We start from the raw sequence: 288,358 nt of genomic DNA on the forward strand, positions 1-288,358 counted from the left end.
AAAAAACATTAGGAGCATTTTTTACATAGATCAGAAAATAATCCAAGCCTGACAGAGAGGTGCAAACATGAATAAAGTGTTACTAAATGCATTCTGTTTATCGGTTGGTGTATGACACAGTTGCAATCTCTACAAGAACATGGTGGGCAAGGTCAGATTCTTGGTCATTCATATTCTACATTCATGACCATTTCTGTGACCTATGACCTGCCATACAAAATAGCCTCCAACACTCTACTCAGCAAATTGGAAGTAGTATATCACAGTGCCATCCGTTTTGTCACCAAAGCCCCATGTACTACCCACCATTGTGACCTGTACGCTCTCATTGGCTGACCCTCACTACATATTCGTCGCCAAACCCACTGGCTCCAGGTCATCTATAAATCACTGCTAGGCAAATCCCCGCCTTATCTTAGCTTATTGGTCACCATAGCAACACCCACCCGTAGTATGCGCTCCAGCAGGTATATCTCACTGGTCATCCCCAAAGCCAACACCTCCTTTGGTCGCCATTCCTTCCAGCTCTCTGCTGCAAATGACTGGAACGAACTGCAAAAATCTCTGAAGCTGGAGACGCTTATCTCCCTCACTAACTTTAAGCATCAGTTGTCAGAGCACCTTACCGATCACTGCACCTGTAGACAGTCCATCTGTAATTAGCCCACCCAACTACCTCATCCCCATATTGTTATTTATTTTGCTAATTTGCACCCCAGTATCTCTATTTGCACATCTTCTTCTGCACATCTATCACTCCAGTGTTAATACTAAATTGTTATTATTTTGCACTATGGCCTATTTATTGCTTTACCTCCATAACTTACTACATTTGCACACACTGTATATATATTTTCTATTGTGTTATTGACTGTATGTTTTGTTTTATCCCATGTGTAACTCTGTGTTGTTGTTGTTGTTTTTATCGCACTGCTTTGCTTTATCTTGGCCAGGTCGTAGTTGTAAATGAGAACTTTTTCTCAACTGGCTTACCTGGTTAAATAAAGGTGAAATAAATAAAACAAATAAATAAATACAGTACCTCTACTGATATAATGCATCTAAAAAACAAGTTGCATCTAAAATGAAAATATATGTGTCCAGGCACATAATACAAAGCCCTTTAAGAATACTAACATTTTTTGTAGTAATTGCCATATGATGACTAATGACTCACTCTTTGTACATAAATCATGAAAACCAATATATTGGTTGTGAAAATCACAAGTTGTCATTCAGACACCCTTAACCCCACCCCTCCTAGTCCCTTTTACTCAGCCCTGGCTTTCCTGAGGTAGAATACAACTACATGCAAATGGTTATATCACCCCTAGTGAATAATTTAATCAAGGGCTTATCTTTCCTTAAGCAACTTCATCTAACTTGACATGGCTTCATCTAAGTAGATGCAAATGTCTACATGTATAATATCAACCAATCGGATACTTTTATCTTAGCAGTTTCGTCTTTAGTATTTGGCCTATAATTGAAAACCATCCCTCTCACATTTCCATCACATATTTCTATTCAGATAGTAAATGTATAATTCTTCTTCTAAAGAGAGCTGGTTTTCCCATGAGACGGTACCTGGGTCTCTGTGGGGCAATTAACTATCTTCATTAGCAATGGGACATTTTGCAGACCCTATTCAAAGCGTTAATTGCAATGAAAGAGACTGCTGGAAGTCATTTGACAGCTATAGTGTGCTGTTAGTCATCCAGTTATAATTCTTCCACCCAATTAAGTTGAAGGAGTATAATGAATGAACAAACAAAACGATAACAAGATAAATCTGGAATGATTAATATCATGGCAATTTCACTAATAGGACTGTGTGACAAAAAAGGCTCAAACTCTGCTTGATGCTTCTTTTTTATTTTCTAGACATGTTCATTTCTAGCAATATATTGGTTTCATGACCGTCCAGTTCTGTAAATCCAAGCTTGCCACCAACTTTGCCACATAATTATCAAAACAGCTCAAACAATAATGTTATATGCTGAAGAATATTAAATGGGAAAAAAATACATGAGTTCAAGATACCTTTGCCATGCATTTCACATTGTACAATGTTAGCTCTGTATGTTTTATAATCCATATTCTAATAGCAACATAATTCATTAATAATCAACATTCCTCATCTTTGTAACCATATCTGACCACAATAATGTCCCTAACTCACACAGTAGATAGTGTAGTGGCACTGTCCTGAACGGGCCTCTCCTGCACCACACACCTCAGCCTGCTGTTCATCTTCCTGTTGGTGGCTATGATCAGCAAGGGGCTGAGTGCTTCATACAGCGATGAGAATAATATGTGCACAGTCCATTATCCACCCAATAGAGGAGCATGTACAGGATCACTACAGCCATAGCCACCCACCGCTCTGCCCCACCACTGGCCCCAGAGCTGCTGCGGAGTCCCTTCACCTGCTGGCTGTGGCGGTACAGAAACACAAGGATAACCAGACTTGCCATCAGGGCCATAGGCACCACGTCCCTCCCCACCTGGACAGCCCCGTTCACCTGCATGGACTGCGTAGAAGGGAAGCAAACAAATGAATGCTGTGCTGCATGAGGCCCGAGTTGTTCCGGGAGCCCAGGGACAAGGCTATGGCTGCGGGAAGGTATCCAGGGTCTCTAGCAGGCAGCGCACGCCCACCACAAGCAGGTTGGCACAGGCTAGGTGCAGCACGATGGCATCAGCAGGAAGGAGCTGGTGCTCCTGGTACAGTGCCAGGAGGAATGCCATGATGACAGAAGTGTTTCCTGGGACATCAACCACAGTGAGGGACAGGTACAGCATTCCCCAGACCACCTCCTCTGATTCCATGGTTGAGGAGATAAAGGATATGAAAATACATGTCAAATCAGTATTTGTGTTATGATTTACCAGTATTAGAACCCAAATGCAGACAAGTACACCAAGCCAGAGAAGGTTTAACAGGTTTATTTAAAATGTTCAATAGTCCAGGTTTCCAATAATAGGGGAAGAGCAAGTCCAGGTTACAGGGAGGGTAACAGATCCAGGTCAGGGCAGGTGTGGTACCGTAATGTCCTAGTGTCCGTGGTGAGTCCAAAAGAGAGGTCCGGTAGTGGAGAGCAGGATGGTGGTGGCAGGAGTGAAGCGGAGGCAGGAGTCAGGTTCCAAATATATGGTCGTCTTGACTATGATCTGACGATGAGTGGTAAGTTTGACCGGGTCTTAAAGGCTGAGGTGATTATGGTGAATGAGCTGCAGCTGGAACCCTGACTCCCGCACACCAGACTTCACTCCTGCAATCAAGGACAGACAGAGGGGAGGGAGAGAGCAGAGAGAGAGCTACCTAGCAGCAGTAGGCCTAACAGTACCCCCCTCTACGGACGCCACCTGGCGGCCGACGGGGTTTATCGGGATGTAACCTATGAAACTCTCGGACCAGAGCAGGATCCACAATGAAGCTCCTGGGCACCCAGGAACGTTCCTCAGGACCATAACCCTCCCAATCCACCAGGTACTGGAAACCACGACCCCGGCGGCGAACATCCAGAAGTCGCCGGACAGTGTAGACCGGACCCCCACCCACGATCCTGGGCGGAGGAGGGGGACGAGAGGGCGGGCACAGAGGGCTAACCGACACAGGCTTAATCTGGGAAACATGAAAGGTGGAATGAACCCGTAGGGAGGCAGGAAGCTGTAGCTTAACCGCGCAGGGGTTAACAATAGACAGTATCTTGAACGGTCCTATAAAACGAGGCGCCATCTTCTTAGACTCCACCTTCAATGGAAGGTCCCGTGACTTCAGCCATACCTCTTGACCAGGAGAGTAACCGGGGAGCCTGGGACCGGTGACGGTTGGCTTGCCTCTGCATGTACGCCGAAGCCCGGGACAGAGCTACCCTGGCCTTCCTCCAGACCTTGAAGCAGCGGCGCATGTGGGACTGCACCGAGGGTACCGCCAGTTCCCTCTCTTGAGAAGGGAACAGGGGAGGTTGATAACCCAGAGCACACAGAAAAGGAGACAAACCAGAGGAAGCGTTAGTCAAGGTGTTATGAGCATATTCCACCCAGGGGAGCATGGAGCTCCATGACCCAGGGTTAGACCCTGTGACACAGCGAAGAGCGGTCTCCATCTCCTGGTTCGCTCTCTCGGCTTGCCCGTTGGTCTGGGGGTGATATCCAGAGGACAGGCTGGATGTAATGCCCAAAGCTTTACAGAAAGCTTTCCACACCTGGGAGACAAACTGGGGACCCCTGTCAGAGACAATATCCGTGGGTAGACCATGAGAGCAGGACACATGTTCAACCAAAATATCAGCCGTCTCTCTGGCAGTGGGCAGTTTAGGTAGGGCCAAAAAATGAGCGAACTTAGAAAAACGATCAATCACCGTAAGAATTACAGTCTTTCCAGACGAGGGGGGAAGTCCAGTGACAAAATCCAGAGCGATATGCGACCAGGGCCGGCTGGGTATAGGTAGAGGTCGTAGATGACCAGCGCTGGCCTGGGTGGAGTTCTTACTTCGTGCACATACCGTACAAGCAGCAATGAAGGCTCGAGTGTCCGCCTCCATCGTGGCCCACCAGAACTTCCGTCGCACAAAGTCAAGGGTCCGCGAAACTCCAGGGTGACAGGTAAGGGGAGACGAGTGAGCCCACTGAAGTACCTGGGAGCGAGCAGACTCAGGGACAAACATCCGGTTAGGAGGACCCCTCCCAGGGTCAGCTTGATGATGTTGAGCCTGTCTAACAATCCCCTCGATGTCACATGTGACGACCGCAATACTGCAGGTAGGAGGCAAAATGGGTTCAGGGTTACTACCAGTATCAACAGCCGAATGAACACGAGACAGGGCGTCAGGCTTGACGTTGCGTGACCCAGGACGGTAAGACAGAGAAAAAATTGAATCTCCCAAAAAATAGTGCCCACCTGGCTTGACGGGGGTTGAGCTGCTTCGCTGACTGGAGGTAAGCCAGATTCTTATGATCCGTCCAAACGATGAAGGGTTGTTCCGCCCCCCTCCAACCAATGTCGCCACTCCTCGAGAGCCAGCTTAACGGCGAGCAGTTCACGATTGCCAACATCATAATTCCTCTCTGCCTGAGAAAGTTTCCTTGAGAGAAAAGCACAGGGATGCAGTTTGTTATCTTCAGGAGAACGCTGTGACAACACCGCACCTACCCCAGTGTCGGATGCATCCACCTCCACGACAAACTGGCGGTCGGGGTCCGGCTGCATCAGAATCAATCAGCGCACTAACAGAGAGATTCTGGAACTGCCACTGGAGGGATGCCTGGAGCAGAATGCGGGGAGAAGAGGAAGAATCCGCTGCTCGGCTCACCAAAACTTCTCCCATTAATGATGAGCCGGCCCTTTTCCCGGACGAACTGGGCAGGAAGGAACGAAATGACCAGCTTCTCCACAATACAGGCAGACCCGAGCCTGAATGCGACGTGCACGCTCCTCTGAGGACAACCGTGCACCGACCCACCTCCATGGCTTCGGGTTCAGTGCTCCTCGTATCGACTCGGGAAGACACGGCTTTCTCCGTAGGGAAGATGCGGGGAGGAGTTTGTTGATGACAGACAGGTTGCTTGGAACTAACACTCCTCTCCCGGCGGCGCTCCCGAATCCGATTATCCAACCTGATGGTGAGTGAAATAAGATTATCCAGCGTAGGCGATTCATCATATGACACCAATTCATCTTTTAAAGTCTCAGACAAAGCATTGATGAACACTCCTTGTAATGCCTCGTCATTCCAACCACTCACTGCTGCTAAAGTCCGAAACTCCACTGCCATCTCCGCCACACTGCGAGCCCCCTGCCGAAGAGAAAACAACCGTTTCGCAGCCTCCTTGCCTCGTACGGGGTGGTCAAAAACCTTCCTCATCTCAGTGGTGAAGGCAACGTAAGCGTTGCAAATGTCTGACTGACTCTCCCAGACCGCGGATCCCCAGGCACGAGCGGAACCGCTAGTAGAGTTGATAAGGTAGGCAATACGGGCTCTTTCTGAGGCGTAGGTGAGGGGCTGTTGTTCAAACACTAACGAGCATTGAGTCAAAAAATCGCCACAGGTTCCCATGTTCTCGTCATAGCGCTCTGGAGCAGGAACAAAAGGCTCTCTGATCTGGGCTGAAGGGGTAGTAAGGGGCAGACACTTGATTGGTGAGTAATTGAACCTGATTAAGCAGCACCTGACTGTCCTCAGCAATCGTCTTAAACAGGGTATCATGTTGGCCAAGTAAAATGCCCTGATTGGCTATGGCAGTCCAAATTTGAGTGCACTCTGGGGTGGTATCCAGCTACTGTCTGCTGGGTTCATGATGGTCAGATCATACTGTTATGATTTACCAGTATTAGAACCCAAATGCAGACAAGTACACCAAGCCAGAGAAGGTTTAACAGGTTTATTTAAAATGTTCAATAGTCCAGGTTTCCAATAATAGGGGAAGAGCAAGTCCAGGTTACAGGGAGGGTAACAGATCCAGGTCAGGGCAGGTGTGGTACCGTAATGTCCTAGTGTCCGTGGTGAGTCCAAAAGAGAGGTCCGGTAGTGGAGAGCAGGATGGTGGTGGCAGGAGTGAAGCGGAGGCAGGAGTCAGGTTCCAAATATATGGTCGTCTTGACTATGATCTGACGATGAGTGGTAAGTTTGACCGGGTCTTAAAGGCTGAGGTGATTATGGTGAATGAGCTGCAGCTGGAACCCTGACTCCCGCACACCAGACTTCACTCCTGCAATCAAGGACAGACAGAGGGGAGGGAGAGAGCAGAGAGAGAGCTACCTAGCAGCAGTAGGCCTAACAGTACCCCCCCTCTACGGACGCCACCTGGCGGCCGACGGGTTTATCGGGATGTAACCTATGAAACTCTCGGACCAGAGCAGGATCCACAATGAAGCTCCTGGGCACCCAGGAACGTTCCTCAGGACCATAACCCTCCCAATCCACCAGGTACTGGAAACCACGACCCCGGCGGCGAACATCCAGAAGTCGCCGGACAGTGTAGACCGGACCCCCACCCACGATCCTGGGCGGAGGAGGGGGACGAGAGGGCGGGCACAGAGGGCTAACCGACACAGGCTTAATCTGGGAAACATGAAAGGTGGAATGAACCCGTAGGGGAGGCAGGAAGCTGTAGCTTAACCGCGCAGGGGGTTAACAATAGACAGTATCTTGAACGGTCCTATAAAACGAGGCGCCATCTTCTTAGACTCCACCTTCAATGGAAGGTCCCGTGACTTCAGCCATACCTCTTGACCAGGAGAGTAACCGGGAGCCTGGGACCGGTGACGGTTGGCTTGCCTCTGCATGTACGCCGAAGCCCGGGACAGAGCTACCCTGGCCTTCCTCCAGACCTTGAAGCAGCGGCGCATGTGGGACTGCACCGAGGGTACCGCCAGTTCCCTCTCTTGAGAAGGGAACAGGGGAGGTTGATAACCCAGAGCACACAGAAAAGGAGACAAACCAGAGGAAGCGTTAGTCAAGGTGTTATGAGCATATTCCACCCAGGGGAGCATGGAGCTCCATGACCCAGGGTTAGACCCTGTGACACAGCGAAGAGCGGTCTCCATCTCCTGGTTCGCTCTCTCGGCTTGCCCGTTGGTCTGGGGGTGATATCCAGAGGACAGGCTGGATGTAATGCCCAAAGCTTTACAGAAAGCTTTCCACACCTGGGAGACAAACTGGGGACCCCTGTCAGAGACAATATCCGTGGGTAGACCATGAGAGCAGGACACATGTTCAACCAAAATATCAGCCGTCTCTCTGGCAGTGGGCAGTTTAGGTAGGGCCAAAAATGAGCGAACTTAGAAAAACGATCAATCACCGTAAGAATTACAGTCTTTCCAGACGAGGGGGAAGTCCAGTGACAAAATCCAGAGCGATATGCGACCAGGGCCGGCTGGGTATAGGTAGAGGTCGTAGATGACCAGCGCTGGCCTGGGTGGAGTTCTTACTTCGTGCACATACCGTACAAGCAGCAATGAAGGCTCGAGTGTCCGCCTCCATCGTGGCCCACCAGAACTTCCGTCGCACAAAGTCAAGGGTCCGCGAAACTCCAGGGTGACAGGTAAGGGGAGACGAGTGAGCCCACTGAAGTACCTGGGAGCGAGCAGACTCAGGGACAAACATCCGGTTAGGAGGACCCCTCCCAGGGTCAGCTTGATGATGTTGAGCCTGTCTAACAATCCCCTCGATGTCACATGTGACGACCGCAATACTGCAGGTAGGAGGCAAAATGGGTTCAGGGTTACTACCAGTATCAACAGCCGAATGAACACGAGACAGGGCGTCAGGCTTGACGTTACGTGACCCAGGACGGTAAGACAGAGAAAAATTGAATCTCCCAAAAAATAGTGCCCACCTGGCTTGACGGGGGTTGAGCTGCTTCGCTGACTGGAGGTAAGCCAGATTCTTATGATCCGTCCAAACGATGAAGGGTTGTTCCGCCCCCTCCAACCAATGTCGCCACTCCTCGAGAGCCAGCTTAACGGCGAGCAGTTCACGATTGCCAACATCATAATTCCTCTCTGCCTGAGAAAGTTTCCTTGAGAGAAAAGCACAGGGATGCAGTTTGTTATCTTCAGGAGAACGCTGTGACAACACCGCACCTACCCCAGTGTCGGATGCATCCACCTCCACGACAAACTGGCGGTCGGGGTCCGGCTGCATCAGAATCAATCAGCGCACTAACAGAGAGATTCTGGAACTGCCACTGGAGGGATGCCTGGAGCAGAATGCGGGGAGAAGAGGAAGAATCCGCTGCTCGGCTCACCAAAACTTCTCCCATTAATGATGAGCCGGCCCTTTTCCCCGGACGAACTGGGCAGGAAGGAACGAAATGACCAGCTTCTCCACAATACAGGCAGACCCGAGCCTGAATGCGACGTGCACGCTCCTCTGAGGACAACCGTGCACGACCCACCTCCATGGCTTCGGGTTCAGTGCTCCTCGTATCGACTCGGGAAGACACGGCTTTCTCCGTAGGGAAGATGCGGGGAGGAGTTTGTTGATGACAGACAGGTTGCTTGGAACTAACACTCCTCTCCCGGCGGCGCTCCCGAATCCGATTATCCAACCTGATGGTGAGTGAAATAAGATTATCCAGCGTAGGCGATTCATCATATGACACCAATTCATCTTTTAAAGTCTCAGACAAAGCATTGATGAACACTCCTTGTAATGCCTCGTCATTCCAACCACTCACTGCTGCTAAAGTCCGAAACTCCACTGCCATCTCCGCCACACTGCGAGCCCCCTGCCGAAGAGAAAACAACCGTTTCGCAGCCTCCTTGCCTCGTGACGGGGTGGTCAAAAACCTTCCTCATCTCAGTGGTGAAGGCAACGTAAGCGTTGCAAATGTCTGACTGACTCTCCCAGACCGCGGATCCCCAGGCACGAGCGGAACCGCTAGTAGAGTTGATAAGGTAGGCAATACGGGCTCTTTCTGAGGCGTAGGTGAGGGGCTGTTGTTCAAACACTAACGAGCATTGAGTCAAAAAATCGCCACAGGTTCCCATGTTCTCGTCATAGCGCTCTGGAGCAGGAACAAAAGGCTCTCTGATCTGGGCTGAAGGGGTAGTAAGGGCAGACACTTGATTGGTGAGTAATTGAACCTGATTAAGCAGCACCTGACTGTCCTCAGCAATCGTCTTAAACAGGGTATCATGTTGGCCAAGTAAAATGCCCTGATTGGCTATGGCAGTCCAAATTTGAGTGCACTCTGGGGTGGTATCCAAGCTACTGTCTGCTGGGTTCATGATGGTCAGATCATACTGTTATGATTTACCAGTATTAGAACCCAAATGCAGACAAGTACACCAAGCCAGAGAAGGTTTAACAGGTTTATTTAAAATGTTCAATAGTCCAGGTTTCCAATAATAGGGGAAGAGCAAGTCCAGGTTACAGGGAGGGTAACAGATCCAGGTCAGGGCAGGTGTGGTACCGTAATGTCCTAGTGTCCGTGGTGAGTCCAAAAGAGAGGTCCGGTAGTGGAGAGCAGGATGGTGGTGGCAGGAGTGAAGCGGAGGCAGGAGTCAGGTTCCAAATATATGGTCGTCTTGACTATGATCTGACGATGAGTGGTAAGTTTGACCGGGTCTTAAAGGCTGAGGTGATTATGGTGAATGAGCTGCAGCTGGAACCCTGACTCCCGCACACCAGACTTCACTCCTGCAATCAAGGACAGACAGAGGGGAGGGAGAGAGCAGAGAGAGAGCTACCTAGCAGCAGTAGGCCTAACAATTTGTTAATATATTCAATCATCTCAGAAGGCCATTGCATGCATCAGTTCTCTTACCTGAGAGGTATGCTTTATGATGTTGGAGTCTGATCACTAGTCTGTTTGTAAAGCAGACCAAAGTCCCCATGGCTAGTGAGTTTCCTCGTGTTCTTATACTCTCAGAGAGATTCAGTAACTGTAGGTGGTGATTAGCATGGTCCACTGACTTTATGCTCCTCTTCCATCTCCCTCCAATTACCTGAGATCAATACAGATTACTGCATCTGTTCCAGCTGTGGCTATATGGCACCAAAACATTTCATCAGGACTGAGGACAGAATGACAACAAATAAAAGGAAATTGAGGTCTCAATAAGTATCTATATGTCCAGTTATTATGCAAAGAAAGCATTCGAATGGGTACAAAACCCTATGTCTAATGCTCAATGTATTCCCAGCCAAACCTGTCACTTTCAATACTCATAGACTAGGCCTACTGCTCTATTTCTATGGTTCCTTTGAATTGCTTTCTGCTATGGTCCAGGTAAGGACTAACAATAAGGCTACAGTGCCCCCCTATGGAGAATGATGTGACAAGATAAATGTGTAATTTTTGCCATTCAAAAAGGTCTGACCTGGAGTAAAATAGTTACCCCAAACTGAAAAATATGAGCAATGTGTTTCTGTTTTACTTTGTGATTGATGTTTGCAATGAGATGCATAACAAGTCAGATAGACTTGAGCTTGTTTGATGTCATTGATGTGAAACACACTTCACTGTCCTCTGTCAGAGATAGAAGTGCTGAAGCAAAGACCTTCGTCCATAAAAACACACTGGAATTCCACTAAAATATCTATTTATGCCTGTAAGTCTCACTCCTGGGAGAGTATACTTATTTAGATATTCAACAGTCGTCTGTAGTTTTTGACAACCTGTTTGAGGCATTGCAATGAAAAATAAATCAATAAAGTAATTCGAAGGGGTAGAAAACGGGTCTGGTCTTTGGAGGAAACATATTAAAAACCCTCTGCTTACTATGTAGAATACATGATAGAATCCCTAGAAAAGAACATGCATGAGCTTGCATTCTAATTAGTACTCTACTCATGTCAACATATTGATACTCACATGGGGAAATAACACCACCTCAGATTATTGATCTCAAAGTGGTTTGAAAATGAGTAGCAAGTGAAATTCAAATGTCACCTTAGCCTTTATCGAGGATCCTTCAGCATGGGTTGACTTTACTCCAAGTTTGACTTATAGTTAAGGGTGCTGTCTAAAATACACTGTTATGCCTTAAGCACAGCTAAACCACAACATTACCATCTTTCATTCATATTTTGAGAATGGAGCAACACTGGATTAGAAATGTACACTGTCTGGATTGTTAATCCCCACTGTGCAGCAGAGGTTTGGTGAAACAGGGTGATTGTTCTTGTAGGTGAATAAAGCAGTGTTAAGAGTGGGAATCAAAATAGAAGGCTACTTTCCCATTGCTCTGAATTAGACTAAACATCCGTTATTGCTAGATAATTACCTGTGCTGCTGTGTCCCTGGGCGACATACTCCCAGGACAGGAGATAACAGAAGTGAGCAGTGAAAGGGGCCAGCTGTGCATGAACCTCTTAAGGATCTGACCCTTTTTTTCAATTTTTGACTAAAATGACATACCCAAATCTAACTGCCTGTAACTCAGGACCTGAAGCAAGGATTTGCATATTCTTGATACCATTTGAAAGGAAACACTTTGAAGTTTGTGGAAATATAAAATTAATGTAGGAGAATATAACACATTAGATCTGGTAAAAGATAATACAAACAAAAAAACATATATTTTCTATTTTTTTGTTCCATCATCTTTGAAATGTAAGAGAAAGGCCACAATATCATATAGGAGTTTAGGCGCAATTTAGATTTTGGCCACTAAATGGTAGCAGTGCATGCAAAGTTTCAGATTGATCCAGTGAAGCATTGCAATACTGGACTATTTTGTATCAAGTCTGCCCAAATGTGCCGAATTGGTCAATTGAATGTACATAACTATAGAGAACATACAAAAATTATATGGTAATACAAAATGTAAGTTTACACACTTCCAGGAATGTCATACATGATGGATCATTAGCTTGTACACTAACTTTCACAGATCTAGGTGGGTGTGGAGCCAGAGACAGCAACGGTTCAAACTGTAGAACCCAATTCCTACATTTGAATATAAAAATGGATTTTATCAAACAAAACTATGCTACATTTTATCTCTGGGACCCTCAGGATGACAAATCAGAGCAAGATTACTGAATGTAAGTACATTATTTACCTTCAGAGGTGAATGTATCAAACCAGTTGCCGTGATAAGTTTTTTGTTGTTGTGCACTCTCCTCAAACAATAGCATGGTATTTTTTCACTGCAATAGCTACTGTAAATTGGACAGTGCAGTTAGATTAACAAGAATTTAAGCTTTCTGCCCATATAAGACATGTCTATGTCCTGGAAAGTTAGCTGTTACTTACAACAGTCATGCTAATCACATTAGCGCACGTTAGCTCAACCGTCCCGTATACGGGACACCAATCCCGTAGAGGTTAAATTACTTCCAAATAGCTTAATCAAGCTGCTTTTACATCAACAATAACAAAAACCTCTGCTGGGGTATGGGTGCTCTAATAACAGATATTACCCCATTGACAGGGCCATCCTAAAACATGACTGTTTCTTGAGTTATACCATTATTTTTTTATTTTTTTATTGAGGTTTCTATAGAATATGGCCATTATTGACATTAATGCTGTCATCTGAAAAGAAAAAGCTCTAGTAGTTACTATTAGTTACATATTGAGTTTTAGGAGGGGTGGGGTGAGTGTTCTAATGTTGTCCCCTAATAATCCCCACAGAGTATTGAAATTGCAGGGGTAATTACTGCAACTCGCTGTTGGCTGGGCTCCCTGCCTGTGCCATTAAACCCCTTCAACTTATCCAGAACGCTGCAGCCCGTCTGGTGTTCAACCTTCCCAAGTTCTCTCATGTCACCCCGCTCCTCCGCACACTCCACTGGCTTCCAGTTGAGGCTCGCATCTACTACAAGACCATGGTGCTTGCCTACGGAGCTGTGAGGGGAACAGCACCTCCTTACCTTCAGGCTCTGATCAGACCCTACACCCAAACGAGGGCACTACGTTCATCCACCTCTGGCCTGCTAGCTCCCCTACCTCTACAGAAGCACAGTTCCCGCTCAGCCCAGTCAAAGCTATTCGCTGCTCTGGCACCCCAATGGTGGAACAAGCTCCCCCACGACGCCAGGACAGCGGAGTCACTGATCATCTTCCAGAGACACTTGAAACCCTACCTCTTTAAGGAATACCTGGAATAGTTTAAAGTAATCCTTCTTCCCCCACCCCCCATAAAAATAAAAAAAAAGTGGTTGTCCCACTGGCTATCATAAGTTGAATGCACCAATTTGTAAGTCGCTCTGGATAAGAGCGTCTGCTAAATGATGTAAATGTAAATGTAAATGTAATTAACCACACTGAATGACCAATACTGTGTTCATGTTTCTTTATCAATAGTTGTAGGTAAGGATATGCTTTCTGCAATCATTGTCCAATAATTTAGAGAGTGTAATAGGGACCATTTGTTCACAGTTGGTGTATGCATAGCTCTGTTTAAGAAACTTCATTTTCTGTCTCTATTCTTCAGCAAGGTACCCAAGTTAGGTATCATGTTGGATCTGTGTGTCACCATCAAAGGGGTGTCCTTCCTGCTGCAGACAGGGTTAGGGATCTTGGGGAACACTCTGGTGCTGCTGGCTTACATCCAGATTGTCTGCTCTGAGCACTGACTCCAGCCTTTGGACATGATTCTCTGCCACCTAGCCTTCGTTGACCTGATGCTGCTCCCCAGACCATGACTGTGTTTGGCCTGTGTGACCTGCTGAATGACCCGGGCTGCAAGGTGGTCATCTACCCCTACTGCATCACCCGGGCACTGTCAGCATGCATCACTTGTATGCTCAGTGTGTTCCATGCAGTGACCATCGCCCCTGCAGGTGGACCCCATTTGTCCAGGCTTAAGGCAAGTCTTCCCAGCCTCATCGTGCCCACCTTCGCACGGCTGTGGCTCCTCAACATGGATGTATGCATCACAGCTACATTTTTCTCTATTGCCCGCACAATGGCACCATGCCTGCCTTCCCCCTGTATGTTGTATTCTTTGGCATAGACAATGTCATCTGGATTTACATGCCGACGGTAGCTAAGATGTCTCCAATGGTGGCTGACAAAAGAGTCTTCTTCTCCTCCTGTTATGCCTCTCTCAGTCCCTTCTTCATCATCAGCTCCAATAAGAAGGTCAAGAGCAAGTTGGTGTGTGCTGCAGCCGACCAAGAACAGCCATCAGTCGACACCCAGGACTTCAGTGACAAGATCTAACGTAACCCAAGCTCTGGATAAACAGTATTTTATTCTGGGGCTATTATACCTCATGGATGGTCTTCTTGTGATTATTTTGTGTAATTATGCCCATGTAGCCTCCTTGTTATAGGCCTTCTATTTATTTGTGTAAATCATTGCAGTTTTCAGGATTGTAGATTTAACTAATGCGTGACATGAGGTTTGAAACAAGTAAGAAATGTATCATTCTATTGGACAAGCAGGAACTGTGAGGATAGAAGGCAAATACAGTACAATACAATAATGTAGACAAAAAACAACACAAATAAAAAATTAAAATAGCTATAAGTAATGCTATGGAAATCAACATAATGTAAATATATATATACATATATATATTATATTATGTAAATATTTATTTTACTCTATTGTATGCATTGATGTTTATTCTAGAAGTCTAGAGTGGTAAGGCCTACACTCTAGTCTAGCTGTCACAGGTTGTTTATTATATAATGTGGATTTTCCACAGACCACACGCGCAGCCGCTGGCTGCACAGATTTGACAGTTCTGAAAATTGTCAACAAACAAGCAGGCTAAAATGAATCGAATTAACCCGGAAAAAGGTCACTAGCGCAAGAGTCGTGTCGGTGTGCATTCCTGGGAAATCGCCTTGAAATACATCTGATAACGAAGTTAGCATTTGGAAAATCGTTTAAATAACTGTAATAAAATATAGATTGCTCATAAGTCATTGCAATTCCCGCAGTCGAGATGCTGCTAGTTGGCTAGTTTACCTCTTCGAGCCGCGCGACACTCCTGGGCTGAAGAAGAGCTGGCGAGCTAACTTTGCTAATGGTAGCTAGCTAGCTAGCTTCTATTGCTAATATTGAACTACTTTACTGGTTTCTAGATTAGCTAAATGTGCCGCGAATCTGTTTACCTATTTTGAATGGTGGCAAATTTAGAAGTTGAAATGTTTTGTACGAGTTGAAAGGTATAGCCTAGCTGAGGTTGACTGACTGATGATGGCGAGATAGAGTTAGCTTGCAATCCGACTGCGCCATCACACTTGATGCTACTGCTCCTGGATGATGGTACTACTGACTGATCTTTTAATGTTTTTGGAATGATCTATAGTAGAGAGTTTCACCCAAATACAGTTGGGCAATTGTGCCACCTATCTTCAACCACATTATGCTTTGGGGTAAGTTTTAGTCAGTTGACTTTCTGTAGCCTATACAGCTAACGTTAGTTTTGTATTGAGCATAACAAATGTAGTACATGCAGCACAATTAAAAATAGTAACGTTAAGCTACAGTTAGCAGTGATGATTTCTGGTATTGAGTGAACATGTTATATGTGAATGCCCTTTGTACTCCACAATGGCTTTGTTTTTGCTTTATCTCTAATGTTCTTTCCTTTGTTTTGTTGTGACAAGCCTGAGTTGCAGTCAGATCTTATCTGCCCCTGTGTCCCCTGTGAAATGACCTGACACAATCTTCACCACAGTCATAAGACAATGGCAAGAATAGCATGGTATCAAGAGAAGGTAAGGGCCTCTTTACACTACACTACTTTGACAACACAAACTAGGTCCAGGAGAGATACTTGTGTAGTGTAAAGAGAGGGATCTAGAGTAAAATATATTTTTAAGAGATGTCTCCCACACTACATCCGGAGGTAGGTAAAACCAGGAGATGATATGCCAGTTCAAAACAACTGGGAACTGGTAACATGGAAATCTCCGACTTCTGACTTCAGTCCGTTCAAGACAACTGGAAAGTCAGAAAAAAACTAGCTCAGACTGAGGAAAAATCGTTTTGAACAGTCATCCAACTCGGAATTCCAACTCGGGAACTTGGGCTCCGATTTTCCGACCTGAAGCTCACTGACGTCATGATTTGACCTCGTATTTTCCAGAGTTACCAGTTGTCTCGAATGCACCAATATTGATAGCGCTGACGTCATCCACGTATTCCTATGGAAAACTCCAGATGGCGCATGAAGCCTGAAATATTTCAATTTGAAGCGTGCCATATTGACAAAGACATTTATAACTAACCCAAGATAGTTAATCTGTGTCGTTTACAGTGGGCGCAAATGAAGCATAGTGGGCAGAAAACGCAAGGAGGTGGGCAAAAACCAGATGTTTCATCGATGAGAAAATGTGAAGAATGTCAGCCCAGTTTCACCTAGTTCCATCCTCTTCCACTACCCACGACTGGACTTCCTCTCACTACCATATTTGGTGGTGAGAAAACGTTCTAAACGGATGCTTCAGCTTTATAGCCCCTGTGACGTGTCTGGTTTACCCCTTCTGTCTTCTTGCTGAATGGCACCAAAAAATCGCTAAGGATCATGGTGAAAGTGGCCGTAACTAGCAAAGGATCATGGTCGATGTAGTCGTTTTCATCCTGCCAGAGAGTCAACCTTAATTAATGTGTATGGCATGAGGACGCGAGCCTCCTCGTAGCCTGCTGGCCCATTATTGATCTGTGTCAGCACGTGGTCCTGTGTGATAAATAATAATAATAATAATAATATGCCATTTAGCAGACGCTTTTATCCAAAGCGACTTACAGTCATGCGTGCATACATTTTTGTGTATGGGTGGTCCCGGGGATCGAACCCACTACCTTTGCGTTACAAGCGCCGTGCTCTACCAGCTGAGCTACAGAGGACCAATGTAGTAGTCAGAATGGATCATTATTTAATTAAATATCTTGATTTGTAGTGAACTTTAAAATAATTCACTGTGGGGATTTTAGAGCCCAAAACGGCAGTTGTAAAAATAAAAATGTTTGGCTATTCTGGCGATCGTAATTTACTTTCTAGGACAGGCCAGGGCTTTTGGCACCGCTAGGTTGCTACGAAGTAGCCGACAAGCAGAGCTAGTGAGTTCACGCTCCAGACCGGACGCTGGGGGCCTGCACATACCCCCTTCTGAGTGGTAGTGCTATAGTAACATTCATGAAAAAAATTTACAACCATCGAAAACCAGATGTTTTAAGCTTAGTTATAGTGAAACACGCCAATTCTGGTATTCATTTTGACAGTTCATTGCAAAAGTGATATATTTTGGTCTTTTAGTAGTAAATTAGTAGTAAATCTAGCTCTTTTTGCCCCTAAAGTGGTTCAGCTCTACCATTGAAATTGTTAAGAAGGTGCCTCTACGTCATCTCAAGGGAGGGGTTCGGTATTAAATACACTCCCTTCTAGATGTGCTGGGTGGTACCACCTCAAGGCTTACTGTAAAAGCAGGTGACAGTGTGCCTTATTTGGCAATAATATATTTTGCATGATACTTCCTTGACTAGACTATTGACGTTACACAAAATTCAAAAGGCAGTAAGGCACATTTACGCATATGACCAAATTCAAAATGTTTGCTGACCATTTCACACACATCTATGTGCTTTTACGAAGAAAAAATACGTCAGCTATGAGGATTATACGTTTATATTTGTTGCTACATCCATCGTAACAAGAAATAGATGACAATGGTGGTCATGTCAACTCATTGTATTTTTTCCCAACCGCTATGAATAAATGGGAGTGCAGTCCACTAAGACAGTGGGCTCATAGTTCAATGGTTGAGTTTTTTAAATACTTTTACCTCTTTTTCTCCCCAATTTCATGATATCCAATTGGTAGTTACAGTCTTGTTCCATCGCTTCAACTCCCCTACGGACTCGGGAGAGGTGAAGGTCGAGAGCCATGCGTCCTCTGAAACACGACCTTGCCAAGCTGCACTGCTTCTTGACACACTGCTCGCTTAATCTGGAAGCCAGCCATACCAATGTGTCAGAGGAAACACCGTCCAGCTGACGACCGAAGAAGGCTTGCAGGCACCTAGCCCGCCACAAGGAGTCGCTAGAGTGCGATGGGACAAGAAAATCTCGGCCGGCCAAACCCTCCCCTAAACCGGACGACGCTGGGCCAATTGTGCGCTGCCTCATGGGTCTCCCAGTCACAGCCGGCTGTGACACAGCCTGGGATCGAACCCGGGTCTGTAGTAACGCCACTCGGGAGGCCCTCAATGGTTGAGTTCTAATCTCACATGGGGCAGATATCTTATGCAGTTGGATTGATTTGAGCCCCTAATTTTCATTTTTAAGATTGCACTTTTCTTCCCAACAAGATACCGCAATAAATGTCATTTCAACAATTGTTTTTGGTGCTCAATGGGGAATTCGAACTTACACCGCAAGTGGCAGTAGATGTCAGGAACACGGCGCCTTACCACTGTGAGCTAACTGTGCAGAGCCGTATTTGCTCGCGATGCACATCATTTTATTATCAGAGCGTGCCAGTGGACTTCTGGTAAGTATGCTTTAATGAGAATGTGTTGGGATCAGGTACAACTAGGTTTACCCACCCTCAAAATGAATATTTATGAGATATTCCCCCCACCCACAACATCTCACCTGAATTAACTTTTTTGAAAATTTGAAGGGGTCGGGCAAAGGCAGAAATTGGGGTTGAGAGTTCCCCTTTAAAAAAAAGGCCCTCCCACACCACATGTCCCTGCAAGAATTACCGTAATGACCTTAATGGAAGTAGACAGCATTCTTGCTCTGTTAGACAAATTGAAAATTAAAGGTTTTTGTGAATCATTGCATTATTCAAGCGTAAAACACTATGTGCAATATGGTTTAGATGAGAAGCTCCTGTATAGTTTCAATTGCTAGCCTAATTTTGTGTGTCTAAATACACTGGTATTTACGGTATGCTAATCGCTGCACTCACATGAAGCAGGAATGTGGCTTTGGCCACACCACATCCAAGGCTAGTGTAAATAGAAAAGTTGCAAATCTGATGTTGAAGAGAGATAGATCTCACTAGACATATTTTACTAATGTAAATGGCCCCTAAGACATGCTAGACTTACTGACAATGTGTAATGAGGGCGGCAGGTAGCTTAGTGGTTAAGAGCGTTGTGCTAGTAACCGAAAGGTCGCTGGTTCTAATCCCCGAGCCGACTAGGTGAAAAATCTGTTGATGTGCCCTTGAGCAAGGCACTTAACCCTAATTGCTCCTGTAAGTCGCTCTGGATAAGAGCGTATGCTAAATGATAAAAAATTTAAAAATTTAAAATCCTCTACATGAAATGATACAAACTGAAGTGTGTCCATGTGTCAACAGATTGGTGCATATGATCAGCAGGTCTGGGAGAAATCTCTGGAGCAAGCAGAATTTAATGTAAGTTCATGACATTTGGCCTAATATGTACACATTTCTTATATGATCAGCATTGTCACTAAGATAGTTGTTACCCCCATAGGGTATTGACAGTAAACCAAAGAGGTCTGGCCACATCAAGCCAGACCTCATTGATGTTGACTTAGTAAGAGGTGAGTATCCATTTATTACGTGTTATATCTTATGCTCATTCACACAATGTTGCTTGTTGGATGGATATGGTGCATGCAACGCTATTGATTGGCTCGCTCCTATTCCAGGATCCACATTCAGCAAGGCCAAGCCAGATCGTCCATGGACAGCGTTGACCCGTAAGGGCCTGGTCAGGGTGATCCTCTTCCCCTTCTTCTTCCAGTGGTGGATGCAGGTGACCTCTAGGTCCATCTCCACCTGTATCCTGGTGCTCTACTTGATGCAAGGTAAACTCACATCTCACCTTAACATTGCTTTAGGCATGGGTCAGATCATGCTTGTTGTCTACTGTTAAGAAGTAATACGATATACAGTTGAAGTCGGACGTTTACATACACCTTAGCCAAATACATAATAAACTCAGTTTTTCACAATTCCTGACATTTAATCCTAGGAACAATTCCCTGTCTTAGGTCAGTTAGGATCACCACTTTATTTTAAGAATGTGAAATGTCAGAATAATAGTAGAAAGAATGATTTATTTCAGCTTTTATTTCTTTCATCACATTCCCAGTGGGTCAGAAGTTGACATACACTCAATTAGTATTTGGTAGCATTGCCTTTAAATTGTTTAACTTGGGTCAAACGTTTCGGGTAGCCTTCCACAAGCTTCCCACAATAAGTTGGGTGAATTTTGGCCCATTCCTCCTGACAGAGCTGTTGTAACTGAGTCAGGTTTGTAGGCCTCCTTGCTCGCACACGCTTTTTCAGTTCTGCCCCAAATGTTCTATAGGATTGAGGTTAGGGCTTTGTGATGGCCACTCCAATACCTTGACTTTGTTGTCCTTAAGCCATTTTGACACAACTTTGGAAGTATGCTTGGGGTCATTGTCCATTTGGAAGACCCATTTGCGACCAAGCTTTAACTTCCTGACTGATGTCTTGAGATGTTGCTTCAATATAGCCACATAATTTTCCTTCCTCATGATGCCATCTATTTTGTGAAGTGCACCAGTCCCTCCTACAGCAAAGTACCCCCACAGCATGATGCTGCCACCCCCGTGCTTCACGGTTGGGATGGTGTTCTTCGGCTTGCAAGGTCCCCCTTTTTCCTGCAAACATAACAATGGTCATTATGGCCAAACAGTTCTATCTTTGTTTCATTAGACCAGAGGACATTTCTCCAAAAAGTACGATCTTTGTCCCCATGTGCAGTTGCAAACCGTAGTCTGGCTTTTTTATGGCGGTTTTGGAGCAGTGGCTTCTTCCTTGCTGAGCGGCCTTTCAGGTTATGTCGATATAGGAGTTGTTCTACTGTGGATATAGATACTTTTGTACCTGTTTCCTCCAGCATCTTCACAAGGTCTTTTGCTGTTGTTCTGGGATTTATTTGTACTTTTCGCACCAAAGTACGTTAATCTCTAGGAGACAGAACGCGTCTCCTTCCTGAGCGGTATGACGGCTGCATGGTCCCATGGTGTTTATACTTGCGTAATATTGTTTGTACAGATGAACGTGGTACCTTCAGGCATTTGGAAATTGCTCCCAAGGATGAACCAGACTTGTGGAGGTCTACATATTTTTTTCTGAGGTCTTGGCTAATTTCTTTTGATTTTCCCATGATGTCAAGCAAAGAGGCACTGAGTTTGAAGGTAGGCCTTGAAATACATCCACAGGTACACCTCCAATTGACTCAAATGATGTCAATTAGCCTATCAGAAGCTTCTAAAGCCATGACATCATTTTCTGGAATTTTCCAAGCTGTTTAAAGGCACAGTCAACTTAATGTATGTAAACTTCTGACCCACTGGAATTGTGATACAGTGAATTATAAGTGAAATAATCTGTATGTAAACAATTGTTGGAAAAATTACTTGTGTCATGCACAAAGTAGATGTCCTAACTGACTTGCCAAAACTATAGTTTGTTAACAAGAAATGTGTGGAGTGGTTGAAAAACAAGTTTTAATGACTCCAACCTAAGTGTATGTAAACTTCCGACTTCAACTGTACTATTTATAGACCTAAAGTAAATAGGTCTGTCATTCACTAACTCTCTAAAGAGCAGGTTTCTACCATTTCTGGGCAGTCTGTTAACTTAATGGCTTTCTCTGCAGTGACAGCAGCAATGTTGTACATGGAGGTCCCTGCAGCCAGTGTTAGTGAGCTGTTTGGGCCCATGTGTCTGATGTTGTTGCTGGGAACGGTGCACTGCCAGATAGTGTCCACAGAGTCCAACCGGAGCCCCTCAGTCAGCCCTGTGAGCAGCACCAGCCCTGCACGAAGGAGGAGGTAGGGCTCTTACCGCCAGGAACACACGCTGTGCACTCACCCTTTTATAAACTCTTGCAAACTGCTCTCACACTGTATAACATGTTCCCTCATTTCTCAACTGTCATTCAGGCCAAGGAAGGGTAGAGAATTGAAGAGAACAGAGGGACAAGGGAACGACAGGGACACTGAGCTGCAGCCTTGGCAGCTGAAGGAAAACCAGAGGTTGTACAGATCAGAGGAGAGAAGGGTAAGGCCATACAAATAATGACCAGATCGTCTACCTGAACATAAAGCAATCATTTATGTTTGTGAGTGAAGCAGTAGTTAACCCTTTACACTCTAGGAATTGGCCTATATGGATAGGGCTAAATTGAATTGTTTCTTACAGAATAAATATGAAATGCATAACCATGGTAGCAATTGAAAGGTAACTGTTTGGAGATAATGGGAAAATTATTAGACCAAAGTTGAGGACACAACAGTTCACCTGACACAAGACTGAATCCAAACATTACACTGTTGATTTTATGTGCATTTTACATTTACTGTACTTTTCGTCACATTTCTTGATAACAAAATCTGAAAATACTCTGGATACATTCAGTAACATGATAAGAATATTCCTGGAAAATGTGGGGTAGGTGCAACATAACACAAAAGTGTGCACAGTTCCTAAGTCATTTCAATGCACTTTTATGACTCAAAGAAGAGCCTTCAACTATAAGGTACTTCTTCGAACTCTCCTAGCTGTGCAGTTGAGGAACTAGAGCAAGCACACTTGTAGTTGTTTTGTTTGGAACACAACCCTGCATCCCTGCCATCACATAATTACTGTTGTTGTTTTACGCAATCCAAAAACAGCCCATAATAAATCGCAGTCTGGGTCAGGTGGGTATGATTTGGAAGCATGTTTTATTGCCAACATGACTAGCTAAGTTTATAAAATTCGATCTACAGTGTTAGACTTTCACAAGGCAATTCAGAGAAACAGATTGTAATTTTGGTGCACATAGAATGGAGTCATGAGTGCATTAATGTGCGTGTTCCGCTGGGCATTTTCTACACTATAGACAAACATACGCTCATTCTGTTCAGAACAACGCAGGGTATGATGCCATGTCATCTTGTAACTTTACATCAAACATAGTGATCATAAACGTTGACCCTGTATATGGCATGAATTTAAATTATATGGAAATGTGAAGTGCACGTTTGTATTCACGGGTGTTTGGCTTGCTTGTATGACATCGAAGCTGTATTTATTATAATCCTCAACATCTCATCTTTCAAAATACATCGAGTCCTCTTAATTTACAGCATTTCCCTCACTCAGACAACAAAACATTAGCAAAAGTTGCCCAATTAGCGGGAGGGATGAGGGGCAACTTCTTGTCGCGCGAGGTGCTCAAGTTCAGAACGGCTGTCAGTCAAAACCCATAAAGCACTGTGAAGCACAGAGCCAGAACTCTGAGAATTTATAGGAAGTTACTGCATTCCAATTTAGGCGCTTATCAGTGCACAAATCTGCCATTTTTAACCCGTATGCGGGTACGAGTGTAAAGGGCTACCAGGGTTCCAGAAGTTCCCATTTTCATGTGTGTGTGAATCTCAAAATGTATTTGTTTCCTTTGTATTGCCTGAGTGAATTTGTCTAGCGGGTTGTAAGGCTGGGCGGGACTTTTAAGATGGGGCTTTATCTGTGATTGACATTTTGGCTGTTGCTGTTTATCCTGTGGATTCTATTGCTGATTGTGATGCTGTTCCAGACCATTCAGAGAAAGTCAGGCTTTGGGGCCTCTGACGAGCTTTCCAGTGAGGTGGAGGAGGATGAGGAAGCAAAACCTCCCACTGGTGTAGCTGGAACTACACCTGCCTCTGTCCTCACGAAGAGACGCCTTCACTCCTCAAACCCCTCACCACCTCAGGTAACCCTTAAGAGACAGTGAGTCCTGCTCTGTGTATTGTAGCCAGAGTGAAAGGGGGACATTTAGTTTGACCTATTATTTGCACAGGAGGAAAGTAGTGGAGGTGCCAAGGACACTAAGGTGAAACCTCATGAAGTGGTGCTCCTTAGGCCCGAAGGCTCGCGCCCGGCTTCTGACACAGATGACACAATGTGGGAGGAGCTTATTCAGGGGCCTGACTCCGCCTCCACTGGCAGCAGTGACAGTGAGGGGGAGGGGCGGTACGGCCTGACCCTCCCCCCGTCCACCACTCTCATCAGTGATGATGAGAACCTGCAGCAGGTGGGTCCGTCCACAAGGACTCACTTTAATCACATTTACTTTGTGCTACACCACACGTATACTCTGTCACCTAATATGTAACCCCAAAAAGGGTTAGTATATACCAGCTCATCAGCTTTCTCTCCCGACAGGGCCATCTATCGTGGCTGCAGGCGTGCCACCCATCCAGAGACCGGGTCAGTGTCATCATCTGGGAGCAGGGGGAGTGCAAGAAAGCAGACATGTCAGTACTGGAGATCAGTGGGATCATCCTCACACGGGTAAACCTCCTATGACCACTTCATTACACACTGATACCTTTTTGGTACAATTAACACACATTGAATACATAGTGAATGCTGGTCTGTAATGCTTTAGGGCTGGAAAGGGGTTCTGTCTGATTCTGTTTATACAAACACTATTAAGGCTTTGTACTCTGTGCCCCATGCCGCTGTCCTAACAGAGGTCATTTCTCCTGTGTAGGTGAAGGTGGTGGAGCAGGGCATGGGTTACCTAGCCCTGGGGGGGTTGGTCACTGCAACACTGGCACTGCTTCCCTTTGGCTTCCGCCTGGCACAGCGGCTGGACATGAAGCACCTGAGCTCCCTGTCCCTGGCAGAGTTGGCTGTCATGGCGATGGGGCCGCCCAACACCCAGACCTACGCCTTCTTCTTCATCACCACCGTGGAGAGGCTCTGCCTCACAGGACTCTTCTTCTTCATGATGTGTGTGGCAGAGAGGACCTACAAACAGGTCAGCATGTTGGTCCCACTGTACTGTAGTAGACATACCACTACAAAACAAACATGCTGGAAATGGTGTGGCTGACATGTTTTTCATTGGTTCTCTTTCAACAGCGGCTTGTTTTCGCCAAACTCTTCAACCACATCACATCAGCACGAAAGGCTAAGAAGTGGGAAATCCCCCATTTCAGGCTGAAGAAAGTGCAGAACATAAAGATGTGGCTGTCGCTCCGCTCCTTCCTCAAGGTCAGACTTACTCTCACTACTCTTGTGCCTTTTTTAGATATACATCAGTGTATGGCTTTGACCACTAGGGGGTGATTAATGTCTTACCCTCATTGAAATGTCCCCTAATATTATTTCCTGTTCATCACAGAGACGTGGGCCCCAGCGTTCCGTTGATGTCATCGTCTCCTCCATCTTCCTCCTGGCCCTCTCCATCGCCTTCATCTTGTGTACCCAGGTCAGACATACAGTACCAGTCAAAAGTTTGGACACACCTATTCATTCAAGGGATTTTCTTTATTTTTACTATTTCCTACCTTGTAGAATAATAGTGAAGACATCAAAACTATGAAATAACACATATGGAATCATGTAGTAACCAAAAAAGTGTTAAACAAATCAAAATATATTTAATATTTGAGATTCTTCAAATAGCCACCCTTTGCCTTGATGACAGCTTTGCACACTCTTGGCATTCTCTCAACCAGCTTCACCTGGAATGCTTTTCCAACAGTCTTGAAGGAGTTCCCACATGTGCTGAGAACTTGTTGGCTGCTTTTCCTTCACTTTGAGGTCCAACTCATCCCAAACCATTCTCAATTGGGTTGAGGTCAGGGGATTGTGGAGGCCAGGTCATCTGATGCAGCGCTCCATCCCTCTCCTTCTTGGTAAAATAGCCCTTACACAGCCTGAAGGTGTGTTGGGTCATTGTCCTGTTGAAAACAAATGATAGTCCCACTAAGCCTAAACCAGATGGGATGGCGTATCGCTGCAGAATGCTGTGGTAGCCATGCTGGTTAAGTGTGCCTTGAATTCTAAATAAATCACAGACAGTGTCACCAGCAAAGCACCATCACACCACCTCCTCCATGCTTCACGGTAGGAAATACACATGCGGAGATCAGCCGTTCACCTACACTGCGTCTCACAAAGACACGCGGTTGGAACCAAAAATCTCAAATTTGGACTCCAGACCAAAGGACAGATTTCCACCGGTCTAATGTCCATTGCTCGTGTTTCTTGGCCCAAGCAAGTCTCTTCTTCTTATTGGTGTCCTTTAGTAGTGGTTTCTTTGCAGCAATTCGACTATGAAGGCCTGATTCACGCAGTCTCCTCTGAACAGTTGATGTTGAGATGTGTCTACTTGAACTCTGTGAAGCATTTTGGCTCCCGAGTGGCGCAGCGTTCTAAGGCACTGCATCTCTGTGCTTGAGGCGTCACTACAGACCCCCTGGTTCGATTCCAGGCTGTATCGCAATCGGCCGTGATTGGGAGTCCCATAGGGCGGAGCACAATTGGCCCAGCGTCGTCCGGGTTTGGCCGGTGTAGGCCGTCATTGTAAATAAGAATTTGTTCTTAACTGACTTGCCTAGTTAAATAAAGGTACAAAAAAGGGGGGTGGGCTGGTAACTCTAATGAACTTATCCTCTGCAGTAGAGGTAACTATGGGTCTTCCTTTCCTGTGCCGGTCCTCATGAGAGCCAGTTTCATCATAGCGCTTGATGGTTTTTGCGACTGCACTTGAATAAACTTTAAAAGTTCTTGAAATGTTCCAGATTGACCTTCATGTCTTAAAGTAATGATGGACTGTGATTTCTCTTTGCTTATTTGAACTGTTCTTGCCATAATATGGACTTGGTCTTTTACCAAATTGGGCTATCTTCTGTATACCACCCCTACCTTGTCACAACACAACTGATTGGCTCAAACGCATTAAGAAGGAAAGAAATTCCACAAATTAACTTTTAAGAAGGCACACCTGTTAATTGAAATGCATTCCAGGTGACTACCTCATGAAGCTGGTTGAGAGAATGCCAAGAGTGTGCAAAGCTGTCAAGGCAAAGGGTGGCTACTTTGAAGAAACTCAAATATAAAATATATTTTGATTTGTTTAACACTTTTTTGGTTACTACATGATTCCATGTGTGTTATTTCATAGTTTTGATGTCTTCACTACTATTCTACAATGTAAAACATTGTATAAACATTTAGAAAAACCCTTGAATGAATAGGTGTGTCCAAACCTTTGACTGGTACTGAATCTATAAAAAGAGTATCTCTGATAAATACACATGATTCCAGGAAACACCATGATTTACCTTCCACTTGTTATGAATGCCTGTTGTAAAACAGAATGTGCATTGGTTAAGCTCCAACCTGTAGAAACTCAATAGATTAAAGATTATGAGTACTCATTTTCTATCTCAAACTCCCAGCTCCTGAACAGTCACCACACCTTCCTGGACTCGGAGACCAACTGGGAGCTCATGGTGTGGGGTTCCTCTCTGATCCTCTTCCTGCTCCGCCTGGCCACCCTGGGATCTGAGACCAACTGTAAATACAGCAACGTGTCAGTGCTGCTGACGGAACAGGTGAGGCCCCCTACAACACATACACGCACGTGCACACGCAGACAGACCACTTTAATACTTTCATTAATGCATCTCCTCCATTCTTTCAGATCAACTTGTATCTTAAGATGGAAAAGAAGCCCAACAAGAAAGAAATGTTGAACATAGTGAACAATGTTCTGAAGCTTGCAACAAAATTAATGAAAGTAAGCATGTCTTTAAACTTTAGCAGCATTATGAATATTTTGACTTAGTCACATCTTCTGGGCTGGTAGTTGTTTATTCAGCATAACGTGCAGTGAAAGCATCTTTAAATTCTCATACCAACCCTTTCACAGGAGCTTGACACCCCCTTCCGACTGCTGGGTCTGACTGTGAACCCTCTCATCTACAACATCACACGTGTGGTCATCCTGTCTGCAGTCTCCGCTGTGGTCAGCGACCTGCTCGGCTTCAACATCAGAGTGAGTGGAGACACTTCTAATACCACAGTGCTGTAGCTGAACACTGAGATGTTTTCCAAACAGTGATTCTTCACCTCTGTCTGTTGTTTTCCTCCAAGTACATTTGTATTAAAGTGAGGATATGTGCTGTGTTTTTAAATGTGCCCTCCTTGTTGTCTCTTCTACAGCTGTGGAAAATCAAGCCTTAATGCTAAACCACTAACTGTTGGACAATGGAGACTGTCAACTCCTACCATCCACAGCTGGCTGTCTGTGCAAAGTGTGCAAATCTACTGAGTGGTCGCCTATGCATCTCAGTGCCTTCCCTCCCAGGAACATTGAACTTTCAATCACACAATACCATTGTGGTCATACACAAGCATTAACTCTTGACAATCAATGATATACACATCCTTGACTACATAATGATGTGTCCTAAACCCATCTGCTGCAGCAGTTCCAGTAACCCAGTGCCTGAATCTGGAATGTCCCTGGACCTGACCACTTCCTGGCTCACATGGAGAAACAGTAGCCAATGGGTGCCTTCTGAACACTGAGAACTTTGCTGGCTATTTGAATGTAAAGCATTTCAAGACATGGAGAAAGGATGGAATAGGAAACAAGGATGAACAAATTGTTATAAAAGAATTGGACATTCCAGTGTGGTTTGACATGTACACTGAACAGAAATATAAACGCAACATGCAACAATTTCAAAGATGTTACAATTGAAATAAATGAATTAGGCCCTAATCTATGGATTTCACATGACTGGGAATACAGATATGCATCTGTTGGTCACAGATACAGTACCTTAAAAAAAAGGTAGGGACGTGGATCAGAAAACCAGTCAGTATCTGGTGTGACCCATTTACCTCATGCAGCGCGACACATCTCCTTTGCATAGAGTTGATCAGGCTGTTGTGGCCTGTGGAATGTTGTCCCACTCTTCAATGGCTGTGCGAAGTTGCTGAATTTTGGCGGGAACTGGAACACGCTGCCGTACACGTCGGTCCAGAGCATCCCAAACATGCTCGATGGGTGACGTCTTGTGAGTATGCAGGCCATGGAAGAACTGGGACATTTTAAGCTTCCAGGAATTGTGTACAGATCCTTGCGACATGCATTATCATGCTGAAACATGAGGTGATGGCGGCGGATGAATGGCACGACAATGGGCCTCAGGATCTCGTCATGGTATCTCTGTGCATTCAAATTGCCATTGATAAAGTGCAATTGTGTTCGTTGTCTGTAGCTTATGTCTGCCCATACCGTAACCCCACCGCCACCATGGATTTCACTCTGTTCACAACGTTGACATCAGCAAACGATGCCATACACGCTGCCATCTGCTCGGTACAGTTGAAACCGGGATTCATCCGTGAAGAGCACACTTTCCCAGTGGCCATCGAAAGTTAACATTTGCCCACTGAAGTCGGTTACGACACCAAACTGCAATCAGGTCAAGACCTTGGTGAGGACGACGAGCACGCTGATGAAGGGAAAGGGGGATACCTAGTCAGTTGTACAACTGAATGCATTGAACTGAAATGTGTCTTCCGCATTTAACCCAACCCCTCTGAATCAGAGCTTCCCTGAGACGGTTTCTGACAGACATTCTTTGGTTGTGGAAACCCACAGTTTCATGAGCTGTCCGGATGGCTAGTGTCAGACGATCCCGCAGGTGAAGAAGCCGGATGTGGAGGTCCTGGGCTGGCGTGGTTACACATGGTCTACGGTTGGTAGGGCGGTTGGACGTACTGCCAAATTCTCTAAAACAGAGTTGGAGGTGTCTTATGGTAGAGAAATTAACATTCAATTCTCTGGCAACAGCTCTGGTGGACTTTCCTGCAGTCAGCATGCCAATTCCACACTCCCTCAAAACTTGAGGCATCTGTGGTATTGTGTTGTGTGACAAAACTGCGCATTTTAGAGTGGCCTTTTATTGTCCCCAGCACAAGGTGCATCTGTGTAATGATCATGCTGATAATCAGCTTCTTGATATGCCACACGTGTCAGGTGGATAGATTATCAAGGTTAAGGAGAAATGCTCACTAACAGGGATGTAAACAAATTTGTGCACACAATTTGAAAGAAATAAGCTTTTTGTGTGCATGAAAAATGTCTGGGATCTTTTATTTCAGCTCATGAAACATGGGACCAACACTTTACATGTTGCGTTTATATTTTTGTTTAGTCTACATGTAGACTCTCAAACACAGATGTTAGATAATGTAGAATACTTTTTCAATGAAAAATCTAAAGATCTTCAAAATGGGTTACTGAACTAACTTAATTACGTTCTTATTTTTTTTTCAATAGGATATATTAAACTCTACTCTAAACGTATTTTGTGATATTTAAGGGAATGTAATATAGCTTTTATGGGGGCTTTATTTATTTAGAGTTTTTCAGTATTTCATTACTGACATACAGTTCCATACAGTATTCACACTCCTTGACTTTTCCACATTTTGTTGTGTAACAGCCTGAATGTATAATTGATTAAAAATTGAGATATTGTCACACTGGCCTACACACAATACCCCATAATGTCAAAGTGGAATTATGTTTGTAAGAAATGAAAAGCTGAAATGTCATGAATCAATAAGTATTCAATCCCTTTGTTATGGCAAGCATATATACCACAGAGGTTTTCCAATGCCTCGCAAAGAATGGCACCTATTGGTAGATGGGTAAAAACAAAATGAAAAGCAGACATTGAATATTCCTTTGAGCATGGTGAAGTTATTAATTACACTTTGGATGGTGTATTGATACACCCAGTCACTACAAAGTTACAGGTGTCCATCCTAACTCAGTTTGCCGCAGAGGAAGGAAACTGCTCAGGGATTTCACAATGAGGCCAATGGTGACTTAAAACCGTTACAGAGTTTAATGGCTGCAATAGGACAAAACTGAGGATGGATCAACAACATTGTAGTTACTCTACAATACTAACCTCTACAATACAATACTAACCCGTTCTGTGGCCAACAAGGCAGAGTTAATCTCAGCATATGCTACCCTCCAGTCCCTCGACTTCTTTGCGCTGACGGAAACATGGATTACCACAAAAAACATTGCTACTCCTACTGATCTTTCCTCGTCTAACCACTAGCCCATTCAAGCTTAACAGCCTTGTCATTTATCGCCCTCCAGGTTCCCTTGGAGAGTTCATCAATGAGCTTGACGCCTTGATAAGTTCCTTTCCTGAGGATGGCTCACCCCTCACAGTTCTGGGTGACTTTAACCTCCCTACGTCTGCCTTTGACTCATTTCTCTCTGCCTCCTTTATTCCACTCCTCTCCTCTTTTGACCTCACCCTCTCACCGTCCCCCCCACTCACAAGGCAGGCAATACGCTTGACCTCATCTTTACTAGATGCTGTTCTTCTACTAATCTCACTGCAACTCCCCTCCAAGTCTCCCGACCACTACTTTGTATCCTTTTCTCTCTCGCTCTCCTCCAACACTACTCACTCTGCCCCTACTCAGATGGTAATGTGCCGTCGCAACCTTCGCTCTCTCTCTCCCGCTACTCTCTCCTCTTCCATCCTATCATCTCTTCCCTCTGCTAAATCCTTCTCCCTCCGATCTCCTGATTCTGCCTTCTCAACCCTCCTCCCTTTCTGCATCTTTTGACTCTCTATGTCCCCTATCCTCACGGCCGGCTCGGTCCTCCCCTCCTGCTCCGTGGCTTGATGACTCATTGCGAGCTCACAGAACAGGGCTCCGGGCAGCCGAGCGGAAATGGAGGAAAACTAGACTCCCTGCGGACCTGTCATCTTTTCACTCCCTCCTCTCTACATTCTCTTCCTCTGTTTCCACTGCTAAAGCCACTTTCTACCACTCTAAATTTCAAGCCTCTGCCTTTAACCCTAGGAAGCTCTTTGCCACCTTCTCCTCCCTGCTGAATCCTCCTCCTCCTCCTCCCCCTTCCTCCTCCCTCTCTGTGGATGACTTCATCAACCATTTTGAAAAGAAGGTTGACGACATCTGATCCTCATTTATCAAGTCAAATGACACAGCTGGTCCTGCTCACACTGGCCTACCCTATGCGTTGACTTCTTTCTCCCCTCTCTCTCCAGATGAAATCTTGTGATGGCCGGCCACCCAACAACCTGCCCGCTTGACCCTATCCCCTCCTCTCTTCTCCAGACCATTTCCGGAGACCCTCCCTCACCTCACCACGCTCATCAACTCATCCTTGACCGCTGGCTATGTCCCTTCCGTCTTCAAGAGAGCGAGAGTTGCACCCCTCCTCAAAAAACCTACACTCGATCCCTCCGATGTCAACAACTACAGACCAGTATCCCTTCTTTCTTTTCTCTCCAAAACTCTTGCGTGTGCCGTCTCTAGCCAACTCTCCTGCTATCTCTCTCAGAATGACCTTCTTGATCCAAACCAGTCAGGTTTCAAGACTGGTCATTCAACTGAGACTGCTCTTCTCTGTGTCACGGAGGCTCTCCGCACTGCTAAAGCTAACTCTCTCTCCTCTGCCTTTGATACTGTGAACCATCAGATCCTCCTCTCCACCCTCTCCGAGTTGGACATCTCTGGCGCTGCTCACTCTTGGATTGTGTCCTACCTGACAGGTCACTCCTACCAGGTGGCGTGGCGAGAATCTGTCTCCGCACCACGTGCTCTCACCACTGGTGTCCCCCAGGGCTCAGTTCTAGGCCCTCTCCTATTCTCTCTATACACCAAGTCACTTGGCTCTGTCATATCCTCACATGGTCTCTCCTATCATTGCTACGCAGACAACACACAATTCATTTTCTCCTTTCCCCCTTCTGATAACCAGGTGGCGAATCGCATCTCTGCATGTCTGGCAGACATATCAGTGTGGATGTCGGATCACCCCCTCAAGCTGAACCTTGGCAAGACGGAGCTGCTCTTCCTCCCGGGGAAGGACTGCCCGCTCCATGATCCCGCCATCACGGTTGACAACTCCATTGTGTCCTCCTCCCAGAGTGCAAAGAACCTTGGCGTGACCCTGGACAACACCCTGTCGTTCTCCGCTAACATCAAAGCGGTGACCCGATCCTGCAGGTTCATGCTCTACAACATTCGCAGAGTACGACCCTACCTTACACAGAAAGCGGCACAGGTCCTAATCCAGGCTGGATTACTGCAACTCGCTGTTGGCTGGGCTCCCTGCCTGTGCCATTAAACCCCTACAACTTATCCAGAATGCCGCAGCCCATCTGGTGTTCGACCTTCCCAAGTTCTCTCATGTCACCCCGCTCCTCCGCACACTCCACTGGCTTCCAGTTGAGGCTTGCATCTACTACAAGACCATGGTGCTTACCTACGGAGCTGTGAGGGGAACGGCACCTCCTTACCTTCGGGCTCTGATCAGACCCTACACCCAAACGAGGGCACTACGTTCATCCACCTCTGGCCTGCTAGCTCCCCTACCTCTACGGAAGCACAGTTCCCGCTCAGCCCAGTCAAAGCTATTTGCTGCTCTGGCACCCCAATGGTGGAACAAGCTCCCCCACGACGCCAGGACAGCGGAGACACTTGAAACCCTACCTCTTTAAGGAATACCTGGAATAGTATAAAGTAATCATTCTACCTCTACCCCCCCATAAAAAAAAATAGAAGAAAAAAAGTGGTTGTCCCACTGGCTATCATAAGTTGATTGAACCAATTTGTAAGTCGCTCTGGATAAGAGCGTCTGCTAAATAATGTAAATGTAACCTAAATTACAGAGGGAAAAGAAGGAAGCCTGTACAGAATAAAAATATTCCAATAAGGCACTAAAGTAAAACATGTGGCAAAGAAATGAACTTATGTCCTGAAGACAAAGCGTTATATTTAGGGCAAACACAACACATCTCTGAGTACAAGGCAAGGACTAGGATAAAAATAAACGGAATAGAGCCTGGTTCAGTCTGCTGGATCAGTCTGCTTTCCAACAGACACTGGGAGACAAATTCACATTTTACATTTACATTTTTAGTCATTTAGCAGACGCTCTTATCCAGAGCGACTTACAGGAGCAATTAGGGTTAAGGGCCTTGCTCAAGGGCACATCGACAGATTTTTCACCTAGTCGGCTCGGGGATTAGAACCAGCAACCTTTTGGTTACTGGCACAACGCTCTTAACCACTAAGCTACCTGCCGCCCTACCCACCTTTCAGTAGGACAATAACCTAAAACACGAGGCCAAATCTACACTGGAGTTGCTTACCAATACAACATTGAATGTTCCTGAGTGGCCTAGTTACAGTTTTGACTTAAATCGGCTTGAAAATCTATGGCAAGGCTTGAAAATGGTTGTCTTGCAATGATCAACAACCAGCTTGACAGACCTTGAAGAAATTTAAAAAGAATAATGTGCAAATATTGTACGATCAAGGTGTGCAAAGCTCTTAGAGCCTTACCCGGAGAAAGACAGCTGTAATTGCTGCCAAAGATGATTCTAACATGTATTGACTCAGGCAGTTGAATGCTTATGATGTAATCAAGATACACTATATATATAAAAGTATGTGGACACACCTTCAAATTAGTGGATTCGGCTATTTCAGCCACACCCGTTGCTGACAGGTGTATCAAATCGAGCACACAACCATGCAATCTCTATAGACACACATTGGCAGTAGAATGGCCGTACTGAAGAGCTCAGTGACTTTCAACATGGCACCGTCATGGAATGCCACCTTTCTAACAAGTCAGTTCGTCATTTCTGCCCTGCTAGAGCTGCCCCGGTCAATTGTAAGTGCTGTTATTGTGGAAAGGTCTACGAGCAGCAACGGCTCAGCCGCGAAGTGGTAGGCCACGCAAGCTCACAGAACGGGACCGCGTAGTGAGTAAAAATCGTCTGTCCTCGGTTGCAAAACTCATTACCGAGTTCCAAACTGCCTCTGGAAGCAACATCACCACAAGAACTGTTAGTCGGGAGCTTCATGAAATGGGTTTCCATGGACGAGCAGCCGCACACAAGCCTAAGATCACCATGCGCAATGCCAAGCGTTGGCTGGAGTGGTGTAAAGCTCGCCGCCATTGGACTCTGGAGCAGTGGAAACGCGTTCTCTGGAGTGATGAATAACGCTTCACCATCTGGCAGTCCAACGGACAAATCTGGGATTGGCGGATGCCAGGAGAACGTTACTTGCCCCAATGCATAGTGCAAACTGTAAAGTTTGGTGGAGGAGGAATAATGGTCTGGGGCTGTTTGTCATGTTTCGGGCTAGGCCCCTTAGTTCCAGTGAAGGGAAATCTTAACGCTACAGCATACAATGACATTCTAGACAATTCTGTGCTTCCAACTTTGTGGCAACAGTTTGGGGAAGGCTCTTTCCTGTTTCAGCATGACAATGCCCCCATGCACAAAGCGAGGTCCACAGAGAAATTGTTTGTCGAGATCGGTGTGGAAGAACTTGACTGGCCTGCACAGAGCCCTGACCTCAACCCCTTCGGACACCTTTGGGATGAATTGTAACGCCGACTGTGAGCCAGGCCTAATCGCCAGACATCCGTGCCCGATCACACTAATGATCTTGTGGCTGAATGGAAGCAAGTCCCTGCAGCAATGTTCCAACATCTAGTGGAAAGCCTTCCCAGAAGAGTGGAGGCTGTTATACCAGCAAAGGGGGGAACAACTCCATATTTATGCCCATGATTTTGGAATGAGATGTTCAACAAGCAGGTGTCCACATACTTTTGGTCGTGTAGTGTATCTTTCCTCATGCATCTTCATCTAACTTGATATGGCTTCATCTATGTAGATGCAAACGTCTACATGTATAATATCAACCAATCAGACTTTTATCTTAGCAGTCTCATCTTTAGTATTTGGCCTATAATTAAAAACCATCCCTCTCACATTTCCATCAGATATTTCTATTCAGAGATTTAATGTATCATTCTTGTCCTAAAGAGAGCTGGTTTTCCCATGAGACTGTACCTGGGTACTTTTGGTCATGTAGTGTATATTAGTGTTTTAGTTTTCATTCATGTTTTACAAATGTTAGAATTTTTCTTCCACTTTGAGTACAGAGTATTTTGTGTAGATCAGTGACACAAAAATGACAATTAAATCCATTTTAATCCCACCTTGTAACAACAAAATGTGTAAAAAGTCAAGGGGTGTGAATACTTTCTGAAGGCACTGTAACTGGTTTTAATGTATAGGAATGGTAACCATAGATGGTAACCTTTCGACCGCCATCATCAGTAGTGTGCAACTGCAGCTCGCAATTTGGGGCGTTCCTGCATGTGGGCATTCCTGCACAGTGGCGGTCAGTGCCATTTATGATGAGGGAGGACCAATTTTGTTTTTCATGAGCATGACCTTATTTCTATTACAGCATGTTGGATGACTGTCATTCATATTCCTTTCACCCAGTTCATTGTAACATCGATATGTTTAGGCTACTACATGATACACACATTTTCCCTATACCCATCATGAGGTTGCTACAACCTAGCCTATGAATGAAAGTTTACAATGTAGATGCACACAGGTCGAGAGAAAAATGTGAGATGACAGACAGTGACACATTCAATACCGCCTTGCACACTCTTGCCTGCATCTAGCTTATTTAGGGTGTAATCATTAGTCCAACAGTTGCAAACAAGAGTTTCTATTGGACAAATTCAGGCATTTCTATCCCCGTTTCGTTTGCTTCCGTTTAAGAAACGTTTTTCAACAGAATCGGCAGAATGAATCTACTCCTGATCACGCATAAACACAGTTCACTTTCATAGCAGCCACGTTGTATTCCGTATCGCCTCTATGCACTCTCCTCCTCTCACCTTTTCCCTTTGTTTGTGGACTTCAATGAACAACACATCAGCTGTATGTGACCAGGTGAAAAAATCTTTCCAAGCAAAACCATGTCATAACCGCTACACACAGCCTACAACGTTGTCCCCATATTAGCTATAGTAACGTCCTAGTCAACATAGCTAATAGAACTAATGCATTAGTAAACCCGCTACAATCATGCAGTAACGTTACAGTGTATAGTCAGTAAGCAGTTAACTAAACTAGCCAGCTTTATTTGCTAGCTAAGTAAATGAAACTTCTCCTTCATTTTTGAAGAAATTAATTTGTTGAAAACTGTTCAACTATTGTCTTTCTCTCTCTTTGAGTCAACTACTCACCAAATGTTATGCACTGCAGTGCTAGCTAGCTGTAGCTTGTGCTTTCAGTACTAGATTAATTATCTGATCCTTTGATTGGGTGCTGCAAAAGCTCTGATAAGTTGGAGGACATCCTCCGGAAGTTGTCATAATTACTTTGTAAGTCTATGGAAGGGGGTGAGAACCAAGAGCCTTGTAGGTTTTGTATTGAAGTCAATGTACCAAGAGGAGGACGGAAGCTAGCTGTCCTCCGGCTACACCATGGTGCTACCCTACAGAGTGCTGTTGAGGCTACTGTAGACCTTCATTGCAAAACAGTGTTTTAATCAATTATTTGGTGACGTGAATATATTCAGTATAGTTTTATCTAAAAAGGATAACTTTTTCTATGATTTACAATTTAAATTTTTATGAAATTCACTGAGGAAGATGGTCCTCCCCTTCCTCCTCTGAGGAGCCTCCACTGTTTCTGAGTCTGCAGGAACCCCACCCTCGAGCATCGCATGTTCTGCTAAACTAATGCACAGATAGTATAGTTTGATAAAGACCTTCGATAGGCTGATGATTGTATTATTACTGCTGTCTGGTCAGTGCATATAATCTAACTTTTACTGCCTATGCGCTTCAGAGGTCTGTATATTATGAAGATTACAGTAAGGAAATTGTGACGCAAAGGCACATCTTCTCATGCTTTTCTGGTTTGGAAGGTGTAGTCAATAGTCACCACGGCCACAAAGTCATAAACCCTGCCTATTTCTACAATTTATCTTCTTAAAATGTGAATGTAAACCTAACCTTAACCACACTGATAGTCCTATGCCTAACCCTAGCTTTAAATTAAGACCATAAAGATAATTTTTGTTTTCATGAATTACGATATATTTGTACTTTGTGGCTGTGGAAACCCTTGGAAGGGCATCAACCGAGTCCGCGCCGACCCCGACCAGACAGTCGGGAGGCCGGATGCAGTGGGACACAAACTTCGAGCAGAGAACGCCTATCGGTCGTCAGATTAGCCATTTCAGTTCTAATTGCCTCATCGTCTCGCATATTGCAGGTCAATTGCAATAGCTTTGGTGAGTGTATGTGTGCGAAACAACCAATAAGCCTATTATCAATGTTCCAGACAGACATTATAAGACCCCGGCCCGAGACTACCATTGCATTGCAGTAGTGTCATCGCTTAATAATATTGAATAGCCTACTGCGGTAAATGGCTCCCTTCAGCATCATTTAGTGATGCCCGTTTTTAGTGCGTGCGCTATTTTTGATGATAGCATCAGATATGACCATGCAGTAGGCTACATATTGAATAGCTGCACCATCAAGAGCATCCTGACTGGTTGCATCACGACTGCAAGGCACTACAGAGGGTAATGCATATGGCCCAGTACATCACTGGGGCCAAGCTTCCTGCCATCCAGGACCTCTATACCAGGCGGTGTCAGAGGAAGGCCCTAAAAATTATCAAAGACTCCAGCCACCCTAGTCATAGACTGTTCTCTCTGCTAACGCACGGCAAGCGGTACCGGAGCGCCAAGTCTAGGTCCAAAAGGCTTCTTAACAGCTTCTACCCCCAAGCCATAAGACTCCTGAACAGCTAATCATGGCTACCCAGACTATTTGCATTGCCCACCCCAACCCCCTCTTTTACGCTGCTGCTACTCTGTTTATTATTTATGCATAGTCACATTAACTCTACCCACATGTACATACAGTGGGGAGATCAAGTATTTGATACACTGCCGATTTTGCAGGTTTTCCTACTTACAAAGCATGTAGAGGTCTGTAATTTTTATCATAGGTACACTTCAACTGTGAGAGACGGAATCTAAAACAAACATCCAGAAAATCACATTGTATGATTTTTAAGTAATTAATTTGCATTTTATTGCATGACATAAGTATTTGATACATCAGAAAAGCAGAACTTAATATTTGGTACAGAAACCTTTGTTTGCAATTACAGAGATCATACGTTTCCTGTAGGTCTTGACCAGGTTTGCACACACTGCAGCAGGGATTTTGGCCCACTCCTCCATACAGACCTTCTCCAAATCCTTCAGGTTTCGGGGCTGTCGCTGGGCAATACGGACTTTCAGCCCCCCCAAAGATTTTCTATTGGGTTCAGGCCCATCCATCCTCCCCTCAATACGGTGCAGTCGTCCTGTCCCCTTTGCAGAAAAGCATCCCCAAAGAATGATGTTTCCACCTCCATGCTTCACGGTTGGGATGGTGTTCTTGGGGTTGTACTCATCCTTCTTCTTCCTCCAAACACGGCGAGTGGAGTTTAGACCAAAAAGCTCTATTTTTGTCTCATCAGACCACATTACCTTCTCCCATTCCTCCTCTGGATCACCCAGATGGTCATTGGCAAACTTCAGACGGGCCTGGACATGCGCTGGCTTGAGCAGGGGGACCTTGCATGCGCTGCAGGATTTTAATCCATGACGGCGTAGTGTGTTACTAATGGTTTTCTTTGAGACTGTGGTCCCAGCTCTCTTCAGGTCATTGACCAGGTCCTGCCATGTAGTTCTGGGCTGATCCCTCACCTTCCTCATGATCATTGATGCCCCACGAGGTGAGATCTTGCATGGAGCCCCAGACCGAGGGTGTTTGACCGTCATCTTGAACTTCTTCCATTTTCGAATAATTGCGCCAACAGTTGTTGCCTTCACACCAAGCTGCTTGCCTATTGTCCTGTAGCCCATCCCAGCCTTGTGCAGGTCTACAATTTTATCCCTGATGTCCTTACACAGCTCTCTGGTCTTGGCCATTGTGGAGAGGTTGGAGTCTGTTTGATTGAGTGTGTGGACAGGTGTCTTTTATACAGGTAACGAGTTCAAACAGGTGCAGTTAATACAGGTAATGAGCGGAGAACAGGAGAGCTTCTTAAAGAAAAACTAACAGGTCTGTGAGAGCCGGAATTCTTACTGGTTGGTAGGTGATCAAATACTTATGTCATGCAATAAAATGCTAATTAATTACTTAAAAATCATACAATGTGATTTTCTGGATGTTTGTTTTAGATTCCGTCTCTCACAGTTGAAGTGTACCTATGATAAAAATTACAGACCTCTACATGCTTTGTAAGTAGGAAAACCTGCCAAATCGGCAGTGTATCAAATACTTGTTCTCCCCACTGTATTACCTCAATTACCTCGACTAACCGGTGCCCCCAAACATTGACTCTGTACCAGTACCCCCTGTATATAACCTCCCTACTGGGCTTGTAAGTAAGCATTTCACTGTAATGTCTACACCTGTTGTATTTGGCGCATGTGGCAAATAACATTTGATTTGATTCAGCATAGTGGCTGTGAAGATCAGATGGCAGTCTCCCTCACTTTGCTGTGTTACAATGTGCTTGAAGGCTGTGGACAGAATATAAAAGTAGCCTAATTACATAACAACAATATGTAAAGTCATATACCATTACTTTGTAATTTATTTTTAAGTTAATATCAGACTCCTATTACTTAATGTATTTCAATTTTTTAAATGCTTTAAAATGTTATACCGGTACATCAACTTTAATTTAATTGAATATTGTTCAAATAGTGAATAAATTAGTAATTCTTATTAAGGAAATAGACATGAAAATGTTATGACTTACTAAGAAATGAAATACTAAAATACTAGGCCTAAACCTACTGCTAGAATAAATCAACCTTGTGTTTCAGATTGTCTGGGGCCATACCCTTCTAGAGCCTTTGGAAACCTGGCACAACAAGGACACAACTTCACCATGTCAGCAACCATTCAGAGAAAGACTGGCTTGGCCAACTCTGCCGAAGCCAAGAAAACAGAGCTCAGGAATGAATGAGAAGAAATGTTGTAAGTACTGATAAGCCTCCCAGAGAAAATCTTCAATGCAGGAGAGCTGTACACAGGCAGGGTCATGGGCAGGACGGCAACAATTCCTCTGCAGTCTGCATGATTGCCTCAGGTTGTTTTGACTGGCACAGAATGAGTCTGCAGGTGTTGTTTTGTTTTGGCTTTATCTCCGAAAGTTTTGCCAGTTATGAATTAAAGCTGTCCCTATGCCTGAGATGCAACACATGTAGCTGATGCACACATTCTCAAGCAAATTATTTTAAAAGGAATACATGTGCATCAATAATATTGTGAGAGATTAGTCTTCTCTGAAAATTATTCCATTGGGCATAATTTTGACAAATTATTCATTCTCTTTCCACATATTTTTATCATGCATATTATATTGAAATATGATTATAATTAGCCCATATTCTGTACAGTATTCAGCCTATCTGCAGTCCTGTTGCATCCGTAATTGATATGAGAATAGCAAACTATGGCTTGCCAGTGCACTTTGATCTATCCCTTTTCATCTGAGTATACAGTACATGGGAAATCAAGGACAATAAATTAATCCAGTTATGTTTGATCCCACCAACCAACCACTTTGATAGTTAAATTGTTTTGCCTTATCTAGTGTATCTCATTTCATTGTCAGGGCTGTGTATAATTTGTAGGTACAGTGAGGGGAAAAAATATTTGATCCCCTGCTGATTTTGTACGTTTGCCCACTGACAAAGAAACGATCAGTCTATAATTTTAATGGTAGGTTTATTTGAACAGTGAGAGACCGAATAACAACAAAAATATCCAGAAAAACGCATGTCAAAAATGTTATAAATTGATTTGCATTTTAATGAGGGAAATAAGTATTTGAGCCCCTCTCAATCAGAAAGATTTCTGGCTCCCAGGTGTCTTTTATACAGGTAACGAGCTGAGATTAGGAGCACACTCTTAAAGGGAGTGCTCCTAATCTCAGCTTGTTACCTGTATAAAAGACACCGGTCCACAGAAGCAATCAATCAATCAGATTCCAAACTCTCCACCATGGCCAAGACCAAAGAGCTCTCCAAGGATGTCAGGGACAGAATTGTAGATCTACACAAGGCTGGAATGGGCTACAAGACAATCGCCAAGCAGCTTGGTGAGAAGGTGACAACAGTTGGTGCGATTATTTGCAAATGGAAAAAACACAAAAGACCTGTCAATTTCCCTCGGCCTGGGGCTCCATGCAAGATCTCACCTCGTGGAGTTGCAATGATCATGAGAACGGTGAGGAATCAGCCCAGAACTACACGGGAGGATCTTGTCAATGATTTCAAGGCAGCTGGGACCATAGTCACCAAGAAAACAATTGGTAACACACTACGCCGTGAAGGACTGAAATCCTGCAGCGCCCGCAAGGTCCCCCTGCTCAAGAAAGCACATATACAGGGCCGTCTGAAGTTTGCCAATGAACATCTGAATGATTCAGAGGAGAACTGGGTGAAAGTGTTGTGGTCAGATGAGACCAAAATCGAGCTCTTTGGCATCAACTCAACTCGCCGTGTTTGGAGGAGGAGGATGCTGCCTATGACCCCAAGAACACCATCCCCACCGTCAAACATGGAGGTGGCAACATTATGCTTTGGGGGTGTTTTTCTGCTAAGGGGACAGGACAACTTCACCGCATCAAAGGGACGATAGACGGGGCCATGTACCGTCAAATATTGGGTGAGAACCTCCTTCCCTCAGCCAGGGCATTGAAAATGGGTCGTGGATGGGTATTCCAGCATGACAATGACCCAAAACACACGGCCAAGGCAACAAAGGAGTGGCTCAAGAAGAAGCACATTAAGGTCCTGGAGTGGCCTAGCCAGTCTCCAGACCTTAATCCCATAGAAAATCTGTGGAGGGAGCTGAAGGTTCGAGTTGCCAAACGTCAGCCTCGAAACCTTAATGACTTGGAGAAGATCTGCAAAGAGGAGTGGGACAAAATCCCTCCTGAGATGTGGGCAAACCTGGTGGCCAACTACAAGAAACGTTTGACCTCTGTGATTGCCAACAAGGGTTTTGCCACCAAGTACTAAGTCAGTTTGCAGAGGGGTCAAATACTTATTTCCCTCATTAAAATGCAAATCAATTTATAACATTTTTGACATGCGTTTTTCTGGATTTTTATGTTGTTATTCTGTCTCTCACTGTTCAAATAAACCTACCATTAAAATTATACACTGATCATTTCTTTGTCAGTGGGCAAACGTACAAAATCAGCAGGGGATCAAATACTTTTTTCCCTCACTGTATACTGCATAGACAGCATACAGTAGTATCTGATCTAGTCCAATGCTAATGCACTATAGTATGTCTGTCTGTCTTTCTGTTCAGCATGGGCATCCTACATGACAAACTCTCCCACAGATATGTCTAAGAAACTGACACGATACCTCAACTGGATAGAGGTGCCAACCAAAGGTGAGTGGGGAAAGACAGCCTCTCTACAACTTCACTTTTGAAGACATTAGACATGTCCCTTTAAGTCTTCCATTATGACAGACTATTGACTATTAACCCTCTAGTTTTTTTGATATCTTTAAATAAGCACTTCACTCAACTTTAAATCACAAGTGTATTGTGGCCTACAAAGGTACCTTCATTAATTAGGTAACTGTCAAGTTTTAAATCAAAGTTTTAAAGCTCCTGAGAACTGAGACGCCCCATGTTGAATAGGATCCTACTTTAAACCAGTCCCATTTCTATGATAGGAGACAATAGACCATGTAGACACTGATACGCTAGTCATAACTCTATTGTTGATGCCATTTTGTTCATTTTGTAGTGTTTAACTTGGGTGTCTACCGCCGAGAGGCCGTCAAAGCTTACAAGTCCTAGGACTTCTTCAGGCACAACAACAAAGAAGCCATGGAAATAAGGAAGTAAGTTACATTTGTTTTATTCATGCAGTGATATGCATGAATCATACTGAAAAAGCAGTCACAACTGCGTTGCACACTTGAGTTCACATATGAGAGCCAAAGTTTTGTATGAATGGTAACATGCAAGAAAAAAACGTTCATTAATCAAGTATTGTGTCTCCTTCAGCATGGTCAGATCTGAGTCAATTTCATTACTCCAGCAGTACACCAGGTTCTCTCCTGCTTGATTTCACAGGTTTACTTTGCATCCTTGGCTGCTGTGTCAATGGCTAATGAGTTTCTGAATCAACACACTGTCTGCTGTGCAAGCAGTTATTCATTGTACAAAAGACCCATATTCTATTAACAGAATACAGTGCATTCAGAAAGTATTCAGACCCCTTCCCATTTTAGAAATGGTGTTACGTTACAGCCTTATTCTAAAATTGATTGAATTAAAAATGTTCCTCATCAATCTACAACCAATACCCCATAATGACAAAGCGAAAACAGGTTTTTAGATTTTTTTGCAAATGTATAAAAAAAGAAAAACCTTATTTTATTCAGACCCTTTGCTAAGAGACTCGAAATTGAGCTCAGGTGCATCCTGTTTCCATTGATCATCCTTGAGATGTTTCTACAACTTGATTGGAGTCCACCTGTGGTAAATTCAATTGATTGGACATGATTTGGAAAGGCACACACCTGTCTAAGGTCCCACAGTTGACAGTGCATGTCAGAGCAAAAACCAACCAATGAGGTCAAAGGAATTGTCCGTAGCGCTCCGAGACAGGATTGTGTCGAGGCACAGATCTGGGGAAGGGTACCAAAAAATTTCTCCAGCATTGAAGGTCCCCAAGAACACAGTGGCCTCCATCATTCTTAAATGGAAGAAGTTTGGAACCACCAAGACTCTTCCTAGAGCTGGCCTGCCCGGCCAAACTGAGCAATTGGGGGAGAAGGGCCTTGGTCAGGGAGGTGACCAAGAACCCGATGGTCACTCTGACAGAGCTCCAGAGTTCCTCTGTGGAGATGGATGCACCTTCCTGAAGGACAACCATCTCTGCAGCACTCCACCAATCAGGCCTTTATGGTAGAGTGGCTAAACGGAAGCCACTCCTCAGTAAAAGGCACATGACAGCCCGCTTGGAGTTTGCCAAAGGGCACCTAAAGGACTCTCAGACCATGAGAAACAAGATTATGTGGTCTGATAAAACCAATATTGAACTCTTTGGCCTGAATGCCAAGTGTCACGTCTGGAGGAAACCAGGTCATCCCTACAGTGAAGCATGGTGGTGGCAGCATCATGCTGTGGGGATGTTTTTCAGCGGCAGGGACTGGGAGACTAGTCAGGATTGAGGGAAAGATGGACGGAGCAAAGTACAGAGAGATCCTTGATGAAAACCTTCTCCAGAGCGCTCAGGACCTCAGACTGGGGTGAATGTTCACCTTCTAACAGGACAACGACGCTAAGCACACAGCCAAGATGACGAAGGAGTGGCTTCGGGACAAGTCTCTGAATGTCCTTGAGTAGCCCAGCCAGAGCCCGGACTTGAACCCGAACATCTCTGGAGAGACCTGAAAATAGCTGTGCAGCGATGCTCCCCAACCAACCTGACAGAGCTTGAGAGCACACACACACATACACACATACACACACACACCAGTTGCGGGATTCAAACTGAAATGTGCTTAGCTTTTCATAGTAATTTGTGGTGGATTACTATTTTCCAACTAGCTGAACGTTTTCTAAGCAAGCACAAAAATGTATCCAGTATAATTACTGAATGAGACGTACATCTGAATAGGCTCAGAAAGTGAATGTAGTAGTCTGTGTAGAGAATTGCCCTTTATGGACCTGTAAACAGCTGTAAGGCTCTTGACATCACAGAATGCTGATCTAAATACACTGCTGCTGCTGTCCCTCTTCTGCTCATATGAGCCTTGCAAAATGTTGAATCGGTATGTTCCGTCACTGTTCTGTCAGTCTGTCAGTGTTACTATTCAGGTGTCGGTACAGAAGAAAGATTGGCATACAGTATATAATTCTGGTCTACTGGCCCGCTTACCTTACAATCAAACATGAAATGAGCAAACAAATGATACAGGCGCCTTTAAGATAAAGTATATAATAAAAAAAGTATAGTTGTCTGAGTTTGGATTGCATACCTGCTCCCTTTGCTGCAGACCCACTGTTGAGCCCTTTGATGCAGACAACTGTAATTGTATTTCCCTCTCCTCTCCCACAGACAGTGTGCCCTGGTAGCCCTGGAGGATGTGAAGGGATATCTAACTGAAGAAGGTGGACAAATTGCTCTATGGCATTTACTCTCTCATTTTGGTTCCTTTTTGTCTGCTCGATATATTTGATGTTTATCCACCAGTTTTGTGATGTTTGCTTTGCTTTGATTAGGTATTTGATGCAACAAACACGACAAGGCAGAGGAGAGACCTCATTCTTGATTTTGGGAAAGAGAATGCGTTCAAGGTAACATGCAATGTGCTACATTGCCAAATATATTTTTGTGTTAGAATTGTATCTCCATACAACATTACTCTGTATTATGGACAGCCATTTAATATTGAGATTCATCTGATAGTGTGTGGTCATGTGACTCTGCATCCAGCCCTGTGGTGAGGCAGTATATTGTTGTAGTTTAGTCTGAGCTATTGTCTTTCCAACAGGTGTTCTTTGTGGAGTCAGTGTGTGACAACCCAGAAGTCATTGCTGCTAATATTCTGGTATGTTCCGATGTCGCCATGTGGGATTGTAGTGCTTTACTATGACCCCAGGCCAGGGTCAAAACTATAACATATCTATACACTGACTATATCCCTGCTATGTGACAACTCTCATTCTTTCTTTGCCCACATTCTAATGTGTTATATCTCTATACAGGAGGTGAAGGTATCCAGTCCAGACTACACAGAGAGACACAGAGAGAGAGTGATGGATGACTTTCTCAAATGCATAGAGTGCTATAAGGTTACATACCAACCTTTGGATCCCGATGATTATGACAAGTAAGAATGACCAAAGCATATTGTCTATCTCAGTGTGTTGCATTTGAATAGGAGATTGCCAGGGGGGCTCCCTAGCCTTTTGGGGGCCCTAAGCTAGATTTGGTTGGGGGTCCCCCACCTCGTGGCAAAATATTTTAGTGGCCCCCCTCTTGATTTTTTAAAAAGTTAATTTCCTACAATTCTACTCTTTTTGTCATTACTTATGCCATGTTAATATGATATCTGAGTGAGAGCGACTAACTAAATCAATCAGGGCCCCCTGGAGGTCAGGGCACGTGCCCTGCGTGCCCGGTCGGTATTCGGCCATGATTACTACAAGTTTAGATAGCTGGCTAGACTAACTACCAATCTAAAAATTGTTAGCTGACATGGCGGAGTGACTGATCATGTGTTGTTATACCTAGTAGGTGATAACAGTAGTTCTCCAGAATTCCTGTAAATTTGCTGCGACAGTTCAGATGTAAGCCACCAGGTGGAGACAGAATACAGACAGACAATTGTGTTACTGTGTGTCCCGTAGGGACCTATCCTTCATCAAGGTGGAGAATGTGGGCCGGCGCCTCCTGGTGAACCGGGTGCAGGACTACATCCAGGGTAAGATAGTGTTCCACCTCATGATTTCACCTCGTATCCAAGTCCACTCTCACTCCCTCTACCTGTGCAGGCATGGAGAGAGCAATCGCAACACGGAGGGCCGTATCGGCGGCGACTCAGAACTCTCCCCAGGAGGAAAACAGGTACTGTATGTGTCTTGTGTGCCATAAGGGTTAGGCCCAGTCTAGAGAAAGCAGTCAGCATGACACTGACCCCTGTATTTGAGTCAGTGGACCCTACCAGTTTCTATTTCGATTTAGTTACAGCTAATGGAAAATACTAATTAAAGCTCCTGTACTTTGAATTTGAGCAAACACTGGTAATCTGATCATGTAATTATTATGTACTCTTAAATAGTTAATAAAAAGTACCCTGATGGATGGGCCTGTTATTGACACTAATCTCGCTTCACTAGTTTTACTTTCTCCTTTGCCCATTCTGGTCCAGTTTGCTCATGCCTTGCACGGCTTCATTGAGGAGCACAAACTGTCTGACTTGAAAGTATGGACTAGCCAGCTGAGACGCACCACCCAGACTGCTGAGGAGCTGATTGTGCCCTACGAACAGTGGAAGATCCTCAATGAGATCAATGCTGTCAGTACTGACTTTACCTCTGATCTCTCACCTATCACAGGTCTAACATAATGAATACCATGATGGTTTAATTTAAGTAGACACCTTTTGTGATGAAAATGAACTTGTTCTGTTATAAAGGACTTGTAATATTCATTGTTTGTATAATAATTTAGATTTATCATTACCTGGCAACTCAACTGACAAGTGACATTTTCCAGAGTTCTCTCTTTCCTGTCTGTTAGGGTGTGTGAGGATATGACCTATGATACAATCCATAAATCATTCCCAGAGGAGTTTGCCCTGAGGGACCAGCACAAGTACCGCTACCCAGGGAGAGAGGTAAAGTCCTACCTTCTTACCACTTTTATGGGAGTTACCACTTTTATGGGGCCCTACTCTTGGTAGGATGAGGGATCACTAAGGCTCAGTATGTCCCCTCTCCCTCCCTGTAGTCCTACCAGGACCTGGTGCAGCGGTTAGAGCCTGTCATCATGGAGCTAGAGAGACAGGGCAACGTGCTGGTCATCTGTCACCAGGCTGTCATGCGCTGCCTGCTAGCCTACTTCCTGGACAAGAGTGCAGGTGGGTGAGCACACACTGCACAGTACACTTTTACTGACAGTTTCACAAACACCAGAGGTAATTGACACTTTGTTTGGACTATTTTTGTCTTTCATAGATGACCTGCCCTACCTGAAATGTCCACTGCACACAGTGCTCAAGCTCACCCCTGTTGCATATGGTAAGTCTTTTGCAGAACAAATTGTTCTGACAATTATTTTATGCATGTTCACATCTGAGTTCCTGTTCCTCTGTCACCACTTGTCGTTTGTATGGCAATTAGGAACGGGTCACATCAATTTCTCTGCAACTTTCCCCAGGCTGTAAAGTGGAAATGTTGTACCTTAACGTGAAGGCAGTGAACACACATCGCGACCGACCACTTGTAAGTAACATTGCATGTTATCCTCAGTGGCAAGGTTCTGCTCTGTCTGCTCACATATCACATGCTTCATGGAACATATTCTTGGTTATTTTTCCTCTTTAACCAAAGTAGCTCAAGCTAGAGTATGTCTGGTTAATTGAGTAGTTAGTGTGACTTTATATTTAACTTGGAGGAAGCTATGACTGATCACGTTTCCCTGCTTGCAAACACCGCCACCAATGCTCCGGCCCCCTTTAATAACTTGTTTTGTTGTTGTGGTGGTTGGTCAAGGAAAACAATTGTTTGATTGCTGTGTTTTGGGGAATTGTCCCAGTAACGCTGGGTGTGCCCGGGTCTCTTTCTTTAATGCACCTGGTGTTTCCCCATCTCCAACCAGGATAAGGTCCCGAGGGACCCAGCTCCCATCCTGCTCCGGTGGAATAGTTATACCCCCCTGTCCAGTCACGATCAGTTCAACCGGCCCTGGCTCACCGAGATGCCAGAGGGGATGCTGCAGCAAAGCCAAGTTAGTGTCAGAAATTGGCGCCCACTTAATTAATCACTCTGTCACCTCCCTCTTCCCACCTGCCACCCCCACCCCAAGCCAATCACTCTTTATCCTTAGCATCCCCTCACTCTTAAATCCCCTTGATAATCCAGACATGTTGTGGTCTTGTTGGTGGCTTCTCCTCTTTGTGTTATGTCTGTCTCTCCCACAACATCAGCTGTTTGTCTTGCATGGCCTCCCCTTTTCTTCATAGGCTGAAGAATATGTATAGCACTATTCCTTTCCCAAACAAACTGCACCACTTACCTCTTTTACTCATTTACGTCTTCTGAATACCATTCCAGAAGATACACAGTTAAAACGTCTTCCAGTAACCAGGTGTTATACTTTAGTCACTTAAATCCATATGGTGATCTTAGGAGAAGCATGCTCTGTACAACAATTAGCTTCAGAGCTCAATACCACACAAGGGCGTTAAATATAGACATGTTGATGTTTTGAGATGCATATTCAAAGGTGCTTGTTGTGGTGTTGGTTCACTTTGGTTTGTTGTGAGTTCAGTGCTATAGCTAGTCTCCCAATTTCTGTCTCTTCCTTTTCTCCCTCCCTGTCTGTCTGTGTCGTTACAGCCTTGGATAGGAAGCTGTTGTCTGAGTATTTTAAAATAAATTCCTGCAGAACTCCTCCAGTTTCTGTTTAAGCAATAAGGCCCAAGGGGGTGTGGTATATGGCCAATATACCACAGCTAAGGGCTGTTCTTAAGTACGACGCAACGCGGAGTGCCTGGAGATAGCCCTTAGCCATATATTGGCCATATACCACAAACCCCAGAGGTGCCTTATTGATATTATAAACTGGTTAGCAACATAATTATAACAGTAAACAAGTACTTTTGCTTCAAACCCATGGTATATTGTCTGATATACCACGTCTTTCAGCCAATCAGCATTCAGGGTGCTAATTACCCAGTTTATAATTTCACTTATTCACGAGACGTAATCTCAAACAATGGGTTATGTATCACCTTTAACCAATATCACCATTCAGTATGCTGTATCATCATTTTCAGTTACTGATAGCACTAATCATTTTGTTCCCTCTTTGTATTATAATGATGATGGTGTATCATGAGAAACATTTTCCCTAGCAGAGATGTCTGTTCATTGGTTTTTCTGAAGCAAAACACTAGTAGTAATGCTTTTAAGACTATGATTAATCAGACTGCTCCAACACGTGTTAAGACAGAGATAGGAAAAGAGACCCAGGAATATTATATTAATCATGTCTGTTCTATTTGAAGGACTCCTTGTGTGAAGGAATCGACTATGACAGCCAAGAAGAAACAAGTGGCTGTTTCCGCTTCTGAGTGACTAAGAAGTCACCTTCATGTTCAGCTGGTGCCTCAGTCTCTCCCTATGGCCCTGAACATTGAAGCTCTCATCATTCTCTCCTCCATGTCCCTCTGACCGTCCACATCATCATTCCTCTGCATGCCAAACCTCTGGAACAACTAGTGGAATACTGTAAAAAAAAAAAAAAAACACCTCTTGCATGTATGCCAATAGAAATCGAACATGATCCTAAAAACAACGCCTGTTACTAGTCTTAGGATGTAATGCCTTGTGTGTATCAGAGACCCTCTATGTCTTGTTGAATATAGATGGCAGCATGTTATGGTATCATGTAATCATTTCCCACTACTGTAGCTTAGAACATTCTTGCCAATTATTAGATACATCCTCATTAGCCATCACATATTTTTGATATTGTGCTCATATATGGTCGGTGTGTAACCAGTTACAATAATAAATAAATATATATAATTTTAGATTAGAAGTTAGTCCAGTGCTCTTAAAAATGAAGTTATTGTATGCTGAAGTTGTGTAAATGAATTTATTTTTCTGTCAATTATTTACTCTGTCTTTGGGAACATAAGGGAGAAACAAATAGAAATGTTAACATGGTATAAGAAAAGTACTACGGTCATAGTTATCATAGTGTAGCTTCAAGACCTTTCTTGTGAAATTCTAGCTGAATTGTCCCTTTGATTCTATTAATGGTTGAGCAAATGTTTTAAATGTTTTACACAATAGTTGTTTTTTAAGCAACTCAAAGCTTATTTGAGACCCTTGCCTTTTAAACAATTATCACAGACATGCCACTATTAATAAATGTGTCTTGTTAGCCATTAACACTGAAAACAAAATTGTGCAAATATCCCATATTTTAACAAATGCTCTGAGATACTTGAAGGAAATGTTTGACATGGTCAAGGTGTGACAAAGTAATGTTTTTATGATCACACAATATTTATAGGATGTTGATATTTAGAATACCAAAAGAAGAACGTTTATTAGATGTTGAGATGTCGCGTGTTTGTATAAATGTGTAGCATTTTGCTGTGTTTGGAGTTTGTATTGTGGTGAATGTTTTTCATTAATCACCTGCATAAAGTGAAATGAGGAGCTTTATGGAAATTTGCACTGGAAGCAACTAGGGGTACACAATATCCTTTTAATGAAGATAAAAGTTGAGCTATTACGCACACCCAATTTTTCTAATGACTGTGAACTAGAGGGTCACATTTATTAATGATGTGAGTTATTTCCTGTGCCTTTTGGGGCATGTTGAAAGCCTTACTGAAAACTCATCTGTTCTGTGCATACTAAATATGTGTATAATCATACACATGAAGGTTCCAAAGAAATGTCAAGAGGTGTGACTATATATTTGATAGTTTTCCAAGGATAGCTTGCTCTGCTCAAGAATGTACTGTATTCAATACCCGGCTGCAGCATTATCCACGTGAATTTTAACATGCAAAATGTTGCCTGTTGATATGGACTTCATTGCATCAATCAGCTAGTTTAGCATTGTTGAATTGTATTTAAGACGTTTCTCCAGTAATTGTATTAAAGAGTCAATAAAGATATAAAACAGGTGTAATTGATCTCTCCTTTTTGTGTGTGAGTTTTGGGGAAGGAGGAGGTGGCAGGTTTCAAGTTCATTCCCTACTCTTTGTACAGCTCAAGATAACTATTAAGCACTACACACACAACTCATGTAATGTCACTTCAATTGCATTATCAGAATTGAAACTATATGAGGCTTTAATATGTCACTGTAATTTGTATTTCACAGAAGTATACTTGACAAAATAAACACAATGGCCAGTTTATTAGGTGCACCACCCCATTCACAAAAATGGTTTGCTCCTACAGACAGTGAGTCACGTGGCCATGGCTTGCTATATAAAGCAGGCAGACGGGCATCGAGGCATACAGTTACTGTTCGATTGAACATTAGAATGGTCAAAATGAGGGACCTAATTTACTTTGAGTGTGGTATGAGTGTCGGTGCCAGGCGTCCCGGTTCCAGTATCTCAGAAATGTCCGGCCTCCTGGGATTTTCACGCACGACAGTGTCTAGGGTTTACCAAGAATGGTGCGACAAACAAAAAACATCCAGTCAGCGGCAGTCCTGTGGGCGAAAAAAAGCTTGTTGATGAGGGAGGTCGATGGAGAATTGCAAGAATCGTGCAAGCTAACAGCGGGCCACAAACAGGCAAATAACGGCTCAGTACAACAGTGGTGTGCAGAATGGCATCTCAGAATGCACAACTCGTCGGTCCTTGTCACGGATGGGCTATTGCAGCAGACGACCACACCAGGTTCCACTCCTATTAGCTAAAAACAAGAAGTGGCTCCAGTGGGCACGCAATCGAGGAGTAGAAAAACATCGCCTGGTCCGACAAATCCTGGTTCGTGGTGCGTAATGCTGATGGCAGAGTCAGGATTTGGCGTAAACAGCACGCGTCCATGGCCCCATCCTGTCTGGTGTCAATGGTACAGGCTGGTGGCAGTGGTGTAATGGTGTGGGGAAGGTTTTCCTGGAACACATTAGGTCCCTTGATACCAATTGAGCAACGTTTCCATTCCCTGAAGAATTCAGGCTGTTCTGGAGGCAAAGCGGGGTCCGACCTGGTACTAGATGGGTGTACTTAATAAACGGGCCTCTGCGTCTATGTCATAGAGTTAACATTTATTTTTAAAAGAGATTGGGTATCATAGCTGGATCCATCCACAATTTCCACAATGGAAATAAGTCTCTGACTTTTTAGTGATATTCCTGTCACGTTTTAGAAATGTTAAACTGTGTGAATGTGGCTGCGTTTTTTTCACTAATTCACTAATCTGATATGTTTTCACTAATTGGTATTTTGATGAATCAGATCAGCTCTGAAAAAGATCTGGTGTGAAAAGATCTGATGTGATTGGTCAAAAGACCAATTAGTGGAACAAATATCAGAATTGGGCTGCCTGTGTAATCGTAGCCTATGTGTTCTCAACGTCAACAAAACGAAAGAGCTGATCGTGGACTTCAGGAGACAGCAGTGGAGAAGGTAAAAAGCTTAAAGTTCCTCGGCGTACACATCACTAACAATCTGAAATGGTCCACCCACACAGACAGTGTGGTGAAGAAGGTGCAACAGCGTCTTTTCAACCTCAGGAGGCTGAAGAAATGTGTCTTGGCCCCTAGACCCTCACAAGCTTCTACAGAACCACCATTGAGAGCATCCTGTCTGGCCGTATCACCGCCTGGTATGGCAACTGCACTGTCCGCAACGGCAGGGCTCTCCAGAGGGTGATGCGGTCTGCCCAACGCATCCCCGGGGGTACACTGCCTGCCCTCCAGGACACCTACAGCACCCGGTGTCACAGGAAGGCCAAGAAGATCATCAAGGACCTCATCCACCCAAGCCACAGCCTGTTCACCCCGCTAACATCTAGAAGGTGAGGTCAGTATGGGTGCATCAAAGCTGGGACCGAGAGACTGAAAAACAGCTTCTATCTCAAGGCCATGAGACTGTTAAATAGTCACAACTAGCCGGCCTTCGCCCAGTACCCTGCCCTGAACTTTAGTCACTGTCACTAGCCAGCTACCACTCGGTTACTCAACCCTGCACCTTAGAGGCTGCTACCCTATGTACATAGCCATGGAACACTTTAATAATGGAACACTGGTCACTTTAATGTTTACATACTGTTTTACCCACTTCATATGTACTGTATATAATGTATTCTAGTCAAGGCCTATCCTATTTAACTATTGCTGTACACTATTCTACCCTAAGTATTCTTCAAAAAGTTTTAGAACACCTACTCATTCAAGGGTTTTTCTTTATTCTTACTATTTTCTACATTGTAGAATAATAATGAAGACATCAAAACTATGAAATGACACATATGGAATCGTGTATCAACCAAAAAAGTGTTTAACAAATCAAAATGTATTTTATGTTTGAGATTCTTCAAATAGCCAACCCTTTGCCTTGATGACAGCTTTGCACACTCTTGGCATTCTCTCAACCAGCTTCACCTGGAATGCTTTTCCAACAGTCATGAAGGAGTTGCCACATTTGTTGAGCACTTGTTGGCTGCTTTTCCTCCACTCTGCGGTCCGACTCATCCCAAACCATCTCAATTTGGTTGAGGTCTGGGGATTGTGGAGACCAGGTCATCTGATGCAGCACTCCATCACTCTCCTTCTTGGTAAAATAGCCCTTACACAGCCTGGACGTGTGTTGGGTCATTGTCCTGTTGAAAAACAAATGATAGTCCCACTAATCCCAAACCAGATGGGATGGCGTATCGCTGCAGAATGCTGTGGTAGCCATGCTGGTTACGTGTGCCTTGAATTCTAAATAAATCACAGACAGTGTCACCAGCAAAGCACCCCCACACCATAACACCACCTCCTCCATGCTTTACGGTGGGAAATACACATGCGGAGATTATCCGTTCACCCACACCGCGTCTCACAAAGCCACAGGGGTTGGAACCAAAAATCCAGACCAAAGGACACATTTCCACTAGTCTAATGTCCATTGCTCGTGTTTCTTGGCCCAAGCAAGTCGCTTTTTCTTATTGGTGTCCTTTAGTAGTGTTTTTTTTGCAGCAATTCGACCATGAAGGCCTGATTCACATAGTCTCCTCTGGACAGTTGATGTTGAAGTCTGTGAAGCATTTATTTGGGCTGCAATTTCTGAAGCTGGTAACTCTAATGAACTTATCCTCTGCAGCAGAGGTAACTCTGGGTCTTCCATTCCTGTGGCGGTCCTCATGAGAGCCAGTTTTATCATAGCGCTTGATGGTTTTTACGACTGCACTTTTTCTGTATTGACTGACCTTCATGTCTTAAAGTAATGATGGACTGTCGTTTCTCTTTGCTTATTTGAGCTGTTCTTGCCATAATATGGACTTGGTCTTTTACCAAATAGGGCTATCTTCTGTATACCCCCCTTGTCACAACACAACTGATTGGCTCAAATGCATTAAGAAGGAAAGAAATTCCACAAATTAACTTTTAAGAAGGCACAACTGTTAATTGAAATGCATTCCAGGTGACTACCTCATGAAGCTGGTTGAGAGAATGCCAAGAGTGTGCAAAGCTGTCATCAAGGCAAAGGGTGGCTATTTGAAGAATCTCAAATAGAAAATAGATTTTGATTTGTTTAACCCTTTTTTGGTTACTACATGATTCCATGTGAATTATTTCATAGTTTTGATGTTTTCACTACTATTCTACAATGTAAAGATAAAGAAAAACCCTTGAATTAGTAGGTGTGTCCAAACTTTTGACTGGTAGTGTATATACATATATACTCGCACTATGACATTGCTCATCCTAATATTTATATATTTCTTAATTCCATTCTTTTACTTTTTAGATTGTGTGTATTGTTAGATATTACTGCACTGTTGGAGCTAGGAACACAAGCATTTCCCTACACCCGCGATAACATCTACTAAAGAGTGTATGTGTATGCAACCAATACAATTTTATTTTATTTTATTTTTAACTGGCAAATAAAATGAATCAATTCCCTCTTCTGGCCAGAAGGAAACAAAGCTTGTGTACACGTCATATTTGTGTGTTGTAAAAACGTTACGAACGACACAGTTTTGACGTTGTACACATTAGAGACTGTCATTTGATATTTATTGTCCGCGGCAGGGGAACAATTTTCATCAGGTAAGCAAATGAATAATGGTCCAATTATTAATTAAACAGGTTCATTACCTAGCATTGATATCTATGAAGCTAGTTATATAAAGTGAGTCTGCAATCTCGTTAGTCAGTTAGTGTAAAGTACCATAACAGTTTAGCCAGCTAACGTTAGCCAGCTAGCTAGCTCAGTAGCTGTTTGCTAGCTAACGGAAGCTAGTTGTCAAGGTAGCTAGCTAACTACCACTCAACATCAATTCATCAATTATATTGCTCATTCATAAATATTTGTGTTTGTGTGTAGCAAGACAGTTTGAGTTTACCATTTTCATTGAAGCCAGATAGCCAGCTCGTCTCGTATTGTAGCTAGCAGAAGAATAAACTGTCCATAACATGCTAGCTAGCTTGCTATCTGGTGATTGTGCTGCTAAAACAGAAATACTCTTGGGAGTGGCAGAACAAAGAAATAGTTGCAGTCAGTTGTTTTGCTCGCACTGCTGTGATCAGCAGTTTAGCCACATGTTTAGCTCCACCAAAGTGTCATCAGCATGGTGTGACATGAAACAAATAATATTTTCATTAGAAATGTAAGTAATGTCTAGCTACAAGGTTCCTTGGCCTGAATAAACAAGCATACACTTCACAGGCATGTAGGCGACTTACAACAGAAGATGTTCCCTTGTTGAATGGTGTTTTTTCCACCCACAGTTTAAGGACACCCAGGATGTTGCGTCTGCGTTGTAAGACCAAAAATGGGAGCCACATAATGCAGGGCCTGACCCACCAGTCCAGTGTGCAGGAGCTGAAGAACAAGGTAGAGGAGCTGACTGGTATCCCCTGTGATGTACAGAAGATCATGGTTGGCTACCCTCCCTCCAGCTTGGACCTCCGAAACGGAGACGCTCACATCAGGGGCTACCCTATCAAATCAGGTAGGCTATGATGTCTCACTCTTCTCACTTGAATCAATCAAATGTTACATTCACACAGCTGGATAGACTTCACCCTGCTATGTCATGGCTGCATTTTATTCAGAAAATGACATTTGTTACAGGAGACACTCTCATTGTTGAGGAGAAGAACAAGGTAAAGACCCAGACAACAAATTCAGCTGTAACCAAGGGACCCCGCCTGGAGTCTCCCCCGGTGCTGGCCAGACGGGTTGTTCCAGCAGACAACTCCTGCCTGTTCACCAGTGTCTCCTATGTGGTAGAGGGGGGGGTATACGACCCAGCTTGTGCCCCTGAGATGCGAGGTCTCATCACCCAGATTGTGTCCAGCAACCCCATGGCTTACTCTGAGGCGGTGTTGGGAAAGACCAACGAGGAGTACTGCACCTGGATCCGACGTGACGACACTTGGGGCGGAGCCATCGAGGTGTCCATTCTGTCTAAGTTCCACCAGTGTGAGATCTGTGTAGTGGACACGCAGACGGTGCGTGTGGATAGATTTGGTGAGGACGCTGGCTACCACAAACGCGTGCTGCTCATCTACGACGGCATCCACTACGACCCACTGCAAAAGGAGACGCCCGGCTCCGATACTCCGCCCCAGACCATCTTCTCCACCACAGACGACATCATCCTGGCCCAGGCCCTGGAGCTGGCGGACGAGGCGCGAAGGAAGCGGCAGTTCACGGATGTCAACCGCTTTGCCCTGCGCTGCCTGGTGTGTCAGACAGGCCTAGTAGGACAGAAGGAGGCCCGGGAACATGCCAAGGAGACAGGCCATGCCAACTTTGGAGAGGTGTGAGTCAGAGCACTTCCTCACAACCACCACGAACCCGCATGGCCCCATATCTTACAACTCTGTGTGTCTGTACGATCCTCTACCTCACTTGATCCAGCATCAGACACCGTGTTCAGTCTTACCCGTTCAGTGTTACAACTACAGCTGTCAGCTCAGAGACTACTTTATTGCAAGGTTATGAGCTCATAAAAAATATTCTGTACAATTGTTTTGGGGACATTTTTAGTCTCACCCAACACACAGTGGGTAATTGTTCATTGAAGTGTTGTTCAGTTTGTCAACACTAATGGAGCAGAAAACTTTTTTAACAAAACTGGAGATGCCTGGAAATGCCTTACTTTGACAGTTTTAACTTGTGGCACAATAGAATAGACTCTCCAGTACTACCACAGAAATCAGAAATATTTTTCCAGGGCCATTGTGGCATGATACACGTTTGGTTTTACACATCAATGACAATATTAATTAAAGGTTTTTGTTTGTGGATGCCTCACCAGTACTTGAAAAAACAGTGAAAACTGTTGCAAAATATCAAATATAAACCCAGTAACTTGGTAGAAAAGCTGTTCTTTCATTGTTTTGCAGTGGCAATGTCTTTAATATTAGATAATAGCAGAGTTTAGCTAGATTCCTTATAGGTCAATACAATACCCTAAATTCTTCAATGGTGCTGTGACAAGCCTATTTTCCTGATGTAGGCTATTACTGAATTATTTATTTTATTTTATGCAGTGTGAGGTGTCTGCATCTTGGTGTGGAACATTAACATTTCATGCAATTATTATTATACCATGGCACTTTGCCATTAAAAGGCCATGATGCCATTACCCATAGTGGGATTGGTTTTTGTTTATTATTTTTTGTGTAGTTTATATGCCATTATTATTTTCCTGAACAAGACATTTTAATTGTTGTATTTTGGACCTTTTAATCTTGGAATTGATGGATGAATAGACTTTATGATATGTAAATCTAAGGGATGAATCCTTATACATTTGCAGTTCAGGTACTGTCTAAACAATGTGCTTTGCATCTCAACATTCACTTCATGATCGTGTTTTTCGTTTTCATCTCCCATTACCCTCACTCATATTGTTGGACTATTGTGAGGACCACCAAGTGATGCCATAGTTGTAATGTTGATCTATGTATGTTAAATCTAAATGCATGTCAGAGGAAGACTGTGACTCTTTATTATACTTTCACCAATGAAAGCCACCACGGGCTTGCTCTTGCCTGGAAACCCGACGTTGCATTGAATTCTACGTCGGGCAGAAATGAGCGTTTGAATCAGGAACGTTTCTTCTCATGACCTCTACAAGCCAGAATGTTGAATAAAATAATATTTTAATGTACTTTACTGGTTGTCCGTGTGGTTGGTCCTTTTGGCAGTAGGAATGTGAGACTATATTCCACAGGAAATTATAATTACATTAACTTTTCAAAGCGCTGGTAGTGCGTTCAGATTTCTATCACCTGAAGCATGCGCAACAAGATAAAAATGCATGTACAAGACGCATGCATACTTGCCGAGCTTGTGCATGCTTCAGGTGATAGAAATCTGAAAGCACTACAAGTGCTTTGAAAAGTTTGTAATTATACTTTCTTGTGGATATATTGTCTCACATTCATACCGCCAAAAGGGCAAATCGCACCGACAACCGGTGCGAACATTTTGGCTTGTAGAGGTCGTGATAGGAAACTTTCCTGATTCAAACGGTTTCTAGGCAACCCTTGCTCTTGAAATGGAGTGGAGAAGACGTTGAGATAGTTGATCCCTTTAAACATGAATTCTGACTTTTCTTCAAGTGGTTGGTGTTGTTACTGCCAAAAATAATCCTGGCATTATTTTTGTTGGCAGAGACTAATGTGATGGTGAAAGGCTGGTGATTTGTTATTTTTCCCATCAGACTACTAATGCAGTCTAAAAGCGCTCACACATCTATTCCCATTTTTCTAAACAAAATATTTAATTTAGCTTTTGTCAGCTTGTCATAAACAGATACCAAAGTGTCCCTTTCAGAAAACTCTTGTGACTTGTTATTTATAGAAAATCTTGTCTTACAATTAAATACTCTGGGTCAGGGCCGAGTTTGTGTGGTAGCCTATACTGCCCTACAAAGGCAAAACGCAGTAACTACGAAGTTGGTCAAAAATCTTTGATCTGTTGTAATGGCCAGGTATGTTTTCTGATTAATGTGGTATTTAGTTTCCTGACACAAGAACAAGCCAATTCATCAGAATATATCATGGCGTATCAGAAATTGCTATCTGTCTAGACAGAAAAAGACTGAAGTCAGTTTTTGCAGTAAGAAAAATACGTAGTTACTGCATTTTGCCTTTGTAGGGCAGTATATGTTGCCCTGTTCTTGCTTGGACTTTCCAAAGCCTTTGGCGTGTAAGAGGTATGGGTCTGGGGCATGGTTTTAGTGCAGGGCTCTCCAACCCTGTTCCTGGAGAGCTACCCTCCTGTGTGTTTTCACTCCAAGCCCAGTTATAACTAACCTGATTTCAGTTTATCAACTAGCTAATTATTGAAATCAGATTAGAGTTGGAGTGAAAACCTACAGGACAATAGCTCTCCAGGAACAGGGTTGGAGAGCCCTGTTCTATTGGGTGTTGATGTGACTCAAATATGACTTCTCCCACGTTCCATTACATGGATGTTTAAGGACACGTTCAATGAATGTTGCACACAAGGCACTACAGAGAAACTAGGTTTACTTGATTTTTCACAATAAAAGTCACCATTTAGGAGATTATTTGAGTGAATGTGTTTTTGTATTTGGTTTCAGATTCTAATGTGCTTTAAGCCTGCAAATTGATACCGTATTGTCAACCAATGAAAGATCTCTCTTCGCAATAGTACCGCTGCCATTCACTGTTAACCTTCTGAAATGTAGGCTACTCTGTTCTAACAGTGTATGAGGATCTCTGTTGGGATTAGGCTTTAGTTTAATGTTTTAAAGCATATCTCTCTGATGGGAGAATGTAATGTGGAGCTCTATGACAGTAACCCTAGACACCATCATCAGTAACTGAATACAGTAATGCATAAATCTGTTTTCCTTATGATAAACTACACAATGCAGATGGGATTAATTAGCAGGATGTCAGCAAAAAGTCCTAGCCTAGGCAGCCGCTAGTGGGTGTTAGATAGTGGAGATCTAACGTCCACTAGCGGCTGCCTAGGGTACAAAAATGGCAATGCTATTGCAGTATACTTTTATTTAAATATTGCACAATTTAGGGCTCTATTCAATCTGTAAAATTGAAGCGTTACAGATTCTGCGATAGAAATGTAAAGGTCATTTTAGATTGAGCCGACATGCAGTGTTTACCGTGAATACAGTCTCCGCTAAAGCTGGAACATTGCCTTTAAATTTCATTTACGCTGTAAAGCTGAATTTCTGCAATGCGGATTGAATAGAGCCCTACATCTTGCTCAATTTAGTTAGTAGACTAACTTTATAATTATACTGAACAAAAATATAAATGCAACATGCAACAATTTCAATGATTTTACTGAGTTATAGTTCATATAAGGAAATCAGTCAATTGAAATAAATTCATTAGGCCCTAATCTATGGATTTCACATGACTGGGCAGAGGCGCAGCCATGGGTGTGCCTGGGAGGGCAGAGGCGCAGCCATGGGTGGGCCTGGGAGGGCATAGCCCCACCCACTTGGGAGCTAGGCCCAGCCAATTAGAATGAGTTTTTCCCCACAAAAGGGCTTTATTACAGACAGAAATACTCCTCAGTTGTACGGGTGGCTGGTCTCAGACGATCCCGCAGGTGAAGAAGCCGGATGTGGAGGTCCTGGGCTGGTTGTGAGGCCGGTTGGACGTACTGCCAAATTCTCTAAAACGATGTTGGAGGCGCTTTATGGTAGGGAAATGAACATTAAATTATCTTGCAACAGCTCTGGTGGACATTCCTGCAGTCAGCATTCCAATTGCACGCTCCCTCAAAACTTGAGACATCTGTCGCATTGTGTTGTGTGACAAAACTGCACATTTTAGAGTGGCTTTTTATTGTCCCCAGCACAAGGTACACCTGTGTAATGATCATGCTGTTTAATCAGCTTCTTGATATGCCACACCTGTCTATGTGAATAAAAGACACTAGTTGTAGGCATTATTGTAAATACTGTAACAAAATTGCTTACTGCTTCCAGGATCAAGGTTAGCAGCCCTAAAACATGTAATAGACCCAGTGACAGAATAGGAAGTAAGGCACACCACTCGCTGTCCAATGAAATACAACTGGCTTGTTCGACATTGCAGGCGACTGCCTACTGACTGATCTACAAATCAGCTTCCATCATCAATAATTGCTCGTTATTATTTGTAGATCAGTCAGTCATTTACAATTTACCCATAATACATTACGGTTTTGATCCTCTTGAATACGGCCATTGAACTAAGTAGACCAGACTCAGCTGCGTCTATGGGAGACACACCCAGTTAAGTAGACCAGAACTGACCATTGTTTTCAATGGTAAACGGTCTGAGTGAACTATCTTCATTTATCCACCATCTTTGGTAGACCTACAGCTACACTGGCTGCATTTAGACAGGCAGCACAATTCTGATATTTTTTTACACTAATTGGTCTTTTGACCAATCACATCAGATCTTTCTCAGAGTTGATCTGATTGGTCAAAATACCAATTAGTGAAACAAATATCAGAATTGGCCTGCCTGTCTAAACGCAGCCATTGATGTGCAGCTTGAACGAAGCCTCAACGTCTAGGTGTACCCTGCTCGGATTGGTTAATAATGTGTGGCACATGGTCTATTATCACCTGTAGTAGCAAGGTTCTGAACAGAAACGCCGACGGTACAGGCAACAGGTCAGACAGACAATACCTGCGCGATTAACGGAATGCGGTGTTACTAGCACAAATTCTGTGAAATTACAGGTAAGCGAAATTATAATATAATAGAGAATACATTACTTGTATATTTGATTTGATATTAAACTGAATGATTCTTGAAATTAAAACAAATGTATAGCCTTCATATTTTGCTGTAAACTATTTGCATGGCTACTGTATTTTTCCTAGATTGAATGGCTACTGTTAATAAGACACAATACCAGCATTTACTCATATGAGCCATATCTTCAATACAATTGCCTTTGTTAAAACGTAGCTGAAATAGTCCTATGGGAGTGGCAAGATCAGAAAAATACTTTGACCCTGGTGTTGAATATCAGCTAGCAAATCTTAACCTGCCTTATTTACATTTACATTTTAGTCATTTAGCAGACGCTCTTATCCAGAGCGACTTACAGTTAGTGAATACATATTTTTATTTTTTTATACTGGCCCCCCGTATGACAATGAAGTGTTATTGCCCATGTTATTTTATTTCCCCAGCACATGTGTGTGTCTGAAAATTCCTGCAACCATTTTTACAGTACAGTTTGTCCTAAATGGATGGGGAATGACACATTTGTTTTTCATTTTGTGTCAGGTGACTCACCATCAAAGTCACATATTGGTTGGATTCAATATGGCCAAACGGCTTCAGAGAGCTGAGCCAATTGAGTAAGCCCTTTGAGCAGTGGAGTTGAATATTGTTCTGGCTAATAAGTATATGTAGTTCTGTCAGAAGTGGCGAGCTGAAGTAATGATTAACTAGATGGTCTGTGGTCTGTCATTCTGAGGAAATGTCAGCAGGTTTTTACTCCACCTGCATAATAGCTATTAAAGCTCTGTACACACTGTACAACAACTGATTATACTGTGTGGTGATAACCTGCACGTATTTATTTTCTCTTCTTGTGAAACCTCAAGCAATATTTTCCAAGACTTTGCTTTCAGCCATAGAGCAGGCTGATCACACACATTGGCATGATAAGGGCATGAGGGTTAAAGTATTTTGTGTCTCTTGGTTAAACATCTGTGAAATACATAGTACAAAACAAAATGGAGGTTATTCATTTAATATAGCGAGAGCTTGGGACTATAAGGTTCTACCTGCAAAAAGTTTATTCTGAGATAATTGACTTTAAAGTGGTGGCAGATAGCCTAGAGGTTAGAGCGTTGGGGTTCAAATACCCGAGTTGACAAGGTAAAAAATCTATCGATGTGCCCTTGAGCAAGACACTTAACCCTAATTTGCTCCAGGGGTGCCGTACTACTATGGCTGACCCTGTAAAACAACACATTTCAGTGGACCTATTCGGTGTATGTGACAATAATATTTTTTCTGGCAAAGTAGCCTAGCAGTTAAGAGCATTGGGCCAGTAACCAAAAGGTTGCTGGTTCGAATCCACTAGCTGAGTAGGTGAAAAAAGTATGTCTGTGCCCTTGAGCAAGGCACTTAACCCTAATTGCTCCTGTATGTCACTCTGGATAAGAGCGTCTACTAAATGGTTCTACAGCTACACCATCGAGAGCATCCTGACTGGTTGCATCACCGCCTGGTATGGCAACTGCTCGGCCTCCGACCGCAAGGCACTACAGAAGGTAGTGCGAACGGCCCAGTACATCACTGGGACCAAGCTTCCTGCCATCCAGGACCTCTATACCAGGCGGTGTCAGAGGAAGGCCCTAGAAATTATCAAAGACTCCAGCCACCCTAGTCATAGGCTGTTCTCTCTGCTACCGCACGGCAAGCGGTACCGGAGCGCCAAGTCTAGGTCCAAAATGCTTCTTAACAGCTTCTACCCCCAAGCCATAAGACTCCTGAACAGCTAATCATGGCTACCTGGACTATTTGCATTGCCTCCCCCACCCCACCCCATCCCCCTCTTTTACGCTGCTGCTACTCTGTTTATTATTTATGCATAGTCACTTTAACTCTACCCACATGTACATATTACCTTGACTAACCGGTGCCCCCGCACATTGACTCTGTACCGGTACCCCCTGTATATAGCCTCCCTACTGTTATCTTAATTTACTGCTGCTCTTGAATTATTTGCTATTTTTTACTTGTCTATCTTTTTTTAAATTGTTTTAACTGGGTTGTTGGTTAAAGACTTGTAAGTAAGCATTTCACTGTAATGTCTACACCTGTTGTATTTGGCACATGTGGCAAATAAAATTTGATTTGAAATGACTAAAATGTAAAAAGTTCTGTATCCTCATTGGTTTGAAATTGTTATATTGTATTATTTAGAATTTAACATGAATTGGGGGTATTTAGAGTATTATATACATTACCAGTCAACAGTTTGGACACCTACTCATTCCAGTTTTATTTTTTTATTTTTTATGATTTCATATGTGTTATTTCATGTCTTTTGTGTTTTGATGTCTTCACTATTATTCTACAATGTAGAAAATAGTAAAAATAGAGAAAAACCCTGGAATGAGTAGGTGTGTCCAAACTTTTGACTGGTACTGTAGGTAGAAAACGTTTTAAATTAGGGACAAAAATGCAGATAGAACATTAAGTCCCAAGCTCTCGATATTGTGCATATCTCACATCTAGTGAAACGTACATTGGAATATGCTATACAGTAGAAGACTGATAACCACAGATAAGGTATTTTATTACTTTTCTATCTGATATCGACTGTATTGTTAATCCCCTTTGGCACACTTTTTTCTTTTGAACCAGAATAGATTAGGTCGTGTACTATCCATTGTCTGAATGAGCTGCTACTGCCCTGCTATTTGCATGAGATCAGTCCAGATTGTGCCAGGTTGAAAGACAACAAACATTATCACAAACTTCACATTCAAATTCAGAGCTCAAGAGCTGAAGATTGCAGGTTGGATGTAGACTTTACATAAATGCCTGTGGATAGGGGATTTAATTTCCACAGGGAAATGGCCTGGTCAGGATGGAGCACTGTAACATGACAAAGCTTCAGCAGTGAACAGAACAGGACTGCTATTGTGTCTCTACTGACCTACTTAGTAGCCCCACTCAGGTGTTGAAACCAGAGTAGAGAAGCATTTCTTCTAAATCAGGTAGTACTTTATTATGGTCTCAGTCACAACACCACAAGAGCTACTTCAATATAATTTGAGGTTTTTTATCTCACGTTTGTTAGTTGTGCATTCACACATAATATGGAAAAAGGTGTGAAGGGGGATGTTCAACAATAGATCCTTCATTACCTACATTCTACATTTTTCAAAGGCACCATTTAACATACAGGCGAGGCTTCTCTATCTATACCAACAGGTATATGGTTAAGTAGGATGCAGCGTTAAGGAGGGATATCATTTGTATTGTCTTTCATTCTCGCTGAACTTGATCCTGCTGAAGAAGATTAGAGTAGCGTGCTGTAATCTGAGTCACGTGTGGCCAGGAGAGTAGTTAGCTAAGATATCTCACAGAAAAAGACTTAGCCATTATATTTAAGTCATTTAGTAGATGCTCTTATCCAGAGCGACTTAGAAATTGGTGCATTCAACTTAGGATAGCCAGTGGGACAACCACATCTTGATCACAGTAAGTACACTTCTTCAAACAAGCAGCTGTGAGCAAAGTCAGTGCAATCAGGGACAACTACATCTCGATCACAATAAGTACATTTCTTTAAACAAGTCAGTGCTAGCAGGTGAAATAAGTCAGGTGTTAGTTTAGACAAAAGACAGTGGTAGTAAAGGGGGGGGGGGGTACCCTGTTATTCTCCACTAGCTCTGCTACCCATTCATCAGGTCAGTGTGTATCACTCAGAGGTTATAAAAGGAGATCTGACTGTGATCTAAAAAGGTTTAGAAAAGTGTGTGTATGAGCGAGAGAGTTTGATAGGAAGAAAATAGATTTTGTGAAATGGATTATATTTGATTAGTTTAATTTGTGGACAATTGGATAAAAAGTAGTAATGAGTGGTATATTCAAAATTCCCAAGATTAGTTAATGATTTTATTCATGCATCAAGTTGTTTTGTATTTATTTTTGACAGGGAAAGAAAGGTTCTCTAACTTCTATTACTACCTTGGACTCTCTGGACTTTCAAACCTTCATCTTTACAATGCCAAAGAGTGACACATGGCCCGGTGGCATCGCCATAGAGACGATCACTGGCATGGACAGTGCAGGCAGCTGTGACAGTGTTGCCAGTATAAACTCTGGATTTGTAAGTACATTTGGTCATCCTCACATTTCTCAAGTTGTATTCCTGAACCCGCATAGCTATCCTAACAAGAAATACATTTTGTGACAAATGACTGCATCTCACATATAATGAACAGCTCAGAATTAACTGGAATTGACAATAGCTTTAGGGAGTTGTGGGGGATAGTTTGACATTTTGGCATGAAGCCCCTTTTTCTACTCACTGTGTCAGATGAACTCATGGATACCATTTGTATGTCTTTTAAATTGGTGTGACTTGCAGAGTGACGATAGCCTCGAGCACCTGTCTGCTGAGGAGAGGGCATGTCTCATGTTCTTGGAGGAGACCATAGAGTCCCTAGAGACTGAGGAGGACAGTGGACTGTCCAATGATGATCCTGACTGCCTGCCCACCCCCAGCAACGTGGCCACCAAGATGGCCCACCTCTCTGCCTCCATTGGCCAAAACAAGCTCAACAGTGAGTGACCTGCCCAGTAGGGAATTAGACCCTCTTGAATATCAACATACCGTACTTCAGTGGTGTGTATTCATGGATGCCAAGGGAAGCCAGGCTTCCCCAAAACATTGACCAAGAAAAAAAGAAAAAAACATACATTATTTGTATTTTATCTCTCTGTGTTTGATAATTTTCCTTCAATTCGCAAGAGGCTGAATGTATACTATATATACAAAAGTATGTGGACACCCCTTCAAATGAGTGGATTAGGCTATTTCAGCCACACCTGTTGCTGACAGGTGTATAAAGTTGAGCGCACCCCATGCAATATCCATAGACAAACATTGGCAGTAGAATGGCTTTGCTGAAGAGCTCAGTGATTTTCAACGTGGCACCGTCATAGGATACCACCTTTCCAACAAGTCAGTTCGTCAAATATCTGCCCTGCTAGAGCTGCCCCGGTCAACTGTAAGTGCTGTTATTGTGAAGTGGAAATTGTCTGTCCTCAGTTGCAACATTCACTACCGAGTTCCAAACTGCCTCTGGAAGCAATGTCAGCACAAGAACTGTTCGTCGGGAGCTTCATGAAATGGGTTTCCATGGCAGAGCAGCCGCACACAAGCCTAAGATCACCATGTGCAATGCCAAGCGTCGGCTAGTGGCGTAAAGCTCGCCGCCATTGGACTCTGGAGCAGTGGAAACGCGTTTTCTGGAGTGATGAATCACGCTTAACCATCTGGCAGTCCGACGGACGTATCTGGCTTTGGCGGATGCCAGGAGAACGCTACCTGCCCCAATGCATAGGGCCAACTGAAAAGTTTGGAGGAGGAATACTGGTCTGGGGCTGTTTTTCATGATTTGGGCTAGGCCCCTTAGTTCAAGTGAAGGGAAATATTAACGCTACAGCATACAATGACATTCTAGATGATTCTGTGCTTCCAACTTTGTGGCAACAGTTTGGGGAAGGTCCTTTCCTGTTTCAGCATGACAATGCCCCTGTGCACAAAGCGAGGTCCATACAGAAATGGTTTGTCGAGATCGGTGTGGAAGACCTTGACTGGCCTGCACAGAGCCCTGACCTCAACCCCATTGAACACCTTTGGGATGAATTGGACCGCAGACTGCGAGCAAGGCCTAATCGCCGAACATCAGTGCCCGTCCTCACTAATGCTCTTGTAGCTGAATGGAAGCAAGTCCCAGCAGCAATGTTTCAACATCTAGTGGAAAGCCTTCCCAGAATAGTGGAGGCTGTTATAGCAGCAAAGGGGGGACCAACTCTATATTAATGCCCATGATTTTGTGATGAGTAGTTCGACGAACAGGTGTCCACGTACTTTTGGTCATGTAGTGTATCACGGTCGCAAGGCATATGAACTAACAGGTTATAGAGCAAACAACGCAATTATCACAATATGCCTTTTTTTTCCTGGCTTCCCTAGTGATTTTACCCACACACCGCTACTGCAGTACATTCATCCATTTCAGCAGGGGGAAAAAAACATCTAATGAGAATTTTGTTTTGTCTTTTAGATGTATCAAAATATCCCAGTGATGAGCACGGTTACCTGGTTCCTACTCCGTTCATCCTGTCCAAGGCCAGGCCAGGCATACCCCCAAATAAGGAGAACTCTCACCCAAAGCCCCAGGTCACTGCCTTGGACAACAGGCCATCTCAGGGCCACCACCCTTGTGTACCCCCTGAGGTCAATGTTGTGGTGATTCCCCCTCCATCAAAGCCCAAAGACTACCCTGGTCAGAGACCACCCCATTCACCCAGGGGCCCTCTGTCCTATGAGGCCCTAGTGCAGCTGAGGAAGAGTGCCGCCATGAAGAGAACCCCTCAATGTGCCACAGCTGAGACCAGAGACTGGAACAAGCAGCCCTCTTCATCAGCCGTTCCCATTCACCTGCACCATGGGAGCACACCCAGAGACCCCTCAGTCAGCCCAGCCCAGGGCACACTCCCCCAGGAGCCCAGCAAGCACAAGGACAGTCCTCCAGTCGTGTTCCCAAAACCCCCCAAAATACCCTCCCACATTGCCCTGAATACCCGAAAGGGTACAGCCAACCCCACCACAGACTGCAGTGCCCCTTCCTTGAGCTCATCACCCACAGACAGGCATTTGTCAGACCCCCAGAAGGTGAGAAAGGAGGCCTTGCAGAAGCTGGGGCTCCTGAGAGACATTAATGAGTCCCAACCTAAGTCTGTTACGCCACTGTGCTCCTCCAAATCGCACTCCACCTGGGACCTAACTTCAGCCAGTGTGGGAGTTAAAGCTTCACCCCACAGTAACTCAACAAGAAGCCAGCCCTCAACCTCCTCCCAAGGACCCAGAGAACCTAACAGCAGGCCAGTACAAAGCAGCAGCTTCCTCCATCGCTCTAGGAGTGAGGAGCAGCCCCCCATACCGCTCTCACACCTGGCCCAACCTAGTGGGGTCAAAGCTGCCACCCTAGAGCGCTCTGGGGTGGGGCTTGGGAGCTACGTGGACGACCACAGGAAACCTCCCCAGGATGGACGTTGCACTCCACCTGCTCCCATCAAAGCCCCAGAGCAGGTGAAAACAACCCTTGCTGCCCAGCCAGTGTCCCCCCACAAGACTCCGCACTGCCCGGGCTTCAGTGTGGTGATGGTACCAAGCATGGGAGAAGACAGACGAGAGGCTCTTAGGAAGCTGGGGCTGCTGAAAGACTAGGCCCGGAGAGAAGGTAGCCGTATCGCAGCATAAAGAGGGGATTGAATTTGATTTCGGTAAATATTTTTAGCACTGGTTTATCAGGAAAATACTTTCTTCCTTTTCTGCCTGTAAAACCTGTTAATGCAGTTTTTAATTTTCATGTCAGTTGTTTAATAACATGATATTTGTAAATTGTTTTAAGAGTTTTGCTGTCACAGAAACAGTCACTGCACACTTATACAGCTGATCAGAGGAATGAATGCAACAGGCTTATTCATCATATTTTTGGTATAATTGCTGTGTAACAGACTGTGTTCATGGTATGCTTGAGATGAGAACAGGTATTTGACCATACACTAAAAAGTATTTTTGTGTCAGATTGTGACCATTTCCTTATTTTCCCCCGCGCTTCCTGTTGTTAAATTACAGCCATGTTTCCCTCCAACCCCATCAGAGAATAGTTTTTGTACAAAAAGACAAAGAATTCTTTATATTCCTGAGACCCAACTATTCATTTTTGTCTTCTCTAATGGACATTTGTTTTTGGTCCGTATCTCTAAAGGCCATAGATGCCACGGTGTTAGGTCCTGTTGTACCTTTGAGAGGACATTCTGGGCTCTTCAATGATATCACGTGTGGGGGGTGTGACTAGATTTTTTATTTCCTGGTTCTTCAAATGGCTACCATCACAATTAGCACATTTTATAGTAAGTGTGTGTAATTAGCATTTTTGTGAGTTTGCTATTCAAATTGTTTCTAATGGGTACATATAATTTGTTCACATTAAATAAGAGCTTGTTAATAAATGTCCTCTGTTGTGGACATCAGGATGTGCTGTTTTTCACGTAATGTCCCCATTTACTGTAATGTACAATTTTTCATATTTGCTATAAACAGAGTCCTCGAAAAAAAACATATTTTCCCCCAACAAATACATGAACCTTTCTCCCCCTCAGTGCACCCACCTCGCTTACAGACTATCAGTCATACTACTCATCTTACACATGCCACTCTCGCAATGAGAAAGCCTACTAAGCTGTCTGTGTGTTATCGGATTATCTTGGGCTGCACCTCTATGAACCTGTCCTACTGAACAGACCGACCAGTACGTTCTTTTCTGTGCTGGTCATTCTTGATGTCCAAAGAGCTCTTTCCTTTCATTTAACAGTATAAGAGAAAGGTCAGTCTCTTATATAATAGTGTTGAAACCCTCCATCTAGTAATTGTCACATCATCAGTGTCTCTATCATACGACTGTAGTGTTATCTCTCAGTGAGGTATTATTGTAGGGGAGCCGTATCCACGGCTGAGTGGAGTACTTTGCATACAATGGTGTCACATCTCGCAACTGAAATAACTGCGGTCGGTCAAGTCATATTGAACAATGGATTTGAAAAAATCTGTCCATTGCCTAAGTGGGAAACACGATACAGAGAAAGAAGAGATGGTTTGATTAATCGATATTCAGATGAAAGGGACACCGGAGTGATTTTCCATTGTGATGGCAATTTATGTGGTTAGGGACATTAACTTAAATGTCACATTCATAATTGTCAGAGCTATTGGAATTTGTAATTTTCTGGAATGCTAAACACATTTTTCTGCCGAGCAAGCCTGGCTCAGATTGCTTGTAAAAACCAATTCAGGTCGGCTGTGTCACTCAGCTCCCTGGAGGTCACAAGGTCGCTCCACACTTGTCTTGTTTGCAGACAACAGGGAGGTTTGTCTTTGACACATCTTTTCAGAGGGCAGGAAACCTGAGGCTAACCTTCACGGTCACATGTGGCCTGTTAACACTCTGCTGCTATGACAACACCACCCTGGCCCCAGTGCACTCGTGGAGTCATCCATCTGATGTGACACTGAAACTGGTCTAACATGTTTGACTCTCAGATCTAATTTATTCCCTGATGCTGATAGACTGAAGATGACCTTCCTGTTACTGATGTTCACAGCTAAATATTTTGCACAACCAGACTCATTCTGGGAAGTGAATGAGTACTAGACATGAAATTAACAAGATGTACAGAAAAAATATTGTATTAACAGTTAGTACATGTACATGAGCAGCAAAAACCACAACAGTGATAAATAGTACATTCAGGTTTGGATAAACCATCATATCACAGCATTAAGAGTCAGTGCAAGCACTATGGTGTGTGGCATTAGGTAGTAGCATAATGTTTGCTACATTTTAAAAAGGTGCTAAAAAACAAACACACCAGGAACATCACATTGCCAGACCAAGTGTCCATGTAAAAGTGCCATTATATTGCTGGTTAGCAAAAGTTCAATAGTGCACCACCACCACGGGGTCAATCACAGTGGATGAATGAAATACTCTACCTAAACAAGTCAACAAATAGCGAGGTCTCTAGGAGTCAAAAAGGGTGGCAGGTAAACATTGAGCGGTCACAGAAGAGTGCCCCTCTAGCCCAGCTCTCTCAGTTCCCCTCATAGGGGATGTGTGTTTTGCTTTTCTTCCTCTTCACCTTGCCATTGGATGGGGTGATCCCCAGTGACTCGAGGCGGAAGGGGCGAGGGAGGAGGGATTCAGTGCTGAGTGAGGGGCCGATGTTGGAACCGCTGGAGGTCAGGTGAGGCGTCCCGTTCCCCTGGGGTGCTGCGTGAACTGCTGCAGGGGAAGAGGTAATCAGTGGGACAACAGCAAATATAGGGCAAAGGATCTGTTGAAGCTAAGTGGATAGCAGGCTAGATCTTTTTAAATGTTTCCAGTAACTGACTTCGACCCTTAAAACCATTTTGTACTAGCAAGCAGTACGTTGGTATTATATGTGGTGCTATAATTGTCAATTTTTCTTTGAATTGTATTATTTTCTTATCAGTTCAGGCACTTCCCCCTTCGCCCTGCACACTCTATTAAATATCAATTCATAGTTTGACTGTTTTTATGTTAACATTAAGTACACTTCAGTCACAGTTGTGCTTCTACATCTGCATTGCTTGCTGTTTGGGGTTTTAGGCTGGGTTTCTGTATAAGCACTTTATAAAAAGGGCTTTATAAATACATTTGATTTGAGTTGTGACTCCAGTCACAGTTGAATTCAGATAAGAGTGCCCTCTAAAGTTTCCAGTAAGAAAAAAGCCCTATCCATATATAATATTTACAGTAAGAGCAGTGAAAATGCACTGGGCTGTGAGAGGCTAACAGTTTGTAAATACAGTATTTCTTTAGTGAGCAGATCTGATCTCCCTCCTGTAGCCTGGGCTGTTGGGTCAGGGGAAGGGCCTGTAGCTCCAGGTCTTACCCAGTCCCTTCAGGGGCTCACCACCCAGCAGTTGGTTGGCTCTCTTAGGCTTGAAGTAGTTGCTGGCGAAGTTCTCGCTGTCGCTGCGGTTCAACATCTCCTTATATCGATCCTCGTCGTTCTGCACAAAACATAGGCAACGATGGAGGACCATAGACATTTTCTGTTTTACTTCTCATATCCCATCAGGAAAGTTTTTAAAAAGGTGAGTACACACCTGAAAGGATTCTCCTGTGTCAGCCGCTGAGCTTCTGCGTATAGAGAGCCTCTGAGCTGAAGGAGCTACTGCTGAAAGAGAGAAGGGACAGAGGATGAGAAACCTAAACAGGAACAACTATCCACGCAATCTCAACATATAAAATCTACACAAAAAGTCCATCCACTAAAACATTTTAACATTAGTCTTATCTTCAAAACATAATTTCTCCCCGTCCTACACTCACCTAATGGCAGGGCTGTTTTCTGCACCACCACCTCAGGCAGCCTCCAGGTTGCGCCGTCTTCATCCCAGGTGGCCTCCTTCCGCAGGCGGTCCAGGTTGCTGTAGTTGCAGTCACGGCGGACCAGAGGGGCCATGCGCTCCAGCAGGCTCTGCAGCAACTGGCCCTCCCTCTCCAGCCTGCGGATGGTGGCCAGGTAGTCGTTCCTCTCTAGCTCAAACTCTGCCTGCAGGTCCCGGATCTCCAGCTTGGCCGCCTTCAGCTGTGAAATCACATCAGGAGAACACCACTTAAAACTTGACCATACAGACTTAGGTTTACTCTTAAATCGTATATCTATATCACAGTTCATAATGTATTCTTAACAGAATCAGCAATCAGAATCAACAATAAAAATGTGTGTAAGAAATCTAGTACAGGAACAAGCATGCTAGTAGATAAATCATTAATCTAGCATTTATTTTCCATGAAGATGTCCCACCTTGGCCTGGGTGTTCTCTAGGAGCCGACTCTTAGCACGGACCTCCTCCTGGATGGAGTCGTAGACATTGAGCATCACATTGTCACTCTCCTCACGGTTCTCTGCCAGAGCCTCAATCAGCTGCTTCTTCCTCTGGTCTGCCAGGGTCTTCCTCTGTCGGTGTCTCTGCTGCAACTCCTTGTTCCGAGCCTGCTCCCCTCCCACCACTTCCTGCTCCAACTGCTGCAGCCTGGGGACAGGACAGGGCACCAAGCCACACTATCACACCACTGGACATTATGTTACACAAAGGGTATATTGTGGGTGTGTGTGTCACTCACCTCTCGAGGACATGCTTTTGGTCCAGAGGGCCTGGGGTGCCAATGGGAGGGGAGTCTGTATTCTCCTCCCGCTCAGACCCTGTCTGGACACTGGTCACCTGGCGAGATGCCTGTGTCTGGCTCACCTACAAGAAGAGAAGTTACACACATCATTAAAGGGACCGCTCCACTCTGATGTGTTTTACTACAAAATGCATGCATAACCTGTTATCGACAAGTACTGGGAACTTGAGGCATGTGTACCATGGCCAGGGCTGGTTCCAAATCAGTAAGCTCATGTGGGGCAGCAGTGACACAGCAGGATTCCTCCTCAAGAGCTTGTTTCATAAGGATGGAGATCTCTGACTCTAGGCAATGAGAAAACAAGGCATAGTATCATGTAAAGTACTAGAGCACCATCTATACACTTGAGTGCTAAAGGTATTCATCTTAGTAAAATATATTATTAAAATCCTTGGATATGGTTGTCTAACTGTGTGCTAATGAATTGGTTGGTTATTCTAATGTAGACAGGGATGTTGTAATGGTACCAGCAGTGGTAATAGAGTGCCCTCTGCTGGCCCTAGACTTCTCCAGACTGGACAGCTTGGTCTCATATGAAGAGCGCAGAACAGCTATGTCCTCCTGTAGCTTGGCCTTGGACTCCTGCTCAGCGTTATACTCAGCCTGAAGCCTGGCCAGCTTCTCCTCGTACTCCTGAAGGTCACAAATAGGTCAATTCATCTACTCCTCCCGCTCAACAGCCTCTCAGTTAACTAACCTTGTGGAAGAGTATCCTACCCACCTCTTTAATCTTCTCCTTCTCCTCCTCAGTACTGCTGGACTGTGGCCTTGATGGACCAGCAGAGTGCCCTGCAGACAACTGACCAGCCAGAAGCACTGATAAAATGGTACAATTGAGAGGAATCCAATTTTAGACAAGACATAATAACCTAGCAGTTTGATGTTCTATGTGAAAACTCTTACACTCAATGGTAAGACAAAGTGTGGAGAAAAATATGGTTCTCACATGACAGGTTGCCCTTGCCCAGCTGGCCAGAGATGAGGGCGCGTAGTTGCTTGATTTCCTCCTGATACTCTCGGAGCAGGGCATCCTTGGGGTCTTCGTTGATGCAGGGCCTGTTCTGGATGCTCTTGGCCCTGTTGGCATAGCGCAGGGTGCTCAGGCTTTCCTCATAGTTGTTGTCTGCAGGCGAGAGGCAGGCCACCATCAGGGTGCGAGTGTTTCCACCCAGGGAGTCCTGCAGCAGCCGGGTCAGCTTGGAGTCTCGGTAGGGGATGTGTTTGGAGCGGCCATCCACCAGGGCAGAGATGACGTTGCCCAGAGCCGACAGGGACAGGTTGATCTTGGTGGCCTCACGGAGCCGCTCCCCGGTGGCACCAGTCTTCGACTGCCGCTCACTGCCTGCCAGGTCCACCAGGTTCAGTTTTCCCGCACGCAGGTGGTCCTCGCCAGCTGAATCTGAGACCACAGGACACAGACAGTGAAGGTTTTCCTTCAAAGCCAAGGGCTCTCACAGACAAGAACACGCATTATGGTTGAGTTAGCTGTCATAATCTGCCATACTAGTTCCTCTCCCTTCTTTGGGACCCTGATCTAGATATACTGTGTACACACACACACACACACACACACACACACACACACAGTTGAAGTCGGAAGTTTACATACACTTAGGTTGGAGTCATTAAAACTTTTCAAACACTCCACAAATGTCTTGTTAACAAACTATCGTTTTGGCAAGTCGGTTAGGACATCTACTTTTCGCATGACAAGTAATTTTTCCAACAATTGTTTACAGACAGATTATTTCACTTATAATTCACTGTATCACAATTCCAGTGGGTCAGAAGTTTATATACACTAAGTTGACTGTGCCTTTAAACAGCTTGGAAAATTCCAGAAAATTATGTCATGGCTTTAGAAGCTTCTGATAGGCTAATTGACATAATTTGAGTCAATTGGAGGTGTACCTGTGGATGTATTTCAAGGCCTACCTTCAAACTCAGTGCCTCTTTGCTTGACATCATGGGAAAATCAAAAGAAATCAGTCAAGACCACAGAAAAACAATTGTAGACCTCCACAATTCTGGTTCATCCTTGGGAGCAATTTCCAAACGCCTGAAGGTATCACGTTCATCTGTACAAACAATAGTGCGCAAGTATAAACACCATGGGACCACGCAGCCGTCATACCGCTCAGGAAGGAGACGCGTTCTGTCTCCTAGAGATGAACGTACTTTGGTGCGGAAAGTGTGAAGATGCTGGAGGAAACAGGTACAAAAGTATCTATATCCACAGTAAAACGAGTCCTATATCGACATAACCTGAATGGTTGCTCAGCAAGGAAGAAGCAACTGCTCCAAAACCGCAATAAAAAAAGCCAGAATACGGTTTGCAACTGCACATGGGGACGAAGATCGTACTTTTTGGAGAAATGTCCTCTGGTCTGATGAAACAAAAATAGAACTGCTTGGCCATAATTACCATCATTATGTTTGGAGGAAAAAGCGGGTTGCTTGCAAGCCGAAGAACACCATCCCAACCGTGAAGCACGGGGGTGGCAGCATCATGCTGTGGGGGTGCTTTGCTGCAGGAAGGACTAGTGCACTTCACAAAATAGATGGCATCATGAGGAAGGAAAATTATGTGGATATATTGAAGCAACATCTCAAGACATCAGTCAGGAAGTTAAAACTTGGTCGCAAATGGGTCTTCAAAATGGACAATGACCCCAAGCATACTTCCAAAGTTGTGGCAAAATGGCTTAAGGACAACAAAGTCAAGGTATTGGAGTGGCCATCACAAAGCCCTGACCTCAATCCTATAGAAAATGTGTGGGCAGAACTGAAAAAGCGTGTGCGAGCAAGGAGGCCTACAATCCTGACTCAGTTACACCAGCTCTGTCAGGAGGAATGGGCCTAAATTCACCCAACTTATTGTGGGAAGCTTGTGGAAGGCTCCATATATATATATATATATATATATATATATATATATATATATATATATATATATATATATATATATATATATATATATATATATATACACATACATACACACACACACACAGTTGAATTCGGAAGTTTACATACACCTTAGCCAAATACATTTAAACTCAGTTTTTCACAATTCCTGACATTTTAATCCTATTAAGAATTCCCTGTCTTAGGTCAGTTAGGATCACCACTATATTTTAAGAATGTGAAATGTCAGAATAATAGTAGAGAGAATGATTTATTTAAGCTTTTATTTCTTTCATCTCATTCCCAGTGGGTCAGAAGTTTACATACACTCAATTAGTATTTGGTAGCATTGCCTTTAAATTGTTTAACTTGGGTCAAACGTGTCGGGTAGCCTTCCACAAAATTCCCACAATAAGTTGGGTGAATTTTGGCCCATTCCTCCTGACAGAGCTGGTGTAACTGAGTCAAGCTTTAACTTCCTGACTGATGTCTTGAGATGTTGCTTCAATATATCCACATAATTTTCCTTCCTCATGATGCCATCTATTTTGTGAAGTGCACCAGTCCCTCCTGCAGCAAAGCACCCCCACAGCATGATGCTGCCACCCCCGTGCTTCACGGTTGGGATGGTGTTCTTCGGCTTGCAAGCACCCCCTTTTACCTCCAAACATAATGATGGTCATTATGGCCAAACAGTTCCATTTTTGTTTAATCAGACCAGAAGACATTTCTCCAAAAAGTATGATCTTTGTCCCCATGTGCAGTTGCAAACCGACGTCTGGCTTTTTTATGGCGGTTTTGGGTGCAGTGGCTTCTTCCTTGCTGAGCGGCCTTTCAGGTTATGTCGATATAGGACTCGTTTTACTGTGGATATAGATACTTTTGTACCTGTTTCCTCCAGCATCTTCACACTTTCCGCACCAAAGTACGTTCATCTCTAGGAAACAGAACGCGTCTCCTTCCTGAGCGGTATGACGGCTGCGTGGTCCGATGGTGTTTATACTTGCGTACTATTATTTGTACAGATGAACGCGGTACCTTCAGGCGTTTGGAAATTGCTCCCAAGGATGAACCAGACTTGTGGAGGTCTAAAATTGTTTTTCTGAGGTCTTGGCTGATTTCTTTTGATTTTCCCATGATGTCAAGCAAAGAGGCACTGAGTTTCAAGGTAGGCCTTGAAATACATCCACAGGTACACCTCCAATTGACTCAAATTATGTCAATTAGCCTATCAGAATCTTCTAAAGCCATGACATCATTTTCCTGAATTTTCCAAGCTGTTTAAATGCACAGTCAACTTAGTGTATGTAAACTTCTGACCTACTGGAATTGTGATACAGTGAATTATAAGTGAAATAATCTGTCTGTAAACAATTGTTGGAAAAATTACTTGTGTCATGCACAAAGTAGATGTCCTAACCGACTTGCCAAAACTATAGTTTGTTAACAAGAAATGTGTGGAATTGTTGAAAAACTAGTTTTAATCACTCCAACCTAAGTCTATGTAAACTTCCGACTTCAACTGTGTGTGCAATATATATATATATATATATATATATATATATATATATATATATACATACAGTGCCCTCCACTATTATTGGCACCCCTGTTTAAGATGTGGTCGAGGACTTCCAAAAATTCTCTTTTTTTTTTAAACAACATAGAACCAAATGCAAAAAAAGAGAAAAATCCAACCTTTTATTTAAGTACATTACTTTGGTGGTAAAAAAAAAAATCACACATTTAGAAAAAAAAAACTTGAAATCATGTGTCCCACAATTATTGGCACCCCTAACAATTCCGCAGAAAAATTTAATAGATTTTTTTTTAAATATATTTTTCTGTAGTTGCTAAAGTTGGTCAGGGTATCTAGGAACTTTTAATTAGTAATTCATGACTTCCTGTTTCCCTGGGGTATAAATATGACGTGACACAGAGGCCTAATTCTCTTACCCATTTGTCAACATGGCAAAGACAAGAGAACACACCATTCAAGTAAGGCAGATTTGTGTCGACCTTCATAAGTCAGGCAATGGCTACAAGAAAATAGCCACTCGCCTTAACTCCCCCGTATCTACAGTCAGAGGAATCATTAAGAAGTTTAAAACAACTGGAACAGTGACAAACAAGGCTGGAAGAGGTCCCAAGTTTATCTTGCCACAACGCACAGTGAGGAGGATGGTAAGAGAAGTAAAAAAAAGTCATAAGCTCACTGTCACAGAATTGCATCAAAGAGTGGCATCTTGGGGTCACAAAGTCTCCAAAACAACCATCAGACGCTCTCTACATGCCAACAAGCTGTTTGGGAGGCATGCAAGGAAAAAGCCTTTTCTCACTAACACTCACAAACGTAAACGTCTGGAGTTTGCTAAAGCGGCACTGGGACTTCAACTGGGATCGTGTGCTTTGGTCAGATGAGACTAAGATTGAGCTTTTTGGCAACAAACACTCTAAGTGGGTCTGGCATAAAACAAAAGATGAGTATGCCGAAAAGCACCTCATGCCCACCGTGAAGTATGGTGGAGGATCTGTGATGCTGTGGGCCTGTTTCTCTTCCAAAGGCCCTGGGAACCTTGTTAGGGTGCATGGCATTATGAACGCTTTGAACTACCAGGACATTTTAAATAAAAACCTGATGGCCTCTGCCAGAAAGCTGAAGATGGGTCGTCATTGGGTCTTTCAGCAGGATAATGATCCAAAACATGTGGCAAAATCTACACAAAAATGGTTCAGCAGTCACAAACTCAAGGTCCTCCCATGGCCATCTCAGTCCCCAGACCTCAACCCAATCGAAAACCTGTGGGGCGAGCTAAAGAGGAGAGTGCATAAGAGAGGACCCAGGACACTGGATGATCTAGAAAGATTGTGCAAAGAAGAATGGTCAAAGATCCCTCTCTCTGTGTTCTCCAATCTTGTGAAATGTTATAGGAGGAGATTAAGTGCTGTCTTGTTGGCAAAAGGGGGTTGTACAAAGTATTAACATCAGGGGTGCCAATAATTGTGGGACACATGATTTCAAGTTTTTTTTTCTAAATGTGTGATTTTTTTTTTACACCAAAGTAATGTACTTAAATAAAAGGTTGGATTTTTCCATTTTTTTGCATTTGGGTTCTATGTTGTTTAAAAAAAAAAGAGCATTTTTGGAAGTCCTCGACCACATCTTAAACAGGGGTGCCAATAATTGTGGAGGGCACTGTATATATATATATATATATATTTACACACACACACACACACACACACACACACACACACACACACACACACACATACAGTACCAGCCAAAAGTTTGGAAACACCTACTCATTCAATGGTTTTTCTTTATTTTTACATTGTAGAATAGTAGTGAAATTATCAAAACTATGGAATCACGTAGTAACCAATAAAGTGTTAAACAAATCAAAATATATTCTCTATTTGAGATTCTTCAAATAGCCACCCTTTGCCTTGATGACAGCTTTGCACACTCTTGGCATTCTCTCAAGCAGCTTCACCTGGAATGCTTTTCATTTGTATCATTTGATTTACACAACATGCCTACCACTTTGACGATGCAAAATATTTTTTCTTGTGAAACAAACAAGAAATAAGACCAAAAAAAACAGAAAACTTGAGCGTGATTAACTATTCACCCCCCCCCAAAGTCAATACTTTGTAGAGCCACCTTTTGCAGCAATTACAGCTGCAAGTCTCTTGGGGTATGTCTCTATTAGCTTGGCACATCTAGCCGCAGTGATTTTTAACCATTCTTCAAGGCAAAACTGCTCCAGCTTCTTCAAGTTCGATGGGTTCCGCTGGTGTACAGCAATCTTTAAGTCATACCACAGATTCTCAATTGGATTGAGGTCTGGGCTTTGACTAGGCTTTCCAAGACATTTAAATGTTTCCCCTTAAACCACTCGAGTGTTGCTTTAGCAGTATGCTTAGGGTCATTGTCCTGCTGGAAGGGGAACCTCCGTCCCAGTCTCAAATCTCTGGAAGACAAACAGGTTTCCCTCAAGAATTTCCCTGTATTTAGCGCCATCATTCCATCAATTCTGACCAGTTTATCAGTCCCTGCTGATGAAAAACATCCCCACAGCATGATGCTGCCACCACCATGCTTCACTGTTGGGATGGTGTTCTCGGGGTGATGAGACGTGTTGGATTTGCGCCAGACATAGCGTTTTCCTTGATGGCCAAAAAGCTCAATTTTAGTCTCATCTGACCAGAGCACCTTCTTCCATATGTTTGGGGAGTCTCTCACATGCCTTTTGGTGAACACCAAACGTGTTTGCTTATTTTTTTTCTTTAAGCAATGTTTTTTTTCTGGCCACTCTTCTGTAAAGCCCAGCTCTGTGGAGTGTACGGCTTAAAGTGGTCCTATGGACAGATACTCCAATCTCCGCTGTGGAGCTTTGCAGCTCCTTCAGGGTTATCTTTGATCTCTTTGTTGCCTCTCTGATTAATGCTCTCCTTGCCTGGTCTGTGAGTTTTGATGGGCGGCCTTCTCTTGGCAGGTTTGTTGTGGTGCCATATTCTTTCAATTTTTTAATAATGGATTTAAATGGTGCTCCGTGGGATGTTTAAAGTTTCTGATATTTTCTTATAACTCAACCCTGATCTGTACTTCTCCACAACTTTGTCCCTGACCTGTTTGGAGAGCTCCTTGGTCTTCATGGTGCCGCTTGCTTGGTGGTGCCCCTTGATTAGTGGTGTTGCAGACTCTAGGGCCTTTCAGAACAGGTGTATATATACACTGAGATCATGAGACAGATCATGTGACACTTAGATTGCACACAGGTGGACTTTATTTAACTAATTATGTGACTTCTGAAGGTAATTGGTTGCACCAGATCTTATTTAGGGGCTTCATAGCAAAGGGGGTGAATACATATGCATGCACCACTTTTCCGTTATTTATTGTTTTAGAATCTTTTGAAACAAGTTATTTTTTTCATTTCACTTTACCAATTTTGACTATTTTGTGTATGTCCATTACATTAAATCCAAATAAAAATCTATTTAAATTACAGGTTGTAAAGCCCGTGCTTCACGGTTGGGATGGTGTTCTTCGGCTTGCAAGTTCCCCCTTTTTCCTCCAAACATAACGATGGTCATAACGGCCAAACAGTTCTATTTTTGTTTCATCAGACCAGAGGACATTTCTCCAAAAAGTACGATCTTTGTCCCCATGTGCAGTTGCAAACCGTAGTCTGGCTTTTTTATGGCGGTTTTGGAGCAGTGGCTTCTTCCTTGCTGAGCGGCCTTTCAGGTTATGTCAATATAGGACTCGTTTTACTGTGGATATAGATACTTTTGTACCTGTTTCCTCCAGCATCTTCACACGGTCCTTTGCTGTTGTTCTAGGATTGATTTGCACTTTTCGCACCAAAGTACGTTCATCTCTAGGAGACAGAACGCGCCTCCTTCCTGAGCAGTATGACGGCTGCGTGATCCCATGGTGTTTATAAATGCGTACTATTGTTTGTACAGATGAACGTGGTACCTTCAGGCATTTGGAAATTGCTCCCAAGGATGAACCAGACTTTTGGAGGCCTACAATGATTTTTCTGAGGTCTTGGCTGATTTCTTTAGATTTTCCCATGATGTCAAGCAAAGAGGCACTGAGTTTGAAGGTAGGCCTTGAAATACATCGACAGGTACACCTCCAATTTACTCAAATGATGTCCTATCAGAAGCTTCTAAAGCCATGACATAATTTTCCTGAATTTTCCAAGCTGTTTAAAGGCACAGTCAACTTAGTGTATGTAAACTTCTGACCCACTGGAATTGTGATTAAGTGAAATAATCTGTCTGTAAACAATTGTTGGAAAGATTACTTGTGTCATGCACAAAGTAGATGTCCTAACCGACTTGCCAAAACTATAGTTTGTTAACAAGAAATTTGTGGAGTGGTTGAAAAACGAGTTTTAATGACTCCAACCTAAGTGTATGTAAACTTCAGGCACTGTGTGTTTATATATGTATGTACACACACACACAGTGCCTTCGGAAAGTATTCAGACCCCTTGACTTTTTCCACATTTTGTTACGTTACAGCCTTATTCTAAAATTGATTAAATAAATACAAATCCTCAGCAATCTATACACAATACCCCATAATGACAAAGCGAAAACAGGTTATTAGGTACACCGATCTAGTATCTACAAGGTGTCAGAAACATTCCACAGGGATGTTGGTCCATGCTGACGCGATGGCATCACGCAGTTGCTGCAGGACAGCAGTTCATTCACGCAGCAAACAGCCCGTTCCAGATTCTCTATTGGGTTGAGGTCTGGGGGCTGCGAAGGCCACTCAAGTAAACTGAACTCGCTGTCATGTTCCAGGCAATGTTTTTCCACTCAACTGTCCAGTGTTTGTGATCGCGTGCACACTGGAGCCGCTTCTTGTTTTTAGCTGATAGGAGTGGAACCGTGTGGTCGTCTGCTGCAATAGCCCATCCTTGACAAGGATCGACGAGTTGCACGTTCCGAGATGCTGTTCTGCAGACAACTGTTGTACTGCACTGTTATTTGTCCGTTTGTGGCCTGCCTGTTAGCTTGCACGATTTTTGCCATTCTCCTTCGACCCCGCTCATCAACGATCCGTTTTCACCCACAGGACTGCCGCTGACTAAATGTTTTTTTTGCTTGTCGCACCTTTCTTGGTAAACCCTAGACACTGTTGTGCGTGAAAAGCCCAGGAGGGCGGCCGTTTCTGAGATACTGGAACCAGTGCGTCTGGCAACAACGATCATACCACGCTCAAAGTCGCTTAGGTCACTCGTTTTGCCCATTCTAACGTTCAATCGGACAGTAACTGAATGCCTCGATGCCCGTCTGCCTGCTTTATATAACAAGCCACAGCCACGTGACTCACTGTCTGTAGGAGCAATCCATTTTCATGAACTCGGTGGTGTACCTAAAACTGGCTGGTGAGTATGTTTTGTACAGTGCCTTCAGAAAGTATTCATACCCCTCAACTTATTCCACATTTTGTTAATCAATAAAAATTGATTAAATAGATAGTTTTCCCTCACCGATCTACACACAATACCCCATAATGACAAAGTGAAAACATGTCAAATTGGTTGTTGATCATTGCTAGATAACCATTTTCACGTCTTGCCATAGATCTTCAAGTAGATTTAAGTCAAAACTGTAAATCGGCCACTCAGGAACATTCACTGTCTTCTTGGTAAGCAATTCCAGTGTAGATTTGGCCTTGTGTTTTAGGTTATTGTCCTGCTGAAAGGTGAATTAATCTCTGAGAGTCTGGTGGAAAGCAGACTGAACCAGGTTTTCCTCTACGATTTTGCCTGTGCTTAGCTCCATTCCGTTTTTATTCTGAAAAACTCCCCAGTCCTTAACGATTACAAGCATACCCATAACATGATGCAGCCACCACTTTGCTTGAAAATATGGAGAGTGGTACTCAGTAATGTGTTGTATTGGAATTGCCCCAAACATAACACTTTATACCATGGCATTGTTGAATACTCCTTTCTGATTAGCTTGAAGGGCATTCCCATGAGGGGCCAGTATGAAAAATGTATGCACTCACTAATTGTAAGTCACTCTGGATAAGAGCGTCTGCTAAATGACAACAACAAAAAAGTCATTCTAGAGCATGCATTATTTCCCTATAACACATGGTAAAATTCAATAGCTATAGTTCATTTTTACATGTTTTGTTTGAGCTGCTTTTGAAAGCAAAAGTTGAATTGAAAACAATATTGGTATTGTTGAATTCGATTTTCATAATAGCAAGCTAGGACTGATTGTTTGGTTAGCTAAACTAGCAAGTATGTTTGTTATGTTACCATGGCAACTAGTACTGTAGCTATCTAGTAAACCTGCTAGCTACGTCAGTGGATGTTGAACACATTTCTAGTGGCAAATGTGTTAAATTATAGCCATGGTATAAAAGGGATAATCAACTCGAGGCTCTATGCGTTCTCTGGAAAATAATGCAACTCAGTTGAAGGTCAGTTCCACTCCACGTCGTTCATTATTTTCCATAGAACGCATCGATAGCCCCTCGTTGACTATCCCTTATGTATTCAGGAAAAAAAAGTCCTGCAGTATTATTTTAGTGCCTTGTTGCAAACAGGATGCATGTTTTGGAATATTTGCATTCTATACAGGCTTTCATCTTTTCACTCTGTCAATTAGGTTAGTATTGTGGAGTAACTACAATGTTGTTGAGCCATCCTCAGTTCTCCTATCACAGCCATTAAACTCTGTAATAGTTTTAAAGTCACCATTGGCCTCATTGTGAAATCCCTGAGAGGTTTTCTTCCTTTCCGGCAACTGAGTTAGAAAGGACACCTGTATCTTTGTAGTGACTGGGTGTATTGATACACCATCCAAAGTGTAATTAATAGCTTCACCATGCTTAAAGGGATATTCAATGTCAGCTACCAATAGGTACCCTTCTTTGCGAGGCATTGGAAAACCTCCCTGGTCTTTGTGGTTGAATCTGTGTTTGAAATTCACTGCTCGACTGAGGGACCTTACAGATAATTGTATGTGTGGGGCACAGCAAAATCATGTTAAACACTATTATTGCACACTTATTTTGTGACTTGTTAAGAAATGTTTTACTGCTTAACATATTTTGGCTTGCCATAACAAAGAGGTTGAAAACTCAAGACATTTCAGCTTTTCATTTTTAATTCATTTGTAAAAATTTCGGGGGGGAAATAATTCCACAATGACATTATGGGGTATTTTGTGTAGGCCAGTGACCAAAACATCTCAATTTAATCCATTTTAAATTCAGGCTATAACAACAAAATGTGGAAAAAGTCAAGGGGCGTGAATACTTTCTGAAGGCACTGTATATGGGGTTTGAGGTTATTTCTGCAGCTGATAGGGCTGTTTAAGTTCCATGGGAGAGATAGAAATATGACTCAACATTCCAGCCTACTCACTAGTTTCTGTTTTACTCATTGAAAATGGGTGTATTAGTGACTCATCTGTAGAGGCGGGTTGTGAATGACTGAATTTGTGTGTGGTGGTGGTGCACAGACAGAGGGGTGATCTCACCTGTGTTGCAGATCTCCATGTGGATGGTAAAGATGGAGTGGGAGCGGGAGGAGTCCTTGTTCATCAGGGTGTAGCCCACAGATCGATTCCCCCAGCCCTGAACCATAATGTGCTCACACTCCCCCACGCTGTGCACTGTGTGCAAGGAGAGGTCTCGCACATATACACCATGCTCTGGGTGCTCCTTCAGCTGACATCCGCCAACAAGCACACGCACACAAACAACAAACCTGTCATCATATGAGGACACCTTAACAAACTCACAAACAGGCACACACTCCCCTGTCCTATTCTTAAGTCGCCAAGGTAACAACCATTGTGCCGGAAATACAAATGCCCACCGCACAATGAAGTTGTTCCTTTCCTATAATCCCATGGCAAGAAACAATCTCTATGTCAGAAATATAAATGTGCAGTACTTAAAATATTAATCCCCCTCTAATATTCTGGTACTATGGTTTCTTACCTCCATTTTCTGTTTGGTGTCATTTCCCAAAAGGTCTCGGATTTCTTCATTGTAGATCTCTAAGTAGGAAGCCCTCACCAGGAACTTTGTATTTTCTGCACACTATCTTACACAGAAGACAACTAATGAATAAGAACCTATTCTTAAGAGGAAACACTTGATAATGAAGCACATTCATGTGACCTACAGTATTACAACCTGGCCACTCAAATAGGCCCTGCCAGTCATACAAAGGCCTTGTCTGAGGCCAGCTTTTACAACCACAGCACTTCTGAAATAATGATCCCCACCAACTTATCCTTGGTGGCAGCACAATATTGAAGGTGAAGACTGTACCTGAATGCTCTCGAAGATGTGTTCAAAGGCCCTTGGGATGACCCCTCTCTGGGCTGCTGGCTCAGACACACCCTGCATGGTGAAGGACTTGCCACTTCCAGTCTGGCCATATGCAAAAATTGTTCCATTGTACCCTTCAGTCACCCCCTGTTGGTAGAAAGAACAGTCTGTTTGCATCAGCTATTTGCATCAGCTATCACATTATCAATTTACAGTGCAAAGACAAATTGACATGCTTGTAGAACATGTTTTAAGCTATAGGCCTGTATGCTTACAATTAACTTCAGCAGTAGATTGATGGCAGCCTCTTCTCTAAATGTTGCAATTATTGCATTAGCAAGGGGATATAGCTTAGGTGGCAGTGGCACACTTGTTTTCCTAACTGTTACATGTATTTAGTTTCAGATCTCTACTGGAGGTGTCCAATAACCCAAGAGCTGGTGCTGCTGCATGAAATCCACCAAAAGCAAGTTGTGAAAATGTAGTAGGATTTATTGTAGGCCTACCTCAACCAAAGGGTAGGCGATCTCGTTGTACATCTGCTCAGTGGTTTGGTCAATGAAGTAGGTTCCATCAAAGGTGAATTGTTTTGGTGGCTCCTCCTTTGCCCCTGGCTTCTTGATCAAACACTGACACCTACTCATCTCTACTGATACTACCATCTTACAATTCAGGATTTGCTCCCTCTCATTCATCGGCCGACACCTGACCACTACCTTCACTGACTCTGAAACCATTTTTGCCTCGGTCTTCTTGGGATGTCTGATATCAGGCAAACACTGGTGACAAGCTAGCAAGGCAAAGTCTGACAACAATGTTTGTCTATAAGAATGATCTCTTGATATTGGCTACAAAAGTCAATATAATCATTGATATCATTGGCTACTAATGTCAATATCAATCATCAGTTGTTGAATCCATTTCAGGCATTGTGCAAGCTAGTGGCAAGAAAAAATTTATAGCTTAGATTACATTTGTAGCTAAACAATTAATCTTTCTAGCAGCTATGACAGACGTCATCATTCCAGCTGACATACTACTGATCTGATCAGAATAACAAAGTCTAACGTTAACCTGTTGATCTGGTCACAGAAGCAGGATAGCAAATCAGCATGATAGCCAGATAGCTAGTAGCTAACTAAGCTAGCTATTTCACATTGACCAAGTATCAAAGCAAGCACAACCTGTAACATTACTGACGTTAGCTAACATATCAGACCACTTATCGGTTGGAATCCCTTCCGTCACATCAATTGCTTAAACATTTAGGATTGGCAGATGACATGTCCTTCAATGAATACAATCCGTGCACATAAACAAAACAAAAGGCTAAGCAAAGACCATCAGATCTGTCGCTCTGTCTGTATGTCTGTCTTCCCACGGTGTTCCAAGTTGCTAGGCAACCATACACTTCTGTGATAAAACCACGTCATGTTATAAAGTGCCAAGAAGAATCTTCCAATCGTTCCAAAGTCCATTATATTTTTTTACTACACAAACAGACTTAGATCAAGTTCATATAAATATGTGTTCATTTATGCATATGTATACAGTATACAATATGGGAATGCATACAATTATAAAACACAACAATACACTTGTGTTCAGCAAGTACATTTCTCTGTAATCAAAATGAAGAAATACTGCTAGTTCTCACAGAACACCTTAAAAAGATGGCTGTGAAAAACACACATTCAGAAAGACAGCTTAACATGAGGCAGAGTCTTAATGTACAAAAAAAACCTTAGTCTGCAAAATCTATATAAAAAAGTCCCTATATAGTCTATAGCACACACACCATATTCCTACGTTTTAAAATAATATAATTGAAACGTATTAAAATAATATAATTCAAAACGTAGGTGAAGTAGGTGCAGCTAAAACACAGAAGAATATACTCAAACATACATAGCTTTTTGACATTAAAACAAGCCTACATCCCAGAGGCTGTGCCAAAATGTTACTCTACTTATCACAATTCACCTGCTGGAGGTAAATGTGATAGTTAGAGTTGTGTTTCTATCAGAAATCTGAAAACAATAACAAAAGTGAAGCATGCAAGTGAATAAATGATACTATATTTAAGAAGATGTCAGTGTAACATATGGTCAGTGTCTCTTTGAGAATGGGATACATCGATTAATCCAATGATCAGAAATGGCTTTTAAACCCATTGTTTCCTCTGGGTATATTTTGCATTCTTTCTTTTGAGGCCTTGGTGTAGGGCTAAAGGCAGTGCCTTACCAACGTTCTCCTCCCACTCATAGCAGTGGTTCACACGGGCACAACTCAGCGGACAGTCAAGCTCCCCCTTGATATCTGTGTAGTAGTCTATCAAGGCAGCAATGGTGCTAAATTCTATGTGGCAGTTCTAGTATAAAAACATAAAAATACTAATTACTACATTGCTAGTGGAAAAGACATTACACTTAAAAGCAAGACAAATATGAATAATTGACAAGACCGCTCACCTCAAGCAGGTATTTCCCATTGGAGGTGTTGTCTACTAGGTGGGTGACCAGTCCAGAAGAGAAACGAATTATGAGAGAGCCACAGCCAGGTCTCTTAGGATTGGGGCATAACAGGTATGACCCCAGGACATCCTCTGCAAGCAGGGAGGAGCTGCTGTCACTGCAACACATAATAAGGATTTAGAGACCACTGACAGTTCAGATGAGTTCTCATCAAGCGACAGTGGTGGAAAAAGTACTCAATTGTCATACTTGAGTAAAATTGACTCAAGTAAAAGTGAAAGTCACCCAGTAAAATACTACTTACGTAAAAGTCTAAATGTATTTGGTTTTAAATATACTTACGTTTCAAAAGTAAATGGAATTGCGTCATTAAAACTCGTTTTTCAACCACTCCACACATTTCTCGTTAACAAACTATAGTTTTGGCAAGTTGGTTAGGACATCTATTTTGTGCATGACACAAGTAATTTTTCCAACAATTGTTTACAGACAGATTATTTCACTTATATTTCACTGTATCACAATTCCAGTGGGTCAGAAGTTTACATACACTAAGTTGACTGTGCCTTTAAACAGCTTGGAAAATTCAGGAAAATTATGTCATGGCTTTAGAAGCTTCTGATAATTGACATCATTTGAGTCAATTGGAGGTATACCTGTGGATGTATTTCAAGGCCTACCTTCAAACTCAGTGCCTCTTTGCTTGACATCATGGGAAAATCAAAATAAATCAGCCAAGACCTCAGAAAAACAATTGTAGACCTCCACAAGTCTGGTTCATCCTTGGGAGCAATTTTCAAATGCCTGAAGGTACCACGTTCATCTGTACAAACAATAGTGCGCAAGTATAAACACCATGGGACCACGCAGCCGTCATACCGCTCAGGAAGGAGACGCGTTCTGTCTCCTAGAGATGAATGTACTTTGGTGCGAAAAGTGCAAATCAATCCCAGAACAACAGCAAAGGACCTTGTGAAGATGCTGGAGGAAACAGGTACAAAAGTATCTATATCCACAGTAAAACAAGTCATATATCGACATAACCTGAAAGGACGCTCAGCAAGGAAGAAGCCACTGCTTCAAAACCGCCATAAAAAAGCCAGACTACGGCTTGCAACTGCACATGGGGACAAAGATCGTACTTCTTGGAGAAATGTCCTCTGGTCTGATGAAACAAAAATAGAACTGTTTGGCCATAATGACCATCGTTATGTTTGGAGGAAAAAGGGGATGGCTTGCAAGCCGAAGAACACCATCCCAACCGTGAAGCACGGGGGTGGCAGCATCATGCTGTGGGGGTGCTTTGCTGCAGGAGGGACTGGTGCACTTCACAAAATAGATGGCATCATGAGGAAGGATAATTATGTGGATATATTGAAGCAACATCTCAAGACATCAGTCAGGAAGTTAAAGCTTGGTCGCAAATGGGTCTTCCAAATGGACAATGACCCCAAGCATACTTCCAAAGTTGTGGCAAAATGGCTTAAGGACAACAAAGTCAAGGTATTGGAGTGGCCATCACAAAGCCCTGACCTCAATCCTATAGAAAATGTGTGGGCAGAACTGAAAAAGCGTGTGCGAGCAAGGAGGCCTACAAACCTGACTCAGTTACATCAGCTCTTTCAGGAGGAATGGGCCAAAATTCACCCAACTTATTGTGGGAAGCTTGTGGAAGGCTACCCGAAACGTTTGACCCAAGTTAAACAATTTAAAGGCAATGCTACCAAATACTAATTGAGTGTGCGTAAACTCCTGACCCACTGGGAATGTGATGAAAGAAATAAAAGCTTAAATAAATCATTCTCTACTATTATTCTGACATTTCACATTCTTAAAATAAAGTTGTGATCCTAACTGACCTAAAACAGGGAATTTTTACTAGGATTAAATGTCAGGAATTGTGAAAAACTGAGTTTAAATGTATTTGGCTAAGGTGTATGTAAACTTCCGACTTCAACTGTAGGTATCAAAAGTAAAAGTATAAATCATTTCAAATACCTTAAATTAAGCAAACCAGAAGGCCCATTTTTTAAATTTACAGATAGCCAGGGGCACACTCCAACACTCAGACATAATTTACAAACAAAGCATTTCTGTTTAGTGAGTCCGCCAGATCAGAGGCAGTAGGGATGACCATGGATGTTCTCTTGATAAGTGCGGTAATTAGACCATTTTCCTGTCAAAATATAATGCATACTTTTGGGTGTCAGGGAAAATGTATGGAGTAAAAAGTACATTATTTCCTTTAGGAATGTAGTGAAGTAAAAGTTGGCAATAATATAAATAGTAAAGTAAAGCACAGATACCCCAAAAAACTACTTAAGTAGTACTTTACAGTATTTTTACTTAAGTACTTTACACACTGTCAAATGAACACACCATAAAACACACTAGGAACTGGTCTGGCATCAGTATGAGTGAGGTAAATGCAAGAGCGAGAACTCACGTGGTGATGCCAGCCCAACACCACACTGCTTGAGCCAGAGCTTCTTCTGTTTCAGCAAGGCTCGGGGCCCGGGCTCTCCTCACTGGCATTTTGTCCTGCCCCTTTCCTGTTTCACACACATGATGAGAGATTCCTTAGCATCTTGTGATGATCACATTCCAAGAGGTCCCTCTAGGGAAATATTTCAACATTACCTAATGAACTGTTTCACTCTTGAAAGTGCTCTCTGCACACTTGGCCCACCTTGTGGAGAGTTTAGTAGATCCTGGAGGTGGCGTTGTTTGTGAGGGCTGTAAGTGAAGGAGCGATAGGCCCCTGAGCGCAGAACTTTGTTGCGGATGGCTCTCTTGCGCACCAGGGAAGGAGAGGAGGTGAAGACCTCCTCTTGGCTGCTCAGTTGTTCCTCAGTTGTTCTGTTGTTCTTCAATGGGAAGACCTACAATAAAGACCCATAGAAAGTGTTAACTGGTCAACTGCTAGGCCAGCACAATGTACAGGGCTCAGCAAATAAAATAAAAATGGCACAGTGAAATAATGCTTTCATAATTCAGTTAAAACACAAACACAGGTTTGTCCTGACCTTTTCCCCTGGGAGTAAGCCCTGAGTGGGGGCCCTTCGGAACGACACAAGGGCACTGACACTGAGAGGGAAGCCCTGGTTGAGGAGGGAGGGGGCACGGCTGGGCAGTGGGCCGACAGACTCATCCTGTGCCTCCTCTGGGTGCTTCTCCAGGTAGGACAGCTGGAAACAGCGGCACAGCAACAGGTTCAGGAACTGGGCCTGGGAGAAAACAACATACCCACAGAGAGACAAATCAGACACAAGAAACTGCAGCTTAACAGACACACAGAGGGATTTTGTTGTAATCATCTTGAGAGATAAAGATCCAATGGAGGTTCTTACTGCTCTGGTATGCCTAGCCTTGAAAAGGTGGCAGTATAGCTGGGCATCGGGGCTGCCTGGGTTGTGGGAAACAAAGGCGAACTGGCCGTCCGAGGGGCGGGCAGTGGAAAGGGAGACCCTTCGTAGAGCATGGGCCATGAGGAGGGTCTATAGACAAGGAAGAGGAAAGTAATTCACAAAAGGAAAACAATTATGTTGACTTTTAAGACGGGGAAGTTAAACTCTTACCGTCTCATCTTCATCATACACCTTCACCCCTTTGATGGAAAATTTCAGGGACACAGACCTCCTTTTCTTACATGTCTGTGAAAAAGAAATTTCAACAACTCAGGCAACACTTTTCGTTTCTGACTTCTTTGACTTTGGGCTGTCTAGAAATTCCATATCTCCACCATAATAAGTTGTGAACAGTCAAAACTTGCTTTAATGTACTGCTGCTGCTTTCTAACCTTTCATTACCAGCACCTACTTTGAGAGTCTTGAGCTGTGTGTGCAACTGCTGCATCTGATCGTCCAAACAGCAGTCGTCCACGTGAAAAGAGCCAACATACTATATAAACAAGAAAGACTATGTTACACATACTATCAATTGTTGATTATAGATAGACACGTAATATAACCAATTAACAAAGCCTTAAAAGGTGCAGATTATAAGGGAAGTAGAGTCCACTCAGATTTCATCCTTTTAGGACGCACTTTTTTTTCTTCAAACTAATATACTGAACTAAACTTTTTTTTTAAAGGTAGGGGCGTGGATCAGAAAACCAGTCAGTACAGTGGGGGAAAAAAGTATTTAGTCAGCCACCAATTGTGCAAGTTCTCCCACTTAAAAAGATGAGAGAGGCCTGTAATTTTCATCATAGGTACATGTCAACTATGACAGACAAAATGAAAAAAGAAATTCCAGAAAATCACATTGTAGGATTTTTAATGAATTGATTTGCATATTATGGTGGAAAATAAGTATTTGGTCAATAACAAAAGTTTCTCAATACTTTGTTATATACCCTTTGTTGGCAATGACACAGGTCAAACGTTTTCTGTAAGTCTTCACAAGGTTTTCACACACTGTTGCTGGTATTTTGGCCCATTCCTCCATGCAGATCTCCTCTAGAGCAGTGATGTTTTGGGGCTGTCGCTGGGCAACACGGACTTTCAACTCCCTCCAAATATTTTCTATGGGGTTGAGATCTGGAGACTGGCTAGGCCACTCCAGGACCTTGAAATGCTTCTTACGAAGCCACTCCTTCGTTGCCCGGGCGGTGTGTTTGGGATCATTGTCATGCTGAAAGACCCAGCCACGTTTCATCTTCAATGCCCTTGCTGATGGAAGGAGGTTTTCACTCAAAATCTCACGATACATGGCCCCATTCATTCTTTCCTTTACACGGATCAGTCGTCCTGGTCCCGTTGCAGAAAAAACAGCCCCAAAGCATGATGTTTCCACCCCCATGCTTCACAGTAGGTATGGTGTTCTTTGGATGAACTCAGCATTCTTTGTCCTCCAAACACGACGAGTTGAGTTTTTACCAAAAAGTTATATTTTGGTTTCATCTGACCATATGACATTCTCCCAATCCTCTTCTGGATCATCCAAATGCACTCTAGCAAACTTCAGACGGGCCTGGACATGTACTGGCTTAAGCAGGGGGACACGTCTGGCACTGCAGGATTTGAGTCCCTGGCGGCGTAGTGTGTTACTGATGGTAGGCTTTTTTACTTTGGTCCCAGCTCTCTGCAGGTCATTCACTAGGTCCCCCCGTGTGGTTCTGGGATTTTTGCTCACCGTTCTTGTGATCATTTTGATCCCACGGGGTGAGATCTTGCGTGGAGCCCCAGATCGAGGGAGATTATCAGTGGTCTTGTATGTCTTCCATTTCCTAATAATTGCTCCCACAGTTGATTTCTTCAAACCAAGCTGCTTACCTATTGCAGATGCAGTCTTCCCAGCCTGGTGCAGGTCTACAATTTTGTTTCTGGTGTCCTTTGACAGATCTTTGGTCTTGGCCATAGTGGAGTTTGGAGTGTGACTGTTTGAGGTTGTGGACAGGTGTCTTTTATACTGATAACAAGTTCAAACAGGTGCCATTAATACAGGTAACGAGTGGAGGACAGAGGAGCCTCTTAAAGAAGAAGTTACAGGTCTGTGAGAGCCAGAAATCTTGCTTGTTTGTAGGTGACCAAATACTTATTTTCCACCATAATTTGCAAATAAATTCATTAAAAATCCTACAATATGATTTTCTGTATTTTTTTTCCTCAATTTGTCTGTCATAGTTGACATGTACCTATGATGAAAATTACAGGCCTCTCTCATCTTTTTAAGTGGGAGAACTTGCACAATTGGTGGCTGACTAAATACTTTTTTCCCCCACTGTATATGGTGTGACATCTCCTTCGCATATACTTGATCAGGCAGTTAATTGTGTAATGTTGTCCCACTCCTCTTCAATGGCTGTGAGAAGTTGCTGGATATTGCCGGGAACTGGAACAGGCTGTCATACACGTCGATCCAGAGCATCCCAAATATGCTCAATGGGTGACATGTCTGGTGAGTATGCAGGCCATGGAAGAACTGGGACATTTTCAGCTTCCAGGAATTGTGTACAGATCCATGCGACATGTGGCAGTGCATTATCATGCTGAAACATGAGGTGATGGCAGCGGATGAATGGCACGACAATGGGCCTCAGGATCTCATCACGGTATCTCTGTGCATTCAAATTGCCATCGATTAAATGCAATTGTGTTCGTTGTCCGTAGCTTATGCCTGCCCATACCACTCTGTTCACAATGTTGACTTCAGCAAAACGCTCGCCCACACAACACCATACACGTGGGCTGCTGTTGTGAGGCTGGTTGGACGTACTGCCAAATTCTCTAAAACGATGTTGGAGGTGGCTTATGGTACAGAAATGAACATTAAATTATCTGGCAACAGCTCTGGTGGACATTCCTGCAGTCAGTATGCCAATTGCATGCTCCCTCAAAACTTGAGACATCTGTGGCATTGTGTTATGTGACAAAACTGCACATTTTAGAGTGGCCTTTTATTGTCCCCAGCACAAGGTGCACCTGTGTAATGATCATGCTGTATAATCAGCTTCCTGTCAGGTGGATGAATTATTTTTGCAAAGGATAAATGCTCACTAACAGGGATGTATGAAATGTATGAAAAATGTATGCACTCACTAACTGTAAGTCGCTCTGGATAAGAGCGTCTGCTAAATGACTAAAATGTAAAATGTAAATGTAAACTAATGTGCATTTTGTGTGTATGGAACATTTCTGGGATATTATATTTCAGCTCATAAAACATGGGACCAACACTTTATATGTTGTGTTTATAGTTTTGTTCAGTGTAGTAACCAAATTCTATATGGGGAGAAAGATGTGTTTTGCTCTGTCAGTGGATATAGCTTACCTCAGCTGACCTTGTAACTGTGCCATCATCCCTGACCGGTGTCTCACCCATCCTTCTCACTCCTAAATTGGCCTACTTCTTTATCCTGCTGTTTCTGGAGGAGTTCCCCTGAGTTCTGCAGGATCAGAATATAGCAGAGAGCATTACAGCACCCAGCAGCATCAACATTACACATGTGAATGATGCGTCATATGCACTGTTTGGTAGTGTTATTTTCCCCATGGGAATAAAATGCTTTTGTAGCCAGGTAGTAGTGATAAAAGGAGCTGTGAACAACTCAAACCTTTTCATTTTAATTAATAAACATATATGTTTGGTGCAATGGTGTAAAGTACTTAAGTAAAAATACTTTAAAGTACTACTTAAGTACTTTTACTTCACTACATATACAGTACATTTTACTCCATACATTTTGTCCTCACACCCAAAAGTACTCGTTACATTTTGAATGCTTAGCAGGCGGGGAAAATTGGAGGGGTCCAGCTGCAACATCATCTCTCAGAGCAGTCATCCCTCAGGGTCTGTATGCTGCCACCTACTGATATGTCATCTCTCAGGAAAAGTGGGGGTTTCGAAAGGAGTGGACGTTTCGAAAGGAACCATATAAGGAGAAGTGGGGGTTTCGAAAGGTGCCACTCAAGACATCAGTCATGGTCTGTTGAGACAACAGTAAGGAATTTCAGTTATGCAAAAAAAAAAAAGTATATTCACTCATTGTGAGCAGGTCTTTGAACGTTACCTACTGGTAGCCATGTATGTAACATTACGTTTTTCGTAAATGTAAACGCTAGCTAACGTTAGATACCTTAACTTATAAAACATGCATTAATTGTGCAATGTATTATTTAATGTTGAATATTTGAAATAATAATAATTGTAATATCAAGTCATGGCGGTTCTAGTAGTAATGGAATTCCAGCGCTTCTAGTGTTAAAAGACTCCTTTGAAGCCACACTTCTCCTTATATGGTTCCTTTAAAAATCCCCACTTCTCCTTATATGGTTCCTTTCGAAACCCCCACTTCTCCTTATATGGTTCCTTTCGACACCCCCACTTTTCCTAAGCGATGCACTGCACTGAGAGATGACATATCAGTAGGCGGAAGCATAGACACCCTGAGGGATGACATCGCAGCTGGACCCTATTGGAAAATCGTCCAATTCATGCACTTATCAAGAGAACATCCCTGGTCGTCCCTACTGCCTCTGATCTGGCAGTCACTAAAACCAAATGATGTCTGAGTGTTGGAGTGTGCCCTTGGCTACCCATAAATTAAAAAAACAAGACAATTGTGCAGTCTGGTTTGCTTAATATAAGGAATTTGAAATTATTTATATTTTCGATACTTTAGTATATTTAAGCAATTACATTTACTTTGATACTTAAGTATATTTAAATCCAAACCCTTTTAGACTTTAACTCAACGTGTATTACTGAAGTATGACAATTGGGTAATTTTTCCACCACTGGTATGGTGGTAGATAGGAATTCTTGAGCAATTTCCAAAAATCGAGACTGTCAGATCATTATCTGCCCCTTGTCCATTCCGAAAATGCTATGCGCACCTGCAATTTAATAGGTTGTTGCGAATGTTTCGTTTGAATCTTCTAATTCATTACACACACACACACATTGTCAGTAGCATACAAATCACTATTACTGGTGTGGATTTCACCAGATGTAGAAATTAATTCCATCGTCTACAGCAGTCTGAGCATGCGAGTATCACCCATTAGTCTGTTGTATGAGCGGCAAGCTCAAACATTTACGCAAGGATTAAGTTAAACGCAGGTACACCTTCGGCAAAGTAAACATGTCAATAAATCAATGCTAATAAAATCTCTTACTTTAGGGCCACAACAAGGCTCTTTTCACCTCCGCACTCTTGTACTCCGGACCCCGTGCCACAGTTCCAAACTCTGATTTCCCCTCCCAGTCCATGTTACCTCACCATCAAGCTGACGCCCAACGAGACGCGCATTCCTTTAGAGACAGATTTCAGATGAAAAAACGTTTTTACGCACGATGCGGCGATATAAATCAGCCCATACTCATGCATTTCTTTAGCCCATATTGATGGTCCATCCACATTTTCCTTAAAGAAAATACCTGATCTTTCTCTAGCATGTCCGTGACCATGTTGACTATTCTTTCCTCAAGTAGGCCTACACTCATTGCGCAATATAGGTATAGGTCTAGATCTAGGACTTATTCATTACGCCGCTTCTGTTGCAAAACATTTTTTTAAACGGAACGAAACGGAGGGACCTACCTGAATTTGTCAAAAATAAACTCGTTTTAACTGTTTGGACTAATGATTAATACACCCCTGCACTGACTTGCAGCACCCCATCCATCCTTAATATAAATGTATGCTCATTTCATCATTTCCCTCTTGTTCATCAACATGCTCATTATTTGCATATGTAAATATGTTATGTGGTCCTCTGTAGCTCAGCTGGTAGAGCACGGCGCTTGTAACGCCAGGGTAGTGGGTTCGATCCCCGGGACCACCCATACACAAAAATGTATGCACGCATGCCTGTAAGTCGCTTTGGATAAAAGCGTCTGCTAATTGCCATATTATATTATTATGCATCTCTGAATGTGAGGAACCACTTAATTCACCAAATTATTATTTATAAGTTGTATGGCCATAGGCCTAATACATTGAAACGTTATGGTCTATTTTAATAACCCACTACTCAAACTATCCCGCACTTCATTCATCAGTGAACCAAATTGACATCTATGGATTTGTATTGTGGTCTTTAAAATGTATACTTTAGCTCCAACAGCAGACACTATTTGGTGCCTGCCTCCCATTGAGACCATGACAGAATGAAGGAAGTACAAATATAGCCATTTTAATGATGACTTGGGAAAAAGCATAACATAAAGAGTACACGCATGCAGGGTATGTATGAGCTAGGCTCCTTCAAAACAAAGTGTGTTATTCACAATCTTTCACTATTACACAGAATGTAGAAGATTTTGTATATGTTCACTTTGAATTCACTTTGATTAGCTTGTTTGTTTACACACTAAAATAAATCCCCTAATACTATGCAGTAGTACTGAAGATCATGATGACAAACAGTGCTTCCTGATCAGTTAGTCTCCAATCAAATTAAGTATTTTGCCCATCAACTGATTTGTTTCACTCAAACATTCATTTAAATAACAGATTTCGTAATAAACAAGAATTCATTACATGAAAGTTGGCTGTCATTATGCTCTCAAATTCACTTAATAGCATAAATCTCTATATCCTTTAAGATTACTCCAGATTAAATGTTGAAAAATCAAAAATGTTGTAGAGGGAGAAAGTTTCCAAAACGCTTAACAAATGATTTGATAAAAGGAATGTGTCCAGGTAAAACATGGCAGAGTGGACTGGGAGGAAATGCAAAAATACATTATCAAAATGAAGTGCGTGAGGGAAATAAAAGTAGTGATGGAAATTTCACAATTCTTTACCTAGGCAGTTTTACATCTTTTAAGAGGCCATTCTACACAATGGCGATTAAGTTGGGTTCACAGAAATTGAACAGTTCCCAAGTACAGTAAATTGACATGAACTAATAACTGCCACATCCCAATCCTACAGAGAAGAATTCTACAGCCCCAAACTGGAGGAAAACAATGCTGCGAAAGAGAGCATGGATAGAGGCAGAGCACCGCTGTCTTCAGAGCTACAGTTAAACTTCCGCTGCTGGGCAATAGTAAACTCACTTCCTCCCCCTCAGGGACTTGCGGGCTGCAGGCTTGGCCTTCACTGCAGAATTGGCTGCTGCCTTCTTTGCAGGAGGTGACTTTTTGGGCGCTGGCCGCTTCGATGCCCTGCTCGTCAGCTTTTTGACGATGGGCGTTTTGGGCTTGCTCGCAGGTGCAGCTTTCTTGACTGGTGTGGGTGCCTTCTTTGAAGCTGCAGCTTTACTGGCTGCTGCAGGTTTCTTTGCTGACGGAGCTGACTTCTTGGCTGGCGGTGCTGGTTTCTTAGCTGGGGGCGCAGATCTCTTAGCTGGGGCAGCTCTTTTTTTGCCCTTAGCCCTTAACTGACTTGCCGGCCGTGACTTCTTGCTGGGGGGAGGGCGACGCGCTTTAGGTGGTGGCCTCTTCACAGCTTTCCTAAGGATCGTATTAAACAAATAAACTGTTAGCAGTGAACCATTTGAAACTAACTATGTATGACAATATGAATCAAAAACATCCTCATTGGATTTCAACCACTTGACCTTGGACTCACCTCTTAGGAGGGGGTTCATCATCTGAGTCCTCTTCCTCGGACGAGTCCTCTTCATCAGAGTCCTCATCAGACAAGTCAACTCTCTTTCTGCGTTTGTCCTTCTCTGACACTTTCTGGTCTTTCGCTTTCTGTTTTTCAGGGAACAGAATGGCTGGGCTGTGGAATAAGAAGAGACAATCCGATCTCTAACCTTTCTGTTCCAGGTGAGTGAACTTCAGAAAATACTGTTCCTGGTATAGCACATGCAATGCAATGATGTACAGAGGGCAGCAATATACGTCACATAGTAATCTTCCTATAGTAATGTTCTACCTGGGGTAGTAAGGGTAGCAGAGCTGGTAAGTTCCGTTTAGCCCATTTCCAGTGATCTGATCCACCCAGCCCATAATTTTGCACTTCTGCAAGGTTCTCTTCAGGTTGTTCACTGAGGGAAGAGAAGTGCCCAGGGTCAATAAAGCATCTTTACATCTCTGATTTAACCTAGCTAATGAGAGAGCTCCTGCAGTTGCAGGTAGGTATTCACATCTTGCCAAAGCAGTGTTTCTATTAGGAGAGTCAGGGAGCAGGTCTTACCCACGCGGTACTCCATGCTGTCCTGGTTAGTCTCTAACAGGAATTTGCGGAGTGTGGTGGTACTGCAAGTCTTGGGTTCGTTCATGGCCACAATGGCTGTCATGATAGCGTCCTCCAGGGGCCCGCCTTTAAGCAGGAACTTGCCCCCTTCCCGCTTCAGCTGTGAGAGTAAGAGAGGGGCTGAGATAAACGCCTCATACAGAGATCCAAAATCATAGACTCCAAAAGCCTTTATGAAGTACACTGAATTGTGCATTCCTTTAGTATAAGACTAACCTGAAATGTTCCAGAGGCACCTTTTCCAGTGATCTGCTCCAGGTGACCCTTGTCCACAGCTCTCACCAGGCCACTCTTTAGGATATCTGGCCTAGGAATTAAATAGTGATTGCATTGGAAATTCTATTTTAATCCCCACCAAGACACACCACTAATGGACATCCCAGAGTTCAAAGGTAGTGGGTTCCTTCTTTTCAGACTGCATTAAACATGATGTAGATTTGGGTTGTGCAGAGGGTTACATTGCTATGTCAGGTAATACTGTAAGTTAGCATGCGTTTACATACTCCAAACAGAGAATAACAGACCCCGCCACTGCACCCACCCCAATATAATAATAAAAAGGTATTTACCTATGCTCCACGTTGAGTTGAGGGAAGTGCTGCTCCACATATTTCTTGATCAGGATATAAGACGCCTCTTTGGGCTCACATAGTCGTGTGATGATCAAGGGCAGAGCATCCCCAAGGGTCTCTGCCTTCAACCCAGGTGCCACGGCGATCGGCTTCTAGCACCAAACCATCACAATCAGAATCACTGTCAAACACAGTGGTGCTCTGTAGCTCAGTTGGTAGAGCATGGCGCTGGCAACGCCAGGAGAGTGGGTTCAGTTCCTGGGACCACCCATACGAAAAATGTACGCAAGCATGACTTTAGATAAGTGTCTGCTAAATTCTTCAAATTCTGTCTGCTTAAAGCCAATGGAACAATCACATAATGGTCAATTGTAATTGTTAGTGTTTAAGTTTGCAGATAGGTGACTGAAAATTACCTACCCCTTTAGATGTTGGTTTATTAGGGGGCTGCTTCCCAATGGTAAAGCTTCCAGAAAGGCCTTTACCCTTCAGCTGTGAGAGTGAATAAAAAAGGTAAAGCAACAGCAGTATGCAGGTAGATAAAACATCAGACACACAGGATAAAAGGGCACCACAACAAGTCACCCACAGATCGAAAAACACTAAGACTGCCGCCTACCATTTGCAATTAATGTTAATACATGGTCAACTTTGGTCAGGACTCCTCACCTGTTTGATGGTGCCCTTCTCCAGCTGCCTCTTGAGAGCCTTCTTGAGGAGGAATTTCCTCTTCTCCAGGTTAGGGTATTTCTTCACAATGTACTTCATGACAGAATGGGCTGAGGCCCCAGTCTTCTCCTTGCAGGACTGCAGAGAGGAAATATGACAGTTGTGCTGCATTCATGGGGAATAAAGAATAACTACGTAATACAAAGGTTAAGTGTGTTGTTATGTTCAGACCTCAATAGCCTCGATGAGGATGTCGTCCATCTTAGGCGGCTGCATGGTGGAGGTGCTCTTATTTGTGAGCGTTGCACGTTTGCTGGCAGACATGGTGGCCCAAGCGGGAATAGCCTTTTTCACTGGCTTCTTGACTTTGTCTTTCACTCCATCCTTCTCTCTGCAACCAACCAACAAAACAGAGAGCAAGACAATGAGTAATTAAACATTAATCTACACAGATATGAAAGCAACATCCGCACGGTATGAGCATAAGCAACTCACTCTTTCTTCTCAGACGTTTCCCCCTCAGCAGTCTTCTCTCCAATGGATTTATCATCTCTCTCACCATTCTCTTTTGGCTCTCCTTCACCGGTGCCCTCTCCCTCCTTGGCTACTAGGGCAGCAGGTTCTATCTCCTGCTCCTCCTCAACAGAGGCAGACTCCTCAGAACTGGCATCAGGCTCTGGAGAGAGATGTGTGGGGGGCGGGGGGGTGAGAGGGGAACGACAAGGGTGAATACGTTAATTCAGCAAATAGATGTCAAGCTTTATTCACATACCACTCAACAACAACAACTCAGAACAATGTCAAATATTTGGGAAGTCCAATTCCACTCTTAAAATAACCACTAATATGAAAGGATTCTTAGTGGTTAAGAGTGTTGTGCCAGTAACCGAAAGGTCGCTGGTTCTAATCCCTGAGCCGACTAGGTGAAAAATCTGTCGATGTGCCCTTGAGCAAGGCACTTAACCCTAATTGCTCCTGTAAGTCGCTCTGGATAAGAGCGTCTGCTAAATTACTAAAATGAAAAAATTTAAATACAGTGGGGAAAAAAGTATTTAGTCAGCCACCAATTGTGCAAGTTCTCCCACTTAAAAAGATGAGGCCTGTAATTTTCATCATAGGTACACGTCAACTATGACAGACAAATTGAGAAAATAAATTCCAGAAAATCACATTGTAGGATTTTTTATGAATTTATTTGCAAATTATGGTGGAAAATAAGTATTTGGTCACCTACAAACAAGCAAGATTTCTGGCTCTCACAGACCTGTAACTTCTTCTTTAAGAGGCTCCTCTGTCCTCCACTCGTTACCTGTATTAATGGCACCTGTTTGAACTTGTTATCAGTATAAAAGACACCTGTCCACAACCTCAAACAGTCACACTCCAAACTCCACTATGGCCAAGACCAAAGAGCTGTCAAAGGACACCAGAAACAAAATTGTAGACCTGCACCAGGCTGGGAAGACTGAATCTGCAATAGGTAAGCAGCTTGGTTTGACGAAATCAACTGTGGGAGCAATTATTAGGAAATGGAAGTCATACAAGACCACTGATAATCTCCCTCGATCTGGGGCTCCACGCAAGATCTCACCCCGTGGGGTCAAAATGATCACAAGAACAGTGAGCAAAAATCCCAGAACCACACGGGGGGACCTAGTGAATGACCTGCAGAGAGCTGGGACCAAAGTAACAAAGCCTACCATCAGTAACACACTACGCCGCCAGGGACTCAAATCCTGCAGTGCCAGACGTGTCCCACTGCTTAAGCCAGTACATGTCCAGGCCCGTCTGAAGTTTGCTAGAGTGCATTTGGATGATCCAGAAGAGGATTGGGAGAATGTCATATGGTCAGATGAAACCAAAATATAACTTTTTGGTAAAAACTCAACTCGTCATGTTTGGAGGACAAAGAATGCCGAGTTGCATCCAAAGAACACCATACCTACTGTGAAGCATGGGGGTGGAAACATCATGCTTTGGGGCTGTTTTTCTGCAACGGGACCAGGACGACTGATCCGTGTAAAGGAAAGAATGAATGGGGCCATGTATCGTGAGATTTTGAGTGAAAACCTCCTTCCATCAGCAAGGGCATTGAAGATGAAACGTGGCTGGGTCTTTCAGCATGACAATGATCCCAAACACACCGCCCGGGCAACGAAGGAGTGGCTTCGTAAGAAGCATTTCAAGGTCCTGGAGTGGCCTAGCCAGTCTCCAGATCTCAACCCCATAGAAAATATTTGGAGGGGAGTTGAAAGTCCGTGTTGCCCAGCGACAGCCCCAAAACATCACTGCTCTAGAGGAGATCTGCATGGAGGAATGGGCCAAAATACCAGCAACAGTGTGTGAAAACCTTGTGAAGACTTACAGAAAACGTTTGACCTGTGTCATTGCCAACAAAGGGTATATAACAAAGTGTTGAGAAACTTTTGTTATTGACCAAATACTTATTTTCCACCATAATTTGCAAATAAATTCATTAAAAATCCTACAATGTGATTTTCTGGATTTTTTTCTTCTCATTTTGTCTGTCATAGTTGACGTGTACCTATGATGAAAATTACAGGCCTCTCTCATCTTTTTAAGTAGGAGAACTTGCACAATTGGTGGCTGACTAAATACTTTTTTCCCCCCACTGTAAGTGACACTGACAAATGGGACTCCATAGTGGGCACGAATCAAGTCCTACCAAGTGGTTACTGTATTCACTCAGCCTGTCAATGCTGGGTACATATGAACCTGTGTTTGTGAGAGAGTGAGATGTACATCTGCGGAAACAATTAAGAGACCACTGCAAAATCATCAGTTTCTCTGGTTTTACTATTTATAGGTATGTGTTTGGGTAAAAATAGCATATTTGTTTTATTCTATAAACTACTGACAACAGTTCTCCAAAATTCCAAATAAAAATAGTCATTTAGAGCATTTATTTGCAGAAAATGACAACTTGTCAAAATAACAAAAAAGAGCAGTGCAAAGAAAATAAGTTAATGTTCATTTTTAAACAACACAATAGTAATGTTTTAACTTAGGAAGAGTTCAGAAATCAATTTGATGGAATAACCCTGATTTTCAATCACAGCTTTCATGTGTCTTGGCATGCTCTCCACCAGTCTTTCACATTGATGTTGGGTGACTTTATGCCACTCGTGGCGCAAAAATTCAAGCAGCTCGGCTTTGTTTGATGGCTTGTGACCATCCATCTTCCTCTTGATCACATTCCAGAAGTTTTTAATGGGGTTCAGGTCTGGAGATTGGGCTGGCCATGACAGGGTATTGATCTGGTGGTCCTCCAACCACACCTTGATTGACCTGGCTGTGTTGCATGGCGCATTGTCCTGCTGGAAAAACCAATCCTCAGAGTTGGGGAACAATGTCAAAGCAAAAGAAAGCAAGTTTTCTTCCAGGACAACCTTGTATGTGGCTTGATTCATGCGTCCTTCAAAGACAAATCTGCCCGATTCCAGCCTTGCTGAAGCACCCCCAGATCATCACCGATCCTCGTCCAAATTTCACAGTGGGTGCGAGACACTGTGGCTTGTAGGCCTCTCCAGGACTCTGTCTAACCATTAGACGACCAGATGTTGGGCAAAGCTGAAAATTGGACTCATCAGAGAAGATGAGCTTACTCCAGTCCTCTACGGTCCAATCCTTATGGACTTTTGCAAACCTCAGCCTGGCTCTTCTTTGCTTCTCATTGATGAAGGGCTTTTTTTCTAGCTTTGCACAACTTCAGCCCTGCCCCTAGGAGCCTGTTTCGAACCGTCCTCGCCGTGCACTTCACCCCAGCTTCCGTTTGCCATTCTTTTTGTAGGTCACTTGATGTCATCCTACGGTTGTTGAGTGACATTCTAATGAGTTGGCGGTCATCCTGGTCAGCAGAGAGTCGTTTTCGCCCTCTGCCGGTCTGTAGCTTTGTTGTCTCCAATGTCTGCTGCTTGACCTTGTTTTTATGAACCGCTGTCTTTGAAATTTTAAGGATGGAAGCAACCTGACGCTCACTGTATCCCTCTGCCAGTAAAGCCAGAATTGAACCCTTCTTTTCCCTCACTCAAAATGTTCCCTTTCAACTCTTTTGGCATGGTCAATAGTTATTGTTTGATTAATATTACTTTTGAGGTACTATTAGCACTGTTTTTGCCATCCAGCTGGTCCTATTGCAAGAGGATAGTGATGACCACAGCAGCGGTTTTTATATTTTTCCTCGTTAAATAAGATTTGGTTAATGTGATCACCTAATTGTTTTATTTAACCTTTATTTAACCAGGTAAGCTAGTTGAGAACAAGTTCTCATTTACAACTGCGACCTGGCCAAGATAAAGCAAAGCAGTGCGGAAAAAAACAGAGGTACATATGGAATAAACAAAACGTTCAGTCAATAACACAATAGAAAATCTATATAGTGTGTGCAAATGTAGTAAGTTATGGAGGTAAGGCAATAAATAGGCCATAGTGCAAAATAATTACAATTATAATTTAGTATTAACACTGGAGTGATAGATGTGCAGAAGATGATGTGCAAATAGAGATACTGGGGTGCAAATGAGGTAAATAAATAATGTAAATAACAATATGGGGATGAGGTAGTTGGGTGGGCTAATTACAGATGGGCTGTGTACAGGTGCAGTGATCGGTAAGCTGCTCTGATTTTTGCAGTTCGTTCCAGTCATTTGCAGCAGAGAACTGGAAGGAATGGCGACCAAAGGAGGTGTTGGCTTTGGGGATGACCAGTGAGATATACCTGCTGGAGCGCATATTATGGGTGGGTGTTGCTTTGCCTAGCAGTGATTTATTGATGACCTGGAGCCAGTGGGTTTGGTGACGAATATGTAGTGAGGGCCAGTCAACGAGAGCGTACAGTTCACAATGGTGTGTAGTATATGGGGCTTTGGACAGATGGCACTGTGATAGACTACATCCAATTTGCTGAGTAGAGTGTTGGAAGCTATTTTGTAAATGACATTGCCGAAGTCAAGGATCGGTAGGATAGTCAGTTTTACGAGGGCATGTTTAGCAGCATGAATGAAGGAGGCTTTGTGGCGAAATAAGAAGCCGATTCTAGATTTAACTTTGGATTGGAGATGCTTAATGTGAGTCTGGAAGGAGAGTTTACAGTCTAACCAGACACCTAGGTACCTAATTCAGTAGAATGAGGTGTGCCTTTGTTGGAATTCAACAGACACTGGAATGGAATGGCTGTCATACATGTAGAGATGCTGATTTAAGACAAATTTGCAGTGGTCTCTTAGAAATAAATGTATTAATGTCAACATTCGTTTTTGCCACATTTATTATTTTACAGACACATTGCCACTTCCCAGTAGTGGGTACAGTAAAATTAGTCTAAAAATTAATTTCTAGAAAATTATACTTTGTAAATGTAATGTAATATATTTTTTTATGTTTAGCTCACATACACCTTAATGCATACTTTATGTGAGCTAAACATACAAAATATACAGTGGGGAGAACAAGTATTTGATACACTGCCGATTTTGCAGGTTTTCCTACTTACAAAGCATGTAGAGGTCTGTAATTTTTATCATAGGAACACTTCAACTGTGAGAGACGGAATCTAAAACAAAAATCCAGAAAATCACATTGTATGATACCTCTCCACAATGGCCAAGACCAGAGAGCTGTGTAAGGGCATCAGGGATATAATTGTAGACCTGCACAAGGCTGGGATGGGCTACAGGACAATAGGCAAGCAGCTTGGTGAGAAGGCAACAGCTGTTGGCGCAATTATTAGAAAATGGAAGAAGTTCAAGATGACGGTCAATCACCCTCGGTCTGGGGCTCCATGCAAGATCTCACCTCGTGGGGCATCAATGATCATGAGGAAGGTGAGGGATCAGCCCAGAACTACACGGCAGGACCTGGTCAATGACCTGAAGAGAGCTGGGACCACAGTCTCAAAGAAAACCATTAGTGACACACTACTGTGGATTAAAATCCTGCAACGCACGCAAGGTCCCCCTGCTCAAGCCAGCGCATGTCCAGGCCCGTCTGAAGTTTGCCAATGACCATCTGGATGATCCAGAGGAGGAATGGGAGAAGGTCATGTGGTCTGATGAGACAAAAATATAGCTTTTTGGTCTAAACTCCACTCGCCGTGTTTGGAGGAAGAAGAAGGATGAGTACAACCCCAACAACACCATCCCAACCGTGAAGCATGGAGGTGGAAACATCATTCTTTGGGGATGCTTTTCTGCAAAGGGGACAGGACGACTGCACCGTATTGAGGGGAGGATGGATGGGGCCATGTATCGCGAGATCTTGGCCAACAACCTCCTTCCCTCAGTAAGAGCATTGAAGATGGGTCGTGGCTGGTTCTTCCAGCATGACAATGACCCGAAACACACAGCCAGGGCAACTAAGGAGTGGCTCCGTAAGAAGCACCAGACCTGAACCCAATAGAACATCTTTGGAGGGAGCTGAAAGTCCGTATTGCCCAGCGACAGCCCCGAAACCTGAAGGATCTGGAGAAGGTCTGTATGGAGGAGTGGGCCAAAATCCCTGCTGCAGTGTGTGCAAACCTGGTCAAGACCTACAGGAAACGTATGATCTCTGTAATTGCAAACAAAGGTTTCTGTACCAAATATTAAGTTCTGCTTTTCTGATGTATCAAATAGTTATGTCATGCAATAAAATGCAAATTAATTACTTAAAAATCATACAATGTGATTTTCTGGATTTTTGTTTTAGATTCCGTCTCTCACCGTTGAAGTGTTCCTATGATAAAAATTACAGACCTCTACATGCTTTGTAAGTAGGAAAACCTGCAAAATCGGCAGTGTATCAAATACTTGTTCTCCCCACTGTATATGTTTAGCTCACATAATACCATTTTAAAGTATGTATGTGAGCTAAACATAAAAAAATATATAAAGTATAATTTTCTAGAGACTAATTTTACTGTATCCACTACTGGGGAGTCCCAATATGGCCGGTTACTTCAAATCTCTAAAATTCCAATACATAGCACCAGCAATCCAGGGTTTATACAAATCATTGATATGAACACCATAGCGTTCCTGTGGAGGGTCTTCAACTCACCTCCCTCTAATGCGGCCGAGGGGGCCATTTCCTGGGGTGGTGTCCTAGATGCACGACGTATAGGCATGACTACAAACTGGTGACCATAGAGATACAGAGGATGAATTAAAACATTTCCTTAGCACAGCCAGATAAGTTACTAACTGTATTATTAAAATCACAATTAAGTTGTGATACAAAGCAACTTTGCAAAACCCAATGGTAACATCATGCAGTCGTAAAAGTAACCCACTGCTTCTGCTATCCATGTGCGAGGCAAAGTCAATCATGGCCTGTGCACTCATCAAATGCAAGTTACTGCCCTTCGCAAAAGTGCATTGTCGACCAACATCGATAAAACCACAAGGAGTGTGCAATATTCTATGGAAGTTTTGGAATGGTGGGAGGAATGGAAAAAGTTTGCAAAAAATCATATCGAGGAAGATGCACGTCCTCAGTAATAATATGGCCATTTTGTCAATTTACCCTACACAGTAATGGCGCTGCACAGAGCTGATGCTAAATGCATCGAAATTGCATTGGCAAAGGAGAAAACGGTGCATGCATTTTGCCATAGCTCTATTGTCAAACACATTTTGCACGAACTAATCATTAAGAATTGTTAATATTCTTACCTTTCGACTCTCTATAAAGATGTTGAAATACAAATTGCTTCGCTCTCCTTTGTTTAGAATTCTGTTTACGTGCCCCTCCCCCTTGAACGTACACGTAGCAACGTGGTAAGGTTATGGGCGCGTTCCAAAATTAGTGCAGTCGTCCTGCGCAGATTTTGGGCGCGTTCCTCTTCCCAGACGTTGCTGACGCCTGCCAGATCTTACAACGCCTGGATAGGTATTTTACGTATCAGCTAAAGGCTCGGACACACCGGTACGATTATCGAACGTTTGCCGGCCGATAATATTTAGCACTGAACAGACGGCAGGTCACCGTCCGTAAGCCTTGATAAAATACTCCAAACCAGAAGGTGGCAATAGCGTGACTTTCTTAAGAATGTCCCTCGGTGTGACGCTAGTAGTAGCCAGTAGGATGGGCATTCTGAGCACAGATACAACAATGAGCCAGATATGTCACCGGATGTGTAAGTGTGAAGCATCCGGTTGGCGGTTCCACTCATTACCAAATATGGTAATGAGAGGACGCCCAGTGTCCGGCAGTGGGAGAAAATTAAGCTAGTTGGATTTTGGCCAACATTATGCTAACTTTGTCATCGATTAAACATTTGAACTCAATACAGTTCTGTTCCCAAAACTAAAATCTGTTACGAACAGTGGACTAAGTTTTGTAGATTTGACCCTTTGCCAAAGTTTAAAAAAATGGCGTTGTTTAGAAGGCGTGCAAGGGCGAATTGAGATACTACACACATAAAGGAAATATGCAAATATGTGCTACAACGCGCCAATAGGATCTCGTTAGCTCGTGCTTGGCTCTGCCCACCTCCTTGCTTGTTCTGCCCACTATGACTGATTTGTTCCCATTGGAAACGACAGGATGTGGTCTATCTTGGGTTAGTTATAAATATCTTTGTTCTGAGTCTTTTCGCGAGCCAAATCTATGGCCGCATCATTTGGCTTTGTTCACGTAAAAGAGCCGCATCATTTGGCGCCCTCATTCAAAATCGACCTAGAAACATGAAAAAATCCAGATCTCTAATGTAAAGCCCAAAAAGTAGTCTACCATTATGTCAGCTTGTGATATGCACCTTCAAATAAAATGTTTCCTGGCCAAAATATTAGATCGCCTGCAAAAAAAGGATTTAAAAAGAATTACTCACTGCAAAAACTAGCATAGACCAGAGTGAGGTGCTCTCCCCACTATTTATTGTTTCTGCAGTGAGGATTTACCATATTCAGATAATTATTTTGTAACTTATTAGCAAATAATTGTTGTTTGAAGCTCAAAAAGTAGTAGCAGCACAGAGTTCCTAAACCCAGAGTTGCATCTCGAAAATTCCTGGAAGGCTTGCAAAACAGACCAGGCCGGGGTTTGCGGAGTCAATGAGAAGTGAAAAATAGGTCCTTAGTTGTTAATTTTCTAGAAATCTAACCTAGATTCGAGCCAATGTCTTAAGTAGTTGAATATGTTATTACTAAAACCTCGTGAGTGACAAACTGACACGTTTTTATTTTAATCAAAAACAACTTTATATCGGAGTGCCTTTGATTTGACGGAGTGCACAGGAGAAGTTCGGCGCGAGAAGTGTTACTGCTCATGAGTTTAGCTAGCCAACGTCGCAATGACATCGCCTACCAGCGTTATCTGGGAATTCTATTGGAGAAGCAGTTTCTGCCTATCTTCATACTGTATTGTCTTTGGTAGCAGTATGCAAATGAGGGAGGCAAATGAATGGCTCTTTCACCGATTCGATTAGATTACCAACGTTCACCAAAACGAGCCGTTCGTTCGCAAACGACCCATCACTAGTAGCCAGCCAATGTTAACTAACAAGCTAGCTGCGCTAATGCTGCTATTCTTGTACAAAGCCCTTTTTGTAACTAGCCAGATTTTATTTATATTTATTTAACCTTTATTTTATCAGGGAGTCATACTGAGACCAAGGTCTCTTTTACAGATGAGCCCTGAATGACATAAATTACAGAAAATACATACATCAATATATAAATACAAAATGCAAGCAGAAACAATAACATGGACATAAAAAAACTAACCCATTCATCAGTAATAAGGTCCTCAAGCAGCATTCTGAGTTGCCCTAGAGGGACCAGAACATCAAATTTAAGAACATTTTGAAGATTGTTCCACAAATAAGGTGCAAGAACCTGATTTACCCAGCTCAGTAGAGACCAAATTAATTTCAGGTGTTAGCCATCCCTAAGACCGGGTGTGGTAACTTGTATGTCTAAAGTTTAGTAATAATGTTAAGTACAGTGGGACTTTTTGTTAAAGGGCTTTACAAATGAAAACATAGCAATGTATCAACCTATGTGACATCGAAGAGGGCCAACCATCATTCTGGTAGAGAATACAGTGATGACTACTAAAACTGTCGCCCATAACAAAAGGCAGTGCGCTATGATAAACTGCATCTAACATTTTTACATTTACATTTTGCAGACGCTCTTATCCAGAGCGTCTTACAGTTAGTGAGTGCATACATTTTCATACTGGCCCCCCGTGGGAAACAAACCCACAACCCTGGCATTGCAAGCGCCATGCTCTACCAACTGAGCTACAGGGGACTATTCTAACGACTATTCTAACGGCTTTAATGAAGTGGCAGCTGCATTCATATACAGTGCATTCGGAAAGTATTCAGACCCCTTGACCTTTTCCACATTTTGTAACGTTACAGCCTTATTTTAAAATTGATTTAAAAAAATAAAAATAAAAAAACATCCCCTCAAGCTACACACAATACCCCATAATGACAAAGCAAAAACATGTTTTTAGACAAATTTGCACATTTATAAAAAACAACAACCGGAAATCACATTTACATAAGTATTCAGACACCTTACTCAGTACTTTGTTGAAGCACCTTTGGCAGTGTTCACAGCCTAAAGTCTTGGGTATGTCGCTACAAGCTTGGCACACCTGTATTTGGGGAGTTTCTCCAATTATTCTCTGCAGATCCTCTCAAGCTCTGTCAGGTTGGATGGGGAGCGTCGCTGCACAGCTATTTTCAGGTCTCTCCAGAGATGTTTGATCGGGTTCAAGTCCGGGCTCTTGCTGGGCCACTCAAGGACATTCAGAGACTTGTCCCGAAGCCACTCCTGCGTTGTCTTGGCTGTGTGCTTAGGGTCGTTGTCCTGTTGGAAGGTGAACCTTCGCCCCAGTCTGAGGTCCTGAGCGCTCTGAAGCAGGTTTTCATCAAGGATCTCTCTGTACTTTGCTCCGTTCATCTTTCCCTCAATCCTGACTAGGCTCCCAGTCCCTGCCTCTGAAAAACATCCCCACAACATGCTGCCACCACGATGCTTCACCGTAGCAATGGTGCCAGGTTTCCTCCAGACGTGACGCTTGGCATTCAGGCCAAAGAGTTCAATCTTGGTTTCATCAGACCAGAGAATCTTGTTTCTCATGGTCTGAGAGTCCTTTAGGTGCCTTTTGGCAAACTCCAAGCAGGCTGTCATGTGCCTTTTACTGAGGAGTGGCTTCTGTCTGGCCACTATACCATAAAGGCCTGATTGGTGGAGTGCTGCAGAGATGGTTGTCCTTCTGGAAGGTTCTCCCATCTCCACAGAGGAACTCTGGAGCTCTGTCAGAGTGACCATCGGGTTCTTGGTCACCTCCCTGACCAAGGCCCTCCTCCTCCGATTGCTCAGTTTGGCCGGGCGGCCAGCTCTAGGAAGAGTCTTGGTGGTTCCAAATTTCTTCCATTTAAGAATGATGGAGGCCACTTGGGGACCTTCAATGCTGCAGAAATTTTTTGGTACCCTTCTCCAGATCTGTGCCATGACACAATCCTGTCTCAGAGCTCTATGGACAATTCCTTCGAGTTCATGGCTTGGTTTTTACTCTGACATGCACTGTGAACTGTGGGACTTTATATAGAAAGGTGTGTGCCTTTCCAAATCATGTCAAAACAATTGAATTTACCACAGGTGGACTCCAATCAAGTTGTAGAAACATCAAGGATGATCGATGGAAACAGGATGCACCTGAGCTCAATTTCAAGTTTCATAGCAAGGGATCTAAATACTTATGTAAATAAGGTATCTGTTTATTTATTTATTTGGAATACATTTACAAACATTTTTAAAAACATGTTTTCGCTTTGTCATTATGGGGTATTGTGTGTAGATTGATGAGGATTTTGATTTATTTAATCAATTTTAGAATAAGGCTGTGACGTAACAAAATGTGGAAAAAGTAAAAGGGTCTGAATACTTTCCGAATGCACTGTAGATGGTTGCCATAGGACCAATAGGAACGTCGACTGAATAATCTGCTTTCTACTATTTAGCGAGAGGCAGGATTTCTATAGAATAAGCACATTTTTTTTCTCAGCTTCTTAACTAACTCATCAATATGCTTTTAAGACAGCTTTTCATCTATCCAGATGCCCAGATATTTGTAAGCAGGGACACAATCAATATTGACACCATCCAAAGTACATACGCTTAAATCAGACTTATTTGTATGCGCTCTAGAAAACAAAGTATACTTAGTTTTATCTGCATATACAGATGAAGTCGGAAGTTTACATACACCTTAGCCAAATATATTTAAACTCAGTTTTTCACAATTCCTGACATTTAATCCTAGTAAAAATTCCATCTTAGGTCAGTTATGATCACCACTTTATTTTAAGAATGTGAAATGTCAGAATAATAGTAGAGAGAATGATTTATTTCAGCTTTTATTTATTTCATCACATTCCCAGTGGGTCAGAAGTTTACATACACTCAATTAGTATTTGGTAGCATTGCCTTTAAATTGTTTAACTTGGGTCAAACGTGTCGGGTAGCCTTCCACAAGCTTCCCACAATAAGTTGTGTGAATTTTGGCCCATTCCTCCTGACAGAGCTGGTGTAACTGAGTCAGGTTTGAAGGCCTCCTTGCTCGCACACACTTTTTCAGTTCTGGCCACACATTTTCTATAGGATTGAGGTCAGGGCTTTGTGATGGCCACTCCAATACCTTGACTTTGTTGTCCTTAAGCCATTTTGCCACAACTTTGGAAGTATGCTTGGGGTCATTGTCCATTTGGAAGACCCATTTGCGACCAAGCTTTAACTTCCTGACTGATGTCTTGATATGTTGCTTCTATATATCAACATAATTTTCCTTCCTCATGATGCCATCTATTTTGTGAAGTGCACCAGTCCCTCCTGCAGCAAAGCACCCCCCCAGCATAATGCTGCCACCACCGTGCTTCACGGTTGGGATGGTGTTCTTCGGGTTGCAAGCAACCCCCTTTTTCCTCCAAACATAACGATGGTCATTATGGCCAAACAGTTCTATTTTTTGTTTCATCAGACCAGAGGACATTTCTCCAAAAAGTACGATCTTTGTCCCCATGTGCAGTTGCAAACCATAGTCTGGCTTTTTTATTGCGGTTTTGGAACAGTGGCTTCTTCCTTGTTGAGCGGCCTTTCAGGTTATATCGATATATAGGACTTGTTTTACTGTGGATATAGATACTTTTGTACCTGTTTCCTCCAGCATCTTCACAAGGTCCTTTGCTGTTGTTCTGGGATTGATTTGCACTTTTCGCACCAAAGTATGTTCATCTCTAGGAGACAGAACGCGTCTCCTTCCTGAGCGGTATGACGGCTGCGTGGTCCCATGGTGTTTATACAGTGGGGGAAAAAAGTATTTAGTCAGCCACCAATTGTGCAAGTTCTCCCACTTAAAAAGATGAGAGAGGCCTGTAATTTTCATCATAGGTACACGTCAACTATGACAGACAAATTGAGATTTTTTTTCTCCAGAAAATCACATTGTAGGATTTTTAATGAATTTATTTGCAAATTATGGTGGAAAATAAGTATTTGGTCACCTACAAACAAGCAAGATTTCTGGCTCTCACAGACCTGTAACTTCTTCTTTAAGAGGCTCCTCTGTCCTCCATTCGTTACCTGTATTAATGGCACCTGTTTGAACTTGTTATCAGTATAAAAGACACCTGTCCACAACCTCAAACAGTCACACTGCAAACTCCACTATGGCCAAGACCAAAGAGCTGTCAAAGGACACCAGAAACAAAATTGTAGACCTGCACCAGGCTGGGAAGACTGAATCTGCAATAGGTAAGCAGCTTGGTTTGAAGAAATCAACTGTGGGAGCAATTATTAGGAAATGGAAGACATACAAGACCACTGATAATCTCCCTCGATCTGGGGCTCCACGCAAGATCTCACCCCGTGGGGTCAAAATGATCACAAGAACGGTGAGCAAAAATCCCAGAACCACACAGGGGGACCTAGTGAATGACTTGCAGAGAGCTGGGACCAAAGTAACAAAGCCTACCATCAGTTACACACTACGCCGCCAGGGACTCAAATCCTGCAGTGTCAGACGTGTCCCCCTGCTTAAGCCAGTACATGTCCAGGCCCGTCTGAAGTTTGCTAGAGTGCATTTGGATGATCCAGAAGAGGATTGGGAGAATCTCATATGGTCAGATGAAACCAAAATAGAACTTTTTGGTAAAAACTCAACTTGTCATGTTTGGAGGACAAAGAATGCTGAGTTGCATCCAAAGAACACCATACCTACTGTGAAGCATGGGGGTGGAAACATCATGCTTTGGGACTGTTTTTCTGCAAAGGGACCAGGACGACTGATCCGTGTAAAGGAAAGAATGAATGGGGCCATGTATCGTGAGATTTTGAGTGAAAACCTCCTTCCATCAGCAAGGGCATTGAAGATGAAACGTGGCTGGGTCTTTCAGCATGACAATGATCCCAAACACACCGTCCGGGCAACGAAGGAGTGGCTTCGTAAGAAGCATTTCAAGGTCCTGGAGTGGCCTAGCCAGTCTCCAGATCTCAACCCCATAGAAAATCTTTGGAGGGAGTTGAAAGTCCGTGTTGCCCAGTGACAGCCCCAAAACATCACTGCTCTAGAGGAGATCTGCATGGAGGAATGGGCCAAAATACCAGCAACAGTGTGCGAAAACCTTGTGAAGACTTACAGAAAACGTTTGACATGTGTCATTGCCAACAAAGGGTATATAACAAAGTATTGAGAAACTTTTGTTATTGACCAAATACTTATTTCCCACCATAATTTGCAAATAAATTCATTAAAAATCCTACAATGTGATTTTCTGGATTTCTCCTGAGGTCTTGGCTGATTTCTTTTGATTTTCCCATGATGTCAAGCAGAGCCACTGAGTTTGAAGGTAGGCCTTGAAATACATCCACAGGTACACCTCCAATTGACTCAAATGATGTCAATTACAGTTTACAGTTTTCAGTTTAGTATTTAGCAGACGCTCTTATCCAGAGCAACTTACAGTTAGTGAGTGCATACATTTTCATACTGGCCCCCCAAGCTGTTTAAAGGCACAGTCAATTTAGTGTATGTAAACTTCTGACCCACTGGAATTGTGATACAGGGAATTATAAGTGAAATAATCTGTCTGTAAACAATTGTTGGAAAAATTACTTGTGTCATGCACAAAGTAGATGTCCTAACCGACTTGCCAAAACTATAGTTTGTTAACAAGAAATGTGTGGAGTGGTTGAAAAACGAGTTTTAATGACTCCAACCTAAGTTTATGTAAACTCCTGACTTCAACTTTAAGTACTAATTTCAGGTCAATAAAGTTTCTGTAATACAATGAAGGCAGACTGTAGTTCAGATAGAGCCTGGTCAACCATGGGGGCAATAACTAGATAAAATAAGATACAAATATACAGTAACTAGCTAGCAAGATGAAGAAACAATTTAATAATGAAATCCATAATCCCATAGCTACATTTTTAGCTAGCTAACATTAGCTAGCGAATTACATGCTAAACGTTTATCTAACACAGCTAGCTAAAGACACTGCACTGACTGATTTACGGCATCTAACAGAAAGCTGCTTCATGGAAACTAATTTCTAAACCCAGAGGAGCAACCTCGCGAAACTTTCGGGAATGCTTGCCAAGCAGACCAGGCCTGGGTTAGAGAAGTCAATAACATAAGTTATACATTCTTCCTTAGTTGTTAATTTTCTCAATCTAAAGGCACAGCCTAGATTTGAGACAATGTCTTAAGTAGTTAAACATATTACTCCAACTTTGTGAAAGTGACAAACTGACACGTTTACAATTTGATTTCACGGCCTGCACATGCGCAGTTCAGCGCGACACGACCTAGACCCGATGACCTGTTTATACACGAGTTTAGCCACAGATAGAACAATGAGTGGTTTAGTTGTAAAAAGCTTTCGTTTAGCTATCCAGCGTCGCCTACAAGCGTCATCTGGGATTTCTATTGAAGAAGCAGTTCATGCCTATCTTCATATTGTACTGTCTTTGCTAATTCCTTGTTATTTAATAATAATGCTACTAGCTACTGCTAGCGAACTAATGCGCAAGTGCCCATTATCAAACCTAACAAAAGTGCTTCTTCAAGCACGGAACTCCCTTATCTAACAGATGCAAAAGTTGTAAAGATTTGCTCTAGAAAAAAAAAAGATGTAGCTATTATGCAGCTTTATTGTTTTAGTTAGCAATTCTGATGAAAAGGGGGTAGATTACACTGTGAAAAGGGCCCTCTTTTCATTTTTGTTGCTCTCCTTTTGCAGAGGTCCGTGCTCTCCGATTGGCTAATCTCTACTGACAACCGAGAATCTGTGGGAATGGTCGGTAGGTAGACAGTAGTCATGTCACACACTACTGGTGGGGGTTGCGAAAAACACACTGCAACAGACATTGGGCGCATTTGAGTGGTAAGGCTAAAGCAACCAACTGTAGACGAATGTCGGGGGCGCATTTGAGTGGTAAGGCTAAAGCAACCAACTGTAGACGAATGTCGAGGATTGAAGTCAGGTGAGGTAGGTGCAACTTCGACAGCCGAAAGTCAGACACTAACTGTGGTTTTCCAACAGCATGGTTTAGATCAACATGGCAGTGTTGTTTATAAACGTTTTTCCTTATGTCGAAATGAACATGTCTACAACCCCCATATCATTAACTCTCAAACTGAAATCACGTGTGTTCATTGTAAATCGCATCTAAATTATTTGTATTTATCCACTGTAGCATGCTATATATGAATCACAGCAAAGTTGGTTCCTGTTTCAGTCATGTCTTTGGACACGTTCCAGTGGGTCATACAAAAACACCCTATGATTGGGTGACAGAGCCTCCCACAATGCAGGCGATGGCTGCATGATGAAGTTGAAGAGCAATTGCAGAAACTTGCAGTTGACTGCAGTCAAAACTTCATTACCTTGGATCACATGATTTTGTAAAGTTCATGTAGGCGCAAATCAGACAATTTGAAAGGCGAAAATGGGCACCGACTTGACAAGTGATCCACTTGAACGCGCCCATTCTCACCAGCTTGTTTTCACCTTAACCATGTCATAGCAATCTGACAGTCGATGACGTGGCATGCAACCATTGGTTGATGTATGCAACATCAGAGCAGGGGAACGCGACCTATCAGGAATGACATCGAAACGCTATTACAATCAAACAAAGTGAACACAAAACAAGATTACTTGGAACTCAAATGTGAGGTGGCATTTCAGCCATTTAGCAGTTGCACTGTGCAACTCATAAGATTGCTATATCCATAGCGTTGTTGATAAGATGTTACACACTTCTCCAGGCATTCATTCGGATGATCTGTAAAAAAAAATGACAACCTGGAACACCACTTGTGGATCTGGAAAGCATCCACAAATGTTCCAGGTAGTCATCATTGCAGTCACACTGTACAGATGAGCAGATCTCAAAAGGCCTGGAGAAGTGTGTAACATCTCAGAAACCACATCAATATTATACATAGCTAGGAATCCTCTGATGTGCAGCTCGACTGCAATGAAGACAACCTGGAATGAAACCAGAGCATTTGAGGGATCATCCTGAGCAAGGCACAGTGCAAAAGTACCAATTAACAAGTCACCTTACATTCATCCAAAATAACTACTCATAACTGAATGTGATCAAGGTCAGTGAATCCGTGCAGGATTTCGCTCTGGTCGATCCCCTCGTACTGCATTACTTAAGGTCCATCCGGTGTACCTTGTGGATACTCCATGGACTAGGGTATGTAACCGTTTGGTGACTGCGTCATGCACCTAACTAGAGACAGCAACTTAGACATGTCGGTACCTGCTAGAATGTTTACCCAAGCAATACGTGCTTCCTGAGACGTGAAAAACTTCTCCAGGTGTTGCAAGATCAAATTATTTGTTTAGCACGACAAAACCCAACGGCATGAAATGCAAGATGACCTGCTGGAATGCACCCAATGAGTAGTTATTTGGGATGCAAGGTTATTTTTAAACCAGTGATTTTGCACAGCGCTGTGCTTAAGCCGATCCCATAGAATGCCAAATGTTGTCAATTCTTTTGAACTCCTGAAAGTGACAATGTTGCAATTCTAATTGAAATAATGCAGTATAGTATCTGGGATATGGCTCTCCCAGATATGCTTACCAGTCACCAACCTTTGTCCTTCAGAAGCCACTGTAGACTACAGCTCCAATACCATACTGGTTTCCAGTCTGTCAGAAGGTGAAATAGTCTGAAATGTGATCAAAGAATGGTGTGATACAGGCTTACCCTCTTACATTTCTGCAGGCTGTATGCGAATGCCTTCTGCAGATGTTTGCGCTCATCCACTACAGTTGAGTGTCACTTCATTGACTCTACATCTGTATCACAGGTCATAGATACAAGAGCATTACATAGGAATGCTGGCAAACATCCTAAGGCAATTTAAGACATGCAAGATATGACTTGTCCTACAACATTCATGCCCCATCTTGCATCAGGCTCAGCTAGTTCATTACAATATTTCCTCACTCGTCTACGGGGTATACAGTTGAAGTCAGAAGTTTACATACACTTAGGTTGGAGTCATTAAAACTTGTTTTTCAACCACTCCACACATTTCTTGCTAACAAATTATAGTTTTGGCAAGTCAGTTAGGACATCTACTTTGTGCACGACACAAGTAATTTTTCCAACAATTGTTTACAGACAGATTATTTCACTTATAATTCACTATCACAATTCCAGTGGTTCGGAAGTTTACATACACTAAGTTGACTGTGCCTTTAAACAGCTTGGAAAATTCCTGAAAATGATGTCATGGCTTTAGAAGCTTCTGATAGGCTGATTGACATAATTTGAGTTAATTGGAGGTGTACCTGTGGATGTATTTCAAGGACTACCTTCAAACTCAGTGCCTCTTTGCTTGACATCATGGGGATATCAAAATAAATCAGCCAAGACCTCAGAAAAAAATGGTAGACCTCCACAAGTCTGGTTCATCCTTGGGAGCAATTTCCAAACGCCTGAAGGTAGCACATTCATCTGTACAAACAATAAACACCATGGGACCACGCAGCCATCATACCGCTCACGAAGGAGACGCGATCCGTCTCCTAGAGATGAACGTACTTTGGTGCGAAAAGTGCAAATCAATCCCAGAACAACAAGGACCTTGTGAAGATGGTGGAGGAAACAGGTACAAAATTAGCTTTATCCACAGTAAAACGAGTCCTATATCGACATAACCTGAAAGGCCGCTCAGCAAGGAAGAAGCCACTGCTCCAAAACCGCCATAAAAAAGCCAGACTACGGTTTGCAACTGCACATGGGGACAAAGATCATACTTTTTGGAGAAATGTGCTTTGGTCTGATGAAACAAAAATAGAACTGTTTGGCCATAATGACCATCGTTATGTTTGGAGGTAAAAGGGGGTGCTTGCAAGCCGAAGAACACCATCCCAACCGTGAAGCACGGGGGTGGAAGCATCATGCAGTGGGGGTGCTTTGCTGCAGGAGGGACTGGTGCACTTCACAAAATAGATGGCAATATGAGGAAGGAAAATTACGTGGATATATTGAAGCAACATCTCAAGACATCAGTCAGGAAGTTAAAGCTTGGTCGCAAATGGGTCTTCCAAATGGACAATGACACCATGCATACTTTCAAAGTTGTGGCAAAATGGCTTAAAGACAACAAAGTCAAGGTATTGGAGTGGCCATCACAAAACCCTGACCTCAATCCTATAGAAAATGTGTGGGCAGAACTGAAAAAGCGTGTGCGAGCAAGGAGGCCTACAAACCTGACTCAGTTACACCAGCTCTGTCAGGAGGAATGGGCCAAAATTCACCCAACTTATTGTGGGAAGCTTGTGGAAGGCTACCATAAACGTTTGACCCAATTTAAACAATTTAAAGGCAATGCTACCAAATACTAATTGAGTGTATGCAAACTTCTGACCAACTGGGAATGTGATGAAATAAATAAAAGCTGAAATAAATCATTCTCTCTACAATTATTCTGACATTTCACATTCTTAAAATAAAGTGGTGATTTTAAATGACCTAAGACAGGACATTTTTACAAGGATTACATTTCAGGAATTGTGAAAAACTGAGTTTAAATATATTTGGCTAAGGTGTATGTAAACTTCCGACTTCAACTATGCAATAAGATGTAGGGTCAATTCCTGTGGAGGAAAAGGTACTGTTGATACTTAACTTTTCAACCATTCAACCAAGATGCATTAATAAAAGGAGCAAACCGGCAACTCTTAGAAGACAATGGAAGTTGACTAGAAATGTTTGTATTTATTAGAAAAGGTTCAATAATAGAGAATTGTTCTAGTTAACTTCCATTGTCCTTCAAGAGTTGCTCAATATCTTTCACAATCCCTATACTGTAGCCTCATTTTAGAGATGGCACATAACACTGCCACACTTTCAACACATAATTCACTTTCAACTTCAGACTGCATTGCCAGCAATGTTAAAACACAGTAACAAATCTTCACATTGCAGTGCAGACATCTCTCCACAAAATCACCATTGCATTTGCAATATTTTTTTAAGTACCTTTTTTGTCTTTAATGTATTTACAAGCTTTTAATTTGCTCTGTAGGTCTTAAGTATTACAAGCACTTCATGTTCAGCAACCCTGGCATTTTCTTTTTAATCTTGCATTTTATCCATTGTTGTTTATTCATGTTCATTTAATGTTATTTTGTGGACTGATTTGCATTGCTTCTTGAATGCATATCTCTTCCTCTTGGGAGGTCTATGTACATATCACAGAGAGCAAGCCAAAGCAGAGAGAACACTTCCTGTGGTTATTTACTGATAACCCTTGACCTCTGTCTTACAATGTCAATTGTCCCTGTGCATCCACCCTTTCTCTGCCTTCCCCTTCATCCCAAAATAACCTTTTACCCTGTTTTCAACCAAACAACGTGGAATCCAGGGAGGCTATTTATTTCACAATTATTATTATTGTTATAATAATTAATAATATTGTTATTTCTATTAGTCATCAATGTTTTCCTCATTATGAGAATCTGCAAATGTTAAATAAACGTCCATATTTGCAGTCCTTAAAAAAATAATAAATTAAAGAGTCCGGAACCTATGTATCTTTAAGTCTCTTCTTAAAAAGTAACAAAAGAAAAGTTAAAATGTAAAACAAAAATATTTTCTATGTATAATACAGGTATTTAGTGCTTCAGCTGTTGGAATTCAAACTCAAAATGGTGGCATGTCTCAGAACCGTACTGCAGAAAAAGTTCCAGCCGTAAACATGTCGTCCTGCCCGCGCGGTTTGTAGGTTTGTCTGTTTGTTTTGCTATGAAGATGGAGTTATTCTATGTAGCAACAGCTGGCCTCTTGTCCTGGGGGCTTGCAGCAGCCGCCTGCTCCCTTGTCAATTATCCTCCGACTCCTCCTCGGCTTCCCTCAGCCAGGTGAAGAAAGCCGTTACAGACTTGAGAGCCACACCCTTGCCCAGCTCCTCTGCTGGGTCCTTGCTGGTCTCCCACTTGTAAAAAGCGTCCTCCGAGATGACGTCCTCATCATACAGACAGTCAAAGAACATCCGGAGCAGGTCTGGAGAAAGAGAGACAAGAGGGTAAAAGTGCTATAATAACCATAAAATCCCATAACTAATATGAGTCTCAGTTTTCAGTGTGTGTGTGAGGGTATAGCTATGACTGTAGGTTAGTGAATACATTATTTTTATATAATAGCAATGGCTGCATGAGATAAAAAAAAAACATGAAATTACATCTTCTGTCAAAAAAGGAAATGTAAAATGGTTATCTTTGCAGGGCGGGAGACAGAACCGTGCTTATATCTTTATAGTGAATCTTGAGGTTGAAGGGTCTGAGTGGGATGCTACTTACTAGGAGGCTGATCCAAAGTGACTATCAGCGCCTGAAGTGCATAAAGTGCTTGTAGCTGTCGCTCAGTGTCTGAGTTAATGTACTTGAGTAATACGGGCAATCTCCTCTGAATGATGGCTACATCCACTCGACAGGAAGCACTTTCATCTACACAAGAAACAAAGACGGAAAGAATTGTTGTGAGTTCCTCTAGCTATATAATATATAAAAACAACAGTGATCTGTTCCTAGCTAAAAGAATGGAGCGCTTACCTTTCACCGCTGCCTTACACACAGCCGTCATCAGAGTTCTCAGGAACAGAGAGGAGCTCATCTGAGATTCATCTAGATTTGCCTGGGATGTGGAGGACAACAGAGGAGCACAAAGGAGCTCCGCTTAGACACAGGTGAAAGCTTCTCGATATCAGTGCCTGCATCTGTGACACTTCACTTGAAATATGAAACACTATGCATGCATAAACACAACATGTGTATGACATGAAGTCAAACGTGGCTGTGCTGAGCTGTGGTGGGCGTAATACTACAGTCCGTACCTCTACCCAGTCAAAGATCTGCTCATCACTGGCCATGTCCTCCAGCAGCAGTCTCTCTAGCTGCTGGTTGAGCACCACGAGGGACAGTGCCGTCGTGGCGAGGGCTGCCTCAGGGCTAGAGCAGTCTGCCTCAGTGAACTGGAGCTTCTGACAGGAGGAGGACATGGAGAGGATGGGACATGAAGAGGAGAGAAGGGGGTTAGGTTGCTGTGAACCTGTTTCTGTTGGGATGCCTCCATGCCGTAACACAGAGGGTTTATCTCACTAACCTGCTCTGAGATGAAATCCTGGACGTCCTCTCCCTCTGGCAGGAAGTCACTCCAGCTGAGGCCCGACTCTCTCCACAAGGTGCCCACTTTCCTATGGCTCTGTGTAGGAGACAGACAGGACAACATGTCAGAACCCTGGCATCCAATAGTTAATGGGTTTGTTGACTTGTTTACTTGATATGTACTCGAACGCACTCGCACCCCGACTCGTTTACACCTCTCGTCTAAATTACACAAAAGCCATGCAAAAAATATTCGACAGCTATGTTAACACTGTTCTCTGTCAGGGAGATGTTGTTTGAAAGCGGTAAAGGGGCAAGACACTCCAGAAATATTCAACTAGGAGTAAAACCGACAAAATGTCACTTACCATTTGTTTGCATAGTATGTGCAGTATTTCAGAAAATAAGATCCCAGCTCTTCCCACAGGAAGTAAAGGTTTGCTTAATTCACTGTGGACAAACAGAGAAAACGGTTAGATGTCTCCGGCGGTTCCATCCTGGTTTCCTTCATATCTCAGTTTACTGAAAGCCACAGCAGGGAATGGAGGTGTGAGAGCCAACATCAACACTCCATAATGAGTGAACTGAGATAGCCACAGGCAGCAATCTTTGACAGAGGCAACGAAATGGAGTACATTTTGGTCATCCTGCGGACTGTGAGATCTTAATAAATGTGGGTTGCATCTGGACTGAACTGATAAACTCTGTTGATGCAATAGTAAACCCCTCTTGATCTCCATTGCTTTACAGGGAGATAAAAATACAATATTATGGTGCTGTAGAGTAGTGGTGTTACCTAAAGAGCTCTCTCATAGAGAAGCTCCTGTCTCTCAGCACAGGGCTGAGCAGCTCGGCCAGGTACAGCCAGATATGGGGAATGTCAATGGCCATGTCATCTGCCAGCTCAAGGGTGTCAGCAAACCTGAGGGAAACACAGATAATCTGATGAGACAGTCATTTTAGACACAGCAGTTGTTAGATGACACAGGTTGAATGAGAGCAGATGGTAATGTAGGCAGGCTGACCCTTTGAAGAACTGGGGCTTGGGCAGGATGTCCTGCTGCACCAACTGGAAGAGAAGCTTGCCCATGTGGTCCCGTGTGATCTGACTGCGCTCCAGAGTGGACTCCACCCCCACACGGACAAATACATGGAGCTGAGATGACAGGTCCAGCTCATCCACACACTGCACAGCCTCCTACAGAGAACACAACAAAAACATATCTTTGTTTTACAAACATCCTGTAGAGAGTAAAATACAAAAGCATTCACATACAGTATGCAATATAATAGCATTATTAAATGACTGCACCTTATAGTCGTTGATGTGTAAGAACTCGTCAATGATAGCTTTGGACTTCCTCTCCATCTCCTCCTCAGAGAGGGCAGGTCTGTCTGGAGACTGGGCCACCACAGGCTCTGCTTTCACTGTATGGGAAAGAACACCATTACAAGAGTGCTCCCCTTATGGAGTGTGTGAGTGAGTGTGTGTCCACTGACTTCGTATGTTTAGTCAGTCTAGAACGGTCCTGTTCCCTCACCAGGCTCCCTGGCACTGCTGCGCTCTGGCTCAGTCTTGTCCTCGCTGACGCTGGGCCTCCTGGGGCTCTCCAGCTCTCTGCGGGGCTCCTCAGGGCTCAGGGCCGGGCTCTCCAGAAGCTCCTTGGCACTGCCACCTCGGACGAAGGAACCGGGCCGCGACGGAGCTGGGCTCAGGGGCTTCTCACTTCGCTCTCTCCCTGCACTGCTTCGACTGGGAGGAGAAAACACACACAACATGAGATAATGTTTTGCCCTGAAATGAGACCAAATCCATAATACACAAGTTTCAAAATGTGATCATTACCTGCCCAAGGTTCTTCTAGTGTCATACTCTGGGTTCTGTGCGGGTGGGGTGGTTTGATGAGATGGGGTGGACTGGAGTGCAGAGTACCGGTTTAAACTGGCGCCACCACCACCAGACCGGGATAATTCTGATAGGAAACAAAATGAAGCAGCAGAAATTAAATTTCATCCAAGACACAAGTATGACTAGTTCACCTGCATCACCAGTGTGTGTGTGTGTGTGTGTGTGTGTGTGTGTTATGGTAAGCCAAGCAGGCATGAACCGCTGTGGCATATCTAAAGCTTTAGCTTGTGTCTGAGGTCGAGCAGATGGTACATAGACAATACAGTACAAGATTCAACCGACCTTAACTTGGCGTGGTCTTAAAAACTCCTGTTACTAGTTGCAGGTGGAACTCCAAAAACCAGAGAATATTCATAAAAATATGAAATCCACTTTTTGCACCGAGTGAGGAGTTCCCTCGCTATTTTAGCTGCTGGACATCTCGCATTTCCCAACATCTTTGCAAGAAATAGTCAGCTGCAGCCACATGTAGAAGATGACAGCACGACCCAAACAAATATTTATACAAACGCAAGAGGCACTCGGTACAAAAAGTGGATTTATTCTCTGAGTATTACCTCATTATCAAAGTTCCACCTACAACTGGACACAGGCATTTATAAGACGCTGATGCTTTCTAAACAGAGAATGAAGGAAATGTCGTCAAGTAAAGGTAGGTTGAAAGAATGTCCCCAATCCATAACCCATCCTACGCTAGAACCCTGTACAGAGGACAGGTATCTAACTAGAGCTGTCTGACAGTATGTCTCCTAGGGCTGGGCGATATGGCCTAAGTTTTTCAAACTTATGGGTGATTCATGATATATGTAGTTTTTTTCTCTAAATAAGTTTAGCAAAATACACTGCATTTCAAACAGTCAGCAATAATCTAAGGAATTCAGGTATCGTTAGAAAGGTTAAGTTCTCATCTATTACAGTTAAATAATGTCTTCATTTGTTTCGGTGTCCATATGACCGATTCTGTTGGACCAAACCTCAAATGCAAATAGCGGGTTGAAACCGCTTGTTGTCAGAGAGGAAGAAGCCATCTTCCATCTTTGTTGTTGTGAGTGGCAAGAGGAGGGCTTGGTGTGTGTAAATGGGAAGGAGCACAGTCACAGCAGAGCGAGCGAAGGAGACGAGACCAGAAGACAACATGAGAACAGCATGTATAGTATAGAAGCGCTCATAAAAACGAGAAACAAAATAACCGTGATTATTGCAATACAGGCATTTGGAATAAAACAAACAAAAATGTATTCTATATATCGCCCAGCCCTAATGTCTCCTCACCGGAGTCACTGGCCTTGGCCCCTCCACTGCTGCCCTTCATCCAGTTGAGTGAGGCCCGTGGTCCCAGTTGGATCTTCTCATCCATCTGAGGCTAAACAGGATGATAACAGACAGAAACAGTTCACCTTCCAATACTCATATCATGTGATCTGGGCCTACAACGCTATAATGACCAACAGTCTCTGAGGAGAATGGAGAGCTGCCTCATACATCATTGGTACTGACACACAGATGTGTGTTTATAGCAGCTCTGTATGGCAGGGGGAGCCATGCTCCAGTATGCAAGGCTGGGTGTGGTTGTACCCCAACTATCCGGCAGGTGGACCTGTATCATTTCACCAATACATTTACATTTTAGTCATTTAGCAGAAGCTCTTATCCAGAGTGATTTACAGTTAGTGCCTTCATCTTAAAATAGCTAGATGGGACAACCACACATCACAGTCATAGTAAATAGATTTTTCCTCAATAAAGTAGCTACCAGCAAAGTCTGAGCTAGTAAGGAGGGGGAAAAAAGTCAAGTGCGAGTGTTAGTTCACTAAAGGCTTTTTTTTTTTTTTTTGGGGGGGGGGGGGATTATTTAAAATACTCTTTGAAGAGGTAGGGTTTCAGATGTTTTCAGAAGATAGACAGGGGTGAGAACAGTATCATTTGAGGACAGGGATGAAGAACCACAGGATTCCTATACGTGATGAGATGCCTAATGCAGTATAGACATTACAACACAGTAGTGTTTCATCTACTATACTGAACAAAAATATAAATGCAACACGTAACACGTTAGTCCCATGTTTCATGAGCTGAAATAAAAGATCCCAGCAATTTTCCATACGCACAAAAACATTATTTCTCTCAAATTGTGTGCACAAATTTGTTTACATCCCCGTTCCTGAGCATTTCTCCTTTGCCAAGATAATCCAGCCACCTGACAGGTGTGGCATATCAAGAAGTTGATTAAACAGCATGAACATTACACAGGTGAACCTTGTGCTGGGGTCAATACAATGCCACAGACGTCTCAAGTTTTGAGGGAGCGTGCAATTGGCATGCTGAGTGCAGGAATGTCCACCAGAGCTGTTGCCAGATAATTTAATGTTCATTTCTCTACCATAAGCCACCTCCAACGTCGTTTTAGAGAATTTGGCAGTACGTCCAACCGGCCTCACAACCGCAGACCTCGTGTAACCACATCAGCCCAGGACCCCTTACATCCGGCTTCTTCACCTGCGGGATCATCTGAGACCAGCCACCCTGACAGCTGATGAAACTGAGGACTATTTCTGTCTGTAATAAAGCCCTTTTGTGGGGAAAAACTCATTCTGATTGGCTGGGCCTGGCTCCCCACTGGGTGGGCCTTTGCCATTCCAGGCCCACCCATGGTGATGTGAAATCCATATATTAAATCCATAGATTAAGGCCTAATTTATTTATTTATTTTGACTGATTTCCTTATATGAACTGTAACTCAGTAAAATCGTTGAAATTGTTGCATGTTGCGTTTATATTGTTGTTCAGTATAGTTGGCAGCAAGGAAGACAGTTTAACTAATACATATGGAAAAATGTTCATAAAGACTTGTGCTTGCAGACTAATGAGGACATAACTCTTCATTGATGAGGTAAACATAAGTCAGGCTGACTCATGTCATTCAACTTGAACAGACTTGAAGTAACCAAACATAAATTGACAGACACCATTTTGTAATTAAAATTGAGTACACTTAAAACACCAGTGAACCTCCATGGTAAACCACCCAAAAGAGTCAATCAAAAGTTTAGGTCTACAGGTGTTTTAGTGGCTGACCTTGGAGATCTTGGGGATCTTGGTGGGGTCGATTGTCCTGCTGTTCTTGGTCATGGGCACAGTGTTCCAGGTCTCCTCTCTCTGCTGCACACGCTGCTCCCTCTGCTGTTCTCTCTGCTGCTCTCGCTGCTGTTGCTCTGGAGGACAGAGGGAACACACACAGGAGGGATGAGATGTCAATGGGTTTATTAAAGACAAATTAAAATGACCGCAACTCATGCCCCAGGCTTGAGAGAATACTGTGGGGTGAGTTGACAGATGGGAGAGTAGGGGAACTTTCTGACCACTGTGGGCCACTCTAGCGTCTCTGAGTCTGCAGGCTATGGGGGGATGCCAGTGTAGCTCTAAGCCTTCGAGGATTTAGCCCATGGGCCCTGGCTAACCTGGCCTTCTCTTGGTGTCTTTGGAGAGGAGCTGCTGGTGCACCTTCCTCTGCTCCTCCTGCTCCTCGATCTTGGCCTCTTTGTGGATCTGCTCGATGGTCTTGGGGCCCTGGTCAGCTCTCCTGGACACCCAGTTGTGCTGGAGGAAAATAGCTGTGTTAGACCTACGCAAGGAGTTTCCCCAGAGAGAAAATCTGGTGTTTTCAATTACTGAACTGCGTACAACACAATTGGCCTACAGTCAAGGAGCCCCAAAGGCACAGCAGTATTTTGTTGATGGCTATGCATGCTGAAATCTAACTGATTAGTCTGTTGTTTTCTTCCTCAGAGTGAATTACTGGTCTGCTCAGGGAGCCCGCATGAAGAACTGAAAATGAGCATTTGTTTTCTCTGATTTATTTTAATGAAAACTGCACCCTCACTGGTGAGCTGAGGTGCACAGACAACACACAACCACAAAGCTCAAGTATGCACACATACACATACACACACTTACCAATCGGAGGTCTATCACGTCCTGCAGCATAAACCGTATCCGAGACGACGTCTTCCGCTCCTTGACAATTTTCTCCATCTGATTGAAATACTGATCCATGCGAGGCTATGACAAGAAAGAGAGAGATGAAGGGTCAATGCAAAGTGATGTATGCATACAAAATTCTCACCATTCACTCCAGTGGACAGCCAGACGGTCTCATTTCATTTAATTCCACTCCATTTCGCAATTCAGTGTGATATAGTATTGCCCCAGACTAAACCGAGCAGTTTGGGAGCAGGTACAACAAAAGGCTTTTTTCTTAGCCTATAAAACACATACTACTAAATGTGATTTACCGTCTCAGGGCTAAATGTGCCAGATATACACCATTACAGCGTTTGTAAAAATGAGGACAACAGAGATTCTTAAAACTCTGGCAGAGCCCAAAGAGGGTGAACACTGGTAAGTGTGTAGGAGCCTTTCCTTTGGCCAGCAGCAGGTTAAAACAGGTCAGACAACAGCAGACGAGAGGGAGCAGTGAGTTGTCTTCACCCATGTCTCCTCACCCACATCCCCCCAGGCCTCAGAGGCTTCCTTCCCCCCAGGCCTCAGAGGCTTCCTCATACGACCAGCTGGAAGTCATTTAAGCTCCCTCCTCTCCCGTGCACTCCCCATGTCTCACCTTGGCCTTCTCAAAGTCCAGGTCCTTGCCGATGGTTGTGAGCAGCCTGCACAGGCACTCCAGCGATTCCTCGTCATGGTTCTTCAGCAGCTTGACCACGCAGTCGTGCATGATGGCCTCTGTCAGCATCTTTAGTTTGAACAGCTCCCCGATGAACTTGATGTTTCCTATGGAGCGCCGGCGGGCCTTGTCCTTGGCCTCCTCCAGCTCCAACCGTAGTCTCTCTTGATCACTGGACTGGAGAGGAAATGGAGAGTAGATTGTCAGAGCTAACTAACAATGAGCCCCCACTAACTCTTCACAACACATCAGTCCCATAGAATTCTCTGCTCTGTATTCCCCTACTACAATGTGACAGACAGATTAGTGATCTGGGTAGTGTGTGTTTGGGGTTTAGGTACCTGTGCAGAGTCAAGTTCCTTCTGTTTCCTTTCAAACACCACGTCGTCCACCTTGTCCCGCTCAAACTCCTTCTGACAGCGGTTGAGCAGCAGTTTGCGGAAGTTCACTGTGGTTCCGGGTTTGTCCGTCATGGGCACTTTGAGCTGGAGAATAACAGAGGTAATGAGAAATTTGGTTAGAGGGACAGAGATATAGGGGGAAAGAGCAGAGTAAAGAAAAACTGAGAATTGAACGGGAGATGAGGTCTAGAAAGAGTGAAAAGGGGGGCAGAAATATACCTTTAGGGACATTTTGCTGAATGTTTATGGGGCTTAAGAGGACCCATGTACAGATTATATTTTGATGTTGGCTAGCAGCATTCAGAGGAACCACAGATAATCATGTCTGAACGACAGTGAGCTGAGCTTAACATACCGTGGTGAGGCAGCGGCACATGTTCCCATAGGCCACAGAGAAGCCGGGCTCGTCGATGGCCTTCTCAAAGACCAGGTCGATAACGCCCTTGAGGCGCTCCTCCGTGTCGATGGTGAGGTCCGTCACCTGCTTCATCAGCTGGTTGAACATCTGAGGCGTCAGTTTGTTGAGGATACTGCGCACCTTCCGGAAGAGCTCCTGGCATGGCAACAACATCATCATCATTTATTGATGTGAAAATTCACTCACACTTCATTTCATCTTTGGTCTCTTGACAACTCCTTGGTCACAACATTACTTTCCTGTGTGGAGTCACTGTGGTTGAGTAAGGTGTGCGTTTTTGATTGACTGTGTGGGTGTGTCAGATTAAAGGTTTTGCTCCTCCTACCTGTGTTGTAACGACCTCAGGGTCGTCTGATGGCCCCGCCCTCTTCATGCCGGGTTTCCAGGCATTCTCAGCCTTCTTCAGTTGCACCTCTTCATTTGCCGACACGTTCAGGATAATCTTCCTGGGCGGGGGCCGCCGGGCACCCCCCCCCATGTTAATCATCTGCTGGAGGAGAGAGGAGACAGAACAACACGTCACTTCTGCAGCTCGCTACCAACAACACACACATCGCCAAGCCTCCTCAGATAAAAGGCTTGGGTTGTGTGCTGAAGTCTAATTCACAACTTTCCTTGAATGAGTATGACTTTGGGAAATGAGTATTCCCTAGCAAACAAACAAGATATGCAAATCATTCCCTATGATTCATTTATCTCACTATGATACCAGCCCAGCGATGTTGTTGTTTATTACTATACCAGAAGTAATATTCTGTGAGTGTGTGTGTGAGAGAGAAAGAGCGAGTCAGAGAGAGAGAGAGAGAAGTAACAAAGACAAGATACATTATTTGAGAAAGAGATTGGTTTGTGTCAGGCAGAACGGTAGTAATTACAGTGCCTTGCAAAAGTATTCATCCCCCTTGGCGTTTTTCCTATTTTGTTGCATTACAACCTGTAATTTCAATAGATTTTTATTTGGATTTCATGTAATAGACATACACAAAATAGTCCAAATTGGTTAAGTGAAATGAAAAAAATAACTTGTTTCAAGAAATTATACAAAATAAATAACGGAAAAGTGGTGCGTGCATATGTATTCACCCCCTTTGCTATGAAGCCCCTAAATAAGATCTGGTGCAACCAATTACCTTCGGAAGTCACATAATGAGTTAAATAAAGTCCACCTGTGTGCAATCACATGATCTCAGTATATATACACCTGTTCTGAAAGGCCCCAGAGTCTGCAACACCACTAAGCAAGGGGCACCACCAAGCAAGCGGCACCATGAATACCAAGGAGCTCTCCAAACAGCTCAGAGACAAAGTTGTGGAGAAGTACAGATCAGAGTTGGGTTATAAAAAAAATATCTGAAACTTTGAACATCCCACGGAGCACCATTAAATCCATTATAAAAAAATGGAAAGAATATGGCACCACAACAAACCTGCCAAGAGAGGGCCGCCCACCAAAACTCACGGACCAGGCAAGGAGGGCATTAATCAGAGAGGCAACAAAGAGACCAAAGATAACCCTGAAGGAGCTGCAAAGCTCCACAGCGCAGATTGGAGTATCTGTCCATAGGACCACTTTAAGCCGTACACTCCACAGAGCTGGGCTTTACGGAAGAGTGGCTAGAAAAAAGCCATTGCTTAAAGAAAATAGTGAATAGTTATGCACGCTCAAGTTTTGTTTCTTTGTCTTATTTCTTGTTTGTTTCACAAAAAAACATATTTTGCATCTTCAAAGTGGTAGGCATGTTGTGTAAATCAAATGATACAAACCCCCCAAAAATCAATTTTAATTCCAGGTTGTAAGGCAACAAAATAGGAAAAATGCCAAGGGGGGGAATACTTTCGCAAGCCACTGTACGTGAGCCTGTGAGTGAGCGTGTGCGTGACTCACTGCAGCTCCACCGCGTCCTCCACTCATCTGTCTGCCAAAGTCAGCGAAGGCCGGTGTGAAGTCAGGGCCTCGGGAGATCACCCTGGATTCCACCGCACGGGTTGGCAGCTTGTTTTGGTTTATCTGCAGAGAGACACAGGGAGAGAGCGATGGAGACAGTGAGTCAGCTGAACAGCAGGGGGAGCAGTGATCCTCTAACACTGTGAGCCATATGGGGAGAGCAGTGGCTGTGGCCAGGTCCAGAAACAGCCCCTACTAGCCCTGATTCCCTACGCACTTGTGGAGATCTTAAACATGATAGATAGAATCAAAATGGTGCCTATCAGAGTGTAAGGTAGGGAGGTACTACCTTATTGCTTAGACATATCAAGTCCTTTTAGAAGTGCCTGAGGTAGGGGCTGGAATCGGCCTACCACTGGGGCGAAAGAGACAGGTCAGATCCAGCTCCTTTCAGGTCTATCCCACTGGTGTTCACTGAGAGGTGGTGGATTCTCAATCCCAGTCTTAGTTCACCACTGTGTATGTTGTTTTATATGTATCTGCTATGCTTTTGATAAATTCTGTTTAACTAATTTTGTGACTGGCGCAGTGAGTGAAGTCAGAACCAGATGTGGAAGGAGGAGTGAAGGGAACGTTGTGGGGGAAGGGGGAGAACAACTCCAGCTCTCTCAGCTGTCCTTGACTTCCCTTAGTACTCTCCTCCAGTGAACATTTTCTCAGGGAGAAAAATATGACTCCCAGGGAGCCAGTCTATTGCTCCTTTTCTGGGGCTGAATTATCAACACTGCCAAGTGTTACATAATAGCTATGTGATTTTAATCAAAACAGGATGTCTATGGGCTAGCCACTATTGGATCCGTCAGTGTGCAGCAGAGGGAGATTAATTTACCAGAAGCATATCATTTCATAATGACTATTACAATGAATAGCTAAAAATAAAAATCATACATCGGGTCATGTATTGACTAAAGGGATTAAATAAGGCTACTCACACTGTTTGCTCCATACAAATAACCCTTTCACTTGAGAGCTTTTTTCAAAAGCAACTTACTTTTCTAAACATCTTACACTATCCATTTATAGTCCTGAATATTTATTGTGTGGTTTAGGGCCTTGCTCACAGCTAACTCATTCTGACCACTAGGTTGAAGCTCTGCTCAGCCCACTCTTCACACACCTTGTCCAGCACAACATCACTGATCTGAGGCAGCCCGTCTGGCTTCTGTGTACAGGCAGCCATGAACTGAAAGCCCAGCAGGAAGTCCCGTTTGTACTGACGCTTCCCGTTGGTCTCCAGATCTGAGGAAATAATGAGAGAGAGGTGAGGAAAACAGCCCTGCTCATCTCATACTGTGCAAAGGTAGTATGACTGTTGATTGTGAAAACTAAGCGAGAGACACTAATGAAACTGAGGCTAATAACCGCCCCCTACCTTCCTGGAAGAGGTCTGGGGGTGCTCCTGTTGAGCCCTCATTGTCCCCAGGGGTGGCCCCGCTGTCACTGCTCTCCGTCTCCGAGGTGTGCCCTGCTCCGTTCCTCATGGGCTCAGCCTCCCCGTTTTCCTCAGGGACTGGGGGCCTCTCCTCTGCCTCCAGGACTGGAGGCGCTGCTGAGGGTGGAGGTGAGGTGCTGCAGCTCCTGGCGGGCTGCAGGGCCTGGTCTCCAGCAGCATCTTCCACAGGCTTGAGCTCCTCCTGCAGGAGGGAGGGGAAGCAGAGGGGGTGAGATAGAGGGACAGAGCTGCCTTCACAGAGGCGGCTGGGAACACTGATCATGATGGATAACTCCTTGCCAACATACTCTGACGATAACACCACTTCAAGTCATTCATGTCTGTGTTCCACCACCACACATGTGGAAACATTTTCCATTTGAACTATTCCCCACATAATCGCTCTCCCTCATCTCCATCTACTCTGTTTATGCTCCCCCAACCCCTCCATCTCCTCCTCCTGTTCCCCTGCAGTGAGTGAATAAGAAGGGTCATCGCTTACCTCAGTCTCCCTCTGTGGTGCGTCTCCAACAGGACTCCCTTCATTTGGTTTCTTCCAGGTCTTTGGTGCAGCAGGAGCAGTCTGACATCCTGCAGAGAAAACAACAGCAAATACATTTTAAAGTCGGCTATAGGCTAACAATTTACCCAAAATTGCATCCACAAAAAATCTATGACTAGATACTTTTACTAGCAGAAAATAGTGGCCGCCTTCTCAGCGTAACCATGAACTCCAGCTGTTAGTGTAAGCACTGTGCTGAGCTCAGCACTGATCCTGTTTGAAACTGAGATTCTATAACCGTGGACAGTCTTAGTTGTGTCCAGCAGCAACCTTTAACTGTTTATTTATAGTATACACACAGGTATCCATGTGACATTCACACTGTCATATCTGTACCTATGGCTATGTACATACCTGTAGTGGGACTCTTTCTGGAGAGGGCTTGTAGCTGTGGTTCAGGCTTGCTGTCTGGTGTTATGAGTGCCTCTGTCCCTGCTTTGAGAGGGACGTCTTTAGTGTCGGAGGGCTTGCTGGGCTCCGCTGTGGCCTGCACTAGTGGCGGAAGGCCAGGGGGAGGTGCTGGAAAAGCAGGCGCAGGGTTGATGGTCAGAGTGACTGGTACTACAGCGATGGGTGCGATAGGGTCCGTGACAGCAGGGGGCATCTCTGCCCTCACCTCACTGGGCACAGCCTCACTACAGTCTTCTCTGGAGACTGGGGCTGAAGCCTGGGGCTGGGGTGGGGAGGGAGAGGGAGCTTGGTGGGAGGGCTCCTGGGCCTGGGTGTCTAGCTCAGCCCCAGTGTCAGCATGGCCATTCAAAGCTTTAGGGGTTAGGGTGGGGGCGGGGGAAGCAGCCAGGGTGTGTGGGGCTTCTGGAAGAGGCTCCACTATGTTTGGAGTCTGGGACTGAGTCGTGGGTGGCAGGGTCTTGGGCTCAGCTGCAGAGGAGGGAGTGGGAGTAGCAGGCTCTACTGCAGAGGGCTGCTCACAGGGGTTGGGGCTGGCAACAGGACGAGGGGCAGGGATGGGGGCCACCATCACTGGAGCAGGAGAGGGAAGCTCTGGTTCTACGGGGGGAGATGGGGCAGTTACAGGTGCACTGGCCTCTCGCCACTCGATAGAAGGTTCTGGTTGTCCAAGCCCAGGAGAGGAAGACTTCCGGATAACAGTCTCCAATTTATCATATACTGGAAAAGAGAAGAGATAACACTGACATTAAACACAAGAGACCATTTTTTGTGCCAATCTCTTCACCGAGTCAACGTTCAGGTTCTAAAAAGCTTTTTCTTGCTTAGGCCTCTGCTCTCAGAGCAGAGCTTTATTGTGCCTGGAGGTTGGAGGGGTGAGGGTCAGACCTGGCCCTGGTTTGCTGTCTGCAGCCCCAGGCGTGGGCTGCTGCTGCTGCTTGGGAGGCTCCAAGCTGTAGGCTGGGTGGGCCTGGCCTTGGCCCTGCTCCGGAGTTTGGCTGCCGCTCGGCTGCTGCTGCTGCGATTTGAGGTAGAAAATGTGAGGATAATGAGGGTGCGGCCATAAAAACTAGCAACATGGAAAGACAGACAATTAAGCACAAACGAGCACAAAAATAGAATTAAGCGGAAACAAGGAAACCAGTGGGTGTGGTTAGAAACATTGGCCAAGGAAAAGACAAGAAAGGAGAGACGGCAACCAAGGAAAGCAGGCAAAAAGGGAACAAAGGAGAAGATGAAGACGCAAAAAAGAAAGAGAGCAAGAGTAGTGGAGAGTGAATGACCGGGAAATGGAGGCACACAAGTTAAAACAAAGCAACAAAAAGGGAGCGTAAAAAGAAAGGACAAAAGACCGAGAAAGAGAGGAAAAAGACACTGTTAACGTCCAAGGAGAGGACAGGGAGGAAGTGTCACAACAAAAGAATTCCCTCCACAAAATCCAGAACAAGAACTGTAATTTAAGATGATTGCCCATTTCTATGAGAATGCATTCAGCAATGACTCATTTTGTTTGAATAAATAAGAAAATCTTACTTCTGGATTCTTCATGGAGGGACAGAAAGCAGAAACGACATGTTCCATAACATTTACTGTACCAGAAGAGAGGGAGGAGATACACTGATACATGCAGGTAGGTACTAGTAGGTATAGATGTGTAAGCCATATATCTGTGTGTCCAAGATGAATATGATAACCAACTATGACCAATGAAATACAGTGTGTTTAGGTCGCCATTGTAAAATAGCCATGGTTTTCTGTTACTCAAATTGAATAGCAAAGGTTGTGAACCTAAGGCCAGGTAAGTGTGTTAGGTGCAGATCAGTGGGTCAGTGACAGTGGCTGAAGTCTATGTGGCTGGCTGTGTCTAATGCAGTATGGCAGAGGATGGATTAGTACAGACAGAGGAAAATGTGCCTGGTCTGGTGCATGGCTCGCTCGCTCTGTCTGTCTCTCGCTCTGTCTGTCTGTCTGTCTGTCTGTCTCTCGCTCTGTCTGTCTGTCTGTCTCTCGCTCTGTCTGTCTGTCTCTCGCTCTGTCTGTCTGTCTGTCTGTCTGTCTCTCGCTCTGTCTGTCTGTCTGTCTGTCTCTCGCTCTGTCTGTCTGTCTGTCTGTCTGTCTGTCTGTCTGTCAGTCAGTCAGTCTGTCAGTCTGTCTGTCAGTCTGTCTGTCAAAGCCCTGGCGGCCTGGCCTAATTGCCTGCTCCCTCCCAACACCCAGCAGTTTGCCCTAGGCACAGGTTTTACACAGCCATGGATGAGAGGCTAACAGCTCAGTTCAGTAGGCCAGTGGCACACCATGGCACCCTGTGTGTGTCTGTCTCTGTGTGTGTGTGTGTGTGTGAGAGAGAGCATTAAGCCTAAGAGCAGGTAGCATGAGAGTAGATGTGTACTTACCTGCGGAGGGGTGGGGGTGGAGGAGGGTCGTCCGACAGGGGGGGTTGGATTCCGGCTCCCTGTGCCCCCTGCCATGATCTCCTCTGTGATGTCCCTGCCGCCCTGATTGGGGTCACGGATACGGATCTGGGAGGACAATGACACAAAAGGAACGCCATCTCACTAAAGCGCCAGTGTCTCAGAGCAACCCTCACCCAGCCATTCAAAACAGTGGAGCGTGTAGTGTACAGGAGTACTGACTGAGTCTAAAGCAGCATTAATACATGTGACCAAACATTTCAGACATTCTTATTCATCTAGTGCAAATGGAGAGAGAAAAAGCTTAACATTTCAGTAGAGGCATTTAAAAGGGTTTTTGGAAAGATAATCTATTTTCATTTGGGTCTTCAAACTGAACAGCAAAATATTTCTGAATACCTTAATGTTTCCCCCTGACCCTGGATTAAAGCCATTTTTAAAGTCATCACCCTTCCATCCTTGACTTTTCCTAAATAAGTATATTCAACACATGTATGTTGTTAGACTTTCGATATCACAAACATTATTTGTGTTATAAGCAGTTTTATGAAGACGTAATTTCTTCCCCTCATTCATCACCAGTCAGCCTGCGCAGCTGATGGCCCATCAAAACTACATTTTACATTTTAGTCATTTAGCAGACGCTTTTATCCAGAGCGACTTACAGTTAGTGAGTGCATAAATTTTTCATACTGACCCCCCGTGGGAATCGAACCCACAACCCTGGCGTTGCAAGCGCCATGCTCTACCAACTGAGCTACAGGAGGCCCAACTACAGGTAACTGCCAAAATAAAGGAAACACCAACATAGTGTCTTAATAGCCGCCAGAACAGCTTCAATGCGCCTTGGCATAGATTCTACAAGTGTCTGGAAGTCTATTGGAGGGATGCAACACCATTCTTGCGTGAGAAATCCCATCATTTGTTTTTTTGTTGAAGGTGGTGGAAAACGCCATCTCAGGCGCCGCTCCAGAATCTCCCATAAGTGTTCAATTGGGTTGAGATCTGGTGAGAAACACACGCACACACTTTAAACCCCCTATGCTCCTTAGAGACCCCTCTTTCAAAGTCAAAGAGCTCTTCTTCTAGTCATGGTAGCCAAAATATTGGGCAACTGGGTATATTTTTTTATACATGACCTTGATGGGATGTTAATTGCGTAATTAACTCAGGAACCACACGTGTGGAAGCGCCTGCTTTCAAAATACTTTGTATCCCTCATTTACTCAAGTGTTCCCTTTATTTTGGTAGTTCCCTGTATATCAAAACTAATTTCACACTTATAATAATAGTTAGCCTAAAGACTAGATTAAATTGACAATAGTCTGATGGGTGACATTATTATCAATTGTCAAATTGTATATGAAGAGATGGGCCAGTGCAGCTTGGAATTAACACAGAGGCAGGGAAACGGAGTGCCGAGAAGTGACTTCAAATCCTCAAACTGTCACATGCAGGTAAGACATTTTGATTTATATAAAATTGACCAAAATGTGCAACCCTAATAGGGATGGTGTTAGACTGGTGATGAGCTGTACCTGGTTTTCTCCAGACATAGAGCATTGCATTCAGGCCAAAGAGTTACATTTTTATCTCATCAGACCACAGAATCTTTTGCCACTCTCCCCATAAAGCCCAGATTGGTGGTGCTGTAGAGACTGTTGTCCTTCTGGCAGGTTCTCCCATCTCAGCCAAGGAACTCTGTAGTTCTATCAGAGTGGATATTGGGTTCTTGGTCACCTCCCTGACCAAGGTCCTTCTTTCCAGGTTGCTCAGTTTGGTCAGATGGCCAGCTCTAGGCAGAGTAAGGGTAGTTCCATAATTGAGACCACTGTGCTCTTGGAAACTTTCAACACTCTCGAAATAGTTTTATACCCTTCCCAAGATATGCCTAATCTCAATTCTCTCTTGGAGATCTACGGACAGTTCCTTGGACTTCATGGTATAGTTTCTGCTCTGACATGCACTGTCAACTGTGGGACCTTATGTAGACAGGTGTGTTTCTTTCTAAATCATGTCCAAACAATTGAATTGGCCACAGGTGGACGACCAATCAAGTTGTAGTGACATCTCAAGGATGAACAAAATAAATTTGATGCACCTGAGCTCAATTTGGAGTGTAATAGCAAAGGGGTGTGAATACTTATGTAAATTAAATATTTCTGTATTTATTTTTCAATAAATTAGCAAACATTTCTAAAAACATGTTTTCACTTTGTCATTATGGGGTATTGTATGCAGATGGGTAAGAAAATTCAGGCTGAATTCAGGCTGTAACAACAAAATGTGGAATAAGTCAAGGGGTATGAATACTTTATGAAGGAACTGTATGAAATGTATTTATCAGATGGTTAAAATGTTGCAGTCAAAATGACTACTCATGGGCTCGAAGTGGGGTCCCTCGAGGCAGGCCCGGCTTTTCTAGTGTTACAGAGATAGATTAAGGCCTGGCATACATTTCAAACAAACCCTCCTTCCACACACAGAAAAACTCACCTGGCAGCCTAGATCTAAATCAACCCAGGTCATCCCTCATATACCTTCTCTGTAAAATAAATATTCTGTTTCAAAATGTAAGTTAAAAAGGCTGGTGGATACAGAAATGTCTCTTCATCAGGGATCATTTCTCATATCCTCTCACAGTATGCATGTGGAAACAGAAGAGCTGGTGCCTAACTGAGCACAGATGGCCTATGCTAGTGTGTGTATCCGTATGTGTAATGCTTACATACATAGGGAGTGTGTGATGTCTGTGTGGAGATGGCAGCTTGCTGAGATACTCACTGGTTTCTTCTCACGCTTGGCTGGTGGAGGTTGCTGCGGTGTAGGCACTATGATGGGGGGTGATGGGGGGTACACCTGCTGTCCTTGATAGAATTGAGGTCCGGGAGCTGTGTCAGGGAGGAGGAAGAAGAAAAGCTGAGTACAGTGTGTGTGTGTGTGTGTGTGTGTGTGTAGCTGAGGAACAAACTGAGTTGAAGGGGTCTGTACAAGAAGATAATTGTGCTAGAAAGGGCTACAGATATGTGTGCTTTGTGGAGGGAGACAGCCATTTTAAATCAGACTAGTGGGGTTTGTGTGTGTGCTTGGCGGAGACTCACCATACTGAGCAGGGTACTCCCCCGGCCCAGGGCCAGGATAGAAAGTGCCAGACCCCGGCGGCTGCACTGAAAACTGCTGGGGAGGCCCCACATAGGGCGTACTGTGGCGATACTGTAGAGGGAGAAACGGAGGGCATAGAATAGAAGAAAGGGTTAAAAGCCATGTTGGGGAATAGGTAGAAAATAATGTCTACTGGAGAGTAGCAGCAGCCTAGTCAGTCAGTCTCACCTGTGGGATGTAGTACTGGGCAGCCTGTGGGGAGGGGAAGGGCATGGGGGCCATCATCATCATGGTGGGCTGGTTGGGGGGGTACACCGCCGCTGTTGGGTTCTGAGAGCCGGGCCGCAGAGATGAAGCATTGGTGGGGATGGTTGGCCGCGCTGTCTGCATCTGAGCCCTCTGGAAAAACTGAGAGGCGAGAGAGACACACACACAGAGACAGATATTAAAAGTGAGAGAACTTAGTCCCAGAGAAGCAAGAGAGGATCCACAACTGTCCCAACTCAAGTCTCATCTCGTCATGCGTGTCCTCTGCCGTCTCTCATTTAATCTTTGGGGACGCAGGGGCTCAGAGAGAGAAGCCACGGAGACCTCAGAGACAGAGCATTATCTCTGAGGACCAGGTGGATGGAACTTCCACTCCATCGCTCTCAAACAGCACATCTTTCCCCAGGCAGCATAAACAAACCCATAGGACAAGGGCCTGCAGGGTGAGTCCTGACTCCTGACCCCTCCAGCTGGGTTCCCTCTGCCCTCATCAGAGAGAGGTTGTGAAAGGTCTCAGAACACAGCAGTCTACCAGCGGCCTCCGCCTCCCAACCCGCTGTGCTGTTACAACAGGGCTTAGAGCGCATGGTGCCATGCTGCCAGAGTCAACCACCAACCAGCGCACAGCAACGCCCTGTACCTACCACACATGCTGTTACACGCCACACATGCTGACTTTATATGCAACCACATTAGTTTACAATGCAGTGTCCACAACAGTCACATTTGTAAAGTGAAGTGCTCTAAGATAAATTGTTCATGTTTATGCTATATAGCAGCAGTTCCCAAACTAGGGGTCGCCTGATATGAAAATGGGATTGTGGGAGAATTTCCAAAAGCCTGGTGAAAAAATAGATTTTTTCATTTTATTTCCTAAAATATACTATCGTCTTTGTATCAAAAATCATTGTAATGTGGTTAACCTTAAAAATCTTAATTAAAATGATTAAAATCTAAAAAGAGAGCACCCTTAGACTGTTGCACTTGAACCACGGTGAATGACTAGGCCTGCTACGCTGCTGCAAAATGCATCGCCCACCATCGGCTAGTGGGATAGAATGGTGGGCTTGCACAGATGTGGCGCTATCTATCGCGGGACTGCGGGCAGGCCTTCCGCACTCTAGTTATTGTGTCTCCCTCTGCCATATGGACGCATTGTATCATACAGTGGCTTGCGAAAGTATTCACCCCCCTTGGCATTTTTCCTATTTTGTTGCCTTACAACCTGGAATTAAAATTGATTTGGGGGGGCTTGTATCATTTGATTTATACAACATGCCTACCACTTTGAAGATGGAAAATATTTTTGGTGGTGAAACAAACAAGAAATAAGACCAAAAAAACAGAAAACTTGAGCGTGCATAACTATTCACCCTCCTCCCAAAGTCAATACTTTGTAGAGCCACCTTTTGCAGCAATTACAGCTGCAAGTATCTTGGGGCATGTCTCTATAAGCTTGGCACATCTAGCCACTGGGATTTTTGCCCATTCTTCAAGGCAAAACTGCTCCAGCTCCTTCAAGTTGGATGGGTTCCGCTGGTGTACAGCAATCTTTAAGTCATACCACAGATTCTCAATTGGATTGAGGTCTGGGCTTTGACTAGGCAATTCCAAGACATGTAAATGTTTCCCCTTAAACCACTGAGTGTTGCTTTAGCAGTATGCTTAAGGTCATTGTCCTGCTGGAAGGTGTACCTCCGTCCCAGTCTCAAGTCTCTGGAAGACAAACAGGTTTCCCTCAAGAATTTCCCTGTATTTAGCGTCATCCATCATTCCTTCAATTCTCATCAGTTTCCCAGTCCCTGCCGATGAAAAACATAAATAATATAATAATAATAATAATAATAAATCCCCACAGCATCCCCACAGCATGATGCTGCCACCACCATGCTTCACTGTGGGGATGGTGTTTTCGGGGTGATGAGAGGTGTTGGATTTGCACCAGACATAGCGTTTTCCTTGATGGCCAAAAAGCTCAATTTTAGTCTCATCTGACCATAGTACCTTCTTCCATATGTTTGGGGAGTCTCCCACATGCCATTTGGCGAACACCAAATGTGTTAGTTAATTTTTTTCTTTAAGCAATGGCTTTTTTCTGGCCACTCCTCCGTAAAGCCCAGCTCTGTGGATTGTATGGCTTAAAGTGGTCCTATGGACAGATACTCCAATCTCCGCTGTGGAGCTTTGCAGCTCCTTCAGGGTTATCTTTGGTCTCTTTGTTGCCTCTCTGATTAATGCCCTCCTTGCCTGGTCCGTGAGTTTTGGTGGGCGGCCCTCTTTTGGCAGGTTTGTTGTGGTGCCATATTCTTTCCATTTTTTAAATAATGGATTTAATGGTGATCCGTGGGATGTTCAAGGTTTCTGATATTTTTTTTATAACCCAACCCTGATCTGTACTTCTCCACAGCTTTGTCCCTGACCTGTTTGGAGAGCTCCTTGGTCTTCATGGTGCTGCTTGCTTGGTGGTGCCTCTTGCTTAGTGGTGTTGCAGACTCTGGGGCCTTTCAGAACAGGTGTATATATACTGAGATCATGTGACAGATCATGTGACACTTTGATTGCACACAGGTGGACTTTATTTAACTAATTATGTGACTTCTGAAGGTAATTGGTTGCACCAGATCTTATTTAGGGGCTTCATAGCAAAGGGGGTGAATACATATGCACGCACCACTTTTCCGTTATTTATTTTTTCGAAGTCTTTGAAACAAGTTATTTTTTTCATTTCACTTCACCAATTTGGACTATTTTGTTTATGTCCATTACATGAAATAAAAATAAAAATCCATTTAAATTACAGGTTGTAATGCAACAAAATAGGAAAAACGCCAAGGGGGATGAATACTTTTGCAAGGCACTGTATACCGAGAGCAGCTGTCAGCAAAAGAGCTCAGCGATACACAAAGATATACTACAGCAGGTAACTTTGATTGTAAACTACATATAATAATATATAAATAATATGCCATTTAGCAGACGCTTTTATCCAAAGCGACTTACAGTCATGCGTGCATACATTTTTGTGTATGGGTGGTCCCGGGGATCGAACCCACTACCTTGGCGTTACAAGCGCCGTGCTCTACCAGCTGAGCTACAGAGGACCACACATCAAACCACATCCACTGTGTGCACGCCTGTTGCACAACTGTGTGGAGATATGGGATCAGAGTATGACATTTTGCTATTTCACACCGAGGCTGTGGTTATCGAGGGGGAGAATATTGTAAAGATTTTTCGAATTGAGAGAGGAACGGTTGTCATTCGCAATGGATGTAAAAAAAAAAAAGACTTGACTTTCTGTGTGATGAAAAGAAAATGTGTCTCCTTGCCTATGTAACAGACATAGGCTATTTGGAAAACTGAATGCAAGCATGCAGGGGAAATACAAAAACATTCTACAGATGAGTGGATTCAGAGGAAAGATTTCTTATACAAAAGCAAACTATGCCCCCTTTCCTTGGCTGTGCAAGTTTCTAACAGACAACAGCATAAGTGAGTGTCCCACAGGAGTGACGACTGCTCACCTCCAACGATTGAAGAGAGCACTTTGGGACCTACTTCCCGGACATGACAACGTTTGACTGGGTGCAAAATCCGTTTGACTGTGATCCTGGCTCAGTTGACATGCCGGCAAGTGAAATCACAGCTGATCGAGCTGTCATGTGACTGAATGCTGCAGACAGCGCATTCACGGGTTACTACGGAGGAGTTTTGGTTCCTGACTCAAAGGGAATACCATGCCATTTCCCCCCGAGCATTAACTCATGGTACCCTTCGCCAGCTCATATCTGTGTGAAGTTGGATTCAGTGATCTCGTCTGCATTAAAACCAAATATTGATCAGGTTGGACGTGACAGCAGAGAAAGGTGCGCACTGTCAACCACGCCCCCTGACTTTGAGAAGCTCCAACGCGACATGCATCAAGCACACCCATCTCATTAGTGGTGGTGAAATAAGAGACAATCAGAAATTATGTCCGACTAATTTACAATTGACTGCCATAGCCCCCCCAAAAAAGTTAACATTGGCTGTTAATTACATAATTTTTCTCCACATGGTTGGGTTCGTGTGAATTTTCAGACATCAAAATGGGGTCGTGGGGCAAAAAAGTTTGGGAACTCCTGCTACATAGCTAATGTAGACATAACTGGGGCCACAATGTATTAAAAGGGTTGTTCTGTGTTGTTCTGTCAAATGAGGTGAGGTTGTATTTACAATGTGGAGACAGAGCGCTTCTTCATGCGTCATAAAACACAGAATCATTAAAAATGTTCTCATGACTGCAGAAGTCATGTTTGCAGGAAACTAAATATCACAATCAATGGGATGATCAGTGCAGCCAGGCTTTTTTTGGGGAGCTCATAAAATGTTATGCAGCAATCAATGTACTCTAAGCAAGATGAAAGACTCCAAGCAACAGCTGTGGCCGACATCCTAATGACTAGAGCTCAAGTTTACCACAACCAGTTGACTCGGGTTCAATAATTCTTCAGCGATCAGGTACCCTGAAGTATACACAACCTTTCTTTAAATGTGGTTCCTTTCATAAAAATGAAACACTTTGGAGAGGAAGAGTTAACAGTTCTAATATTCTGCATGCTGTTCATCTAAACTAAGCAAACATGATGGGAGATGAAGAATGAAGGAAAATGATGAAATGATTAAAAAAAAAGATGTAGGTTAAAAAGAGAGAAGATAAGAGTGAGTGTGGTGGTCAGGCAGTATTAGATTGTTATGTTGTGGAGAGAGTAAGGGGTTTTCTACTGAGCATACTGTAGTTAAGATGATGGCCACTGGATGGCTCTGGGGTTAGAGGTTAAAGGTTAGGGGTTAGGACCGTAAGGTAGGGGTGTTCCTCATGCCATGCATCTGCAGAGAGTTCTGACAAGAGTCATTATTACCTGGATGGGCCTGAATCCTCCCTTGAGTATTGAAGCAGGAAAGAGAGAAAAGCCAATGGGAGACTGCACTGATGAGTGTGGAGCCCAATACATAAACACAGTGAGCAGGCAATCATTCACAACACACTAGGGTTGGGCCATATTTGGGGAGACCTCTACTATATGCTACTCCAAATATCGCGATATCCAATATAATCGTTTTGCGCAGTTAATGACAACATAATTCTAGACTATGCAATTTTTGTGCTTATTTAGATATTATAGTCGCATTCTAATTAAATAAACTTAGTATGGCGAAACAATAAGGCTTAGTTAATTCATTTAGACATCATTTTCAACTGCTCCGTTTTGATTTGTAAAGTTCAAATAGAGTATAGTCTTGCATATCACGATATATATCGTCAATGTCAAATATCACGATATTCAATTTAAACATATATTGGCCCAACCCTACAACACACACACACGTGTATATATCATAAGGCTTTCCGCCTGTCACAATATTGTGCAGCCTGTGGGCCCTTTTGCCAATTGAGTGGTTCTCAGTCCCAGCGTGGAGCCGGCTGTATTCCCACAGAGATGACTTAGCAACAAAGACAGGGTGTGGAGGGCTGCGAGCCTGGGCCACCCTCTGGATGGAGTAATGCGACATCACAGAGCTCTGTCTATCTAGCTGCTACCATTCACCTAGGACTAAACTCAGCCAGGCTCACTGGTGGTGTCATCACAGTGGTATTCCCAACACTTCGGGGTACAGACAGAGGGAGAGAGGGCAAGAGTCTGAGTCTGTCCTGATTTGAACACTCCTTTCTTCCCTTTGCTTTACTCTGGGAACATGCACGGTAAACCAACTAGGACTTTGCTCCACTTTGGCAGTCAGACATGAGCTTGTTGTTAGTATCAGGGAGTACCAACAATGCTAGCTCTGCTAATTTCAAACAGAGCATAACTGCTTAAGTTAAATGTTAACGCAACACTCAAAATGTTAATATGATGCTTATATCTGACCTTTCCATGGCTGACATTTGAACTCTTACTGGAAAAACTGGAAGAAAACTGCTCACAGTAAACACCAGCTCAAAAACAATAAAGATACCATTTACTTGGATGTCTCTACAGTGGACGTATAGGCTACAACGAATGTTGTCCAACCAAACAACAACTTTATCCTTCAGTCTGACCTCTTGGTTTGCAGCCCTAAACACTGAAAGACTGAAGTTGCATTAGCAATGAGAAATCAAGAGTAACACGGAGAGGTCGGATGACGTCAGCCGGCTGAATAAAGAGAGGTTTTCGGCAGATGAATGAATTTTCAGATCACTATGTAGCGCTCATTGTGCAGGGGGATTGCAACTTATGTCAGAGACAAGGCTAATTTTCTCTGGACGTATAATAGCCCTTTTGTTCTGCTTCCCAACTCCACTTCCGTGGTGGCACAAGAGAGGCCAGCGCCAGGACAGAGCAGAGCCAGTATGTGCCAGGGCATGTACTGTGTACTCTGTGCCAGTAAACCGTTCAGATTCACTGAGCCTGACTGACCTAGGAAGCTGCCTATTTATAGTCTGTCAAAATGGTCAACACAGAATCATCCAGAAGGTGAGAATGTTGGACAACAAGTTATGGACAGGGTGGGAGGGGGTGCCTGTCTGCCTGTGTGACCCAGTGTCTTCAAAGGGCATCTGATTCTTATTATGACAGAGAAATAAACATAATGACAACAGGAAGACGCTATGGGATTCTCGTCTCTGTGCCCAGGCTCGTCTCAGCAGTCACATAGTTATGCTCAATCACACACAATCAAAAACACAAACACATACAATTCACAAACAAAACAACATGCAATCATATTTATACGAAACAATTAATCATCAGATAATCTAAAACACAAATTGACTCGGAATAACCCTTTTCAAAAAGAGAAGGATCGAGAACATAGTGCATGCCAATGTCCGATAAACATCTGAGCAACAGGGCATTAGATGTTGCTAAAATGTTGGAGCAGTGCCATCAGTACCACACTTGTTAACACCAAGTCTGACCAACAGTTTGCAAGTCCACAACAATGCAACATGAGAAGAAGAAAAGAGAGTAATCACTATAGTATGGCAAACACCTAGCATCGTTGTCTGACTGGCAGTCAGGCAACTGTCATCTTAGATATGCCTTTAACGACAATGTGGAAAAATCTCAGAATGGCCGTTGATGTGCCTGGGTGGAAAGCAGGCGGGAAAGGGAGACATATTCTCATTAACTTAGGGGACACATTCTGTATAAACGGGGCCAATTTCCACTGAGAGCAGAAGATCTTTGCAGACCAATAACAGTGGTGTGATGATGTGCACTAAGCAGCTCTAGCTGAGGGAGCAGAAGGGAGAGGACAAACGAAATGGGGTAAGTTACCTGATGGTGGGTTGGTCGAGGGCCCGTCGCAAACTGATTGGGGAGAGAATGAGGTCCGGCAGAAAGAGATGGGGCAGCGATGTCAAAGCAGAGAGCGGAAGAGAGAGAGAGAGAGATACAGAGAAAACAAGATGAGCAATGAGGGGCACACTGAGGCATGGTAATACAAAACCACAGAGAGAGCAGTAGAGCTGCCACGTTGTCATGTTTACTGCCATTAGAGGAGATGATGCAGACCTGGTGGTTCCATATGACAGGGGGGCTGGGGCTGGGGCTGGGCATGGATGACTACATTGAAAGTGCAGATAGAACAGTAAAATACTTTAAGTATATCATCTTGAAGTCATGGGCATACTGAATCCATACATTATGACTGGGTGACAGTTTAACATTAGGTAACACAAAATGATCACACTTAACTTGAATGGCTACCTACAACTTTTAGATAACTCAAGACTGGAAAGCCTGAGTGTGTATAGGACTGCCTGGCAGACACATCAGGGCTGATCATTACTGAACAATCACTACCTCAGATGATACTGTACCCCTCTAGGCCAATCAAAATGTCTGGATTTCCCAAAGCACACCAGTCATAATACATACGCATGACACAGAGAGAACGGGCACTTACCGGGCGACTCTGTGGCTGTGCATTCATTTGCTGGGTCTGAGGAGAGTACACTAGAGGTGTGGAGCCAGCATTCTGTCCAGTGGAGTATGGAGACTGTCATGGGGGGAGGGACAGAGGGGTGGATGTATGAGAGAGCAGGATAGAGAGAGGGGGATGGATGTAGGACAGAGAGAAAGGGGAGAGAAACAGAAATGGTAGTTAAGAACAAGCTGAGGAGAGATGTGATGACACAGCGGTTTGACCATTTTACCTGGGTCAAAATAATTTTGACCAACCAAACTGTTGCTCTCCTCACCAATGAAGAATAATGGACAGTGTGTGTGTTAGCATGGTAATCTAGTGTAGTAGTTTAGTGAAACACCATTGTCTTACATCAGATAGCCCAATGGCCTTCTGCACTGATCTATCTGATGACTTGCAAACAATCATGGGATAGATTTTAAAAAGTTGTTTGTCTACAATACACAGTCATAACATTCGTAAATGTTACCAAGGTGGCATTGTCTACTGAACTTCCATTCGTCCTCAAAGAGTTAGTTAACCTTACCAAAAAACATAAATCTGTAGCTAATTTGGATGTTTTCATCATGAGCAAGTCTTAACGACCTAATTCTATATATAAATATAAAACGAAAGCAATGTTAACCCAACGCCAGTACAACCTCAATGCTTAATAAATACTCCCTCAAGGTAGCTAGCTAGCGTAGTAAAATTATATCTAATAGCGCAATTAATATGTTTTCATGATAAGACACTTGCTGTTCTGCCCTGTTTAGTGCACCGAGTTCTGTAGCAGCTGTCTGATCTAGCTGCGACGGTATCGTGTTGGCTAAATGTTACAAAGTAGCGAGTCACAAGTGCCAGCTATCAGAGTCAAATACATGCTGATTTCTGAGTACAGCCCCATAACTTTGGTGCAGTACAACTTCATCAGCAAGCTGGCAAACTAGCTACAGTAATGGCCATTCCAACTAGCTAGCTGCTAACAAGTTTGCTCTGCTGATTGACTACAGCTCAGCGTTCAACTGCCCTCAAAGCTCATCACTAAGCGAAGGACCCAGGGACTAAACACCTCCCTCTGCAACTGGATCCTGGTCTTCCTGACGGGCCACCCCCAGGTGGCAAGGGTAGGCAACAACACATCTGCCACACTGATCCTCAACACTGGGGCCCCTCAGGGGTGCGTGCTTAGTCCCCTCCTGTACTCCCTGTTCACCCATGACTGCGTGGCTAAGCACGACTCCAACACCATCATTAAGTTTGCCGACGACACAACGGTGGTAGGCCTGATCACTGACAATGATGAGACAGCCTTTTGGGAGGAGGTCAGAGACCTGGAAGGGTGGTGCCAGGACAACAACCTCTCCCTCAACGTGATCAAGACAAAGGAGATGATCGTGGACTACAGGAAAAGGAGGGCCGAGCACGCCCTCATTCTCATCGACGGAGCTGTAGTGGAGCAGGTCGAGAGCTGTCCACATCACCAACAAACTATCATGGTCCAAACACACCAAGACAGTCGTGAAGAGGGCACGACAACACCTATTCCCCCTCAAGAGACTGATAAGATGTGTCATGGGTCCTCAGATCCGCAAAAAGTTATACAGCTGCACCATCGAGACTATCCTGACTGGTTGCATCACCGACTGTTATGGTAACTGCTCGGCATCTGACCGCAACGCGCTACAGAGGGTAGTGCGTATGGCCCAATACATCACTGGGGCCAAGCTTCCTGCCATCCAGGACCTCTATACCAGGCAGTGTCAGAGGAAGGCCCTAAAAATTGCCAAAGACTCCAGCCACCCTAGTCATTGACTGTTCTCTCTGCTACCGCACGGCAAGCGGTACCGGAGCGCCAAGTCTAGGTCCAAAAGGCTCCTTAACAGCTTCTACCACCAAGCAATAAGATTGCTGAACAGCTAATCAAATGGCATAAACCGTCTGGTGATTGGTTGAGCCTTCTTGCGTGTGTGTGACGTCACACAGATGCTTTACACAGAGCCGTCTGACTGCGGCCTGCGTCCAGTGAAACTCCAGGGAAGAACCGCCCTTTCTATAGGCTCCTGGCTAATTCCTTTTTCTATGGGTCGACTGTAGCATTGTAGCTAAGCCTAACTATTTTCATTTTTACATTTTAGTCATTTAGCAGACGCTCTTATCCAGAGCGACTTACATGAGCAATTAGGGTTAAGTGCATTGCTTAAGGGCACATCGACAGATTTTTCACCTAGTCGGCTCGGGTATTAGAACCAGCGACCTTTCGGTTACTGGCACAACGCTCTTACCCACTAAGCTACCTGCCGCCCCTAACCTGCTAAGGTTAACCGTAACCTTATTCTCCTAACCTGCTAAATTAATTAATCTAACCTTCTGTGTTACTGCTCCTAAGCTGCTACGTTAATTGTCCGAACCAGCTACGTTAATTAGCCAAACCGGCTACGTTAGTTATCCTACCCTGCTACGTTAGTTCACCTAACCTGCTACGTTAGTTCTCCTAACCTGCTACATTAGTTCTCCTAACATGCTATGTTAACAAACCATCTGTGGCGACAAAGAGGGGGCTTGGTTTCCCTGGGCGGTTCTTCCCTGGAGTTTCCCTAGAAGCAGGCCGCAGTCAGACCTAATTGGTCTGTTTAGCTAGCTCGTGCCGCCGGAATGAGCAGTTAGTGCCAACCGAAAGACTTGGGAAACCCAGCTTTATCTTGATCACCAAATTAATTGGGAAATAAGTGAAAGCCTCATCAGCTAGCTAACAATCTATTTTAGTTGTATCAAATGTATCAAAGAATAGGTAATGCGTCCACGATTAGTTAGTAGCTACTGCCTGGTCAGTGAGCAAGCTACATTTCAGTAATTAGCTATCCTCCGAAATGTGGTGGTCAGTGGATAAACTAACGATGAGTTGAATATTTGTCTGAAAACAAACTAGTCACCTGTTAGTGTTGCCCGTGGTGTAATCATGTCTAAGCAGTTGGCTAATGTAGCCTGTGTGCCCATGAGTTCCCGAGTCGAACATTCGCCAGTGTGAGACAGCATGCTAGCTAGCTACATTTCAGCCTGTAGCTATCCTTCTAAATGCAGTGGTCACTGGATAAACTACACTGAACAAAAATATAAACGCAACATGTAAAGTGTTGGTCCCATATTTCATGAGCTGAAATCAAAGAGCCCAAAAATATTATTTATCTCATTTTGTGCACAAATTTGTTTACATCCCTGTTAGTGAGCATTTTTCCTTCGCCAAGATAATCCATCCACCTGACAGGTATGGCATATCAAGAAGCTGATTAAACAGAATGATCATTACACAGGTGCATCTCGTGCTGGGGACAATAAAAGGTAACTCTAAAATGTGCAGTTTTGTCACACAACACAATGCTACAGATGTCTCAAGTTTTGAGGGAGCGTGCAATTGGCAAGCTGACTGCAGGAATGTCCACGAGAGCTGTTGACAGAGAATTGAAAGTTAATTTCTCTACCATAAGACGCCTCCAACGTCATTTTATAGAATTTGGCAACGTCAGACAACGTGTAACCACGCCAGCCCAGGACCTCCACATCCGGCTTCTTCATCTGCGGGATTGTCTGAGACCAGCCACCTGGACAGCTGCTGAAACTGTGGGTTTGCACAACCAATCACTAAACGTATATTCATGATTTTACCTCCGGTATCCTACGAAAGGAAATTTTGCCATCTGGAGAAACTTAGAATGGCGCATTAGAGTGACACCATTTGAAGAAAGACAATGGTGAAACACTGGAAAATATTAATGTTGTCTCAGCCTGTCTGGCACTTTTTGCAGGGGTTAGGCCTGAGAGCTAAATATGGGGTATCTTGTGCTTGGCTACGTCTCCCAGGAGCTTCAATAATACCAGCTCCTGTGTCGCATCTCTTCATGTGTGCAGTGGAAGGATTTAAATCAGCTTTGCTTGCTCTTATGAGAGGCTGGTGGTGTGGCTATATAGCTGGGATAATTAAAGTTGTGCCACTGGCTGCAGACACTATTAATAGGCCAGAGAGAGCAGCTCCTTCAGGCCGAGGCAGTGTGTGGGCTGGGAGAACCATGCTGAACACACAGGGATATAGGAACCCTTTCATCACACACACACACCTTACGCAAAGGCTGACTCATTCTGGAATCCCCAATAAGTGTTTTTGTTTGTGTGTGCGCGCGCTTCAAGGCAGTAGGAGAAACTAGCAAATCCCAGGAGCAGCAATGTAATTGACTGTACCAGTGTACTAATTGATTAACCCTTTAGCAGGCTCTTATGGAGAACAGAGAGCGAGCACTGTAGCAGTTTGGAAGTTGACGATTTCCTGTGGAATTCTAATCATTAAAACAAATGTCCTTCTCTTGGACTATTAACAGACAGCACACAGGTCATACAAAAATACAATATTTGACCAATCAACAGGCCACTCTGTGCATTTAATTAATAAATTAATGCAAACAAAGCATGCAGCAACAGGCATTTTGATAAAGATGTTAGAGAAAAACGGGAGGAGAAGAAAGAATGAGAGAGAGAAAGAGAGCGAGAGACAAAAATAAATACAGATGGAAACACATAGGCAGGCAGACAGACAGACAGACAGAACAATGGTCATACGTAGAGAGGATGGCGGCGGACTCGGCTACACTCACCCCTCCGCCTGCCTCCCAGCCCTTAGGGTAGCGATATGGGGAAGCTGTGGGTACTGATACCTGAGAGAGCGCCGGTGAGTGGGCATGCCCTGGCGGTGTGCCCGCCAGGTTAGGGTGTCCCTTTGTGATTTCATGAGCCGTGTAGGGAGGGCCAGGGTGCCTCGGTACCTAAAGCACACAAAGAGAGACATCAGATAATTACAACATGAAAGACAAAGGGGCACTAAAGACATAGGAAGATGGAGGGTACAGTGCATTCGGAAAGTATTCAGACCCCTTGACTTTTTCCACATTGTTACGTTACAGCCTTATTCTAAAATGTATCCGTTTTTTCCCCTCATCAAATTCGAAATTTGAGGGGGAATTTTTTAAAAATAATATCACATTTACATAAGTATTCTGACTATTTACTCAGTACTTTGTTGAAGCACCTTTGGCAACGATTACAGCCTTGAGTCTTCTTGGGTATGACGCTACAAGCTCAGCACACCTGTATTTGGGGAGTTTCTCCCATTCTTCTCTGCAGATCCTCTCAAGCTCTGTCAGGTTGGATGGGGAGCGTCACTTCACAGTTATTTTCAGGTCTCTCCAGAGATGTTCGATGTGGTTCAAGTCTGGGCTCTGGCTGGGCCACTCAAGGACATTCAGAGACCTGTCTTGAAACCACTCCTGCGCTGTCTTGGCTGTGTGCTTAGGGTTGTTGTCCTGATGGAAGGTGAACCTTCGCCCCAGTCGGAGGTTCCATCCCTACATGCTTCACCGTAGGGATGGTGCGAGTTTTCCTCCAGACGTGACGCTTGGCATTCAGGCCAAAGAGTTCCATCTTGGTTTCATCAGACCAGAGAATCTTGTTTCTCATGGTCTGAGAGTCTTTTAGGTGCCTATTGGCAAACTCCAAGCGGGCTGTCACGTGCCTTTTACTGAGGAGTGGCTTCCGTCTGGCCACTCTACCAAAAAGGTATGATTACTGGAGTGCTGCAGAGGTGGTTATCCTTCTGAAAGGTTATCCCATCTCCACAGAGGAACTCTGGAGCTCCGTCAGAGTGACCATCGGGTTCTTGGTCACCTCCCTGACCAAGGCCCTTCTCCCCCGATTGTTCAGTTTGGCCGGGCGGCCAGCTCTAGGAAGAGTCTTTCTGGTTCCAAACTTCTTCCATTTAAGAATGATGGAGGCCACTGTGTTCTTGGGGACCTTCAATGCTGCAGAATTTTTTGGGCACCCTTCCCCAGATCTGTGCCTCGACACAGTCCTGTCTCAGAGCTCTACAGACAATTCTGTCGAACTCATGGCTTAGTTTTTGCTCTGACATGCACTGTAAACTGTGGGACCTTCTATAGACAGGTGTGTGCCTTTCCAAATCATGTCCAATCAATTGAATTTACCACAGGTGGACTCCAATCAAGTTGTAGAAACATCAAGGATGATCAATGGAAACAGGATGCACCTGATCTCAATTTCAAGTCTCATAGCAAATGGTCTGAATACTTATGTAAATAAGGTATGTTTTTTTATTTTTTATAAATGTGAAACGTTTTCTAAAAATGTGTTTTCGCTTTGTCATTATGGGGTGTGTAGATTGTTAAAGGAAAACAATTATTGAATCAATTTTAGAATAAGGCTGTAATGTAACAAAACGTGGAAAAAGTCAAGGGGTCTTAATACTTTCCGAATGAACTGTATATGCTTGTATTTGTGTGGAGTTATATGATATCCTGTATTTGTTAGTGTGCTGAAGCTGTAACATTTTGGCAAAGAATCACCCAGAGAATGTTCACACCAGGGTTGCAAAAGGAGGGAATGTTACTGGGAACTTCAGAAATTTACCAGTAAACTACTGGAATTTTGTAAACTTTTAAAGATTTTAGGTAATTTTTATAACATGTAGGAGAGATAAAATAATAATAATAATAAAATATGATGTTTAAATATGAAATATAAAATGACAAAGCTGTAAAATATTATTCTAAATATAAATCAATTTAGGGAATAACGTTGATGTTATGAGGGTTTCAGCATGGAATATCCTTTATTCTTTTACACTAGGCGTGTGTATCTTTCGCTTTCAAGATGATTCGATACGTAAACACGGAATAAAAATATGAACACAACATGCAACAATTTCAAAGATTTTACATTTACATTTTTACATTTACGTCATTTAGCAGACGCTCTTATCCAGAGCGACTTACAGGAGCAATTAGGGTTAAGTGCCTTGCTTAAGGGCACATCGACAGATTTTTCACCTAGTCGGCTCGGGGATTAGAAACTTAGATTTTACTAAGTTACAATTCATATAAGGAAATCAGTCAATTGAAATAAATTCATTAGGCCCTAATCTATGGATTTCACATGACTGGGAATACAGATACGCATCTGTTGGTCACAGATACCTTTATAAAAAGGTAGGGGCGTGGATCAGAAAACCAGTCAATATCTGATGTGACCCACCATTCATGCAGCGCGACACATCTTCTTCGCATAGAGTTGATCAGGCTATTGATTGTGGCCTGTGGAATGTTGTCCCACTCCTCTTCAATGGCTGTGCGAACTGGAACACACTGTGGTACACGTCGATCCAGAGCATCCCAAATATGCTCAATGGGTGACATGTCTGATGACTATGCAGGCCATGGAAGAACTGGAACATTTTCAGCTTCCAGGATTTGTGTAAAGATCCTTGCGACATATGGCCATGCATTATCATGCTGAAACAGGAGGTGACGGCAGCGGACGAATGGCACGACAAATTGCCATCAATAAAATGCAACTGTGTTCGTTGTCCGTACATTTTGCCTGCCCATACCATAACCCCGCAATTGAGATTCCCTGAGACGGTTTCTGACAGTTTGTGCAGAAATTATTCGGTTGTGCAAACCCAGTTTCATCAGCTGTCCGGGTGGCTGGTTTCAGACGAGCCCGCAGGTGAAGAAGTTGGATGTGTAAGGCCTGGGCTGGCGTGGTTACATGTGGTCTGCGTTTGTGAGGCCAGTTGGACGTACTGCCAAATTCACTAAAACGACATTGGAGGCGGTTTATGGTAGAGAAATGAACATTACATTCTCTGGCAACAGCTCTGTTGGACATTCCTGCAGTCAGCATGCCAATTGCACGCTCCCTCAAAACTTGACACATCTGTGGCATTGTATTGTGTGACAAAACTGCACATTTTAGAGTGGCCTTTTATTGTCCCCAGCACAAGGTGCACCTGTGTAATGATCATGCTGTTTAATCAGCTTCTTTATATGCCACACCTGTCAGGTGGACGGATTATATTGGCAAAGGAGAAATGCTCACTAACAGGGATGTAAACAAAATTGCAGCCAAAATCAGAGAAATTAGCTTTGTGCGTATGGAACATTTCTGGGATCTTTATTTCAGTGTGTGTGTGTGTGTGTGTATGTGAATAATGTATGTCTATGGTGTATGTACTATTGTCTGTGTGTGAGTAAATTATGTATGTCTATGGTGTATACTATATAGGCACCTGATCTGAGCCATAAGTGAGACTAGGCATCTACCACTATCAGCTTTGGGGGGGCAATGTTTTTTGGTTCTGAAATCACCATCACGCACTAATGGATTTGTCATTTTTGCAGATGAAGTGTCTGAACTAGTAATATAACAATATTTATGGTTTACAAATTAGCTATGACATAGCCAACTCGTATATAGCAGAACTTTTGATTTCGTTGGTCAGTACGCAAAGCTGGGCACAGTGCACAGTTTGACTAGGCTTCTGATATTCCATAGGCTTGTTCGCCATGCAAAATGACTTGTAGATCAATGACTGGCAACACAGTTAGATGCTTAGTTCGACACTGAAGGAGAGGACACATCAGTTGTCACAAAATATGAGGTATTTTAAGAAGGTAGAAAGTAATATGAGCAAAACAGTGAATCGGTGATTCGTAACGTTTAAACGGATTTTCTGACCGATGCATGCTACATTTCGATCGGTTTGGGGTCTGTGAACCTATGCAGTCTTATCTTAAACATTTGAATCGTGGACCGATGTGTATCGTTACATCCTTATTTTACACATTTTATAAGTCAATATGTCTATGTTGTAAATGTATTGGGGCTGACCTGGTGGCAGTTGTGAAAAAAGTCAATAGTTGGAAGAGTTGCTGAGATAATTGCAATTTGCAAATGATGTCATTATTGATTAGATGCTTTTTTTTCATTAGGCTATTTTCTCTTGAACCATACAGTCTTTCCACAAGAAACTCATGGACAATTAGGGCTGGGTGATACATACATTTGAATTAATTTGATGAATAATTCAAATGTATGTTTAGCGTGTTATTATAAATGCCTGTATCACAAGAACCAAGGTATTTTGTGTTTTTATGAGCGTTTATGTCCGCTTGTTCTCATTTTGTCTTTTTGGTCTCGTCTCCTTCTGTGCTATATGCATCTTCCCATTTAAAAACACACACACACACAAAGCCCCTCACAACAACAAAGATGAGCGATCACTTCTTCTTCTCTGACAAGAAGTTTCAACTCTGTATTTGCATTTGATATGGACACCGAAGCACATTGAGACATTATTTTACTGTAATAGAGAAGTTAATCTTTCGAAAAATACCCTTTTTATGTCTCAACTCCTCAAATTGAGCGCAGAGCAGACACAACAAAAAGTATTAATGAACATTGATTCTGGAAAAGTAATGCTCAGTTTGTCGCACGCAGCATTGAGGTACCGCTAGCAGCATTTTAGCCAAAGACTTATACTTGCTGTCTAGTCTGTGTTTGATAAATGTGCAATGAGCATAAAACACAATAATATAAGGAATTGGCAACTTGTTCTCATTCTGAGAAATAAAGTAGGCCACTTGATTTCAACATCTGAACAAAGTGAAGAGGCTAGCATGCTGTTCAAACAGTTGGAGACGGACAGAAGGGTGAGTTCATAACAATTCAACTGTTCTACCTTGTAAGCGAGCAAATAGATCCAAGTTGGCTAAACTTGAAATAAACAGCTGGCTACTCACTAGCACGTGGGCTTGTGCTTAATGCATGGTTCTGGTTAAATTTGTAAGAAAAAAGGGCATTTTCATAAACAGTCTTGAAAGCCAGATCAGTGATTAATGCACAAAAAAAGCAGGTTAAACTATTTTAAATTATTAATGAGTCTTATGGTTGTGGAAGGTTTATATTTAGCCTATGTATACTTTCACAAGCCCTGAATTCATTAGATTATTGCTGACTGTTTGACATTCAGCATATTTGACCTTTAAATTGTACAACAAAGCTTATTTAGAGAAAATATTTTTAAAAATCAAGACGTATATAACGTGAACCACCCATAAAAGTTTGAAAGAAAAATCGAGATATGATTTTTAGGCCATATCGCCAAGCCCTATGGACAAAGATTTTTATTTTTAAAGTATACAAAAAAATCCAGTAACTGATACTGGTAGTTTTGCAACCCTAGAACGCACACACAGGACTCCACAGGTCATTAGAACTGCTCCTGCTGAGGAATGTAAATTAGGCACTTTAAGGTAGGGATCAACTGCTGTCTGGCTCTGTGCAGAGGAGCAGACCTGTGCTGTAAATGAAGTGTGTTGTGCCCTGCTGTGCAGACTTAGGCTTTGCCCTGGGCTGTGGAGTGCTGCCCTGTCTGTCCCTTTGCATTGCTGGGCATGCAGTGTGCTTCGTGCTGTATCCCCTGCCCCTGTCCTGTGCTGTACTGTGAGCTGTAAAATACTGCAGCTGCAGCACTAGGCCTGGCACAGCAGAGATAATGCAGGCTGGCCTCTGCTCCCCTGGGCTTTCTGCTGCTCACACACCTGCTGCACAGGAGCCTCTGTGAGGTGATGGTAACACTCTCTCTTCTGTTTGTCTTCGGACAACATTTTCTCTCAACAACCCTGGTTTACTCTCAACATCTCTCTAACATCTCTCTGTTTGGTCCACTTCCTCTGATTGACAGGATAAAGGCAGCTAATCGGACTGCTGTTGCCAGGGGAGGAGTCTCTGCCGGTGACCGATTCCCCTGACAGGCAGAGTGGGGGAGGGGCAGAAGCCGCATAGCCCAGCATAGGCCGAGGAAGGGAAGGAAGAGTCCAGAAGGGAGAGTCCAGAAAGCAGCCCTCTCCTCGGCCGCAGAGCAGACCAAAGCCTTCCAGGAACAGTTTCCAATGATGTCATGCCTGCAGACCGCCAACAAACCCACACAGTCATTTGCAGCTGACACTTCTCAATGCTGTGTATACATGTATTTATCAACCAGCATGATGTGATAGGTCAATTACATCAAACAAATCACAACTGTTCAACTTAATAAAAAATGTTAAGTCCCCTATTTAAGGGACTTTGAGCAGTTCTGGACCGGTTTCGGCCGACATTTGTGTTAACAAAGCGCTCTTTGAACGGCGTAACATCAATTGTGTACTCCATTAAACCTCTGGTTGTCCCGCTTCACATGCCGTGAAATCTGGCACTGGGCTTGGGTGGTATACCGTATATATCATATACCGGTGTATTTGGAAGTAGCCACGGGATGGTTTTTCAATACCGTCAACCCTGTTGAAACTATTTCTTTGAAGTTTTTTAAATAAATGTGAATATTTGTAGCTACTTTTTAAGTAAATACCTGCAGTCAACTTGTGCAATACGTTAGGAGATAAAGCAGATCACGTTCTACATTTCACCCGTCACATTTTTCATTATAAAGCTTACCGGTAGTACACAGTCTCATGGTTTTAGTTTACGAGCACATAACCATGAGAGACCGGAGCCTTGTGACTCATTCACTGTTGTGCAGCACGCGCCAGGTGATTTAGTTACAGTATGGAATTCACAACTATATATTTGGCAGCTAGATATCGTATAACTGTATAAAATGTGCTAAAAGTTCTGCAGTTTTTATTTGGTTTGCACATTTTGTAGCTAGTTATCCAACTAAGTGGTTAGCTTCTTGACCAAGCTTCTCTTGGTAACAGCAGAGAACCCCCTCCTTGACCAAGAGCCTTGCTGTCTAATAGTTGTGAGTAGCATTTTTGAGTTACTTGTAAAACTTTATGAGCTGGGATGTCTGTCCTGCAAATAGTTTGACAGAGACTGTATAAAGATGTTTTCAATGCACCCGTTCTGATTTATCTAGCATTCGCTATGGGATTTTACATGTACTTGTTAGCATTGTTAAACTTCGGATTACAGGGGCTTGAAAAAAGCACCACTTGTGTTCAATGCCGGTATTAGCGAATATCCCGGGATGTCACAAGGTCGGTATGAAGGTACGACAATCTGCATAGGGAGCGACACGTCACATTTTCTGGCCTATCCAGACAAAGGATTGATTTCCTCTGGCTGTGAACCTTGGCGCTCCACTTTCAATACGGTATATGAAATGGGAGAGCATAGCGATTGCAGCAATAACAGTGTCATCTTGCTGTGATGTTCTCAGATGGATTTAGAGCTCTCAACATGAAAACATTAGGGCTGTCAAAGTCAACACATTATTATCGCATTAACACGTGACGTTTATTACTGTAAATAAATTACACCGTTAATCGAGTCACCATTTCTTCACCGCACGTAAACTTTTAAGCGCATGTGTTTCCGACTGACCCTTTTAAGCGCAGAACACAACACCAAAACACAGCTACAGTCAATGCTTGTGCCTTTACATTGCTGAAGACTGTGTGCCTCCCACCAAAATCATGTAAAAGTTATGCCCAATATTCCCGGAGCTGTGTTTTTTCTTTCTACCGCGGATTCGTGTGCATGTCGCGGGCCATTTTAAACTGCTCGCAAGTTGCTATTTTTTGGTTTGATAACAAACAATGTTTAGCTAGCTAGTCATGTTACCTACCTAGCTAGCTAGCAACCTGAACTTGACCACTGACTAGGCTATGCCCAAAGTTGGATGGCACAGGAAGAACTGAAAAGGGATAGGCTACTTAAAGAGGTGCTTCAAAAGGTAGGCTGCATATGCAATAGTGGGGTATGTATGATTGTGTGTGTGTGAGAGAGGATGGGTGTGAGAGTGGGAGTAAGTGAGAGAGAAAGAGAGGGTGTGGGAGGGAGACAGTGTAGGCCTATGTGTGTAAAGTTATCTGAACAGTACAGATGGATACAGTGTTTTCATAACATTGTTGGACAAGTTGAAATGCTCTTTGTTCTTTGTTAGAGCCTGTTCTTTTTTTCTAAAGTCACACTCATTTAGAATGCCTGAAGCTTTCACAGTACTTTTTAAAGCTGTGCATGTGTGAGAGAGAAAGGGAGATACTTGTTTGTGTGTGTGTGTGTTGCTGTGCACAAGTGGAGGCTCCTCAGAGGAGGAAGGGAAGGACCATCCTCCTCTGGAAATTTCATACAAATAAAAATAGTGAAACATTTAAAAAGTTATACTTTTTAGATAAAACTACACTAAATATATTCAAATGTCACCAAATAATTGATTAAAACACAATGTTTTGCAATGAAGGTCTACAGTTGCCTCAGCAGCACTCTGTAGGTTAGCACCCTGGTTTAGTACATTGACTTCAATACAAAACCTAGGAGGCTCATGGTTCTCACCCCCTTCCTGACTTACACAGTAATTATGACAACTTCCGGAGGACGTCCTCCAACATATCAGAGCTCTTTCAGCATGAACTGACATGTTGTCCACCCAATCAAAATATCAGAGAATTAATCTAGTACTGAAAGCATAAGCTACAGCTAGCTAGCACTGCAGTGCATAAAATGTGGTAAGTAGTTGACTCAGAGCGAGAGAAAGACAATAGTTTAACAGTTAACAAATTAATTTATTTCAAAATTAAGGATAAGCAAGAGAGAGAGAGCTAGCTATATTTGGGGGATTTTTGTTTTGTTTTTTACTTTCACTTAGCTAGATAATGCAGCTAGCTAGTTTAGCCTACTCAAAAAGCGAGGGATGCTATGTTAGCTAGCTGGTTATGGCTATCCAAGCTTCTGGTTTTATTAATTTATTGCCACTGGGGCCCACCGGTGAAACTGCTAAACTGCTTTCTGACAGTAGCTAGTGGGTTTACTAGCGCGTTAGTTCTAGTAGCTATGCTGACTATGATGTGTCAACAGTGTAAGCCGTGTGTAGCAGTTATAGCTGTCATGATATGAAGGTTAGGCTTGGAAAGGTTTTTTCGCCTGGTCACATACAGCTGACGTGTTGTGCACTGATGTCTACAAGTGAAGGGAAAAGGTAAGAGGAGAGCACGTAGATAGTTGCGAGAAGGAATTATATATATACACTACCAGTCAAAAGTTTGGACACCTACTCATTCAAGGGTTTTTCTTTATTTTTACTATTTTTTACATTGTAGAATAATAGTGAAGACATCAAAACTATGAAATGACACATATGGAATCATGTCGTAACCAAAAAAGTGTTAAACAAATCAAAATATATTTTATATTTGAGATTCTTCAAATAGCCACCCTTAGACTTGATGACAGCTTTGCACACTCTTGGCATTCTCTCAACCAGCTTCACCTGGAATGCTTTTCCAACAGTCTTGAAGGAGTTCCCACATATGCTGAGCACTTGTTGACTGCTTTTCCTTCACTCATCCCAAACCATCTCAATTGGGTTGAGGTTGGGGGATTGTGGAGGCCAGGTCAACTGATGCAGCACTCCATCACTCTCCTTCTTAGTGCCAATTTTGTACTTTCACTAAGTACGATCATATTTATTTAACAGTTATAAGAAAGGTGAAATATTATAGTAAGTCGTTTATAATTTGATTGTTACTATATTTAGAAAGCATTTAAATCATTTCAAGCACCAATCCCCCACTTTTGTTGAATAGGAAAGAAATTGTGATTTTTCATATACAGTGCTTTAGGAAAGTATTCAGACCCCTTCCCCACATTGTTACGTTACAGCCTTATTTTAAAATAGATTAAATACCTTTTTTCCCCCTCAAATCTACACACAAATAACCCATAATGACAAAACGAAAACAGATTTTTTTTACATTTTAGCAAATTATTTACATAAATATTCAGACCCTATTATTGCAACCCTGGTGTGAACATTCTCTGGGTGATTCTTTGCCAAAATGTTACAGCTTCAGCACACTAACAAATACAGGATATCATATAACTCCACACAAATACAAGCATATACAGTGCATTCGGAAAGTATTAAGACCCCTTGACTTTTTCCACGTTTTGTTACATTACAGCCTTATTCTAAAATTGATTCAATAATTGTTTTCCTTTAACAATCTACACACCCCATAATGACAAAGCGAAAACACATTTTTAGAAAACGTTTCACATTTATAAAAAATTAAAAAACATACCTTATTTACATAAGTATTCAGACCATTTGCTATGAGACTTGAAATTGAGATCAGGTGCATCCTGTTTCCATTGATCATCCTTGAGATGTTTTTACAACTTCATTGGGGTCCACCTGTGGTATATTCAATTGATTGGACATGATTTGGAAATGAACACACCTGTCTATATAAGGTACCACAGTTGACAGTGCATGTCAGAGTAAAAACCAAGCCATGAGGTGGAAGGAATTGTTCGTAGAGCTCAGAGACAGGATTGTGTCGAGGCACAGATCTGGGGAAGGGTAACAAAAAATGTCTGCAGCATTGAAGGTCCCCTAGAACACAGTGGCCTCCATCATTCTTAAATGGAACAAGTTTGGAACCACCAAGACTCTTCCTAGAGCTGACCGCCCGGCCAAACTGAGCAATCGGGGGAGAGGGCCTTGTTCAGGGAGGTGACCAAGAACCCGATGGTCACTCTGAAGGAGCTCTAGAGTTCCTCTGTGGAGATGGGAGAACCTTCCAGAAGGACAACCATCTCTGCAGCTCACCACCAATCAGGCCTTTATGGTAGAGTGGCCAGACGGAAGCCACTCCTCAGTAAAAGGCACATGACAGCCTGCTTGGAGTATGCCAAAAGGCATCTAAAGACTCTCAGACCATGAGAAACAAGATTCTTTGGTCTGATGAAACCAAGATTGAACTCTTTGGCCTAATTGCCAAGCGTCACGTCTGGAGGAAACCTGGCACCATCCCTACGGTGAAGCATGGTGGTGGCAGCATGATAATGTGGGGATGTTTTTCAGCGGCAGGGACTGGGAGACTAGTCAGGATCGAGGGAAAGATGAATGGAGCAAAGTACAGAGAGATCCTTGATGAAAACCTGCTCCAGAGCACTCAGGACCTCAGACTGGGGTGAAGGTTCACCTTCCAACAGGACAACGACACTAAGCACACAGCCAAGACAACGCAGGAGTGGCATCGGGACAAGTCTCTGATTGTCCTTGAATGGCACAGCCAGAGCCCGGACTTGAAACCGATCTAACATCTCTGGAGAGACGTGTAAATAGCTGTGCAATGACGCTACCCATCCAACCTGACAGAGCTTGAGAGGATCTGCAGAGAAGAATGGGAGAAACTCCCCAAATACAGGTGTGCAAAGCTTGTACCCAAGAAGACTCGAGGCTGTAATCGCTGCCAAAGGTGCGTCAACAAAGTACTGAGTAAAGGGTCTGAATACTTATGTAAATGTGATATTTCCGTTGTTTCTTTTTAATTAAATTAGCAAAAATGTCTAAAAACCTGTTTTTGCTTTGTCGTTATGGGGTATTGTGTGTAGATTGATGAGGAATAAAACAATTATAATCAATTTTAGAATAAGGCTGTAACGTAACAATGTGGAAAAAGTCAAGGGGTCTGAATACTATCCGAATGTACTGTATGTGTCCAGTTTGCAAGCAGAGGTTCTGAAAAACGATTTTCTATTTTTCATATGTTCTAAAATAATCCACAACAGAAGCATCTCCAGAGTGTGGATCTCCACTGTATGAGAGGCTCCTGTACTGCGTCTCCTCCCCCGCACAGACCCTTGCCTCCAGGCAGACAGCACGGCTCAGCACAGCAGCGGCTCAGACACACACACACACACATGCTGCAGTGGCGAGGGGGGTCAGCTCAGGCATCAGAGTAAGTAGATTGGGAACAGCAAGGTGACGGAGTGTGGGCAACACACACACACACAGCAGGGGGTAGGTGGGAGGTGAAGCTGACGGTTATGATGAATCATGTGGCAGTGAGCCCCTGAGGTGACAGTCACATCTTCCCAGCTGCAGGCCGAGCTCAGTGATATCCCCTATGTTTCTGTCATACATTCCACATAGGCAACATTACATACACACACCAGGCCTTCGTTTTTAAGCTGTAATGAATGCGTAATGAGGGCACCAGCTAACATTTCCCCCTGGTGGCACTACATTTTTAAGTTTGTAGCACCAGCCCATTATTTGGTCGCATCAATTTTTTTCCGCAGTGTCACGCAATAGGAAAATGATTATCATCTTATAAAGTAATTTTATTAAGTGTAATAGACTACTGAGCTGGTGTTCAAGAAATACATTGTTTCATCATCTTTTCATGTTGTGAATCAAAATATTTTAATGTGCAACCTAATCCAGTGATTGTCATGCATTGTGGATTGACAATTAGGCTATTGTTATATTTCACTTAAAATAGGGCTCCTGAATCTTCTGATTGATTTTTTTATTCAATAGAGGAATTTGCCTGCATCTTCATGTGCACTAATATCATAGGCACATTTATTTGGGGCTAATTCACCACCTGAGTAAGTGGAAACTCAAAACACATTAGCTAGATCGCTAACTCTAAATATACAGTGCCTTCAGAAGGTATTCATTTTTTTATTTTACCTTTATTTAACTAGGCAAGTCAGTTAAGAACAAATTCTTATTTATAATGACGGCCTACACCGGCCAAACCCGGACGACGCTGGGACAATTGTGCACCACCCTATGGGACTCCCAATCACGGCCGGTTGTGATACAGCCTGGAATCGAACCAGGGGGTCTGTAGTGACGCCTCAAGCACTGAGATGCAGTGCCTTAGACCACTGCGCCACTTGACTTATTCCACATTTTGTTGTGTTACAGCCTGAATTCAAAATTGATTAAATTACTTTCTTTCTCACCCATCTACACACAATACCCCATAATGACAAAGTGAAAACATGTTTGTAGAAATTTTAGCAAATGTATTGAAAATGAAATACAGAAATATTGCATTTACATAAGTGTTCACACCCCTGAGTCAATACTTTGTAGAAGCACATTTGGCAGCGATTACAGCTGTGAATCTTTCTGGGTAAGTCTCTAAGAGCTTTCCCACACCTGGATTGTGCAACATTTGCCCATTATTCTTTTCAAAATTCTTCAAGCTTTGTCAAATTGGTTGTTGATCATTACTAGACAACCATTTCAGGTCTTGCCATAGACTTTCAAGTAGATTTAAGTCAAAACTAACTATGGCACTCAGGAAGATTACACGTGGTCTGCGATTGTGAGGCCGGTTGGACGTACTGCCAAATTCTCTAAAGTGACGTAGGAGGTGGTTTATGGTAAAGAAATTAACATTCAATTCTCTGGCAACAACTCTGGTGGACATTCCTGCAGTCAGCACGCCAATTGCACGCGCCCTCAAAACTTGAGACATCTGTGGCATTGTGTTGTGTGACAAAACGGCACATTTTAGAGTGGCCTTTTATTGTCCACAGCAGAAGGTGCACCTGTGTAATGACCATGCTGTTTAATCAGCTTCTTGATATGCCACACCTGTCAGGTGGATGGATTATCTTGGCAATGGAGAAATGCTCACTAACAGGGATGTAAACTTATTTGTGCACAACATTTGAGAGAAATAAGCTTTTATTTATAGCTCTTTTATTTCAGCTCATGAAACATGGGATCAACACTTTACATGTTGAGTTAATATTTTTGTTCTGTATAGATTACAATAACGATGAACAGAGTTGTGGATAAAACGTTAACAGTATGCAGTCACGCTCGATGAGAATAGCCTATGCAGCTGCCAACACCTCAAATGTTGACACATTTATGCCGACATCACCCAAGTATTCCGCCGTCTCCCCTCTATATTCAAGCAGTCCTTGGCAGCTGATTCTGACCGGGCCAAAGAAATTACAAGAGCGATAGGTAGGCTATGTTTATATTTTTTACAGTCTTTGGTTTATAGCCAAGGATGTGCACCCATTCTCGGTGGTTGTGAATAGAGGGCTTCAGCACCTTGTGAAAGTGCTTGAGCCACGTTACGAACTTACCTCTTCTACTAATTTCAGCAAACACATATTACCCGCTCTATATAAGCAAGCCAAAGCCAAAGTTTTCAATGAATTGGCCAATGCACCCTGTGTTGTGCTTAACAGTGACAGCCCATCACAATACCCCGGAGTGGGAGATGTACCGTGCTACAGACACAACCCCTTTATGGAGCGTCATCTGGCACTGAAGGAGGCAGTGTCATGGTGCGTTCGTAACTAAGTGGGAATTTACCACATACGACTGGGAAAAATCCACATATACGGCCCTCCAACTGGTAATTACTTGTGGGAAACTTGTCTTTCATCCTGAGTACACACTTCTCCCACATGGTGACATCTATAACATCATTTTCAGCAGATACAGTGGTGTGAAAAAGTGTTTGCCCCCTTCCTGATTTGTTATTTGTTTGCATGTTTGTCACACTTAAATGTTTCAGATCATCAAACAAATTTAAATATTAGTCAAAGATAACACAAGTAAACACAAAATGCAGTTTTGAAATGAAGGTTGTTATTATTAAGGGAAAACAAAATCCAAACCTACATGGCCCTGTGTGAAAAAGTGTTTGCCCCCCCTGTTATAACACAACTCAACTGTGGTTTTTCACACCTGAGTTCAATTCCTCTAGCCACACCCAGGCCTGATTACTGCCACACCTGTTCTCAATCAAGGAATCACTTAAATAGGACCTGCCTGACAAAGTGAAGTAGACCAAAAGATCCTCAAAAGCTAGACATCATGCCGAGATCCAAAGAAATTCAGGAACAAATGACAAAGAAAGTAATTGAGATCCATCAGTCTGGAAAAGGTTATGAAGCCATTTCTAAAGCTTTGGGACTCCAGCGAACCACAGTGAGAGCCATTATCCACAAATGGCGAAAACATGGAACAGTGGTGAACCTTCCCAGGAGTGGCCAGCCGACCAAAATTACCCCAAGAGCGCAGCGACGACTCATCCAAGAGGTCACAAAAGACCCCACAACAACATCCAAGGAGCTGCAGGCCTCACTTGCCTCAGTTAAGGTCAGTGTTCATGACTCCACCATAAGAAAGAGACTGGGCAAAAATGGCCTGCATGGTAGAGTTCCAAGACGAAAACCACTGCTGAGCAAAAATAACATTAAGGCTCGTCTCATTTTTGCCATAAAACATCTTGATGATCCCCAAGACCTTTGGGAAAATACTCTGGACTGACGAGACAAAAGTTGAACTTTTTGGAAGGTGTGTGTCCCATTACATCTGGCGTAAAAGTAACACAGCATTTCAGAAAAACAACATCATACCAACAATAAAATATGGTGGTGGTAGTGTGATGGTCTGGGCCTGTTTTGCTGCTTCAGGACCTGGAAGACTTGCTGTGATAAATGGAACCATGAATTCCGCTGTCTACCAAAAAATCCTGAAGGAGAATGTCCGGCCATCTGTTCGTGACCTCAAGCTGAAGCAAATGTGGGTTCTGCAGCAGGACAATGATCCAAAACACACCAGCAAGTCCACCTCTGAATGGCTGAAGAAAAACAAAATGAAGAATTTGGAGTGGCCTAGTCAAAGTCCTGACCTGAATCTTATCGAGATGCTGTGGCATGACCTTAAAAAGGCAGTTCATGCTCGAAAACCCTCCAATGTGGCTGAATTACAACAATTCTGCAAAGATGAGTGGGCCAAAATTCCTCCACAGCGCTGTAAAAGACACTTGATTGCAGTTGTTGCTGCTAAGGGTGGCCCAACCAGTTATTAGGTTGTAGGGGGCAATCACTTTTTCACACAGGGCCATGTGGGTTTGGATTTTGTTTTCCCTTAATAATAACAACCTTCATTTCAAAACTGCATTGTGTTTATTTGTGTTATCCTTGACTAATATTTAAATTTGTTTGATGATCTGAAACATTTAAGTGTGACAAACATGCAAACAAATAATAAATCAGGAAGGGGGCAAACACTTTCACACCACTGTAAATGTAACAAAACATTATTTATAAAAAGCAATCTATTATTTTGGTTTTTTAACTCTATAATTTGTTTACAAGTATGATAACCATTAACTGAAAACACAGCTAACACAGTTTGTAAGCATTAGCCAATCAGCGTTTCTCAACGAGTTAAAATGACATGAATGCATGCAATTGTTATTTACGACTTCACAACTGGTAAATTCCCACCTCCCACATGGTTACAAACACAGCGTCAGAGTGGACACTTGAGGACCAACTAGGGCTGTGGCGGTCATGAAATGTCTTCAGCCGGTGATTGTCAAGCAAATAACTGCCGGTCTCACGGTAACTGACCGTTAATTAACAAACATATTTAGCATCTCCTGGCTTCCACGCATAGCCTTAAAGCCACTGATGCAGACCTTTGGAACATCTACATTTAAAAAAGTCTAATAAATCCATGTAATATAGCCTACACCATCACAATAAATCCATAATTTATTTTAGACAGGTCTAAATAAACATGATATGAAGAAAATGTAGTCTATTTCAGAAGAAAAGAATAGCATACTCTGAGTTGTCCTTATGTTAGGCCCTGATCTGGCTATGCAATATGGCTGTGGGCTACACTAGTTAATTTAGCAGACAAGATTTGCTTAGAATTCCATGGCATTATTTTTTATTATTTGATAGTATGAAGAATATAATTGAACATGCGGCTATTCTTTGTTGAGCGGTTAACAAAGACACAGGTACTCCTATATGCTTAATTTAGAGTTATACAGTGGGGAAAAAAAGTATTTAGTCAGCCACCAATTGTGCAAGTTCTCCCACTTAAAAAGATGAGAGAGGCCTGTAATTTTCATCATAGGTACACGTCAACTATGACAGACAAAATGAGGGAAAAAAATCCAGAAAATCACATTGTTGGATTTTTAATGAATTTATTTGCAAATTATGGTGGAAAATAAGTATTTGGTCAATAACAAAAGTTTCTCGATACTTTGTTATATACCCTTTGTTGGCAATGACACAGGTCAAACGTTTTCTGTAAGTCTTCACAAGGTTTTCACACACTGTTGCTGGTATTTTGGCCCATTCCTCCATGCAGATCTCCTCTAGAGCAGTGATGTTGTGGGGCTGTCGCTGGGCAACACGGACTTTCAACTCCCCTCCAAAGATTTTCTATGGGGTTGAGATCTGGAGACTGGCTAGGCCACTCCAGGACCTTGAAATGCTTCTTACGAAGCCACTCCTTCGTTGCCCGGGCGGTGTGTTTGGGATCATTGTCATGCTGAAAGACCCAGCCACGTTTCATCTTCAATGCCCTTGCTGATGGAAGGAGGTTTTCACTCAAAATCTCACGATACATGGCCCCATTCATTCTTTCCTTTACACGGATCAGTCGTCCTGGTCCCTTTGCAGAAAAACAGCCCCAAAGCATGATGTTTCCACCCCCATGCTTCACAGTAGGTATGGTGTTCTTTGGATGCAACTCAGCATTCTTTGTCCTCCAAACACGACGAGTTGAGTTTTTACCAAAAAGTTCTATTTTGGTTTCATCTGACCATATGACATTCTCCCAATCCTCTTCTGGATCATCCACTCTAGCAAACTTTAGACGGGCCTGGACATGTACTGGCTTAAGCAGGGGGACACGTCTGGCACTGCAGGATTTGAGTCCCTGGCGGCGTAGTGTGTTACTGATGGTAGGCTTTGTTACTTTGGTCCCAGCTCTCTGCAGGTCATTCACTAGGTCCCCCCGTGTGGTTCTGGGATTTTTGCTCACCGTTCTTGTGATCATTTTGACCCCACGGGGTGAGATCTTGCGTGGAGCCCCAGATCGAGGGAAATTATCAGTGGTCTTGTATGTCTTCCATTTCCTAATAATTGCTCCCACAGTTGATTTCTTCAAACCAAGCTGCTTACCTATTGCAGATTCAGTCTTCCCAGCCTGGTGCAGGTCTACAATTTTGTTTCTGGTGTCCTTTGACAGCTCTTTGGTCTTGGCCATAGTGGAGTTTGGAGTGTGACTGTTTGAGGTTGTGGACAGGTGTCTTTTATACTGATAACAAGTTCAAACAGGTGCCATTAATACAGGTAACAGTGGAGGACAGAGGAGCCCCTTAGAGAAGAAGTTACAGGTCTGTGAGAGCCAGAAATCTTGCTTATTTGTAGGTGACCAAATACTTATTTTCCACCATAATTTGCAAATAAATTCATTAAAAATCCTACAATATGATTTTCTGGATTTTTTTTCCTCAATTTGTCTGTCATAGTTGACGTGTACCTATGATGAAAATTACAGGCCTCTCTCATCTCTTTAAGTGGGAGAACTTGCACAATTGGTGGCTGACTAAATACTTTTTTCCCCCACTGTATATGTAACTTTAGTTGTGATACAAATGTTGGGCTACATGTTTTGGTTTTTAATATATTCTAAGGCTGCATGATGCGACTAATGATGATTTGAAAAAGGTTGCATGAAAGGCATGAGCTCTGCTTCGTTTTTTGCGCAGGCTGTACACCCTTCATCAGTCTCTCATTCACAATTTGACAAGCACTTCATAATGCCTCGAAGTTCATGGCGGCATCCCTTTTTGTGTGGCCGTAATGCCCCCTAAACAAATCCATGCCTTTTTGCCGTTGTGCCCCATGGGCTGAATATAATAACTATAATTCCTTTCTCCCGGCTGCGTGCTCTGAAGCACTGCTCACTCACATGGCTCTCCGACAATGATCGGTCTTTCTCACAGGCTAAAAGTGATGGCAGACACATTGGGGACGCAAATGCGCGTGTCCTTATCCAATTCCGAGGCACATATTGACGATATTGGAAGAACTGTCCACATTTACTTTTCGTCAGCCAACAAGATAGCAGGCCTAACGAACAGCAAAAGCACTAGCCTATGTCAATCTACTATCCCCCATAGTACAAACGTTGACCTATTCTATTCTGTGCGATAAATAAATATTCCAAACATAGTCTGGGATAGTTGTGGGATGTGATAGAATCCAAATTAACACAACCACTAGCATCAAAAAACATTTTTTAAGCAATGAGGCTGACACAACAGATCAGAACGTTTAAGCTTAAAATGTTGATAAACTATTAGGCTATTTCTTCACATTATAAGCGCAGCAATGCGCACACGGCTGTAGGCTATAAGCGCAAATGTTCCATTAGTGGGAAAACACCATTCTCAAAAGTGACTCCAAATGTGATTATGCATGTAATGCTTTTATTATAAAAAGGTGCATTTTTATGGTGAAAATTATATTTCCCAAACTTGAAACTCACTCACTGCGTATGTATGCCAGTTAGGCTCTACACCCGTTGTAAAGCGGATTAATGTGCTTAATTTTAAGAAGTTATTTGGCCACTTTAGTTGTGATACAAACCTTATTAAAACATATGTGCCTATGGGCTAGGCTACATGAGGTGTGCGACTATGATTTGAAAAAGTCGCAACAAAAAGCCATGCGCTGTTTCTTGCCTTACTGCACACAAGCTGGGCATCATTCATAAGTGATAATATATCATTCATAAGTGATAGGCTAATATTGTCACCCATCAGCCTATTCTTGATTTAATCTTGTCTTTACATATACTAAATAATACATGTTTGAAATTTGTTTTGATTTAGAATGGACCATTATCATGCACATCGAAACAGGGACAGGGGAAAAAAATACATGTCAAAAAATACATGTCAACTAATAGTCTTGGAAGGATCCTGCTTGATTCTGTAAGTAGAATTGTTTTAACTTGTAAACTGTGTTGGTTCTGTCTGTCTGTCATAGTTAGTAAGCTACCCAGTCTGCTTAAAAAGTGATTGCTACCCATTCACACTGGACGCAGGGCCAGCCACTTCTTTTGTTCTCTGCAGATTACAAATCAATAGGAGGGGGAGTGGCTACACTTGTGCTAGGCAATTAGCTTAGTGTTATTAGCACAACATCTTTGTTCAGCGGCAGCTGTCTGCGGCGGCTGTCCCCAAAACGAAGACTGTCCCTGAAACAAAGACAGTTCTGCCAAGTTGTTCTGCGGGAGTTAGTCGAGGGAGGCCCCGCTCTCTCGCCTCCCCAGATGTTTAGTTAATTTCATTCCGATCTCTTTTGCATTATTGTAGCCTTTTCTGTAGCCTGTCAACTATGTGTCTGTCTATCCCTGTTCTCTCCTCTCTGCACAGGCCATACAACCGCTTCACACTACGTGGCTGCTACCACTCTAATCTGGTGGTCCCTGCGCACACGACCCACGTGGATTTCCAGGTCTCCGGCAGCCTCTGGAACTGCTGTTCTGCGGCCAACAAGGCAGAGTTCATCTCAGCCTATGCTACCCTCCAGTCTCTCGATTTCTTGGCGCTGACGGAAACATGGATTACCACTGAAAACACTGCTACTCCTACGGCTCTTTCCTCGTCTGATCATGTGTTCTCGCATACCCCGAGAGCATCTGGTCAGTGCAGCGGTGGCAGAGAAATCCTCATCTCTCCCAAGTGGACATTCTCTCTTTTCCCCCTGACCCATCTGTCCATCTCCTCATTTGAATTCCATGCTGTCACAGTCACTGGCCCATTCAAGCTTAACATCCTTGTCATTTATCGCCCTCCAGGTTCCCTTGGAGAGTTCATCAATGAGCTTGACGCCTTGATAAGTTCCTTTCCTGAGGATGGCTCACCCCTCACAGTTCTGGGTGACTTTAACCTGCCGACGTCTGCCTTCGACTCATTTCTCTCTGCCTCTCCTTCTTTCCACTCTTTTCCTCTTTTGACCTCACCCTCTCACTGTCCCCCCCCTACTCACAAGGCAGGCAAAACGCTTGACCTCATCTTTACTAGATGCTGTTCTTCTACTAATCTCACTGCAACTCCCCTCCAAGTCTCCGACTACTATTTTGTATCCTTTTCTCTCTCGCTCTCCTCCAACACCACTCACTCTGCCCCTACTCAGATGGCAATGCGCCGTCGCAACCTTCGCTCTCTCTCTCTCTCTCTCTCCCGCTACTCTCTCCTCTTCCATCCTATCATCTCTTCCCTCTGCTAAATCCTTCTCCCTCCGGTCTCCTGATTCTGCCTCCTCGACCCTCCTCTCCTCCCTTTCTGCATCTTTTGACTCTATGTCCCCTATCCTCCCGGCCGGCTCGGTCCTTCCCTCCTGCTCCGTGGCATGACGACTCATTGCGAGCTCACAGAACAGGGCTCCGGGCAGCCGAGCGGAAATGGAGGAAAACTAGACTCCCTGCGGACCTGTCATCTTTTCACTCCCTCCTCTCTACCTTTTCTTCCTCTGTTTCTGCTTATAAAGCCACTTTCTACCACTCTAAATTTCAAGCCTCTGCCTCTAACCCTAGGAAGCTCTTTGCCACCTTCTCCTCCCTGCTGAATCCTCCTCCTCCTCCTCCTCCCTCCCTGTGGATGACTTCGTCAACCATTTTGAAAAGAAGGTTGACGACATCCGATCCTCATTTATTAAGTCAAATGACACCGTTGGTCCTGCTCACACTGCCCTACCCTATGCTTTGACTTCTTTCTCCCCTCTCTCTCCAGATGAAATCTTGCGACTTGTGACGGCCGGCCGCCCAACAACCTGCCCGCTTGACCCTATCCCCTCCTCTCTTCTCCAGACCATTTCCGGAGACCTTCTCCCTTACCTCACCTCGCTCATCAACTCATCCTTGACCGCTGGCTATGTCCCTTCCGTCTTCATGAGGGCGAGAGTTGCACCCCTCCTCAAAAAACCTACACTCGATCCCTCCGATGTCAACAACTACAGACCAGTATCCCTTCTTTCTTTTCTCTCCAAAACTCTTGAGCGTGCCGTCTCTAGCCAACTCTCCTGCTATCTCTCTCAGAATGACCTCTCCGCACTGCCAAAGCTAACTCTCTCTCCTATGCTCTTATCCTTCTAGACCTATCTGCTGCCTTTGATACTGTGAACCATCAGATCCTCCTCTCCACCCTCTCCGAGTTGGGCATCTCCGGCGCTGCTCACCCTTGGATTGTGTCCTACCTGACAGGTCACTACCAGGTGGCGTGGCGAGAATCTGTCTCCGCACCACGTGCTCTCACCACTGGCTCAGTTATAGGCCCTCTCCTATTCTCTCTATACACCAAGTCACTTGGCTCGGTCATATCCTCACATGGTCTCTCCTATCATTGCTACGCAGACGACACACAATTAATGTTCTCCTTTCCCCCCCTTTTGATTAACCAGGTGGCGAATTGCATCTCTGCATGTCTGGCAGACATATCAGTGTGGATGTCGGATCACCACCTCAAGCCGAACCTCGGCAAGACGGAGCTGCTCTTCCTCCCGGGGAAGGACTGCCCGCTCCATGATCTCGCCATCATGGTTGACAACTCCATTGTGTCCTCCTCCCAGAGTGCAAAGAACCTTGGCGAGACCCTGAACAACACCCTGTCGTTCTCTGCTAACATCAAAGCGGTGACCCGATCCTGCAGGTTCATGCTCTACAACATTCGCAGAGTACGACCCTACCTTACACAGAAAGCAGCACAGGTCCTAATCCAGGCACTTGTCATCTCCCGTCTGGATTACTGCAACTCGCTGTTGGCTGGGCTCCCTGTCTGTGCCATTAAACCCCTGCAACTTATCCAGAACGCTGCAGCCCGTCTGGTGTTCAACCTTCCCAAGTTCTCTCACGTCACCCCGCTCCTCCGTACACTCCACTGGCTTCCAGTTGAAGCTTGCATCTACTACAAAACCATGGTGCTTGCCTATGGAGCTGTGAGGGGAACGGCACCTCCTTATCTTCAGGCTGATCAGACCCTACACCCAAACGAGGGCACTACGTTCATCCACCTCTGGCCTGCTAGCCCCCCTACCTCTACGGAAGCACAGTTCCCGCTCAGCCCAGTCAAAGCTATTCGCTGCTCTGGCACCCCAATGGTGGAACAAGCTCCCCCACGACGCCAGGACAGCGGAGTCACTGACCACCTTCCGGAGACACTTGAAACCCTACCTCTTTAAGGAATACCTGGAATAGTAATCCTTCTACCCCCCCTTTACTACCACTGTCTTTTGTCTAAACTAACACCTGACTTATTTCACCTGCTAGCACTGACTTGTTTAAAGAAATGTACTTATTGTGATCGAGATGTAGTTGTCCCTGATTGCACTGACTTTGCTCACAGCTGCTTGTTTGAAGAAGTGTACTTACTGTGATCAAGATGTGGTTGTCCCACTGGCTTTCCTAAGTTGAATGCACCAATTTGTAAGTCGCTCTGGATAAGAGCGTCTGCTAAATTACTTAAATGTAAATGTAAATCTATGCACTTAAATAGCGAATGGAGGAGGCTTTTCCCGTGGTTCATTTTCATGCCAGCCAGGTAGGCTATACTCCTGTTGTAAAGAGAAGCAATGTGCTTAATATTAGGAAAGTTGAGAAATAAATATAGTAGGCCTAGCCTATATAAAGCTGATGGGATCCTCTTTTTAAAAAGAGGCCATCACTGTTTACTCACGTAATTGCATAGCCTATAGAAATGTTGCACAATATGAGCTCATGGGCTCTCATGAAGTGTTTGATTAGATTTTCGATTCCATTTGCATTGATGTCAGAGTGATTAGAGGGACAATAGAGTGCTGAGTACCAGGCAGTTAGCAAGTTTGGTAGGCTACTAATGACCAGCAGCAGCATCAGAGCTTGGAGAAGCCTAATTACCGTGACTAAACGGTCACGTGGAATTTGACTGCTGACATGACTCATGACCGCCGGTGTGGCGGTAATACGGTCACCGTAACAGCACTAGGCCCAACATAACAATCCTGTCACAACAGGCAATGCCAGGAACATTGTGAATGCTGAACATTGTTAATTGCATTACATTTTCCTGCTGTACCAAAACGTGACCCCAAAAACACAATATCAAACTGTGGGTTTGGTGAACCGTGACACCCCTAGTGACCATGTAGAATATGCAGCTAGCACCGATGCGACCAATGAAACATTTAACTCGCAGAGCCAAGTCAAAGGGTCGCAAAATGTGACTAAATGGTCGCAGTCTGGCGCCCTGCAGTGTGTCAGACATGAGATATGTGGTTGTGAGGCATGCTTGCTATTGTTCACAACCAGCATGTGTGGTATGAGCGTATGCATCTGTGGTGCAGCATGTGTGTGTGTGTGTGTACTCACGCTGTAGACGGCAGTGACACCGGGCTGTGTGGGGAAGATGCGGTCGTCCAGGGATGGCTGAACCCGAGGGATCCTGGGACGCGTCATATTAAGGAAAATTCTGGAAAAGGGTCAACTTAAGGCCAAAACGGGTCAAAGGTGGGGGCATCAACAAGGTCAACAACAGCAGGGACACATTCACATGCTTTGGGACATTAATGTTCTGTACTAAACAGCAATTTCTTACATCTGGTAAAACCACTATTCTTTCAATTCAAACTTTCGTACAGTACAAGTTTATCACGTCTTTGTCTGCAAGTTCTCTAGTTCCTTTAGCAATTTTTTTGCCAATGTTTCCCCAATACCCGACACCGCTTGCCCCCCTCCCTAAATGCTCCATCTCCAAGAGTACACTGTGTTCCTTTACCAGGGAGTGTGCGTGTCAAAGGGAAATCCCGACATGGATTTCCAAAACTCCCACTCTAGGAATGTTAGCATTCCAGATGGCTGATTTTATTCAAAAAATTAAGTTAATTCAAGGTACCAAATTCAAAGGTAATTTTAGAATCTCTTAACTCAATAGGTCAATCATGACTGCTTAAAATAAATTCCTTAAATGTACTGTCTCACATCTAGGCCTAGTCTACTTAAAAGATCCCCTTAACCAGGGCCAGGCTTTCTATTTCCAGATAGGGTTGTTGACGTGATCATGAGTCAGGACTCTGATGTTTATCAGTGACTGCTAAAGAGTGATGAGACTGATGAAAAGAGGGCAGAGGGATGCCAGACAGAGGAGAGGACCTCAGTAACCTGTTCAGGCAGTTTGTTGGGACTTACAGACAGAGGCACACACACACACACACTGGTCACATGATTACAAGGAAATAAGAGCGTCTGGCTTTCTTGCTTTCCCCTCAAACTTTTTTGCCATTCCCGAAATCCCACCCTCCTCCCCCCAATCTCACTCTCTCCCTCACTCACTTTTTCCTTTCCTGCAGGGGCCCTTATCTCCACTGGCTTCAGGGGTCAGAGGTTAGCAGGCTGCATGACTGCAGAGGGGAAAATGATCAGGTGAGACGAGACAGCTGACACCCCCAGGGATTTGGCAGGAGGGACCGCATGACTCTTACTGAAATTACAATCTGATCCGATTGCTGCAATTGCTCTTTAGCGCTGAATTGCATAACCAAATCCCTTTGCAAGACTTTGTTCAAACAAAATTATTCATAAAGATTGTGAATCCATCAATGCATTTGGCAACATGTGGCTTAGACTTGAATCTTAAGGGCAACTGGAGGGGAAGCAACTGGTGTCAACAAAAGCCAGTGTCCTAGCTACCATATCTTGTTATGCAGTGCTAGCTGTGCCACTAGAGATCCTGGTTCGAATCCAGGCTCTGCTGTAGCCGGCCGCAACCGGGAGACCAATGGGGCGGCGCACAATTGGCCCAGCGTCGTCCAGGGTAGGGGAGGGAATGGCCGGTAGGGAGGTAGCTCAGTTGGTAGAGCATGGCGTTTGCAACGCCAGGGTTGTGGGTTCGATTCCCATGGGGTATGAAAATTTAAAAGAATAATGTATGCACTAACTGTAAGTCGCTCTGGATAAGAGCGTCTGCTAAATGACGTAAATGTAAAAATGAAAGCCAAATTCCACTGGGCCTTACAGTGATAAGCATACCTACATATTACCATCAGAGGCACTGGCACTACCCACTCAACCCTGCAAGCACAAGCCACTCATGAGAGTGGCTGACCACACTAATTAGTCAGTCTGAGATTTATTTAGTTTCTGCAGCGACAGCGGAGGAAAATATGTCATCTATTAGAGTAACAAAAGGCCAAGGGATCAGACGAGAGAAAACGAATGCCTGTACAATTATGCACAGCCAGGTAATCAGCTCATAGCTACATGTGGCCAATAGGGACTGGATAACAAGTGGGCTATAGCAACTGTAGGGAACTTAGGCTACTTGTTGAAACAATCTTTTTTTTTTGTCAGGTTTTGATGCAGCAGAGAGAACACAGTGAAACCAGGAAAGGGAAAGCCTGGTCTGCCCCAGACAGCAACCTTTTTACATACATGTAAAACAGTGATCTGTGAAGGGCATAGAAGGGCACCTATCACAGCTCAGTAGACAGACACTGCACCCTGATGCTAACACAGACAAATCAAACACCAACTTTCTGAGCCAATCTGCTCCGTGGCCTCCCTGCCAGGCCAGCCCTGTCTCTAAAATCCTAAACATAACCCCAAAGCCCATCTCAGGTTCAGGCTCTGATATAGATCACCAGGTTCTGCAAGTTAGTTCATTACCAATCATTCTGGGGCCACTGCTACAGGCAATCCCCCCACACTCTATTCCTCCTGAGTCCCGACCCCTATTTTGCCTTTGAAGGCCACCCCCCTGTCCACGACCTGCCCCATTCAGAGCCAGCAAAAGAGGAAAAGCCGCTGGGGTCCCTGCATCATCATTAGCTTAATGTAAAGCCACTTATGTGCTGAGTGTGTATGTGGGAGAGAGACAGAGAGAGAGGTGCTGATATAACAAGAGAAAGGGAGAGGGAGTAGTTCAGAGTTAGAAAGTCAAATAGGATTTTCTGCTGACTTGACTGCTCCACAAACAAATTACATGAACTAAAAAGTGTTGCTGTGAGAATCAATTCCAGACAAAATGTTGGCAGAAATCTCAACAACAAAAAAATCACCAGAGCCCAGTTTTTCAAAAGTTATCTGGACTTCGCCTATCGGATATGATTAAATGTATTTAAAAAATTGAATGAATAGAATATGGGAGTCCCCATTCATGATTTGTCCGTTCTATTCATTCTATTTCTATGCATTTAATCCTATCCGACATCCCAACTGCCCGAGACACCCTCAGAGAGTGGCAGGGTCTGCCATTATCAACGGCGACCCTGGAGCAATTATGGTTTAGTGCCTTACTACAGAATCTTCTTCTCTACCCGTCTAATAGTACAGTGACTTACCCTGAGGCTCCCTCCCAGTCTGCCCTGTAGCTATAGCCTGTAGCAGTAGCAGCCTGGAGCTATAGCCTACCTGAGGCAGAGTGCAGCGGGTTCAGAGCGGAGGCACAGGATGTGACTGGAGGCCAGATTGTGCAGACACAAAACCACCTCTTCACTGTATTCCACTCTGCTGGCCCACCAGACCAGGCTCTCACAGCACTGAATAAACACAGGGTTCAAGATGCTGCCTGCTGTGGCCTGGGACTGCTCTCTCACTACAGTTGGCCTACTACTGACAATGCATGGGAATTTAGCTTATTCAGACCCCTTTAGCAGATCTTGGAGTAAGATTCTTGAGAAAATGTACGGTTGACTTAACTATAATTTAAATGAAAAGTCTCCGGTCTTTAGTAACAGCCATCAAAGTGTGCCTTGGGCTTTTAAATCAGTTTGAGGACACTATCCCTCCATAACATACAGAAGCAGTTGCGGACGCCTGAAAGCACTGCAAAATGATTCTCTAGGCTAAATGTTGGGGTTCAAATGACTGCACTTTGGCATACCTATAAACTAGTAACCAGCATATAATCTAACATTCACAGTGCAAAATAGCACTAGGTCTCTCGTCTGTAAATTCAAAGATATTTAAGTACAAGAATCAGTTAAAAAACCTAGAAAGGAGGTTGAGGAGTGAGACACTCCCTGCCTGCAAGGCGTAGGCTAGACCTGGGCCGTCTGAATGCTAACTCAGAACTCCTCAGCAGTTTATTTTTATCGCCAACAGTGAGTGGGCTTATGAGAACATTTCAACATGACGCACCTGTCCTAAACTCTAACGGGTTATTTGGATCCCCATTAGCTTTTGCGGAAGCAGAAGATACTCTTCCTGGGGTCCACACAAAAACAAGACATGACAAGTAAGAAAGCACTGATAGACAAGGACAGTCACAAATTTAAAATACAACAACATACAAACCACGAAAAATGTATACAAAACAATTTAACAAAATAATTATGTGCATGTTAGAGCGTGTCTGTTTGTCCCCTCACAGTCCACGCCATTCCATCGTTTCGTTCTGATTAGAATCATTATTTTTTTGGTTCCGTTCCACTGTTCCGAGCAGCAAAATAAAGTTCTGAACCGGTTCTAACCAAAAAATATGTTTATTTAGTTCCTTTCTTTTCCTTTTTAAACCTCTGAAATCGATATTTTTAAAAAACATTTAGCTCAACAATAAACGACTTCACCAATGGTTAGTACAGCTTGCTATGGAGGGGGCAAAGCTATGTACATGCATTGGACAGACAAGTGTAGTGTGCGACATGCGACTGAAATTCTGTGGGTGAGGAGAGCGCTGGGCATGTTGTTGTTATGATATGAATTATCAGAATTAGGCCCACAGAATTATACCTACGGAGGAGCGGCTTCTATGAAGGAACTTTGAATGTTTTTGAACTTCAGAGGTTTGGCTGAACTAACATTGGACCAGTGCTAGCCCTTGATCATGACTCAGTTCCATTACATTATACATAATGCCGCTAGCTAACAAGCTTGTGTGTGCAGAGCGGCAACAGATTTAAAATAAAAACACATCATACCTTTTTGTAGTTAAGAAATCCAATGTGAAACGTGATAACTATAGTATCCTTAACTAGCATTGAAAAAGTTAATCCATTGTTCTCTAATAAAAAATTAAAAAAATCTGAATCAAGCCTGTAACGTCTGTAGCTACAGTAGACTGTGCATGCAGGTAGCCTACACACAGGCAAAGATTTTCTATGCATAACTCCAGTTGAGGTTTAGGTCGTAGAGAATGTTTTGAACCAAATACAATGCTTTTAGTTTTAGATGTATTTCAGACCAGTTTATTATTAAATCACCCATTCTGATACTGACTAACTCCTTATTTAGAATTTCAGTGAGCTCACTGGCTTTGGGTGCTGACATGTTCAGTGTGGAATCATCCACATATAGTAATTCTAGCATCGTTTAAGACCAGTGGCAAATTATTTGTAGAAATAGAGAAGAGTAACGGCCCAAGGCAACTGCAATGAGGGACACTGTACTGTACATATTTAAGTACATCAACACTTTAATACAACGGGTTCCCAACATATTCAAATAATGATTGACATATTTTCATAAAAAATGTTATTGATTAATTTATTCATACTATTTCATCCTTCCACAAGATATAGTCCCGACACAAATCTAGGGTTGCTACCCAAGCCGGCTGGTTGTTCGTTTTATTGGTTCGGTTGCCAGAGACGAGACACAGTCGTTCAGTACTTTCTAAATGTTCCATTGCCATACTGGCTGGCAACGTTCTTATCCCTTGCTTGCTAGCTAGCCAACTACGGCTAACTTGTAGTCACGTCAAACAGTGCAGCCAGAATAACAGCAAAGTAGCTGCATTTGCGTTTGTTTTAGCTGTTTTCTAGTGACATTTGGATACCTTCATAACAATGAGATAATGATGTGCGATTTCACCTGGCGTAGAAAATGTGCTCTCTCGTCAGGACACTTGTTCAGAGGAGCTAGCCAATAACACAATCACTTCAAACTGAAGCTGGAAAGACAGCAAACTAGTTGCACTCTGTTTAGTTTGACCTGTTTTCTATTGATAGTTCTTTGTATATATACAGTTGAAGTCGGAAGTTTACATACACTTAGGTTGGAGTCATTAAAACTTGTTTTTCAACCACTCCACAAATGTCTTGTTAACGAACTATAGTTTTGGCAAGTCGGTTAGGACATCTACTTTGTGAAAGACACAAGTAATTTTTCCAACAATTGTTTAAAGACAGATTATTTCACTTATAATTCACTGTATCACAATTCCAGTGGGTCAGAAGTTTACATACACTAAGTTGACTGTGCCTTTAAACAGCTTGGAAAATGATGTCATGGCTTTAGATTGGCTTCGGATAGGCTAATTGACATCATTTGAGTCAATTGGAGGTGTACCTGTGGATGTATTTCAAGGCCTACCTTCAAACTCAGTGGCTCTGCTTGACATCATGGGAAAATCAAAAGAAATCAGCCAAGACCTCAGAAAAACAATTGTAGACCTCCACAAGTCTGGTTCATCCTTGGGAACAATTTCCAAACGCCTGAAGGTACCACGTTCTTCTGTACAAACAATAGTACGCAAGTATAAACACCATGGGACCACGCAGCTGTCATACCACTCAGGAAGGAGACGCGTTCTGTCTCCTAGAGATGAACGTACTTTGGTGCAAAAAGTGCAAATCAATCCCAGAACGACAGCAAAGGACCTTGTGAAGATGCTGGAGGAAACAGGTACAAAAGTATCTATATCCACAGTAAAACAAGTCCTACATCGACATAACCTGAAAGGCCGCTCAGCAAGGAAGAAGCCACCGCTCCAAAACCGCCATAAAAAAGCCAGACTACGGTTTGCAACTGCACATGGGGACAAAGATCGTACTTTTTGGAGAAATGTCCTCTGGTCTGATGAAAAAAAATAGAACTGTTTGGCCATAATGACCATCGTTATGTTTGGAGGAAAAAGGGAGTGCTTGCAAGCCGAAGAACACCATCCCAACCGTGAAGCACGGGGGTGGCAAACCTGACTACAAACCTGACTCAGTTACACCAGCTCTATCAGGAGGAATGGGCCAAATTCACCCAACTTATTGTGGGAAGCTTGTGGAAGACTACCCGAAACTTTTGAGTTAAACAATTTAAAGGCAATGCTACCAAATACTAATTGAGTGTATGTAAACTTCTGACCAACTGGGAATGTGATTAAATAAAAGCTTAAATAAATCACTCTACTACTACTATTCTGACATTCCACATTCTTAAAATAAAGTGGTGATCATAACTGACCTAAGACAGGGAATTTTTACTAGGATTAAATGTCAGGAATTGTGAAAAACTGAGTTTAAATTTATTTGGCTAAGGTGTATGTAAACTTCCAACTTCAACTGTATATATAAATGTTAGTCGAAAAGAAATGTGAGATAATGTCTAGATTCTTTTTATAGTGGAGATCAAGTTCATAAAGTGCCTGGCTGGGCTGATGAGACAATGGATTGCACAGTCAGATGGAACAGAGTAAATAGGCATTTTAACATCATAGATTTAGCCGGTGGTAACTTGTGGAATAGACACCGGCTTGAATGCGGTTTTAACCAATCAGCATTCAGGATTATACCCACCCGTTGTATAACTGATGTTATAAACTGGGTGGATCAAGCCCTGAATGCTGATTGGCTGACAGCCATGATATATCAGACCGTATACCACGGGTATGACAAAAAAGTTATTTTTACTGCTCTAATTACGTTTGTAACTTAGCGTCGTGTTTAAGAACAGCCCTTAGCCGTGGTATATTGGCCATATACCACACCCTCTCGGGCATTATTGCTTATAATAATATAATAATAATATGCCATTTAGCAGACGCTTTTATCCAAAGCGACTTACAGTCATGCGTGCATACATTTTTACGTATGGGTGGTCCCGGGGATCGAACCCACTACCATGGCGTTACAAGCGCCGTGCTCTACCAGCTGAGCTACAGAGGACCACTTAATTGCTTAATTAGAGAAGCTTCCATTGAAGAACACTCTGGGTTCTATTGGATAAATAACTCTCCAACCATGTGATGGCAGGTGATGTAAAGCCATAGCAAGTGAGTTTCTTCAATAACAATTTATGATCAATAACATCAAAGGCTGCACTGAATTCTAACAATAACCTCACTGTTCCATGCTGTTTCTAATCAGTGGAACACACCCATAATGCCACATTAATTCATTTTAACAAGTTAATTTGCTCATGATAAGATAATACCAAAATAATATTAGAAAGTAAAGTGGAAGACAAGAATAAAGCGATGACGGTAGAAAGAGTTGAATAAAAAATGATACAAAATAAAGACTGAGCGAGTGGGGAGAAGGGTGGCCTTTTGTTACGTTACAGCATTATTCTAAAATTGATTAAATAGTTTTTTTTTCTCATCAATCTACACACAATACCCCATAATGACAAAGCAAAAACAGGTTTTTAGAAATGTTAGCAAAGTTATTAAAAATAAAAAGCTGAAATATCACATTTACATAAGTATTCGGACTCTTTCATCAGTACCTTGTTGAAGCACCTTTGGCAGCAATTACAGCCTCGAGTCTTCTTGGGTATGACGCTACAAGCTTGGCACACTTGTATTTTGGGAGTTTCTCGCATTCTTCTCTGCAGATCCTCTTAAGCTCTGTCAGGTTGGATGGGGAGCATCGCTGCACAGCTATTTTCAGGTCTCTCCAGAGATGTTCGATCGGGTTCAAGTCCGGGCTCTGGCTGGGCCACTCAAGGACATTCAGAGACTTGTCCCAAAGCCACTCCTGCGTTGTCTTGGCTGTGTGCTTAGTGTCGTTATCCTGTTGGAAGGTGAACCTTCACCCCAGTCTGAGGTCCTGAGCGCTCTGGAGCAGGTTTTCATCAAGGATCTCTCTGTACTTTGCTCCGTTCATCTTTCCCTCGATCCGGACTAGTCTCCCAGTCCCTGCCGCTGAAAAACATCCCCACAGCATCATGCTGCCACCACCATGCTTCACCGTAGGGATGGTGCCAGGTTTCCTCCAGACGTGACGCTTGGCAATTAGGCCAAAGAGTTCAATCTTGGTTTCATCAGACCAGAGAATCTTGTTTCTCATGGTCTGAGAGTCTTTAGATGCCTTTTGGCATACTCCAAGCAGGCTGTCATGTGCCTTTTACTGAGGAGTGGCTTCCGTCTGGCCACTCTACCATAAAGGCCTGATTGTTGGTGAGCTGCAGAGATGGTTGTCCTTCTGGAAGGTTCTCCCATCTCCACAGAGGAACTCTAGAGCTCCTTCAGAGTGACCATCGGGTTCTTGGTCACCTCCCTGAACAAGGCCCTTCTCCCCTGATTGCTCAGTTTGGCCGGGCGGTCAGCTCTAGGAGGAGACTTGGTGGTTCCAAACTTCTTCCATTTAAGAATTATGGAGGCCACTGTTCTCTTGGAGACCTTCAATGCTGCAGACATTTTTTGGTGCCCTTTCCCAGATCTGTGCCTCGACACAATCCTGTCTGTGGGCTCTACGGTCAATTCCTTCCACCTCATTGCTTGGTTTTTGCTCTGACATGCACTGTCAACTGTGGGACCTTATATAGACAGGTGTGTGCCTTTCCAAATCATGTCCAATCAATAGTAGAAACATTGGAGTACCACAGGGGGACTCCAATCAAGTTGTAGATACATCAAGGATGATCAATGGAAACAGGATGGACCTGAGCTCTATTTCGAGTATCATAGCAAAGGGTCTGAATGCTTATGTAAATAAGGTATATCTGTTTTTTATTATTAATACATTCGCAAAAGAACATAAAAACCTATTTTCGCTTTGTTATTATGGAGTATTGTGTATAGATTAAGAAGGACAAATATTTATTTAATCCATTTTAGAATAAGGCTGTAACGTAACAAAATGTGGGAAAAGTCAAGGGGTCTGAATACTTTCCAAATACACTGTAAGTCCACAACAATGCTTAAACCACATCAGGAGACCATGTCTGGGAAAAATCTAAGACATTTTGATTTTGGGCACCAGCCAGAATCCATTGTTTGGTTAGCAATGTTTCTGTAGAGCTCATATGACTGCAGAGTTTGCAAAACAAATTTATATCATGATATCATTCTACCAGGTAGGCATAGGCTACTTTGTAGTTAACCATTAATTGAGAAGGGTTTTTGGAAAGCCTTTCCATCTCTACCAGAAGACGGTCATCATTAGCATCATCGCTAAAGTGTACACATATGCATGCGCACCACACACACACAGGGGCATTCCTGTACGTTTCAGAAAGTTGCAGGAAAATACGAATCACTGATGCATTTTGTTCATGTCTTATGATTAACTTCGACAAATTAATAAATTTTTTAATAATGTTGAAATCCGTCTGAATGTCTAGATTCCGTGATTCCGTCCGCAACGCAGATTTTATAGGGCACTACTGTAGGCTGACCTGGGCCTTTGTTGTCAGATGGTGGGAAGCGCCGCCTTGGCCTCTCGTGCTGAATGCTAAGCAGCACCGCCATTGTCTGGGGAGTGCAGCAGTAGCCGCATGCACAGGGTTTCTCTCTGGCAACCAGGAGTAGCAACTAGCCCCGCCTACCCACAATCTCAGCCTACACACACACGGAAATCCATTGAGAGGAGAGGGCAGACAGAGAATAACATGTTCCCACACTTTTGACCTCAGGGAGGCAGGGAGGAGGGGCAGACACCAGGAGGGTCAGTGAGTTTAATGACATTGATGTTTTTCTATAGACAGAGAGAAATCTGCGTAGTTTGATGCATCTTATCTGTCACCTCGCTGTTGTAGCCTAAACTTTTCTTTGCTCAACCTATAACAATACTGGCCAAGTGGTGGTTACATGGCAGAATTAGTTTATGGAACCTGTTAGGTACCCAATTGACATGCAAACAAATATTCGATAAAAATGAAATATAGAAATGAAAGCTGCAAAAGGCCTGAAGAATCTTCCATTATCAGACTGTGTGGAACAGTCCCACCTGAGCGCCACGGGGCATGAAGGAGTCACAGTTGAACAGGATGAAATACTAATTAATATTAATCTAGACCACAAGCAGTGCAGAGATCACTGAGACACAGAGCACCACTGAACAGAGCTTGTAAGCCCAACACCCTAAAATGTGAAAGAAGCTAATTAAGACCCTTGGAACACTCTGGATACCACAGAAATGCTGTCTCTGAAGCACACCATCACTGTTATAGGCAAGAAGCTAATTCAACCTAATCTTCAAACCACCACCACCGAGCTGTATACAAAACAGGTGGTGACAATACGACTTCACAGAATAGCATGAATAACAATGCAACCACAAAACAGCAGCATGTGCACTCTGTACACAATACTTCCATTATGACTGGACATTAGATTGAAATCATAATATGTTTTAATCATAAAAAGCCACTAGAATAGGTCCTAACTTTAAATGACCATTAGCAAGTATCCATCTCAAACTGATTAGGACTCAAAGTTGATATTCACAGTCTGTACAAATCAAGTAAGGAATGGTTTTTAGGAGGTCTTATTTGGAAGAATAATTTCACTGGGATCAAGTGTTGACAGGGACCAAGGGTTTCTGAAGTGGGGGAAATGCTCTTGATCAATTTCTGTTCACAAAAATTATATTTGAATCATGACACATTATGATGATGCAACACAAACTGGACAGCAAGGTAGCTGTCAAAAGAATCCAAACGTCACGAGTCTCAATACGCAGTGACTTGACATAGCTAGCTAGGCTTACTGAATGTCATTCATACAATCATGAAATATGCACAATTAAACATATCCCTAACTACAAATAAAATAGGAATAAACGCAAACTGGATCAGACTCATTACACTAGTACTACCGTACTACAGTAAAGTAGCACACATTGCTAACAACAACCAAATGCCTGGCGACACTCCCCTGTCAAGATGGGCATACAGGTGTTGCACCGGCTGTCATCTACTACCCGGTGCAACTACGGCCTAGCTAGCTAAATAACAACTGGCGTTAGCATCACTTCTATGGAAACCGGGGAGGGGATCCTAGGCCCATGTAACTAGCTAGTTCCCTAGTTTACGTTCACTCATACTAGTTAGCAAGAATAACTAACGTTATAGTTTTAGGATGATGGCTACAAAATCTAGTTAGCTGGTCCACCCAAAACCCTCTCATCTCTCACAAAGACTTCCCCCAATAAAATAGTTAGCCAATAGGCTAGCCGGATTAGTTAGCCGTTACTAAGTGTCTTCAGTTGCATATGAACCTACCTATCTAATATGAAAGTGGCTGGCTAGCTAGCTACCGGTAAACCGAACAAAGCCGGTGGCCCTCTACTAGCAGTTAGCTAGCCTACACCAACTCGTCAAATTGAGTGTGATGTTAGTTAGCCCGTAGTTTCTGATCCACATATACACAATATCAATTTGCATTGCCATTGGCCAACAAAATGCTTCAAAATCAATTATCTGCCGTTTAGCTACGTTGCCTAGCTAGCTTAGTAAGTAACGTTAGTCAACAAGCCACTCATCTGTTAGCCAACTACCTAGCAAGCTAAATTGTCCCCTCCCTGCTCTTTGAAACATCAGTCATTCACCCGCATCCAACCTCTAACCAATAACGTTACTAACTAGCTACATAAATGTGTTTTCCCCGAATACCTGACCAAGAGATTGCAGGGGCATTCCTGCCAATGAAGGATACTGAGGTGGCGGCACGGCGTTCGGCTGAGGAGCACCTGGGGCTCCTGGTGGTAAAGACACCGAGGTCAGGGTAGCCCGCAGTTGGCTCGACGGAGATGGGCCAGTTCCAGGTCCACTTACTGCGACAGTGGCGGGTTTGGTGACTATTTTCGTCGGCAAACTCATTGCAAAAAAAATAAACAATACACTAATAAATACTGAAACAAAATATATCTAGCTTGCATAAATATAGCTAGCAAGCGTTTAATATTATTGAAGCAGGCCGCAAATCCCTTTGCCGACAGGGCTAGCTAGCTATTAGCAACGCAGAAAAGCTTTTTTCATGGAAAGTCGCTGTTCGGGTCTATGGTGTTATTCATGGGGACGGTGGGAGGTTTGCCTCCCTTGCCCGTCCAGGACCTCTGCAGATCCGGTTCAGTTCTTCCGAGCACTGTCGCCGGTGTGTTTCCTCCTTCGATAATTTAACATTTGTTTTCAACAACTGATTTTTCTATAGCTAGCTAATTATTTTCCCACGGAGATGAGACTTCGTTAACATGGCGTTGTTGCCGCTTCCAGTCCGGCAGGACAGACGATTCGGCAATTCTCGTCCAATTACGGGTATGTTCGGCTTACCTAGCGGGATCGAAAATGACGCTTAATTTGTTGCATTCATGTGGCCAAAGATCGTCTACTCTACTGACTGGCACATATATTCATGTATATTGATGAGCACTGCATTATTCTTGTTCTAATAAATAACTATTCTTGATGCTATTTTTAAAGAATGCATGGTATTTATTATTTTAACTTTAGTGGCTGTCTTGAAGTGTGTGTGTGTGTGTGTGTGTGTGTGTGTGTGTGTGTGTGTGTGTGTGTAAAATAAACTGTCTCATGCTATATCTATGGGGTCATTCTCAAGAACCGCTCAATAATGTATACAAATGTAATCAGGTTCAGGTACTGTAATCTGTACACATAATAATGATGATGGTGTATTTACAGGCAGAAGACCGAGAGAGAGAACTTTGTAGTAGATTGTACTGTACTCAGTACTGTATTGTTTGTGGGCAGCGACATCTATCGGTAATAACCATCAATCGACATACTTTTAATTTCCAAGTAAAACGATTGAATGATTTCTGCTTTGATATAACAATAAAAAATCATTATATAAAAAGGTGTCACTTTGAAGCATCAGACGAGCCATAGAAAAAGATGGGCATACAAAAGAATGGTGACAACATTTTTATTAGATTATAAAAGGTGTTTTATGACACAGAAAAGTCCTGTCATGCATGACCAGATACAGAATGGGAAACTCTTTGTTATGTGACTTGTTCGATGGTCAATACATCCTTCACAAGTTTCAGAATTCTCTGATTGAAAACTATTCAGATAATATGTCCTTATCATATCAGGCATTCAGCAATTCGGAGGATCACTTATTTACAATGTCGCTACTGTATAAACTGGAGACATTAAGCAATCAGACTTTACACAAATTATGATGTTGTGTTAGGTTTGTTGATGCAGAAACGAGATACACATAACTTATTGAATCGGATCAATCATGGGCAATAATAAAATATGACTTTTACAATCTACTTGTTATGACAGGAACTTGACTTGTATTCTAGATGTGATTGACGGTTTCCTCCGGATATTATTTCAGTCAAAAATCCAGCCATTGCAACTCGTCATTTTATTTTTGCAGTCTAAAAATCTACAATAAGTGAAGACACAACATATAGAGGTGGATTGATCAGATACAAATTGTAACAGTGAAAAATACAGAAAATAAATATCACTTCCTGTTGAAAAATAAGGCATATGACAACTCTACATAAAACCTGATTGAGAGAAGTTCCCATTAGTTTTCCCCTTTTTATAACAATTTCTTCGGTTTCCAGTGTTAAAATTGTTCCTCCTTTATATAAACATAAAGGCACATTTTCATAGAGTTTAACTGGGGAAAAAGACACAGCTTTCTAAAACAAATTGTCTTTATGAAGAGAGTTGGTACTGGCTCAACCTCCAGCTTCAGTCCTCATAAGGACCCTAAGAAGGGTAGACTGGGTAAAACGGATGGATTTTTGGTATCAAGACCAATGCTCTCCTTCCTCTGCCTCTATTTTGCTCCATGTCCCCAGTGCCCATTTTGACACCTGCCATACCGACAAATGGGTAGCTAGGCATCACCAAAGCTCACACTTGTGTTTAGGGTTCATGGGGGCATTTGCCTTGCAGCCAAAGTGCTCAGAGAACTCATGGGAATTGGAGATGGTGCCAATAACTCGAAATCTTGATGGACTGTGTGGATCTGTGATGACGCCCTCATGCGAGCTTTCCGGAGTCCGAACTGAGCACCATACCTACATATAGCAGGAAGCACAGACACACATATTAAGGATTTCAGAGTGAAAAGTCCTACATTTACATTATCAATGTAATAGGTCATTATAATTAATATATAACAATGTTGATGGTAGGCATGCTAGAGAACGCATTACTAAATTTGCCACAGACATGGATATACTTTAAGTGGCACAAACCTGGGCAAATCCAACAAAAAATAACTGATGATTAGTCATCCCCAGGACAGGCAGGGTGGCCTCCTCTCCATTCTTTGCAATCCAGTTCATATAAGCCTTCAAAGCAGACAAGGGTCATATTACAGGCAGCATGCATTATCCTCCTCTCGCCATAGAGAACAGTATGAGAAAAAAACAGAAGACTCTTCCTGCTCGCCCTCAGCTTTGTTTCCTCCTCAGTCCTCACTAACAGACAGCGCTCATGCAGGTCCCCCTTTCTGCTATATGGTTGGCTCATCTGCTCCATAACCTATGACTTTAATTTGATGGAAAGAATGTTTGAGTGTGAGAGCTCGCTCAGAAGCTGACCAAGCCTCTCCAAGCCACCTGTTGCGTTTCCAGGCTTTGCAGTGATGTAGGCAAGCCCGGTTTTTCCACCACAGAGTAAAGACATGACCCACAATGACCCAATCATGTGAACAAGAAAACATGTAATGTGTGTCATAGTTCTGACCTTCCAAATACTGCATCTCACATTGATGATTCTGAAACGTCTGCACATTTACAGTATGTGTGTGTAAGTTGAATTGCTCTTGCTCTTCATATCGTCAAGTCTACTTTCCCCTAGCCCACCCTAACAACACCTCCCTATCATACAAACCTTGTAGGCAGCCTTCAGTCCACCATTGTCAGCTATGTTCTCTCCCAGGGTGTGTTTTCCATTGAGGGGTTCCTTGTTGATGCTGTAGTTACTGTACTGCTCCACCATACACTGGGTCTGCTTCTTAAAGGCCTCCACAGATGAGTTTTTCCACCAGGAGCGGAGGTTCCCATCCTTGTCGTACTCCCTCCCTTTAACATAAAGCAAAATACGCTGTAGAACTGGAGGCCTTATTTGAAATCATAATGTGTCATGTTACGTTCGATTGGTGGGATGCTTACAACAGCCTATAATATTGTTTTGGTTCTTTTTTTTAGGGGAGAGGGCGGACACAGTCCCCAAAAGATTATGCAGTCGATATTCTGGTGAATTCGCAGGGGTCAGCTCGCCCTGTGATCAAAGTGTCTCCCCTGCCATGTAAAAATTGTATTTTAGTTTGTAGCAAAACTTCTTAGTTCCCATATGAAGTAATAAGAGTTAAGACACTACAACTTATATGAAAATTAAAGGTCTTACCTTGATCATCAAAAGCGTGTGTCAACTCATGACCCATAACTACACCAATTCCCCCAAAGTTCAGGGCCCTGGAAATAGATTCAAAATCCTTTCAAGAAAAATAAAAACATTTTATAACTAGCAATTACATTCTGGGCTATGTGAAGACACTCCAGGAGACACACATACTGTATACAATTCACGCAAGCACGGCGCACACATGTGGTGTACCTGTATTTGTGCCTGAGATGGGGAGGTATTAGGGAACTGTATAGGCTGAAAAGGGAAGAGGGACCTACTTTGGCCAAGAGCGGCTGTAGAAAGGAGCTTGAAGGATTCCTGCTGGGAGCACCATCTCATTCTTGGTGGGATTGTAGTATGCATTCACTGTAGGAGGGGTCATGCTCCACCTGTGTATGCAAGACATAGGATATGACACCAACTGAGCACAAAAGTCTGAGATCAGGGTGGTAAAAACCAGTCGTTGACTTTCCCCTATGCCCTTAGCTAGGCTGTTGACTACAGATCAGTGTGAAAGAATGAGAACCCTGAGCTACTTGACTATGTAGTGAGAGAAAAGGATCAGTTCAGCTGAGGGATATTGGTTGCCGGGGAACGTTTCTGGATGCCAGCAGTATTCCACAGAGTCAGAATGGGAATTTGTCCCTGTCAGAGCATTTGACCTCCTCTCTGGAGAGGCGAGCAACAGGGAGGTGGGTGCCGGGTTATAGACACTCACTGGTCTCTGTTGGGGGTTTTCCTCAGCTGGTCCGCAGTCACTCTGGCAGAGAAGTTGTAGTACTGCATTACATTTTGGAAATACAGGTCAGACACCACCTCAAACTGAGAGAGAGAGAGAGAGAGAGGAATCAGGTTAGAGAGAGAACGAGATTTACACACAAGCAATGCAAACAGGAGATACTGTAATACTGGCAACCCTCCTCAGAACCAGGGTGTCTTACAGTCAGACAACATCAAAGAGTTGAGTATTTTTATCAACATATGATGAGACATGGACAACTTCATAAAACAGAAGTATGCATATTTATTTTAATTACATATTTACCTACATCATTGAACACTTTGTCAAGCTCCTTGGGGTCCATGATGAATTTTGGATATCCAACCATGTTGTAAATGGCATCAGCCTATAACAGAGCAGGTAAGGTGAATTGAGACAGATGCTAACACCAGATGGCACTGCAGAGTTAGCTTCACGAGCATTACGCTAAACATGACAATTATAGCAATAAGGACTATTACATTTACATTTGAGTCATTTAGCAGACACTCTTATCCAGAGCAACTTACAGTTAGTGCATCCATCTTAAGATAGCTAGGTGAGACACCCACATATCGCAGTCATAGTAAGTACACTTGTCCTTGGCCAATCTCTTATTGAATACAATTGAAATGCTATAGCTGTAACAGACACAGCATACCATACCATGTTAGTTACAAGGCAATACACTTTTCCATAGTTTGCAGTCTGTGTAATGACAATTCCCTCACCCTAACAGTGGAAAACATCTTTCTGCAAGTTATTCAAAGCAACCCGGCTCTCCCACCTTCTCTTTGGCTGCCTTTTTGGTCTCCTGGTCCATCCAGCCCACATACTTCAGGCTGTCCTCAAATGCCCATTTGATCTCAGAGACCATATCTTCTGCCTGACAGACGGACAGGGAAAAGGAAAGGCTTGTCAGAATCTCACCCAGTGGCAGCTCACAGTGGAGGTAGTGTGTGGGTGGGTGATACCTTGAAACACTTACAATGGCCTTGCTGTCCTCGTCGAAGGTGGCTTTGACAAACAGGGCCCCGAGAGCAAAGCCGAGGGCACTGTCCGTGTCGCTGACGCACAGCTTCCAACGTGGGGCGCAGCTCTGAAACATCACACTGAACACATGAGAAATATGACACCACACCACCCACACACAGGAACAATGACACCACCTACACACAAAAACACTGACATTACCTAAACACACAAGATAGCACTGTCTCTCAGACTATACCAAGTCTATACAAATACTTGAAAACCCTGCATGATCCTAATGCAGTATCAACCCAGTCTGTAATTGTATTAGGTTTTATAATGCCCCTCAAGCATCAAGTAGTAGTGTTGGTTTTGCATATGTCCTTGGAATCCTTTACCTCAAGGCGAAGCCAGGCCTTTATCAGAGAGTGTAGGGAGACAGCACATTCCCCTCTAAAAGGGCTGACTGTCGTTTTTGTGAGACTCTCAGAGATTGGCAACAACATGACACTCCTCTCGCCCCCCAACTTCCCCTCTCCTACTGGGGATATTAGAATCCAAACTGAGACTATGCAGACAGGGGGAGGGGGAAAGGAAGAGGCCAACAGAGTGGAAATGGGTGAGCGAGAGAACAAGAGAGACAGATAGGAGTAGATACAAGGGAAACAATGACGGAGTGAGTGACAGAGGTAAAAAGGGAGGGGTGCTAAACGTGTAGTGTGGATGAATTGTGCACACATGTGCACAAACACGCACACACAGGACGAGAAAGCACTTGGTATGTTTTGACAGTGTGACCCCAATGGAAAGCAAGGCCAGGGGAACAGGATCTAGCTCATATAAGGGTTTGGATAGCTGGAACCCCCACAGCACAACACAACACAGCAGATAGCTGTTAGCAGCAGACAGCCAAGGGAAAAAGCTGTCTGGTCAATTGAATGTGTGTCTAGTGATGACAGTGACTCAGCTACTTAAGTATTTTCTTATCAGCTCCTTGTTTAATTAAAGTTCGCCACTGTCAAGTGCACATCTTCTTACGTTTTATCTATGCCAATTACCGTTTACAGTGTACTTTATAGCCACATAGTTTCAGCCACTCATTTATTTTTATCTGTGCTGTAAGCAAATATAGCTTAACTCTGTTGACTGAAGCAGCAGGAAAAGCCGGTCCCCTTGAGTACTCTTATCTGATAGGTATGTTGCCCATTTCCCTGCCAGCTTGCAGCACTGACATTATCTCCATCTCTCTCTCACCTTCTTGGTTCCGTACATGACTTCAAAGAAGCGCTGCTCAGCATCCTGGAACTTCTGGTCCAGGATGGACACCATCTTCCTCAGCACCTTCATGATCATGTAGTTGTTCAGGACGCTGCACAGGTAGGAGTAGATGAATTCATTATATCATTAATCACATTAACATTTCAAGAAAGGAAGCAAAAGGTTATATTCTATATGTAGTTTGCATAACGTTTTATAATGTCCCCTGTGCTGCTCATATAATTTCACTGCTGGACCGATATGAAATCTTACATAAACCATATTATCCCAATGGTTACCTTAATTACATAGTGCTGTCCATCAGCATTCAAATATGAATAATGAGTGGAAGGCAGGGCTAGAAAGTGGTTCTAACCTCTTGTTAGTGCTGGCAATGAGGTCGGAGACCTTCTGGAGGTAGTCCTTGGCGTACACCACCACAGGCTCCGAGTCATTGAGGGGTACAGGAGCAAACACATCTGTGAGGTAGGGCATCCAGTCCACCGCAGGAGCCAAGGTCTACAGAAACACACAGAAACAATGATACTGTCAATATATCTATTGGTGCACCTGTCCTATCCGATCTTTGGTTTCTTTGCTTTTTTTAATCAGCAGGTATGAATAGAAAGCAGGAAGAAAGACCTTGCACTGTTAAACCAAAATGCAATCTACTGTAGGTTTGTATCTAGTGATACTGCAGGTGGATATCTGGTGTTGACATGATGCTTGGATCAGCTGAAGCAGCAGAGACAAGTTGGGTGGGTACTGACCGCCAGATCCTTTGCCTGGATCTTATGGTAGATGAGCTCCTCGTCCCTCCTCTCCTCCTGGGGTACGGTGATGTTGGCCAGGGTGGTCTCAAAGTCCACAATCTCCTGCATCAGCGATCTGGACGTCTCCTCTGAGCCCCCCAACAGGACCCCTAACTCCACCAGGAAGTCTAGGTATGCATTCAGATACTGCCAAGACCATGTAGGCAGTACAGAGGGAGAGATGTTGGTTAAATTCATTTAAAAACACAATCCAGCACTAGGAAAATACTGACTATTACAAGCACAAAGTTATCCCTTGAGCTATACATTCTTTCTATATTATTTATACATGTTCTGTCCAAGTGGGGTACTGTAGGGTTTGTACTGCCCCTTTGGAAATGTTCTATTCCTAATGAAACACATATCTAGCGAGATAAGTTTCTCAGTATAGTGTGCCAATTTATAAAGTTAATTTCCTAATTTAATCAGGCCTCTGCATCAAGGCACTGATCTATTTTATGTCCTCCTTTACCCTGCCTTTCATCATGCTACAATCTTTAAGCCCATTCACCATAGTGCCATAGTGCGGCCGCCTGTCAGTACCTTTGCATTGGCCGTTTTGTTAAGGTAGTAATCCCGTGAGGGGAGCCCCAGCCCGGATTGATCCACCTGTAGGTAAGCGGAACAGTTCATGACTACCATCTCACACTCCATTTAAACATTTCAGCACTCTGAGCAAAGTGAGCCTGTTTCTTTGATAGTATAGTATAGCAGGATCTACTCTACAGTATACTGCAGCTCGATTAACCTTGAATTTCTAACGTCCCGCTGCACATAAAAAACAAACAAAAAATAGCATTTAAATGTACATGTAAATCCTCTCTGAGCAGATCTGGGGATAAGTGATGTTTGATGATTATTCTGACAAATGTAAATAGGAATGTAAATCAAAAGCTAAAGGAGTGAGGAGGAGGCCTGTGGGAGTACCTGGGCCTACAGCCACTGAGCCTTGGAGCCACTGGGGCCACTGGCTCTTCTCTCACCTGGATAATATTGCTGTTGGAGCTTTTGGAGTCAGTACTGACAAACACAGTGAAGAATGGGGAGCAGCGGTAGTTGGCCGACACTGTGCGTAGAACCTCCTGGAAATTGTTTTTGTCCCAGGAGCCGGTTAGGGCCCATCCTCCCGTCTGAAAGAGAACATGTATGATCTCCTTCAGAGAGAGGCTCACTTAAAACCTGAGAGGTGGTGATCCTTTATATCAGGGCAATGGATACATTTAGGGTAACTATTTACATTAACATTATACCATAAAGAATATTTTACACATCTATTAGCACATCATAAACATAGCTTATATCTACACAGGGCTATGGCAGAAGACTGGATGAGGATGCCTCTTGAGGAGTGAACTCACCTGATTGATGAGCTCCTGTAGAGGCTGAGCCCCTAACTCCTCGATCTTAGACTCATTCATACAGGCCTTGTAATACCTCTGGGCCTTCTCCTCAGCCTTGCTCAGCCCCTTCATGGTAGTGTTCTCTGCCAAACACAACACGTTTCACAGTTAAGTCTTCTACAAACGTATCTTACATTACAATGGGATAACAAACATGTAGAGAGAACAGTGGGGCAATAAGAACTAGCTAACTGTTTGTTTGTATTTCTCTAGGTTGTTAAGGGTGAGAGGGGCAGCTAAGGACACCCCACCCCCTGAGGAGAAACCTTACCCAGCAGGTGCTTCATGACAGCCATGTTGCGCTCCCATAGGTTGCTGAAGGGACCCCAGCGGGACTTTCCCTCAGGGAGGGGGTTGTTCCTCACCCATCCCCCACAGGCAAAGTTGTAGAAGTCATGGCAGGGGTCCACCGAGCGGTCCAGGGCTCCCATCACAGCACTGGCCACAGTAATGCATGGCTCCGTCAGACACACACCAGGGTGAGCTGCCAACAGGGAGTGGGACAAGACAACTAAACATACTGTATCAGATACCTCTTACAGACACTGTGCTTCTTCAGCCTCAACATTTGGACAACACTATCTCTTTGTTTAAACAGCTAGTACATTTCAAGGCCCTTCAATAAATAATCCAAAATATGTCATGACTTGGATGTCTTCAGACCATCTGGAAATCATTGTTTACAACAGGTAACTGCAAAAACATAAACACAAAATAGCTTTTTCTTCTTTAAACTCCTACAGAAATAAACAGTGAAAAATAGATGGATGGAGCTTCCATAGAGGAGAGAAGGGCTTCCCATCGAGAGGTTGTGCCACAGACGAGGTCACTGTCAGTCATTGTCCCACCGTTCCAACAGCTGGTCCTGATGCACTGCTCTTGCCCCTGGCCTGCACCTGTCACACCTGAATGTTCTCCACAGGTGCAGGGTATCAATCACCCAGCCAGGCCCCTCTCTCTGGGTTCCCTGTCTCATGGACAATGCCGCATCACGGTTGTGGAATATTCTCAGCAGGCCATTGTCCGATGCTGCCATTGGTTGTAAGATGGGCATTCGTTGGCTTTGACGTGATTGTCATACATTTAACTGGCTGTGAAAGCTGAAGTGTAAACGGATGTTCACAGAGTATTCTTTCTCTTTCATTGGACTGAATAAGGAGATGGATAATACAGTATTTTATTAGAAAGTGCTCTGGAATTTTTACGGTCCTAGATGCAAAAGCTGATTTACAGCCCAGGGGCATTTGGCAACTCCCTTTCTGTTATTTTGGGAGAAGATGTGGAAAACATGTTTATATTTTTAGAGGGATAATAATTCATGACCCAAAGTCCAGTTAGTGCATTCTCATTCTTTCTCATGTCTATGTTTGAGGCTATATTGTACATAAGTCTACGTTGTTTTTAGGACAATAAGTTGTACATTTTTTTATCAATGATCAACATAGACATGAGACAGAATGAGAATGCACTAATTGGACTTTGGTTCATGAATAACAGGAGCTGAATAAAAGGAGTGGAAAAGTGAATGGTCTCGTAAAAGCACATTCTTGTGTTGGTTCTCATAACAGACGGCAGTGATTTGTCATGTGTGGGCTGATAGGTGGTTGAATAGGAGGATGTGGCATTTGCTTCCCTTCTCAAAATACAAGGAAACTAATACTGAGCTGAGAAAATACAGAAGGTACAGTAAAGATTTGTACCCAGGAACATTTGATCAGATTACAGTGCCTTGCAAAAGTATTCATCCCCCTTGGCGTTTTTCCTATTTTGTTGCATTACAACCTGTAATTTAAATAGATTTTTATTTGGATTTAATGTAATGGACATACCCAAAATAGTCCAAATTGGTGAAGTGAAATGAAAAAAATAACTAGTTTCAAAAAATGCTAAAAAATTAAAATAACGTAAAAGTGGTGTGTGCATTGTATTCACCCCCTTTGCTATGAAGCCCCTAAATAAGATCTGGTGCAACCAATTACCTTCAGAAGTCACATAATTAGTTAAATAAAGTCCACCTGTGTGCAATCTAAGTGTCACATGATCTCAGTATATATACACCTGTTCTGAAAGGCCCCAGAGTCACTCCACAGAGCTGGGCTTTACGGAAGAGTGGCCAGAAAAAAGCCATTGCTTAAAGAATAAAATAAGCTAACACTGTTTGGTGTTTGCCAAAAGGCATGTGGGAGACTCCCCAAACATATGGAAGAAGGTACTCTGGTCAGATTAGACTAAAATTGAGCTTTTTGGCCATCAAGGAAAATGCTATGTCTGGCGCAAACCCAACACCTCTCATCACCCCGAGAACACCATCTGGTCAGAATTGAAGGACTGATGGATGGCGCTAAATACAGGGAAATTATTGAGGGAAACCTGTTTCAGTCTTCCAGAGATTTGAGACTGGGACGGAGGTTCACCTTCCAGCAGGACAATGACCTTAAGCATACTGCTAAAGCAACACTTGAGTGGTTTAAGGGGAAACATTTATGTGTATTGGAATGGCCTAGTCAAAGCCCAGACCTCAATCCAATTGATAATCTGTGGTATGACTTAAAGATTGCTGTACACCAGCGGAACTCATCCAACTTGAAGGAGCTGGAGCAGTTTTTCCTTGAAGAATGGGCACAAATCCCAGTGGCTAGATGTGCCAAGCTTATAGAGACATACCCCAAAAGACTTGCAGCTGTAATTGCTGCAAAAGGTAGCTCTACAAAGTATTGACTTTGTGGGGGTGAATAGTTATGCATGCTCAAGTTTTCAGTTTTTTTGGTCTTATTTCTTGTTTGTTTTACAAGAAAAAATATTTTGCATCTTGGAAGTGGTAGGCATTTTGTGTAAATCAAATGATACCCCCCCATTTTTAATTTAATTTTGATTCCAGGTTGTAAGGCAACAAAATAGGAAAAATGCCAAGGGGGGGTGAATACTTTCGCAAGCCACTGTATATAAACATAAAATTGAAACCCTAGGTTGTTTAGTCAATTATTCTCAGGATTATTTTGCCAGATCAGATTTAACAATCTCAGTCACTCACTCTCTTTGTAGAAGATCCCGACAGTGATGAGAGAGAAGAACAAGGCAACAGACAGTGCACACACTAGGACCAACAGCCTCCGCTCAGTGTGTGTCTTCTCAGCCCAACACCTGGGACCAGGGCCATGTCGCAGTGTCACCTGTACAGAAATACACACACACACACACACACACACACACACACACACACACACACACACACACACACACACACACACACACACACACACACACACACACACACACACACAGCAATGAGCACATGGCACCACATTGTCATATCCACAGACACACATACACTGGTTACTGTGTGTAATGGTTACAATGATTGGTATACAACCCTTAACCACAGTACTCAGGCAAACAAACCACTCTATGTTCTATGATCCTATGATGAATGGTATCTTTTTTCTGGTCAGAGATGATACACTGAACACCACAGAGGCAGTAGTGCTAATACTGTGTGACTAAAATGTATTGGTTATGGTTGAAATGACTCACATGGTATATTACAATACATAATGGCTTCCACACCATAATGCCTTTCAACACTCCTCTATATAAAGGTCATGTATTCATATTTTGTTCATTCTTTTATAGTTTTTCAGCGGGCATTATTAAAAATCATTGTGCCTCTGCCCCAGATAAGGAGAAAGCATAGCACTAACCACAATGAATGAACTAGGACATGGTCATGTTTTTTCAAATTTCAGCCTGACTGCTTTTACTGAAAGCTCAATTGAGTTTTAGATCTGCTCAATTACTATAGGAATTAGTGTGGCTTCCCCTCACTGAGCTTTACACACCCGGTGAAAACCAATTATCCCAGACCTGTTAAATAATTAGATTTAGTCCCATTAACTAAGGCAAAGTTCAAATGTCACACTGAATGTGAGCAGCCCTGGTGCCAAAGCCGCCACAGGCTTCCCAATCCTCCAGACAGGTTTGGGTGGGTTTGAATTTGTAATCTGTATTGATGTGTGCAACTGAGAAGACTTGTAGGCAGACATGTGTGAAGCCACTGACTCAGACAGAGCAGGTCCATTGTATAACCTGTTTTGGTTTCAGTTACATAGCTACTGTTGTTGTAGCCTCTTAAAAATTTGGCAACAGTGTCTTCATTATACCTTTCTCTATCTACGGATACGTTTGTTTCTATGATAATCCAAAAAACAACAGTCCACAGTATGTGCAGTATGTTGTTCTGCATTCTCCTACTTAATCAGTTGTGGATAGTGGATATATCTCTGCTCAAAATAAGTGATTCTTGGTGACTACTTAGTGCAGGGGAGAAAGAAGGATCCTGCACAGGGGTTATTTAAGAGTTATAAGACTGTTGTATTCTGCTGGGCTCTGCAACTGATTATCCAGGCTTTTTGAAGCACCCAGAAATGCAGATACTGTATGGGCCTCTGTAAAGGGTAGTTTGTTTTATAATAGGGTTCCTCCTGAGACTGAAGTCTTTCTCTTCAAGTAGCCCTTAATGTTAAACGTAGCACATGGCTGACAGAGAATAGCAGGCTGTCAAGAAATAGCATGTTGGGCTCATAGTCCTCACAAAGACAATAGAACATCTGGAATTTGATTAGCTCAATGGTTATGAATTTCTTTGGAATGGAATGTCATACAATGCAAGCAGATCATAACATAATAGAAGCAGCAGAATGAGTGCGTCTCTAGACAGGCTTGGCATGTGTCAGAGTTTGTCGCTAATTTTTATACAAAGGAATAGTTGTGCCTACCTGCATGGCAGAGGAGGGGTAGATCTCATCTCCGGTGGAGTCCACCAGGTCATCCTCGTCCAGAGTGGCCCTCTTGTACGTGGACATCTGAAAGGTCAGATGCAGAAAAGACTCCCTCAGTGCTTCCATGCTCCTCCAGGCCCTTCTCCTTTCCTTTGGTCAGGATGTGTGTGACGTTTACTCTTTAACAGTCTTTGGGAATTCTAGGTAGGGTTTCCCCCTCAGATCCATCAGGAAGAGTCTCTATCTGTCTGTTTTGGGTTGCTCCAGTCCAGCGGAAGGAATATTAAATTCAGCGCCCCAGTGTTTCCTACACTCCTCTCTCCACCTCCCAGGCACACACTCACCTCCTCCCTTCCCCCTTACCCCCTACTCAACAACCCCCCTGGGGGCTAATCTCATGGGCACCGTCAAAACTCACCCACTCAAAAAGTCCTGTAAAGGTTTCCAAAGAAAGAGCCCTTCCTCTCTAGCAGCTATGTTGTTCTGCTCAGCCTTCCGTCAGTACACGCTCTCCAGGAGCTCCCACTATGCCTAATTTAGCCAAACGAGACAAAACAGAGAGGGAACTCGCAAAGAAACAGGAAGAAGCATTGACTTGATCGACGGGCATGACTGAGTGTGAGGGTGTGTAAGAGGGAGTGTGTGTGCATTCCACAGTGGTTTCATTTAGATTTAGGGAGGGAACTTTTGTAGGTTAGTTCACTCCCACTCTCCAATCCATAGGGCTAGACCAGAGGGTGGAGTCTGGATAGAAATGCACTCCCACTGCTTAGAGTTGTTGCCCGGGTTACCGTCACCTGATAGGCATGACAGTCGATTGTTCCAATTCTTACCCTGTCTAACCCTTCACCCAGAAGAAAATTGCACTATTTCTTAAAAAAGAACAATTATTTTACTACTTGGGAAAAATGACCATTTTAATTAGGTAAACTGCTGTAATTGAACAGTGTAGTACTAGTTCTTCTCATTTGACATTTTAGTCATTTAGCAGACGCTCTTATCCAGAGCGACTTATACTTCTCCTGTTATCAATCTAATGCATGACACTTCCCCCTAGCCTAGGCCAAGCTTAGTTACCTTCTCCTATAACTCCTGCCAATGGCTCTGCGTCTTTAGCCTCCACAGACAGCAAATAGGCAGCTTTAACTGCTAGACCAGCCAAACCAAACCCAGCTTTCTAGTACATGGACCGCGCCAGTCAACCCTACTGGCAGTATCACAAGTCCTGAACTGCACAGCGGACAGCCACTAGTGTAGTCTTAACCTCCACAAGGCCACACATGCAAACTTCCCCACCGACGCCCACACTGATATACTTGGCTCTCCCTAACGAGGTCCTGCCCAGTCCCATCATCGCCCTGTGGAGGGACCGTTCTGATGAGAGAGAGATGGTGGGAGAGACACAGAAAAAGACTGGGAGAAAACTTGTGGCCACCACTTTTTTTCTGTGATTTCTAAAGTACATTTCCAGACTAAAGTGGGCTTCAGTTTTCAGCATCATAATGTCTCCTCTACTGTATGTGCATAGCTGATGACTGAGGTTTGAATGACATACATTTTCCTCTCCTTTTCGGTTTATAAATATGGCTGTCCTTAAACCTCCTTTTATGAAGTGAATGCATTTTACACACAAACAAAACAACGCAACTCTTTAGTCACAATCTACAATTCATTTTATAACAACTACATTACAAAAGTAATACATGTAGTCGATGAGCCCAGGCACCTTGTTACTAATCACAGTCCTATGCCTACATAAGTTGTGGTATTCACTGGCACAAACCCATCCATGGCACACAGTCATTCCCGAGAGCACACACTCATATTTAGACACTTTCTTGGCACAGATGTGCCTCAGAGCGTTCCTGCATGTTGCCACAGATCGCCACTGCATTTCAGACCAATTTCAGACCAATGGTGACGCAGGCTCTCCCGTTTCCTGCTGTTGAGAGATGTAGGAGAGACTAATGTAAGGCTAGTCACGGTAGGAGGTTTGTTGTGACTCACCATGAGTACCTGTGTAAGTGTGTATCCTGTCAATAGGCTTTGTCAATGAGAACACCTCTATATTGTAGGAGCCGGACGCTACCGAGGCCACAGATAGTGGTAGTGTGAGATCATAGGCATTCCATAACATAGTAATTCTATGAGATCCTAACAGGAAGATAGGACACATTCACTCTGATTTCCTAAGGCCTGTCTGGGTCTGGTGCATAGAATGAAAGGGAATGCCCGCTCACTGTTCTAAAATATAAATAACAGAAAAGTGGTGTGTGCATTGTATTCACCCCCTTTGCTATGAAGCCTCTAAATAAAGATCTGGTGCAACCAATTACCTTCAGAAGTACATAATTAGTTAAATAAAGTCCACCTGTGTGCAATCTAAGTGTCACATGATCTGTCACATGATCTCAGAATATATACACCTGTTCTGAAAGGCCCCAGAGTCTGCAACACCACTAAGCAAGGGGCACCACCAAGCAAGCGGCACCACGAAGACCAAGGAGCTCTCCAAACAGGTCAGGGACAAAGTTGTGGAGAAATACAGATCAGGGTTTGAACATCCCACGGAGCACCATTAAATCCATTAGTAAAAAATGGAAAGAATATGGCACCACAACAAACCTGCCAAGAGAGGGCCGCCCACCAAAACTCACGGACCAGGCAAGGAGGGCATTAATCAGAGAGGCAACAAAGGGACCAAAGATAACCCTGACGGACCTGCAAAGCTCCACAGCGGAGATTGGAGTATCTGTCCATAGGACCACTTTAAGCCGTACACTCCACGGAGCTGGGCTTTACGGAAGAGTGGCCAGAAAAAAGCCATTGCTTAAAGAAAAAAATAAGCAAACACATTTGGTGTTCGCCAAAAGGCATGTGGGAGACTCCCCAAACATATGGAGGAAGGTACTCTGGTCAGATGAGACTAAAATTGAGCTTTTTGGCCATCATGGAAAACGCTATGTCTGGCGCAAACCCAACACCTCTCATCACCCCGAGAACACTGGTGGCAGCATCATGCTGTGGGGATGTTTTTCATCGGCAGGGACTGGGAAACTGGTCAGAATAGAAGGAATGATGGATGGCGCTAAATACAGGGAAATTCTTGAGGTAAACCTGTTTCAGTCTTCCAGAGATTTGAGACAGGGACGGAGGTTCACCTTCCAGCAGGACAATGACCCTAAGCATACTGCTAAAGCAACACTCGAGTGGTTTAAGGGGAAACATTCAAATGTCTTGGAATGGCCTAGTCAAAGCCCAGACCTCAATTCAAATGAGAATATGTGGTATGACTTAAAGATTGCTGTATACCAGTGGAACCCATCCAACTTGAAGGAGCAAATATCCCAGTGGCTAGATGTGCCAAGCTAATATAGACATACAGTGGGGAAAAAAAGTATTTAGTCAGCCACCAATTGTGTAAGTTCTCCCACTTAAAAAGATGAGAGAGGCCTGTAATTTTCATCATAGGTACACGTCAACTATGACAGACAAAATGAGATTTTTTTTCTCCAGAAAATCACATTGTAGGATTTGTAATGAATTTATTTGCAAATTATGGTGGAAAATAAGTATTTGGTCAATAACAAAAGTTTCTCAATACTTTGTTATATACCCTTTGTTGGCAATGACACAGGTCAAACGTTTTCTGTAAGTCTTCACAAGGTTTTCACACACTGTTGCTGGTATTTTGGCCCATTCCTCCATGCAGATCTCCTCTAGAGCAGTGATGTTTTGGGGCTGTCGCTGGGCAACACAGACTTTCAACTCCCTCCAAAGATTTTCTATGGGGTTGAGATCTGGAGACTGGCTAGGCCACTCCAGGACCTTGAAATGCTTCTTACGAAGCCACTCCTTCGTTGCCCGGGCGGTGTGTTTGGGATCATTGTCATGCTGAAAGATCCAGCCACGTTTCATCTTCAATGCCCTTGCTGATGGAAGGAGGTTTTCACTCAAAATCTCACGATACATGGCCCCATTCATTCTTTCCTTCAGTCGTCCTGGTCCCTTTGCAGAAAAACAGCCCCAAAGCATGATTTTTCCACCCCCATGCTTCACAGTAGGTATGGTGTTCTTTGGATGCAACTCAGCATTCTTTGTCCTCCAAACACGACGAGTTGAGTTTTTACCAAAAAGTTCTATTTTGGTTTCATCTGACCATATGACATTCTCCCAATCATCTTCTGGATCATCCAAATGCACTCTAGCAAACTTCAGACGGGCCTGGACATGTACTGGCTTAAGCAGGGGGACACGTCTGGCACTGCAGGATTTGAGTCCCTGGCGGCGTAGTGTGTTACTGATGGTAGGCTTTGTTACTTTGGTCCCAGCTCTCTGCAGGTCATTCACTAGGTCCCCCCGTGTGGTTCTGGGATTTTTGCTCACCGTTCTTGTGATCATTTTGACCCCACGGGGTGAGATCTTGCGTGGAGCCCCAGATCGAGGGAAATTATCAGTGGTCTTGTATGTCTTCCATTTCCTAATAATTGCTCCCACAGTTGATTTCTTCAAACCAAGCTGCTTACCTATTGCAGATTCAGTCTTCCCAGCCTGGTGCAGGTCTACAATTTTGTTTCTGGTGTCCTTTGACAGCTCTTTGGTCTTGGCCATAGTGGAGTTTGGAGTGTGACTGTTTGAGGTTGTGGACAGGTGTCTTTTATACTGATAACAAGTTCAAACAGGTGCCATTAATACAGGTAACGAGTGGAGGACAGAGGAGCCCCTTAGAGAAGAAGTTACAGGTCTGTGAGAGCCAGAAATCTTGCTTATTTGTAGGTGACCAAATACTTATTTTCCACCATAATTTGCAAATAAATTCATTAAAAATCCTACAATATGATTTTCTGGATTTTTTTTCCTCAATTTGTCTGTCATAGTTGACGTGTACCTATGATGAAAATTACAGGCCTCTCTCATCTTTTTAAGTGGGAGAACTTGCACAATTGGTGGCTGACTAAATACTTTTTTTCCCCACTGTAAGTGAGGGTGTGGTGAGCCAGGCAGGGGCTCAGGCTTTGCTGCAAAAGGTGGCTCTACAAAGCATTGACTTTGGGGGGGGTGAATAGTTATGCACGCTCAATTTTTTTTTTGTTCTTGCCTTATTTCTTGTTTGTTTCACAATACAAATATTTTGCATCTTCAAAGTGGCAGGCATGTTGTGTAAATGAAATAATACAAACCCCCAAAAAATCAATTTTAATTCCAGATTTTAAGGCAACAAAATAGGAAAAATGCCAAGGGGGGTGAATACTTTCGCAAGTCACTGTATGCACGGGATCCCTTGGTGTTCTCATGGTCTGGGTCTCATGGTCTGGGTCTGGGACATGACTCTGGCTCTACAGTGTCTTTGTTTGTTTTCCTCCACAGCATGTGGGGATGTGTTTCACAGAGCAGCAGATGGCTATGAGAGGTCAATATTCCAGGATTCTTGGACCCTAGTGAGGCAACGGCCTCTGAGGGAGGCTGGAAACCACAAGCATGCGTCAGTAATTCGTCACGTATCCTGCAAACCAGACGATTATTTGTGGCACAGGAGCATTATCCAGTGTACACTACATGTGCAAGGGGAGTGTGTGTTTGTGTTTGTGCATGTATTTGGGTATGTGTTTCTGGGATATGGGCAATGGGTATGCATGGCTAGAACCACAATTTGCACAAAATATAGAGGCAGACGCTGCAATTCCGAAGGTAACCGCCCTGTTCCATTTACATTTACATTTTTAGTCATTTAGCAGACGCTCTTATCCAGAGCGACTTACAGTTAGTGAATACATATTTTTTTATATATACTGGCCCCCCTGGAACCCTCTTCCCTAGAGCTGAAGATCCGTATCATGTTCTGCGCATGTGTTTCTTTACCTCTATTTTTGTGGTGACCCTCCCTTCACATTTCTCACTGTCAATCGTGAATGATAATTCTTCAAGTTTACCAGTAAACGTCCATGCAGCATCTGCATGCCAACCATTTGATCATAATCAGTTTCATGAGAATATGCATTTAGATCTTCTTGAGTTATGTAGAGTGTAGTTTAAAATTATGTAAAGTGAGCTAATTTTAGAGCAGATGGTGCTAACAACCTGTTGCATACCTGTGTTTTGTTTCAATCAAAGCACATATTTTGCCTAGTGGTGCACACTGTTGAGTTTAGGCCACATGAGAGAAAAATGCGACCATTCGCACAATCATCCTAAAATCTCTTTTTTGTCTTACAGTAACGTTATACTATGTTATTATATTCTGTTCTGTTGTGTAGAATACTATCATTATGTGATCTTGCAGACATTGATTCAGCTTTGATCTAACTTTATTAAACGAGCACCATTCTCCATTTATATCACTGAAATTTGCCAGAGTAGCCTGTTCGTTGGGCAGCCGAACGAGTAGAGCAGAGACTGTGCATAAAGTAGAGAATCTCGCACATGGCTAGAAGCTTCAGGCCTTTAGTTTTTGGGAAGAGGTTTCCAGAGAATTCAGACCCGCAGTCACTCCAAAAATAATATCAGCTTCACAAGGATTAACGTCTTTGGTAAATTAGATCATATGGTTATGTGGTTTTGGCCCACGACTGACAACATTGGCCTCTTGTTCATTTGGCGTAAACATTGCTATCCCTGGATTGCCAAATGACATAGAAGATTATCCTACCCCTCTATTAAATGAATTTCCTGACTGGCAAGTGAGTAACAGATCTCATTAAATCTCCTCATTAGGGAGAGAAATTAGAATATATCTTAAAGATATTTGGGTTTTTGGTAACAGAATGACAAAACACTAGGCAATATTTTTTTACTTATAATTTCTGCTAAACTAAATATAAATGTTGATATTAATTGGCAGGGGTCTTTACTTCTGTTGAGATAATGGGCATCATGCCAACCCAGAGATGGAGCTAGTAGGTCACCTATCTATGATAGATATACATGTGCATTATCAGTACCTGATTAGGATGTCATGACCTGTAACATGCCTTACTACCGGAGTAAATAATTATGCTAGCACCTTATCTCACTCTCCGATGTGAGTCATTCACATACACCAACCAACCAATACTGGGGTACTATGACCTCTCCAAAGGAAGTGACTCTACAATGTGATGCAAGTGACAAAGGTCTAGGGGCAGCGCCCCTGCAGAAGAATTGCCTTTGCTTCAAGGACATTGACACCCACGGTGCAGGGATATGCCCAAATTGAAAAGATTTGTCTAGCCATTGTGTTCACTTCTGACCGTTTTGACCAATACCTTCATGGCAGGGATTCTATCACGGTGCACACTGACCACAAGCCACTGGAGGTTATCTTCAAAAAGCCTCTTCTGTCTGCCCCAAAGCGACAACAAAGGATGATGCTAAAGCTTCAGCATTATCAATTAGAGGTAGTATACAAGAAAGGAATACAGCTCCACATTGCGGATTTCTTGACCAGGGCAGGACTCCCAACAACTAGTCACCCGCAATATCGGACAAATGAGAATGTATGCTCTACAAGCTGAGTTTGAAGATGTGAACCATGCTACTGGTCAAAACATTTCCCTGCAGACATGGGATGCTATCAAAGCTCATTCAGCTGAGGGCAAGACATCTCGAACGCTGCAGTCTTTTATCCTGAGAGGCTGGCCGGACACAAGGAAGGTTACTGGTTACGGGTCGAAGCCAGCCTCAGGAAATCCAGAGACTCTTTATTCTGGCCCAACAAGAAATTAAAAACGTTGTGGCCGTGTGCAGCATATGCAACGCTAATCTACCCAAGCAGCAAAAGGAAACGCTGCGGCCACATGACATACCAGCACACCCTTGGTCTAAAGTGGGAATGGATTAGCGTTGCATATGCTGTTTTTCTTATTATAGTGGACTACAATTCAGATTTTAGGGAGGTGGAGAAAGTGGTTGACACCACAGTGTCTTGCATCAATGACTGTTGTAAGCAGCAGTTCAGCAGATATGGCATACCTGACAGTGGTGTAGTTACAGATAATGGTCCCCAGTTCAAGAGTCAATACTTTTTTTTGCAAAAGCCTGGGAATTCCTCATGTGACCTCTTCAACCTACCACAGTCAGAGTAATGGGAAAGCTGACTCAGCTGTGAAAATAGCAAAGGCTCTTATCACAAAGGTTATGCAGGACGGCAATGATGTGAAGCAAGCCATTTTGGCGTAGAGAAATACTTCCACAGAGGGCTTCAGCAGCAGTCCTGTACAGCGCTTAATGTCTAGACGCACTCACTCTTTGCTGCCAACAGCTCCGAAGCTCCTCACACCGAAGGTCATTAGGGATGTGCTGGCACACAAGTGCGCACATCAGGAGAAGTCAAAACAGTACTATGACCAGCATGCAAAAAATCTGCCTGTAATAAAACAAGGCCAAGCTGTTAGAGTGCTCCTGTCACCTCAAGCCATGGATGCCACATGGAGTCTTGGCACATGCATAAGGCACATCAGCACAAGGTCCTATGAAGTGGAAGTAAAGGGCCAAAAGTATTGAAGGAACTGGAGGGACATACACCCAGTTCAGGAGAGCACAGAGTGGCCGCATGGGAGGACTGTGAATATCGTCTGGATGGTGTGGGCAGGACGAATTGTGGGGAGACTATGGAGACCCCACCAGATCCGTCATCTCTGCCAACCTTGCCTCCACAATTTCAGGAGGATGTGGAGGAGGAAGGAGAAGCCCCGGGGCTCCCAGAGGAGCCCAACATTCTGCCAGTGCACCACACTAGGACGAGGGCTAATATAAGACCGCCCCTGCGTTATGCTCCTAGAAAAAAAGGGTTCGAAAAGGGTTCTTCAGCTGTCCCCATAGGATAACCCTTTTTGGTTCCAGGTAGAACCCTTTTGGGTTTCATGTAGAACCCTCTGTAGAAAGGAACCAATAATGGTTCTTCAAAGGGTTCTCCTATGGGGACAGTCGAAGAACCGTTTAAGGTTCTAGATAGCACCTTTTTTTTTCTAAGAGTGTACGGGGACTATGTCCCTTAAGAAATGGACAATGAACTGATGTTTGTTAATTATAAAACATAAATAAAAGATGATGATAGTAATGTTGTAACTAGATATCTTCATTTGGGCTGGTGTTGATCGTGGACTTCAGGAAACAGCAGAGGGTGCACCCCCCTATCCACATCGACGGGACCGCAGTGGAGAAGGTGGAAAGCTTCAAGTTCCTTGGCGTACACATCACCGACAAACTGAAATGGTCCACCCACGCAGACAGTGTGGTGAAGAAGGCGCAACAGAGTCTCTTCAAACTCAGGAGGCTGAAGAAATTTGGCTTATCACCTAAAACCCTCACAAACTTTTACAGATGCACAATTGAGAGCATCCTGTCGGGCTGTATCACCGCATGGTACGGCAACTGCACCGCCCACAACCACAGGGCTCTCCAGAGGGTGGTGCGGTCTGCCCGACCCAATTCGGGGGCAAACTACCCGCCCTCCAAGACACATACAGCACCCGATGTCACAGGAAGGCCAAAAAGATCATCAAGGACACCAACCACCCGAGCCACTGCCTGTTCACCCCGCTATCATCCAGAAGGCGAGGTCAGTACAGGTGCATCAAAGCTGGGACCGAGAGAATGAAAAACAGCTTCTATCTCAAGGCCATCAGACTGTTAAATAGCCATCACTAGCACATTAGAGGCTGCGGCTGCCTATTGAAATCACTGCCACTTGGAACACTAGTCACTTTAATAATGTTTACATATCTTGCACTACTCATCTCATATGTATATACTGCATTCTATTCTATAATATTATTCTGTATCTTAGTCCATGCCGCTCTGTCATTGCTTGTCCATATATGTATATATTCTTAAATCCCATTCCTTACTTTTTTGTGTGAAATTGTTAGATATTACTGCACCGTCGGAGCTAGAAGCACAAGCATTTCGCTACACCCGCTATAACATCTGCTAAACATGTGTATGTGACAAATACAATTTGATTTGATTTGATTTGTTTAAATTGTATGACGTCTTGAGCTAATTCTATATGAAAAGGAGGATGTTGAGATAATGGGCATCATGTCAACCCAGAGATGGAGCTGGTAGGCCACCTATCTATGATAGATATACATGTGCATTATCCGTACCTGATTAGGATGTCACGACCTGTAACATGACTTACTACCGGAGTAAAGGATTGTGATAACACCTTTTCTAACTCTCTGACGTGAGTCATTCACGTACACTTTTTAACAACTTCAACATTATTGTGTTTTGGTGTATGTTTTATACCTTTTAAGACCCCTTTTCCATTGGTTTAACCATAAATCAAAGCCTTTGCTTATTCCTAATTTTAGGATGAAAAATGGTTGAAAGATTGACGTGTCTTAATGAAAGAAAATATAGACTCTTAGCTTTCATTTGACACCATAATGTACGTGCTCCTATGAATTTCACGTTAGTGCTCATGTGGCCTTTTACATGGAAATGCCCAGTACTAGATACTGCCCTCCAGGAGTCAAACAAATGTTAACCCTTTAGTATACCCTAGTGGGAAGAGCTGTAGCTAGGAACACATTCCAAAGATTCCAACTTTAGGTACACAAACAGATACAAACACAGCCATGTAAAAAGCTGTTCAAGGGGATTACACACAGTAGACACTCACAGCCAGCCTACAACACAAACCAGTCCAACATATCACGTAGGCCAAACACAAGGTCTAATGTTTTACTACCCTGGGCTGCTTGAAAGCCATAGATAAAGACAGACTGCATGGCTGAAGACTGCAGATCATGACCTGTGACGTCAAACAAGCCCTGGTGTTAAATGTCTTCCTCTGCATGTTTCCTTTGGAGAAAACACCCTGATACTGTGAGGTGGTGGCTGAAAACAACTGTATCCAGGCCAATATAAGCATAAGAGTAACAGAAGATAAATATACAAAAACTAAAGGCTTACCCTTCTTAGCCTGGAACATGAATTTAATAAGACTCTGAGAGGTTCTGCAAATTCTGACACCCAGGTGGGTGCTCTCATATACTGTTCTCCCTCTATATAGGCATACACAACATCCATTATCATCATAGAAATACTACATTAATGACTCCAATAACATGTTTTATATCCAAGTAATTAATAAAAAAACTATGATGAAACTATTAGTACAGTTTGTTTAAGCAAGTGTTAATAAAGCAATGTTTGTAGAGTTAATTATACCTTTATAACAACACCCCATCCATCCCCTATAAACCAGCACCAAACACCTGGATAATGTCATTCACACATCCTTGTCAAAGGACACTATGAACTTGGTGTCCCTTCATGATCTTCATTACATAACCCTTATACAGTCATGTGTACAGTAAAACAATACTGCAGTTGATCATTCTGTATCTGATATGATGTCAGTCAGTGACATAACCTTAAATTCTACACACACAAAAAATGTCCCACAAAAAAACTGTAAAGGCTACTGCACAATGAATGGGAGGCACCATGTAGGCTAATTTCCAACTGTAACATGAGAATACCAATGGAGAATATGTTATCTGCATGATGTGGGATTTACAGCTCAGGTAGGCCTAGATAACATTAGATTACCTGTGTCTGCTGCTGCATGTAGGGCTCATATTGATTTCCAAGCAACTCTCATGCTCACCCCTGGGCCCTAGATAGGCTAATGAATAACCACTATGCAAACAAGGATGGTAACAACAAGTGACAAACCAATTATGGATTCAACATTATTATTTTTCTTTTTTCAATGAAAAATTGTGTTCAATAGTGTTTTCAAACCATCTTTCCTGTAGTAGTAGGCTATACGGTGTCTGCCAACATGATCATGAGGCAAAAACGATTATTTAAGTCAGTGAATATGCTAGACTAAAATCCGAGGATGACTTGTTTTGGTAATGCAGAAACCGGTTCCCGCTGGGAATTATGCTAAACACACTAGGGTGACCACATGTCTCTGACTGTGGTCTTTTGTCCCGCAACCAAACAATAATGTCCTGCATTTTATCAACAAATTCAAACACCACTCATTTGGAGAATGAGACATTCCAACCTGTCTTTTGCAGTCACGTTGTGGTTATGAAAAGATGTAGGCCTATATCATCAGTATGTGGTACTGATATTAAACACTTGATATCTGATATTCTGAGCAAGACAAGCATGCCAATGTCATAGGCCTATCGTCACCCAATCACATTTCCCAAATCCTTTCGGGATAAATTCCAGCTAAACTTGGAGAGGACAGTTAGGCCTCACTACTTACAAAAAGTGTGTTTTTGACGAAGAGCTACAAAAGTAAGTAAATAGCCATATTAGACTGAAAGGCAGGTACATTTGTAGCTGTACCTGCCTTTGAACCTGGGAAGTTCTCCATGTTCATTAGTTTCTCCTTCAACATATTTGCTGCTACTTATAATAATAATATGCCATTTAGCAGACGCTTTTATCCAAAGCGACTTACAGTCATGCGTGCATAATTATTATTTTTTTTGTGTATGGGTGGTCCCGGGGATCGAACCCACTACCTTAGCGTTACAAGCGCCGTGCTCTACCAGCTGAGCTACAGAGGACCACACTTCACACAATTCCGTTTTAAAAGTCTCAATCCCTGAGACCAACTAGAATTGTTTCCTTGTCCACATATTCCTAGATTTTCATAAAACAGCCATACATGTGGTCTCTCGTTTCTGCATCACCAAATTTTGCACGAGGGAAGAGTAGGCTAGGTGCGCTTCAGTTATACTGAACAAAAATATAAATGCAACATGCAACAATTACAGTTCATATAAGTAAATCAGTCAATCTATGGCCCTAATCTATGGATTTCACATGACTGGGCAGGGGTACAGCCATGGGGCATAGGCCCACCCACTTGGCAGCCAGGTCCACCCACTGGGTAGCCAGGCCCAGCCAATCAGAATGAGTTTTTCCCCACAAAAGGGCTTTATTACAGACAGAAATACTCCTCAGCACTACCCCCATCAGACGCTCCCGCAGGTGAAGAAGCCGGATGTGGAGATCCTGGAATGGCGTGGTGACACGTGGTCTGCGGTTGTGAGGCCGGTTGGACATACTGCCATATTCTCTAAAATGACGTTGGAGGCAGCTTATGGTAGAGAAATTAACATTAAATTATCTGGCAACAGCTCTGGTGGACATTCCTGCATTCAGCATGCCAATTGCACACTCCCTCAAAACTTGAGACATCTTTGGCATTGCTTACAAAACTGCACATTTTAAAGTGGCCTTTTATTGTCCCCAGCACAAGGTGCACCTGTGTAATGATCATGCCGTTTAATCAGCTTCTTGATATGTTGGCAAAGGAGTAATGCTCACTAACATGGATGTAAACACATTTGTCCACAAAATTTGAGAGAAATAAGCTTTTTGTGCATATGGAAAATGTCTGTGATTTTTTTTTATTTCAGTTCATGAAACATGGGACCAACACTTTACATGCGTTTATATTTTTGTTCAGAGTAGCTCGTTCGGTACAGCCGGAGCTGTATGGTGCTCAATTAGTAAAGTTAGATCAAAGCTGAAGCAATGTCTTGGAAGATCACATACTGATTAATTAGTATTCTACATAACATAACCAAATAGACCTATAATAGCGTAGTATAACGTTACTGTCACACCAAAAACAGCACCTAATTTCTTATGAGATTTAACTGAAATAAATTTTTTTTTATCGTGCGGTCAAAACTGCGAATGTCCAGCAAAATCATACTGTTGTCCCGTATTTGGGTATTTTAAATGTGGTCAACTTAACACTACCTCATTTCATTGTGGCAAACATTAGTGAAAATTGTAATTGAGCACCATACATGTTTTGCGCATCGGGTCATCGCACAGAGATGGTCAAATGGTCCAAATATAGATGACTTGTTTACACCAACGGCAGCCAACACATTCATTTAATAAACATATGGTATGTAATTAATATACATTTTAAACGGAACAGGTTCTTACCACCATTATTTCAGCTCACTCCGTCTATACAATCCTCTCATATGCCTTCAGCGGACAGCTGTTGGTGTCCCAGACGCTACAAACAACATGAACTGTATTTTCAGTCGTGTCCCCACACAACGTGAAAGCTTCACTGTAAATATTGAGTTTACAAGCTACGGTTGAAAAAGCATTTCCGACCAATAGCAGGATGAGAAGCGACGGTTCTCTATCATTCTAACCAACAGGATTTGAGAATGGGCGGGTCTTAATAAAACGTTTTGTTACCTTTTCTTAGAAAGTTTCACTTGATTTGTGGTTGCAATTAATGTGCAAAAAGTTATCCTGCGGAAAAAAGGGTCCCACTTTACTATCCAAAACAATATGCCTTTGTATTTACAGTACATGATAGTTTAGCCTACATGTAGGTGCAGCCAGGTACATTATTCAAGTATATTGGCCCTAATTAGGTTACAACTGCTACCTGTTTTGGCTTATGCAATTTTCAAGGATTTGCAAATAAAATATTCCTAATGGAGATAGATAATTTATATAAAGCAATAAGGGGTGGTTTAGCTGTAATTCATTTGAATTTGTTCACATAGGCCTACACAATTGTCTCAAGTGTTGAAGGATTAAAGAACTTGAATTGTTGACTGGGTATTTCGTTACAGTATTAACATGCAGCGCAATCACTTAAGGTGTGGAGATCAAAGAAAAATAAAACTACAATAAGCTTCTAAAGTAAACGAGTGTCTAATAGGATCAGAGAGATTATAATTATTATTATAATGCCCTCATTTTCACAGTTCCTCAGGAAATGTGTGAAAGTTAGCCTTGGGTGCCATGCTACTAGGCCTAATGGTGATGTAGAAGTTAACAAACTCTTGGCTCTGGCTGGTCCAATCTTTGTAATCATCCTTTGCTATAATAGTTTTTTGTTCTTACAGAAAAAAAAGATATTGTAATAAAACTAACAGGAATAGACTCAGATGGTGCCTATACTAAGTACGCCTACTATTATTCAGTTCAGTAAATTATTTTATCCAAACAATGATTGCTAGTTAATTGAAATATACTGATAAAATGTTGTAGCCTCCCTGTATGTCAGTGCAGGTGAAGCCCTCCGGTAATAGCGTACTTACCTCACAACGAAAATGTAAGTCCTGCTATGTCTATTCCCCCACAATTGCTACACTGGTGGCAGTGGTGAGATAATCCCAGTAGTGTTTGCCTGTTCACACTGGGGGTTGTTTGTGTATGGGATGCTTGGAGAGAGAGGGTAGGTAGTGTAGCCTTCCTGTATGAGAGGAAGCCAAGGAGGGGATTCGATTAAGCTGGCCCAGGTGCCCGGATGGGCACCCAGTTTGTTCTGGGTGAAAAGTGATTACATTCGTTTTGAAACCAGACTGCCTCCAGGGCGTTTGTCGGGTGCCCCGTTCAAAGCCAAAGGGCGAAGTCGGCTCAAAACAAATTTAAGTATGTCAAGAATGTGAACTAATGACTTTGGATTCTGAGGTTTCACATACAAAAGTGTTGTTTGCTCTTCATAAAAACGCATATGATATCTGCCTTCCCAAGCAAAACTACATGGAAAATACATGTTGTGTGTTTCTGAATGATGCACCGTGCTGCCTGGTTAACATTGACAATATGGCGGTGCAGAGTACTGTTCGAGCAGAACAGCATGAGTTTCCAATAACCCGATACACCACTTTTCGATTTGTAAAGGGCGCTCCACCCTCAGTGCTTTTGGCCGGTCACATGACAGGCCATAGCCCGGTGCAACCCAGTTCAGCCTAATCGAACTCCCTCAATAAAACAAGTGGGTCACGTTACCATTTTGTGAACGGTTACGGTCGCTAGTGACATGTAAAGGACACAAAATTAACAACAAAAATCACTGAGGATAAATTGGTGCATTTGATTAGATTGCCGAGGCCAGGGTTAGTAATGGGACATTGGTTGAAATTGTGTGCTTATTTAGCTGCTTGCCACATAGTTATTGAGCTTATATGGCTGTACTGCAATAGACTAATAATAGTAAAAGTCAGTATAGTTTATTAAGCGCAGTCATATAATATTAACATTTGTCAAGGAACTGTTTTTTACACATTTATAAACTAGGCTATAAATAAACTAATGACAGTTTATAAGCTACTTATACACCTCTATATTAAGTATGTAGGCCTATAATATGTTTTAGTTTTTCACAAGCTGACAATGAACTCGGCTGCTTTAAATAAAGGCGAATGAACGTGAATAAAAATAATTCGAGTAGCCTAAATGCAACAGTGAAATAGGTCGACAGGCGGCACTCAAGATCCAGCTCTTCATATTATGGTGGCATTATTTATAGGGTGGTTCTCGCCATCGAGGTGAAATACCGACCGCTATACTCAGCCGTACAGACAGAGCTGGTGCATAGGCTTATAAAACGATGGTCAAATGCGCCTCAGGAATACACATGAAAAGGTGAACGTGCTTTGTCAACGGACAGAAGTGTTTTTGCTACAGAAGCTTAAATAGATCCCGCAGTAAGTGTATTCCTTTAACTTTTTGCATTAATTGGCTATGGAATATCAGGAGATTTCAATGGTTTATCGAGTGCAGGCAATTTAGAAAATATGAAAAAAAATCTTGCAATTGGCTGTATTATCAGGAAAATCGGTGCAATTAAATAATCCGCTACATAATTTAATTTCGTGTATCGCTTTCCATCTTTTTAAAGCTATATTACGCAATAATGTAGCTGTGGTGTAGGTTTTTGTGATTGCAGATTCTTGTAGGTAGAACTCAACTTTCCAACACGTGATTGAGCATCAATACAACAATAGCAGTATGTATACTCCTTTCGGGAAAGTTGTTTAAGTTAGTGTTTGCACCAATATCTGATTTTTGAGATTGTGATGATTGTTTGCAAGTTTTCACATCACTACACTAAATCACGTATCTAGGCATACAGCCCACTTAATTCATTTTGGTTGGTATCCTGTGCTGTTGGATGTTAATTTTCATCATTATAAAGGTCAACTAGTGGTGAGTGCTCAACCATAGTAAGATAAATGTCAGAATTCACAACAGATACTAGTTCTCTAGAAAATAATTGTCAGAAGGTACTGTTTCACACCAACACAGTTGAAGAGGTGGATGAATACACAGAATATAGAGCAAATATTTCAATCCATACATTTGGATTGAGCATTCTACAATGTACTCAATCCGACTTGCAATTAACTAATACACTGTGATGCACAATACCTCAGTTGGTTGGACATGTTCACCCTTTACAGTAAACAGAAGAAAAAAAACACATGGCAAGCCTTTGTTATTTTCAGGTTTTATTTTAACAAAGGCCAATGTTAGACAGTCATTGCTCCCTAGACATGGTCACACTTATCTTCCAAGGTGATTTGTGTTTGAGTCGACACTAATGGAGTGGAATGTGTAGCCTATGCTTAGGGGAGGATGATATCATCTCATCAACAATTTCTCCTGTACTATGCCTTATCTAATGACTTAATTAATAACTCATTTTATGTAGGGGGCGGCTGGTAGCTTAGTGGTTAAGAGCGTTTTGCCAGTAACCGAAAGGTCGCTGGTTCTAATCCCTGTGCTGGCTAGGTGAAAAATCTGTTGATGTGCCCTTGAGCAAGGCACTTAACCCTAATTGCTCCTGTAAGTCGCTCTGGAAAAGAGCGTCTGCTAAATGACTAAAATGTAATGTAAATAAATGGTCTTATGCAGATATTCATGGAGCCTTTATAAGCGCTACAGGCATTACATCTTATCATCTCCTCAATAAGGCAATGGTAGTTCAGAGGGGAAAAGAATGCCAGTGCTAGAGACACTGAGACATTAACAATATCACCATAGATATTCTGTACACTACACAGTGTACAGCATACCCTAGGATAAAGCCAAAACCCAGAGTTCTTGAAAGTAAAGGATCCTAACATGCCAGTTGGAACACAATATTGATTGAACTGGATTGATACCTTCTTCCATCACATTTTGGAGGGCCAACATAATCTGTTTGGGGGAATGTGTCTGAGGTTGGTGTTATCCCAGAATGGAGGAGCCTGTGTCACTGAGCCCTGAGCTCAACAACATTATTAAACCTAATCCCAGATCCACTCAAACAGATTGAACTCTGTACAGGGACTCACTCCTCATCTCCTAGAGCTCAGGTACAGAGCTGGCAGGTGAAACTGGAAACATCTGCCTCTCTATTTGATACGGATTCCTACCTGGACACTTTTTCTCCTTGACACCATGGGCCAAGATGGACTCTCGATGGCAGTGACCCTCCTTTTCTCTGGCATTCTCCTGGTGGCCATCCTGGCACTGCTCTGCTATTTCACCTGCAGGCTGGCTAGTGTTCTGCCGATTGGTGGGCCCGACCACTTCTGAGCTTCCCTCAGAGGATAGGCCTGCGTATGTGGCACGGTAAAACCTCTCCTCTCCTTAGAGACCAGCTAGCAGCTTTATATGAGCTCAACTTTAGCATATTTCATACAAATTCTGTAGGACTTGGGTTGTCTGCGTTGTCTGTTTTAATAGCAAAGTAACAGGACTCAATCGCACACAGTTTCAAGACTTTGTGAAATACCATTTTATTTTAAGCACATAATGCTTATTTATAGCATGTGTAACAATACATTTGCCAAACTCTCTTCTTTATAAACTCTAAACCTAATTTAAAAATGTTCTCTCATTTGCTTGTTGGTGGAGGTGTCCAGTCAATCATTTGGTGTTAATCGGCGTTGTTATGGCAGTTAAATCTCTCTGTGGTATGGCCCACAATCCCATTAAAGCGACCTTGACCACAGCACAGAAGAGGGATAGGAGAGGGACAGGGGAGGGACAGCGGAGGGACAAGGGAGGTGAGGGGGAGGGACAAGGGAGGGGGAGGGACAGGGACAGGGGAGGGGGGTGTAATAATATACGTTGAACCCTTCTTTGCTGCACTTTGCAGCAAACTCATCAACTTTATTTCTGTGAATCAACTGAATTTTGTGTGTTCTTTCATCAGCTCTGATTTCTCCTTATTTTACAGACTCCCTCTAGTTTGGGACGTGGTATGTGACAGTAGTCCCAGGTAACACTACAACCATAGAGAGAAAGCATCATGAAGGTGACATTCTTGCTCATCATCTGCTCGTGCCTGGCCTGGGGAGGCCTGGGGAAGCCTCAGTTTCCTGGTGAGACACACACCTGTCAATAAATGTCATGTCTCGTAACAGCATCCAACTGTTTGATTGAAATCCTTCAGGAAGAGCTAAGATGGGACACATACTAACTGTTTCTCTCCCCCTTCTCCCTGAAGTGTGCACTTGTTCACTCCTGCTCATAGATTTGAAAGGAAAGGGACTAGTTTAGGAAATGTGGTGGAGACTCACTCTAGCACATGCTTACACCAATCTAATGCTTGAGGAGGAGTGAATGAGTGCACACTTCATGGAGAAGGAGGAGAAACAAAATTGGGCTTTGATTTATTGGAGATGTGCAGAAGTCTCCAAATGCTCTTATGAAGGAAGTGCTACTTATCAGTGGTTTATTGCGTCTTGTTTAGAATAACACGTCTTGTTAGGGTTATAACTGTCAGTCTATTTACCCAGCTGAACAAAGTTCACACTGTATTTACAGTACGATGGCAAGTGAACCTCCATTTTCTTTGTCCTCTCTACAAAATGACCAGAATCATTTAGCTCCTGAAAGATTATGTACAGATCAGGAGAGGTTCATAAAATGGATTCCAGATGTATACTATTTCTACCCATACAGTAAGAAGATTAGGTTCCTTCTTGTCGTAACATCATACATGTATGTGCAGTTCTAGCCTATAGTAGGCAACATGTGATTTCAGAAATAAGAAGCTTACACGCTGGAGTTGTCAGAGGTTCTATGGTTGCCAGAGCCTACAGAACTTGTCATTATCAATACAGACAGTACATGTGTATGTGCTTATAGTCATCCTGTTGGTTCTTTGATATTATCGTCCATACTTGGTCATATTATATGTCATGCTGAGACTTGAAAACATTAAAGGAATGAGTTACTCACAAAGGAACTTTGTCATCTTCTGGGGATAAAACATTAATTAGAAAGGTTATAACTAGGTTATGAAATACAAGTGAATAAGTTACTAATGGCTTCTATCTTTTCTGTGTTTATCAAGTTTTTGTCCATCAAAGAATGCTTCCATGGATGAACCTCAACGTGTATTTGATTGAATTTGGGCATATTCCGTCCAACTTGTCCAACAACTTTCACAGTTGTTACAGATCACTTCCGCTGGCCTCTTTTCTTCCTCATTTAAAACTAAAACTCTACCTCCATGTTGCAGACCAAGAGAAAGATCCCCTGTTCTGGAACACATGGGCCCAGCGTACTTTGAAGAATGCCCTCACACTTCAGAAGCTCAACCAAAACACTGCAAAGAACCTCATCCTCTTCCTTGGTGATGGTAAGCCATGATTGCAAGAGCCTATTTCAATCCATGAGTATGTGCCATTCTGTATGATAAAGTGAAGTCTTAACGCAATGTAATGCACTCAAAGAGCTTATGTGCCGCATACTGATTTAATATTTTTATACAGTTCTAGATTATCTTTCCTAGTGGTTGTAGTAGGAAACTAGTATATCCTCCTCATCAATCCATAGCTGTTTCTAACAAAACATTATGGTGGATTGATGTAATCCAGTCAGAAGTAAATAGAATGTGACACTTTCAAAATCTGATGTTGAATATGGTAGCCATCAAGCATTACACAAACATGCTGCCAGTGCCAATGGATAACTTGGCTGCTGCTTTGTGTTATGTTGCTATATGTAGTGACCCATTAAACTGTGTCCCCCAAAGGACCTTAACTGTCTATGTTTTTATGCAGCAGTATACAATGCACCTTTCTCTGTAATGTATGATAACCATGCTTAAAAAAGTCATGCTGGATAAAGTAGATGTGCACGTCAGTTCACATCCTTTACAAAAGCATGTATTTTGACACCTATATGAAAACTAAGGGAAAAATAGATAGTCACCTCTAAAAAGATACATTTTGTTGACTTGTGAAAAGGCAGATCTCAGGTAAAAGCTATTTTGATGGGGGTCCTTTCCACCAAATGTAGAGGTGTCTCTTCAGTGGGAAGAGCAGCTGCTGTGAAAAGCAAGCACAGAGCAATGTTAACAAGATGGAAAATCAAAAGGTGTTAATGCATGAGATGGAAAGGCTCTGTCTCCCTTAAATAGATTGACACCATAACAGGGCGTGCGCCACTTTGCTTTTGTTGTGTAGGAATGGGAATTCCCACAGTGACTGCAGCACGAATACTGAAGGGGCAGCTGAGCGGACAGAGTGGAGAGGAGACCCAGCTGGAGATGGACAAGTTCCCCTTTGTGGCGCTTTCCAAGGTCTGACCTGGTCTGTTATCATATAGAAGCGCTAGAAAATAGCATGCAATATTGATCTGGAAGTAAAGGGATTACTGTCATACCTTGTCCATAGACTGTTTACAGGGTAAGGAAACCAATGTGTCATTTTCTAATTTGTGTGAACGATCCCTTAATGAATTCTTCACCAGCGGAAAGATACAAGGCCACATATGGTCTACGTCAGTGGTCCAACCGGTCGATCGTAATCGACTTGTCGATCTCCAAGGCCTTCCTAGTCGATCACCAAACATTTCTGTAAAAATCAACAATGATAAAGCCTTATTTGTTTCGTGCTGTTGGCGGTAGGTGCACTTGATTCAGCAGCCCTAGCACCGGGAAGGCAAAATGTTCCCATTTTGAACCAGTTCATGTGTCTGAAGGTAGAACTCTGCCTAGCCGACAGGCTCAGAGAGCAAATCAAGTGTACCTACAGGCCTACCACTGGCCAATCTGATAGCTCAGGTCACCGTGTCTGCACAGTTTCCTCATAGACTGTAAAAATAAGCCTAGAGCGCACAGCAAAGTTGATACTGTGAGCTTTCAAAATGTTTAAACCATGACTAGAGAGAGACTCAACGAATACAGCAAAGCGCTGCTGTTCATGTTTAAGTTGTTATTCAGCACTGTCAACACTTTGTTCAACACTTTTATAAGCCATAAAATGCACGTTCTCCCTACTTCTAGTCACGCTACAACCAGCACTACAGCTGCAATGAATGAGTATAGCAAAGTGTTTCGATAAGCTTGCATCATTATTATTAGCGGCTTGTCTCTCAAGTAATATTTCACTTTAGCTGGACATCGGATTAACAACATGAATTGTTGCATGAGGCAGAAATAATGCAGTGCGACTTGAGTTTCACAATTAGCTGGAAGACTGTGTCCTATTTTCTCAGCGGAGGGAGGGAGAGCGGAGGGACGGTGAGTCGGGTGAGAGGCAGCCTCACCGCTGCTCCCTCCCTCCCCTCAGACTGACCATCAGATGCAGTCCAATAAAATAAAAAAATATTATTATGCTCAGTCAGCTGTGCCTCACAAGTAATACAACACATGATCTATTACCAGTGTGATCATATACCTACAATTTTGAAATATCATTTCAAAATGGTCTGAGAAGAACAACATTGGCAGGGCAATTCAAGAATAGCCAATATGCAGATAATGTATGTAGCATACTGTATAGCCTGCTACAAACCGGATTGCTACAGAACTGTTTTTAATAGGATAATGTTGCATACATAGGCTTACGTTTTTTAAGTCATGTTGAAAATAAACATCTGAACGGTAGATCTCGGCTTGCATTTTATTTTGACTCGGAAAGTGAGCTTGACTCAGAAAAGGTTGGTGACCACTGGAATGTCTTATGATAATGATGTGTTATTATGTTACATACTTGGCAAGAAGCCAGATATAATATAACTACTGTATCTCCATAGTTAATGGGGCAGCAAATTCCACACATTATTGATCATTTAATTACACAATCTGAGCATTTAGATGTGAAGATGTTTGGAGGGGGTGGATAACACCAACACGGCATGCACAACAATGTCTCCTACTACAATTCTATATAATTGACACATGGTATTGCCCTGTCTCTGCAGACGTATAACACCAATGCCCAGGTAGCAGACAGCGCGGGCACGGCCACGGCATACCTCTGCGGGGTGAAGGCCAACGAGGGCACCGTGGGCGTGAGTGCAGCTGCTGTCCGTTCCCAGTGCAACACCACACAGGGCAATGAGGTCACCTCCATCCTCAGATGGGCCAAGGAAGCAGGTACTGTCTCATTATAACACATGTTTATTCACAGGACCTCTCCACACCAGATCTACTAAGGCTTATTTGGCCATCCTGGGATAATCAGTAGAGACACAGCATGATAGCATTGTAAACGTACTGTAGGTATGCATGGATGTCAATGGGGAGTTAATAGCTACCAATGTATTTTCTGTGACCTTATGACCTGAGCACTTCACATCACAGAAAAAGATACTTCACATACTCACCTCAGGAACAGACTTTAGCTCTTTAGTTGCTGACCCACTGATCCTCAGTGGAGATATTTATACGACCACAATTCTCTGTCTGATATAGTAAGTACTCTAACCATGATGTGAACGAACAAACAAAAAATACAGAAATTGTCATATTTTTCAAATGGCTAGAATTTCTAGATTCTTTGGAGCAATTGGTTGTCTCCAGATCTAGCAGACTATTGCACAGAATCCAAGCAGCACGTTCGAAACTGTTTGTGTGTTTGTCACCCAGGCAAGTCAGTGGGAATAGTCACAACAACGCGTGTGAACCATGCCACCCCCAGCGCGGCCTACGCCCACTGTGTGGACAGGGACTGGTTCTCCGATGGAGAGATGCCCGCTGAGGCAGTACAGGCGGGCTGCAAGGACATCGCCAGGCAGCTCTTTGAGAATATTCCCAACATCGATGTGAGTCACAGCATATAATATGGATCCTGATATTACAGAAAATATCCAGTAATCCTGCAAACAGAGCATTTTTATAAGCAACAACTATTGTCGAAAACATTGATTGCTATTTATTTTGTGTACATTGTTCAGCCAGTAATATTGAGTAACTTGCACCTGTAATGTAACGACTCACAGATAATAATTCCTCTCCTGATTATTCTTGCTGTGGATATCCACAGCGATAAATCAAATGTTTTATCTCTATGGTGGATGTCTAGGTGATTATGGGAGGAGGGAGGAAGTACATGTTCCCCAAAAACCAGTCAGATGTGGAGTATCCTGGAGAGAAGAAACATTTTGGTACCCGTAAAGATGGAAGGAACTTGGTGGAGGAGTGGACTAACAGAATGAAAAACAAGGTCAGCTGCTCCGTCTTAGTCCGTCTTTCACTCCTCTTCACCATGTCCTGCTGCTTCCTCCTTGTTCTTCTCTCAGTTATCTTCCTTTCTCTTTTTTTCTTATCAAGGACATTTGAATAGTTTTAAGTTGTCACATGATATATTGTTTTCTTTTTTAAATGAACAGAAAGCCCAGTATATATGGAACAAGAAAGAACTTCAATCGCTAAATCCTAATAATGTGGATTACATTTTGGGTGAGTTATTTTTTAAAAAAATTGTTGGTTGTACACTAAACAAAAACATAAACACAACATGTAAAGTGTTGGTCCCATGTTTCATGAGCTGAAATAAAATATCCTAGTAATTTTCCATACATACAAAAAGCTTATTTCTCTCAAATGTTTTGCACATATTTGTTTACATCCCTGTTGTTAGTGAGCATTTCTCATTTGCCAAGAAAATCCATCCACCTGATTGGTGTGGCATATCAAGAAGCTGATTAAACAGCATGATCATTACACAGGTGCACCTTGTGCTGGGGACAACAAAAGTCCACTCTAAAATGTGCAGTATTGTCACACAACACAATGTCACAGATGTCTCATGTTTTGAGGGCGCGTGCAATTGGCATGCTGACTGCAGGAATGTCCACCAGAGCTGGTGCCAGAGAATGTTCATTTCTCTACCATAAGCTGCCTCCAACGTCATTTTAGAAAATGTGGCAGTATGTCCAACCGGCCTCACAACTGCAGACCACATGTAAGGCGTTGTGTGGGCGAGCAGTTTGCTGATGTCCTCCCGAGTGGCGCAGTGGTCTAAGGCACTGCATTGCAGTGCTAGCTGTGCCACTAGAGATCCTGGTTTGAATCCAGGCTCTGTCGTAGCCGGCCGCGACTGGGAGACCCATGGGGCGGCGCACAATTGGCCCAGGGTAGGAGGGAATGGCTGGCAGGGATGTAGCTCAGTTGTTAGAGCATGGCGTTTGCAACGCCAGAGTTGTGGGTTCGTTTCCCATGGGGGGCCAGTATGAAAAAAATTATAATGTACACACTCACTAACTGTAAGTTGCTCTGGATAAGAATGTCTGCTAAATGACAAAAAAAATAAAATAATAATGTCAATGTTGTGAACAGAGTGCCTCATGGGGGTTATGGTATGGGCAGGCATAAGCTACGGACAATGAACACAATTGCATTTTATCGATGGCAATTTAAATGCACAGAGATACTGTGACGAGATCCTGAGGCCCATTGTGGTGCCATTCATCCACCGCCATCACCTCATGTTTCAGCATGACAATGCATGGTCCCTTGTCGCAAGGATCTATACACAATTCCTGGAAGCTGAAAATGTCCCAGTTCTTCTATGTCTTGCATACTCACCAGACATGTCACCCATTGAGTATGTTTTGGATGCTCTGGATCGACGTGTAAGACAGCGTGTTCCAGTTCCCGCCAATATCCAGCAACTTCGCACAGCCTTTAAAGAGGAGTGGGAGCCTGATCAACTCTATGCAAAGGAGATGTGCCATGCTGTATGAGGCAAATGGTGGTCACACCAGATACTGACTGGTTTTCTGATCCACGCCCCTACCTTTCTTTTAAGGTACTGTATCTGTGATCAACAGATGCATATCTGTGTTCCCAGTCATGTGAAATCATAATGAATGAATGAAATTCATTGAAGGGACATGGGATTTGCATTTCACAGTATTTTACTGTAATTACATGGGATTGGTGCAAGCAGGTTGGCTGCTAAGTAATCTGTTTACACATACAGCATATCAATTAATATTTAGAGTTTTATATCACTTTCACAAACTGGCAGCGATTACATGGCAAAACAGACCAAAAAGATATGGCAAAATGCTCAACCATAAAGGTTTAAGACTTGCTCCCACTTCAATCTGTCCCCTACCACCACATACCAGTTAAATTGGTACAACATTCTCACTAACGGGTGCAACAAATATAGCCTCTTACAAGGCATGCCTCAAAATATGTTAATGAGCAAGAAACAAAACCATTTACCCACTAGTTGATACTACCCAATTAAAATTACATTATAAATTACAGTTTTCCGTTACAGTGCATGTTGATCACTGTTAATCATCTTCTCACTGTTAAACCATGCTTCCTGTGTTAACACAGGTCTGTTTGAGCCGGGAGATCTGCCCTACGACCTGGAGAGAAACGCTGAGACAGATCCTTCCCTGACAGAGATGGTGGAGGTGGCCATCAAGATCCTGAGGAAAAACCCCAGGGGATTCTACCTGCTGGTGGAGGGTGGGTGTTTTGTCACATTTACTCTGGCACCAGTAAATATATGTTGCATCAGGTTAATAATTTATATCATGTGAATGTAAAATTTGCACAGCTGAGCCTGCTTTGCCAATGCTGATGCTAGATTTTCTCATCTGCGTGAGAGAGAGAGGTTAACCAGGCTGTGCGTTGGCAGGGGGGCGCATCGACCACGGGCATCACGAGGGCAAAGCCAAGCAGGCCCTACATGAGGCAGTGGAGATGGACAGGGCCATCGGCCGCGCCGGCCTCATGACCAGCATCTATGACACAATGACTGTCGTCACTGCTGACCACTCTCACATGTTCAACTTCGGAGGCTACACGCCAAGGGGGAACACCATCTTTGGTGAGTAATGGATGATTTTACAACCATGGATTGTATGTAGCTACACTGTATCAGTCATCTAGGTATGATTCACTTTGTTTCACAATTGATCGTGATGGAGGTGGGTTATTATTTTCCTCTATGTCCACAGGACTGGCTCCCATGTTGAGTGATGTGGACCAGCAGCCCTTTACCGCCATCTTATATGGGAACGGACCAGGGTTCAAAGTAGTCAACGGTCTGAGAGAGAACGTCTCCACCCTTGACTATCGTAAGTGAAGTCTTACCATCAATGACATAGTGCCATTTTGACAGTCCTCTGTCATAGAGAACACCACTTGGTCTTTGGTATGCCAGAAATCATCCGTCTGATCTCTTTCTCCTTCCCTTTCTCTCTCTCCACCCCGCCCCTCTCTCCAGAGGGAAATAACTACCAGGCCCAGTCTGCAGTGCCGCTGCGTATGGAGACTCATGGAGGAGAGGATGTGGCTGTGTTTTCTAAGGGCCCGATGGCTCATCTGCTGCACGGTGTCCATGAACAGAACTACATTCCCCATGTCATGGCCTATGCTGCCTGCATCGGCCAGAACAGAGACCACTGCATGTCATCCAGTGGAGCCTCTAGTCTCAGCCCTGCTCTGCCCAGCCTGGCAGCTCTCCTCACACTCACCCGCCTCCTCTGCTGACCTTTCACCCCAATCCCCCTCCTGCACCCCACAGGCCCCTCCTCTCCTTATACGTGTAATACTCCCACACCCTTTTTCCTGTTGTAATGTGGATTTTCTTTTTGTGGATTTTCTATTGTTGATTTAAAAAATATTAATGTCCAATTGAATGACTTTGGGACCACTGTAAGGGCATTTAAAGATGAGTGTTTTGAGCGTTGGTGACGTTCAACCAGATTCAGTTTTAGGGAAAATAGGAGGATATCACTTTCACTCTACTGTAACGTATAGGATAGGTTGTGTTACTCTACTTTGGCATTGTTCATAATTCTGGTAACACCAAAACTATGTCAAGAATTCTGTCATGTCAGTGGGTTTAAGAGAATGGTAGCACTCTGAATTTATATAAATCATTGTATGGAAAAAAATAACCTCCCAGTATTAATGATAAGGCAATGTTGCTGCCAACCTATTTGTTTTCTGTCAATTGTATGACTTTGGATGAATCAACTTTTCAAAGAAACCAGTTCCTTTTTAGAAACCTACTGTAAAGTTATCCTAGATTTTTATATGAATATTTGAATTCAGCCGCTCCTTCAACCTAAACAGAAGACAAACAGAAAACAGAATCTACCTCATAAGCTCTCATCAGATTCCCTAAAGAATCATATGTGTTGATGATCAATTTTTTTTGTTGTTGTGAGAAGTGAAAACATTGCAATGAGGAAAGTAGAGGCTATATTTGAATGTATAGTTTAAACTTGTTTTTTTATCATTGAAATTGTATGTATTCCATGTTCTTTGTACATACTTCCCGAAGGCATTGAATGAAAAGAGTCAGAAAACACATACACCAGTATTTCCAAAAAACAAAATGTTGTGGCAACATCCCTTAGCCAATAAAGGAAGTCCTGTTAGTTTTTCATAAAATGTTGTCATTCCATTATTGGTGTGTGTATTGTAAATGGGAAGGAAAAGGGGTAGGTATAGTTGTCAGTTGTACAACTGAATGAATTCAACCAAAATGTGTCTTCCGCATTTAACCCAACCTCTCTGAAATGGTAGAGAAAATGTCAGTTTGCCTGGAACTGGTTTTGGTTGCACTTTCAATAAGCATTCTGGATACCATTTGGAATGGAATAGAACAAATGTGTCACTTCATTAAGAAATGTGTAATGCTACACAAATTATTTTATTAAATGTTTATATTAGAATGTTTCATATACCTTGTCAAAAGGAGGATTTATGAAAATAAAAAATATAGTGCAGTTGGAAGTGATTTGAAAGTAGATCTCTGTAACAATGTAGAATAAATGGAACGTAAAGTTGAAACAAACCCATACTCAGCATTTGAGGCTTGCTGCATTTAGTGCAACTTGTCAACAGCATGCACTGCTGTGGCTTGTGTGGTATGTGAATGGACTCTAGCGACAGAGTTCTTGGCCTGGTATAGTAGTTGAAAAAACAGAGAAAGACTCATGTTGGCTGGAGCATGAAAATTGAGGTTTAGCTCAGATGGGTATGAAATTTTGTCTACACTCTGGAACATTATTTATATGGATGGTGCACATTGTGCCTGCTTGGAATCTGGACCCTGGGGGTCTGTGTCTGGTGTGTTCTCCGTACATAAACCTTCTCACTGCAGGAGAGGCTTTACTCTGCTCATCTCATCTTCCACCATGCAGCCAAGATAAGACAGCAATCTATCTGATGCAGTGGCGATTTTAGCATGTAAATCTTGGTGGGGCAAACATTTTTTTTTTAAATGCATGCCAGCAAAGTGATATAGGAATCAGGTTAAAAGTAATGACTAAATGTTCCACCCTTAAATATAGTTGTGAAATGTTCTTGTTTTAAGTATGATTAGTACTTTCTTAGTAGTGACTAATTATTACACTCTGAAACTGTGTGAGATGTGTTAGAATCTACTACCTGGTAATGTGTGAGTGTAGGACCAGTAAAGATTATGACATTGTGCTACTATTTAGCAATGTGAGTAAGAGTTAGGCCAGACAACAAAGGACAAGGAGAACTGTCTACAGGCAACTGAGAAACCAAGGTAACTGAGGAATTTAGGGAGGAGAGACACTATGATAAGAAAATGTATGTGTGTAAATGTGTATATGTGTGTGCATATGTGTGTGTATGCATGTGTGTGTGTGTGTATGCATGTGTGTGTGTATGTATGTGTGTATGTGTGTGTGTGTGTGTGTGTGTGTGTACTGATGGTCAGGAGAGCAATTATAAAGTGGAAAACTACAGCCTGCCTACAGAGGGGAGGGATTTTGTCTCTGACGTGTGCATATAAAAATATTGTACGACCATTTTGTTTTAGAATTCTCAATGAATAAATGTCTGTCCGTTCCTTCATTTTGGGAGACGCACAGAGACACTGAAATAGTTTGTTAAATAATTCACATAACACAAAGCCACTCACTACACAACACAACACTAAACAATACATTAATTGCACAATAACAGTGACAAACGGTGCCCACAAACTGTTAGGTCCTACATAAAGCTGTCCCAACAGCAGAGTCACAACAGCAGTCCCAAAACCATACCGCTGCTACACCTGGCTATCAGCGGAGCCTTGTCTTGCAGCAAAACAGTTCATTTAGCCTCATTTACTGCCTTTAAAAAAAACATAGCTGATATGGCTGACTTGCTTAAACAAATGTGGTTTCTACTGACAATTGAGATGTACAAACTATGGCCTAAGGGGACGACGAGCGGATAAGAGGCAATTCATAATTTTGATTAAGACATTAATGAGAGAGCTAGGATGGACGTAATCAATATAACTATTTGTTCAGCACTTTTGAAATGTACAGGGAAAGAATTCAGAACATGGGCCGTACTTACAGTATTCTCTCTGTACACCAAGTCAGAACCTTAGGATAAATAAAGGGGGCATATAAGCAGACAATGAAAAATCTTACAATATTCGATGATGACATTTCTCTAAAACAGGCTATAGGCTACATGTGCACCACCAAGTCGGAACAGTAAGCTAAGTTATGAGGGGAAAAGGGAGGCACATGGGTTACTAACAGCTTACTACACAACATAAACTTAGTATTACTGTCTTAGCTACAGTATACATATCTCCCTGGCATATTACATAATTTACAGTGAGGGAAAAAAGTATTTTTGTACGTTTGCCCACTGACAAAGACATGATCAGTCTATAATTTTAATGGTAGGTTTATTTGAACAGTGAGAGACAGAATAACAACAAAAAAATCCAGAAAAACGCATGTCAAAAATGTTATGAATTGATTTGCATTTTAATGAGGGAAATAAGTATTTGACCCCTCTGCAAAACATGACTTAGTACTTGGTGGCAAAACACTTGTTGGCAATCACAGAGGTCAGACGTTTCTTGTAGTTAGCCACTAGGTATGCACACATCTCAGGAGGGATTTTGTTCCACTCCTCTTTGCAGATCTTCTCCAAGTCATTAAGGTTTCGAGCCTGACGTTTGGCAACTCGAACCTTCAGCTCCCTCCACAGATTTTCTATGGGATTATGGTCTGGAGACTGGCTAGGCCACTCCAGGACCTTAATGTGCTTCTTCTTGAGCCACTCCTTTGTTGCCTTGGCCGTGTGTTTTGGGTCATTGTCATGCTGGAATACCCATCCACGACCCATTTTCAATGCCCTGGCTGAGGGAAGGAGGTTCTCACCCAAGATTTGACGGTACATGGCCCCATCCATCGTCCCTTTGATGCGGTGAAGTTGTCCTGTCCCCTTAGCAGAAAAACACCCCCAAAGCATAATGTTTCCACCTCCATGTTTGACGGTGGGGATGGTTAGGCAGCATTCCTCCTCCTCCAAACACGGCGAGTTGAGTTGATGCCAAAGAGCTCGATTTTGGTCTCATCTGACCACAACACTTTCACCCAGTTCTCCTCTGAATCATTCAGATGTTCATTGGCAAACTTCAGACGGGCCTGTATATGTGCTATGCGGGCGCTGCAGGATTTCAGTCCTTCACGGCGTAGTGTGTTACCAATTGTTTTCTTGGTGACAATGGTCCCAGCTGCCTTGAGATCATTGTCAAGATCCTCCTGTGTAGTTCTGGGCTGATTCCTCACCGTTCTCATGATCATTGCAACTCCACGAGGTGAGATCTTGCATGGAGCCCCAGGCCGAGGGAGATTGACAGTTATTTTGTGTTTCTTCCATTTGCGAATAATCACACCAACTGTTGTCACCTTTCAGAAAAACGCATGTCAAAAATGTTATTAATTGATTTACATTTTAATGAGGGAAATAAGTATTTGACCCCCTCTCAATCAGAAAGATTTCTGTCTCCCAGGTGTCTTTTATACAGGTAACAAACTGAGATTAGGAGCACTCCCTTTAAGAATGTGCTGCTAATCTCAGCTCTTTACCTGTATAAAAGACACCTGGGAGACAGAAATCTTTCTGATTGAGAGGGGGTCAAATACTTATTTCCCTCATTAAAATGTAAATCAATTAATAACATTTTTGACATGCGTTTTTCTGGATTTTTGTTGTTGTTATTCTGTCTCTCACTGTTCAAATAAACCTACCATTAAAATTATAGACTGATCATTTCTTTGTCAGTGGGCAAACATACAAAATCAGCAGGGGATAAAATATTTTTTTCCCTCACTGTATGCAGCAGCATACAATACATTTTTGGACTCACCTTGTTGTGCTGTGCTCATTTGAACAGGAAGGTTGTGCGGCGGTCCTTCGTGGCCAAATTTTGTCATCAAACTTTGTCATCAAAGTCTGGCATTCTCTGGATTTATGGTGCTTTCAAGACAACTGGGAACTCTGAAAAAAACAAGGTCGAATCATGACGTCAGTGATCTTCAGGTTGGAGCTCTAGAAAGAGGCCAGAGTTCCCGACTTGGAATTCCGAGTTGGATGACCGTTCAAAACGTATTTTCCCAGTCGGAGCTCATTTATTTCAGAGTTCCCATTTGTCTTGAACTCACTGAAGTTTGAGATTTCCCAGTTCCGAGTTTCCAGTTGTTTTGAACGCGGTAGAAATCATGCTGCATTGACAGCATGGCCAATGTTCAGTGTTTATCCTGTTAAGCTTGGAAAAGAGACCCTTAAATCCAGACTTGGACCACACACCCACTCCACTGAATACCAGGCTAGTGATTGCTTTGCAATGCTTGCAGTTACCCACTGATTCCTTCCAAACCACTCATTGTTGAATTTGCGATTTCCAACTTGTAGTGTAATGGCCGATGTGCAACGATACATTTTATTTATAAATTCTCTTCATAATTTATCTTCATATGACAAGGATTGAAAAGGATTTGCCAGTAGATTGTCGACTTGATTCATGATGATGACTGCTAGCTTGCTAGCTAAGATTTTGAAAGTATGATGTTGACATCATCAGTCCAATCAAAGCTACGGTACATATAACATGATTTCACGTCATTTTATTTGTGGCCAATGACCTTGAGCCTTCTTGGATGGGCACTTCTAATGTAACTCTATGGCAGCACCCAAGGGGCTTGAATTTTCGAGCTCTCCCTGTAGATTTTGTGGTGACGTAGTGTCCTCATGAGTGACAGAACACTGAGCCAATCCCGGCGCAACTAGAGAATATTACCAACCCCTACGCTCCGTATTTTCCACTGGCTGCACCACCACCAAAGAAAGCACTGAGCAAGGCTGAAACACCTGCATGTTGGAGCTGCCTTACTCAGGAAAGCAAAAAAGAGACAATGTTTGTATGCGGCTTTACTAACTGATATGTGACACGTATTAATGCCAAAATAACATGCCCTGACTGACGTGTTGCCACTGATCTGATGTCTTATCTTTTGTTTTAACAGTTTCAACCTTTATAACATACATATTCAAGTATACTTTTAACTCTCTCTCCTACTCACTGATATGCTTTTTTTAATATAAGAAAAAATAAGTCTAGAATGTATGGTTTCTTCTGTAATACACATATTTAAGTACTTCGCCTTCAATGAAAGAGGCCAATTTCACCAACTGTTTTCATCTCCTGCTCCATCACAAACAAAGCTAATCAGAAACCAATTAGGCTGATAGTAGAGATCTAGGTCTTCTTTACATTGTTATTCATACTGAACCTCCCCCACCCATCATGGCACTACCACTGTCTTCTCAACAGGAGAGGATCACTTTTCTCAGTAAGCACCAAAGGAGACCACAGTAGTCCTGCAGTCAGTCCTTTGATGAATCTGGCTTGTGAACTGTGGGTTTTGGATTCTCAATAATATTGTGGAGCTGGTGCATTCCAGCATTGTAATTTTGGATTCTCATTGTTGCCCTGACCACAGCTCACAGCCCCTCTCCTGGAAAACATAATTTTGTTTGCTCTTTAGAAAGTAATTGGCATGGTACACATCTTCTATAAGTTGTGAGTTACTTCTGAGTTATGGATTGTTTACCAGATGTCTACCAGTCATATAGACAAGTAATTGCACCAGCAGCAAATGGAAAAACTTTGACTGCACTGCAGTGAAACTGGGTTATGATTGGTCCTGAAAAATATCTGATTGTATCATCATAGCATCTCACGCTCCAACATGATTGGCATCAAACGCCCATCAGCTGCACTGACTTAAGATGTCAGGTCAGATAATGCTACCAATGTGTGAAATCACTGTTACTCCCCACAATCTTTGTCTGTCTGTCTTTCTCTCCATCATCCTCCCTCTTACTGATTGTCTATATTGCTCCATATCCCTTTCTTCATCTGTATCTCTCCTTCTATCTCTCAATATCTCTGCGATCTTCAGTTTCACCCGGCTGCTGATCTCCAGCCCTAGAGTGACTCCGTGGGCCTGTGGAGCACAGCTGAATAACTGAAATACAGTGGGGGAAAAAAGTATTTAGTCAGCCACCAATTGTGCAAGTTCTCCCACTTAAAAAGATGAGAGAGGCCTGTAATTCTCATCATAGGTACACGTCAACTATGACAGACAAAATGAGAAAACAAATTCCAGAAATTCACATTGTAGGATTTTTAATGAATTTAGTTGCAAATTATGGTGGAAAATAAGTATTTGGTCAATAACAAAAGTTTCTCAATACTTTGTTATATACCCTTTGTTGGCAATGACACAGGTCAAACGTTTTCTGTAAGTCTTCACAAGGTTTTCACACACTGTTGCTGGTATTTTGGCCCATTCCTCCATGCAGATATCCTCTAGAGCAGTGATGTTTTGGAGCTGTCGCTGGGCAACAGACTTTCAACTCCCTCCAAAGATTTTCTATGGGGTTGAGATCTGGAGACTGGCTAGGCCACTCCAGGACCTTGAAATGCTTCTTACGAAGCCACTCCTTCGTTGCCCGGGCGGTGTGTTTGGGATCATTGTCATGCTGAAAGACCCAGCCACGTTTCGTCTTCAATGCCCTTGCTGATGGAAGGAGGTTTTCACTCAAAATCTCACGATACATGGCCCCATTCATTCTTTCCTTTACACGGATCAGTCGTCCTGGTCCCTTTGCAGAAAAAACAGCCCCAAAGCATGATGTTTCCACCCCCATGCTTCACAGTAGGTATGGTGTTCTTTGGATGCAACTCAGCATTCTTTGTCCTCCAAACACGACGAGTTGAGTTTTTACCAAAAAGTTATATTTTGGTTTAATCTGACCATATGACATTCTCCCAATCCTCTTCTGGATCATCCAAATGCACTCTAGCAAACTTCAGACGGGCCTGGACATGTACTGGCTTAAGCAGGGGGACACGTCTGGCACTGCAGGATTTGAGTCCCTGGCGGCGTAGTGTGTTACTGATGGTAGGCTTTGTTACTTTGGTCTCAGCTCTCTGTAGGTCATTCACTAGGTCCCCCTGTGTGGTTCTGGGATTTTTGCTCACCGTTCTTGTGATCATTTTGACCCCACAGGGTGAGATCTTGCGTGGAGCCCCAGATCGAGGGAGATTATCAGTGGTCTTGTATGTCTTCCATTTCCTAATAATTGCTCCCACAGTTGATTTCTTCAAACCAAGCTGCTTACCTATTGCAGATTCAGTTTTCCCAGCCTGGTGCAGGTCTACAATTTTGTTTCTGGTGTCCTTTGACAGCTCTTTGGTCTTGGCCATAGTGGAGTTTGGAGTGTGACTGTTTGAGGTTGTGGACAGGTGTCTTTTATACTGATAACAAGTTCAAACAGGTGCCATTAATACAGGTAACGAGTGGAGGACAGAGGGCCTCTTAAAGAAGAAGTTACAGGTCTGTGAGAGCCAGAAATCTTGCTTGTTTGTAGGTGACCAAATACTTATTTTCCACCATAATTTGCAAATAAATTCATTAACAATCGTACAATGTGATTTCCTGGATTATTTTTTCTCAATTTGTCTGTCATAGTTGACGTGTACCTATGATGAAAATTACAGGCCTCTCTCATCTTTGTAAGTGGGAGAACTTGCACAATTGGTGGCTGACTAAATACTTTTTTTCCCCAATGTAATTGAGGGTGTGGTGAGCCAGGCAGGGGCTCAGGCCTCTGTCAGATCAAACAGAGACAGCAGGAGCAGGCTGACAGCTACGGGCCTACTGTATAAAAGGATCAGTGAGGCTGCAAGAAGATGCTAATGCTCTCTTTTTCAAAGCAGAGATCCTCCTCTTACCCCCTCTGGGCCAGCCAACCCCTCTGACCCTGCTCCCCAGTGATTGTGCTCAGTTGAGCGCCATTATTAATCAGATTCACAATGCTTCACAAAGCCACATCTCCAAGCCTTTCTTCCATACATAAAAATGCCACAGCCAATCAAACCATAGGCAGAAAAGTACTTAATACAGTACAATATGGTGGTGGTGGTTGTTAAGGTCAACGGCATCATGAACTTTAGCAAGTACCAGGACATTCTAGCCCAAAATCTGGTTGCCTCTGCCAGGAGGCTGACACTTGACAGCAAGACAATAACACCAAGCACAAATCAAAATCAACATTTTGCAATGGCCATCTCAGTCTCCAGAATTGAACCCCTTTCAAAACCTGTGGTTTGAATTGAAGAGGGCAGCCCATAACAGCAGACAAAGGATATCAAGGATCTGGAAAGATCTGTATGGAGGAATGGTCTAAGATTCCTCCCAATGTTTTATCCAATCTCATAAAACATTTGAGAAAAAGGCTGTGTCGTTATCTTCTCAACGAGAGGGTGCCAATCCTTTTGACCCTTATCTTTTTTAGATTTGTTTTTATTACTTGACAAAATCTCTTTCTCTCAGCAATTGTATTATTATAAAAGCATATCATTTCAAAAAAAAATTGAGCATACAATATAGCTCAGTATTTGTATTATTTATTTTATACAGTCTTTTTTGCTCATCTTTATCAAGGGTGACAATAATTATGGACCTGACTGTATGTATTTAGACGTGAGCGGTTGAAATGAGTGATTCAATATTTTTTTTGCAGCTAACGAAACACACTCAAAATTGTGATGAAAAATCAGTATTCTGAGTTTATGGTAAGTTCTGTCTTCAGTCCCCCATTTACCCAGCCTTGCTGCCTCAGGGCATTTTCTTCAATGACATTGTAATCCGCTGTCATGAATGTTTATTGGATCTCAGGTCTTTGAAACATTTTCAGTTGGTGATTGAAGGCTTTTCCAACCCTTCCATTCTATATATGTTTTATGTGTCAATTCAGTTGATTTCACACATTGTGCCCACCTTACAGTAGTAAAAAAGGGGTCTGTCTTTTGTTTCCTTCCCAGTTATTCCTTTATGTGGTGTAGTTCATACATATGCATGGAGACGTTGTGACGGGTATAATACAGAAACATTTTTTTATTTACTTTACTGAACCAAGTGAACTCTGGGAGAGGGAAGTACACTGCACTAACGAAAGAACAAACCTCTTTGGTGGTCTGAATTTTCCTGTTTTTGTGTGCTTTGTTATATGATGTGTATTTATACACAGGATATGTTGAGAAGCTTATTAAACATATTTAGAAAGTAAAATATTTATTCAACTCTATTTATGGACCAGACGCAGACTGGACGAGCAGAACGAACGGTAGATTTACAGAATATTGTCTTCACAGGGTGATACTGTTCACAAGTTCCCACCGGCCAGACGGAACACAGGCTACACTGTAGAAGAACCAGCCACAGGCTAAACTCTGTGTATCCCAGACCACACATCGAGTACCCATAGCAGCAAGGGAATGAAAGAGAGAGAGAGAGAGAGAGAGAGAGAGAGAGAGAGAGAGAGAGAGAGAGAGAGAGAGAGAGAGAGAGAGAGAGAGAGAGAGAGAGAGAGAGAGAGAGAGAATGTAGACTGGCCCCAGCTCTCCAGTGTGGAGAATCACACAGATGTTACAGGAGGACCACCAGAAGTTGATTGGCCTGATTAGAAACAAATGTTTGGAGGAGGTGGAACTCAGCTCACAATGCAACCTGACTCCTGAGTCCTGATTCTCCCACAGTCTTCCTCCTCCCATAGGGAGTTCCTTGTTTCCCAGTATTTGACAACTGGAAGTGTCTTAAACATGTCTTTATATAGTTATCAAACTATGGGTGTTGTTCAAGCAATTTTGATGAATGTACAGGTCTCAATGTCATACTTGGTATTTTAGTCATCTAACTGTGAATGACAATAGTTCACACACCAGGAAAATGATGGATTTTTCAGTCCTCTCATTCCCCCAGAATCCAAGCAGCCATGGGTCTAAAATCACATTTTGTGAGAGAGAGGCTTTGATGTGGGAGAGCTGCCTGACCACTCCTATGATCCCTGCCTGGGTCTGCCAGGGTCTCCCTGCCTGCCTGCCCAGTGTGTTGGCTCTCTCTCACAGCTGCAAGCACTTACAGTTGATCCACAGGGGAGTGAACACCATCCCCCAATCCCTTCAAACCCCACAGAGAGAGAGGCCAAGTCTGTTTTTAATGAGCCTCTCAAGCCAGAGTGGAGTCGCTAGACAGTAGTTTAACCTGAGAGATAGCGATCTGGTGAGCATACAGACTATGTGGAGCAACAGTTGGCCACAATAACATTAACATAGTCACATTTAGTTAGACAATTGCAGAAGGATGATTTGGCTGAATCATATGTTATCAAGAACAAACAAAAACACTAGTAATAAATTCACTCTATGTGTGCCACATGCATCATTCAGTACTCTGGTCAGTTTTGTAGTCCTGTTCTGAACTAGAGTATGACTGGCTGTACTGGTGTGTCTCTGTTCTAGTAGTACATGTCTGGTTGGTTATACATGTGTATTATAAAAATGTTCATCTTTGAAATTAAAGTCATTTGTGGCTCTGTAATTTCATCAGACAAAGATAGTTTGACCCTTGAATTCTTACTGCTCTCCAGCTTTGTCATACCTGGGGTGTTGCAGCTGATTTATTGAAGAGAATAAACCAAGAGTAACACAGTGGACAAGTCAAGCATTATGTTGAAAGGATGATGTATTTGTAATATTTTACTTGTTGAATCTGTGTGCTTTTGAAGATGAGCATGATGGTGAATTGTCTGACCTGACCACAGAAAAACGGCACATGATGAAGCCAACAGATGGAGCACTTCTCAAACCGGAGAAAGAGTGCCTTGAGCCTGGCAAGGACAGAAAACTCATCAACCGGCCCTTTCTGAACATTCCTTTTGCACTTGAGTAATCACTCATGTTTTTGCACAGATCAGTGGATCTGCAGCTTCTCTTTGCAGCAGCTAATCATATCTGTGCTGCGTTCATAGACGGCATATTCATCTGATTATCTCCAAAGAGAATGACTTGCCAAGTACGGTTAAAATCCAATTAACCTGATTGCTGAACCTGAAGCTCTCCACCCAAATGGGTGCCACTCTTGATAATGTGCCCAATTACTACACATATTAAAATACTCTGCATCGTTATATTGTAATTACTGAAACGGGAGTGGTTACTGCTCGTTAGTGTAAAGGCCTCTCATTTTCTCATTCAAGATGACAGCATGTGATTGAATGTTTGACATTCTTTTGAAACAGGGAACCTTTTCATTGGTCTTGATGAGTGAGTGGTGGAAGGCTCCTATACTCTAATTCATCCATTGATTCTTTAGCTAAATTGCTACACAGTGTATTACTGAAACTTGCTAAATCTGACATGGCGCTTGTAACGCCAGGATAGTGGGTTCGATCCCCGGGACCACCCATACGTAAAAATGTATGCACACATGACTGTAAGTCGCTTTGGATAAAAGCGTCTGCTAAATGGCATATTATGTTATTATTATATAAAAATGTTACTGCATGGCTGAAAAAAGACTAAACATGTCACATTAAAATGTCTGTTTAATGTTCCACATCCTGAAGGGCCGAAGCCAGGTTCTGAGTTGAAGCTCATTTGCTGCTTTTCTGTATCATTTTAAAACTCTACAATGTTTTGGAGAGAACAAACAACTGCCCACACTGGCCTTAGAAATGTTCTAAGATCTGATATCTTGCCCTAACTGACTGAGATTCCTTTTTAACACAGAAACACAAGCATGCAGGCATAAGCACACAAGCATACACGTGCAAACAAACGTGCACACACACACCCATCTCACGGGCAAATCCTTTTTTATTGTGGGCAAACCTCTTGAAGGCGAAGCAAAGGTTTATTTCCTGCAATTCTACATATTCTGCCATGGGGCAGAGAAACAATTTTAGTTTTACAGCTAATTTCCTGCAATTCTACACATTTTGCCATTGGGTGGAGAGAAATGTTTGCAGTTTTAAAGCTAATTTCTTGCAATTGTACACATTTTGCCATGACATATTAATATGATATCTGAGTAAGAGTGACTAACTGTAAGGTTCTGTATTTATTTTCTTAGTCAACCTTCATTTTTGTTCATTGATTTCACCTGTGTTAGTTACTCACCTGGTCTCATCAGCTCCTTATTTAGTTCAGGTCATTCTGTTTGTGCCTTGTGAGGTATTTTTGTTTTGACTCTACTAAGCCTTTTCCTAGCTCGTTTGTGAGAACCAGTTATAGTCTTCAGTCCTAGTTTTGATTCACCTGCCTGATTGCCTACCTGTGTATGACCATTGCCTGCCTGTGTCATGATTCCTGCCTTCATGATTCCTGCCTTCCGCGAAATAAACACCTGCCGCGCTCTGTGTGTGAATCTACACCTTTTTCTCCCTGAGTATTCATTACACTAACAAAATCAAGGGTCAGTCATGTTGCACTTCCGGTAAACAAGATGGTGTATTGAATACACAGCGGTACGATTCACCTAAAGATAAAATCATAATATTAAATATCAGTAAGTTAGACTAAATATTAGCACTTCATATATTCGCGGGTAATAACATTCAATCTGGATAATAACACAAAACAAATCATAAGGCTAGAGAAATTTCTCGACAAATATTACAACAACAAGCAACACTCAAACATGATGGAGGATTAACGAGGAAAATCAATCTCCAAGAGAAAACGCGACTCCTCGACTGATTCAGATGATTTATGCTTTTCACCACTGGGACTGGTAAGTGTGGAAAGCGATCTGTTGAAGTCGATAAATGACAAACTAGGCATACTAGAGTTGGTCAGTAATTATGTAAAAGAGTTGAAGGCTAGTCTTGAAATGAGTGACGGAAAAGCTGCGACAATGGAGAACGATACAAAAAAACTAAAAGGGACAGTCACTAAGATAGAAACGGACGTTAAGGAACTTAAAAAGGAGAACAACCTTCTGATAGAAGCCTTACTAGACATACAAACTAGATCGATGAGAGAAAATCTAGTACTTACTGGTATCCAAGAAAAAGAAGGAGAGGTTACCGAAAAAATTGTGAAGGACTTCTTACTTACAGCACTTCAAATCCCACTCGATGCTGTCGATAAAATCCAATTCGAACGTGTACACCGTTTTGGACAAAGAGGACAGAGATATGAGCGTCCAATCGTTGCCAAATTTGCTTTTTTTTAAGGATAAAGTAATGGTTAAAAGTCTAGGTAAAAGACTTCCCGAGGGAGATTGGGTACAGAACTTTGCGCCGTTCTGCAATCTTCAAGGAAAATAGATTAAAAGGGAAGCGTGTTGCTCTCATTGTCGATAAACTGTATATTGACAACCAAATGTTCCATGACACAAAGACTACTCCATGGCTATTCTGAAAGTTCTAATAGAGGAGTCGAATAATGGAAACCCCAATACTAGCCATGGTAGGGATTGTAATAATAAAGCAAATTTATAGTATTTATAGTATTTTATTAAGGGATAAGATGGTATTACAAGAAAAGATAACAAGCAAATAATACATCTTCAAATACAACTAATTAGAACACAAGTACTCAATCAACATAATGGAGATACAGTGAGGGAAAAAAGTATTTGATCCCCTGCTGATTTTGTACGTTTGCCCACTGACAAAGACATAATCAGTCTATAATTTTAATGGTAGGTTTATTTGAACAGTGAGAGACAGAATAACAACAAAAAAATCCAGAAAAACGCATGTCAAAAATGTTATAAATTTATTAGCATTTTAATGAGTGAAATAAGTATTTGACCCCTCTGCAAAACATGACTTAGTACTTGGTGGCAAAACCCTTATTGGCAATCACAGAGGTCAGACATCTCTTGTAGTTGGCCACCAGGTTTGCACACATCTCAGGAGGGATTTTGTCCCACTCCTCTTTGCAGATCTTCTCCAAGTCATTAAGGTTTCGAGCCTGACGTTTGGCAACTCGAACCTTCAGCTCCCTCCACAGATTTTCTATGGGATTAAGGTCTGGAGACTGGCTAGGCCACTCAAGGACCTTAATGTGCTTCTTCTTGAGCCACTCCTTTGTTGCCTTGGCAGTGTGTTTTGGGTCATTGTCATGCTGGAATACCCATCCACGACCTATTTTCAATGCCCTGGCTGAGGGAAGGAGGTTCTCACCCAAGATTTGACGGTACATGGCGCCGTCCATCGTCCCTTCGATGCGGTGAAGTTGTCCTGTCCCCTTAGCAGAATAACACCCCCAAACATAATGTTTCCACCTCCATGTTTGACGGTGGGGATGGTGTTCTTGGAGTCATAGGCAGCATTCCTCCTCCTCCAAACACGGCGAGTTGAGTTGATGCCAAAGACCTCAATTTTGGTTTAATCTGACCACAACACTTTCACCCAGTTCTCCTCTGAATCATTCAGATGTTCATTGGCAAACTTCAGACGGCCCTGTATATGTGCTTTCTTGAGCAGGGGGACTTTGCGGGCGCTGCAGGATTTCAGTCCTTCACGGCGTAGTGTGTTACCAATTGTTTTCTTGGTGACTATGATCCCAGCTGCCTTGAGATCATTGACAAGATCCTCCCGTGTAGTTCTGGGCTGATTCCTCACCGTTCTCATGATCATTGCAACTCCACGAGGTGAGATCTTGCATGGAGCCCCAGGCCGAGGGAGATTGACAGTTATTTTGTGTTTCTTCCATTTGCGAATAATCACACCAACTGTTGTCACCTTCTCACCAAGCTGCTTGGCGATGGTCTTGTAGCCCATTCCAGCCTTGTGTAGGTCTACAATCTTGTCCCTGACATCCTTGGAGAGCTCTTTGGTCTTGGCCATGGTGGGAAGTTTGGAATCTGATTGATTGATTGCTTCTGTGGACAGGTGTCTTTTATACAGGTAACTGAGATTAGGAGCACTCCCTTTAAGAGTGTGCTCCTAATCTCAGCTCGTTACCTGTATAAAAGACACCTGGGAGCCAGAAATCTTTCTGATTGAGAGGGGGTCAAATACTTATTTCCCTCATTAAAATGCAAATCAATTTATAAAATTTTTGACATGCGTTTTTCTGGATTTTTTTGTTGTTATTCTGTCTCTCACTGTTCAAATAAACCTTCCATTAAAATTATAGACTGATCATTTCTTTGTCAGTGGGCAAACGTACAAAATCAGCAGGGGATCATATACTTTTTTCCCTAACTTTAAAAACATAGCAAACAGAAGACATAGAAGGCACAGTATTTGGGTATGTGTGGATGTATTGTGATGGAAGGTGTGGTGTGCGTTTTTGTGTTTGAAAAAGTGTGGCGTTAAGTGAGTGAGAAAGGAAATGGTTGCATATCCCAGAACCAACTTGTGTCTGTGAGCAGGGGTTGTGAGAGAGAGCTTTCAATTTTGTGCAGAGGAGGGATATACATTTAAAAATAAAGTATACATCTAATCAATTTTTTTATTGTCCTATCATGATGGAACGATCCCCAACCCTATATCTTAGACACCCACCTGAGCGACCCATACACCAAAGAGAAGTCCCCATCTGTTTTATGGCCCTGCTGTGAGTTGCCTATATGCAGCCAAAACAGAATAATAAATGCGGTCAGAGACCTACTTGAGCAGCACCGCCCCCTTAAGATTCTGAGCCTGCCTGGCAGGGTTGGTCCTACAAAACCAGAGCCCCCTGATGGAAGGGCATAATATACAAGAACATTCTCAAAGCTGCTAATGAGAACCTTGACGACCTTGTACCTAGCCAGTGGGGATTCCGGTGTAGTACCCCCACCCAGGTAGTGGCAGTGCTGGCAACACTGGCTGCAGTAACCCATGGGGAGGGGGTCACACTCGAACAATCAGAATGGGGGAATATTATTGTGGCCCTTTCTGACTGCACAGAGATGCTTGGGGAAAATGGTTACAACGGGGGACCAGAGTGTTTGTGTCTCAGGGGAAGAGGGTGGATCTGATCTCCATCACCTAGGACTTGACATAGATGAATCAAATCTCACTTTGTTGTCAATTTTTGCTCAATCTTGCATGCTTTCTCAAACAGCTGTAACTGTATATGCATTCGTAAATCAGGTCCTTTCTTGAGTTTGGCTCTGGGATGTAACAATCATTGAGCATCTGATCTTATGGTTGATTGTGGAGGAAAGGGGTGGAGTGTGTTAGAGTATGTGCATGTGTGTATGTGTTTATCCCACATCTGTTGCAAGGGGGTAAGGATGTTAGGGAGAATATAGGATGAACCACAATAATTGTTTGCTAAAATAATAATTACTTGACAAAAATGTAATGTAATACAATGGCAATCTGGGTTATAGGTAACAATCCTACGCATGAACTGCCAACATTATTACGCATATTAATTGATAATAGGGCACGTTCTGTGGCAAGACTGGTCAGCGGCTCAAGCCCAGCAGTGCCTCAGGTCAGGTCATGGTCCGCCAGGAGACAGCAGAGCCACGAAGCGCTCCACAGGCATCGGAGCAGTAAATACACACCTACACCTATTTCATAATTATTATATTTATTATTAATTTATTTTACCCTCAAGAGTAGCTGTGCTCCATCAGGTTTGGCTTTGGAATGTTAGCTGTCACAAAAGCATCAGGTATTGCCAGAGAGACAGACACATCCATTTGATTGTTTTTTGAGGGGAGAAAAAGGATTTGGGTGTTCTGTTTATTTCTTTATTACAACACCTTGAAATATTATTTTTCCTCGAAGTGATTATTACCGCCCTTGACAGGGCATGTACTCCAACATGTACATTTCCGTCTTGATCTAGTTGGTCACAAAAATGTTTATCAGAGATTTCATAAATGTTTATTTTGCTTAAAAGTGTTCAAGTTCTACTGATATTTGAAACGAGCTTCCCTTCCAAACCTCATGACAATAATTAAAATAGGTGAAGGTTTTAAGTTTCAGACCATGGAAGTAACATTTCAACATGGTTTTGAGGGTCTTGATTGTACAATGCAAGTTTAACTGCACTCCAGGACTCCTATGGATCAGGTTAGTGTATATGAGGAAGAAGGAGATATGTTTTTTTTTTATACAACTTTACATAATTGTGATTCTTTATGAGCCAACAAACCTTTTTATAAAAAGAAGAGTACTTTACTGAAAGTCGTGCACAGGATTCACTGTTTCTCTGCGATAGAAGAGAATGTATGAAAATGTATGCACTCACTAACTGTAAGTCGCTCTGGATAAGAGCGTCTGCTAAATGACTAAAATGTAAATGTAAAAATGTAATATTGATGGAAATTAAGATATGCAAGATATTTGAAAATATATACATTTTTAAATAGCTATATATACAGTGGGGAGAACAAGTATTTGATACACTGCCGATTTTGCAGGTTTTCCTACTTTCAAAGCATGTAGAGGTCTGTCATTTTTATCATAGGTACACTTCAACTGTGAGAGACGGAATCTAAAACAAAAATCCAGAAAATCACATTGTATGATTTTTAAGTAATTAATTTGTATTTTATTGCATGACATAAGTATTTGATCACCTACCAACCAGTAAGAATTCCGGCTCTCACAGACCTGTTAGTTTTTCTTTAAGAAGCCCTCCTGTTCTCCACTCATTGCCTGTATTAACTGCACCTGTTTGAACTCGTTACCTGTATAAAAGACACCTGTCCACACACTCAATCAAACAGACTCCAACCTCTCCACAATGGCTAAGACCAGAGAGCTGTGTAAGGACATCAGGGATAAAATTGTAGACCTGCACAAGGCTGGGATCGGCTACAGGACAATAGGCAAGCAGCTTGGTGAGAAGGCAACAACTGTTGGAGCAATTGATAGAAAATGGAAGAAGTTCAAGATGACGGTCAGTCACCCTCGGTCTGGGGCTCCATGCAAGATCTCACCTCGTGGGGCATCAATGATCATGAGGAAGGTGAGGGATCAGCCCAGAACTACACGGCAGGACCTGGTCAATGACCTGAAGAGAGTTGGGACTACAGTCTCAAAGAAAACCATTAGTAACACACTACGCCATCATGGATTAAAATCCTGCAGCGCACGCAAGGTCCCCCTGCTCAAGCCAGCGCATGTCCAGGCCTGTCTGAAGTTTGCCAATGACCATCTGGATGATCCAGAAGAGGAATGGGAGAAGGTCATGTGGTCTGATGAGACAAAAATAGAGGTTTTTGGTCTAAACTCCACTCGCCGTGTTTGGAGGAAGAAGATGGATTAGTACAACCACAAGAACACCATCCCAACCGTGAAGCATGGAGGTGGAAACATCATTCTTTGGGGATGCTTTCTGCAAAGGGGACAGGACGACTGCACCGTATTGAGGGAGGATGGATGGGGCCATGTATCACGAGATCTTGGCCAACAACCTCCTTCCCTCAGTAAGAGCATTGAAGATGGGTCGTGGCTGGGTCTTCCAGCATGACAACGACCCGAAACACACTGCCAGGGCAACTAAGGAGTGGCTCCGTAAGAAGCATCTCAAGGTCCTGGAGTGGCCTAGCCAGTCTCCAGACCTGAACCCAATAGAAAATATTTGGAGGGAGCTGAAAGTCCGTATTGCCCAGCGACAGCCCCGAAACCTGAAGGATCTGGAGAAGGTCTGTATGGAGGAGTGGGCCAAAATCCCTGCTGCAGTGTGTGCAAACCTGGTCAAGACCGACAGGAAACGTATGATCTCTGTAATTGCAAACAAAGGTTTCTGTACCAAATATTATGTTCTGCTTTTCTGATGTATCAAATACTTATGTCATGCAATAAAATGCAAATGAATTACTTAAAAATCATACAATATGATTTTCTGGATTTTTGTTTTAGATTCCGTCTCTCACCGTTGAAGTGTAATTATGGTACAGCAAATCCTCTTATTGTATGGGATACTTTTAAATGTGCCTTTAGAGGCCTTGTAATTCAGTACTCATCGCGAAAACAAAAGCAATTTAGGTCAAAAGAGTCCATACTAACAAAGGAAATAGAAGGTCTAACAGAACAGATAGATAGCAATAAAAACAGTAACATAGAGGCTCAGAATAAATTAGAGGAAAAACAAAAAGAAATGGAGAAACTTATTCAAGAAAGATCAAGTGTAATATATTATAAAAATAAAGCAAACTGGATGGAATATGGGGAAAAATGCACCAAATTCTTTTTTAATCTTCATCATAGAAATGCTACCAAAGGGAATTTACTGAAACTAGTTACAAATGACGGAGTCACCCATGATTCAACAAATTATATTTTGAAGGAGGAAACAAAGTACTTTAAGCATATGTTTTCATTTCAGTTCCCTCCATCTCCTCTAACTGAAGCTAATTGTAGAGATTTTTTTCTATTGATAATGTAAAATTAACAGCCATACAGAAAGACTCATGTGAAGGTGAAATTACAGAGGAGGAACTTCTGGATGCAATTAAAGACTTTAAGTCCGGGAAAACTCCAGGGTTGGATGGCATACCAGTCGAGGTATACCAAACCTTTTTTTATATACTCAGAGGACTGTTATTAGCATGTTTTAACCACTCCTATGTAAATGGTAGATTGTCAGACACTCAAGAAGAAGGTCTGATTTCATTATTACTGAAACAGGATACAAGTGGAAAATATAAAGATCCAGTCCATTTAAATAATTGGAGGCCCCTTACACTTCAGTGTTGTGATGCAAAAATTCTAGCAAAATGTATAGCGCATAGAATTAAAAAGGTATTGTCGGACATTATTCATTCTAATCAGACAGGTTTTTTTACATGGACGATACATTGGAGATAATATAAGCCAAGTACAGGAAACAATAGAACACTATGAAAAATCTGGGAAACCAGGCCTGCTATTCATAGCAGACTTTGAAAAGGCATGTGATAAAGTATGACTGAAGTTTATATATAAATGCCTGGAGCATTTCAATTTTAGAGAATCTCTTATAAAAATGGGTTAAAATCATGTATAGTAACCCTAGGTGTAAAATTGTAAATAATGGCTATTTCTCCGAAAGTTTTAAACTGTCAAGAGGAGTGAAACAAGGTTGTCCACTATCGGCACATCTATTTATTATGGCCATCAAAATGTTAGCTATTAAAATCAGATCCAACAATAATATCAAGGGATTAGAAATCCAGGGCTTATAAACAAAGGTGTAATTGTACGCTGATGATTCATGTTTTCTTTTAAATCCACAACTTGAATCCCTCCACAGCCTCATAGAGGATCTAGATACATTTTCTAACCTCTCTGGATTACAACCAAATTATGATAAATATACTATATTACATATTGGATCACTAAAAAATAAAGGATTTACATTACCATGTAGTTTACCAATAAAATCGTCTGATGGTGATGTGGATATACTCGGAATACATATCCCAAATTAAATAAATGATCTCACTCCAATACATTTTAATAGAAAGTTAGCAAAAATAAATAAGATCTTGCTACCATGGAAAGGTAAATACCTGTCAATTTGTGGAAAAATCACCCTGATTAACTCTTTAGTATTATCCCAGTTTACCTATTTGCTTATGGTCTTGCCTACGCCTAGTGAACAGTTTTTGAAATTATATGAGAAAAAAATATTCCATTTTATTTGGAACGGCAAGCCAGACAAAATTAAAAGGGCCTATTTATATAACGAATATGAATTCGGAGGACAGAAATTATTAAATATTTAAGCATTAGACCTATCACTAAAAGCTTCAGTCATACAAAAGTTATACTTAAATCCAAACTGGTTCACTAGCAAATTAGTAAGATTGTCTCACCCATTGTTCAAGAATGGCCTTTTCCCCTTTATTCAGATTACAACCTCTCGCTTTCAGTTATTTGAAAAGGAAATCATCTACCAAATATCCCTATTTCTAAAACAAGCCATAGAAAGTTGGTTGCAATTTAAATTGTAATCCTCCAGAAACGACAGAACAAATAATGAAACAAATATTGTGGTTAAACTCAAATATACTAATTGATAATAAAACATTATTAAAAAAAGGTATAATCTTCGTAGATTATATCATAGGTCCCAGCTCTCTCTCACAAATACTAATTTTCACAAAGTCTGCTGCCTCAGTTTTGATAATGGCAATTTGCATATACTCCAGAATGTCATGAAGAGTGATCAGATGAATTGCAATTAATTGCAAAGTCCCTCTTTGCCATGAAAATGAACTTAATCCCAAAAAAACATTTCCACTGCATTTCAGCCCTGCCACAAAAGGACCAACTGCCATCATGTCAGTGATTCTCTCGTTAACACAGGTGAGAGTGTTGACGAGGACAAGGCTGGAGATCATTCTGTCATGCTGATTGAGTTAGAATAACATACTGGAAGCTTTAAAAGGAGGGTGGTGCTTGAAATCATTGTTCTTCCTCTGTTAAACATGGTTACCTGCAAGGAAACACGTGCCGTAATCATTGCTTTGCACAAAAAGGGTTTCACAGGCAAGGATATTTCTGCTAGTAAGATTGCACATAAATCAGCCATTTATCGGATCATCGAGAACTTCAAGGAGAGAGGTTCAATTGTTGTGAAGAAGGCGTCAGGGCGCCCAAGAAAGTCCAGCAAGCACCAGGACCGTCTCCTAAAGTTGATTCAACTGCGGGATCGGGGCACCACCAGTGCAGAGCTTGCTCAGGAATGGCAGCAGGCAGGTGTGAGTGCATCTGTACGCACAGTGAGGCAAAGACTTTTGGAGGATGGCCTGGTGTCAAGAAGGGCAGCAAAGAAGCCACTTCTCTCCAGGAAAAACATCAGGGACAGACTGATATTCTGCAAAAGGTACAGGGATTGGACTGCTGAGGGCTGGGGTAAAGTCATTTCCTCTGATGAATCCCCTTTCCGATTGTTTGGGGCATCCGGAAAACACCTTGTCCGGAGAAGACAAGGTGAGCACCACCATCTGTCCTGTGTCATGCCAACAGTAAAGCATCCTGAGACCATTCATGTGTGGGGTTGCTTCTCAGCCAAGGGAGTGGGCTCACTCACAATTTTGCCTAAGAACACAGCCATGAATAAAGAATGGTACCAACACATCCTCCGAGAGCAACTTCTCCCAACCATCCAAGAACAGTTTGGTGACGACCAATGCCTTTTCCAGCATGATGGAGCACCTTGCCATAAGGCAAAAGTGATAACTAGGCTCGGGGAACGGAACATCGACATTTTGGGTCCATGGCCAGGAAACTCCCCAGACCTTAATCCCATTGAGAACTTGTGGTCGATCCTCAAGAGGCGGGTGGACAAATAAAAACCCACAAATTCTGACAAACTCCAAGCATTGATTATGCAAGAATGGGCTGCCATCAGTCAGGTTGTGGCCCAAAAGTTAATTGACAACATGCCACGGAGGATTGCAGAGGTCTTGAAAAAGAAGGGTCAACACTGCAAATATTGACTCTTTGCATAAATGTAATGTAATTGTCAATAAAAGCCTCTGACACTTATGGAATGCTTGTAATTATACTTCAGTATACCATAGTAACATCTGACAAAAATATCTCATAACACTGAAGCAGCGAACTTTGTGAAGACCAATACTTGTGTCATTCTCAAAACCTTTGACCACGACTGTAGCTACGGCCCTGACTTCCTGCTATGTCATAAACATCCGTTTATATATCTAAACATTAGGCCAAGCCTCAGCTCATTTTGTCCTGCTTTCCTTTCCTTATATGTGACTGTTTGATAGATGATAGGCTTCTGCAAAGTTCACCAGGTTTCTCTGCTGCTCTTCCTCTCGCTACTCTTTAACAGAGAAGGCATTCATTCAAGGACTTCCACTAATACTCTCAACTCCATAGCTTATTTCAAAGCAGAGACAGAGTGTTGGGAAGTGTGTCTTTAAACAAACAGGCTGTTTACATTTACATTTAAATCATTTAGCAGATGCTCTTATCCAGAGCGACTTACAATTAGTGCATACATTATTATTTTGTATTTAATTTTTCATACTGCCCCCTGTGGAATCAAACCACAACCCTGGCGTTGCAAACGCCAACTGCCATTCCGAGACGCTGGCCAAGGGGCCGCCCATGGCTCGGTCGCGGCCGGCTACGACAGAGCCCCGCTACGACAGAACCTTGAGCCTGTTCTCTGTTGGTAATTAACAGCATCTAATCCCTGCTCTGTTTCCCCTATCTCTCCATCTGGCTATGAAATGGGATTATTAACTAATTGCAGTGAGAGGAGGCAGGCAGCTCACCTCAGAGCTTCAGAAAGAAAGCATACCCCTCCTTTCCACTGCTGAGGAGAACCACAGCTAGTCAGCTAGCAGCAACCTCAGTTCAGCTCAGGTCAAGCACTGCTGTGCTGTGTTCACACACCTTCCAGGAGAACACAACTCTGCAGTAATCAAGGGTCCATTTGCCCACTGGGCCTCCAAAGGAGAGTTAGTTTGAGGTCAGATAGGACATTGTGAGTAAATTGTACACAGAGAAACTAGGTGATAAATTATTGCATAGTTGAATGTTTTTGTTAGCGCTGAGGACAAACTTCCCTTTTGTGGTTTTGGATCTGATGATGCCTCCAGCTAAATTAAACATTGGATAAAAGGGAATACACAAATAAAAATACACTCTTTGGATTTTATTTTTATTTTTCCCATTGACATGTAAATGTTTATTTGTGTGTTATGTGTTCCATGCTGGTGACTTCGTTGGGATGTTTGATGTGATGTGGTCCTCTGTAGCTCAATTGGTAGAGCATGGCGCTTGTAACGCCAGGGTAGTGGGTTCGATCCCTGGGACCACCCATACGTGAAAATGAATGCACACATGACTGTAAATTGCATTGGATAAAAGCGTCTGCTAAATGGCTTATTATTATAAGTATCGTATTCCCCTTTTGTGCCATTAACAATTTATTTTTGAAACACCATGGTCATTGGTCAAACTGCATTGAGCCTCTGTAGTTTTAAATGTGGCAATTTTAAACTACAAAGTTGATATAATCTAGCACATTTTCTTTTCTTTGGGAAACACCTAGCCCAATAATGGACTAAAGGACCCTAACGTTAATCCTTATAGTCCAAGGACCTTACAGTACATGTTCTGATTAGAGGCCAATTGGCTCTGGCAGCCAAAACAGCCAAATACTCCATCGCAACCTTTATGATGTCCATCTTCCATTTACACACAGGTGTTCGGAGAGGCAGATAGCTAATTAGCACAGGTAGTCAGCTCCGTCTTCTGTCTGTTTTCTGTAAACAAGCACTGTAACATGGAAATATGGCCATGTGGGAACCCTAACCCTATACAGGTGTGTAGTAATTTAAACTTTTTTTTTTTTTAAGCTATTTATCGCTGATATGAAAGATACGTTCCTTATATTTCCAAAACCATACTGCAAGCGATGCGTGTTAACATTAAGAGCAAGCGTCTGGGCTCTTATCAAAACTCCCCCGGCCAGAAGATACTATTGTCAATAGGCGCTAAAGGTAGTTAATGTCTATGAATGGGCTAGGTAGGAAACACCATGACTTTGAACAACAAATCTAGCAACTATTAACTAGTATGAAGAACATGTCTTCCACATGTGTAAAATGCAGGTTAAGAACCAGAGAAGGTACAGAATGACCACATTTGAGCCATGTTAGCATCATGCGCTCTCCTGACTTTTACCATGTTATTACTACTTTATTCTCTGCTGTGATGTTAAGAGACTTCCAGTCATTGCGCTAACGCTAGTTAGCATTGACTCGCGAATTTACCTCTAACTTCCTTCATACTGTATGCAGAGACATAAAAACGGTATCCACGAGTTCATCTGACTCTAGGTATGCTAAGTAGAAAAATGTCTTAATTTCCAGAATCTCGCAGTATCCCTTTAAGTGAAAACACATTGTTTTCTGTTTTCCCATACTCCTTGAATGTCTTTCATATAGTTTGATTTATTTTTTATGTCAAGCTGTTGTTTCCATTGGTAGTATTATCATTGGCCATCTTGAAAAGCTGTGAATATCCTCAAAGCTTCACCAGAGGAGCTGAGCAAACTGAGTCAAAAGCGATACAAGCTAACACAGCCAGTGCCAGTAATGGGGTTTAATTGATAATACTGTACACCTTTTCCACAGTCAGATGTCTCTGCCCACCTGCTGTGATAAATGTCAATAGAGGAAGTCAGTCAAAGAAATACTGACCTGTTTTTATTTGGTTTTCCCCTCTTCCATGTAAAACAACTGTTAAAAAGGATACCTCCCACACTGTGCTCTGCACAATCATGTTTCTTCTCAAGTCCTCTGTTGTGGAAATTCTAACCAATAAGGAGAGACTTTGTTATTCCTTCAAACAATCAACCTATATTTAATAAGAATTGCAATAATGGAGCTGGTCAACGAATCATGCTGGGTCTTAGCTTATATAGCCAAACTATTTTATAATAAGCCATTTAGCAGACACTTTTATCCGAAGCGACTTACAGCCATGCGTGCATACACTTTTTTTTTTGTGTATGGGTGGTCACGGGGAATCGAACCCACTACCTTGGCGTTACAAGCGCTGTGCTCTACCAGCTGAGCTACAGAGGACCACATCTTATGTAGGCATATACAAAACACGTGATCTTGGTATGTGTACGTGTGTGGAAAACTAGGCGAAACTGGGGGGCAATTGCACCATTTGTAAAAGGGCACAGTTTGGACATCTCGTTCTGTAGCAACAGCGGGTTAGTCTCTAGTGAGAACAACAGATATCAAATCAACAGGAAACTCTAGACGCATTTCCCTCTAAAGTCTGAGGCAGCGCTCTTGGCAGCTCGCCTAGAACATCTGTAGTTACACACACACACACACACACACATATATACACACACACACATAAGGATCTTACCAAATAGAGAACTTATAGAACTATTAAATAGACTCTTCAATACGTTGGAGAGTTACATAAAATAAAAGATGTTAACATAGATTTTTCCATGACACCTCTTTTTCATGTCACTGGGCTGGAGTTGATCCTCACTGCATGTCAAAACATCCTCTACAAATACTAACATTAATGTAATTGTGTTTTTTGAATGATGGTCCTTTGAAGTGATACTATTTGCATTTTGTGAAAATTATTTATTGTGCAATTGCTGTTATGAATCATCTTTGTCAGGATAACACACATCCCCACCCACCAATCAAATCAAACCACATGCGCCGAATACAACAGTGAAATGTTTACTTACAAGCCCTTAACCAAAAATGCATTTTTTTATAGACATAAAAAATAAAATAAAAAAGCATATAACTAAAGAGCAGCAGTAAAATAAAAGAACAGTAGGGAGGCAATATACAGGGGGGTACCGGTGCAGAGTCAATGTGCGGGGGCACTGGCTAGTCGAGGTAATTGAGGTAATATGTACATGTGGGTAGAGTTAAAGTGACTATGCATAAATAATAAACAGAGTAGCAGCAGCGTAAAAGAGGGGGTGGGGGTGGGGGGGCAGTGCAAATAGTCTGGGTAGCCATGATTAGCTGTTCAGGAGTCTTATTTACATTTACATTTACGTCATTTAGCAGACGCTCTTATCCAGAGCGACTTACAAATTGGTGCATTCACCTTATATTAAGGTAAGGGGGGGGTAGAAGGATTACTTTATCCTATCCCAGGTATTCCTTAAAGAGGTGGGGTTTCAAGTGTCTCCGGAAGGTGGTGAGTGACTCCGCTGTCCTGGCGTCGTGAGGGAGCTTGTTCCACCATTGGGGTGCCAGAGCAGCGAACAGTTTTGACTGGGCTGAGCGGGAACTGTGCTTCCGCAGAGGTAGGGGGCCAGCAGGCCAGAGGTGGATGAACGCAATGCCCTCGTTTGGGTGTAGGGACTGATCAGAGCCTGAAGGTACGGAGGTGCCGTTCCCCTCACAGCTCCGTAGGCAAGCACCATGGTCTTGTAGCAGATGCGAGCTTCAACTGGAAGCCAGTGGAGTGTGCGGAGGAGCGGGTGACGTGAGAGAACTTGGGAAGGTTGAACACCAGACGGGCTGCGGCATTCTGGATGAGTTGTAGGGGTTTAATGGCACAGGCAGGGAGCCCAGCCAACAGCTAGTTGCAGTAATCCAGACGGGAGATGACAAGTGCCTGGATTAGGACCTGAGCCGCTTCCTGTGTAAGGCAGTGTCGTACTCTCCGAATGTTGTAGAGCATGAACCTACAGGATCGGGTCACCGCCTTGATGTTAGCGGAGAACGACAGGATGTTGTCCAGGGTCACGACAAGGCTCTTCGCACTCTGGGAGGAGGACACAACGGAGTTGTCAACCGTGATGGCGAGATCATGGAATGGGCAGTCCTTCCCCCGGGAGGAAGAGCAGCTCCGTCTTGCTGAGGTTCAGCTTGAGGTGGTGATCCGTCATCCACACTGATATGTCTGCCAGACATGCAGAGATGCGATTCGCCACCTGGTTATCAGAAGGGGGAAAGGAGAAGATTAGTTGTGTGTCGTCTGCGTAGCAATGATAGGAGAGGCCATGTGAGGATATGACAGAGCCAAGTGACTTGGTGTATAGCGAGAATAGGAGAGGGCCTAGAACTGAGCCCTGGGGGACACCAGTGATGAGAGCACGTGGTGCGGAGACAGATTCTCGCCACGCCACTTGGTAGGAGCGACCGGTCAGGTAGGACGCAATCCAAGAGTGAGCCGCGCCGGAGATGCCCAGTTCGGAGAGGGTGGAGAGGAGGATCTGATGGTTCACAGTATCAAAGGCAGGAGACAGGTCTAGAAGGACAAGAGCAGAGGAGAGAGAGTTAGCTTTAGCAGTGCGGAGAGCCTTTGTGACACAGAGAAGAGCAGTCTCAGTTGAATGACCAGTCTTGAAACCTGACTGGTTTGGATCAAGAAGGTCATTCTGAGAGAGATAGCAAGAGAGTTGGCTAAAGACGGCACGCTCAAGAGTTTTGGAGAGAAAAGAAAGAAGAGATACTGGTCTGTAGTTGTTGACATCAGAGGACTCCCTGGAGTGTTGGTTTTTTGAGAAGGGGTGCAACTCTCGCTCTCTTGAAGACGGAAGGGACATAGCCAGCGGTCAAGGATGAGTTGATGAGCGAGGTGAGGTAAGGGAGAAGGTCACTGGAGATGGTCTGGAGAAGAGAGGAGGGGATAGGGTCAAGCGGGCAGGTTGTTGGGCGGCCGGTTGTCACAAGTCGCAAGATTTTATCTGGAGAGAGAGGGGAGAAAGAAGTCAAAGCATAGGGTAGGGCAGTGTGAGCAGGACCAGCAGTGTCATTTGACTTAACAAACGAGGATCGGATGTCGTCAACCTTCTTTTCAAAATGGTTGACGAAGTCATCCACAGAGAGGGATGAGGGGGGGAGGGGGAGGAGGATTCAGCAGGGAGGAGAACGTGGCAAAGAGGTTCCTAGGGTTAGAGGCAGATGCTTGGAATTTAGAGTGGTAGAAAGTGGCTTTAGCAGCAGAAACAGATGAAGAAAATGTAGAGAGGAGGGAGTGAAAAGATGCCAGGTCCGCAGGGAGTCTAGTTTTCCTCCATTTCCGCTCAGCTGCCCGGAGCCTTGTTCTGTGAGCTCGCAATGAGTCATCAAGCCACAGAGCAGGAGGGGAGGACCGAGCCGGCCGGGAGGATAGGGGACATAGAGAGTCAAAGGATGCAGAAAGGGAGGAGAGGAGGGTTGAGGAGGCAGAATCAGGAGATTGGAGGGAGAAGGATTGAGCAGAGGGAAGAGATGATAGGATGGAAGAGGAGAGAGTAGCGGGAGAGAGAGAGCGAAGGTTGCGACGGCGCAATACCATCTGAGTAGGGGCAGAGTGAGTAGTGTTGGAGGAGAGCGAGAGAGAAAAGGTTACAAAGTAGTGGTAGGAGACATGGAGGGGAGTTGCAGTGAGATTAGTAGAAGAACAGCATCTAGTAAAGATGAGGTCAAGCTTATTGCCTGCCTTGTGAGTAGGGGGGGACGGTGAGAGGGTGAGGTCAAAAGAGGAGAGGAGTGGAAAGGAGGAGGCAGAGAGAAATGAGTCAAAGGTAGACGTAGGGAGGTTGAAGTCACCCAGAACTGTGAGGGGTGAGCCATCCTCAGGAAAGGAACTCATCTTATGGCTTGGGGGTAGAAGCTGTTGAGAAGCCTTTTGCACAAAAAGGGCTTCACAGGCAAGGATATTTCTGCTAGTAAGATTGCACATAAATCAGCCCATTTATCGGATCATCAAGAACTTCAAGGAGAGAGGTTCAATTGTTGTGAAAAAGGCGTCAGGGCGCCCAAGAAAGTCCAGCAAGCACCAGGACTGTCTCCTAAAGTTGATTCAACTGCGGGATCGGGGCACCACCAGTGCAGAGCTTGCTCAGGAATGGCAGCAGGCAGGTGTGAGTGTATCTGTACGCACAGTGAGGCAAATACTTTTGGAGGATGGCCTGGTGTCAAGAAGGGCAGCAAAGAAGCCACTTCTCTCCAGGAAAAACATCAGGGACAGACTGATATTCTGCAAAAGGTACAGGGATTGGACTGCTGAGGACTGGGGTAAAGTCATTTCCTCAGATGAATCCCCTTTCCGATTGTTTGGGGCATCCGGAAAATACCTTGTCCAGAAAAGACAAGGTGAGCGCTACCATCAGTTCTGTGTCATGCCAACAGTAAAGCATCCTGAGACCATTCATGTGTGGGGTTGCTTCTCAGCCAAGGGAGTGGGCTCACTCACAATTTTGCCTAAGAACACAGCCATGAATAAAGAATGATACCAACACATCCTCAGAGAGCAACTTCTCCCAACCATCCAAGAACAGTTAGGTGACGACCAATGCCTTTTCCAGCATGATGGAGCACCTTGCCATAAGGCAAAAGTGATAACTAAGTGGCTCGGGGAACAAAACATCGACATTTTGGGTCCATGGCCAGGACACTCCCCCAGACGGTAATCCCATTGAGAACTTGTGGTCGATCCTCAAGAGGCGGGTGGACAAACAAAAACCCACAGATTCTGACAAACTCCAAGCATTGATCATGCAAGAATGGGCTGCCATCAGTCAGGTTGTGGCCCAGAAGTTAATTGACAGCATGCCAGGGAGGATTGCAGAGGTCTTGAAAAAGAAGGGTCAACACTGCAAATATTGACTCTTTGCATAAATGTAATGTAATTGTCAATAAAAGCCTTTGACACTTAAGGAATGCTTGTAATTATACTTCAGTATACCATAGTAACATCTGACAAAAATATCTCATAACACTGAAGCAGCGAAATTTGTGAAGACCAATACTTGTGTCATTCACAAAACGTTTGACCACGACTGTAGCTACGGCCCTGACTTCCTGCTATGTCATAAACATCCGTTTATACATCTAAACATTAGGCCAAGCCTCAGCTCATTTTGTCCTGCTTTCCTTTCCTTATATGTGACAGTTTAATAGATGATAGGCTTCTGCAAAGTTCACCAGGTTTCTCTGCTGCTCTTCCTCTCGCTACTCTTTAACAGAGAAGGCATTCATTCAAGGACTTCCACTAATAGTCTCAACTCCATAGCTTATTTCAAAGCAGAGACAGAGTGTTGGGAAGTGTGTCTTTAAACAAACAGGCTGTTCTCAGTTGGTAATTAACAGCATCTAATCCCTGCTCTGTTTACCCTATCTCTCCATCTGGCTATGAAATGGGATTGATAACTAATTCCAGTGAGAGGAGGCAGGCAGCTCACCTCAGAGCTTCAGAAAGAAAGCATACCCCTCCTTCCCACTGCTGAGGAGAACCACAGCTAGCCAGCTAGCAGCAACCTCAGTTCAGCTCAGGTCAAGCACTGCTGTGCTGTGTTCACACACCTTCCAGGAGAACACAACTCTGCAGTAATCAAGGGTCCTTTTGCCCACTGGGCCTCCAAAGGAGAGTTAGTTTGAGGTCAGATAGGACATTGTGAGTAAATTGTACACAGAGAAACTAGGTGATAAATTATTGCATAGTTGAATGTTTTTGTTAGCGCTGAGGACAAACTTCCCTTTTGTGGTTTTGGATCTGATGATGCCTCCAGCTAAATTAAACATTGGATAAAAGGGAATACACAAATAAAAATACACTCTTTGGATTTTATTATTTTTTTCCCATTGACATGTAAATGTTTATTTGTGTGTTATGTGTTCCATGCTGGTGACTTCGTTGGGATGTTTTGATGTGATGTGGTCCTCTGTAGCTCAATTGGTAGAGCATGGCGCTTGTAACGCCAGGGTAGTGTGTTCGATCCCTGGGACCACCCATACGTGAAAATGAATGCACACATGACTGTAAGTTGCATTGGATAAAAGCGTCTGCTAAATGGCTTATTATTATAAGTATCGTATTCCCCTTTTGTGCCATTAACAATTTATTTTTGAAACACCATGGTCATTGGTCAAACTGCATTGAGCCTCTGTAGTTTTAAATGTGGCAATTTTAAACTACAAAGTTGATATAATCTAGCACATTTTCTTTTCTTTGGGAAACACCTAGCCCAATAATGGACTAAAGGACCCTAACGTTAATCCTTATAGTCCAAGGACCTTACAGTACATGTTCTGATTAGAGGCCAATTGGCTCTGGCAGCCAAAACAGCCAAATACTCCATCGCAACCTTTATGATGTCCATCTTCCATTTACACACAGGTGTTCGGAGAGGCAGATAGCTAATTAGCACAGGTAGTCAGCTCCGTCTTCTGTCTGTTTTCTGTAAACAAGCACTGTAACATGGAAATATGGCCATGTGGGAACCCTAACCCTATACAGGTGTGTAGTAATTTAAACTTTTTTTTTTTTTTAAAGCTATTTATCGCTGATATGAAAGATACGTTCCTTATATTTCCAAAACCATACTGCAAGCGATGCGTGTTAACATTAAGAGCAAGCGTCTGGGCTCTTAACAAAACTCCCCCGGCCAGAAGATACTATTGTCAATAGGCGCTAAAGGTAGTTAATGTCTATGAATGGGCTAGGTAGGAAGCACCATTACTTTGAACAACAAATCTAGCAACTATTAACTAGTATGAAGAACATGTCTTCCACATGTGTAAAATGCAGGTTAAGAACCAGAGAAGGTACAGAATGACCACATTTGAGCCATGTTAGCATCATGCGCTCTCCTGACTTTTACCATGTTATTACTACTTTATTCTCTGCTGTGATGTTAAGAGACTTCCAGTCATTGCGCTAACGCTAGTTAGCATTGACTCGCGAATTTACCTCTAACTTCCTTCATACTGTATGCAGAGACATAAAAACGGTATCCACGGGTTCATCTGACTCTAGGTATGCTAAGTAGAAAAATGTCTTAATTTCCAGAATCTCGCAGTATCCCTTTAAGTGAAAACACATTGTTTTCTGTTTTCCCATACTCCTTGAATGTCTTTCATATAGTTTGATTTATTTTTTATGTCAAGCTGTTGTTTCCATTGGTAGTATTATCATTGGCCATCTTGAAAAGCTGTGAATATCCTCAAAGCTTCACCAGAGGAGCTGAGCAAACTGAGTCAAAAGCGATACAAGCTAACACAGCCAGTGCCAGTAATGGGGTTTAATTGATAATACTGTACACCTTTTCCACAGTCAGATGTCTCTGCCCACCTGCTGTGATAAATGTCAATAGAGGAAGTCAGTCAAAGAAATACTGACCTGTTTTTATTTGGTTTTCCCCTCTTCCATGTAAAACAACTGTTAAAAAGGATACCTCCCACACTGTGCTCTGCACAATCATGTTTCTTCTCAAGTCCTCTGTTGTGGAAATTCTAACCAATAAGGAGAGACTTTGTTATTCCTTCAAACAATCAACCTATATTTAATAAGAATTGCAATAATGGAGCTGGTCAACGAATCATGCTGGGTCTTAGCTTATATAGCCAAACTATTTTATAATAAGCCATTTAGCAGACACTTTTATCCAGGCGACTTACAGCCATGCGTGCATACACTTTTTTTTTGTGTATGGGTGGTCACGGGGAATCGAACCCACTACCTTGGAGTTACAAGCGCTGTGCTCTACCAGCTGAGCTACAGAGGACCACATCTTATGTAGGCATATACAAAACACGTGATCTTGGTATGTGTACGTGTGTGGAAAACTAGGCGAAACTGGGGGGCAATTGCACCATTTGTAAAAGGGCACAGTTTGGACATCTCGTTCTGTAGCAACAGCGGGTTAGTCTCTAGTGAGAACAACAGATATCAAATCAACAGGAAACTCTAGACGCATTTCCCTCTAAAGTCTGAGGCAGCGCTCTTGGCAGCTCGCCTAGAACATCTGTAGTTACACACACACACACACACACACACATATATACACACACACACACATAAGGATCTTACCAAATAGAGAACTTATAGAACTATTAAATAGACTCTTCAATACGTTGGAGAGTTACATAAAATAGATGTTAACATAGATTTTTCCATGACACCTCTTTTTCATGTCACTGGGCTGGAGTTGATCCTCACTGCATGTCAAAACATCCTCTACAAATACTAACATTAATGTAATTGTGTTTTTTGAATGATGGTCCTTTGAAGTGATACTATTTGCATTTTGTGAAAATTATTTATTGTGCAATTGCTGTTATGAATCATCTTTGTCAGGATAACACACATCCCCACCCACCAATCAAATCAAACCACATGCGCCGAATACAACAGTGAAATGTTTACTTACAAGCCCTTAACCAAAAATGCATTTTTTATAGACATAAAAAATAAAATAAAAAAGCATATAACTAAAGAGCAGCAGTAAAATAAAAGAACAGTAGGGAGGCAATATACAGGGGGGTACGGTGCAGAGTCAATGTGCGGGGGCACTGGCTAGTCGAGGTAATTGAGGTAATATGTACATGTGGGTAGAGTTAAAGTGACTATGCATAAATAATAAACAGAGTAGCAGCAGCGTAAAAGAGGGGTGGGGGTGGGGGGGCAGTGCAAATAGTCTGGGTAGCCATGATTAGCTGTTCAGGAGTCTTATTTACATTTACATTTACGTCATTTAGCAGACGCTCTTATCCAGAGCGACTTACAAATTGGTGCATTCACCTTATATTAAGGTAAGGGGGGGTAGAAGGATTACTTTATCCTATCCCAGGTATTCCTTAAAGAGGTGGGGTTTCAAGTGTCTCCGGAAGGTGGTGAGTGACTCCGCTGTCCTGGCGTCGTGAGGGAGCTTGTTCCACCATTGGGGTGCCAGAGCAGCGAACAGTTTTGACTGGGCTGAGCGGGAACTGTGCTTCCGCAGAGGTAGGGGGCCAGCAGGCCAGAGGTGGATGAACGCAATGCCCTCGTTTGGGTGTAGGGACTGATCAGAGCCTGAAGGTACGGAGGTGCCGTTCCCCTCACAGCTCCGTAGGCAAGCACCATGGTCTTGTAGCAGATGCGAGCTTCAACTGGAAGCCAGTGGAGTGTGCGGAGGAGCGGGTGACGTGAGAGAACTTGGGAAGGTTGAACACCAGACGGGCTGCGGCATTCTGGATGAGTTGTAGGGGTTTAATGGCACAGGCAGGGAGCCCAGCCAACAGCTAGTTGCAGTAATCCAGACGGGGAGATGACAAGTGCCTGGATTAGGACCTGAGCCGCTTCCTGTGTAAGGCAGTGTCGTACTCTCCGAATGTTGTAGAGCATGAACCTACAGGATCGGGTCACCGCCTTGATGTTAGCGGAGAACGACAGGATGTTGTCCAGGGTCACGACAAGGCTCTTCGCACTCTGGGAGGAGGACACAACGGAGTTGTCAACCGTGATGGCGAGATCATGGAATGGGCAGTCCTTCCCCGGGAGGAAGAGCAGCTCCGTCTTGCTGAGGTTCAGCTTGAGGTGGTGATCCGTCATCCACACTGATATGTCTGCCAGACATGCAGAGATGCGATTCGCCACCTGGTTATCAGAAGGGGGAAAGGAGAAGATTAGTTGTGTGTCGTCTGCGTAGCAATGATAGGAGAGGCCATGTGAGGATATGACAGAGCCAAGTGACTTGGTGTATAGCGAGAATAGGAGAGGGCCTAGAACTGAGCCCTGGGGGACACCAGTGATGAGAGCACGTGGTGCGGAGACAGATTCTCGCCACGCCACTTGGTAGGAGCGACCGGTCAGGTAGGACGCAATCCAAGAGTGAGCCGCACCGGAGATGCCCAGTTCGGAGAGGGTTGAGAGGAGGATCTGATGGTTCACAGTATCAAAGGCAGGAGACAGGTCTAGAAGGACAAGAGCAGAGGAGAGAGAGTTAGCTTTAGCAGTGCGGAGAGCCTCCGTGACACAGAGAAGAGCAGTCTCAGTTGAATGACCAGTCTTGAAACCTGACTGGTTTGGATCAAGAAGGTCATTCTGAGAGAGATAGCAAGAGAGTTGGCTAAAGACGGCACGCTCAAGAGTTTTGGAGAGAAAAGAAAGAAGAGATACTGGTCTGTAGTTGTTGACATCAGAGGACTCCCTGGAGTGTTGGTTTTTGAGAAGGGGGTGCAACTCTCGCTCTCTTGAAGACGGAAGGGACATAGCCAGCGGTCAAGGATGAGTTGATGAGCGAGGTGAGGTAAGGGAGAAGGTCACTGGAGATGGTCTGGAGAAGAGAGGAGGGGATAGGGTCAAGCGGGCAGGTTGTTGGGCGGCCGGTTGTCACAAGTCGCAAGATTTTATCTGGAGAGAGAGGGGAGAAAGAAGTCAAAGCATAGGGTAGGGCAGTGTGAGCAGGACCAGCAGTGTCATTTGACTTAACAAACGAGGATCGGATGTCGTCAACCTTCTTTTCAAAATGGTTGACGAAGTCATCCACAGAGAGGGATGAGGGGGGGAGGGGGAGGAGGATTCAGCAGGGAGGAGAACGTGGCAAAGAGGTTCCTAGGGTTAGAGGCAGATGCTTGGAATTTAGAGTGGTAGAAAGTGGCTTTAGCAGCAGAAACAGATGAAGAAAATGTAGAGAGGAGGGAGTGAAAAGATGCCAGGTCCGCAGGGAGTCTAGTTTTCCTCCATTTCCGCTCAGCTGCCCGGAGCCTTGTTCTGTGAGCTCGCAATGAGTCATCAAGCCACAGAGCAGGAGGGGAGGACCGAGCCGGCCGGGAGGATAGGGGGACATAGAGAGTCAAAGGATGCAGAAAGGGAGGAGAGGAGGGTTGAGGAGGCAGAATCAGGAGATTGGAGGGAGAAGGATTGAGCAGAGGGAAGAGATGATAGGATGGAAGAGGAGAGAGTAGCGGGAGAGAGAGAGCGAAGGTTGCGACGGCGCAATACCATCTGAGTAGGGGCAGAGTGAGTAGTGTTGGAGGAGAGCGAGAGAGAAAAGGTTACAAAGTAGTGGTAGGAGACATGGAGGGGAGTTGCAGTGAGATTAGTAGAAGAACAGCATCTAGTAAAGATGAGGTCAAGCTTATTGCCTGCCTTGTGAGTAGGGGGGACGGTGAGAGGGTGAGGTCAAAAGAGGAGAGGAGTGGAAAGGAGGAGGCAGAGAGAAATGAGTCAAAGGTAGACGTAGGGAGGTTGAAGTCACCCAGAACTGTGAGGGGTGAGCCATCCTCAGGAAAGGAACTCATCTTATGGCTTGGGGGTAGAAGCTGTTGAGAAGCCTTTTGCACAAAAAGGGCTTCACAGGCAAGGATATTTCTGCTAGTAAGATTGCACATAAATCAGCCATTTATCGGATCATCAAGAACTTCAAGGAGAGAGGTTCAATTGTTGTGAAAAAGGCGTCAGGGCGCCCAAGAAAGTCCAGCAAGCACCAGGACTGTCTCCTAAAGTTGATTCAACTGCGGGATCGGGGCACCACCAGTGCAGAGCTTGCTCAGGAATGGCAGCAGGCAGGTGTGAGTGTATCTGTACGCACAGTGAGGCAAATACTTTTGGAGGATGGCCTGGTGTCAAGAAGGGCAGCAAAGAAGCCACTTCTCTCCAGGAAAAACATCAGGGACAGACTGATATTCTGCAAAAGGTACAGGGATTGGACTGCTGAGGACTGGGGTAAAGTCATTTCCTCGGATGAATCCCCTTTCCGATTGTTTGGGGCATCCGGAAAATACCTTGTCCAGAAAAGACAAGGTGAGCGCTACCATCAGTTCTGTGTCATGCCAACAGTAAAGCATCCTGAGACCATTCATGTGTGGGGGTTGCTTCTCAGCCAAGGGAGTGGGCTCACTCACAATTTTGCCTAAGAACACAGCCATGAATAAAGAATGATACCAACACATCCTCAGAGAGCAACTTCTCCCAACCATCCAAGAACAGTTAGGTGACGACCAATGCCTTTTCCAGCATGATGGAGCACCTTGCCATAAGGCAAAAGTGATAACTAAGTGGCTCGGGGAACAAAACATCGACATTTTGGGTCCATGGCCAGGACACTCCCCAGACGGTAATCCCATTGAGAACTTGTGGTCGATCCTCAAGAGGCGGGTGGACAAACAAAAACCCACAGATTCTGACAAACTCCAAGCATTGATCATGCAAGAATGGGCTGCCATCAGTCAGGTTGTGGCCCAGAAGTTAATTGACAGCATGCCAGGGAGGATTGCAGAGGTCTTGAAAAAGAAGGGTCAACACTGCAAATATTGACTCTTTGCATAAATGTAATGTAATTGTCAATAAAAGCCTTTGACACTTAAGGAATGCTTGTAATTATACTTCAGTATACCATAGTAACATCTGACAAAAATATCTCATAACACTGAAGCAGCGAAATTTTTTGAAGACCAATACTTGTGTCATTCACAAAACGTTTGACCACGACTGTAGCTACGGCCCTGACTTCCTGCTATGTCATAAACATCCGTTTATACATCTAAACATTAGGCCAAGCCTCAGCTCATTTTGTCCTGCTTTCCTTTCCTTATATGTGACTGTTTAATAGATGATAGGCTTCTGCAAAGTTCACCAGGTTTCTCTGCTGCTCTTCCTCTCGCTACTCTTTAACAGAGAAGGCATTCATTCAAGGACTTCCACTAATAGTCTCAACTCCATAGCTTATTTCAAAGCAGAGACAGAGTGTTGGGAAGTGTGTCTTTAAACAAACAGGCTGTTCTCAGTTGGTAATTAACAGCATCTAATCCCTGCTCTGTTTACCCTATCTCTCCATCTGGCTATGAAATGGGATTGATAACTAATTCCAGTGAGAGGAGGCAGGCAGCTCACCTCAGAGCTTCAGAAAGAAAGCATACCCCTCCTTCCCACTGCTGAGGAGAACCACAGCTAGCCAGCTAGCAGCAACCTCAGTTCAGCTCAGGTCAAGCACTGCTGTGCTGTGTTCACACACCTTCCAGGAGAACACAACTCTGCAGTAATCAAGGGTCCTTTTGCCCACTGGGCCTCCAAAGGAGAGTTAGTTTGAGGTCAGATAGGACATTGTGAGTAAATTGTACACAGAGAAACTAGGTGATAAATTATTGCATAGTTGAATGTTTTTGTTAGCGCTGAGGACAAACTTCCCTTTTGTGGTTTTGGATCTGATGATGCCTCCAGCTAAATTAAACATTGGATAAAAGGGAATACACAAATAAAATACACTCTTTGGATTTTATTATTTTTTTCCCATTGACATGTAAATGTTTATTTGTGTGTTATGTGTTCCATGCTGGTGACTTCGTTGGGATGTTTTGATATGATGTGGTCCTCTGTAGCTCAATTGGTAGAGCATGGCGCTTGTAACGCCAGGGTAGTGGGTTCGATCCCTGGGACCACCCATACGTGAAAATGAATGCACACATGACTGTAAGTTGCATTGGATAAAAGCGTCTGCTAAATGGCTTATTATTATAAGTATCGTATTCCCCTTTTGTGCCATTAACAATTTATTTTTGAAACACCATGGTCATTGGTCAAACTGCATTGAGCCTCTGTAGTTTTAAATGTGGCAATTTTAAACTACAAAGTTGATATAATCTAGCACATTTTCTTTTCTTTGGGAAACACCTAGCCCAATAATGGACTAAAGGACCCTAACGTTAATCCTTATAGTCCAAGGACCTTACAGTACATGTTCTGATTAGAGGCCAATTGGCTCTGGCAGCCAAAACAGCCAAATACTCCATCGCAACCTTTATGATGTCCATCTTCCATTTACACACAGGTGTTCGGAGAGGCAGATAGCTAATTAGCACAGGTAGTCAGCTCCGTCTTCTGTCTGTTTTCTGTAAACAAGCACTGTAACATGGAAATATGGCCATGTGGGAACCCTAACCCTATACAGGTGTGTAGTAATTTAAACTTTTTTTTTTTTAAGCTATTTATCGCTGATATGAAAGATACGTTCCTTATATTTCCAAAACCATACTGCAAGCGATGCGTGTTAACATTAAGAGCAAGCGTCTGGGCTCTTAACAAAACTCCCCCGGCCAGAAGATACTATTGTCAATAGGCGCTAAAGGTAGTTAATGTCTATGAATGGGCTAGGTAGGAAGCACCATTACTTTGAACAACAAATCTAGCAACTATTAACTAGTATGAAGAACATGTCTTCCACATGTGTAAAATGCAGGTTAAGAACCAGAGAAGGTACAGAATGACCACATTTGAGCCATGTTAGCATCATGCGCTCTCCTGACTTTTACCATGTTATTACTACTTTATTCTCTGCTGTGATGTTAAGAGACTTCCAGTCATTGCGCTAACGCTAGTTAGCATTGACTCGCGAATTTACCTCTAACTTCCTTCATACTGTATGCAGAGACATAAAACGGTATCCACGAGTTCATCTGACTCTAGGTATGCTAAGTAGAAAAATGTCTTAATTTCCAGAATCTCGCAGTATCCCTTTAAGTGAAAACACATTGTTTTCTGTTTTCCCATACTCCTTGAATGTCTTTCATATAGTTTGATTTATTTTTTATGTCAAGCTGTTGTTTCCATTGGTAGTATTATCATTGGCCATCTTGAAAAGCTGTGAATATCCTCAAAGCTTCACCAGAGGAGCTGAGCAAACTGAGTCAAAAGCGATACAAGCTAACACAGCCAGTGCCAGTAATGGGGTTTAATTGATAATACTGTACACCTTTTCCACAGTCAGATGTCTCTGCCCACCTGCTGTGATAAATGTCAATAGAGGAAGTCAGTCAAAGAAATACTGACCTGTTTTTATTTGGTTTTCCCCTCTTCCATGTAAAACAACTGTTAAAAAGGATACCTCCCACACTGTGCTCTGCACAATCATGTTTCTTCTCAAGTCCTCTGTTGTGGAAATTCTAACCAATAAGGAGAGACTTTGTTATTCCTTCAAACAATCAACCTATATTTAATAAGAATTGCAATAATGGAGCTGGTCAACGAATCATGCTGGGTCTTAGCTTATATAGCCAAACTATTTTATAATAAGCCATTTAGCAGACACTTTTATCCAGGCGACTTACAGCCATGGGTGCATACACTTTTTTTTTGTGTATGGGTGGTCACGGGGAATCGAACCCACTACCTTGGCGTTACAAGCGCTGTGCTCTACCAGCTGAGCTACAGAGGACCACATCTTATGTAGGAATATACAAAACACGTGATCTTGGTATGTGTACGTGTGTGGAAAACTAGGCGAAACTGGGGGGCAATTGCACCATTTGTAAAAGGGCACAGTTTGGACATCTCGTTCTGTAGCAACAGCGGGTTAGTCTCTAGTGAGAACAACAGATATCAAATCAACAGGAAACTCTAGACGCATTTCTCTCTAAAGTCTGAGGCAGCGCTCTTGGCAGCTCGCCTAGAACATCTGTAGTTACACACACACACACACACACATATATACACACACACACACATAAGGATCTTACCAAATAGAGAACTTATAGAACTATTAAATAGACTCTTCAATACGTTGGAGAGTTACATAAAATAGATGTTAACATAGATTTTTCCATGAGACCTCTTTTTCAAGTCACTGGGCTGGAGTTGATCCTCACTGCATGTCAAAACATCCTCTACAAATACTAACATTAATGTAATTGTGTTTTTTGAATGATGGTCCTTTGAAGTGATACTATTTGCATTTTGTGAAAATTATTTATTGTGCAATTGCTGTTATGAATCATCTTTGTCAGGATAACACACATCCCCACCCACCAATCAAATCAAACCACATGCGCCGAATACAACAGTGAAATGTTTACTTACAAGCCCTTAACCAAAAATGCATTTTTTATAGACATAAAAAATAAAATAAAAAAGCATATAACTAAAGAGCAGCAGTAAAATAAAAGAACAGTAGGGAGGCAATATACAGGGGGGTACCGGTGCAGAGTCAATGTGCGGGGGCACTGGCTAGTCGAGGTAATTGAGGTAATATGTACATGTGGGTAGAGTTAAAGTGACTATGCATAAATAATAAACAGAGTAGCAGCAGCGTAAAAGAGGGGGTGGGGGTGGGGGGGCAGTGCAAATAGTCTGGGTAGCCATGATTAGCTGTTCAGGAGTCTTATTTACATTTACATTTACGTCATTTAGCAGACGCTCTTATCCAGAGCGACTTACAAATTGGTGCATTCACCTTATATTAAGGTAAGGGGGGGTAGAAGGATTACTTTATCCTATCCCAGGTATTCCTTAAAGAGGTGGGGTTTCAAGTGTCTCCGGAAGGTGGTGAGTGACTCCGCTGTCCTGGCGTCGTGAGGGAGCTTGTTCCACCATTGGGGTGCCAGAGCAGCGAACAGTTTTGACTGGGCTGAGCGGGAACTGTGCTTCCGCAGAGGTAGGGGGGCCAGCAGGCCAGAGGTGGATGAACGCAATGCCCTCGTTTGGGTGTAGGGACTGATCAGAGCCTGAAGGTACGGAGGTGCCGTTCCCCTCACAGCTCCGTAGGCAAGCACCATGGTCTTGTAGCAGATGCGAGCTTCAACTGGAAGCCAGTGGAGTGTGCGGAGGAGCGGGTGACGTGAGAGAACTTGGGAAGGTTGAACACCAGACGGGCTGCGGCATTCTGGATGAGTTGTAGGGGTTTAATGGCACAGGCAGGGAGCCCAGCCAACAGCTAGTTGCAGTAATCCAGACGGGAGATGACAAGTGCCTGGATTAGGACCTGTGCCGCTTCCTGTGTAAGGCAGTGTCGTACTCTCCGAATGTTGTAGAGCATGAACCTACAGGATCGGGTCACCGCCTTGATGTTAGCGGAGAACGACAGGGTGTTGTCCAGGGTCACGACAAGGCTCTTCGCACTCTGGGAGGAGGACACAACGGAGTTGTCAACCGTGATGGCGAGATCATGGAATGGGCAGTCCTTCCCCGGGAGGAAGAGCAGCTCCGTCTTGCTGAGGTTCAGCTTGAGATGGTGATCCGTCATCCACACTGATATGTCTGCCAGACATGCAGAGATGCGATTCGCCACCTGGTTATCAGAAGGGGGAAAGGAGAAGATTAGTTGTGTGTCGTCTGCGTAGCAATGATAGGAGAGGCCATGTGAGGATATGACAAAGCCAAGTGACTTGGTTTATAGCGAGAATAGGAGAGGGCCTAGAACTGAGCCCTGGGGGACACCAGTGATGAGAGCACGTGGTGCGGAGACAGATTCTCGCCACGCCACTTGGTAGGAGCGACCGGTCAGGTAGGACGCAATCCAAGAGTGAGCCGCGCCGGAGATGCCCAGTTCGGAGAGGGTGGAGAGGAGGATCTGATGGTTCACAGTATCAAAGGCAGGAGACAGGTCTAGAAGGACAAGAGCAGAGGAGAGAGAGTTAGCTTTAGCAGTGCGGAGAGCCTCCGTGACACAGAGAAGAGCAGTCTCAGTTGAATGACCAGTCTTGAAACCTGACTGGTTTGGATCAAGAAGGTCATTCTGAGAGAGATAGCAAGAGAGTTGGCTAAAGACGGCACGCTCAAGAGTTTTGGAGAGAAAAGAAAGAAGAGATACTGGTCTGTAGTTGTTGACATCAGAGGACTCCCTGGAGTGTTGGTTTTTTGAGAAGGGGTGCAACTCTCGCTCTCTTGAAGACGGAAGGGACATAGCCAGCGGTCAAGGATGAGTTGATGAGCGAGGTGAGGTAAGGGAGAAGGTCACTGGAGATGGTCTGGAGAAGAGAGGAGGGGATAGGGTCAAGCGGGCAGGTTGTTGGGCGGCCGGTTGTCACAAGTCGCAAGATTTTATCTGGAGAGAGAGGGGAGAAAGAAGTCAAAGCATAGGGTAGGGCAGTGTGAGCAGGACCAGCAGTGTCATTTGACTTAACAAACGAGGATCGGATGTCGTCAACCTTCTTTTCAAAATGGTTGACGAAGTCATCCACAGAGAGGGATGAGGGGGGGGGGGGGAGGAGGATTCAGCAGGGAGGAGAACGTGGCAAAGAGGTTCCTAGGGTTAGAGGCAGATGCTTGGAATTTAGAGTGGTAGAAAGTGGCTTTAGCAGCAGAAACAGATGAAGAAAATGTAGAGAGGAGGGAGTGAAAAGATGCCAGGTCCGCAGGGAGTCTAGTTTTCCTCCATTTCCGCTCAGCTGCCCGGAGCCCTGTTCTGTGAGCTCGCAATGAGTCATCAAGCCACAGAGCAGGAGGGGAGGACCGAGCCGGCCGGGAGGATAGGGGACATAGAGAGTCAAAGGATGCAGAAAGGGAGGAGAGGAGGGTTGAGGAGGCAGAATCAGGAGACTGGAGGGAGAAGGATTGAGCAGAGGGAAGAGATGATAGGATGGAAGAGGAGAGAGTAGCGGGAGAGAGAGAGCGAAGGTTGCGACGGCGCAATACCATCTGAGTAGGGGCAGAGTGAGTAGTGTTGGAGGAGAGCGAGAGAGAAAAGGTTACAAAGTAGTGGTCGGAGACATGGAGGGGAGTTGCAGTGAGATTAGTAGAAGAACAGCATCTAGTAAAGATGAGGTCAAGCTTATTGCCTGCCTTGTGAGTAGGGGGGGACGGTGAGAGGGTGAGGTCAAAAGAGGAGAGGAGTGGAAAGGAGGAGGTAGAGAGAAATGAGTCAAAGGTAGACGTAGGGAGGTTGAAGTCACCCAGAACTGTGAGGGGTGAGCCATCCTCAGGAAAGGAACTCATCTTATGGCTTGGGGGTAGAAGCTGTTGAGAAGCCTTTTGCACAAAAAGGGCTTCACAGGCAAGGATATTTCTGCTAGTAAGTTTGCACATAAATCAGCCATTTATCGGATCATCAAGAACTTCAAGGAGAGAGGTTCAATTGTTGTGAAAAAGGCGTCAGGGCGCCCAAGAAAGTACAGCAAGCACCAGGACTGTCTCCTAAAGTTGATTCAACTGCGGGATCGGGGCACCACCAGTGCAGAGCTTGCTCAGGAATGGCAGCAGGCAGGTGTGAGTGTATCTGTACGCACAGTGAGGCAAATACTTTTGGAGGATGGCCTGGTGTCAAGAAGGGCAGCAAAGAAGCCACTTCTCTCCAGGAAAAACATCAGGGACAGACTGATATTCTGCAAAAGGTACAGGGATTGGACTGCTGAGGACTGGGGTAAAGTCATTTCCTCGGATGAATCCCCTTTCCGATTGTTTGGGGCATCCGGAAAATACCTTGTCCAGAAAAGACAAGGTGAGCGCTACCATCAGTTCTGTGTCATGCCAACAGTAAAGCATCCTGAGACCATTCATGTGTGGGGTTGCTTCTCAGCCAAGGGAGTGGGCTCACTCACAATTTTGCCTAAGAACACAGCCATGAATAAAGAATGATACCAACACATCCTCAGAGAGCAACTTCTCCCAACCATCCAAGAACAGTTAGGTGACGACCAATGCCTTTTCCAGCATGATGGAGCACCTTGCCATAAGGCAAAAGTGATAACTAAGTGGCTCGGGGAACAAAACATCGACATTTTGGGTCCATGGCCAGGACACTCCCCAGACGGTAATCCCATTGAGAACTTGTGGTCGATCCTCAAGAGGCGGGTGGACAAACAAAAACCCACAGATTCTGACAAACTCCAAGCATTGATCATGCAAGAATGGGCTGCCATCAGTCAGGTTGTGGCCCAGAAGTTAATTGACAGCATGCCAGGGAGGATTGCAGAGGTCTTGAAAAAGAAGGGTCAACACTGCAAATATTGACTCTTTGCATAAATGTAATGTAATTGTCAATAAAAGCCTTTGACACTTAAGGAATGCTTGTAATTATACTTCAGTATACCATAGTAACATCTGACAAAAATATCTCATAACACTGAAGCAGCGAAATTTGTGAAGACCAATACTTGTGTCATTCACAAAACTTTTGACCACGACTGTAGCTACGGCCCTGACTTCCTGCTATGTCATAAACATCCGTTTATACATCTAAACATTAGGCCAAGCCTCAGCTCATTTTGTCCTGCTTTCCTTTCCTTATATGTGACTGTTTAATAGATGATAGGCTTCTGCAAAGTTCACCAGGTTTCTCTGCTGCTCTTCCTCTCGCTACTCTTTAACAGAGAAGGCATTCATTCAAGGACTTCCACTAATACTCTCAACTCCATAGCTTATTTCAAAGCAGAGACAGAGTGTTGGGAAGTGTGTCTTTAAACAAACAGGCTGTTCTCAGTTGGTAATTAACAGCATCTCTGCTCTGTTTACCCTATCTCTCCATCTGGCTATGAAATGGGATTAATAACTAATTCCAGTGAGAGGAGGCAGGCAGCTCACCTCAGAGCTTCAGAAAGAAAGCATACCCCTCCTTCCCACTGCTGAGGAGAACCACAGCTAGCCAGCTAGCAGCAACCTCAGTTCAGCTCAGGTCAAGCACTGCTGTGCTGTGTTCACACACCTTCCAGGAGAACACAACTCTGCAGTAATCAAGGGTCCTTTTGCCCACTGGGCCTCCAAAGGAGAGTTAGTTTGAGGTCAGATAGGACATTGTGAGTAAATTGTACACAGAGAAACTGGGTGATAAATTATTGCGTAGGTAGTTGTTTTTGTTAGCGCTGTGGCCAAACTTCCCTTTTGTGGTTTTGGATCTGATGATGCAGCCAGCTAAATTAAACATTGGATAAAAGGGAATACACAAATAAAAATACACTCTTTGGATTTGATAATTTTTTCCCCATTGACATGTAAATGTTTATTTGTTTGTTATGTGTTCCATGCTGGTGACTTCATTGGGATGTTTTGATGTGAAGTGGCCTCCTGAGTGGCGCAGTGGTCTAAGGCATCGCATCGCAGTGCAAGCTGTGCCACTAGAGATCCTGGTTCGAATCCAGACTCTGTCGTAGCTGGCCACGACAGGGAGACCACTGTGTGTTGAGTACAGGTGGTCTAGAGATTTTTTTCCTCTGGTTGCACATTTAACATGCTGGTAGAAATTAGGTAGAACGGATTTAAGTTTCCCTGCATTAAAGTCCCCGGCCACTAGGACCGCTGCCTCTGGATGAGCGTTTTCCTGTTTACTTATGGCCTAATACAGCTCATTGAGTGCAATCTTAATGCCAGCATCGGTTTGTGGTGGTAGATAGACAGCTACGAAAAATATAGGTGAAAAGTCTCTTGGTAAATAGTGTGGTCTACAGCTTATCATGAGATACTCTACCTCAGGCGAGCAAAACCTCGAGACTTCCTTAGTATTAGATTTTGTGCACCAGCTGTTGTTTACAAATATACACAGACCACCACCCATTGTCTTACCGGAGTCAGCCGTTCTATCCTGCCGATGTAGTGTATATCCCGTCAGCTCTATGTTGTCCATGTCGTCGTTCAGCCACGACTCTGTGAAATATAAGATATTACAGTTTTTAATGTCCCGTTGGTAGGATAACCGTAATCTTAGGTCGTGCAATTTATTCTCAAATGATTTAACATTGGCTAATAGGATTGATGGAAGAGGCAGTTTACTCGCTCGCCGTCGGATCCTTACAAGGCACCCCGACCTACGTCCACGATATCTCTGTCTCTTTCTCATGCGAATGACGGTGATTTGGGCCTTGTCGGGTGTGTGTAGGATATCCTTCGCGTCCGGCTCGTTGAATAAATAATATTTGTCCAATACAAGGTGAGTAATCGCTATCCTGATATCCAGATTCTCTTTTGGTCATAAGAGACGGTGGCAGAAACATTATGTGCAGAATAAATTACAAATAACGCGAAAAAACACACTTAATATACGTCATTTAGCAGACGCTCTTATCCAGAGCGACTTACAGTTAGTGCATACATTATTTTTTTTCATACCCCCTGTGGGAATCAAACCCACAACCCTGGCGTTGCAAACGCCATGCTCTATCAACTGAGCTACATCCCTGCCGGCCATTCCCTCCCCTACCCTGGATGACGCTGGGCCAATTGCGCGCCGCCCCATGGGTCTCCCGGTCGCGGCAGGCTACGACAGAGCCTGGATTTGAACCAGGATCTCTAGTGGCACAGCTAGCACTGCGATGCAGTGCCTTAGACCACTGCGCCACTCGGGAGGTGCAATTGGTTAGAGGGCTGTAAAACGGCAGCCGTCTTCTCCGGCGCGACTTCATGGTTAAAATCATGGTTACATTCAAAAGAATGACTTGACTTGTGGTCCTCTGTAGCTCAGCTGGTAGAGCACGGCGCTTGTAACGCCAAGGTAGTGGATTCGATCCCCGGGACCACCCATACACAAAAATGTATGCATGCATGACTGTAAGTCGCTTTGAATAAAAGCGTCTGCTAAATGGCTTATTATTATTATTATAAATCCAAAAAAACATAAATAACCATTGTCAAAGCTCAGTTGGGCATGATACACAACATTAGGGGTAGTGTAAGGTGAAGTAGTAACCTGGGGTAACACTGTATTTGGATAGTCCATCTGTAGATCGTACATACTAACAGTAACATTTAAACTAACTACCTACTAACCCTAGCGCTAACCCTAACCTTAACCCTAATCCGTACCCTAAACGTAACCCTTACCTTAGCCCTAGCCCTAACCCTAAGCATAACCTATATTCTAAACCTAACCCTAATCGTAACCTTAGTAAGCAGTTGCTTATCAACAGATTGTTTGTTGATAGTATCACCAGTTGTAGAGCATCTACAGATGGACTATCCAAATACAAAAGTGTGACCTAATCTGGTGCTAGGTGGTCTCATGTGGCTCAGTTGGTAGAGCATAGCGCTTGCAATGCTAGAGGTGTGGGTTTGATTCCCATGGGGGACCATTATGAAAAATACATGCACTAACGACCGTGAGTGACTCTGCATAAGCGCGTCTACTAAATCAGTGTTTCTCAAACATCTCCTCAGGGACCCCCAGATGTTTCACAGCTTTGTTGTAGCCCTGAGCTAGCTCACCTGATTAAAGTAGTCAAGGGCTTGATGATTAGTTGACAAGAATCAGGTGTTCCAGCTCTGGAATAGTTAGAATGTCTGGGGGTCCCCGAGGAGAGGTTTGAGAACCACTGTGCTAAATGACTAAAATGTACAGTACCACTAAAAAATTTGGACGCAACTACTCATTCAAGGGTTTTCCTTTATTTGTACTATTTTCTACATTGTAGAATAATAGTGAAGACATCAACACTATGAAATAACACATATGGAATCATGAAGTAACCAAGAAAGTGTTAAACAAATCAAATATATTTTATACTTGAGATTCTTCAAATAGCCACCCTTTGCCTTGATGACAGCTTTGCACACCTTTGGAATGCTCTCAACCTGCTTCACCTGGAATGCTTTTCCAACAGTCTTGAAGGAGTTCCCACATATGCTGAGCACTTGTTGGCTGCTTTTCCTTCACTCTGCCGTCCAACTCATCCCAAACCATCTCAATTTGGTTGAGGTCAGGGGAATGTGGAGGCCAGGTCATCTGATGCAGCGCTCCATCACTCTCCTTCTTGGTAAAATAGCCCTTACACAGCCTGGAGGTGTGTTGGGTCATTGTCCTGTTGAAATTCAAATGATAGTCCCACTAAGCCCAAACCAGATGGGATGGCGTATCACTGCAGAATGCTGTGGTACCCATGCTGGTTAAGTGTGCCTTGAATTCTAAATAAATCACAGACAGTGTCACCAGCAAAGCACCCCAAAACCATAACACCTCCTCCTCCACGCTTTACGGTGAGAATTACACATGCGGAGATCATCCGATCACCCACACCGCGTCTCACAAAGACACGGCAGTTGGAACCACAAAACTCAAATTTGGACTCCAGACCAAAGGACACATTTCCACCGGTCTAATGTCCTTGCTCATGTTTCTTGGCCCAAGCAGGTCTCTTCTTCTTATTGGTGTCTTTACTAGTGGTTTCTTTGCAGCAATTCGACCATGAAGGCCTGATTCACACAGTCTCCTCTGAACAGTTGATGTTGAGATGTGTCTGTAACTTCAACTCTGTGAAGCATTTATTTGGGATGCAATTTCTGAGGCTGGTAACTCTAATGAACTTATCCTCAGCAGCAGAGGTAACTCTTGGAGCCAGTTTCCTCATAGCGCTTGATGGTTTTTGCGACTGCACTTGAAGAAACTTTCAATGATCTTGAAATGTTCCCTATTGACTGACCTTCATGTCTTAAAGTAGTGATGGACTGTCGTTTCTCTATGCTTATTTGAGCTGTTCTTGGCATAATATGGACTTGGTCTTTTACCAAATAGGGCTATCTTCTGTATACCCCCCTACCTTGTCACAACACAACTGATTGGCTCAACTGATTGGCTCAAAAATTCCACAAATTAACATTTAATGAAGCTGGTTGAGAGAATGCCAAGAGTGTGCAAAGCTGTCGTCAAGGCAAAGGGTGGCTATTTGAAGAATCTCAAATATAAAATATATTTAGATTTGTTTAACACTTTTTTGGTTACTACATGATTCCATATGTGTTATTTCATAGTCATGTATTTACTATTATTCTACAATGTAAAACATAGTAAGAATAAAGAAATACCCTTGAATGAGTAGGTGTGTCCAAACTTTTGACTGGTAGTGTAAATGTAAGGTGATATTTACATGGTAAGGTCTGCCCTCTGGTGGTTTGGCAATATATTGCTAAAATGAAATGTATACAATTGTAAAATAAAAATAAAAATAAAAATATGTTGACAGTGTGATGATGACATACACTACATGGCCAAAAGTATGTGGAATCCTGCTCGTCGAACATTTCATTCCAAAATCATAGGCATTAACATGGAGTTGGTCCTCAATATTAGCCTCCACTCTTCTGGGAAGGCTTTCCACTAGATGTTGGAACATTGCTGCAAGGACTTGCTTCCATTCAGCCACAAGAGCATTAGTGAAGTCGGGCACTGATGTTGGGCGATTAGGCCTGGCTCGCAGTCGGCTTTCCAATTAATCCCAAAGGTGTTCGATGATGTTGAGGTCAAGGCTCTGTGCAGGACAGTCAAGTTCTTCCACATCAATCTCGACAAACCATTTCTGTATGGACCTTGCTTTGTGCACGGGGGCATTGTCATGCTGAAACAGGAAAGGACCTTCCCCAAACTGTTGCCACAAAGTTGGAAGCACGGAATCGTCTAGAATGTCATTGTATGCTGTAGCATTAAGATTTCCCTTCACAGGAACTAAGGGGCCTAGCCCAAACCACAGAAAACAGCCCCAGACCATTATTTCTCCTACGCATTCTCCTGGCATCCGCCAAACCCAGATCCGTCGGACTGCCAGATGGTGAAGCGTGATTCATCATTCCAGAGAACGCGTTTCCACTGCTGTAGAGTCCAATGGCGGTGAGCTTTACACCACTCCAGCCGACGCTTGGCATTGCGCATGGTGATCTTAGACTTGTGTGTGGCTGCTCAGCCATGGAAACCCATTTCACGAAGCTCCCGACGGACAGTTATTGTGCTGACGTTGCTTCCAGAGGCAATATGGAACTCGGTAGTGAGTGTTGCAACTGAGGACACTCGATATTTACTCGCTACGCGCTTCAGCACTTGATAGTCCCGTTCTGTGAGCTTATGTGGCCTACCACTTCGCGGCTGAGCCGTTGTTGCTCCTAGAGGTATCCACTTCACCGTACTTACAGTTGACCAGGGCAGCTCTAGCAGGGCAGAAATTTGACAAACTGACTTGTTGGGAAGGTGGCATCCTATGACAGTGACACGTTGAAAGTCACTGAGCTCTTCAGTAAGGCCCTTCTGTTGCCAATGTTTGTCTATGGAGATTGCATGGCAGTGTGCTCGATTTATACACCGGGTGTGGCTGAAATAGCCGAATCCACTAATTTGAAGGGGTGTCCACATACCTTTGTATATATAGTGTATGAATAATTTTAGCTGTTTCACTTTCAATATAGCATACTTCAAAGTGTCAGTAAAGTAGATATATTAAGAAAGATTTACAGAATCAGTCCATTTACAGTAATGTGGCAGAATATAAACAAATTCAGTCTGGTGGAAAAAATGGGACAACACATTAGACACAATTTGAATAGCAATATACATTTATGATTCAGTTTCTACAGTGAATTTATCACATATTACATGGTAATCCATGGAAATGTCATGAAAATCTGGACATTACTGTTGATTTAAAGCCTTTTGCTGAATTATAAGTAACTTAATTTCGGCCATACAGCTCAAACAACATCAAACACACAACATTTCTCAACTGTATGCAATTTGTCAATCCATGGCCCCTGTCACACGGATAGGTTGGGCTTATTCATGGCCTGGGCTTCATATGCGATGCAGATCTGAAGAAGGTGAAGATGTGTGGTGTAGATAGGAGCGCTTCAGAGGATTGTGTAAGAGATGGTGGCAGTCTTACGGTAGACACCCAAAGCAGGCGGGGTGGGCACAGATCTCACACAGATCTGGAGACGTGATGGCATCCACTGGGGAGAGACAACAATAACACACAAGGTTAACATATGGCTATGGCTGCCATAGTGTCAGATACAATGCTAATATTGACCATGGGAGGAAGTGAATCAGCCTCGTTAAAGGGTTTACAGAGCAAAATAGAGGCATTTCTTTGTCTCGCACACTTTATTGCACTCAAATGCTATTTGTTCAGCTTTCATTGGGCTCTTGTGAGTAGAATCACTCGTGAGCAACACACATAAATCATGTCGTTAAGTGGACGTAGAAGGATATATTATACGCAGGAATCATTCTCTTTAGGTAGCAGGACTGGCTGTGTCCAGGCCAACATCTGCTGCTTGTTGTAGCAAGCCATCTACTGCAACAGCCTGCGTATGTGTTCCAGCTCTCTGCTACAGCTAACAACAGGTGCTGTGAGAGCATATGCCTCAGTCTCCGAGAATCGCTTTCCTGGGTTGTCCATGTGTGCTCATGTGGAATCAAAAGAGGAAATATGTCAATACTGTCACATCTGTGACAGCATTGCTCAAGTAGTTATGGGGGATCATGTTGTTGATCGTATAAAAAGGATGAATGATATGGGATGGATGTAGTGTCTCTAACACTCAGTAAATCCTGCCAGGTTACAGAGCACTTTGGCTGCCGCTACTGGTGGTTAGAGGTCGTCAGCTGATAACAAGGCAGATATTCATCAGTGTTTCACTGAAACCATTCAATGTGCTAATGACTACCAATAGATGCTGAACCCTTCAGAGTCAATCCCTTGAGGATGGATTACGTTTCCACTATCATTGACTTCAAACGCCTTTCAATCTGCATACACCCTTCACTGAGTACACAACATCAATTCAGTTCAGAACAGGCCCCATAGGGAGGTTGTGGGGTCTTTAAAGGAGTAGTTCACTATTTTACAACTTGACGTTAGATGATTCCTCACCCTGAAAGTAGACTAGGGCCAGGACAAACTGTAATCCATGGTTCAGTTCTCTTTAAACAGCTATTACAAGCTTCAGCTAACTTTAGCCACCGCTAGCTAAACGTCTATGGAAGTGATGGGGGCATTATGGCCAAATCACCTTTAAGGAACATCAAACCAAATATGGAGTTAATTTCAGGTGATTTGGGAATTATTTTTTAAAACATGCTCACATGCCCCCATCACCTACATTGATTCTTAGCTAGTGGTGAAAGTTTGTAATGGCTGTTTAAAGAAAACGGAACCATGGATTACAGTTTCTCCTGGCCCATAGACTACTTTCAGGATGAGCAACCATCCAACAAGTTGTAAAATAGTGAATTACTACTACTTCTTTAAAGAGTATCTTAAATCAATCCCACGGTGCCCCCGCCCGAAAAACGAACGAACAAACAACAATTAAACAACGAAATGGGGCCTCCCGAGTGGCACAGTGGTCTAAGGCGCTGCATCGCAGTGCTTGAGGCGTCACTACAGACCCGGGTTCGATCCCAGGCTGTGTCACAACCGGCTGTGACCGGGAGTCCCATAGGGTGGCACACAATTGGCCCAGCATCATGAGGGTTTGGCTGGGGGGGTGTTACTTGGCTCATTGTGCTCTAGCGACTCCTTGTGGTGGGCTGGGTGCCTGCAGGCTGGTCGTCAGTTGAATGGTGTTTCCTCCAACACATTGGTGCAGCTGGCTTCCGGGTTAAGTGGGCAGGTGTTAAGAAGCACAGTTTGGCGGGGGACATGTTTCGGAGGACGCAAGATTTGACCTTCGCCTCTCCCGAGCTCGTTGGGGAGTTGCAGCGATGAGACAAGATTGTAATTGGATGTCACGAAAAAGGGGGTAAAATAATGAATGCACTTTTTCCTACTGGCACTGACTTTGGGAATCTCTGGATAAGAGCGTCTGCTAAATTACTAAAATGTAAATGTAAACATTTTGTGAAAACAGGTCACCTTCCCCACCAACTCCAACAACTTCAAAAACGCTGAAGCAGGTAATAGCCTATAGCTTGTGTTTGAATGCTAAAATGTACAGTTTATGGATTTTTACAACAGATAAGGTGGATAGGGGCAATAAGACAAACCATTTTTAAAGTCATATACCAATATTGAATGACAATATTTCAGTCCACCCACTACTCAAAGCACTGTTTGTTTATGGCACAGCCTTACCTAGCCTAGAGAAGACCATGGCTGCCCCTTTTCCCTGGCACACTGGATAGAAGGCCTGTGGCAGGACAGGGTTGTAACAGACAGAGACCATGTTGGTGTTGATCAACCGCGGGTTAACCATGGCATCTGCGTCCATCAGCTCCTTCAAAGCTTTCACAGTCTCTAGGGGATAGCTCCGTTCTCCATCCTGGACACGGTGAAACACATGGATGAGATGGTGAATTCTCTAATTTACCCTTGCATAACCCTTAATTTTCAACATTAGGTTGACATTATTAGACAACCAAATGTGTTGTTCCACTATTAATGTGACAGGTTTATAGAGGTGATTCTCATAGCGTAAGAGATTATTATACAGATAAGCCAGTTAATAACCTTGTGAATGAGTTCAAAAGAAGTGTAACGGTGTGTGGATTCCAAACAAGAATGAATAAACCCCAACAGAATGAATTGCTATATGATAATTAAAACCAAACAAAAAGAAGAT

At 43.3% G+C, this 288,358-nt stretch overlaps 10 protein-coding genes and 2 pseudogenes across 31 annotated transcripts in view; 6 read left to right on the forward strand and 6 right to left on the reverse strand.

Moving 5' to 3' along the window:
• Nucleotides 1-13,919: 13,919 nt before the first annotated feature.
• LOC121578791 lies at nt 13,920-14,628 on the forward strand (annotated as a pseudogene).
• Nucleotides 14,629-15,126: 498 nt separating this feature from the next.
• Nucleotides 15,127-28,926, forward strand: LOC121577739 (protein PHTF2-like). Of its 2 annotated transcripts, none has more exons than XM_041891587.2 (17): nt 15,127-15,794; nt 16,029-16,139; nt 19,736-19,792; nt 19,875-19,944; nt 20,053-20,211; nt 22,041-22,215; nt 22,327-22,444; nt 23,964-24,122; nt 24,213-24,443; nt 24,575-24,703; nt 24,906-25,175; nt 25,280-25,411; nt 25,542-25,628; nt 27,607-27,762; nt 27,852-27,947; nt 28,080-28,205; nt 28,373-28,926. In XM_041891587.2, exons 2-17 carry the CDS (start codon nt 16,110-16,112, stop codon nt 28,391-28,393), a joined length of 2,016 nt encoding a protein of 671 aa, XP_041747521.2. In that variant the 5' UTR covers nt 15,127-15,794; nt 16,029-16,109; the 3' UTR covers nt 28,394-28,926. The 2 variants fall into 2 exon arrangements, with proteins under 2 accessions (XP_041747521.2, XP_041747520.2); XM_041891586.2 differs by having other exon boundaries at nt 15,128-15,794; nt 24,210-24,443.
• Nucleotides 28,927-40,941: 12,015 nt separating this feature from the next.
• LOC121577738 lies at nt 40,942-51,454 on the forward strand (annotated as a pseudogene).
• Nucleotides 51,455-56,590: 5,136 nt separating this feature from the next.
• On the forward strand, nt 56,591-61,142 carry LOC121577737 (ubiquitin thioesterase OTU1). Its single transcript, XM_041891584.2, has 3 exons — nt 56,591-56,661; nt 57,343-57,566; nt 57,689-61,142. The coding sequence occupies exons 2-3, from the start codon at nt 57,359-57,361 to the stop codon at nt 58,384-58,386; spliced, it is 906 nt and encodes a 301-aa protein (XP_041747518.1). The 5' UTR covers nt 56,591-56,661; nt 57,343-57,358; the 3' UTR covers nt 58,387-61,142.
• A 2,004-nt stretch (nt 61,143-63,146) lies between these two features.
• On the forward strand, nt 63,147-70,926 carry LOC121577736 (specifically androgen-regulated gene protein-like). The gene is made up of 4 exons (XM_041891583.2): nt 63,147-63,308; nt 67,262-67,435; nt 67,697-67,892; nt 69,402-70,926. The coding sequence occupies exons 2-4, from the start codon at nt 67,331-67,333 to the stop codon at nt 70,565-70,567; spliced, it is 1,467 nt and encodes a 488-aa protein (XP_041747517.1). The 5' UTR covers nt 63,147-63,308; nt 67,262-67,330; the 3' UTR covers nt 70,568-70,926.
• A 1,647-nt stretch (nt 70,927-72,573) lies between these two features.
• Nucleotides 72,574-89,248, reverse strand: kif17 (kinesin family member 17). 3 transcript variants are annotated; one of them, XM_041891580.2, is made up of 14 exons: nt 88,374-89,248; nt 87,868-88,014; nt 87,532-87,633; nt 87,066-87,255; nt 76,069-76,521; nt 75,844-75,938; nt 75,590-75,755; nt 75,303-75,406; nt 75,060-75,184; nt 74,740-74,968; nt 74,262-74,520; nt 74,036-74,106; nt 73,819-73,939; nt 72,574-73,181 (listed from the first exon to the last, which is right to left on the reverse strand). In XM_041891580.2, exons 1-14 carry the CDS (start codon nt 88,602-88,604, stop codon nt 72,994-72,996), a joined length of 2,481 nt encoding a protein of 826 aa, XP_041747514.2. In that variant the 5' UTR covers nt 88,605-89,248; the 3' UTR covers nt 72,574-72,993. The 3 variants fall into 3 exon arrangements, with proteins under 3 accessions (XP_041747514.2, XP_041747513.2, XP_041747512.2); XM_041891579.2 differs by having other exon boundaries at nt 72,574-73,184; nt 74,036-74,103; nt 88,374-89,246; XM_041891578.2 differs by having other exon boundaries at nt 72,574-73,184; nt 88,374-89,245.
• A 131-nt stretch (nt 89,249-89,379) lies between these two features.
• On the reverse strand, nt 89,380-99,266 carry sh2d5 (SH2 domain containing 5). Of its 3 annotated transcripts, XM_041891582.2 has the most exons (12): nt 99,225-99,266; nt 98,963-99,098; nt 97,557-97,770; nt 97,116-97,230; nt 94,161-94,241; nt 93,920-93,994; nt 93,692-93,838; nt 93,368-93,568; nt 93,031-93,223; nt 92,788-92,893; nt 90,339-90,498; nt 89,380-90,238 (listed from the first exon to the last, which is right to left on the reverse strand). In XM_041891582.2, the coding sequence occupies exons 4-12, from the start codon at nt 97,164-97,166 to the stop codon at nt 90,032-90,034; spliced, it is 1,221 nt and encodes a 406-aa protein (XP_041747516.1). In that variant the 5' UTR covers nt 97,167-97,230; nt 97,557-97,770; nt 98,963-99,098; nt 99,225-99,266; the 3' UTR covers nt 89,380-90,031. The 3 variants fall into 3 exon arrangements, with proteins under 3 accessions (XP_041747516.1, XP_041747515.1, XP_045079635.1); XM_041891581.2 differs by lacking the exon at nt 97,557-97,770 and having other exon boundaries at nt 89,381-90,238; XM_045223700.1 differs by lacking the exon at nt 97,557-97,770 and having other exon boundaries at nt 89,381-90,238; nt 98,963-99,255.
• Nucleotides 99,267-99,959: 693 nt separating this feature from the next.
• hp1bp3 (heterochromatin protein 1, binding protein 3) lies at nt 99,960-111,016 on the reverse strand. Of its 2 annotated transcripts, none has more exons than XM_041891576.2 (12): nt 110,909-111,016; nt 110,295-110,370; nt 103,734-103,914; nt 103,470-103,629; nt 103,239-103,376; nt 102,990-103,061; nt 102,567-102,718; nt 102,214-102,304; nt 101,938-102,097; nt 101,677-101,788; nt 101,365-101,520; nt 99,960-101,246 (listed from the first exon to the last, which is right to left on the reverse strand). In XM_041891576.2, exons 2-12 carry the CDS (start codon nt 110,359-110,361, stop codon nt 100,847-100,849), a joined length of 1,689 nt encoding a protein of 562 aa, XP_041747510.1. In that variant the 5' UTR covers nt 110,362-110,370; nt 110,909-111,016; the 3' UTR covers nt 99,960-100,846. The 2 variants fall into 2 exon arrangements, with proteins under 2 accessions (XP_041747510.1, XP_041747509.1); XM_041891575.2 differs by having other exon boundaries at nt 102,567-102,721.
• Nucleotides 111,017-123,531: 12,515 nt separating this feature from the next.
• LOC121577731 (eukaryotic translation initiation factor 4 gamma 3) lies at nt 123,532-193,000 on the reverse strand. Of its 12 annotated transcripts, none has more exons than XM_041891565.2 (36): nt 192,424-193,000; nt 180,207-180,306; nt 156,004-156,171; nt 151,361-151,453; nt 150,967-151,017; nt 150,730-150,762; nt 148,330-148,350; nt 143,390-143,569; nt 143,161-143,272; nt 142,844-142,950; nt 140,042-140,167; nt 138,537-138,717; nt 137,595-138,368; nt 137,181-137,269; nt 136,619-136,880; nt 136,364-136,485; nt 135,187-135,309; nt 133,627-133,791; nt 133,239-133,436; nt 132,824-132,967; nt 132,423-132,659; nt 131,759-131,863; nt 131,263-131,401; nt 130,880-131,016; nt 129,077-129,167; nt 127,742-127,868; nt 127,437-127,648; nt 127,208-127,323; nt 126,921-127,093; nt 126,692-126,817; nt 126,264-126,345; nt 125,894-125,992; nt 125,625-125,771; nt 125,344-125,425; nt 125,092-125,238; nt 123,532-124,795 (listed from the first exon to the last, which is right to left on the reverse strand). In XM_041891565.2, the coding sequence occupies exons 1-36, from the start codon at nt 192,585-192,587 to the stop codon at nt 124,614-124,616; spliced, it is 5,415 nt and encodes a 1,804-aa protein (XP_041747499.2). In that variant the 5' UTR covers nt 192,588-193,000; the 3' UTR covers nt 123,532-124,613. The 12 variants fall into 12 exon arrangements, with proteins under 12 accessions (XP_041747499.2, XP_041747498.2, XP_041747502.2 ...); XM_041891564.2 differs by having other exon boundaries at nt 133,627-133,788; nt 140,042-140,176; XM_041891567.2 differs by having other exon boundaries at nt 123,533-124,795; nt 140,042-140,176; nt 180,207-180,279.
• A 636-nt stretch (nt 193,001-193,636) lies between these two features.
• LOC121577729 (endothelin-converting enzyme 1-like) lies at nt 193,637-221,237 on the reverse strand. 5 transcript variants are annotated; one of them, XM_041891560.1, is made up of 19 exons: nt 221,139-221,237; nt 206,086-206,172; nt 204,345-204,483; nt 201,585-201,797; nt 201,272-201,396; nt 200,897-201,043; nt 200,457-200,522; nt 199,872-200,060; nt 199,478-199,620; nt 199,099-199,213; nt 197,861-197,971; nt 197,660-197,758; nt 197,162-197,239; nt 196,831-196,934; nt 196,391-196,501; nt 196,113-196,180; nt 195,597-195,787; nt 194,957-195,052; nt 193,637-194,776 (listed from the first exon to the last, which is right to left on the reverse strand). In XM_041891560.1, exons 2-19 carry the CDS (start codon nt 206,170-206,172, stop codon nt 194,600-194,602), a joined length of 2,259 nt encoding a protein of 752 aa, XP_041747494.1. In that variant the 5' UTR covers nt 221,139-221,237; the 3' UTR covers nt 193,637-194,599. The 5 variants fall into 5 exon arrangements, 4 of the variants coding, with proteins under 4 accessions (XP_041747494.1, XP_041747493.1, XP_041747492.1 ...); XM_041891559.2 differs by lacking the exon at nt 221,139-221,237 and adding an exon at nt 220,015-220,142; XM_041891558.2 differs by lacking the exon at nt 221,139-221,237 and having other exon boundaries at nt 206,086-207,047.
• Nucleotides 221,238-222,354: 1,117 nt separating this feature from the next.
• Nucleotides 222,355-234,819, forward strand: LOC121577728 (alkaline phosphatase-like). Its single transcript, XM_041891557.2, has 12 exons — nt 222,355-222,530; nt 225,053-225,197; nt 226,343-226,462; nt 227,292-227,407; nt 229,033-229,207; nt 229,700-229,875; nt 230,136-230,276; nt 230,443-230,512; nt 232,409-232,543; nt 232,716-232,907; nt 233,038-233,157; nt 233,307-234,819. The coding sequence occupies exons 2-12, from the start codon at nt 225,125-225,127 to the stop codon at nt 233,570-233,572; spliced, it is 1,584 nt and encodes a 527-aa protein (XP_041747491.1). The 5' UTR covers nt 222,355-222,530; nt 225,053-225,124; the 3' UTR covers nt 233,573-234,819.
• Nucleotides 234,820-285,331: 50,512 nt separating this feature from the next.
• LOC121578559 (guanylin) overlaps nt 285,332-288,358 on the reverse strand; it is a 3,631-nt gene continuing 604 nt past the window's right edge. The window contains exons 2-3 of the mRNA XM_041892927.1: nt 287,872-288,058; nt 285,332-285,742 (exon numbers count right to left, since the gene is read on the reverse strand). Of these exons, the coding sequence (XP_041748861.1) occupies nt 285,672-285,742; nt 287,872-288,058 (258 nt within the window). The 3' untranslated portion in view covers nt 285,332-285,671. The remainder of the gene's footprint in view (nt 285,743-287,871; nt 288,059-288,358) is intronic.

Source organism: Coregonus clupeaformis, chromosome 12 (genome assembly GCF_020615455.1).
Source record: "Coregonus clupeaformis isolate EN_2021a chromosome 12, ASM2061545v1, whole genome shotgun sequence".
NCBI lineage: Eukaryota > Metazoa > Chordata > Actinopteri > Salmoniformes > Salmonidae > Coregonus > Coregonus clupeaformis.

Excerpts from the sequence above, each read along its gene's own strand:
- LOC121577739 (XM_041891586.2), top strand. The coding sequence starts at position 16,110 with ATGGCAAGAATAGCATGGTATCAAGAGAAG. Across the intron at positions 24,444-24,574 it reads ATGATGAGAACCTGCAGCAG|GGCCATCTATCGTGGCTGCA; the intron begins GTGGGTCCGTCC and ends CTCTCCCGACAG. Across the intron at positions 27,763-27,851 it reads CAGTGCTGCTGACGGAACAG|ATCAACTTGTATCTTAAGAT; the intron begins GTGAGGCCCCCT and ends CCATTCTTTCAG.
- LOC121577737 (XM_041891584.2), top strand. The coding sequence starts at position 57,359 with ATGTTGCGTCTGCGTTGTAAGACCAAAAATGGGAGCCACATAATGCAG. Across the intron at positions 57,567-57,688 it reads GGGCTACCCTATCAAATCAG|GAGACACTCTCATTGTTGAG; the intron begins GTAGGCTATGAT and ends CATTTGTTACAG.
- LOC121577736 (XM_041891583.2), top strand. The coding sequence starts at position 67,331 with ATGCCAAAGAGTGACACATGGCCCGGTGGCATCGCCATAGAGACGATC. Across the intron at positions 67,436-67,696 it reads CCAGTATAAACTCTGGATTT|AGTGACGATAGCCTCGAGCA; the intron begins GTAAGTACATTT and ends TGTGACTTGCAG. Across the intron at positions 67,893-69,401 it reads TGGCCAAAACAAGCTCAACA|ATGTATCAAAATATCCCAGT; the intron begins GTGAGTGACCTG and ends TTTGTCTTTTAG.
- kif17 (XM_041891578.2), bottom strand. The coding sequence starts at position 88,604 with ATGGTTTCAGAGTCAGTGAAGGTAGTGGTCAGGTGTCGGCCGATGAAT. Across the intron at positions 75,756-75,843 it reads AGAAGGAGAAGATTAAAGAG|GAGTACGAGGAGAAGCTGGC; the intron begins GTGGGTAGGATA and ends TGTGACCTTCAG. Across the intron at positions 75,407-75,589 it reads GCACTCTATTACCACTGCTG|AGTCAGAGATCTCCATCCTT; the intron begins GTACCATTACAA and ends CTCATTGCCTAG.
- sh2d5 (XM_041891582.2), bottom strand. The coding sequence starts at position 97,166 with ATGGGTGAGACACCGGTCAGGGATGATGGCACAGTTACAAGGTCAGCT. Across the intron at positions 93,224-93,367 it reads GCTTACTCCCAGGGGAAAAG|GTCTTCCCATTGAAGAACAA; the intron begins GTCAGGACAAAC and ends TCTTTATTGTAG. Across the intron at positions 92,894-93,030 it reads TCTACTAAACTCTCCACAAG|GAAAGGGGCAGGACAAAATG; the intron begins GTGGGCCAAGTG and ends TGTGTGAAACAG.
- hp1bp3 (XM_041891575.2), bottom strand. The coding sequence starts at position 110,361 with ATGCCTATACGTCGTGCATCTAGGACACCACCCCAGGAAATGGCCCCC. Across the intron at positions 102,098-102,213 it reads GTGCCTCTGGAACATTTCAG|CTGAAGCGGGAAGGGGGCAA; the intron begins GTTAGTCTTATA and ends TTACTCTCACAG. Across the intron at positions 101,789-101,937 it reads CAGCATGGAGTACCGCGTGG|TGAACAACCTGAAGAGAACC; the intron begins GTAAGACCTGCT and ends CTCTTCCCTCAG.
- LOC121577731 (XM_041891563.2), bottom strand. The coding sequence starts at position 192,587 with ATGAGTTTGCCGACGAAAATAGTCACCAAACCCGCCACTGTCGCAGTA. Across the intron at positions 156,172-180,206 it reads GTGTCACTGCCGTCTACAGC|GTACCGAGGCACCCTGGCCC; the intron begins GTGAGTACACAC and ends TGTGTGCTTTAG. Across the intron at positions 137,270-137,594 it reads CAGAAAGAGTCCCACTACAG|GATGTCAGACTGCTCCTGCT; the intron begins GTATGTACATAG and ends TTTTCTCTGCAG.
- LOC121577729 (XM_041891558.2), bottom strand. The coding sequence starts at position 206,214 with ATGGAAGCACTGAGGGAGTCTTTTCTGCATCTGACCTTTCAGATGTCC. Across the intron at positions 201,798-204,344 it reads CGGGATCTTCTACAAAGAGA|CTCACCCTGGTGTGTGTCTG; the intron begins GTGAGTGACTGA and ends CCCTGTTGGCAG. Across the intron at positions 195,053-195,596 it reads GACTGAAGGCTGCCTACAAG|GCTTATATGAACTGGATTGC; the intron begins GTTTGTATGATA and ends TCTGCTTTGAAG.
- LOC121577728 (XM_041891557.2), top strand. The coding sequence starts at position 225,125 with ATGAAGGTGACATTCTTGCTCATCATCTGCTCGTGCCTGGCCTGGGGA. Across the intron at positions 226,463-227,291 it reads CATCCTCTTCCTTGGTGATG|GAATGGGAATTCCCACAGTG; the intron begins GTAAGCCATGAT and ends TTTGTTGTGTAG. Across the intron at positions 229,208-229,699 it reads CAGATGGGCCAAGGAAGCAG|GCAAGTCAGTGGGAATAGTC; the intron begins GTACTGTCTCAT and ends TTTGTCACCCAG.